The 288,358-nt window shown below is 39.0% G+C and overlaps 1 protein-coding gene, 1 long non-coding RNA gene and 1 pseudogene across 20 annotated transcripts; 1 reads left to right on the top strand and 2 right to left on the bottom strand.

The window, feature by feature from the left end:
• The first annotated feature begins 57,836 nt into the window (after nt 1-57,836).
• Tasp1 (taspase 1) lies at nt 57,837-277,218 on the top strand. Of its 19 annotated transcripts, XR_005877447.1 has the most exons (18): nt 57,837-57,939; nt 66,670-66,888; nt 71,887-71,954; nt 76,593-76,661; nt 101,058-101,178; nt 113,394-113,478; nt 123,458-123,537; nt 137,327-137,433; nt 167,268-167,387; nt 171,253-171,318; nt 208,924-209,034; nt 210,383-210,467; nt 236,255-236,365; nt 236,872-236,967; nt 242,914-242,995; nt 243,163-243,204; nt 248,150-248,223; nt 276,281-276,336. XR_005877447.1 is itself a non-coding variant. In XM_021226385.2 (16 exons), exons 2-16 carry the CDS (start codon nt 66,744-66,746, stop codon nt 276,371-276,373), a joined length of 1,431 nt encoding a protein of 476 aa, XP_021082044.1. In that variant the 5' UTR covers nt 57,838-57,939; nt 66,670-66,743; the 3' UTR covers nt 276,374-277,218. The 19 variants fall into 19 exon arrangements, 16 of the variants coding, with proteins under 16 accessions (XP_021082044.1, XP_040602312.1, XP_012967847.1 ...); XM_021226385.2 differs by lacking the exons at nt 242,914-242,995; nt 243,163-243,204 and having other exon boundaries at nt 57,838-57,939; nt 276,281-277,218; XM_040746378.1 differs by lacking the exons at nt 210,383-210,467; nt 242,914-242,995; nt 243,163-243,204 and adding an exon at nt 172,598-172,663 and having other exon boundaries at nt 57,838-57,939; nt 171,253-171,331; nt 276,281-277,218.
• Nucleotides 227,846-228,780, bottom strand: LOC106021013 (annotated as a pseudogene).
• Nucleotides 259,246-263,181, bottom strand: LOC121140540. The gene is made up of 3 exons (XR_005877448.1): nt 262,978-263,181; nt 259,725-259,869; nt 259,246-259,509 (listed from the first exon to the last, which is right to left on the bottom strand). It is a non-coding gene; the product is annotated as an uncharacterized LOC121140540 (long non-coding RNA).
• Nucleotides 277,219-288,358: the final 11,140 nt, after the last annotated feature.

Raw genomic sequence — 288,358 nt, 5'->3', positions numbered from 1 at the left:
TCAGTTAAGTGTTTAGCTGTGGGTGTCTGCCTCTGCTTCCATCAGCCACTGGATGAAGGCTCTAGGATGGCATATAAGGTAGTCATCAATCTCATTATTGGGGGAGGGCTTTTGAGGTAGCCTCTCCACTATTGCTTAAGATATCAGTTGGTGTCATCCTTGTAGATCTCTGAAAATCTCACTAGTGCCAGATCTCTTCTCAAACATATAGTGGCTCCCTCTATTATGGTATCTCTCATCCCGCTCTTCTCTATTCTTCCTCTGATTCAACTTTCCTGCTCCCCCATGTCCTCCTCTCCCCTGATCTTCTCCCCCTCTCTTTCTCCTAGCTCCCTCCCCCATGCTCCCAATCCCCTCAGGAGATCCCTTCCCATTCCCCTTCTCCTGGGTACCATGCATATCTCTCTTAGGGTCCTCCCTGTTTCCCAGAATCTCTGGCGGTGGGATTGTAGGTTAGCTATCCCCTGATCTATGTCTAAAATCCATATGAGTGAGTACATACCATGCTTATCTTTTTATAACTGGGTTATCTCACTCAGGATGGTTTCTTCTAGTGCCGTCCATTTGCCTGCAATTTCAATATTCCATTGGTTTTTTTCCCAACGAGTAGCACTCCATTACGTAAATGTACCACATTTTCTCTATCTACTCTTCAGGTAAGGGGCATCTAGATTGCTTCCAGGTTCTGGCTATTACAAATCATGCTGCTATGAACATAGCTGAACAGATGTACTTGTTGTATGAATGTGTGTCTTTTGGGTATATGGCTAAGAGTGCAATTGGTGGATCTTGTGGTAGACGGATTCTCATTTTCCTGAGGAATCTCCATATGGATCTCTGAAGTGGCTGTACAATTGGCTCTCTCACCTGCAGTGGAAGAATATCGCCCTTTCTCCAATCCTCTCCAGCATAAACTGTCATTGGTGTTTTTTATTTTAGTCATTCTGACAGGAGTGAGATAGTATCTCAAAGTTGTTTTGATTTGCATTTCCCTGATGGCTAAGGATGTTGAGAACTTTCTTAAGGGTCCAGCAGACATTTTATACTCCTATATTGAGAATTCTCTATTTAGTTCTATACCCCACTTTTTAATTGGATAATTTGGTGTTTTGGAGACTAGCTTCTTGAGTTCTTTGTAATTTTTTCAGATCAGCCATCAGTCAGATGTGGGATTGGTGAATATCTTCTCCCATTCTGTGGAATGCCATTTTGTCTTGTTGACTGTGTCCTTTGCTTTACAGAAGCTTCTCAGTTTCAGGAGGTGCCATTTATTAATTGTCAATCTCAATGTCTGTGCTACTGGTCTTATGTTCTGGAAGCAGTCTCCTGTACCAATTCATTCTAGGGTACTTTCCACTTTCTCTTCTAAGAGGTTCAGTGTGGCTGGATTGATGTTGAGGTCTGTGACCCATTTGGACTTAGGTTTTGTGTATGGTGATAGATATGGATCTATCTGCAGTCTTCTACATGCCAGCATCGTTATGCCACCACCATTTGTTGAAGATGCTTTCTTTTTTCCATTGTATAGTTTTAGCTTCTTTGTCAAAGATCATGTGTTCATAGAAGTGGTCTTTGATTCAATTCCATTGGTCTGTTTATTTTTTTTGTCAATACCAAGCTGTTTTCATTACTATAGCTCTACAGTAGAGCTTGAAGCCAGGGATGGTGATGCCGCCTGAACTTCCTTTATTGAACAGGGTTGTTTTGGCTATCCTGTGTCTTTTGTTTTTCCATTTAAAGTTGAGAATTGTCCTTTCAAGGTCTGTGAAGAATTGTGCTGGGATTTTGATAGGGATTGCATTAAATCTGTAGATTGCTTTTGGTAAGATAGCCATGTTTACTATGTTGATCCTACATATCCAAGAGCATGGGAGATCTTTCCATTTTCTGGTATCTTCTTTAATTTCTTTATTTAAAGACTCCAAGTTCTTGTCATCTAGGTCTTTCACATGTTTGGTTAGAATTACCCCCAAGATATTTTATGTTGTTTGTGGCTACTGTAAAGAGTGATGTTTCTCTGATTTCTTTCTCAGCACATTTATTGTCTATATATAGTAGGACTACTGATTTTTTTTAGTTAATCTTGTATCCTGCCACTTTGCTGAAGGTGAGTATCAGCGGTAGGAGTTCCCTGGTAGAATTCTTCGGGTCACTTACATAGACTATCATATCATCTGCAAACAGTCAAAGTTTGACTTCTTCCTTTCCAATTTGTATCCCCTTGATCCCCTTTTGTTGTCTTATTGCTCTAGCAAGAACTTCAAGTACAGTGCTAAAGAGATATGGAGAGGGTGAACAACTTTGTCTTGTTCCTGGTTTTAGAGGAATCGCTTGAGTTTCTCTCCATTTAGTTTGATGTTACGGTTGGTTTGTTGTATATTGCCCTTATTATATTTAGGTATGTTCCTGTTATCTCTGATATCTCTAAGACCTTTATCATGAAGGGGTGTTGTATTTTGTCAAAGGCTTTTTCAACATCTAGTGAGATGATCATATGGTTTTTCTTTTTCCAGATTGTTTATACGGTAGATATGTGTCCATTGATGGATTTTCATATGTTGAACCATGCCTGCATTCCTGGGATGAAGCCTACTTGATCATGATGTTTGATTTTTCTGATGTGTTCTTGGATTCAATTTGTTAGTATTTTATTGAATATTTTTGCATCAGTGTTCATGAAGTAGATTGGGCTCCAGTTCCCTAATATTAGTTGCGTCTCTGTGTGCTTTGGGTGCTAAGGTAATTGTAGCCTCGTAAAAAGAGTTTGGCAGTGATCCATCTGCTTCTATTGTGTGAAACAATTTGAAGAGTATTGGTATTAGCTCTTCTTTGAATTTCTGGTAGACTTCTGTTCTGAAATCATCTGGCCCTGGACTTATTTTAGTTGCAAGTGTTTTGATGGCTGTTTCTATTTCTTAAGGGTTATAGGTCTATTGAAATTGTTTATCTGTTCTTGATTTAATCTTGGTGATATCTATCCAGAAAATTGTCCATTTCTTTAAATTTTCCAATTTTGTGGAGTACAGGTTTTCAAAGTATGACCTGATGATTCTCTGGATTTCCTCGGTGTCTGTTGTTATATCCCCCTTTTCATTTCTGATTTTGTTAATTTGCATGTTCTCTCTCTGCCTTTTGGTTAGGTTGAATAAAGGTTTGTCTATCTTGTTGATTAACCAACTCTTTGTTTCATTGATTCTTTGTATTGTTTTCTTTGTTTATATTTTATTGATTTCAGCTCTCTATTTGATTATTTCCTGGCATCTACTCTTCCTGGGTGAGTTTGCTTCTTTTTGTTCTAGAGCTTTCAGGTGTTCTGTTATGTTTCACTGTGGCTATTTTCTAGTTTCTTCATGTAGGCATTTAGTGCTAGGAACTTTCTTCTTAGCACTGCTTTCAGAGTGTCCTATAGGTTTGGTTATGTTGTGCCTTCATTTTCATTGAATTCTAGGAAGTCTTTGATTTTTTTCTTTATTTCCCCCTTTACCCAGGAGTGATGCTATTGATCCCTGTTCAATTTCCATGAGTTTGTGGGGTTTCTGCAATTTGTGCTGTTGTTGAATTCTAATTTTAAAGCATGGTGGTCCAATAAAATACAGGGGGTTATTCCAATTTTTTTTGTATCTGTTGAGGTTTGCTTTATTGCCAAGTATGTAGTCGATTTTAGAGAAGGTTCTATGTGGTGTTGAGAAGAAGGTATATTTGTTTGTGCTTGGATTGAATATTCTATAAATGTCTATTAAACCCACTTGTGTCATAACTTCTGTTAGTTCCTTTGTTTCTTTGTTAAGTTTCTGTCTGGTGGTCTTGTCCAGTGGTGAGAGTGGGGTGTTAAAGTCTCCCACTATAAGTGTGTGGGGTTTAATGTGTGATTTGAGTTTTAGTAATGTTTCTTTTAAGAATATGGGTACCTTTGTATTAGGGGCATACATGTTCCAAACTGAGATTTCATCCTGATGGATTTTTCCTATGATGAATATGAAATGACCTTCTTCATCTCTTTTGACTAATTTTAGCTTGAAATCAGATTTGTTAGATATTAGGATTGCTACCTCTGCTTGTTTCTTGTGTCCATTTGACTGGAAAATCTTTTCCCAACCCTTAACTCTTAGGTACCGTCTGTCTTTGAAGTTGAGGCGTGTTTCTTGTATACAGCAGAAAGATGGATTCTGTCTTCTTATCCATTGTGTTAACCTGTGTCTTTTTATAGGTGAGTTAAGACCATTGATATTGAGGGATATTAATGACCATTGATTGTTGATTCTTGTTTGTTTTGGATTCGTTTTTGGTGGTGGAATTGTGTGTGAGTTTTTCCCCTATTTCTGGCTTTTGGTAAAGTGAGATTATCTATTACCTATGTTTTTGTGAGTGTAGTTATTTTCCTTGGCTTGTAGTTTTCCTTCCAGAACTTTCTGTAGTGCTGGATTTGTGGATATGTATTGTGTAAATCTGGTTTTGACATGAAATATTTTGTTTTCTCCATCTATAGTGCTTGAGAGTTTTGCTGGGAATAGTAGTCTGGACTAGAGTCTGTGGTCTCTTTGTGTTTGTAGCACATCTTTCCAGGACCTTCTGGCTTTCATAGTTTCCATGGAGAAGTCAGGTGTAATTCTGATGGGCTTGCCTTTATATGTTACTTGGCCTTTTTCCTTAGCTGCTCTTAATTTTCTTTCTTTATTCTGTATGTTTAGTGTTTTGATTATTATGTGGTGAGGGGACTTTTGTTTTTGATCCAGTCTATTTGGTGTTCTGTAAGCTTCCTTTACTTTCATAGTCATGTCCTTCTTCAGGTTGGGAAAGTTTTCTTCTGAGATTTTGTTGAATATATTTTCTGCACCTTTGAGCTGGTGTCTTCGCCTTCTTCTATACCTATTATTCTTAGGTTTGGTCTTTTTATGGTGTCCATATTTCCTGCTAAGAATTTGTTGGATTTAGCCGGGTGGTGGTGGCACATGCCTTTAATTCCAGCACTTGGGAGGCAGAGGCAGGCGGATCTCTGTGAGTTCGAGGCCGGGCTGGACTGATAGCCTCCAAAACAATACAGAGAAACCCTGTCTCATAAAAAAATAAAAATAAAAAAGAATTTGTTGGATTTAATATTTTGTTTGCTTAATGAATCTATTTCCTCTAGTTTATCTTCAGCACCTGAGATTCTGTCTTCCATATTTTGTATTCTGTTGGTTATTCTTTCATCTGTAGTTCCTGATCGTTTACTCAGTTTTTCTATTTCCAGCATTCCCTCAGTTTGTGTTTTCTTTATTGCCTCTATATCAGTTTTAAGGTCTTGAACTGTTTGAATTGTTTCCTTCATCTTTTTGATTGCTTCTTCTTGGCCATCTTTAAAAGATTTGTTGATTTCTTGTATTTTTTGGTGTGTTTTTTCTTCTGTCTCTTTAGGGATTTTCTCATATCTTCTTTGAGAACCTGTATCATTTTCATGAGGTTGTTTTGAAGGTCATTCTCTTCTGTTTCATCTGTGTTGAGATGTTCAGGTCTTTCTGGTGTAGTCCCTAGACTCTGGTGGGGTCATATTGATTTTACTGTTGTTGACTTTATTTTTATATTGTCGTCTTCCCATTTCTACTTTCAGTGGGAGCTCATGGGTTCTTTTTCTCTCCTTGTGGGTATAAGGTTCTCTTCCGGTGGGTTCAAGCAGGTCCAATACTACAATGTGTCTCATGATGGGTGCAGGTTGGTCTGACATACTCTAGGCTAGGGGCAGGCCCATAAAGATCGAAGCAGGAGGATATCGGGAGATGGGGCCCGGAGCAGAGCCCACATTCACCTCAAGCAAAGGGCAGGGTGCAGGGAAGATCAAGACTGAGGTGTGGTCATACTCAGGGTGGTACTTTTTGGTGGGGCAGGTACACTCTAGGCTTGGAGCAGGCCCAGGAAGATGGAAGCAGGTATGGATTTATTTTAAGTCATCAATGGACACTAAGATTTCATGAACTAGGGCTTGAGAATTGACTCAGCAGATAAAAAGTGCTGCCACACAAGCCTCATGATCTGACTTTGCATCTATGATTCCAGCATTCTTAAGGTAAGATGGGACTGGAAGAAGGGGAGTTTAAAGTTTGAAGTTTGAAGTTCAGCTAGGCTGTGGTATGCAGTGAGACAAATAAAAAGAGAACTTGCATTAGTGAAGTGGAAAGAATCAGCTTCTGAAAAGTTGTCCTCTGACCTCCACACATATGCTGTGGCAAACACACACAAAAACAAACAAATAAATACTTCATGAGTTCTGCTGCATATGTATCCATGCCTATTGCAATGACTTTCACAATAGCCAAAAGCTGAAAACAACCACAGATACATGAACATGTGAATGCTTGGTGTGCTTATCTAATTATTCTTTAACAATAAAAACTTGGGAGTCAGATATGGCAGTAAGAACCTGAATAATCAGAGAAGCAGCAAAGAATCAACCAGTGACCTCCTGACCTCCTCTCTCTCTCTCCTCTCTCCTCTCTCCTCTCTCCTCTCTCTCTCTCTCTCTCTCTCTCTCTCTCTCTCTCTCTCTCTCTCTCTCTCTCTCTCTCTCTCTCTCTCTCTCTCTCTTCCTCCTTCCAAAAGGGCCTAGACCTTCTCTAAACCCCACCCCACTACTTCCTGTGTGTATCTCTCTCTGCCCTTGGTCCTACAAGACCTGTATAGCTAATTTTGGTCAACTAGTGGCTAGCTCTGCCCTCTGATTCAAAGCAAACTTTATTGTCAGAATGTGATCAAAATACCACACAACAATGACTAAATAAATCATGCAGTGAAATATGTGGCTATGAGAAGAAAAGAGTCACTGATTCATGCCATAAAATGAATGAACTTTGAAAACATCATGCCAAATTAAATAAGCCATACACAAAGGGACAAATTTTTATGCATGTGTGTATATGTGTATTTTAGGTACACACAAGTGTAAATGCATATAGAAGTCAAAGGACAACCTTGTATGTCAGCCTCAAGAATTCTGTCCACTTCCTTTGAGGCAGGTCTCTCATTGGCTTGAAACTCACCAGTTAGGCTACGGATACTCCTGGTTCTGCCTCATCACTGATGGGATTGGACACACAATCATGCCCTACATTTTTACATTGGTGCTTGGCAATGAATCATGTAAACGACTGAAGCACCTTTAAGTCACCCCCAGGACAAATATTGAATGATTTCATTTATTTGAAATCTCCAGAATAGGCAAAGTTGTAGAGACAAAACACAGATTTGGGGAAACTGAGAGGAAGAAGGAGGTGACCAAATAATTGGTTTAGTAGAGTTTTCTTGTGGAGACATGAAAATATTTTGAAATCAGATAGAAATGAATATTGTCTAACACTGTAAAAGTACTGAACCTTTGGTCACTTAATCATTTATATTAAAATGATTCATTTATACTGCATAATTCTCACCTCAATGAAAAGGAAAAGCAAAAACCAAAGCAAAATCCCCAAAACAGATAAAAAAGCAGAAACCTTTAAGTCGAGGTCTCTGAGAAGACCTCAGGCTGCTACAGACTCAGAGCTGTGTCTCCTGCTCCTGATCTCACTGATGTCTCCCTCCTTCCCTCTCTACCCCAATCCTGAGAAGACCTCAAGCTGCTACAGACTCAGAGCTGTGTCTCCTGCTCCTGGTCTCACTGATTTGTCTCCCTCCTTCCCTCCCTACTGCAATTCTTTTTTCTTTCCTTAGCACATGTGTAGTGCATGGTGTGTGTGTGTGTATGTGTGTGATATTCCTTTCTATTTTTAGAATACAGGGTGTGTGTGGCTCAGAAAACAATATCCCCTGAATATGGTGCTTTAATATGGTTGTTGTAATTGGCTCGCTATTGCTGTGACATACACCACGATTAGGAGCAACTTGGGCAAGAGAGGGCTTGCTGCAGTTTACAGTTCCAGCTCACATTCTGTCACTTAGGGAAGTCAGGACAGGAGCTCGAGTCGGGAACCTGGAGGCAGCGACTGAATAGAGACATTGGATCCCCAGTTGCTAGCTTGCTTTTGTTCATTTGTTCATACTTACACCACCACCACACACACACACTAAAAATAAGCAAATGAAATAATTTTTAAAGAACCAAATAAATAAGTCATTTGTCTCTTGGGTCCATGTGTCTTTACTTTCCCTTAAATTTAACCTCCATCCCCCTACTTCCCTCTGCTGAATGTGCCATACGAAGAAACACTATCAAGACCTGAACTTTACGGGGTTGTTGAATGATCACACTGTCCTTGTTAAACATGTGTGCCATTTCCTCTGATTGAACTGCTGTACAGGAAGGGTTTCTAAGCAGGAAGTCAGAGGTCTGGGGCCCATTGTTAATGCAGTGCTAGGCGTCTGCCTCTTTATGGGTCCAGATGAAGATGTTAAACCCATTCCTTAGTCTGATGTATCCGGAGTTTTGGGGCCTGATTTTCCTAATATGGTTTGAATATGCCTATGTGCTTCTGCAGTCCCATTTCACTAAAATAAATTTATGGGATATGTCAGGGACCTCCTGCCATCAACCAGGTACGGCTGCCTCATGTACTCATAAGAAAAGACATGACTCAACCCTCATAGAAAGTACATGACTCGGGACCACCCTGCTACCTGCCAAATTCCAGAAACAGACCTGTGGCTTATCTAGGACATAGGCTTAAACAATAGAAGGTGGAATGTGAAAGATAAAGTTAGAGTCTGCAGTTAGGTTACCAGAGGACACAGGACGACCTACCCATCCCACTGACCTTCGCTCCACCAGGTTCATCGCAGCTACAGCACATCCCCCATTCCTTCCCCTCCTCCCTTCCCCTATATAAATCCCTTTGGGATGAATAAAGTTGCCGCCTTGATCAGACTCTTGTCTTGGCGTCCGTGCTTGTGTCCCCTGCCCCCCATCTTTTTCCTAGTGTCCACCAGACCCACATTGAGTGTCCTGCGGGTCGGGACAGGGATAGAATTCTTTCTCCCCAAACCAGTCATTTATCAGTCTATGAAGTGGGTGGTGCTGGATTCCCAAAAGACATCCTCTGACCTTCACATTTCACCATTCCATATGTGGCATATGTGCCCCTACCCCAACACACATTATGCATATATACACCACACTCAAATTCATAAAAACAATTACAAAAAGAAAGAACTTGAATCAAAGGGGAACTGATTTCCTTGGCCAACCCACCCTACATGATTGATATTCCATCCTAGTCAATTCCAGGAGGCAAGTAGCATTCCTTTGAACCTGTGCCTGCAGCTTTGATCTTCTATGACTCTGTGAATAATGACAGAAATTGGGGCAGAGCAGCAAACAAAATATGAGTTGTTCTGTGGCTAAAATGTGCCCTTCCCATAATGCTGCCCATGTGATAATATTAAAATCAACAATCTTTTTTGTTTTGTTTGTTTGAGACAGGTTTTTCTGTGTAGCTTTGACTGTCCTGGGACTTGCTCTTATAGACTAGGCTAGCCTTGAACATATAGAGATCTGCCTGCCTCTGCTGGGATTAAAGGCATGAACCACCACTGCCCAAAGTCTTAATAGGCCTTTTAAGTGGTGATGGGGCCATGAGGTATTTGGCACCCTTATGACAAATTTTACTCAGTTTTCAGCTGACTTGCTGTCCTGTCTTCACACATTGGCTGTAGCACTGAAGCTATCACTAGCTCAAAAACTGATACTTTGGGTTTGGACTTTTAACCTTGTGAGAAATAAATTTCTGTGTTTTAGACCTCTCTCTCTGTTTCAAGAGTTTTGTTATAGTAATAGAAATAGATAAAGAAATCACAATAATCCACCATCTTAAATCAACCTTAAACACATAATTTAGAGGGAAAATGGCAGAATGAGAGAGGGGTGGAAGGTGGTGGTCAGGGAGAAACTTTCCCAATGACATTGAAAGGGACACATCACTGTCAAGATGACCACTGGGACCACCAGCACTGAAACAGACAATGGGATGCTTTACCCAAGCTCCCCAAACCAGAGGTCTTCTAAGCAAGTCACCAAACTATCTGCCACAGTTCTAATTCTTTATACTACTTGGTGTGTTCTTGCTTTTGAAAATAACACGCTAGTAATACTCCCACATAGTGTTGCTGATAGGACCAATGGAGTCTGACAGTCTAACAAAACTTTGGAAAGAGTCTCTGTTTCCTTTTTGTTTTAGAATTGTATGTAGTATGAATGATATAAACCCAGAGACAGATATTGAGGTTCAAGCTGAAGACCAGAAAAGCAAAGCAGCCAGCCAGTAGCTCTTACCTCTACCTCAGACTGAAAGGGTGATCCTGTCTCTATGGATCCTCAGTGTGGCTGGAGACTGAATTGCCTTCCTGTCCTCATAGTGGCTTGAGACTAATTACCAGAGTATGAATGCCCTGGTCCTATCTTCTATACCTCTCTAGTGCTGGGATTAAAGGCATGAGCTCTGTTTCTCTTTTAGACTGATTCACTCTTTTTTTTAATTTAAATTAGAAACAAGCTTGCTTCACATGTCAATCCCAGCTCCCTCTCCATCCCATCCCCACCCCACCAAGCTCTCCAGCCCTCTTTCCAATCCCCACTCTGTTCTCCAGGGAGGGTGAGGCCCTCCATGGGGGATCTCCAGAGTCTGTCTTTTTGTTCAGGGCAGGGCCTAGGTCTTCCGTCATGAGTCCAGGCTGAGAGAACATCCCTCATTGTGGGTTGGGCACCCAAAGTCCATTTGTATGCCAGGGATAAATACTGATCTACTACTCAAGGCCCCATAGGTTACCTAGGCCTCCTCACTGACACTCACATTTAGTCCCATGCTGCCCTCCCAGCCATCAGCCTGGGGTCCAATATACTGATTCTCTCTTGTGTAACCCTGTGGCCTTGGACTCACAGAGATCCATCTGCCTCTGTCTCCTAAGTCCTGGGATGAAAGGTGTGTGCCACCACTGCCCAGCTTCTATTCCTGTGGCTATCTTTGTATTCTGATGTCCAGGCAAGCTTTATTAAATCATAAACAATATTTCACCACAGTTGTGCTTACTACTGGATCTGGTGTCAAGTGTAGAAGTTTTTAGACACACAGTTAGCTCTTTAAGGTTTATCTCATTTCTCATGTTTCCTTGTGAAAGAGCTGCTCTAAGCCACAGTAAACATGTCTTGACCCCAACTATCTCCATGTGTCATTGACCTGTATTTATTTATATTGAAGTCAAGTGTGTAGGCAGTTCTATAATTGGCACTCACTTTCAGCTGTTTTTAAGGTAAGATGGTGTGTTTAGTTAGAGATTCTTTGTCTTTTTACCTACTGTTTTAGTTAGGGTTTACTATTGTTGTGAAGAGACACTGTGACCATGGTAACTCTTTTTTTTCTTTCTTTTTTTTGTTTTTTGAGACACAGTTTCTCTGTGTAGCCTGACTGTCCTAGAACTCACTCTGTAGACCATGCTGGCCTTGAACTCACAGAGATCTGCCTGCCTCTGCTTCCAAAGTGCTGGGATTAAAGGTGTGCACCACCACCACCAAGCTGACCATGGCAACTCATAAAGAAAACATTTAATTCAAGTGGCTCACTTGCAGTTCAGAGATTCACTCCATTGTCATGACAGGGAGCATGGCGATGTGCAGGCAGACATGGTGCTAGAGCTGAGAGTCCTACATCTTGCAGGCAACAGGAAGTCAACTGAAAGCAACATTATGGGAAGTTTGAGCAAAAGAGACAGCAAAGCCCATCTTCACAGACACACACTTCCTCCAAGAAAGCCACTTCTCCTAATAGTGCACTCCCTTTGGGGGCCATTTTCTTTCAGACTACCTCATTCCATTCACTAGCCCCCAAAGGCTTATAGCCATATCATAATGAAAAGCAACACATTCAATCCAACTTCAAAAGTCCCTATAGTCTACAACTGTCTCAGACTTGTTTAAAAGTCCAAAGTCCAAATTCTCCTCTGAGACACATGGCAATCTCTTGACTATAATCCCACTGTAAAAGTCAAAATCAAAAAGCAGATCACATACTTCCAACAAAAATAGCACATGATACACATTTTCATTCTAATACACACAGAAGAAAGCATATCAAGGAAATACTAGACAAAAGCAAGATGAAAAACCAGCTAGACAAACTCTGCAACCCCATGTCTTATGTCAAAATGCTCTTCAGATCTCCAACTCTGTTATGTTTGTTGACACACTTCTTTCTCTTGGTCTGGTTCCACTCCCTGTTAGCAGCTCTCTTCAGCAGGCATCACACAACTCTGGCATCTCTAACATGTTGGGGTCTCTATGGCAATCCAGGCTTCAACTTCACAGTTTCACACAATGGCTTCTCTACTAGGCCTCCTTTTGGGGATACCCCTGACACATGCCTGGTAATTTTCTTTCAAACCGCCACACCTCTTGTCTTACTTGGGGTTCTATTATTGTGAAGAGACACCATGACCAAGGCAGCTTATAAAGAAAAACGTTTAATTGGGGCTGCCTTACAGATTCAGAGGTTTAGTCCATTATTGTCATGGTGGGACATGGTGGCATGCAGGCAGACACAGTACTGGAGAAGAAGCTAAGAGTTCTACATTTTGATCCTCAAGCAGCAGGAAGTGAACTGAGACACACTTCCTCCAACAATGCTCCACCTACTCTAACAGGATCACATCTCCTAATGAGCCTTTCCCTGAGTCTATGGGAGCCATTTCTCTTCAGACCTACAGAACACATTGAAGAGGACGCATTTAGCATCATTTTGAAAACAAACATTGTGCATGGAAAAAAAAGAAAGAGCTGGACAATATTACATATAGTCACGAACTTCTCTGTCATCATAGTGTTTGTGGGGAAAATGTCCTTGTTAACAAGTTCCAAACACTTTAATCAGCAATGTCTCATTCCCATGTAACTCATAGACAGGCTTCACTTCAGTTCACGTAGAAACAGAGCCTGATGCAGGAATCTGAGGGCATGGAATCTGTTCTGGATGAGGTCACAGGAAGCACTGATAGAAGAACACAAAGGTAAGCAGGAAAGGGAAGAGGTCTCAAACATGGATGTGTCTGCTGGCAAACAGGTCACTACTATGGTAGCTGAAGCTTGATGTATGGAGGTACTCTGGCGGACAGCACAGGGGTGTCAATGGGAAGAGTCTGACAGTTATGGTGTGATGATATTGGCTTTAATTTAACTTTATTTCTTATTGTGTGTATGTGTATTTTAGTTAGGGTTTCTATTGCTGTGAGGAGACACCACAACCATGGCAACTCTTTTTTTTGTTTGTTTGTTTTTTTGTTTTTCAAGACAAGGTTTCTCTGTATTGTTTTGGAGGCTGTCCTGGAACTCACTCTGAGGGCTGGCCTCGACTTCACAGAGATCCACCTGCCTCTGCCTCCCGAGTGCTGGGATTAAAGGCATGCGCCACCAGCGCCTGGCTCTTGACAACTCTTATAAAGAGGTTTAGTCCATTATCATGGCATAGTGGCATGCCGGCAGACATGGTGCCGAAGAAGGAGCTGAGCGGTCTACATTTTGATCTATGGGCTACAGAAGAGTCTGTGTCACACTAGGTGTGGCTTGAGGATATACAATGCCTCAAAGCCTGCCTCCACAAAGGCACACTTCCTCCAACAACACCATACCTACAACAACAAGGTCACACCTCCTAATAGCACCAATCCCTACCGCCAAGCATTCAAATGCATAAATCTATGGGGTCTATTCCTATTCAAAGTACGATGTGTGTCTGGGGGAGAGGAGCATGCGCTCCGTGCTGTATGTGTGTGCATAGGTTAGAGGCCAATTCTGGAGTCAATCCATCTTCCAGCCCTCACCTAGGTTCTGAGGGTTACACTTGGGTCATTAGTCTCTCATGGCAAGTGTTGGTATTTACAGAGCCATTTGATAGCCTCAATTATAATGTTAATTTTCAATGTGCCAGGATCTAGCATCACCTGAGAGATGGCCCTTTGGGTGCTGGGGCTCTGGATCTATTTGCCTATCTCGATAATGCTAATCAAGGTGGGGTGACACACCTTAATTGTGGGCAGGACCATTTCCTATGCAGAGGATCCTGAACCATAGGAAATGGAGAAAAGGAGCTGGCTAGTAGCATACTTTCACTGCTCTCCCTTGCTGATTACGGACATGATATAAAAGCTGCTTTAGGCTTCCCTCCATGATGAAATCTACATTGAACTGCAAGTTAACTCTAACCTCTCATTCTTTAAGCTACTTTGTCAGAGTGTTTTATCATGGCAACAGGAAAACCAGCTGTGAGTGGGGCCTGCTGTAAGTCAGAGGCTACCTAAGTACTAGTCGAGTGGAGTCTGTGTTAGTGAAAAAGTCTGCACGCTGGGTGTTGGTGGCACATTCCTTTAATACCAGCACTCAGGATTAGTCTTTTCTCTAAAACCCAGTTCAAACTGGAACACACATACATACAAAAGAATAACATATTGTCCCACCTAACTGGAAAGGTCAGGAGTAGGTCTTCAGGCTAAGTGATATCCCGTATCTCAAATCATGACTGCAGAACCATGATCTGGCCTCTTTCGTCTGCATACATTATCCATTAAATTAACAGACACTTATTTGAAGACACTAAGACCAAGAAATTGTTTTTTTTTCCTTTTTTTTAAAATTTTTAATTGCTTTTTTTTATTTTAAATAGCTTGTTTTACATGTCAATCCCAGTTGCCTCTCCCTCCCCTCCTCCCGCACTCCCCTTCCACCCTCCCTCCCACCCTATTGCCAAATCCTTCCACATAGGGGTTGTCTAGAGTCTATCATTTTACTCTTGGTAGGGTCAAGGCACTCCCCTAAGAGTCCAGGCTGAGAGAGCATCTCTCTTTGTGCTATAGGCACATGAAGACAGATTGTATACCAGGAATAGACACTGATCCACAGCTCAGAGCCCCATAGGTTGTCCAGGCCTTCTCACTGACACTCACATTTGGGGGGTCCAGATCAGTCCCATTCTGGCCTCCCCACTGTCGGTCTGGGGTCCAAGAGCACTCCCCTGTTCAGATCAGCTGTCTCTGCTGGTTTTGCCAGCCCATTCTTTGCCAATTTGCTCATCATTCCTCTCTCACTGTCACTGGGTTCCTTGGGTTCAGTTCAGTGCTTAGTTGTGTGTTTGCCTCTGCTTCCATCAGTCCCAGGATGAAGGCTCCCGGATAGTTATAGACATCAAGTTCATTATCAGGAATGGGCATTCGAGGTGGTCCTTCCACTATTGCTTAGCTTGCCAATTGATGTTATACCTTTAGATCACTCGAGGTCACTCTGGTGCCTGATCTGTCTTCAATCCTATGATTCCCTCTTCCCCCTATTCTACCCCCACCCCCTCAACTTCCTGTTCCCCCATGACCAACTCCCTTCCTCTTTACCCCCTCTATTCTTCCCAGGTCCCACTACCCCCTCGCCCTGTTCCCCATCCATTCAGAGGATCTTGTCTCCATCCTCTTCTCTTGGGTACTATGCATATATGCATATCTTTTAGGTTCTTTCCTGTTTCCCAGACTCTCTATCTGTGGAAGTGCAGACTGGCACTATCCTGATCCATATCTAAAATCCATATATGAGTGAGTACATACCATGTTTGTCTTTTTGCGACTGGGTTACCTCACTCAGGATGGTTTCTTCCAGTGCTATCCATTTCCCTGCGAATTTCAAGATTCCATTGTTTTTTTCTGCTGAGTAATACTCCATTGTGTAAATGTACCACATTTTCTCTATCCACTCTTCAGTTGAGGGGCATCTAGGTTGCTTCCAGGTTCTGGCTATTACAAACAATGCTGCTATGAACATAGTGGAGCAGATGCCCTTGTTGTATGAACCTGCCTCATTTGGATAAATGCCTAAGAGTGGAATTGCTGGGTCTAGTGGTAGATTAATTCCCATTTTCCTGAGGAATCGCCATACTGATTTCCAAAGAGGCTGTATGAGTTGGCATTCCCACCAGCAGTGGAGGAGTGTTCCTCTCTCTCCACATCCCCTCCAGCATAAATTGTCTTCGGTGTTTTTGATTCTAGCCATTCTGACAGGAGTAAGATGGTATCTCAGAGTTGTTTTGATTTGCATTTCCCTGATGGCTAAGGATGTTGAGCACTTTCTTAAGTGTCTCTTGGCCATTTTAGCCTCCTCTACTGAGAATTCTCTATTTAGCTCTGTACCCCACCTTTCAAGTGGATCCTTTGGTGTTTTGGAGACTTGTTTCTTGAGTTCTTTGTAAATTTTGGAGATTAGCCCTCTGTCAGATGTAGGGTTAGTGAATATCTTTTCCCATTCTGTGGCCTGCCTTTTTGTCTTTTTGATTGTGTCCTTTGCCTTACAGAAGCTTTTTAGTTTCAGAAGGTCCCATTTGTTAATTGTTGATCTCAGTGCCTGTGCCACTGGTGTTATGTTTAGGAAGTGGTCTCCTGTACCAACTCGTTGAAGAGTATCTCCCACTTTCTCTTCTAAAAGTTTCAGTGTGGCTGGATGTATGTTGAGATCTTTGATCCATTTGGACTTAAGTTTTGTACAAGGCGATAAACATGGATCTATCTGCAGTCTTCTGCATACCACTACCCAGTTATGCCAGCACCATTTGTTGAAGATGCTTTCTTTTTTCCACTGTACAGTTTTAGCTTCTTTGTCAAAAATCAGGTGTTCATAGGTGTGTGGGTTAAAATTAGGGCTTTCGATTCGGTTCCATTGGTCTACCTGCCTATTTTTGTGCCAATACCAAGCTGTTTTCAGGACTATAGCTCTATAATAGAGCTTGAAGTCAGGTATGGTGATGCCTCCTGAAGTTCCTTTATTGTATAGGGATGTTTTGGCTATCCTGGGCCTTTTGTTTTTCCATATAAAGTTGATTAATGTTCTTTCCAGGTCCTTGAAGAATTGTGATGGAATTTTGATAGGGATTGCATTGAATCTATAGACTGCTTTTGGCAAGATTGCCATTTTTATTATGTTGATCCTACCAATCCAAGAGCATGGGAGATCTTTCCATTTTCTGGTATCTTCTTTGATTTCTTTCTTCAAAGACACAAAGTTCTTGATATACAGGTCTTTCACTTCCTTGGTTAACATTATCCCCAGATATTTGATGCTGTTTTTGGCTATTGTAAAATGTGATGTTTCTCTGATTTCTTTCTCAGTCACTTCATCATCTGTATATAATAGGGCCACTGATTTTTTTGAGTTTACCTTGTATCCTGCCACATTGCTGAAGGTGTTTATCAGCTCTAGGAGTAACCTTGTGGAGTTTTTTGGGTCACTTATGTAAACTATCATATCATCTGCAAAAAGTGAAAGTTTGACTTCTTCTTTTCCTATTTGTATCCCCTTTATCTCCTTTTGTTGTCTTATTGCTGTAGCTAGAACTTCAAGTACAATATTGAAGAGATATGGAGAGAGTGGACAGCCTTGTCTTGTTCCTGATTTTAGAGGAATTGCTTTGAGTTTCTCTCCATTTAGTTTGATGTTAGCTGTTGGTTTACTGTATATTGCTTTTATTATATTCAGGTACGTTCCTGTTATCCCTGATCTCTCTAGGACCTTTATTATGAAGGGGTGCTGGATTTTGTCAAAGGCTTTTTCAGCATCTAGTGAGATGATCATGTGGTTTTTCTTTCGCAGATTGTTAATATGGTGGATTACATTGATAGATTTTCTAATGTTGAACCATCCCTGCATTCCTGGAATGAAGCCTACTTGATCATGGATGATTTTTCTGATGTGTTCTTGAATCCGGTTTGCAAGTATTTTATTGAGTATTTTTGCATCAATGTTCATGAGGGAAATTGGTCTATAGTTCTCTTTCTTAGTTGTGTCTTTGTGTGGCTTGGGTATCAAGGTAATTGTAGCCTCGTAGAAAGAGTTTGGCAGTGAGCCTCCTGCTTCTATAGTGTGGAATACTTTGACGAGTATTGGAATGAGCTCTTCTTTGAATTTCTGGTAGAATTCTGCACTGAAGCCATCTGGGCCTGGGCTTTTTTTGTTTGGGAGACTTTTGATGACTGCTTCTATTTCATTAGGGGTTATAGGTCTGTTTAGATTATTTATCTGTTCTTGATTTAGTTTTGGCAAGTGATATCTATCCAGGAAATTGTCCATTTCCTTTAAATTTTCAAATTTTGTGGAGTACAGATTTTCAAAGTATGCCCTGATGATTCTCTTGATTTCCTCAGAGTCCGTTGTTATGTCCCCTTTCTCATCCCTGATTTTGTTAATTAGCATGTTCTCTCTCTGTCTTTTGGTTAGTTTGGACAGAGGTTTGTCTATTTTGTTGATTTTCTGAAAGAACCAACTCTTTGTTTCATTGATTCTTCTCAATGTTTTCCTGGTTTCTACTTGATTGATTTCAGCCCTCAATTTGATTATTTCCTGGCGTCTGCTCCTCCTGGGGAGTTTGCTTCTTTTTGTTCTAGAACATTCAGCTGTGCTATTAATTCTCTAGTATGACTGTTCTCCAGTTTTTTCATGTGGGCACTTAGCGCTATAAACTTTCCTCTCAGCACTGCTTTCAAAGTGTCCCATAAGTTTGTGTATGTTGTGTCTTCATTCTCATTGAAATCGAGGAAGTCTTTAATTTCTTTTTTATTTGTTCCTTTACCCAGGGATGGTGCAATTGTGCATTGTTCAATCTCCATGAGTTTGTAGGGTTTCTGCGATTTGTGTTATTGTTGAATTCTAATGTTAATGCATGGTGGTCTGATAAGATGCAGGGGGTTATTCCAATTTTTTTGTATCTGTGGAGATTTGCTATGTTTCCTATTATGTGGTCAATTTTAGAGAAGGTTCCATGTGGTGCCGAGAAGAAGGTATATCCCTTTGTATTTGGGTGGAATGTTCTATAGATGTCTGTTAAACCCAGTTGGGTCATAACTTCTATTAATTCTTTTGTTTCTTTGTTAAGTTTCTGTCTGGAGGTCCTATCTAGCGGTGAGAGCGGAGTGTTGAAGCCTCCTACTATTAGTGTGTGAGATTTTATGTGCATTTTGAGCTTTAGTAATGTTTCTTTCACGAATGTAGGTGCCTTTGTATTTGGGGCGTAGATATTTAAAATCGAGACTTCGTCTTGATGTATTTTTCCTTTGATGAATATGAAGTGCCCTTCTTCATCTCTTTTGATTGATTTTAATTTGAAGCCTAATTTGTTAGATATTAGGATTGCTACGCCCGCTTGTTTCTTGGGGCCGTTTGATTGGAAGATCTTTTCCCAGCCCTTTACTCTGAGATAACGTCTGTCTTTGGTGTTGAGATGTGTTTCTTGTATGCAGCAGAAGGAAGGGTTCTGTCTTCGTATCCATTCTGCTAGTCTGTGTCTTTTTATAGGTAAGTTGAGGCCATTGACATTGAGGGATATTAATGACCATTGATTGGTGATCCTTGTTTGCGCTTGATTTATTGTTAGTGAAGTTATTTTGTGTAGTTTCTCCTCCCTTTTTCTTTTAGTGTTTTGTAAAGTATGATTCTATATTGCCTGTGTCTTTGTGAATGTAGTTATCTTCCTTGGCTCTAGGTTTTCCTTCTAGCATTTTCTGTAGAGCTGGATTCATGGATACGTATTGTTTAAATCTGGCTTTGTCATGGAATATTTTGTTTTCTCCATCTATGGTAATTGAGAGCTTTGCTGGATATAGTAGTCTGGGCTGGCATCCTTGTTCCCTTAGCGTTTGTAGGACATCTGACCAGGATCTTCTGGCTTTCATCGTTTCCATTGAGAAGTCAGGTGTAATTCGGATAGGTCTGCCTTTATATGTTACTTGGCCTTTTTCTTTAGCTGCTCTTAATATTTTCTCTTTGCTCTGTAGGTTTGATGTTTTGATTATTATATGGCGAGGTGACTTCTTTTTCTGGTCAAGCCTATTTGGTGTTCTGTAAGATTCTTGTACTTTCATAGGCATATCTTTCTTTAGGTTAGGGAAGTTTTCTTCTATGATTTTGTTGAATATGTTTTCTGTACCTTCAAGTTGAAGTTCTTCACCTTCTTCTATACCTATTATTCTCAGGTTTGGCTTCTTCACGGTGTCCCATATTTCCTGAATATTTTGTGTTAAGGATTTGTTGGTTTTGAGATTTTCTTTGGTTGACGATGCTATGTCCTCTAATGAGTCTTCAACACCTGAGATTCTCTCTTCTATCTCTTGTATTCTATTGGTGATGCTTGCATCTGTAATTCCAGACCGTTTACCGAGCTTTTCTATTTCCAGCATCCCTTCATTCTGTGTTTTCTTTATCGTTTCTATTTCAGCTTTCAATCCTTCAACTGTTTGAGCTGTTTCCTTAATTTTCTTGGTTGTTTTTTCTTGGTGCTCTTTAGATTCTTTGAGAGATTTGTTTATTTCTTGAATTTTTCCCCCATTTCATGGATTTTTTTGTTTGTTTTTTCTTCTATTTCTTTAAGGGATTTCCTCGTTTCTTCTTTGAGGCTCTCCATCATCTTCATAAAATAATTTTTAAGGTCTGTCTCCTCTTCTTCATCTATGTAGTGCTTTTCAGGTCTTGCTGGTGTTGGATCCCTGGATTCTGGTGGGGTCGTGTTGGTGTTTCTATTGCTGAGTGATCTCTTATTCTGTCTTCTTCCCATCTCTTCTTCCAGTGGGTGCTGGTGGGGGCTTTCTGTTTCCACTGGTCTCCTTCCTTACTGCAGCTGAAGCTGAAGCTGGCCTCGCTGGGGTTGGGGTCTTGGAGGGGCTGATCTCTTTCCTGAAGCTGGGCTCGCTGGGTTGGTGTCTTGGAGGGGCTGATCTCTTTCCTGTGTGGGCGGCTCTTCTGGAAGCCGGGAGCGGCCCCGAAGATGGAGGGGGATGGGTGAAGGGCGGGTGGTCCCAGCCGGGGACCCAATCTCACCTGAAGCTGGGCTCGCTGGGTTGGGGTCTTGGAGGGGCCTGTGTGGGCGGTTCTTCTGGAAGCCGGGAGCGGCCCCGACTATGGAGGGGGATGGGTGATGGGCGGGTGGTCCCAGCCAGAGACCCAATCTCACCTGAAGCTGGGCTCGCTGGGTTAGGGTCTTGGAGGGGCTGATCTCTTTCCTGTGTGGGCGGCTCTTCTGGAAGCCGGGAGCGGCCCCGAAGATGGAGGGGGATGGGTGATGGGCGGGTGGTCCCAGCCGGGGACCCAATCTCACCTGAAGCTGGGCTCGCTGGGTTGGGGTCTTGGAGGGGCTGATCTCTTTCCTGTGTGGGCGGCTCTTCTGGAAGCCGGGAGCGGCCCCGAAGATGGAGGGGGATGGGTGATGGGCGGGTGGTCCCAGCCGGGGACCCAATCTCACCTGAAGCTGGGCTCGCTGGGTTGGGGTCTTGGAGGGGCCTGTGTGGGCGGTTCTTCTGGAAGCCGGGAGCGGCCCCGACTATGGAGGGGGATGGGTGATGGGCGGGTGGTCCCAGCCAGAGACCCAATCTCACCTGAAGCTGGGCTCGCTGGGTTGGGGTCTTGGAGGGGCTGATCTCTTTCCTGTGTGGGCGGCTCTTCTGGAAGCCGGGAGCGGCCCCGAAGATGGAGGGGGATGGGTGATGGGCGGGTGGTCCCAGCCAGAGACCCAATCTCACCTGAAGCTGGGCTCGCTCCCAAGAAATTGTTAATAGGATACTTTTTGAATAACAGAACTCAACTGAAAAGTTGACTTACCTATAAACAAATTGTAAACTAATGTTTTTAAATTTTGCAATTCTGAGGATGTCATGTGCCCTATAGAATTTTAGCAATAAAATACCACATGTACAGAAGTCCCAAGAGTCATTTATTGGGGAGTGTCTTTGAATTACAGACATGAGGAAAGAAAGGGGATATAGCAGGGATTAAGTAGAGACTATCACAGTGCAAGGCTCATTACAAATTTGACCAAATTGTGGGGCGTTCAAAAACCGGAATGGACTTTCAGACTTGTCCTGGCTCCTTTGCAAAGATGGGCTTTTGTACTCTATCACTGGTTAATCATGGGCTATGGTATTCCTGCATGACATTTTTGCCTGTTTAAATTGCTAAAATAAAATACCAAGGCTGGGGACTTTCCAAGGGCAGCACCTCCAAACACCCAATCCTAAAGTTTCCACCTCTCCACATCACTGAACTGGGAACCAGGGTTCTGACAGCAGATGTCCTTCTGTATATATGTTTCTCTTATTGGTTGATGAATAAAACACTGTTTGGACAACAGAGGCAGGAAGATAGGCGGGACTAGGAGACAAGGAGAATTCTGGGGAAGGTAGGCAGAGATGCATCAGTAAGGATGCCATTAGCTGTGAAAGGAGTAACAGATCCAGGCATTCTCCGGTAAGCCAAGACCACGTGGAAATGCATAGATTAATAGAAATGGGTTAAGAATTAAGACAGAACTAGCCAATAACAAGTCCTAGTCATCAACCAACATTTAATAGTTGATATAACATCTCTGTGTGTTTATTTGGGGCTGAAGTGGTGGGATCTGGTGAGACAAAAAAAATCCAGCAATAAGGTTCCAAAACATAAACCTTCTCTGTACAAATCATATCCAAACCACAGCACAGACTGACCTCGAATGAGACAGCCCCCCATAGCTTCAGGTCTCCATGTAAGTGCCAACTTGTTATTTCTGTCATTTAAAAACTGTGAAGAGATTGAGAGACAATACTGAGAACTTAGAGAACAAGATGATGACGGCTACAGGAAGGTCACAGAGGAACAGATTAGAGGTACAAAGATGGAATTGCTCCGCTTACACTTTCATTAAGGACTTGTCTTTTCTGTAAACAGCTCTCTTAAGAGGAGACACCAACTCTTAAAACCCTGAGGTCACTAATGTCTCCTCTCAGTCACCCTACACCCATTAAAATGTTCCTCAAGTTTCACATGCATGAGTGGATGTTTTCTTTTCCTTGTACTTGGAAAGTCGATTTTCCTCCTCTTTTTCTTTTATTACAGAGTTCAGTATTTATGAAAAGGCCTTTAGGAATTAATTCAAGACCAATGTAATTTAAAGACCTCAGAGCCAAAAGACTTTAGAAGAAAATGTTTCGGGCTTTGGAAGCACAGATAGCAGCCAATGCCTTGAACTCTTGAGGTTTTCTGGGCAGGAAAAGCCTGGAACTCTGGACTGAGACTTTCTCTCACTCCTTTCTTTGTCTTCAGAGTGTTCCATTGATCAACTATTGAAATGGAGATTTAATATTTGATCTCCAAAACTACAATTCATCTCCAAAAGCTTAGAGAAAGGAAAAACAAAGAGAAAAACACCAGGCACGAGAAATTACACATTTGTGTTCTGGAAGGACTGTGGGGTTGGGAGCCAAGAGGCTTGGGTTTCTGGTCCCAACTGTGCCACTGAAAGTAACTGTGAGACTCTGAATAAGGAACTGACATTTTCTTGGCCTCTCCTATCAGAGGATGAAGTCTGGGCAAGTATCTTTCCCCACTGGCCCTCATTCTACCCTCTTGTTTTAAACATGTGAGTTAGTGTTTCCCTTGGTTCTGCAGCATTCTGTTATATAAACCTTTACTCCATGAGACTGGGTGTGTCCTATCCTGGAGGGAAAGTCAGACAGATAGAATCACTGCCTTGTGTGTGTGTGTGTGTGTGTGTGTGTGTGTGTGTGTGTGTGTGTGTGTTTTAAGACAGGGAGTCACATAGCCAAGGCTAGCTTTGAACTCATAATCTTAATGCTCTCACTTCCTGAGTGCTGCGATTACTGCCAACACCCTGTTATCTTCATAGTGGTTTGTTTGTTTTTCAAGACAGGTTTTCTCTGTGTAACTGTCCTGGCTGTCCTGGAACTAATTTTGTAGTTCAGGCTGTCCTTGAACTCACTGAGAGTCACCTGCCTCTGTCACCCAAGTGCTGGGATTAAAGGCGTGTGCCACCACCAACCTACTCTTATCCTTATAGTTGTGACACATTGATAGAATTATGTTGAAGTCACAAGTACTTCCACATTGAGTAATTCATAAGCCTCCCAAATGTCATGAGGTCTGTTGAAGTAGGTTGTTAGATGCTAACAGATTTAGTGTTTCTTGCTGCTTGAGATTTAGCTCCATAACATATCAGTTGCAATTTTTTTCTGGAAATTCAACTCCAAATAGATCTTGTCAAAACAGGAGCTTTGGGCTAAGAACTTAGCTTATTTGTTAGTTTACACTTTTAGCACTAATGAAGTCTAGGTTTGTAATTAATATTAAGTCTCTGTGTCTATTATTTGGGAAGTGGTGGATGGGAAATAAATATCCACCTACATGTTTGCAAAAAGGGGACACAATTTAGCAGACGAATGGTGTGCACTATTGTAGGAGTCCAAAGAATTGATGATGATGGGTTGAAGCAGGGAGAAAACCCAGTGAGATGTTTCTGGATTTGAATATTCTTCAACAGTAGAGCAGGAAGGTGATGACAGAGAGAGAGGAGTCAAGAGTAACTTCATAATTTCTGGTCTAGGAAACTGGGTTAACAGTGGAGCCATGCCGGGGACAGGAAAGGAATAGTACTGAAAATCCATGCTGTGGACATGTGGATACCAAGAGTTGCTTTGAATATGCTAAACCATGCTTCCAATTAACAGCAATGGAAATTACAAGCAAGCTTTGGAAATGCAAGTGTGCTCTTTAAGAGAAAAGTCTCAGGACTAGAGAGACAGCTCAGTGGTTAAGAGCATTGGTTCTTCCTCCAGAGGACCCACATTTGAGTCTCAGTGCCCACAGGGCAGTTAACATCTATCTGTAACTCTAGCCACAAGAGCCCAGATATTTCTCGTGGCCGCAGACATGCATGCTATAAAACACCCATACACATAAGACTATATATGTGGATATATAGTAATATAATATGTGATATATTTTATATATTGTTAATTAATTATATATTATATATATAAAACAGGGAGATCTAGGCTAAAGCTCTTGGTATGGGGTGTGTTAATCTTACTTATTTATGACTTTGAGACAGGGTCCTACTATGTAGTTCTGGCTTTATCTTGAACTCGCTGGATAGACAAAGCTGGACTTGAACTCATAGAGATTTGCCTGCCTTTGCCTCTCCAGTGCTGGGACAAAAGGTGTGTACCACCACACCCAGACATTGATATATATTTCTGCTGCTTAGATGTTCCAATTTCAAAGGAAGGGAAAATGCTTATCTTCTCATCACTGAAGCATAAATCTGATCTGTCCTGGTTAGTGGGGTCACTGTTATTGATACCCCATTTTCCAGAATATCTTTATGTGTGGAGGAATTAAGAATCTGATTTCACCACACACCCCTCCCCCAATATGAGTTGATGGGAGAAGTCCTTCTGTGTATATGTCTCTCTTATTGGCTAATGAATAAAGCATTGTTGGCCATTAGGGAAGTAAGATAGGTGGGACTAGGAGTCGAGGAGGATTCTGGGAAATGTAGTCAAGAGTGGAGAGTCACCATGTGATCCTGGGAAGAGAGGACAAATGAGGCTGTGTCCTTGGTAAGATAAGACCTTATAAAAATAAATATTAATAATTGTGGGTTAATAATTAAGTCAGAGCTAGCCATTAAGAAACCATTGCAAACGGTCAAGAGCTTCATAATTAACATAGCATTCTGTATGTTCATTTGGGGGCTAAAGCGGTGAATGGACCCAGGCAGGAATGCCACAACAATGAGTTTGTTCACAAATAGAGAACTATTTCAGAATAAGGTTCAGAGAAACATGGAAAAGAGAGGATACTCTTCTTCAGATCTTATTTACTTTCTATTGTGGGTCAGGGCATGTGGTGGCCAGAGGACAATTCTGAAGTGTTGGTTCTTTCCTTCCACTTTTATGTTTATGTGGGTTCTGTGGATTGTTTTCAGGATGCCAGGCTTTGTACAACAAGTTCTTTACCCACTTAAACATTTTACTGGCTTGACATAGAGACTATCTCTTTTTTTTTTTTTTTTTTTTTTTTTTTTGGTTTTTCGAGACAGGGTTTCTCTGTATTGTTTTCGAGGCTGTTGGTCCAGCCTGGCCTCGAACTCACAGAGATTCACCTGCCTCTGCCTCCCGAGTGCTAGGATTAAAGGTGTGCGCCACCACTGCCCAGCCAGAGAGAGACTATCTCTTAAGAATAAATTTCTCAAATTAAAAGACAGTCATCTAAAAGTTCCTATTTATAAATGTATACAATTGTCAATTTCTTTTAATTTGAAAAATAAAGACATTCCAGAAAATAACTGACTCCCAATAATCAACTCACAGCTATCATGAACAACCAAGGATTAAGTCACTGTCCCAAATAAAAAGAGGCGGAAGAGATACTATAACTTAAAACAACATATGGTCCATATGAACAAGACAGAAGATTGGTGAACTCATCCAAGGTTGTGGATTAGCCAAGAGAAATGAATAAATATTAATTTCCTGGTTTTGGTCATTGATATGTAGGATACTGTCATAGATTTCTTTCAATTGCTATGATTTGGGTATTACCAGTCACAATGAACTACTGAGAGAATAAGGCAGGAAATTGTGGTGATATTTTGGTTGTAAAAATAAAGCATGTCTGAAGATCAGAGTGCAGAACTAGCCATTCTGCACTATAGAGGTTTGGAAGTCTGTATAGACAGACAGGAAGTGATATGGCTGGGTGGAGACAGGAAGTGATAAGGTGGGAGGAGACAAGAACTCGTCTCTTTTCAGCTGGGGAGTTGAAGAGGTAAGGTCTGGCTGTGGTTTCTTCCTTTATCTCTCTGATCTTTTAACTTCTACCCCCTAATGTCTGACTCTGGGTTTTTATTAGTAAGGCCAAGTAGAACCCATGCTGCAGAAACTATGGAGGAATGCTGCTTATGGACTTGCTCCCTCTGGCTTTCCCAGCTCACTTGCCTAGGAATGATGCTGCCCACAGTGGGTTGGGCCCTCTCACATCAGTCACCAGTCAAGACCAACCCTTATTGACATAGCCTCAGGGCAATTTAATCTGAGCAACTTCTCATTAAAGGGTCCCCATTCACAGGAGACCCTGGATTGTGTCAAGTTGGCAACAAAAACTTACCAGCTTAGCCATATAAGTTGTTAAACTTTGAGAAGTCAAGTAAAGAATATAAAGGCACATGGATACTGTTTTTGTAAGTTGGAATTTATTTCAAAATGTAAAATTTTTAATCTGTGCATTTTTACATTTATTTTCCAATATACCCATATGGGAGGGGTGCACACATGTGAGTGTAGGAGCTGATGAAATCCAGAAGAGGGTGTTAGATCGCCTGGAACTGGAGTTACAGGAAGTTTGTGTGCTGCCAAACGTGGATGCTGGGAAATGAAATCAGGTCCTCTGGAAGGGCAGCAAATGCTCTTAACAAGGCAGTAAAATGAAAGACTTTTAATTTAAAAAAATCAAATACATATTTGAAGGGGCTCTTTGCTACTATACCGATGAGAATTTCCCTTGCCATCTTATTTTATGGGTACAAGGAGGGTGTGGGTCTCCAAACTTTCCTGGCAATCCATTCATTTGCAAGATTGAGAGTTGGTCTGTCCTGGAAGACACCAGGCTAAAGCCAAACCTGTTCCTTCTATGATGTCTTATTAAGTATATCTGACCTAGTCTCAGAAGAATGGAAAAAATGTTCTGGTTTGAGAATAAGACAAATGTCAATCCAGCAAAATATAAAAAACAGGCAGTTATTCAAAGAGCACTGTTGATCTCAGACTGAATAGCAAGATGATTTGACAGGGAAATGCAAAGAAGACTCATGCAAAAGGCTTGTCTTGGCGCCTATGGGTGGACTGTGAGCCAGTGTTCAGGCAGGGGAGCCTGGAAAATAGATTTTGTGGAAAAGGATGAGTCACTCACCAATAATAATAATGATAAATAATGCTGACAAGGAACTCGTAATTGGCAAATGGAAAATAAATTCAAGCCACATAAGCTAAATACTTTAGAAATAAGGTCAGAAGATATTCTCTTTAAAAACAAGAACATTTGTAGTAGCTCCTGTCCCTGGAATCTACAGTGTGTGTGTGTGTGTGTGTGTGTGTGTGTGTGTGTGTGTGTGTGTGTGTGTGATACATTCTTTTTTAGAGGAAATCTAATTACTTCCTGCTGAACTAACATGGCCATTATTCTGAAATCTGTCAGGAGAGTATTTCACAGCATATCCTTTTCATTCTCAAGTACAAAGACTCATGTCAAGTTTTATTTTTCACAATCATCAACTATAGCTCTGATTCATATTCTGTAATTGGAATTGAAGTACAAAGACTCATATTAAGTTTTATTTTTCACAATCATCAACTATGACTCTAATTCATATTCCATAATTGGAAAAGGCCAATACCAAATTCTGGGAAGTGAGCTCAATCAAAAGCAATTATTTGGAAACTTGTTTGGAGGATTTCAAATCCCAAAATGAGATACAGATTGGACTTTGAGATTATCGCTGTCAGGACATTCAGAGGAGAAGGGTTAAAGTTCTGTGTACCATGTGCTCAGATCTATATGTTCTTTCAATTTTATTTTTTTTAGTAATTTTTTTCATACAGTACATTTTTACTACATTTTCCCCTTCCCCAACTCCTCCCAGATCCTCCATACTTCCCTATGTATTCAACTTTGTTTTTTCTCTCCCTCTCTCTTTCAATAAAATTGAAAAGAAAAAAATCCACCAGAACAAAAAAAAGACAAGTAAACTAAAAAAAAATAAGAAACAAAAACAGAAATAAAAAAATCCCCACAAAAAACAAAAACACACAAAAAAATCCAAACTAACAGGCAAAAGACAGGTAAGGAAAAAAATATCCAAACAAAGAAAAATGAAACAAAAATTCCATAAAAACATCAGAGTGTTTTATTTTGTTTTTGTATTGTCCAGCTAATCCTGGGCATAGGGTCTGTTCTGGAGTGTGGTTGATATACCTAGTGACTGTCTATTTGTGGAAACCAGATATAGGCAGCCATTTCCAAAATAACCACTTGGAGGCTTGATATTAATTATAAATGCTCTGTCAATAGCTCAGACTTGTTGATAGCTAACTGTGACATTTTAAATTAATCTGTATTTATTATCTACTCTTGGCCATGTGACAGTACCTTCTTTCCACACAGCGAGTTCATCTTGCTTCAATTTGCTCAAAATCTCCTGAGACTCCTCCCTTCTTCCTCCTCTGTGTCTTGCTGTCCTGCCTATACCTCCTGCCTAGCTACCAGCCAGTCAGCTCTTTTATTAAACCAATCAGAAGGTATCCTGGCAAAGACACATCTTCACAGTGCACAAAAAGGTTATTCCATAACAAGTGAGTATCAGTTGCAGATAGCTTCTTAGTTAGTTAGTTCCCATCTACTGCAAGAAGCAGCTTCTCTAATGCGTGCTGAGCAAGGCACTTAACTTATCTATGAGTACAACAATATGAACTTTAGGAGTCATTTTATAGCTGTGTTTCTTTAGCAGTTTTAGTGTGGATGCACGGATCAAGACTCATGGGACTAGTCTCAAATTAGGTTACTGTAACTTTATTGAGGGAGAATGCACTTACACAAGCAGGTGACCACTTCTTGTGTAAGTGCTCCAAGGGTTCACTCAGGTTGCCCTCTGTGACCCGGACAGAAGAAAAGAGAGCACCACCTGTCCCGACCCCAGACCTAAAAGCCACTCTCTATCACATCCACACCTGTGACCATGCCCAAAAGGGTGTGGTCATCGCTACAGGTGCGGGCAGGGTGGATATCTCACTACATCTTAGGGTTTCCATTATACCCGTGGCATATCTAGTCTCAGGTTCTTGGCATTTTATCAGTGTCAAGTTTGAGGGTGTTGTCATGGAGTCGACCTTAAATCCAAAAAGGGAGGTGGTGAGGTTGGCTGCCCCTATAATATTTGTTCTACTCTTGTACTAGTATATCTCACAAGCAGGGTGCTGTTGTAGGTCACCAGGAGGGCTTGTAGCTGGGTGATATGAATGATTACTTTGGTAACATACAGAGTACTTTCCTGGATCATGAATATTAGTCAATGGTCTTCTCCATGTTTGATGACACATTTAAATGCTGTCTTCAGTAATAGGGCCTTACCAACAGGTTGTGAAGAACAACCAATAGCATTGGTAATAGCCTGTGATGTTTGAAGGACTCCAGGGGACCCTTTTGGCTAATGACTCAAAATATATAGACCGTTCCTGGCACCAGACATTTTCCATGGTGGCATAAGCTGTTTAATTGGGACATTGTCTCCCCCACTATTTATTTCTTTGTGTCATGGTCTCTTGTAAGAAATTGGCCTTGAACTCCTTACCCTCCAAAATGCTAGGGTTACAGGCATGAATGAGCATACCTGTTACATCTTGGATTTCTACAACAGCATCAAACCGTCTTGTCAAAAGCAGGGTCACTTATCTCTTTCTACTGGGAGACAGTAAATTCCCTGCAGTTTCTTCTCTCTTTGCTCATCCCTTCCTTCTTTCCTCTTTTCTCATTCCTTTACTTCTTAGATCCATGCATGCAGTCTCCATTGTCCCCACTTCTTTGCAAGCTTAACCATAGAGTTTCATTTTGCCTGATTCTGGGGAGTAGGTGTTGGAACAAAACAATGCCAAGAAGCAAGCTCTAACATCTTCCTCCTGGACTGGTGTTTGCCTCTCAAGCCTGACTACCTAAATTTGATTACTGGAACCCAAGAGCTGTCCTTTGACCTCTGTAGGTGTGTGGTGGTATGCAAATACATGAGCATGCACACACACACACACACACACACACACAGGTTGCTGTTGTAGGTCACCAGGAGGGCTTGTAGCTGGGTGATATTAATGATTACTCTGGTAACATACAGAGTAATAAAATTTTAAAATTAAGTTTATAGAAGTTGTGGGGAAGTGAGATAGCTCAGTAGGTCAACATGCTTCCTGTGCAAGCCTGATACCCTGAACTGTGTCCCAGATGGAAGGTGAGAACTAACTTCTAGGGGCCATGCTCTGACTCCCATACAAGTTTCACAGCACATGTACCTACCCTCACATACATACACTATATATACACTAAAGAAAAAAAATACTTTAGAAAAAGCAGTCCTCCTCGTTTTTCTGGACTTCCCAACCTCACCTTCAGCTCCCATTCAAAGTTTGGTGGAACCAAATTCCTAATCATTTGTTCGTTCTCTTCTAGCCCAATGTAGATTTCCATCATGATCCCTTCCTTGCTTAAATACAAGCTCTACATGGTGCTACCTTGATCCTTCTTTCATACCCCACAAGATTTGGGGATGATTGGGTTATTGTTCCCAATTTCAGCTGCTTATAATAGTATTTATATGTTAAAGCTTTTCTAGTGTTTCCGAGTGAAATAAGGAGGAACTTCTGGACTCTAGTTTGGAATGGAAGGGACACACCACATCATCCTAGCAGTAATTAAAACCAGAATGTGACTAGTAGTGCTCAGGTTTTATCCTTGGATGACAAAGAACAAGCACAAACAAGCTAAAACTTTCACAAATCTTCTTAGGCCTGGCCAGGTTTGTGGGTATAGCTCAATGGTGAGTCACGTGTCTAGTATGCTTTAGGCATAGACTCTCTACAGGCTGAGTCCTAATCATGGGACTCTAGAAAGCGTCCTGTGCTGGCTAATTTTATGTCAATTGGTCACAGGCTAGAGTCATCTGAGGGGGGAATCCCCAACTGAGAAAATGCCTCCGGAAGATTAGGCTGTAGGCAAACTTGTAGAGCTTTGTCTTAATTAGTGACTGATGTGGGAGGGCTCAACCCATTTTGGGTGTGGTCATACATGGGTTGGAATCCCTAAGAGAGCAGGCTGAACAAGCCTTGGGAAGCAGGCCCCTAAGTATCACACCTCAATGGCCTCTATATCAGCTCCCGCCTCCATGTTCTTGTCCTGTTTGAGTTCTTGTCCTAACCTCCTTCAGTGATGAACAGTGGTGTGGAAGTGTAAGGCAAATAAAGCCTTCCCTTCCTAAATTGCTTTGCCCATGGTATCTCATTACAGCAATAGAAACCCTAACTAAGACACTTTTCCTTCCTGCATACTCTACAACCACCAAATAAAAGCCTAATTATCATAATTCCTCTTAATCACAATATCATGTCCACTTTTCACCAAAATGTAAGCATACTGAAAAGCAAGTACACAGTTTAAAGAGTTTGAATAAGATTTAGACCCAGAGTTTGTTGAAATGGGTTTAAACAACTAAGAATAGTACACTAAAATCATGAATGGGGAAAGCAGACAACATGAAAAGTAAGATGGATAATATAAGCAGAGAGAGGCACATTTTAAGAATAAAAACTTCTAAAGATCAAACACGCATAACATAAGTGAAGAATGCCTCTGACTGGCTCAGTACAGACTGAACACTGCTTGCTGAAATAACTGTGTCTGAGTTTGAGGCTGTTTATAGAAACCTCCAAAGCCAGGGCACAATTGGATAGGAAAAATAACTTCCCAGGTTCTACAGCACAGCAGGGTAACCACAATTGATAATAATCAGTGGCATATCTCAAGAGAATTGAGGATTCTGATGACCATAACATAAAGAAAAGATGAAAACTTGGTGTTGTAGTTTAGCAGGGGCAGGCAAGAACGAGTTACAAAATACAACAACCCCACATAGAAATTTATTAAAGGGGGAGGTTAAAGGGGGGGTCGTGATGGTCAACTGAGAAAGGAAAGTGGCAGAGACATTGAGGGATGGGTGGAACTTGCTTTAAAAGGGGCCCTTGTGCTGTGTGCATACATAACCTTAAGCAGGCATTCAGTGTAGCATGTGACATGGCTGTAGGCCCCTGGGCTGACTAAGTATTTGCCTGAGTGCTGGCAAACACATCTTGTCAGGTGACAGGGGGTAGGCCAGCATAATGCCTGCATGCTAACACTTGGGATTATGGATATGCAAATCAACCTGATTTACTTATGTGGTGAAAGGCCATGCTGTACCCCATGCAGCTATACAATTACTATGGGTTAAATAAATGAAACTTTTTAGAAGAAAATAAGTAAATATGAAGAAACAGGATAACAATTACAGATGGTTATAAGCTACCATGTAGGTGCTGGGAACAGAACCTGGGTTCTTTCAAAGAGCAGTATGTGCTTTTAACCACCGAACCATCTCTCCAGTCCTGATAACAAGACTATCTCAGCAAAAAGAGGATGTTTTACTTTTATCTTAATTTATAAGTATTCTCTGAGGTTCTTTCATTTTCTGGGTAGATGTGAGTTTTACCTATTTTCTTTCTAAAGAACAGTTAACACTCTTGTAAGGTAGACCTACTAGCAACAAATTTCTTTCATTATTGTTTGCCCAAGAAAGTCTTTACTTTCCTGCACCTTTGAAATTAATCACACAGGATACAGAATTCTAGTTTGGTTGTTTTCCCCCTTCCCACTCAAAAAATTAAAGACCTTAATTCACTCTTGTTAGGTCCCAAGAAGTTTCTTTTCCTAAAGCCTGGCATTTAGGAAAAAAACCAGAGTTCCCTTGCGGGATTTAAGGAGATTGTTCCTACTTGCTAAAAGGAGTTTTCTCCTTATCTTTGCCCAAAGGGACATATGGCTCCTCTATTAACCTATGCCTGTGGTGTCTATTAGCATATCAGAATCTATGATAGCCTCTAGGCTGGTCTACAGAGTGAGTTCCAGGACATCCAGGACTGTTTCACAGAGAAACTCTGTTTCCAAAAACAAAACAAAAAATATTTAAAAGATCATTTGGTCAGTAGCCTTAATTCTATCTGAAACCTTAATTCCTTTAGCCATTGAATCTTAATAGTCCCCAAAGTTCTATTTGGTAAAGGCTTGTTCTCCAGGGGAGCAGTAATGGAGGAGAGTAGTGGCTTTGGTGGTGGGCTACAAAGAGATCACCAAATTATTGGAGGGCATGTGCACAAAGAGGATGGTGGGGGCCCCATACCATCTGCCTTAGTTAGGGTTTCTATTGCTGTAATAAAACACAAGTTGGAGAGGAAAGGATTTGTTTGGCTTACACTTCTGCAATGCTGTTCATCACTGAAGGAGGTCAGGATAGGAACTTAGGCAGGGCAGGATCCTGGAGGCAGGAGCTTATGCAGAGGCCATGGAGGATGCTGCTCAGTGACTTGCTTCACATAGCATTCTCAGCCTGCTTTCTTATAGAACCCAGGATCACCAGCCCACGGATGGCACTACCCACAATGGATTGGACCCTCCCTGACTGATTTCTAATTAAGAACATGCCTTTCTTCTGGATCTTGTTTTCTTTTTGATTTTTTAATTTAAATTAGAAACAAGCTTGTTTTACATGTCAATCCCAGTTCCCCCTCGATCCCCTCCTCCCCTGCCCCCCACCAACATCCTATCACATCCCCCTTCTGCTGCCCAGGGAGGGCGAGGCCTTCCTTGGGAGATCTTCAAAGTTTGTCATATCATTTGGAGCAGGGTCTAGACCCTCATCCATGTGTCTAGGCTGAGAGAGTAACCCTCTATGTGGAGTGGGCTCCCAAAGTCCATTCATGTACTGGGGATAAATAATAATCCACTACCAGAGGCCCCATAGATTACCCAGACCTCCAAACTGACATCCTCTTTCAGGGGGTCTGGATTGGTCTTATGCTAGTTTCCTAGCCATCAGTCTGGGGTCCATGGGCTCCAGATGTTTCTGTGGGTTTCACCAGCCTAGTCTTGACCCCTTTGCTCATTACTCCTCCCTCTCTGCAACTGGATTCTAGGGGTTCAGCTCAATGGTTAGCTATGGGTATCTGATTTTGCATCCATCAGCTACTGGATGAAGGCTCTAGGATGGCATATAAGGTAGTCATCAATCTCATTATCAGAGAAGGGCATTTAAGGGAGTGTGGGAACAACAGACCTTGGCCAGAGGCCAACTTCCCCATCAGCCTGGGAGCAGGCAGCTGTAAGACAATGTTTACAATACAGTGCCTGGAGCAATAAGTTCCAGATGAGGGCTCACCCACTGGAACACCCTGACCTTGACATTTTCCAAAGACTGACCGCCTCTTCTTGACCCACCCACCACTGCCTCTGGTGTCAGGGCATATATAACCAGCCAGGGTAAGAATAAAGTAGAGCCTTCTTGAGGAGCCTTCTGGAAGCCTTCTTGAAGTTTTCTTTACACCACTGACTGGTCTCTGTGTTGTTGGGGAAGTCCTGTGCATTTGTCAATAAAGCACTGTTTGGCCAATAGGGAATCTAGATAGGAGGGACTAGGAGTCCAGAAGGACTCTGGGAAGGAGAAACACGGAGATTCGAGATGTAACCGCCATGGGATAGGAAGCCCGGAACTATTCTCCGGTAAGAGAAATACTTAGATTAACAATTATGGGGTAATTATTTAAGTCAGAGCTAGCCAGTAAGAAACAAGCAAGGCCAACAGCTTCATAATGAATATAGCCTCCTGTGTGTTTATTTGGGACTGATGCAGCTCTAGAACCAGGCGGGCGGGAAGGCTTCTCTCAAAGAAAAAGCTTCTCTTTACACTGTGTCATCAATCCTGACACCCTCCGCACATTCTCGGATACAGGCTGTGCAGTGGGCATGGCAAGGTAGCCTCTCCACTATTGCTTAGATTGTTAGTTGTGGTCATCCTTGTAGATCTCTGAACATTTCCCTAGTGCCAGATTTCTCTTTAAACCTATAATAGCCCCCTCTATTATGGTACCTCTCTTCTTGCTCTTCTTTATTCTTCCCCTGACTCAATCTTCCTGCTCCCTCATGTCCTCCTCTTCCCTCCTCTTCTACCCTTCTCTTTCAGTTGTGCTGTTAATTCTGTAGTGTGACTATTCTCCAGCTTCTTCATATGGGCACTTAGTGCTATGAACTTTCCTCTTAGCACTTAGTTTGGGTATGTTGTGTCTTCATTCTCATTGAATTCTAAGATGTCTTTAATTTCTTTTTTTATTTCTTCCTTGATCCAGGAATGGTGTAATTGTGCATTGTTCAACTTCCATGAGTTTCTGGGGCTTTTGCAATTTGTGTTGTTGTTGAATTTTAATTTTAAAGCATGGTGGTCTGATAAGATACTGGGGTTTATTCCAATGTTTTTGTATATGTTGAGGTGTGCTATGTTACCAAGTATGTGGTCGATGTTAGAGAAGGTTCCATGTGGTTCAGAGAAGAAGTATATTCTTTTGTGTTTGGATGTAATGTTCTATTGATGTCTGTTAAACCCAATTGGGCCATAACTTCTATTAGTTCCTTTGTTTCTATGTTTAGTTTCTGTCTGATGATTGTGTCTAGTGGTGAGAGTGGAATGTTGAAGTCTCCCATTATAAGCGTGTGATGTTTTATGTGTGATTTAAGTTTTAGTAATAGTTCTTTATGAACGTGGATGCCTTTGTATTTGGGGCATAGATGTTCAGAATTGAAACTTCATCTTAATGGATTTCTCTTGTGATGAATATGAAATCCCTGATGGATGTTTCCTATGATGAATATAAAATTACCTTCTTCATCTCTTTTTATTAATTTTAGTTTAAAGCCTAATTTGTTAGATATTAGGATTGCTACCCCTGCTTGTTTCTTGGGTCCATTTGACTGGAAAATCTTTTCCCAACCCTTATCTCTTAGGTACCTTTTGTCTTTGAAGTTGAGGTGTGTTTCTTGTATGCAGCAGAAAGATGGATTCTGTCTTCTTATCCATTCTGTTAGCCTGTGTCTTTTCATAGGCAAGTTAAGACCATAAATATTGAAGGATATTAGTGACCATTGATTGTTCATTCTTGTTTATTTTGGATTTGGTGGTGGTGGGTTATTGTGTATTTCCACCCCTTTTTTCTTTGGCTGTTGGCAAAGTGAGATTATCTAATGCCTATGTTTTTGTGAGTGTACTTAACTTCCATGGGTTGGAGTTTTCCTTCCAGAACTTTCTGTAGGTCTGGATTGTTGGGAGATGTCATTCTGTAAATATGTGTCTGATTAGTTTGAATAAATCTCTGTTGGCCAATAGGGAAACAAGATAGCTGGGACTAGGAGTCTAGGAGGATTCTGTGAATTGTAGTAAGGAGAACTCTCACTATGTGATCTCCCAAGAGCAATGGGTTCTCAGGAGTACATCCTCAAAAAGATAAGTTCTTATAAAATATATATTAGTAACTATGGGTTAATAATCAAATCAGAGCTAGCCAATAGGAAACCAAGCAAATGGCCAACAGCTTCATAATTATTATAGTGTCCTGTGTGTTATTTGGGGGCTGAAAGCAGCAGCAGGAACCAGGTGGCGGGCAGGAAAACTAAACGTTACACTGGATTAGTGGATATGTATTGTTTAAATCTGGTTTTGTCATGGAAATCTTTTCTCCATCTGTAGTGATTGAAAGCTTTGCTGGGTATAGTAGTCTGGGCTGGCATCTGTGGTCTCTTAGTGTTGGTTGAATATCTATCCAGGACCTTCTGGCTTTCAGAGTTTCCATGGAGAAGTCAGGTGTAATTCTGGTAGGTTTGACTTTATATGTTACTCGGCCTTTTTCCTTAGCTTTCTTTATTCTGTGTGTTTGGGGTTTTGTTTATTAGTGGCAAGGAGACTTTTTTGTGGTCCACTCTATTTGGTGTTCTGTAAGTTTCTTGTGATTTCATTGGCATATCTTTCTTCAGGCTGGGAAAGTTTTCTTCCATGATTTTGTTGAATATGTTTTCTGCACCTTTGAAGTGGTTTTCTTCATTATCTTCTATACCTATTATTCTTAGGTTTGGTCTTTTCTCAGTGTCCCATATTTCCTGGATATTTTGTGTTAGGGATTTGTTGGACTTAAGAGTTTCTTTGGTAGATGAATCTATTTCTTCTAGTTAATCTTAACACCTGAGATTCTGTCTTCCATCTCTTGTATTCTGTTGGTTATGCTAGCATCTGTAGTTCCTGATCATTTACCCAGCTTTTCTATTTCCAGCATTCCCTCAGTTTGTATTTTCTTTATTGTCTCTATTTCAGTTTTGAACTGTTTCCTTCATATGTTTGATTGTTTTTTCTTGGCTTTCTTTAAGAGATTTGTTGATTTCTTGTAATTTTTGGTTTGTTTTTTCTTCCATTTCTTTAAGGGATTTTCTCATATCATCTCTGATGGCCTCTATCATTTTCATGAAGTTTTTTTAAAGGTCATTCTCTTATGCTTCATCTTAATTGGGATGTTTAGGTCTTGCTGGTACAGTGTCTCTAGACTCTGGTGGGGTCATATTGGTTTTTCTGTTGTTGAATGTGTTTTTACATTGTCTTCTTCCCATCCCTTTCTCCAGTGTGTGCAGATGAAGTCTCTTCCTCTCCTTGTGGTTACAGGTCCAAGGTTCCCTTCTGGTGTGTGGAAGCAGGTCCCAAAACTCCAATGGCTCGCCTCTTCCCATGGGTGGAGATGGGACTAGTACCAGGATGTTGGCAGACCCTGGATGGGCTGTTCTGCTGGGATGGGTTCCCCTGTTTGCAGGCCCCAAGCCTCAGGAGGCTCTGAGCAGGGCACTGGAAGGCAGGCTGGAGACAGGTCCAGTCTGCTTATCTCCTCCCATAGGTGGAGGCAAGACTAGGATTCTGGCAGTCTCTGGGTGGACTGAACTGCTGGGATGGGTTCCCCAGTGAGCAGTCCCCAGGTCTCAGGAGGCTCAGCTCAGCTGGATCTTATGGAGGCATTTCCTCAATTGAGGCTCCTTTTTTTCTGATGACTCGAGCTTGTGTCAAATTGATTTAACACTAGCCAGTAAAACTGATCCATTGTCACACAAACATATCATATTAAGCCACAACCCTTTCCTTTTTATTCATCCGCAAGATCTCACATGAAAAACATAAACAACTTTAAAAGTCATACAGTCTTAATAAATTCAAACACATTAAATTTTTAGTATCTTTAAAATAGCCAGTCTTTTAAAAATTCAGTCTTTTAAAAATCAGTTTCTCAACTATGGGCTCCAGTAAAAAACTTATTGCTTCAAGAGGGAAAAGTCAGGGGACAGTCACAATCAAATCAAATTAAAACCAAATGCCAACCATCCAATGTCTGGCATCTATTTATGATCTTCTGAACTCTTCCAAAGGGTTTGGGTCACTTCTCCAGCTCTGCTCTCTGCAGCACACACAGCTTGTCTTGTAGGCTTTGGCTGGCTCCACTCTACTGCTGCTGTGTTCTTGGTGGTCATTCAATGGTGCTGGCATCTCCAAAACTGCTAGAGTCTCTTGCAACAACTGGGCTGCACTTTCCTCAATAGCCTCTCATAGGTGTCATGCCTCAACTTCTTTGCATGATCCCTTCAATCCTGTCTGGTCCAGCTGATTGATGCGGTCTGTGCTTCAAAGGAGAAGTGTGGATTGAAGAAATACACAAGAAAAAGAAGATAGAGTCAGGAAGGCTTCCAGTAAATAATGTCATCGGCCCCAAGTTTATTGCTCCAAGTTCTTATATACTCCAATCAAAGGGGGGAAGGCAAAAGACTTCCTTACCATGATACAAGGAACAAACGAATGTTATTACCTCCTTAATATCTGAAACACCAAGTAACCTTAAACCATATATCCTGTTGTTTGGGTAAGATATCCATTAGCTACACCTTAGGTCAGATACCATGTTGGCTAGGCAAAACATGCAATAACCACACCTTAGGTCAAACATATTGTTGTTTAACCTTGAAGGAGCAATAATAGGCTCTGAACTTATGTCAATATAAAACAGAGTCACTTCTATGGGCCTCCTCAAATCCTGGGCCTTCAATCTCCCCTAAGGATGCACCTTTACCAACAGCCTCTCCTAGATTCTCACGGTGCCAAACCTTAGCTGCACTCCATGCCTTCAAAACCAGTACTACCTGGGTGACTCTTAAATATTATCAATTCTAGATGCCACCATCAGGTACACCTCAGTCACCTCTAGAGCACAGCTTCTTTGTGCTCTCAGGAAACACCTTCCAGAAAAATTTACATCAAGGATGCTGATCTCTTCTTAATCACCACTAATTTCTTAGTTCCAGCTAACTAGTATCAATTGTCCCAGGAACATAAAAGTTGCACTTCAGTCATGAAGGTCTCTAGTTAATCGTGACAGACTCGATAGTCCCATCATACCAGAATGACAGAATAAATACCAAACACTCCTGACAGAGTCTAAATTTCCCTCTGAAACTTCATAAACCAGGCCTCCATCTTCTGCACTGCTCTCAACATTCTTATCTCCCAAGTTCCTAAAGAACATTCCACTGAAGCTCTTAATATTAAATGGCTTTTCTAGTCCCAAGTTCCAAAGTCCTTCCACAATATTCCCCAAAACAAGGTCAGCTCTATCACAACAATACCCCACTATATTGGTAGCAATTTGTTTTAGTTACTATTGCTTCAACAAAACACGATGACCAAAAAGCAAGTTGAGGAGGAAAGGGTTTATTTGGTTTATACTTCCACATAATCACCAAAGGAAATCCAGACATGAACTCATATAGGGCAGGAATCCTGGAGGCAGGAGCTGATGCAGAGGCCATAGAAGCGTGCTGCTTACTGGCTTGCCTTCCCTGGCTTGCTCAGCCTGCCTTCTTATAGAACCGAGGACCACCAGACCAGGGCACCACCCACAATGGGCTGGGTCCTCTCTGACTGATCTCTAATTAAGAAAATGCCTTACAGTTGTTTCCTCAACTGAGGCTCCTTCCTCTCTGATGACTCTAGTTTGTATCATGTTGACACACAAAACCACCCATCTTCTTATCATTTGTTCCTTGGTCATGAATTGAGTGGCTTTATTCTGTCACATGGCCCCTCCAGTTTGGGCTGTTCTATAGCACCTAGGACAACAGGCTAACCAGTCATGGGATGCAACCTCTGAACTGTGAGCCAAAATCTTTTCTCTTTAGGAGCTACTAATTTCACACATTGTTTTTACAGTGATGAAAGGCTGAATAAACTAGCCATATTATAACATGTCCACAAATTCTGGGTGTTGAGACAGAAAAATCCTTGGGAGATTATTATTCTGCTATTCAGGACATCTAAATCATAATGGATTTTTGTTTATTTTTTTAAGAAGTGAGTTCTAGAAAAGGAGGGTTCCCTTTATTTCTGTTTTTCATTAGCGATTCAAGGTGTTCATCATCCAAGGTGTGTGTGTGTGTGTGTGTGTGTTTTGGGGGATACTGATTAGAAACTAGATGATGTCCCCTGGTTATCTACGTTCAAATACAGAATGAGAACATAGGTGTTTTTCCTGACCAATTTCCACAGGAGTGTTTAGGACCCTTCTGCAGCAGATGAAATGACTTCCTTCAAACTGTCTCCTATCTGTTATTGTGTTTTGTATGATCACACTGTAGGCAAGTAATAGAAGTAAAAAAAAAAGAATAGTATTAATATTCCAAAAACGTTTGAGTTTATTAGTGAGTGCTTCTGGACTTGGGCAAATTTGTGGCTATTTTTGGTCCACTTTAATGAGTTTGGATGATTGATATTACTTTCCAACTGGTATTTATTAGTTTTCCTTATTTTCCATCTTCCAGGGTGCTGGCTAGGAATGTCTAAATGAACCCTGGAATGTCCTACCTTATCTTAGATTCCCAAACTGACCTCAGTAAAACACAGCATGGGCCCTGTGTTCAAGAACTCTGTCATTTCCACTTGCCTAGAGAGCTATGCTTCTCTAGCACATAGTAGGCCATTGAAAAGTATTTGCTGATTATATTAGGTTAACATCTACCAGATGAATGGATTAGAACAGATGAATATCACTTCAGATTTTACATGACAAACTAAGTCCTGAGATGAGTAGTGTGTGTAGGTAATATGCAAAGGAAGGACTTTTGATCGAATCAGAGGAAGGAGACAACACAGGGAGGGCATAGAAGCCAGGTAAAGGAACATTTTCAGGCAGGGTCCCAGCCTCTGTGGGATCCCGCAAGGATTCTGTAGAATCCAACGTAAGCCCTCATTTAAAAAAATTAGCTAAGCACTACCAAATGTAATCGAAAAAAATACTCTGAACAACAAGAGCTCCATAAATTCCAATTAGAATAAGCACAAAAATCCTATCCTTAGACACATCTTAGGCAAATATGAAAAACAAAGAAACCATGAAAGCAGTAATAAAAACTTAGTCACCAGGACAAATGAAGTCAAGGAAAATCAACAATTGGTTTTTTGAAAAAAGAAAAAAGAAAGTCAATGGTTAAAATGATGTACTACTCTTCAGAAGGATCCAAGTTCAATTCCCAGCACCCAGGGCAGGCAGCTCACAACTGCCTGCCTATAACTCCAGCTCCAAGGGATCAGATACCTCTGGCCTCCAAGGTCACCCCCCTAGCCCCCCTGCCACATATATATATATATATGGTTTAAAATAAAATAAATCTTGCCCAGTGGTGGTGGCACTTGCCTTTAATCCCCACACTTGAGGAGGCAGAGGCAGGCAGATCTCTGTGAGTTCAAGGTTAGCCTGGTCTACAGAGTGGGTTCCAGGAGAAGCTCCAAGCTACAGATAGAAACCCTTTCTCAAAAAACCTAAATAAATAAATGAAAAATTTTAAAAGGAAACAAAAGACAAACCAAAACCTGGAGTTTAAAATACTGTAGGGGAAATGTAAAAATAAATGTCTAGTAAAATAAATCACCTTTCAAAACTCAAAACAAATATAGACATCATCAGATAGAGAAGTTGCCATCAGACAGTAATTTAGAGAAACAATGAACACCAGTAATGGTAATTTTGAAAGTAATTACAAATGATGCGATAATTATAAATAGTTCTCTTAACAATCTTACTGAATTTAGTCTATATCAGTATATATTAATTGCAGAATATTCCTTTCCACTGTGTAAATATATGTTGCTGTGATTGAATTAAGGAAGAAGCTAACTGGCCAAGAGCTGGACAGGATAAGACTAGGCAGGCCAGACTAAAGACACCAGGAAGAAGGTGGGTGGAGTCAGAGGAGCTGCCAGCAAGACAAGAGAGGAAACAGGAGGTGAAGATGAAAGAGAGGTAACGCCATGTGGCAGAATGTAAATGAATATAAATGGGTTAATTTAAAATGTCAGAATTAGGCAGTAACAAACCTGAGCTACTTGCCGAGCATTTAAAATTAATATTGAGTCTCTGTATCAATTATTTGGGAACTGGTAGCTGGGAAAGAAAATACCTACAATTAATTATACACAATAATGAGTTTCAGGGTGTCATTTTCATACATATATAGAATGTGTCTTGATCATATTAATAAAGCATATGCCTCCAAATTTATACCTTTTTCAGGATAAGCCCTGGTTACTCAAATTTCAGTGTCTGCTCCTGGTTGACCTGAAGCTTCTAGTGCCTTGGGGGACTGTATATTGTCAACATTTTCAATTCCCAGCAAAGAGGGCAAAATGACTTTATAAGCCCAGCAATAATTGCTGGAAAGAGCCACAGGTGCTGCCTGTTAAAAACAAAGGCACAGAAACTGAGGTGAGGAAATCACTTAAAAAAGGTCCCCGAAAGGCCCATGTGCTAAGCCTTGGCTCTCACCCTGTGGCTGTTGGGAGGTGTGGGATTTAGTATGTGAGGCCTGGAAGAAGGACGATGATAACTCACCAAAGGTGTAATCTCTAAGTGGAGAGAGTCCCTGGTCTCTTCCCTATTTTCACCCACACACGGCCATCCTCCTGATACAGCATATCTTGCTACCACATGTCCCAGTAAATGGTCCAAACTTTGCAAGATCATGACACACAACAAACCTTTTGTCTTTTTAAGTTTGTTTGTGTTGGATGTTTCTTACAGTAGCTGGAGGCTAACAAGGAAATAAGCAACGGGATACAAGGGGATCTAGGTGGAGCCAACTGTATCCAACATAGTTTCTTCCATATTTGTAGAACTACTGTTATAAAAGGACAGTGTATCAATGTTTGCATGAGCCAAAGACACATTTTGAGAATTCACAGAAATACTTTTGTACTTTCAGTAATTTGCTTTTAATAAATATGACTTAGCTACCAGGAAATAACTTTTCTTGTGGTAAACGGGTATTTAAATGGTCACACCACATAAAATTTCTATTTTAAAATTCTACTTCATTACATCTAGAAATATTTTGGAATGTCCTAGTCCAATTGTACTATACTTGTAGAGTGAACTAGAAAAAAGCACAGTTGACCACAGACTGGATCCAAACATTCTCCTGATCATTTATGTAATACTTTGGTTTAATATTGATGTTTTGGGCATTATTCATGGCATGGTTTAAAAAAACATAAAAATAAAACTTGATGTGTTCTGTAGTTCAGAATTAAAGGAAAAGTTGAGTGAAAATCAGGGGCCTATCTCACGATCTTGGAATCACAGAGGGCAGAATAGGCTCTCCAAAGATGAAGATGTTTCGCTTACATAGTTGTAAGTTAATCTGGTTTCTACTGAGGGCAGGTCAAAAAGGCACTTGAAAGCAATGCAATGTGTTGGTTTTGGACCATTTTAAAGCTAAAACACACATTTAAACCATTTACACAAGATAAACTAACATTTATTTGGCCCATAGCCTGCCAATTATGATGTTAAAAGAGAAACATAAGGAACCACTGGTTGTTTTGGATGAAACCTGAGCCTGTTCTCTGGACTTGCAAAGTTAGTGAAAGATCAGCACACTCCAGTTTAGGGCCTGCTTGTTTCTGTAGCCCTCTGGGGCTTCTGTGTGTCAAAACTGCTCTTAAGAGTTGTTTATCTTTGTCTAGAGAGCAACTGGCAAGGTCACTGAAGTGCTACTTCCAGCAATCACAATCAGGATGTAGGGATTCAATTTACCTAGAAGCTGCACTGATTATAAACATGCCACAAAGCTACCGATGATGATAGTGATGATCATGAGGAGGAGAAAGCAGGAGAGACTTTGCCAAGCTTCTCTGTCATGAGAGCTCCCTGAGACTTTTGTATCTGTTCTTCCCACCAGAATCTTCCTCCTCCAGGTCCCGACATGGATGTTTCTTTTCATCCTTCTTTACTGAGACATATACTAAATGTCACATCTTCCATGAGATGTGCTTTGGCATAGTCTGATATGACATGTTCTCTGACATGATATAGTCTATCACAGCATTCTTCTTTATTTTCTTCCTAATACTTCCAGTGACAATTTTCTTTTCTTTTTTTGAGACAGGGTTTCCTTATGTAGCTTTGGAGACTGTCCTGGAACTAGCTCTTGTAGACCAGGCTGGTTTTGAACTCACAGAGATCCTCCCACCTCTGCCTCCCAAGTGCTGGGATTAAAGGCATGTGCCACCATCACCCGGTGACAATTTCCTTTTCTAGCCATTTATCACTACTTACTGACTGTAGTTCTCTTCTAGCCTCACTACTGTCATCTACAGAGGCCCCTGACTTCCAGCTCAACCATGTTGTTTCTGTCCCACATACTGCTATACCTGTGAAGGTTGAGGTATGACAACAGAGGAGAGAATCAGTTATAAATGACCTTTTAAAAGTATGATAGGTTTATGACTGCATATATAAATGGTTGATAGGCATGTTACAAAGCAAGTCAATTACATTTAGGTGTAAGACATTACCATTTGCTGTGGTCTGATTGAAATTTCATCCATAATGAACAGTATTGAGAGGTGGCTAGGTCATGGTGACTCTGTCTTTTTTTGTTTGTTTGTTTTTCGAGACAGGGTTTCTCTGTATTGTTTTGGAGGCTGTCCTGGAATTTGCTCTGTAGACCAGACTGGCCTCAAACTCACAGAGATCCACCTGCCTCTGCCTCCTGAGTGCTGCTGGGATTAAAGGTGTGTGCCACCGCCACCACCACCACCACCACCACCACCTGGCTGGTGACTCAGTCTTAATGTTGTCATTTTGGCAGTACTTGTGGACTATGTTCCTGATAAAAACCATGAGTTAATTTTTCCCCTTCTCTCTTTTAATACGGTCTCATTATGTATTCTAGCTAGTCTGGAACTCACTGTGTAGAGTTGCCTAGTCTAGAGGTTGTCATAATCCTCTTGCTTCTCCTTCTAAGTGTTGAATTTACAGGCATGTAGCCAACTTTCAGAATATTATTTTCAGGTGGCCTAGATGTTTGAAACTTTTTATCATATAGAGTTGAGAAAAGAATAAAAATAAATGAACTAGGTTAGAAGTTAGAATTCAATGACTGGGTCCCAGCTCTGCTACTCACAAAGCTAATTTAACTTTGCATGAGTTTAAAATTCTGAATCCTGTGAGGATCAATATCCATCGAGTAAAATATAAAAGGCTCATCCATAATCCTGAAACACAGGGGACAAAATTGAAGAACAGGAAGTTCAAGGTCAATTTAGGCTACATAGCAAGTCAAGGCTAGCCTGTGCTACATGGCTCTCACCAAACAAAATGTCAGGTCTGGGGATGGGGGTTGGTGAGCATAGAGGAGCTTCACAAGGCCATAAGAAAAATACTTGTTTTGTGTGACACTTGGAATATTCTTTTCCAACAAGCCTAACTTCTTTGTGATTATAAGGTAAATCCTTTTGGAATACACAGACAACTTCTAACTTCTATCAACCTAACAGCTAAAAATGCCATCATAAAGCATTTGAGGCCTATAACAAGAGGTTTCCCCTACTTTTCTATAATCCACATATCTCATGATGAAAAGTGCCCTGATTTATGATTCTTAGATGTCATGAACCTGTTGCCACACTGGAATGTGGTGTTTGAGGTAACCTCAACCTGTTCTTGGGTATGGTCATTCATACTTGGTTATAGAATAAACAATTTTTTTTTGCATCGACAACTTGATCCTTCATTTTACCTGTTCAATGAGACCCAAAGATGTAAAATGCTAGTTCAGGGAGGATGGTAGCTACTTCCAGAACTCAAGCATCCAGGTTTCTCATTGCTCTTTCTACCTCCCAAGTGCTGACATTATAGGCATGTACCCCTATAACCAGTTTTTATGTGGTGATGGGGTGGAGGTGTCAAACATACAGATCTCTTTAAAGCTTTCTTTTTTTTTTTTTTTGGTTTTTCGAGACAGGGTTTCTCTGTAGCTTTGGAGGCTGTCCTGGAACTCACGTTGTAGACCAGGCTGGCCTCGAACTCACAGAGATCCGCCTGCCTCTGCCTCCCGAGTGCTGGGATTAAAGGCATGCGCCACCAACGCCCAGCTTTAAAGCTTTTTTATTTCATATAGATTTCCTTTGCTCCAACTTTCCATGTATTAAGCCCCTGTAATTTTACAGCAGTAACCTTGATGGTGAAGAAGATAGATGCTAAAAATTACAAAGTAAATGAAAGGGAGAGGGGAGAATCTTTGAATAATTGTTGTTCTTATGAGTTAGACTTTGGAGTCAACACAGCCAGGCTCTCCTAATAGAAAAGAAGACATCTGTTGGCTGCTCCCATAAGTGTATGAATAAAAGTTTGTTTATACAGCTGGATAGTCTGAAAGGAACCAGGGTTGAAAACATGAGGTGAACAGGCAGATGGCAGGCAACAGTTGGAAGCATCTGGTTCCCATTACAGACAGTAGGCTACAAAGGGCTGCCCTCTGACCTCTGAGTCCAGCTTCCCTGGGGACCTAGGTGTGTTCTCAAGTCTCAAGGTGCTGACAGCTCATTCACTTGCAGACATACACTAGGAGAACCCATGGATAGAATGGTGCCTGAACAAGAATTTGGAAATAAAGCCAGGGAATCAGGTAGGATGGTGAAGTTATTTACATGTAGTTCCTAAAGCACATGTTAATTCTTTAGTAACAGTTGTCAGAAAAGCCCTTTTCTTTTTTCCATCTCCTCTTCTTTTTTAGATAAGCAGTGTTCAATTAAAATTCCTATCTCTGAAATGAAGAGTTCATTATGTTATAGCAGACGCTAGACCAAAAAGAAGAAGAAGAAGAAGAGGAGGAGGAGGAGGAGGAGGAGGAGGAGGAGGAGGAGGAGAAGTAAGAGGAGGAGGAAACCAGATCCTAGGATAAGTTTCTACAAAAAAAAAGCCAAAACAACAACAACAACAACAACAACAACAAAAGAGCAAGGCTAGATAGCAGTTGGGAAATTATTCACCGGTTCCAAAACCAGGAAGATTTGTTTGTTTTGGCTTTCTTTCTTTCTTTCTTCCTTCCTTTCTTCCTTCCTTCCTTCTTTCCTTCCTTTCTTCCTTCCTTCCTTCCTTTCTTTCTTTCTTTCTTTCTTTCTTTCTTTCTTTCTTCTTTTTTTCAATGAAAGTGCAGGAGGGAGAACATAGGTTACTTAAACTGAGCCTATATTGGTGGTAGGTAACAGGGATGGGAACTCTCTGGGAGTGAGGAGAGCCGGACATTAAGTACCTGTTTGGTTTGTGAGTGGGCTGGGGTGAGCAACACGCAAGGTTTTTCTATGGACTGTCCAAGCAGTGGAGTGACTGTCCTGAGGAGGTGATTGCAATGAGTCAAGACATTAGCATTGGAAACATTTTTGTGTTGTGTTTGCTTCGTTAGCTTTGTTTTGTGGGGTTATGAAGCCTCACAAAGCCCCACAAGCCATGGCTTCATGCATGCTATGTAGTAAGTGCACTATGACCCAGCTACCTCAGACCTAGAACAATCTTTTTCTTGGTTTGCTCCGCAGCTGTTAACTGGTTTCCTTTATCTCTCCCACCCCTTCCATCATCTTGCCTTTGTAAATCAAATAATCAGCATGGATATCAAAAAGACTGTGCAGATTAAGTCCTCTACAGCAGTAGTCATATTGTCCAGCATCACAAAATGTTTAAGCATTGCCACCAAAAATTATGACAGGACAAGCAATGACAGCATTAATTTGGGTCCTCTATTGGAATACAGACCCTGTAGGTTCAGGGAACATTTGGATAGGTGGTTGTAGGACACATTTATGAGAACTTTGAAAGCTAAGGCAGGCAGGAAGGCAAGGCCTATGCAAAGGATGCTTCTTTAACAGGGCAGGATTCAGTATCCTGAGAACTGTGGCAAGTGTATGTGAAACCTCTTGAAATTAGCCTAAACTCCTTGGACCATAGATCTCTGTTGGGGAAATGTTTACTTCCAAGTTCTCTAGCCTGTGCTTGGGCATTGAGGTTGAGCAAGCTACTGCACACTGGGGATGGTGGGTGCTGAGCCAGGAAACAAAACTGCAAGCGAGCTGACTGTGCAAATCAGAATGGCCTGGAATGCCTGGGAGTGGAGGCAGCCAAGATGAGATCTGGGCGCCAGAGGCTTCTGTTAACAAAGTGTGAGCACCATAATGAACTCAGAGAAAGTGTGGATTAACTGGGGTCGGGAACACTCCAGCAAACTACCCTCACTACTTTCTTCCAAAATGTCTACAATAAAAAGTTCTCTAAAAATTAAATATGAAAAGTATCCTTTCAATGATATCTCCACACTCAAAAGATACATTAAATAGAAGCTAATTCCACCATAATTTTCATCAGGACTCTTCTCTGTATTTTAAAAGATGAACAAATGTTATTACTTTAAAAATAACATAATTCTTCATTCTTTGAGAATTTCACATCACGACCCTAATCCTGTTCAAGTTCCCATCCTTCCACATCCTCCCCTTACCCCTGCAGCATCTCCCCCAAGAGACCCCTCCAAATCAATTAAAAACAAAACAAAACCCCACCTCACTTTTCTGTCTTTCCGACACCTCTTCACTCATCCTAGTGGCACTGGGTGCTGTAGCATTGATTGACCTTGAACTCAAGAGTTCTGCTTGCCTCTGCCTCCCTCTAGAGTGCCTAGATTAAAGGCATATACCACGCTGTCTGCCTCAAAGACAACTTTATTGGCATTTGAAACAGAAAACAACAGGGCAAGCAAGCTGAGACATCTTGGCTGGTGACAGGAGGAATGAGATAAGAGAAGGAAAAATAAAGTCAGGCTTTCTTAGAGGTGAAGAAATCGGGTAGGGTGGGGTGGTGACACAGGCCTCTAATTCCAGCACTTTCATAGGCAATGCTGAAGTTCTAGGTCAGAGTGGTCTACAGAACTAGTTCCAGGACAGCCAAGGCTGCACAAAGAAACCCTGTTTCTGGAAAATGAAAAAAAGAAAAGAAAGCAGGCAGGTGCAGATCTAGAAAGTCTAAGGGTTTCTGAAAAGATGATGGTGATGGTGGTCATTTTTAAAGAAATAATGAGAATGCCTGGAGTGCGAGGGCAAGTAGGCTCACCTCACAATTTTGTTTAGTGTTTAGAAAAGGGAGATAGAAAGAAGGGAAAGAGAAATGTTATGGTTTCTGAGTTTGAACTAAGAAAAAGGTTTGGCTTTGTCCTAAGGGTCTGTAAACAAAACTGCACTGAGGGTATTTAATTACATATCTTGTTTTTTTTTGTGTGTGTGTGGGGGTTTCAAGGCAGGGTTTCTCTGTGTCTTTGGAGACTGTCCTGGAACTAGCTCTTGTAGACCAGGCTGGTCTCAAACTCATAGAGATCTGCCTGCCTCTGCCTTCCGAGGGCTGGGATTAAAGTTGTGCATCACCACTTACATGTCTTCTAAAGGGATACTTATTCCTTCTGCTTCCTTAAATCTTCAGATACACACACACACACACACACACACACACACACACACACACACATATATATATATATATAATTTTTCCATCATCTGATGCTAGGCTGTTCTTTCTTAGGTTATAAACAGACTCTACTACCATTCCCTATTCCTCCTTACATAAGATCTCCAGCCCTGTCTGGGCAAGGACAGCTCCTACTGTGTGCATCAAAACACAGTATCAACCACTGACCAAACAATTTGTGAAACAGGCCATCAACCAAGCTATTTGTATCCAAAAATGTCACTATGATGTTCTTTGTATTTCTTAAAGTGGTTCTCTGACATGCAAGGAATTTGTTGTCTGTATTAGAATGTTATAGGCTATGGATCATGTCATTTGTATGAAAGGAAGCCGGTGTAGAGTTGATTTATACTCAACAAGTACCTGGAAAGCAGCTAGTTATCCATGGCCCTTTCACTCCCTATCAGAGGCCTTCACGCTGGAAAGAAAAAATTACACCAAAATGCCAGTTTAGCATGCAGAGTTGTTGTAGTTCACCTATTGTTGAAACTTTCTCTGACTCATAGGAGTAAGGATACTTTAAGACTGATTTCCACTCCTGGTGGTATATATATACCTTGCATGACCCTCCCTCCTTGAATGTAGATAGAAACAGGTGTTTATCACTTTTGAAACTTTGTTATGTTTCATAACAAAGTCCGTTATGGGCCATGAGGACGAAGGGAGACAGTACTTATAGGTTGCAAAGATTTTAATAAATCACATTAATGGGGTCACTGATCAATCAGGAATGTAGGACAAGGACTCTGGGAACCTTGTTTCTTCTGGTAGTTCCAAACAGTGGCAGAAGCAGGGGTTATAAGCACAAAAATCACATTTTTTTGTCAAGTTACAGTTACAATTTTCACCAATCAGCAATCAAAGATTAGAGACTTTCCTTGTCCACCATTGTCAACTCACTTACAATGTAAGCCTTTAAGCCCAGCCAATAAGGTTCATTTGCTTATTCTGTTGTTATGAACAGCCATATTTCTAGAGAACTAAAGATGCATAATGACTATTTTTATGGTTTAAGGAGGAGGTTGGTCAGGCATTGGAAGTTCTCAGCTCCTTGTGAACCTGAACTTCATCCTACAGGTAAAATGGTGTCTGAAGTCAAAACGGCAGCACTTGGGCCAAGGTGCTCTTGCCTGCTAATCATTGACTTTGTGCTCATTAAAATGGAAGTTACCCTGGGCTTAATTAGCTCTGCCCTTTAGAAGGTAGCAAAGTCAGAGAGGCTTGCTCCTGCTGACCTCCACTAAGGAGTTTGACAAGAATCTTAGATCTACTGTAAATAGACATTTCCTGTCCTGACTGCCTAAATACCCAGTAGCAGCTTCCCAAATTACCATACAGAAGCATATATTACTTATAAATGCTGCGTTGATAGCTCAGGCTTGTTACTAACTAGCTCTTATATCTTAAATTAACCCATTTCTATTAATCTATGTATTGCCACATGGACTGTGGCTTTCCCCATCTTCTGGCATGTCTTGATTCCTGGATGTCTGGCTGATGATTCTCCTTCCTCTGCCCTCTTTCTCCCATCATTTTCAGTTTGGTTTTCCTATGCAACTTCCTGCCCAGCTACTGGCCTGCCAGCTTTCTATTAACCAATGAGAGAAAAACACATTCACAGTGTAGGAAGGGACTCTTCCACAGAACACTACAAAATTCGTGGAGCAAGACTGAGCATTTGATGAAATGACAGGCTTGCCTGACACCTTGACTGAAGTCCTACGTGGCCTGAGCAGAGACCTGGCCACCTGATTGTGAAAGATGAAACACACAACCCAGTTTGTGGTAACTTGTTATGCCGTAATGAAAAACAAATACACCAGGACTACCATCCGGAACATGTCTGATCTGAGGGTTTTAGGAGAGCTGTCCCTTGGTATCTGTGGGAATTGCTTAAGGATGGATGCCTCCCTCATACTACAATCTAAGAACACTGAAGTAAGTCTGTTGCAAACAATGATGAAGCATTTGCATATAACCTCTTAAATCCTCTCCTATAAAGTGTAAATAATATGTAAATAACATTATAATAATACAATACAAATGCTGTATAAACAGATGTCATACTATGTTGTTATGACACTAACAATAAGAAGAATGACAGGGAGGGCCTAATGAAATTCTGCTTTTTAGGAATAACAAGTACAGGGAAGTTCCCAGAGAAACCGAGCAGAGGGGCTGCTTACAGTGTAAAGATCAAGATGCAGCAGTCATCGCCAATACTGCTGGAGATGAGAAAATTTTCAGCTGGCTACTGTTGGGGTTTGGAAGAGGCGCAAACAAGAAGAGGAAGGTTGTGGTGGTTTGAAAAGGAATGGACTCCATAGGGTCATGTATTTGAGTACTTGGTCATTAGAGAGTGGTGCTCCTTGAGAGGGATTAGGCCTTATTGGAGGAAGTGTGTCACTGGGTAAGTGTGGCCTTATTGGAGGAAGTGTATAATTGTGGGTGGGTTTGCGGTTTCAAAGCCCCAAGCTTTGTATCAAAGCCAGGCCCAGTGTCTTTCTTTTCCTGCTGCCTGCAAATCCAGTTGTAGAACTCTTAGCTACATCATACCTATCTGCCTGTGCCTCCAAAAATGAAAATGGACTGTAACTCTGAAACTGCAGAGCAAACCCCAATTAAATGCTTTCTTTTAACTAGGTGGTAGTAGCACATGCCTTTAAACACAGAACTTGGGAGGCAAAGGCAGGTGGATCTCTGTGAGTTGGAGATCAGCCTAGTCTATAGAGTGAGTTAGAGAACAGCCAGGGCTACACAGAGAAACTCTGTCTTGAAAAGAAAAAAAAGAATGCTTTCTTTTATAACAGTTCTCATGGTCAAGATGTCTCTTCATAGCAATAGAACAGGTACCAAGTCAGAAGTAATTGGATTTTTTCCCTGAAAAATATTTGCTAATAAGAACCTCCTGTATTTAAGATTTTGAACAAACTCATTACATGGACAACTGTTCATTTTTAATATTTCAAATAATCTCTCAGTGACTGTGGTGAATAGTTATAGTCCCAGCACTCAGAAAGCAGTATGATTTGGATTTTCAGGTCAGCTTGTGCTACATTGTCAACTTCATCTCAAAACAAACAAACAAACAACCCCATACTAATCAACCAACCAAAAACATGACTGGCAAAATGGCTAAAAGTGATGCAGTCCATCCTCAGGATGTGAGTTAATTCTCTGGAACCCACATAATGTGGAAAAGTAAAACCAGCCCTACAAAGTTATTTTGACTTCCACATGAGGACTAGCACATGTGTGCTTCATGTCCAGACCCCTTTCTGAACATTTTATATTTTTGAATGAGAATGAAAAAGATAAACGAATGTTATCATAACCAGTTTAAAATCAGTAAATCCCCACCAGCGAAATGATCTAGGGTTTCTAGCATGTACTCTGCAACACACTTGGTGAACTGCTGCTATACCTGTTTATATATAAGTGGGTCTTTAGTCTAAACTATGCATTGCTGTTCAGTGTGGCTGGTTTATGGGATTGACTGGTTTGATCTCCAATTTTCCTTTCCCAGCACTTCTGTTTTGTGTAAAGCGTAATTATCTGTTAAATAAGCGAATCATCACCTTCTGGTTAGGAAAGAAGAATAATTTCTGTATCCCAGGAAGGAAAATACTAGCAGCTTGGCAAGGCAATTCTCTCTCTCTCTCTCTCTCTCTCTCTCTCTCTCTCTCTCTCTCTCTCTCTCTCTCTCTCTCTCTCTCTCTCTCTCTCTCTCTCTCTCTTCTCTCCCTCCCTCCCTCCCTTTGAGGCAGGGTTTCTTGTGGCGTCTAATGCCATGAACAAGTCTGAGATATCAGGAAATGAAAGAAACAACGTCCAGCTGATTGTGCTAAGAGAATGTGTCTGCCACCTTTATTACCAGGGGAATGTGTATGTGTATGCACCTCGTCTGTATGTCTGCCTGTATGCATGCCCTAAGGAGGGAGCAGCCTTATATACAGACTTACAGGACAATGGAGAAACTCCAGGTGTAAGAGCTCATGTTTTCCTCATGCTAGACACTGATATCATGTGTGCAAGGAAGGGGCTGTAAGCCAGGACTAGAGAACAGGACGTACCTGTGGCTATCAGCTGACAAGCAATGCACAGAGGTCCATGGGGGCTGGGGCCCAACAGTTTCTGTGTATAGCCTTGCCTGTACTAGAACTCAATCTGTAGAATAGACTGGCCTTGAACTCACAGAGCTATGCCTTCCTCTGCCTCCCAAGTGCTGGGATCAAGGTGTCTGCTACCACTGCTTGACAGCAAGGGAATTCTTTTTGCAACAAAGGTGCTCCAAGTTGAGTGAGGAAGCACATTTGGTCAAGCTTGTTTCTGACATAGGTAGTGACTGTGTTTCATCCTATCTGTCTGAGCCCCACTTCACAATCTGAAGTAAGTGTCAAATCATGTCAAAGAGGGAGGGGAAAGATCCAGAAATTTGAGTCCTTGCTAGGTTTCCTTTGATAGAGAAAAAATATCAACAATAACAAAATCACAAACCATTTCTCAGTTCTATAACTTATTTATATTCCCAATTTTGATGACCACTTACAGACATTTTTGGTTTATTAAATATTTGTATGCTAGTTGGGAAAGAAGTTTAGTTCTTTGCAAACTACTTGGTAACAAGTATGCAATTATAGATATTGCCTTTCTTTTTTTCTTTTTTTTGGTTTTTTTTGAGACAGAGTTTCTCTGTATAGTCTTGGCTTTCTTGGAACTCACTCTGTAGACTAGTCTGGTCTTAAACTCAGAGATCCATTTGCCTCTTTCTCCCTAGTGCTGGGATTAAAGGCGTGCACCACATCACCTGGCTAAAATTGTCTTTCTTTAGATTAATATATATATATGCATATATATACACATATATGCATATATAATTTTATCATTTTACATGAATATGTCTGTGCACCACATGCATGTTTAGTACCCATGGAAGCCAGAAGAGAGCACTGGATCCACTCTAACTTGAGCTATCACTTGGGGTTTGAGAATCAATCCCAGGTTCTCTGGAGGAGCAGTCAGAGCTCTTAATCTTTCCACCTCAAGCTTTTCTTTCTTTTAAAATTACTGTTTACAGTAGGTAAAGGTGGTTGCTGCAAGCTTGCTAAGTTTCATCCCTAGGACACACACAGTAGAAAGAGATTGAACTTCCAAGTCGTCATCCGATGGACATGCTGTGGCATGTGTGCTCCCATCACAATCTGAGCTTGTGCAGGCATGGGTGAACACACACACACACACACACACACACACAACGTAAAAAAGCCTACTTAAAACTTTTCACATTTATTAAATCAGGTATGGTGGCACATGTAATCCCAACACTTTGGAGGGTGAGGCAGGAGCATTCCAGTAAGTTCATTGGCTACACTGTGAGACTGTCTCAAAAAAAAAAGAGAAACAATTATAATTTATAGATTACTCACTATGGGGCTGATACTTTTTTAAAAGTACTTCTCATATTGTAGGAATTTAGCAGAGTCATTGTATCTGCCGAAGATTTTAGAATGAGCAACCATTTTTTAAAGAAGTTCTTTGACTTTGAAGAATTTTTGTGGAAAACAGTGATTGTTTTCCGTGATCCGTAGAATTGTTTGGCCGAAGGGGCATTGTAGCCATCCCATGACTTTGGTCACAAAACTTAGACATACCTGAGGTTCTTGTGTTATTGTGCATTGCAAATGATACATAGTCAGTAAGACATGTAAGTTAGATTAGGGACCTTAGTATGAGGAAATACTTTGCCCAACAATCAATACATACACCTTTGTATTGCTGTTTGGGTTCAGTCCATCAAAAGAGTGTGGACTTTCCTGCTGCCACATAGGTTTAAAAATTCATCTTGGAGTGTTTTCTTTCTTCAACCAACCTTTGTTACACGGTGCACCCCAACATTATAAATTTATTTATTTTACACAATAACTTTTATCCTAATTTCACAAGTGTGGAAATTAATAGTAGAATTAATTAAATTGTTCAATGTGACAGCTAAGTAGTAGAACAGAGATATAAGCAACGATTCTTTTGTTTTGTTAACCTTTACTGCATTGCTACCATTCACTGACTTAAGAATTAAACACTTCCCCTCCCACTTATCCAAACCACTCATTTTAATACTATTCTCTACATTCCCTTTCCTATCTAAGTTTTGCTTAAGTTAATAAATTTCAAAACTGTCTCTTCATTTCTTCCCATAGAAGAAAATATTACAGAAAGATATCCTGGACTGGGCTAGAGAGATGGCTCAGCCATTGAAGGGTAGGCTCACAACCAAAAATATAAGATATCCTGGACAATATACAAATTATTAATTATACATCTGGGATTACCAGCAGTTGAAAAAAAACACCTTTTCTTAACAGCTTACCTTAATCTAGAATCTCAGGGTGAAAATCAAGACTTGGTCTCATCTCAGCCCTAGACTGCCTTCTTGCATCTTGTTCTTGATCACTCTAAAACCCCAGGTATTGGTTGCTCTACCTTTCGGAATGATTGGGCTTAGCCCCCTTCCTGCTCCACCTCTAAGATTCAGTCAAGAAGTCCCACAGTACAGTGACTCTCAAGGTTTAGGCACTAGAATTATCTGGTTAATTGTTAAAAGATGGATTTAGGTGGGTTCTAAGAATTTGCACTTTTAGAGGAGCTCTGGTGATTCTAAACTGCTGATTTGGGACCTCACAAAGGAAAGAGTACATGCTGAGCGTCTCTAATCTAAAAATCCAAAACCTCAACTGTTCCCACACCATGCACAAAATTATAAAATACTTTACAAAATGAACTTTAGGCTCTGTGTGTAAAGTCTATATGAACTACAACTGAGTATTTCTCTTTGTAACTGACGTCCCATCCCCAGGACGTCTTATTATGAATAAGCAAGTATTTCTAAATTTAAAAAAAAACCCAAATGTTTTTCATCCCAACTATTTCAGATAAGTGAAACTTAACTCGCCGCCTTCTATTCCTTCCAATGACTGCTTTCCCAAGCAGGCTGTTAAAGGATTCGTGATACTAGCTACAAGGAAACTGCATGTAATTGTTACTGGGTCTTGGTCTTTGATCCTGGACAATTAAATAAGGATAACTACATTTTCCTTCTTCCTAGGGTAAGGCTGACTGTTACTATACACAATCCAGGTGGAATCCTACTTTTCCATTGGAGTCAGGTTGCAAGGATGACGGAAGAGGGCCTGGCTCTTCAGCAACCCCTTAATCAATGATGGTAACTATTTTCATTTCCTGCAACTGCGCTAGTCAGGTAACCACGTGGATAAGAAGTAGATAATCCTGCAAGCTAATAACAGGGCACAGTGTAGCCGAGGTGGGTAACGGTGACTGCATAACTACGACAACAAACAAACCCAAACATGCCAAAAAAGTAGCTAAATAAACTAACAAATAAAAGAAACGCCCAAATATCAGAAGCCAGAGACAGACCTGCGGTCTCTCGCTCTGAAGTCACAGAACCCGTTACAGACTAGACAGCAGAGACACAGCCGCGTCCACTTCCGGCCACGTGTGCGCCCTCAGCCAATGGAAAGACTTCATGCCACTCCTGCTTCCTCACCCTGGCAACGGGCGAGCGACTACTTCCGGTGCAAGGAGTGCTCTGCGCTGACGCGGGTGAGTGTCCCTCGTTCTCACGCTGTCCGCGTCGCCGCCGCCGAGCCTCGGTCTCCGTGTGGCCTCGCAGGCCCGCGCGGCGTCCTCTCCCGACCGCACGGGACGGTGCGCACGGCGCCACCTGCCTGTCCTGGGGCAGGGTCCCCGGAGTCCCAGGCTCCGAGTCATGGTCGCGCGTGGGGCCCGCCAGTTTCCTTGGCTGCGGAGTTCTAGTAGCGCCTCGCGCTCTGTGCTGTCACAGGCTGCAGGGAACTCGCGGCCTCCGGTTCGCGCAGGGCCGGCGATGTGCCGCGTACCGGTGTCGCGGTGGGGCCGGGGCTTCCCGCAGTGTCTTAGGGGCCTGGTTAGAGTCCCGAGGGACATTAGCTTCCAGTGCAGAGGCGGAGGAGGCTAGGACCGAGGAGATGGAGCAGCTGGAGGGTTTTGAAGAGGAGGGCATAGTGATTCCTAGTTCAGCGTCATTCTGCTGGGGAGAGGAAAGAAAGGTTTGTTGGGGGCCATTGGATTAAGATCTTTGAAACATAAGCTAAGGAAGTTTAATTTACACACTTGGGCGTTTAATAATTTCCCTTTTGTTTGTTGTAAATAAACCCCGTTCCTCTTACTACTTCAGAAAGCAGTAGTTATTAGAAAGCATTTGGGAACTGAAGAAATAGTTAAGAGATTAACATAGTTGCCTCAACTAAGGATTTGGTTCTTTATACTTTTTTAGGTGTTTTAAGCTGCCACCTGCAAGTGTGTGTGTACAATATGGTTAAAGCTAAAAATTGCAGTTTGTGTATGTTGCACCCATTGCATGGACAGATTGGTGATGCTTTCTTTTTTTTAATTTTTAACTTTTTTATTTTACTTGATTGTAATGTCTGCACCACGTGTATATCTAAGAGGCCAGAAGGGGGCATCCTGTATCCCGGAACTGGAATTCTGGATGGTTATAAGCCAGCATGTGGTGCTAGGAACAACTCAGGCCCTCTGCAAGAGAAGCAAATGCTCTTTACTGCTGAGCCGTAGTTCCAGCCCTGCTTACGTTTTTGTTTTTGTTTATTTTTTCTTATTGAGGTGTAACCATCACAGTACAAAATCCATCCTTTTAAATTATAAATTTCTCTCTCTCTGGCGCGTGTGTTTTAAGCGTTCAAAAGTTTTATATTTTGCTCTCTAGTTCCAGAACATTTTTATCACCAGAAATCTTGTACCCAACATAGTTAACCCTCCTTCAGCTGCACTCTTTCCCCTTATGCAAACTTCTGATTCATTGTTTAGTGTCGGACATTTCAAATAAATGGAATCATGTAACAGGTGTCCTTTTGTGTCAAGCCTCTTTGAGTTAGCAGTGTTTTCAGAGTTTGGCCATTACTCTGTAACAGTACATTATTCTTTTAATTTATTTCCCCTTGTTATTCTGGGGATGAATCTCATACTTGCTAGCTAAGAATTCTACCACTGACTCACATAACTTACCCATTCCTATTTATGGATATACAGTTGGATTATTTTGGAATAATGCTATATCTCCTCTATGACTTTTTGTGTGGATATTGTTTTTAGTTTTTTTTAAATTTCTTTTGTATGTACCTAGAAGTGTACCTTGTGGGTCATGTGTTTTGTGAACTGAGCAGATACTTTGTGAAGTGGCTACAGCATATTGATTATGACGGACTACTTCTCCAACTCCTGGCAAACACCTGTTGTTTTGATTATATGCATCTTAATGGTACTAGTGGAATAGGATCTCATTGTTTTCATTTTTTTATGATTAGTAATCTTGAGCATGTTTTCATGTACTAATTGATCCTTACATAGTTTTGGAGAAATGTCTAATGTTCAACGAGTTTATGTATTTGTTTATTTTATGTCCGTGTACCACATGTGTGCCTGTCATTAACAGAGCCCAGAGCTACATAATAGAGTGACTGACTGTCTCAAATAGAGAAATCCTGTCTCTGAAACCTAAAAAAACAAACAAAAGCCACCACCACAACAGAAAACACTGCTGAATCTAGAGTCACATGTTTACCCCTGTATAACTTCTGGTAACTCTAAAAGTTTTTATAGTTTTGACTCTTGTTTTTGATGTACTTAATTTTGGTGTATAGTAGCAGAGAGGAGCACCATGTTACTGATTGCCTTCTGGCTATCCAATTTTCATCATTTTTGGTGACTTTCCTTTTCCCACTAACTGGCTTAGGCATCCGTCTTGAAAGTCATTTGGCCACAATTAATGTGAGTTATAATCATTCCTCTCTGTTGAACTCTTAGGTTGCAATATGTTTTTAAATATTTTATTTAATATTTAAATATATTAAATATTAAATATTTAATATTTAAATATATTAAGCATAGTATAAAATATGTAAAGGTAACCAGGAGTGGTGGCACACGCCCAAAATCCTAGAACTTGGGAAATGAATGGAGGAATTTAAGGTCAGCCTGGACTACATGAGACCCTGTGTTACAGAACAAAACAAAACAAATCATCCTCAACAACACAGACCAACCTAAGAAAGACTAAGCCTTTTCTGTTTAAAATTTAAATAGAAGGTGTGCTCAGATGTACGATGATTACTGGCTCAAAGATGAATTTAAGTCTGTTCTGGTACTCATTCATTTAATAAAGCATTACAATCTCATTGTCATGATATGAAAAGCCAGAATACTGTGCTTTGTTTTTTAAAATGAGAGCTTCTCACCTCACATCCCTGGTTGACCTGCAACCGGTTATGTAGACAAGGCTGGCCTTAAGCTTTCAGTGATCATCCTGTCAATGTCTTTTTTTTTTTAATTAAATTAGAAACAATCTTGTTTTACATATCAGTCCTATTCTTAAGAGCTAGGATTACAGTCATGTGCTATCATGGCCAGTTAACAACAGCTTTGTTTGTTTGGTTTTCAAGACAGGGTTTCTGTGGTACAGCTCTGGCTATCATGGAACTCTGTAGAACAGGCTAGCCTCAAACTCACAGAAATCTACCTGCCTGTGCCTCCCCAGTGCTGGGATCCAAGGTGTATGCTACCACCACTCGGCTAACATCGTGGTTCTTTATTATCAATTGCAATAGCTTAAGGGCTGGATTTCTTTTGTAAAGAAATACTTTATTATCAGATAGATGAATTCTTGACTATTTTCCTCCTACACTGCTTTGGAAAGGTTAAACAGGACACATGATACTTTTCTGAATTAAAAAACAAATATCATCACATGTAATAGGAAAACATGAAATATATCATATTTTTTGAGACATCCAAGGTCAAGATTTAGACTTTAAATTAGTACTTAGAAAGTTCCTGAAGTAAACAAATAATGTTTTATTTTGAGAACCCCTTCTGGTCTTGATGATTAGTGAATTAGCATCCATCTTGGTCCCCCAGATGGTCAAATAAAGAGTCTCTTCAGTGGCTAGTACTGAATAAAACAAGTTCAGATATGAAGGGTAGAGAACACAGGATTTTTCAGTTCTCCTTAGAGGTGTATCTATGATACTGTTAACTTGTGTCTGTATAGACTAGTTCATAAGTACTGTTTCTGGAGAAATGGTATCTAAAGTATTGCATATTTTCAGGCTTTTCATACTTACAGACTCCTTTTCAAAACAATTATATTCAACTTAAGGTACCAGTACAGTTTTGTTAGAAATAATTTTTTGTTCTTTTATGTATATTCTTTAATATTGGATGCTCAGATTGTATTTCTGCTTATATATTATCTGTTCCTGACTTTTGGCATGGCATTTGTTTTGGTTAGTATTGTCCTTTATGAGATTTATTTTGGCAATCTTTTGTAGATGGTGGTTCTGTGATAACATGTTTGTAGAAAAAAGTTCAGATGCTGTGTAATATTTATGCTAAGAGGTATTTGGGCTAAATAGAAAGAAACCTACAGGATTTTGGTGCAACTGAAATGTCTGTAAGGTGAGTTACAAAAGGTTTTTGCAATTATGAAAAATTATGTGGGAAGACCTAGGTTTTAGGGGAAAAAAATGAGCTCATTTTGGTAGGTTAGCAAGGAACACCAAGGCAATTTTATTTCCAGTAGAACATAAAAAAGATAAGAAATCATGTGTTTTGCTGAGAGGACAGTTTTGAAAGGATGGCAGTAAACACAGTTCTGGAGATGTTGAAGATAGGCCCAGGCGGCTCATGAACTAGAATTGTTTGCTGGTGTGCTTGCCATGAAGATCAGGAAGTTAAGAGAAAAAAGAGTGGAAATAGGAGACTAAGACCATTGACTTTAGTAAATCAGAAAAGTACAGTTTATAGGAAGCAAGAGCTCATCTTTTAGACAACTTGGTTAAGATATAATTTATGTATCAACTCTAAGTGTATGATTTATTATATTCGGACTGTGAAACCATCAACACCCTAATCAATTTTGGAATGTTGATTGTACATACATTGTATTGTATTGATATGGGCGTTATACATTTTTAAGGCTCTTAATACTGATGTCATGAATATGTTATACACAGAACACTTGTATTTTTCTACAGTGTTAGAATTTATTGGGTGTGCACAGGAATATTACTTGGTTGTTAGGGTGTTTGCCTATGAACTCTGGGTTAGATTTCCAGGACTGTATAACACTGTTAACCCCAGAATTCTAGAGGTAGAGTCAGGAGGATCAGAAATCAAGGCCATCGTTGATAACTGTTCAAGGTCTGCAGGGGGTACGTGATGCTTTGTCTCAAAAACAAACAAACAAACAAAAAACCCAAAGAAAAATGTGATCGAATAACAAGTTCATAAGATCACATTTTTCTTGAGCTAATCCTTAGTATAAGTGTGCCGCAAGTTTCAAATAATGATTAGTAATAACAGTGACAAGTATGATAAACCTATCACAGAGGTATTTAATGTTAATCTAGTGTCATGTCCCTACCCCATGTCTGATAGGCAGAAATCAAATACAGTGATGTTTTTCTTTCTTTTTTCAATTACATGTAGTTTATGTATCCCAGTAAATTCAAGATTAAAAAAAAATGAAACAGAAATAATCCCTTTAGGAGTCTTTGGCCATGTTTTTCCTATATTCTTAGGTAGATTTATAAAGATGTCACTTAGAAATCAAAGTAAATTCAGAATATGATATTTTCTTTGTTACAGCAATTTTTAAGTGGAATCTTATAGTTTCTCTTATATTGGATCTTGGACTTAGTTCATTAAATCCTGCTTCTGTGATATATATACAAATACATATATACATATTAGTTTATACATATATACACATATACATAATATATTTATAATATAAACACATTAGGGTTCTCTAAAGGAGCAGAACTGATAGAATATGTAGATATATTCATAATATGTATATGTATTTAGGATTTTATTTCTGTAATGAGACACCAAGACCATGGCAACTCTTTTTTTCTTTTGTTTGTTTGTTTTTCAAGACAGGGTTTCTCTGTGTAACAACTCTAGGTGTACTGGAACTTGCTCTGTAAACCAGCCTGGCCTCAAACTCACAGAGAACTGCCTGTCTTTGCCTCCTGAGTGTTGGGATTAAAGGCATGTGCCACCAAACCTGTGACCATGGCACCCCTTACATTGGGAAACATTTAATTGGGTATGGTTTCCAGATTCAGAGGTTTAATCCATTATCATCATGGTGAGAAACATGGCAGGATGCAGGCAGACATGGTGCTGAGAGTTCTACATCTTGATCCACAGGCAGCAGAAGGAGACTGTATGCCATACTGGGCATAGTTTGAACATGTAAGACCTCAAAACTCATTCCTACAATGACACACTTTCTTCAACAAGGCCACACCTCCTAATAGTACCACTCCCTATGGGTCTAACATTCAAACATGTGAGACTATTGGGGCCATTATTCCTATTGAAACCAGCATACTGCATATATCTAAAAAGTGGATTTATTAGAGTGGCTTGCAGGTTGTGGTCCCACTAGTATAACAATGGCTGTCTCTCTCTTTTTTTTGTGGGACTTTTTTTTATTATATCACTTTTTTTTTTTTTTTTTTTTTTTTTTTTTTGGTTTTTACGAGACAGGGTTTCTCTGTATTGTTTTGGAGGCTATTGGTCCAGCCCGGCCTCGAACTCACAGAGATCCGCCCGCCTCTGCCTCCCGAGTGCTGGGATTAAAGGTGTGTGCCACCGCCCGGCTCACATTATTTTTTTATTATTTTAATTTTAAATAGCTTGTTTTACATGTCAATCCCAGTTCCCTCTCCGTCCCCTCCTCCCGCACCCCCCACCATCCACCCTATTGCCAATTCCTTACAATGGCTGTCTCTTAAGGCCAAACATTTGGTAATTCTCTAGTCTAGGAGGTGGATGTCTCAGCTGCTCGTCAGTCTAAGATGGAACCCTGATGTAGGTTCTAATAATGGTGGAGGAATGCCTCTGCAAGAGTGAGAGCAAGCAGGCAGAAAGGAGAAGCTTCCTTCTTCCATGTCCTTTTCTGTGGGCAGCTACCGGAAGGTATGGCTCCGATTTAGGGTGGGTTTTCCCACCTCTAATGATCCAATTGAGAAAATCCTTCACAGGCATGCCCAGCTGCTTAGGTTTTAATTGATGAAGGGTATAGTGAAGTTGAGAACCCAGATTAGCCCTGTGTGTGTGTGTGTGTGTGTGTGTGTGTGTGTGAGAGAGAGAGAGAGAGAGAGAGACAGAGAGAGAGAGAGAGACAGAGACAGACAGAGACAGAGAGACAGACAGAAAGAGAGACAGACACACAGAGAGAGACATGCATTCAAATGTTTTAAATTCAAAACAGTGAACAGTGACTAATTTTAACCCACCACTGTCCATTGACCATCTAAATATCCTTTGAACAAAATTACTGTATTGTTTTTTGTTTATCTATTTAGATGCATACTTTGTAATTATAATACAGATATTGCAGCATATGTTCCTGTGCATTTTTTTAAAAAAGAGTATCTCATAGGTAAACCTGTTCTGGAACTCATTGGATAGCCAGAGATGGTCTCAAACTTCTGAGTTGAGTATTTGTATGCTTTAAAATAAATTTTTAACTATATGCTTGTTTGACTTCCTTGTCTGTATATCAAGAACTTCATCATTCCTTTTAGTGGCTGCTTTTAATGTAATTAAACTAACTGATTTTTTTGAGCCAGGTTCTAACTGTGAGGCTGGTTGACGTTTAGTTAGTGATCCTTATGTCTTAGCTTTATCAGTGCTACAACTATAGACATGCCATGATATCTGACCCCTTCCTTCTTCAATTTAATATAAATTGAATGTTTTTACTTAACACTCATTTAAGAAGTTTTGATCACCCTACTGTCATGTTTTCTTTAAATGTCTTTGTTGCTTTTAAAGTATGTTTGTTCCTAATTTATAACATTCTGACCTCTTTGTTATTAAACCTGGATTGTGTAACGTTTTTGAGTGTTTAATGCATAGTGAGAAAAATCAAAAGCTTTGTGGCATTAGCTGCTTTAAAAATTGTTTTATTCAATTTTATCTCTCATTATGTACCTGTGGAGAACTTCATGCTTTTCATGCTGACGGCTATTTGGAGTGCTTGTTTAATTTTTGGGTTAGACATAACTTGGTTAGCATTTATGTTTCATGATTGGTTAATGGTTTATACATAACTTTGTTACCATTTATGCTTCATAATTGCTCTGAGCAACATTGAACTGGTGATCTTGAGAATCCTAAGAATTTCTGTGTTAGTGGGAACAGTGGTGTTACACTTTGTAATCCCAGTACTCACTCAGGAGGCTGTGGCAGCACAGTCATGAGGTGGGGTTCAGGCTAGCTTGAGCTGCATAGTGAGATCCTGTGCCAACAAACAAACAAATGTTCAAGCTGGTGAGATGGTAGTGGTGCTTGCTCTGTAAGTTTGATTCCCAGAACCCATGTAAAGGTGGAAGGAGAAAACTGACTCCTCAGTGTTGTCCTCTGTCTTCTGCCTCCCCATCATGCACACACATACAATAGTACCAAATAAAAACTAAGAAATTCTTCACATGTAAGTATGAATTTGTGCTTTCTTTAAGCAGAAAGCTAGGCTTTACATCAGTTTCATGTTCCAGTGGTGCTTGTGATTTCAAATTGTCCCAGAGATCAGCTGGTGTGCAGGGAAAATAAAGTGATAGTTACACTATGTTGAGATTTACTTCAGTATGGGCAGTACAAAGACAAAATTTGGACTAGGATGAGTTTTTTTCTTGTGGGGTTTTTCTTTTTTCCCTTCCCTTCCCTTCCCTTCCCTTCCCTTCCCTTCCCTTCCCTTCCCTTCCCTTCCCTTCCCTTCCCTTCCCTTCCCTTCCCTTCCCTTCCCTTCCCTTCCCTTCCCTTCCCTTCCCTTCCCTTCCCTTCCCTTCCCTCCCTCCCTCCCTTCCTTCTTTCCTTTCTTTTATTCTTTCTTCCTTTCTTTTCTTAAAGGATCTAACTATGTAGCCCTGGGTAGGCTAGAACTGGCTTTATAGACCAGGTTAGCCTCAAACTCAGGGATCTTCTTGCCTCTGACTCTCAAGAGATCTAGTAAAGGTGTGTGTTGCCACACTCAGCCAGGATGAGATCTTTTTATAGTAAGTTCTTTTGTTTATAAGTCTTTAGACAAGTACTGTCTCTGGACAAGACAGGGATTTAAATTGTAACATGTTCTGTTACTATTATCCAGTTCAATCATTTTAAAAATACCTATTTTGAAAAAGAAGATGTGCATGTCTTTTTGTAAGTAACGTGCACGTGGGTAGAAAGAAATAGAAGTAATCTTTTCCTGTTTTTCTCTAGGGTAGTTCCTCTTGTGCAGGTGCTTTTGCATGGAAGGATGCTCTTTTCCTGGTAGAAGATGATAACCCTGGAGAATGACCATGGAGAAGGGGATGAGCTCTGGAGAAGGACCGCCTTCCAGATCGCCTCAGGCTTCTGCTGCTAAAGTAACGGTCAAGGAATCAGAAATAAGGCAGCCTTGTGAGGAGAAACGAGGGGGCTTCGTGCTAGTGCATGCAGGTGAGACCTTGTGGGTGAGTTGGAATGGAAGCTGAAAGGAATGGTTTCTGTTCTTACTTGGAAGCTGCATTTTGTATCTGACAAAGAGGGTTTGGAACCAAAGAACCTGTTGGATGTTCATAGAGTGAAGTCCTATTCTATACCCCCACCCTCTGTTGGAAGCTCTTATGATGTTATTTCTTCCTGTGTCTTCCTTATTTCCCCTCTCTCTTATTTACCTTTACCTTATATAGCACATATGTTTGGATCAATGGTGTTAAAACTCAATGTGTAGACCAAGCTTGCCTCAAACTCACAGAGATCCACCTGCCTCTGCCTCTCAAGCACTGGGATTAAAGGTGTGCACCACTCTGTCTGGCTTGAAACCAAAATCAGTTTTTAAATTTTGGTTTATGTTTATAGAATAATGCCACATAAAAATTCTTTTGGCCCCATTTTATACAGTGACCATCTTAAAGTATAATTGCATGTATGTATGTATGTATGTATGTATGTATGTATGTATGTGTTACAGTGTGTCTGGGCATGAACACCATGGCATGGACAGTTGTGGAGAGTTCAGAGGATAACTTATAGGAGTCAGTTTTCTCTATTGTATGGGTTATGGAGATTGAACTCAGGTCATTAGTCATGGTGGCAAGCACCGTTTACCCCCAGAGCCATGTAGCCCATAGTTCAGCCTTGTAAGTATGTTGTGATTTCTGTTTGCCCTCTGTAGATTCAGTGATTCTTTATAAAACGAACTGACAATTGAAGGATTAATGGGAGAAAAACAATAGCAAATGTATTAACATGGATATGTGTACTTGATTTTAAGACTCAAAGAAAGGGCCAGATGGGTGAAGCTGCAATAGTTTTTTGAGCTATAACAGAAGCAGCTTGAGGTTGGGGGAGCTGGTGACAGGTTCTGAGAGAACAAAGAGAAGAAATAAATTGTGAACAAATGTCTTATTACAAAGAGATGGTCTCCCAGGTTATAGTAATCAGAAGACTGTGTCATACTGAGACAGTATTTTGACAAGGATAATTTGATAGGATCTTTCTTAGATGGGAAGAAACAAGGTCAGGGGACTTCAGAGGAATCTTGCTTACATTGTGATGTAGATGTCTTGCATAGTAGCAATCTCCTTCCCTCTAGTCTTTTGTCTGCAGTCCTCCTGAATGGCCACCTTACGTTTTGCTAAAGAAATATATTTAGATAATGGTGAACCAGTTTAGTGGGTAAAGGCACTTGCCACCAAGCTTGGCAACCTGAGTTCCATCTTGGAATCCACGTGGTAGAAGAAGAGAGACTACTCCCTCAGTGGTCACTCACGCCCTTCACATGTGTGTGTGCCTCTCTCTATATGTGCTTGCATGTATATGAGTGTAAAATGTAAATGAATGTACAAACACTAAAGATTTATTTTTTTTGAGGTAAATCATTTTACTGGCTCTTATTTTCCTAGTATTATAAGTGAAGAACCTTAGCACTCGACATTAAGTGGCTTAAATGACTAGCTGCACTGCTAAGCTGACATGAGAAGTCCTTAGTTGACCCTAACTTTTGGTACTGTCTCATCCTGTGATCTATATCTACTTAAAAGGACCATGAGGACAGAGAGAGTAAAGCTTAATTTCTATATCCCCCACTTGAGGAGGCATGACTTTGAGGTCAAGTCTACTCAGCAGACTATATTTTGCCATTTTCATTTTCTTGCATTTAGAATGTAAACTCCATGACTCCTGCAGAGAAAGAATGACAAGTCTCCTTTTAGCTTTGCCCAGAGTAGACCAGTTTCCCATGAAACTAGTATCTTGTTTGGTCATTAACCTTTGGCTGCTTTTTAGACTGGACAACTTGGAAGTCCCTTAGAATCTAATCTAAAATAAAATATAGGAAGTTAATTTCTCTGTCTATCTCTTCCAATCCCCTGCCCCATCTATCATACCCTGTCTTTCTCTTGGGATTATGTGTGCCCGGTGAGTGCCTGGTCACAGAGGTGTATCATCAGCCTTTGCCTTTTTGTTTTTTAGTTATAAAAATGATTATTATTGTGTGTGCATATGACATGTGTTGATGCTTGTACTGTGGTGCATGTGTCAAAGGACAACTTTGTGAGCTGGTTTTCTCCTTCCACCTTTACATGGCTGCTGGAGATTGAACTCAGATTGCTAGGTTTCAATAGTTACTTATTTCTTGAGCCATCTAGTTGCACTCCCTTGCCCACATTCTTTTTTTTTTTTTAAAGACACTGTCTCACTCTAGCCCAGGTTGGCCCAGAACTCACTTTGTAGCCTAAGCTGGCCTGGAACTCAGGGCCGTTCACCAATTTAGCTTAGAGTCCTGTTATGTAGCACAGGCTTGCCTCACAGTTGTGAGTTTCCTGCCTTGGCATGTACTACTAAACTGGCTAATTTCTTTTTCTTTTGTCACACGCCCCTCTTTTACAACAAGAGATGAGAGGTTGGAGAAATTGCTCAGTGGTTAAGAACTATTGCTGTTCTTAGAGAACTGAGTTCAGTTCCTAGTAACCACATGAGGCAGTTTAGAACCTCCTGTAACTCCGGCTCCAAAGGATCTGATACCTTTGATACTCTCGGGTACCTCCACACATGTGATGTGGCACACGGAAACACACATACTTGCAGCATGCATGCTCACACTCACAAAGATAAAAAGGATCTTTAAGAAAAGAAAGAACAGGTGAGATGAGGCAAATGTATGGTAATGTCTGTACTTTTACTCAAGTTAAAAGTAGACCTGGACTCTTACCTCCTGCTTCTGAATCTCTGCTTCATTTTCATTGTTACTGCACCATGTCAGCAATGCATCCATAATACCAGTGAGTAATTGTCTTTAAAGGTATTGGTAAAATGTACGAGAAACATCTGAAACTTGGACAGGTAGTAACAGGGTTAGATTACTCGGGAAACATTGCTTGTTTTGACTGTCATGATTCTTTTCTTCCTCTCTCAGACACATACTTGATGGTAGTGGCTCCCAGTTAAAGACTGCTAGAGACCAGAATGAGTAGGGATCAGTCTGCGCTGTGACAGGAAATGGTGTGGTCACAGACCACCTCTGCTTCTCCCTTCCGAGTACTGGCCAGGACTGACTCTGCTTAGCTTCTGAGATCAGCTGGGATTGGGTCAGTTCAGGGTGGCATGGCCATAGACACACTTTCTATTTATTCCTTCCCTTCCCTTCCCTTCCCTTCCCTTCCCTTCCCTTCCCTTCCCTTCCCTTCCCTTCCCTTCCCTTCCCTTCCCTTCCCTTCCCTTCCCTTCCCTTCCCTTCCCTTCCCTTCCCTTCCCTTCCCTTCTTTTTTCTTTATAGATCATGGTTTAGGAGAACTGTGAAGATAGGTTTGACAAAGACTGATAGAGGCTCTTTGAACTTTTAGCTTTCTCGCATGAAAGAGAATTACTTTTCGAGCCTTAGGGACCCCAGTTGCTTAGCATTTCATTGTCTCTGGTCCCTGTAACACTGTTTGTGGATCAGGTTTTTCTCAGTCTTGAGAAAAGTTGTTAGGTTCCCACTACACCCACAAGAGAGTTGGGATGCTTAGACATGTAACTTTAACCTTCCTTAGCTTTGACCTCTATGGAATCTAGTGGAGGAGGAGGTCATACTAAAGAACTTTAATAAGAACCTTAGTCATCAAGAGTTTAACATTCTTGTCTCTCCTCCTCCTCTTGTTCCCCTTTCTCCTTCTACTCCCATCCCTAGCTCAACCCCCTTAATTAAAAACAAGGGGCTGGAGAGATGGCTCAGTGTTTAAGAGCACTGCCTGCTCTTCCAGAGGACTGGAGTTCAATTCCCAGCACTTACATAATGGTTAACAACTGCCTGTAACTCCAGTTCAAGGGGATCCAGTGCTGTCTTCTGGCCTCTGTGGACACTGCATGCAAGTGGCGCATAGACATTCATTCAGGCAAAACACCCATACATGTAAAATAAAAATATGTAGCTCTTAGAAAAAAACATCAGAAAGCACTTGCTCTTGAAGAGGACTTGAGTTCACATTCCAGCACTGATGTTGGGCTGCTCACAGTCACATGTAGCTCTAGCTCTAAAGGATGGAACACTTTCTTCTGGTTTCCTTGGAAACTGAATGAATATGTACATATTATACAGACAGATATCAAAAGTAATAAAAACAAATGTTTAAAATTTTCATATGTGTTGTGTCTGTGTGTGTGACACATGTGTGCAACTGGGGAGACCAGAAGAGGATATTGGATTCCTTGGAGCTGGAGTTAGGTGCTTGGTCCTGGGAACTGAGCTGGCTTTCTTTGGAAGAGCAGCAAGTGCTCTTAACCACTGAGCCTCTCTCTAGTCCTAAGAATAAATTTCCTTAAGGAAGCTAGTTTATTTGGAGCCAAACTTTTAAGTAACTTTCTGGGTATTTGTGTAAATGACAGACCATCAGTATTTTGGGGGAATTCTTGAGAATTTTAGATTCAAATAGTAATTTCCTAAATAGTGGGGCTTTTAAAAATCACTAGAGAGGGATTTCAAGGTTCTTTGATCCTGGCACCACCTGCATTATCAATCATACCAAAGGAACTCTTGAGATTAGTATTTTTTAAATTAAAAATTATAATTATCACTACCTACCTACTTACTTACATACCTACCTGAGTCTCTGTGCCACAGGACATTTATGGAGATCATTACACTTATGTAGATCAGAGAATAACTTGTTAGAGTTGACTCTTTCTGAAATAGAGCTTATGTTATCTGGCTTCCTGTAGGTATCTGTCCAACCATGGTAGAGGTTCTTGACGGGGATGGGGAGTGGTCATGTGAGGGATCTTTGGGGGCATGAGCTATTTTAGGAGCTCTGGCAGGACACTTTTTTGAATGAGAAAAGCATGATATCTGCTGTTAAGAGTCTAGAATCCCATACAGTTAAGGCACTGGGACTGCATGTGTGAGCTACTTTTCTAGTTGGAGGGTCAATGGTATTTTGGCAATAACTAACATGTGGATTTTTCCTCCCCCCACTGTAGGTGCAGGTTATCATTCTGAATCCAAAGCCAAGGAATATAAACATGTATGCAAACGAGCTTGTCAGAAGGTATGAGCAGTGCGTGTGTAATGCTTGTGATATTCCATATGAAATTTTACTTTGGGATTCAATGTTTTAAATTTCATTTCCAGTGGAGTTTGGCCTGATCCCAAAGTTATTTAGTCATATTTGTAGGATCTTAATTCTAAGTTTTTAGTTAAATCTGTGTTTTTAATTCTTTGAATGATGTTTAGCTTTCTCCTCTCCTTCCCCATATTGAAGTCTATTGCTTTTATAGTAATGACACATACAGCCATATCTTTTAAACATTCCCATAATGATTGAACTCTATGGAAAGGTAGGAAAAACTGTTCCTGCTAAGTAGTTCAATATCTTTTCTTTCTTTTTAAATTTTTTTCAAGAATATATCTATATATTCTCATATATATGTATATATATTTCCCCGTCTCTCTCTCTCTCTCTCTCTCTCTCTATATATATATATATATGTATATGTATATATATATATATGTAAATGTTTTCTTGAGACATTTCTTTGTAGCTCTCACCTGCCTTTGCCTTCTTGTGAATAAATGCTTAATGGTTTTTCTTAATGTGAAGTCATAAAAGAAAAAGAAACAAAGGAAAAAGAAAGAGGAAGGAAGGAAGAAAGAAAGAAAGGAAGAAAGAAAGAAAGAAAGAAAGAAAGAAAGAAAGAAAGAAAGAAAGAAAAAAGAAAAAGCCGGTCGCTGGTGGCACACATCTTTGATCTCAGCACTAGGGAGGCAGAGGCAGGTGGATCTTTGTGAGTTCTAGGCCAACCTGGTCTACAGAGCGAGTTCCAGGACAGTCTCCAAAAACAACAGAGAAACCCTGTCTTGAAAAATGACAGACAGACAGACAGAAGAGTGCACGTGCTTTTCTCAGATGCCTGTGGGCCCCGTCCTGCACTTCAGCATGGGCAGAGCGGATGCCTGTCTGCCTAGTGCGGTGAGCTCAGCCCTTCAGTTCACTTGTGCTTTGTGCGCCTTTGACTCTGGAGGTTTGCTAAATTGTTGAATACCTAGTTTGTGGGCAGGAATGATCTCAGAAAAAATATTATTTGTTTTTATTTTGATCTGGACTATATCGTCTTGTGGGCAAGTTTCCCATTACTTTTTATGCAATTAGAAACTGCCTGTCAGGATATTTTTTCTTTTATTCATATTTTAATATCATTTATAAGAAAAATACTGTATCAGAGTTATGAACTTTTTCTTATTAATGGATTTTACCATAAATTGAGAGTATTTTGTTACAGGGAGTTCATACATATATAAACATAAATATATACATAAAAAGATAAATATATATGACCTTAAATAGTTACTTATATTTTTTAAGTGTCAAATCTTTTCATTATCTGAATAGCTATGTTTAGTATTCTGTAGCTTTAGTCCTATAAATCTAATTCATTTTGACCTATCATTCTCCTCAATTTTTGCAATGAATTACCTTCTTTTTTATATTTATTAAATTTATTGCCTTATGTGTTTGAGTGTTTGCCTGCATTTATGTATGTATGCCACATGCATATTTGGCACCCTGGGAGTCAGAAGAGACAGGAGTTATAGACAGTTGTGAACTGTCATCTGAGTTCTGGGAACTGAGTGTCTTGGATCCTCTGCAAGAGCAACAAGTGGTCTTCTTAACCACTGAGACTCCCTGGCTCCTTGAATTACCTCTATATAGCCCTGGCTGTCCTGGAACTCACTCTGTCACTGTGTAGACTAGGCTGCCTCCTCTGCCTGCATGTGCTGGAATTAAAGGCCTGTGCCACCACGGGTGGTGTGAATTTCCTTCTTAAGAGTTTAATTATGAGTGTGGGCTGAAGTGATGGGTCAGTGGGGAAGAGCACTTGCTGTTCTTGTAGAGAGCCCAGGTTCAGTTGCCAGCTCCCACATGGCAGCTCATAGCTGCCTGTTAACCTAAGTTCTGGGGGAAACTGACATCCTCTTCTGACTTCTGAGGGTACCATGCACATATGTGGTACACATCTAGACATGCAAGCAAATCATTCATACATACAACAAAATATTAAAAAATTTAGTTAGAAGTAGATTGTTAATTTTTGGGCTTTGTCTTTGCTAATTGAATTAGTTTTTTTATGAGTTATTAATTTATTTATTATGTATACAGTGTTCTGTTTGCATGTATCCTTGCCGGCCAGAAGAGGGCACTAGATCTTATTACAGATGGTTGTTAGCTACCATATGGTTGCTGGGAATTGAACTCAGGACCTCAGGAAGAACAGACATTTCTCCAGTCTCTGAATTAGAGTTTTAATAGCTTTTTAAAAAGCCATCTAAAAAATTTATTTTTATTTTAGGCATATTGGTATTTTGTGTATGTATATGTCTGTGTGAGGGTGTCGGACCCCCTAGAACAGGAGTTATATACATCTGTGAGCTTTCATGTGGGTGCTGGGTTTTGAACCCAGGTCCTCTGGAAGAACAACCAGTGCTCTTAACTGCTGAGCCATCTCTCCATCCCCTAGAAGCCAATTTTTTAATAACATAATTCTTTATTTGGCAATTTCACATCATGTACCCCAATCACACTCACCTCCCTGTCTGTCTATATCCTCCCCATCACCCCTTCAACATCCCTCCTCTAAAAGAATCTCCCCCCAAAGTCAATTAAACAAACAAACAAAAAACCCACAAAATACCCCACCTCCTGTCGTTCAACACCTCTTCATTCATCTTGTTGGCATTGGGTACTGCGGTGTGTCATGTCCAATCAACCACACCACAAAAATTGTCTATTGCAATGGATCATTGGTCTGGTCTAAGACTTGTGGCACACTATCATCATTGGATCTTCACTGAAATTCCTCTTGGATATCCTACTGTTTCCTTGAGTCTTTGGGATTCTGAGGTCATTGTACTGAAAGACCAATCCCATCCTCAACTCCAGCAGGTCATAGATAAGGTAGATGTTTGGGTAGGCCAAACCAAGGCTTAGGATATGGGTCTGGGTGGTAGCTGAGTTGGTTAGTCTGGGTCACTGGGACTGTCCCCCTCAGGAGGGACAGAGTCAGCCCTTTTAGGCCCATGCCATCAGTCAGGATCAAGTCTCCCATGTCTGTGGTGAGGGGTGGGGCCATTTCTCCCAAATGCTGGGAACCAGCTTTCCCATGGTGGGTGGTGGGTCCAGGTCTCCCACTGCAGTGACTGTAGTGTGAGGGGCAGGGCCAACTATTCCAGGGCCAGTGAGGGGCAGGGCTGAGCCAGCTCTCATACTTCAACATTAATGGTTCATGATTACTATGACCTCACTCCACACCCCCCCGCAACATGGGCCATGAACATCATCAGAGACCCCCTCTGCAGCAGGACTATGGACTCAGACATTGTCCTCAGCAGCATGGCCTGGACGTTGCCATGGCCCTGGTGGCAGTGCAGGTCACCCAGACCAGTATGGCCTGGAGACAGCAAGGCCCTGAAATACCAATGTGGTCTCTCATTGCACATCCCTCAGTGGTAATAGAAGCCATGGACATCAACTCAAACCCTGGTGACTGCTGGACTCTGGACTCAGATATGGCTCTATGCAGCAGCCTGGGCCTGGACAACAGCATGGCCTTATGTGGTAGTGCATGACTCCCAGATCAGCATGGCCCTAGTGGCGGTGTGACCCTTAGATACCAACATGGTCACAGGTTATATATCTGTATGGTATGTGGTGTTACCATGGTCTACAGACCTCAACATAGACCCTGGCTATTGCAGGACCATGGACCCAGACATGATCCCCAGTACCATTCCTGGCCTAGATGTTACCATGGCTCCAGGTATCAGCACAGGCAACTCAGATTTTAAAGCCAATTTATATTTTCTCCTCCTCCCCCAGAATTAGATGATTTTACTCTGCAGAATGTATTACAAAAGAGTATTTTGACAGAAGACATTATAGTATCAAAGATATTTTTGAAAATGAATATTTCCACCTGTGGATTCTTCTTTTTTAATTAATATACAACTTTCCACCCCTACTTTTAAATCCCAAACTGAACTTGAATTTGTAAAACCATGCACTCTTCCTGCCTCAACTACGTAGCTGAGATTAAAATATGAGCCACCATAATTGGCTTATGTGAAGATTTTGTGATTTAGAAACAATAGTTGTTTTTGATATGCATGAACAGGGAGAGTAGAAATAGTGGTAGAGGTAGCTAGGTCTGAGATGTGGTTCTTTATGGGAATATAAATTATCAGATTATCTTTACTGAACTAACTCATGTCATTTTTGTGGCTGTTTTAAATTGTTCTGTGAACAATGAAGCTCTTTCACTTACTAAACTCCTTGTACCTTGCATTTATTGGCTAATTTTTAGTCATTGTTTTAATTTGGATAATATTAAGAATGATAATCAGTCTGAGTAATAAACACTGCTTTTCTTAAATCTGAGAAAGGTATGTCTAAAAGCAGCCTTGTCCAACTTGCAGCGCATAGGTCACATGCATCCAGGAATGACACCCAATATCACCACAACTTCATGTCACAATGTCAGCTGGTCAGACACCTTGCCTTCAAGTGTGAAATGGAAATGCTGACCAATTTTTATTAACTTTGAGTGTATCATCCTTTTTAAATCTTTGCAAAGCTTCTGATACGTTTGAGCAGCTAGTTTCGAGTGAGTAATTTCTTCTCTTGTTTTCACAGGCAATTGAGAAGCTACAGGCTGGTGCTCTTGCTACAGATGCAGTGACTGCTGCTCTGGTGGAACTTGAGGTATTTCTTTTCTCTTTTTATGTCTTATTTAAAATATTTGAATTTATATTCCTTATTTTTAAATGGCATGAAGATGCTGAATCAGTCAGCTACAAGTCATGTAACCAATGTTTCTCGACCAATATCACCAAAGCTATATAAAGATTTTGAGATTAAAAAAACAAACAAACAATTTTTTAATGTGTTTTCCTTGGTGGCTTTTCCTGAGTAATAAAATGGTTGGTTAATTCCTTCTTTCTCTTGTTTTTTTTTGTTTTTTGTTTTTTGTAGGTTTCATGGTTATAAAAGTCATTGGTGATAGATATTTTCAGTAGGGTAGTTTTTGAAGTTCACATCCCCAAAGTGAGATATGTCTTTAACAAATACATATTTTCAGCTCTCTGGAAGTGTCTAAAGTGGAAAGACAAGTTTTATCACAGACGTAACAGACCTAGGTCCTGAAGCTGTGTGTTGTGTATTTTATGATAGCACCCTTATTCCAGTGAGATTTTCAGGACAGTACCAGGTTTACAGTGGACACTGAGTTTAGAAGGAAGCTCTTGGTATTCCATCGTGAGGGACTCCTAGTTTCTCTGACTTTGAATGTGTTTGAGGCCTTTGGGAAGACTTAAATGTGGAGAGGGTAGATTTGTTAGTGAGTTGACCAGGTTACTAGAGATGACGATTTTACTGGATGTGAAGACTTCTTGGAGTGGAGAGTTAAGACATGGGTATGAGTAACAATGAGTGTGAAGGAGGAGATAAGCTGATAGTTGTAGATTTTGGTTAGTCTTTGATATCAGGGTATCAGTCAAATACCTTTCCCTGGGAAAGTAGCTCTGGAGTTGACTGAAAGTCTCCCTCTCTTTTAACTGTAGAGCTGCACTTTGAAATAGATATAGATTAGGGACAGAAGTTACAATTTGGAAACTTAAAGGAAAATACATTTCGAACTTTTAGGCCCACAGTCCTAGTAATTGGGGAAGGAGAGGAGTCCCAAGACCAGAAGAGGGAGATGGAGGAGAGGGGGACCATCTTCAGGAATAGACAGGTAGGGAAACTTAGGCTGTACTTATCTGGAGTCCTTTGACCTGTGAAGTAGATCCAAGTCTTATGACTTCCATGATTCTGTGAAGTTAACATGATTTTCTCTTTTGTTATTTTTTTATTTTTGAGACATGGTTTTTCTATGTAGCTTTGGAGCCTGTCCTGGAACTTGCTCTGTAGACTAAGCTGGCCTTGAACTCACAGAGATCTGCCAGCCTCTGCCTCTTGAGTGCTGGGATTAAGGGCATGTGCCACCACTGCCTGGCTTAACATGAATTTTTTAGTTTACAAAAATACATAAAAGTTTTAGATATATTAGCATTACCAATCTGTACTGAAAACCACATTGTAGAATAAGCAGGTAATAGGTATCTGTAAATAGCTGGAGTAGACTCACATCTTTAAGTTCTAGAAGACTTGGGATTTGGGTTAAAAAGCATGAACATTTTTTCCTCTGTCTAGAGAGCTAAATGTAGATTGGACAGAGAGATGTCTTTAGCCTGATGAGAAGCCCTTTAAGTCTATACTTAGAAGGCAACCAAAGGAAATTTAAAATCTTGAACGTGTGACTAAACAATAAGTAGTCACTGCTCTACCAGTTTATTAGAACGCCAATAATCAATGTTAAAACTCTGAACTTTTGAAGGGGAAAGAAATCTGAAACATTTCCCATTTCTGCATACCATAAATCATTTATTTATACCTTTACAACATGCATTTGCATCTCAAATCACTTTCTGAGATCCTCACAACTTACATAGACTCTCAAATCCTCAGACCTTTATATATCTTAAAACAGTTTCTTAGACCCTTAAAACTTGCATAGATTTTAACTTTTTCTTTCCATCTGATCATTTACCAGAGACACAAGCAGTTATTACTGACAATAGTCATTTCACATTATGTTCCTTTAGTGTAACGCTACATCTACAACCTGTTTCTCTTTTAATATGAAGCCTGTTAACCTGTCTACCTTTTCTCAAAAGGATACTTGATAGCTTTAGAAACAGAAAAGCTTGATTTTTATATCTGAAATGCGCTAACAAGGTGGCTGCAGCCTTGGGGAAGAACTTGGTTGCCTGCTGCTGCTAAGCTGACAAAGCTATGGTTAGCCTAGCTGTCAGTACCATCAGAGATCTGAGAAGGATACATTATAGCATGAAGATAATTCAAATGCCGTGTGTATCAGTTAAGATGGTAGACAGGGTCTTTCTATGTTATTCTGGCTGTCCTGAACTCACTGTGTAGACCAGGTTGGCCTCAGACTCACAGAGATCCTTCTGTGTCATCCTAAACTCAAGTTTTTAAAAAAGTTATTTTTTTTTAAAGATAAAGTCTTGTTATTGTAGTTCAAGCTAGCTGGAATTTGTATTCTTTGCTTCCACAGTTTTAGTGCTGGGATTATACTTTCTTTTTTAAAATTTATTTTTATGGATTTTTGAGACAGGGTCTCACTGTCTAGCCCTGGCTGGCCTGGAACTTGCTGTGTATATCAGACTGGCCCTGAACTAGCAGAGTTTGCCTCTCTCTGGGTTTACCTTTCCCTTCTCAGTGATGGGATTAAAGACTTGTATTGCCTCACCCAGGTAGGGATATACATTTTTGATTAAATAAATGATCTAATAAGCTTGCCTGTTGTTTTTCTTTGCCCGTTAGTTACAGAATTGATATGAATTCCTTGAGCATGCTCCTAAACACAGACTGAAGTAACTGTTATGAAATGGTGTAATGGTTCTTATTGGCTAGAAAGGATGTCTAGCCTTGTGCTTAAGAAAGTGTGATTGTTTGTGTTTTCCCAAATAGTAAACATTTTAATATAGTATCAACTTTACATAGTAGAGTAGGAAGAGACAAGGTGACATGGGACTTTACACACACACCTACCTCACCTTGGCATACACTCTTACACTATTGTTTTTCTTTTCTTACAAACCTCTTTTTTTTTTTTTTTTGAGGTAGGGTTCTAATGTAACAGGGTCAGGGTTCAGAATTGCTACTTAACTACAGCTCTTTTTGAACTCTTGATCCGCTGGATTCTATTTCCCCATTACTGGGATTACAAGCATGTTTGTGCTTGGGTCTTCTTTTGAACTCCCCTGAAATGTGTTTGGTTAGCATACAAAGAGGCAAGTTTTATTGTGATATTTCTATAATTACTTATACTGTGGCCAGGTCTGGACCTGGTGTTTGTAGGTCTTGGACTGTTACATACAGAATTGAAAACTAGAGCTCATAAAGACTTGCAAAAGAAGCAAGATAATTTAATTTGATTAAAGAGAGGTACAAGATTGACAGGGGCCACATGAGTAACTAAACTCAAGGGCTCTAAGCTTCAGCATTGGTTCTGTCAAAGGGGAGCTGTTGGTTACTAAGCTGCATAGTTTGGATGGTTCTCTGTTTTGATTGATAGCTTAGGTTATATAATCATTTTTTTATTGTGTGTGTTACCTTGCACAATGCATTTGATTTTAGTCCTGTGCCTATCCATAGAAATAAGATGGCAAAATAGGTTTAATGAGGAAAGAGTTTGGCCTTAATTCTCATGCACCCAAAATCAGTTCAGTCTGCACTGGTCCTTCTATTTTTCTTTTCTTTTTTTTTAATTATGAATCTGTTGGGTGTTTGCTTGGTTTCTTACTGACTAGCTCTGACTTAAGCATTTAACCCATAATTGTTAATCTGAGTATTTCTCTTACCAGAGAAAAGGGTTCGAACTTCTTACTCCTCTGGCGGCCTACATGGTGTCTGACTCTGCCTCTCTTTCCCAGAATCCTCCTTGACTCCTAGTCCCACCTATCTTGCTTCCCTATTAGCCAACAGTGCTTTATTCGACAGTAAGAGAGACAGATTTACAGAATGACATCTCCCATCATCTCCTCTTTTCTGTCTAAATAAAAAGAAAGGTTTTAACTGTAACATAGTCAAATTATATATAATATCAACAGTTATCAAGTAAGAACTATAGTTACAATATTTTGTTCATTAACATTTAGTAAGATTTAAAGAAAGTATTTTATCATCTATCCTATCTGTGTAAGTCTAAAGTCTTATATGTAGCTTATCTTTTATCATAACTAAGGAAAACTATGATTATAACTATCTGTCTTCAACTCCACCAAAGACCACAGAAGGATAATATATAAACACTAGAATTGACAGAGACATCTTGCTACCTGGACAGTCACCTGAAGTTCCGCTGTAATGTTTGGGCATCCAACTTCAGCCCATAGGCCACAATGTGTCTGGAAGTCTTCTCAGCAAAGCAGGAAATTTCAAACTGTCCATCTTCATTGGCAGTCTGTCAATCATTTTTTTCTGTGTCCTGCAGAAAGTCTGCCAGACTCTTCCATGAAGGTAGGAATCCTTTAAGATGGTCCAAATTCACTAGTGACTTTTCTGTGGGTCCTCCATGTCCAGATTATACAGCAACAGTCATACAGTCTAGGCAAGAGCACTTTCTTGCCCAAATGGCTAATCTTGTCATGTTGAAAGCAAACTCCATAATGAGTCTCTTCGATGCCCATCTTCTTCTCAGACATAATTGGTGTGCCAGGAGCAAACATTTCTCACTGTCAAGAAAAACCCTAAACCATTTTAAATGCCATTTTCTGAAGGTCTTTGAAAGGTTTGAAGACTATCTATCTCAAATATATCTCTGTATGTAGAAAACCTAACTAACCTAACTATAAATTCTACTATAAGTAACTTTCTATAATCTGTATTTAATTATGCATTACGTTTTAAAAGATCAGTATAAACACAATACTTAAACAAGAGGAGAAATATACATATCACAAAATTGACCTTGAATTTGTATCAATAAATGAAAAACCATACCAATACAAAGCATTCATTTCCATACCATAATCCCCTATTACCTTTAAAAAGAGATTGGTTGTGAGCCGGGTGTTGGTGGCACATGCCTTTAATCCCAGCACTCGGGAGTCAGAGGCAGGTGGATCTCTGTGAGTTTGAGGCCAGCCTGGTCTACAGAGCGAGTTCCAGGACAGCCTCCAAAACAATACAGAGAAACCCTGTCTTGAAAAACCAAAAAAAAAAAAAATTGGTTATGATCATTAACCAATTATAAGCCACCCCATTCAAATGAAAACAAAGATTTACAAACAATATTTGGGAATTTGGACATTGCTCATTCCAAACTGCTTCCTGCTGTCCATACCATGGGGATCATGACAAAACTCAGAAACCTGGCTAAGTCTTTGTTTTTGTGTTCTGTATGGCTGTATCGTTCCAGCTGTTTCAGATGCTGGATTGCCCAGGACATTGTTTTAGGAGGTCTTGCTTCATCAAACCACAGAAGTCTGGAAGGAATCCACAGCTTTTCATTTTCAGAGAAAAGGGTCTGGACCTCTTACTCCTCTGGCGGTCTACATGGTGTCTGCGGTCCTTCTATTTTTCATACATGGATATATTGGGAATATATCTAAATAGAAATTGTCTAAATTTAATGGTTACCAGAGGTTGCTAGGTTTATTGGTTGGAGAGAGCTGTGTGTATACAGTATTGGCAGGTAGGCGAACTAGGCTTCCAAATGCATTATTACAAGAACAGATAGGGGTCACAGTATTCTAAACTACATGCTATGCTTTCTTGCCTCAATTATAACCATCCTCTTCTATTTATTCCTTGAAAAAATAAAGTATTGTGTGACAGTTTCATATATGAGTATGCTGAATTTTGGTGATTGTACCCACCCCTTCACTTTCTCTCTCACTCCCTAAAATCCTTCCCAACAATGTGTGTGTGTGTGTGTGTGTGTGTGTGTGTGTGAAGTCCACTGAACTGTGGTTGTTTGCAAGAGCATGAATGAACAGTTATACTGTACTTTGTTCTTATTCATATAAAGCTCATATAAGCCACCTAGACCCATAATTTTCCAGATTTTCTTATAAATGGATGATTTTGTTTACTACAAATACAATCCTTGTCATCTTAAAATCACCACTTTTGGACACAAGAGGTGGTATTTCTTCCTTTAAATAATGTATGGGCAGTGGCATTCAGGTCTCACCTAGTATGCTGGCCAGTTTCTGCCTTTCAGGTTTTGGGAGGAAAGGTGGCCACTCCTGTGTGATAAGTGTTCTGTTGTGTGAAAAGGCAGGGGTGCCTCCAAGTGCATTCACATCAGTCTGTACACTGTAGTTTGGAGGTTGATGTTGATTTTACTTGGCATGTTGCTTTATAGCTTTTACAGATTATCCATAGAGCAAATGAGAAAATAGATTCTGTTTATTTGGTATTACAACTCTGATTTTGTTTAGCCGAGAAGATAATATTGGGAAGCAATCTGGTCTGCATATCTGGGGTTATACATTTGGGTGTTAACTGTTTTTCTAGTCTGCTTTGAATTTTTTTTTGGTTTAGTAGATTAAAAATACTAGACCATTACTTTGTACATTTTACATGGTGTAGCTTCTGATAATATTTCTTCTTTGAGAAAATTGGATAGAGTTCTAAGTGATTTATAAGTTACCACTTTTTTAGAATTGTTACCAAAGTAAAAAGGCATGTTTCATACATATTTGAGTGGAAATGAACTACCTCATGAAACATTGTCATTCTATTTTCATGGAGACGTGATTATACTAAGACCTGGCTTAAAAGGATTAATGAAGACTAGTAAATGAGCTATGAGTGACAAACTTTTGGGAGTCTATTTTCAGTCCTGTGTGAAAAAAAATCTCATGAATCTGACAAGAGATTTTCATTTTGTTAGAACCTATGGTGAATGTTAGTACCTTTTGGCTATGGACCCAGAACCACAGGCAACTAAAATGCTAAGAGGGAGAACTAGTCTTCTCCAGGGATGAGCCCCCTAATCAGTTATCCAGTACCAGGTGTCAGCTTTGAAATCATAATGCATACAAGTAACATGAACAGGGCTGAGCAGGTTTTTTAATATATTTATTTGTTTATATATGTATAACAATAACAAAGAAAAAGAGATTATGAATTTGAAAAGGCGGTAGACTTGAGTTGGAGGAAAGGGAACGGAAAATGATGTAATTATATCTTAACTAAAAGTAAAAATTAAAGAATAGTGCTAAGACTAACTTAATTTCATATAACAAAAGATAAGTTATATTGGTTCTCTTGTTTAAAGTGTTCTGTTTGTCTGGGATGTTGATCAGTGCTGGAGTACATATTTAATGTGCACGAGGTCCTGAGTTTGATCCTCAGTACTGCAAAAAACAGAAACTAAACTGACCAATCATCCATCCATCCAACCAACCAACCAACCAACCAACCAACCAACCAACCAACCAACCAACCAAGAAAGCCAAACAACATAAGAAAATTTCCAGCCTTGCAGTGGCGTTGCATGCCTTTAATTCCAGCACTCAAGATGCAGAAGCTGGCAGATCTCTGTGAGTTTGAGGCCAGTCTGGTACATAAAGTGAGTTCTAGGACAGGCTCCAAAGCTACAGAGAAACCCTGTCTTGAAAACAAAACGAAAAAAAAAAATCTCCAAAATACTCCGCTTAAATTATGTGACCCTCTAGTTTTCTGGCTGACTTGATTTATCCTTAAAAAGCTTTTTAAAGGAAAGAAAGACCTTAATTTATGTCTGAAACTGATTTAGTGGCTAAATCAGTGGTTCTCAACCTGTGGGTCATGACCCCTCAGGGAGTGTCAAGTAATCCTTTCACAGGGGTAAGACCACTGGAAAACACAGATGCATACATTACAATTCATGACAACAAAATTACCGTTATGAAGTGGCAATGAAAATAATTGTATGGTTGGTGGGGGAGTCACTACAGCATGAACTGTTTTAAAGGGTCACATCATTAGGAAGGTTGAGAATCACTGAGCTAAATCCTTTATGGAGAAGATTGCATTTGGCACAGTTTCTTCAGTTTCTTAAAGCATTTGAATCTTTGTACAATCCAGAGGATTGCTTGCTTATAAACTTGAAGTCCTTTATGACATAATTTCTCATCCAGATGGCTGGTATTTTGTGGTAAAGAAGAAAGTAGATATTTTTATTATTAAATATTGTTACTATATTTAATATTCTTATACATTTGTGTGTGCCTTTATATCTTCTTGTTCCAGAGATGTATCACATTCATCTTGAGGAACTTGAGAATGCCAGGACCTTTGAGTAGCCTGTTGTTCAGAGATCCCACTCCAGGCATCTGTTCCCCTGTAGTATTTGGCCACATTCCTTTCCCCGGGCACTGTACATCTCTGACTGAAATTGTCTGTGCCTCAGGCAATGGAGAAATAAAATACCCGAAGAATACTTGTGCTAAAAATGTGTAGTGATCATGAAGATGGTGTGGCTTGCAGTAGTGTATGGCATACCTGGATGGAAGGGCACATTAATAACGGCTGATATATATTATGACAAGTTTCAGGGCTCCTCTGGGATCAGATGTTTACTGTCACCTGTTCTGTGCATGACTTTGGCTTTTTATTTTTTAATTTTAAAGATACTCATTTTTATTATGTGTATGTGTATGTATATTTGTCTTTGTATGTGTGTTTCTCCGTGTGGGTATGTGCATGTGAGGTCAGGTGACTGGAAGTCAGAAGTATTGTATCCCCTGAGCTGGATTAGTGGCAGTTAGGATCTACCTGATGTTGGTGCTGGGAACTGAACTCTTTCTCTGGAAGAGCAGCTAGCTTTCTTCTCTGTTCCTTTCCCCCTTCTCCTCCCGTTCTCTCCGCTCCCTTTCCCCTCCTCCCCTTCCCTCCCCTTCTCTTCCCTTCCCTCCTCTCCTACTCCTTTTCTAATACAAGGTTTCTCTGTGTAACCTTGGAAGTCCTGGAACTCGCTTTGTAGACCGGGCCGACCTTGAACTCACAGAGATCCACCTGCCTCTACCTCCTGAGTGCTGGTATTAAAGGCATGCGCCACCATTGCCCAGCTGGCTACTAGCTTTCTTAACTGCTGAGCCTTCTCTTTAGCCCTCAGTTTTTTTTTTTCAGTAAAAAAACAAACAGAAGGTATCTGACCATTTCCATTAATTGGAAACATTAACCATTATCTAAATAAATTAGCACCTGTTTTCCTGCACAAAAATATTTTGTAGGCAGAGGGTGGCAGAGTATTATTGTTCTCCTGTTCTCCAGGTGGAGTATATCCCTGTCCCCTTCCCTTGCCTTCCCTAGCAGTGCTGCTGGACTCATCGGCAGTCAGCTTGATGTAGTCAGATCATGCGTATATAAGCAACCACTAACTGTACTGCGGCTGGTGATGCATTTGCAACTCCTGCCCTTCATAGTTCAAGTTTTCTCTATCATGGATGATGTCTTTTATTATTTGTAATGCAGGAGAGAGAAATTAAGCTTTTTGTTTATGTGGAATAAAAGATTTATCTTTACCAAGTGATTGCTTTTTTCCTCATAGTGCTTGTTTTTAACTTGAGCTGTTCTTTTCTTTCCTTTTAAAATAGTTGGTATTGCTAGTTATTTCAGAGTCCCGATTGTGCCTGTCTCTCTAGCAGTATTTCCAGTGGTGCTTCATTATTTCTGTGTTTTCCAGCTGTTTATGGAGTCGTTATGTTTCTCTGCATTTTTTGTTTTATTTTTTGAGGTGTGTACACACCGTTACACTTCATGGAGTTGCATCCAGCCAAGTCTCTATGTTCTTCTTGTGAAGAGGCAGAAAATCACCTCTCCCAAGAATTTCCATCTTCTGGCCAAGGGAACTGTGTCCTGAAGAGCTGTACACAGACGGGAGGCATCTTGTTTGCTTAGAGCATTGATTTAATTAGAAGACAGGCTATGGGTGGCCGTGTGCAGACAAAAGAAGCACCAGACAGAACCCACTTAGCCTGGGACGGTAAAAGTAAGTTACGTTCTTTTAAACAATTCTTGGAGTACTAATGCTGATTATTGCCTTTCGTACTGAGGACCAACTTGTAACTTACTGTGTTTACACATTAGGTAGGCACAGCTGTTCTCGTTCCAAGACTCTAGAAATCATGTCTGCTTTCCAGCACACAGTACATGCTTAGTGGAAAAGTAATTTTTTTCTTTCCCCTCAATGTTTTTGTTAAAGAATAAGAAGAAAATCAAGCCTCTAACTTTATTCTGTATCAAAATCCAAGTGAAAACACTTAACTACAGACTGTGTTATGATTTACTCTGTACTCATGGGAGCATGAAGGCTTTCTTTAGCCTTTTGTAGCCATTCTTGATGAGCTCTGTGGACCCCATCAGAGGCTTCCTCTTGACTGGAGCTGAAAAGGGCATGTGTTCTAAGACTAGACCTAGCAGTTTTTGAGAAATGTGTAGCTTCATATATGAGCTTTCATTTTTCTCTGGGCATTGTTACTCTCAAGAATATAGTTCATTTGATAACCAGTTTTGAGATGTCTAAAACAACCTATACTATGATTGTAAAATTGGTATTTCTGTATTTTGAATATGTGGAAGTACTCTTTATTTGATCTTGAGTATTAAAATATGCTATAGTTCTATATTCATGGATGTAATTAGATTTATTGGTTCTGAGAATTGCAGTTTTATCATTTTTGAATCATTGCATCTATATTTGTAGTTACTTGATTTATCATTTTAGACATCAGTTTTATAGAATTTTATAGTTTTACAACTTTTTCACCCCTTTGTTAATGAAGGATAGAAGCTAAGACTTTTTTGCATCCTTCATTTCTGTGTAACCATAGAGTATATAATTTGAAAGACCACCCATCTTTTCATCTTTGATGGAAGGGAAGTATTGGGTGTTAAAACTAGGCCTTAGTTAGGGTTTCTTTTGCTGTGATAAAACACCGCGACTTAAAGCAACTGGCCGCAAAAGGAGTATATCTTAGCTTTTGGTTCTATAGCACAAAGGAAATCAGGTCAGGAACTCAAACAGGACAGGGACCTGGAGGCAGGAGCTGATGCAGAGGCCATGGAGGATGCTGCTTACCAGCTGTCTGCCCATGGTTTGCTCAGCCTGTTTTCTTATAGTATCCTAACCATTAGCCCAGGGTGGCCCACAATGAGCTGGGCCTCCCAAATCAAATACCAATCAAGGAAATGCTCCTGAGACTTGCCCACAAACCCATCTGTCAGGACATTTTCTCAATTGAGGTTAATTCTTCCCAAATGACTCTTGTATCAAGTTGTTAAAAAACTAACTAGGACAGTTGATCTCTTTTCAATTTGACATACAAATATATCACTTATCAAGCTATAACTTTTTCTTTCTTGTCCCTAAGATGCCGTGTTAATATTAATATGATGATATAAAACATTCCAACTTTTAAAAGTCCCACAGTCTTTAAAATTTAAACACTTTAAAAGTCTCTGTCTTCAAAATATTCAAGGTCTCTTTTGAAATTCAAAGTTTTTCTAAAATATCAAAGGCTCTGTGAAAGTCTCTTAATCAAAGGCTTCAGTAAAAGAACAAAACAACAACAACAAAACAAAACAAAACAAAAAAACCCAAACAAGTTAAATATGTTCTTACTCCAAAAGGGGAAAATGAAGGCATAGGCACAATCAAATAAGTAAAACCAACTTCAAAGTGGAAATCTCACTGTCAGACTTCTGGGAGCTAGTCATGATCCTCTGGGCTTCAAAGGGCTTCATTTCATTTCTCCATCTCTGCCATCTGCCCCACTCACAACTTGTCTCCTATGTTAAGTAAGGCCAGTTCCACTTCACAACTGCTGCTGTCCTTTGTAGTGGTTCCATAGTACTGGCATCTCCAAAATGTTGAGGTATCTGCAACTAAGGTATACTTCCACCAATAACTTGTCACACAGTCCCAGGCTTTCCATGACCCCTCCAGTTCTGGAACTTCTACTTTACCAGAGTATGATAGTATGATCTTCACTAGTGGTCTGTCATCAAAGATTCCTACCCTGCTGCACTGTGCCAAGCCCCAGCTGCTCTTTATGCCTTCAAAACCAGTACTACTTTGGAAACTTGCAACATTAAAAAAAGTTCAGTTGCCAGCGTAAGTTATACCCTAGTCTTCTGGTGAACTATAGCTTCTGTGGGCTGACTCCCCAGAAATACTTTCCAGGATTTCACTTCAGTGATGCTGGTCTCTTCTTAAGAGCTGGCTCTTCACCCCTAGTTGACCAGTATCAGTTGACCCAGTTTCACTCTAGAAATTTAAGTGTCTTCTTAATGACAGCTGATATTTTAGCTTCAGCTGACCAAAACTGTAGAATCTTCTTTTTTTTTTTTTTTTTGAGACAGGGTTCTCTGTATTGTTTTGGAAGAACTGTAGAATCTTAAAACTCAAAATATCAAACAGCCCCAATGTAAGTCTTTAAGAGACTCCTAAAACTTCCTCTGAACCTTTGTAAGCCAAGCTTCAGTTTTCACTGCTCTCAGCATTCTTATCTTCGAAGTTCCCACAGCAGCCTACTAAGCCCTGAACACTCAATGATTTCCTAGTCCAGAGTTCCAAAGTCCTTCCCTGTCCTTCCTTAAGCATGGCCAAGTCTATCGCAGTAATGCCCCACTTCTGGTACCATTTTTTTGTCTTTAATTAGGTTTCTACTGCTATGATACAATGCTGTGACCAAAAGCAACTTTTGGACAAAGGGTTTATTTCTGCATACAGTTCCACATCACAGTCCATCATCAAAGGAAGTTAGGGTAGGAATGCAAAAGGGCAGGAACCTGGAGACAAAGACCATGGAGGACAGGACTGCTGTTTACTGGTATTTTGCAGCCTCCTTTCTTATAGTACCCAGGACCACCAGCTCAGGTGTAGAATTGCCCACAGTGAGCTAGACCCTCTCAAATCAATCATCAATCAAGAAAATTGACCATAGGGCCTTACTTTGTTTTTTTTTTTTATGTGCGTGTGTGCGCTCATGCAAGCGTGCACCTAGTTCATGCTTGTATGTGCATGTGAAGGTCAGAATGCAACCTCAGTTGTTTTCCACTCTATATTTTGTGACAGGGTCTGTCACTTACTCTGGCTCACTGAGGATAGAGGATCTCTCAATGCTAGGGTTACAGACAAGTGTGCAAGTTATGCCACACATGGCTTTGTTTTGCTTCAGAGATTTGCTTATTAAGTTTGTCTACATGTTCATGTGTGTGCAGGTGTGATCCAGCCCATGTGATTTCTGATAGTGGAACTCAGGTCGTCTGAAAGAGTAGTGTGTGCCATCTTTCCAACCTCCACACCTGTTTTTTTATTTTTAATGTGGGTGTGATCACTTTATCCCTTGAACCATCTCCCCAATCCCAGAATACTGCCCTTGAATTTTAAGTTTTTGTGTATCCAAAACAAACAACACCAAGGACGCGTGTAGTGATGCATTCCTTTAATTCTTCACTAGGGAGGCAGAGACAAGCAGATCTTGGTGAGTTCGCGGTCAGCCCTGTCTACATAGTGAGTTCTAGTGCAGCTGAGAACTGCATAGTGGGACCCTATCTTTTTTTTTTTTTTTAAAGTTTTTTTGTGCGCCTCTTAAATTCAATCTTAATTCAGAATCTGGGAAAGAATGAAGAAATGTGGCACATAATTTTTAAGGCTCTCCAGAACATATAAATAATGCTTCAACATTATGCTAAATAGTGTCAATAATTTTTCTGTTCTTTGTCTGTCTTCTAATTTTTAGTGTGAGAACTTCAGTGAAGGATCGTTTGTCATTATGCAAAACAACTCCAAATTGTGAACATCTTGGTTGACAAAAGTTCTTTGGTCATTTTTACAGCTAAGGGCTATTTATTGGCAATAATTTTCACTTCATATTTAGCCTCTTGCATGATCTGTATGTTTCCTTACAGTTAATAGCATCCTATCTCTTGGCACAGGGCATCAACACTATACAATGCACTAAGCTTCTTACAGAATTCAGAATGGGAAGTTCATTTATACTTCCCTCTTCTGGCATATATGTAGAGGTCAACAACATTTTGTAGTAGGCTAGAAATCTTTTTAATAAAAACAAATATAGATAGTAGAGAACCTAAAAGTTAACCCTCCACCTCCCTTCTATGTCTTGAAAGAAGGATGGTATAATACTAATTCCATGATCTGGTAAACTCTACTTGAGTGATATTTCCATATTTTTGTCAACATGGTTAAAAGGTATAATGAAGGGAAGTGTAGGTGACTGCCAGATCTGGCAATGTTGGGGAAATAGCTGCATTTGTCTTTTTATTGTAGCTCATGTGGAAAGAACAGTTTCAGGTACTGTGTGTGCTAACTTCCTCCTGGACATCATAATGAATCCAACTAAAACACTTTAAAACTATTTCAGATGTGCAAGTCTCGAAGCCAGTATTTTAGTTTAAAGATTTCTGTTGTGTTTGACAAGTAACTCTTTGTACTGTAGCTTTGTGGCTTTCAGTTAAAAATGTGGAAAAAACCTACCATGATGTCATTTTTTCTGCGTAATTATTATTAGGCAGATTAATATTAAAGAGGTAAATACAATGATTTTTGTTAAAATATTTTAACTAACAAAAATATGATTATATTTTTGACAGACTATGGCAGATTAACAAATGCTCTAATGAACAAATATCAGTATTCCAATTTTTCTGACATTTTCAAAAGATTTTACATAGTTTAGGATCCTAAGAGTTTTTGTAGTGCATATGCTGTTGTTCCCTGCCAAAATATGTTGTCTTTTGTATAGCTGGACTGTCTTAACTAATGAACTGTTACTAATATTAAATCTTAGTAATCACAGAGTGTGATGCAAACAAATGTTCTTTCAACTTACATCCAGGACATATAAGATATTACTTTAACACATGTTTAAGTAGAGCACTCAACTATTTGACTGGATATAATTCCGGACTGTCTAGTTGAGTAATTTCCTCAGGCATTCCAACTTTGATCAACCACAGCAAGAACTCTTAGCATGTCTGTAAAGCAGCCAGTGCATCTGCAAGTATGTCCTAAGGAAGACAGAAAGGAGAGAATGCCAAAAAAGAAAGACTATTCTGTCATTAGGAGTTATGGAATGAAGATGGAAAGTTTCTTATTTAATTAAGAGCACTTCCAGATAATTGAATCCCTTCTTTAAAAGTATGCCATGTTGTTCAGTATTAATGAATGAAAAAGACTTCAGTTGGGCCTAATTAAAAGGTTTTCTGGCTAACTCTGGTTATCAAAGTCTATTAATTTTTGAGCTTTCTGCTCTTTAAAATTTGCTGACATTTCAAACACACTTAGTGTGTACCTTAGTAAAATGTGTCTTCATTATTTCTAATTGGCTGGATTTTAATTTTTATTTATTTTTTTGTAGAAATGTTGGTATATAACTGAATGTTCATGAATGTCTTCAAGAACAGAATAACTGAGAACAGGCTTCATAGAAATACCTCAGGTGCCTTTTCTACACATGCAGTAGAGCTGTTTGCTCTCTGCCTTGTTTTCTGTAGTCCTGTGATACTAGATAGGAGTTAATTAGTCCCAGTTCTTCAGTTATTTTGTTCTGTTCTTTTTTTTTTTCTTTCCTCTCTTGGTGCTTGGAATTAAACCCAAGGTATATGAGTGTATGAACTATATCCTCACACCTTAATTTGTTTCAGTCTGAAAATCTTTCACTTGGGAGTCATTTTTATTAACATTTATGGGAAGTTCATATTCTTGTGACTTGCCTATGTACATTTCTGTCATGGCCTACCTTCTTAATTATCATGGAAAGGAAAGTTAATACAGTTAAATAAAATTTATTGAAAGTAAAAGTTTGGCCATATTTTTACTGATTGTTCACTTAGAATTGAACAAAGGATAGAAAAATTTGCACTTTTATACCTGTCGAGTTTGCCTCCTGTATCCTAAAAAGTATGCAGAGAAGTGGTAAATTAGAGCTGAAGGGAAGATGGAGGGCGAATCCCAGGTCCACTAACTGTGATGTTCAGTGTAAGAGTATAAGCAGACATCTGAGTTGATCACTGTATTAACCTTTTCCCATTGTAATGAAATCGCAGAAACTGAACTTCCTAGAGAAACTATTAAACTCAAGTGTTTGGAAGGTCAGTGGTATGGTACTTTAATTAGCTGAGTTCTGGTCAAGACTGCATGGTGAATGGCAGATCGTGGGAAGGTGTGTTGGAACAATTGACCATGTCTCAAACCAAGAAACAGAGACTGAGTCTTGTGTAACAGTTTTCTCTGAGAACTCCTAGAGAATCCTGTGAGAACTGCGTTTGAGGGCACAGCCCCAGTTACCTAAAGTTTAAGATATTACTTCTGCACAAGCAGGAGGCCTAAACCTTTATAAAATGTGGACGGTCAGAAGTTCAAAAAAGAGACAGCACACAGACGTGTATGGGTGGACCCATTTACTAGAGGGGGCTAGAGAATTGACTTAATGGTTAAGATCCCTTGCTGCTCTTGTGCAAGACCCACATTACGTTCCCATCACCGTCTTGACAGCTAATAGCACCTGTAACTGCAGATCAAGTGCGGATCTGATGTCCCCCTCTTGGGCACAGTACATGCACAGGATGTACTTATATCATGTAGGCAAAGCTCTCATACACATTAAGCAAATCTTTTAAGAATGTGAAATCTGTTGTTAACATTTACACATTAAGAGAATCATATAAAATATGAATTTTTACTTCTATTTAAAAAAAGAAAATGCAGATCTTGGCAAACAGAGTGTGCTTTTTTCAGAACTACAGTCTGCCAAAGCTGAATGACAGCTGGCCATTGAGTTCAGAGCTTTTGAGTGCTACTAACACTATTTCAGTTTAAGGTATAGCTGAAAATAATCTCAGCTTGAAATGTCAAGCTTACCTTAAGGGCCAAGAAAATGAATTGATAGTTTGACAGTAGTTTAATGCTCATAGAATTTGAAAATTGTAAAAAGATTTTCTATCAAAACTTAAGTAACTTATGACTTCTGAAATGAATTCCAAATCAAAGTAACAACTTTTCAGTAATGTTAATTGCAGCAGCTTGAACCATTACTCAAGTGTATCTCTCCATAGAGTTTTGAACTGCAGCTAAAACAGTTCAAAGTACTTGGTGCTCCTGATAAATCTGAACCAAATTCTTGATTTGCCTGGAGTCCTTGGAGTATAGTACTGTGCTGAGTTTGTGGTGAAGAATGTACCATGAGTCAAACATGTTGCCTTCATTTCCATCTTTGTTTTGGTAACCTCTAAAGAATACTTAGCTTCCAACATCATTTATCCTATCTTTATCCCATTACTTAATAGAAAACATGCTAGTACTTCTTTAATATTTGTGACTATATCACTGCTGATTGCCTGGAAAACTTTTATGTCTACCAGTACCAGTGATTCCCATTTTATTCTTTGTTCTCATTCACATTTTTTCTCTACTGTAGGGTAAATTCTGCTACGACAGTGATCACTTTGCAGCGTTTCATAGTTGTTGTGTAGCTTTTTACTTCTTATTTCCTATGCTCTACAAACCTCAAAATGGGCTTCACAGAGAGAGTGCAGTTAATCAGCTTAGGGAGTCACTGAAATGAGTTCCTCAAAGTAAAGACATGGTCCAGGTATGACAGAGTCATGTGTAGTAGCTTATTAAAAAAAAGAACTTTAGATTTAACTGATGTGTTCCAAATGAGACTCTTTGAAGGTAGGAGGATGGAGAATTTCACTTAATGATTCTTTTGTTTTGAACAGACAAACTGATTGGATCCACAGTGGTAACAGTCTTTAAAAACTTTAGTAGTTTTATTCTAAGAAATTTGCATTGTGGTTTTAAAGCTGCCAATTGAGTATAATATATACTAGAAAGTAAGTACATTTATTGTTTATAGACAGTTCTGATAATTTTCCATAGTGAACACAGACTCATGTCTATAGCACCTGGGCCAGGAAACACATTTCTGACCTTCTAGAAGATCTCAGCGACACTAGGGTAACAATATTTTGTGAGTTATAAAACTTGACATACATAGAACCATTAAGTATATGTACTTTTGTGTCTCTTTTTATATGTTTAGTTGAGGTGGAGGTCATATGACAATTTGAAAACTAATAATAGTGTGTTCCCAGTGCTTTGTAGACACCATTTTCTATCTTGTTTCAAATATTTTTATCTTTGTAAATAATTCTTATACCCCATAGACAGTTGCTCTTTATTTGATTGTCTTCTATCATATGGCGACTCAGTCTGTTGTTTCTGTGGATGTATATGTTCTGGATAATTCATATAACTTAAGTCATACCTTTTGTGCTCCCCCCACCTTAAACACAATACTTTTGAGACACTTTCACATTGTAGCTTCTGTCAATACTCCATTCCTCTTTTTGGAGGCCTAGTCAGCATTGTTCTTGTACATACCATATCACTTTTATCCATTCATCCCCTAATGAATATGGGGGCTATTTCCACCTTTAGGCTATTGTGAACATCTTTGCTGTGAATAATCTTGCATAAGTATTGAACACTTGATTTTAGTTTCTTTGTATATCACCTCTAGGTAGACTTTCTAGGTCACATGTTAATTGTACACTGAACTGTTTGTGGAACTATGAATCTTTTCCATAACTACAGAATAAGCCATTTTTCATTGAAGTAACAATGTATGAGAATTGCTTTGCATCCATGATGTAATCATCTCCCCCCCCACCCCAGTCACTAAGGCTATCCTTGTGGATGAGAATTAGTATCTGTCTTAGTGTTTCTATTGCTGTCAAGCGACACCATGACCACGACAACTTTTACAAAGAAAACATTTAATTGAACTGATTAGCTTAGTTCATTATTGTCATATCGGGAAGCAAGGTAGCATGTAGCCAGTGATGATACTGAAGAAGGATCTAGTAGTTTTTACATCTTGATCCAAAGGCAACAGGAAGTGAACTGAGACACTGGACATGGCTTGAGCCTATATGAGACTTCAAAGCTTGCCTTCACAGTGACACACTTCCTCGAACAAGGTCACACCTTTTCTAACAAAAAGCCACACCTAATAATGACACTCCCCATGAGCTTATGGAGGTCAGTTACATTCAAACTACCCAGTGCCTTATCATCATTTCTTTAGTTTCCTAATAGAATTGATATTCAACCTATTTTTATGTGTTTGTAGGCTATTCGTATGTATTTGGGGAAAATACCTGTTGATGTCATTTCATGTCCTTTGTCCATTTAAATTTTTTCTGTTCTGATTCTTCAAGGTTGTAGAAGAGCTGTATATATTCTGGTTATTAGATTACTTAAAAATTTAAATTACTTTTTCTTTATTTTGTATGTTGGCACATATGTGCCATGACATCTACAGGTCAGAGGACTGTCTGTGGGAATCAGTTCTCTGCTTCTACAATGTGGATCTAGCGATTGAACTCAGGTTGGCAGATATGATGGCAGGCATTTTTACCCTCTGAGTCATCTTGTTGGCTCTTAGATATTGGATTATATTTCAGGTTTAACTCTAAAATAATGTAAGAAGAAACAAAATAAAAACTAAACTATGGACACCATTGTGGTTTGCTTGTCTCCTTGCTTAAAGCTTTCTGATCATGACCTATCTTCTATTTTAGGTTTGTATTATCATATTTACTATTGTCTATTATGCCATCCAATTTATCATCAGTCTACATAGTCATGATTTCTCAATCTTTGTAGTTGCAGATCAAAAGTATTCCAACTGAAATTTGCATCTATATTGAATATGTGCAGTTTTCTTGTCAGTCCTTAAATGGTACAGTGTAAGAAGTATAAATTAGTTATGTAACCAAGCTGGCTTTGAACTCATGGAGATCTTTCTGCCTCACCTTACAGAGTGCTAAGGTGATAGGCATGGACTATTATGCTTGACATTATTGTTGATTTTTTTTTAGACAGTTCACTGTGTAACCCAGTTTAAAACACACACACACACACACACACACACACACACACACACACACACAGTGTTAAAGTGTTTGCCTATATGTATCTATGTGCAGAGGCTAGAAGATGGTGTAGGATTCTTTGGGACTGGAGTTACAGATGGTTTGTGAACTTCCATGAGGGTGTTGGGAACTCAACCCAGGCCCTCTGCAAGAGAATCAATTTCTCTTAATTGCTGAGCTGTTTCTCCAGCCCTCAGTCTGTCTTTGAATATATGTGTATCTCCTATCTCAGTCTTCTGAATATTGTAAACAGAAATCAACATGTCTAACAATATGTTACTCAAGGTTCATAACCTTTTTCTTTTTCTTCATAATACTCGAGATTGAACCCAAGACCTCATGCATGCTAGGCACACATTTTACCACTGAATTTACCACATTTACATAAGGATTTAGTGTGGTGGGGGTGTTCTGAAACTTATCCTCTTCAGATACCAAAGGACATCTGTGTTTCATTCCCTTCCCTTCCCTGCCAATTTCTCCCCTTTCTTGGTACTGGGTATGGAACCCAGGGGCTTGATGGTGTTAAGCATATGCTCTGCTACTGAAGGCATCTGCCTCTTATAGTTAGAACTGAGGCTGCTTGTCAGGAAGACTATGTTGTGTTTTCTGTATTGCTATAAGCCCTATTCTTTATCTCAATATTTAGCAAACTTAGGTCAAAAAGCCAAATGGGCTTTCTGCCTATTTTTGATGGTCTGTAAACTTGTAATGGCTTTTAGTTTTTAAGATGATTGAAACAAAATCAAAAGGAACTTAATATTTCATGATACTAGAAAATTTTTTGGAATTCAAATTTCAGGGTACAAAATGCAACTTCTTTGGGATGCAGCCATTTGTGTATTTTTTTCTGGCTGCTTTTGTACCTCAGTGGTAGAGTTGAGTAGCTGAAGAATATTGTGGTCCACAAGTCTGAATCATTTAATATATCTGGCCTTTTACAGGAAAAATTTGCCTGGCAATAGATATCCAATAAATATTTGTTGAATGAATGAATCCTATCGTATACTACCACAAAAGAATGTAAGTGGGAAAACCTTCAGTCATTTAGCTCTTAGAAGTTGAGCTTTATTGGTTGTTAAATGTTAAATTTGTCCTCAAATGTGTATGTGTGTTGATTGTTTGTCAGTAACTTAGTTTCATTGGCCACCCTTCATCCTGTAGATACTATGAACCAATAAGGAAATACTAAAGAGTTAATAATTCATGGGACAGTGTTGGCTAAGATAGCCATACTTCATTTTTCTTTTAAGGTTTTGTCTATCCCCCAACCCCTCCCTTGGGATCGGCTCTCATCATATAGCTCAGGCTAGTTTAGAGCTACATTTTTCTTGTTTTAATTTGAAAAAAGCAATGATGGAAAATGCACCCCGTTTTTTTCCTATGTTGGGGATCAAATCTAGGGTCTTGCACACACTAGGCAAGTTTCATGACACTGAGCTATATTTGTATACCCTATTACTTTTACTTAGAATATTCATGAAAGTTTGTTTTAAGGCTATTTCCCACTTGTTACTTTAAGATGAAAAAAGCTACTTGCTTGTCAATGGAAGCAGTAATTAAAGGAATTTCAATGGAATACTTAATTATGGGTAAAAATTATATATTCTCCCATGTTTCATTCTTCTTAAGATGTGCCTGTTGTAGGAAAGAAATACCTTGGTAGAGGGAGCCATTATGGAATTATCGAGAAACCCAGCACGAGGGAATTTCTCCGGAATAAGGATAACCCCAGATAAAACTATAAGTATTAGTGGAGAGGGTGCCTGAACTGACTTTCCCTTGTAATCAGATTGAGGACTATCATAATTGTCATCATAGAACCTTCAGTTAGTAACTGATGGAAGCAGATGCAGAAATCCGCAACCACTGGGCTGAGCTCCCAGAGTCCAGTCTAAGAGAGGGAGGAGTGATAATATGAGCAAACGGATCAAGACCATGATGAGGTCCATGAAACAGCTCACCCAAGCTAGTAGGAGCTCACTGACTCTAGACTATCAACTACAGAACCAGCATAGTATCCAACTAGGGACCCCTGAATGCAAGTGAGAGTGGATGGCTTGGGCAGTTTGTAGGGCCACTGGCAGTGGGATCAGGTCTATCCTTAGAGCATGAACTGGCTTTTTGGAGCCCATTTCCTATGGAGAGATATACACACAGGTGGGAGGGCCTTGTTGACTCCCCTTACCCTCTCAGAGGAGCAAATGGGGAGGTGGGTGGGGGAAGGTGGGGTGCATGAGGAGGGGAAGGGAGAATTGGGATTGGTATGTAAAATAAAAAATAGGATGTGCTTGTTGAATTTGCACTTGAGACAGTATGAACACTAATGCATTAGTGATCTATCATTAGACATCTGACTTACTCTAAGAGGAATATTGGAGCTCAGAGAGAGAATCATTTTATAGAAAACGATTGTATATTATGTTATTTTGGTTTTCATATATTTAAAAAATTGTTTGCATCTGCAAGACATGCTTATAGAGGTTACATAATCCCCCAGGGTACAGTAAACCCTGTACCTGTGCAAACTGTTCTTATTTGATGCTTTTATCAGAGGACACTAAGTGGGTAATGCAGCCTGTGGTTTCTAGTAAAAAAGTAAAGTGTTGCAGCTCTTTGCCTTGGCTGGATGCTGCCAGAGTTTACTGTAGGAAATGCTTCCCTGTCATGGCAGTAGAGTAGATCCTGGCTCGCCACATCTTCCATCCTTACTTTCAAAGGGATATTGCTATTTGAAGTCCTGTTTATTTTTTCCCCTGGAATTTCCCTTTAAGAATGTCATGCAAGAATTAGTATCTACATGGAGGAGAGCCTAGGCCCTTCCCCAAATGATATGACAGACTTTGATGATCCCTCATGGGAGGCCTCACCCTCCCTGGGGAGAGGATGGGGGATGGGATTGGAGGTTGGTGGGGGGCATGGGTAGACAAGAGGGAGAGGGAACTGAGATTGGTATGTAAAATAAGATTGTTTTTAATTTAAATAAAAAAGTATTAGTATCTAGCTGACTTAAGGGGGTGGTAGTTTGCAATAATAATTATTCTGTTTTACCTAGTTATAATTAACTATTTAGTCATTTTATAAATATTTACCATGTGTGAAGGAAACATTGCTTTAAACTCTGGGATACAACACGTAAAAAGACAAAGGGGCTTATGTCCTGTGGGACGAATTGGTAACAGAAATTAAGATGTAAGCTGAGTGTGGTGATGCACACTGTCTTAGTTAGGTTTGCCGTTGTTAGGGTTATTGTTGCTGCGTTGAAACAACATGACCAAAGCAACTTGGGAAGGAAAAGGTTTATTTGGCTTGTGCTACCTTATAACTGTTTAGTACTGAAGGAGGTCAGGACAGGAGCTCAAACATGACAGGAACCTGGAGGCAGGAAGTGATTCAGAGACCACGGAAGGATACTGCTTACTGGCTTGGTCTTTATGACTTGGTTATCCTGTTTTCTCCCACGACCAGCTTGGCTGCCTAGGAATGGCACCACCCACAATGGGCTGGGTGCTCCCCCATTAATTATTAGTGAAGAAAATGCCTACAACCTTGTATATGGAGGAATTTTCTCAATTGAGGCTCCCTCTTTTGCAATGACTGGAGTTAATAGTTGTGAACCACTAAGTTGGCTTTAGGCATCTAACTAACCTGAGTATTCTACAAGAGCAACAAATGCTTTTAACTACTGAGTTACCACTCCACATTCCCTAAACTTATTTTCATTATGGCCGAATTTTAGCATTTTTCTCACCCTTTGGAGATAGGGTTTCATGTATCTCAAGCTACATGCCCTAACAGGACCCATTATTTTGTACAGGCAACTCATGTTAAAAAGTCTCTCTCTCTCTCTCTCTCTCTCTCTCTCTCTCTCTCTCTCTCTCTCTCTCTCTCTCTCTCTCTCTCTCTCTCTCTCTCTCTCTCTCTCTCTCTCTCTCCCCCCCCCACTTGATGCTTTCCAGTTCAGTTGCCCTTTAGTTTTTTTCCTTGACTAATTGTCTTGGATGTTGTTGAATAAGAAGTCTCTAGAATGGATATTCCTGTTGTGTTTTGACATTATGGAAAATTATTCAGTTTTTTCCCCTTTTCTTTCTTTTACAATGTGAACTTTGGGCTTTTTAAAGGTTTCCTTTATTATGGCAAGGTTGTTGTTTTTTGTTTCTAGGTTACTTAGTGGTTTTTTTTTTTTTGGATTTCACGAAAAGGTGTTGTAGTTTGTTAAATGCCTTTTCCTTATGTCTCTTGAATGACTTTTTTATTACCTTAGGGTATTTTGATTGCTTATTAAATCAGCCTTGCTTTCCTGAGATCCCTCTTGTTCATGATATAAGCAATTGTTTATATTTTACTGAATTTGGTTTGCTTTTGTTTCTTCAATGATTTTATTGTTAGCATCTACAAAGTGTAAAGTATATTGGTCTCTAATTTTCTCCTCATATTTTTGTCTTTTGTCGTTAGAGAAGTACTGATATTGCTTGCGTCTTAGAAAGTTTCCTTTTCTAGATTTTAGAGTGTTTATGAAGGATTAATTCTGTTTTAAGACTAATAGTATTTAAATTTGCTTTTGTTTTTTAGGACTCTCCCTTTACAAATGCTGGAATGGGATCTAATCTAAATCTCTTAGGAGAAATTGAGTGTGATGCCAGCATAATGGATGGAAAATCCTTAAATTTTGGAGCAGTTGGAGCATTAAGTGGTATGTGGGCATTATAATATAGTCCTTTGTATTTTATTTTTTAAAATAATATTTAAAAAGTATTATTCCCCAATGGAAGGCCTCACCTTCCCTGGTGAGTGGATGGGGGTGGCATGGTGGCTGGTGGGAGTCATGGAAGAGAGAGGGAACTAGGATTGATATGTAAAATAAGATTATAATTTGAATAAAAATATATAAAAAAGTATTATGTATATAGTGTTCTCCCTGCATGTATACCTGCAGACCAGAAGAGGGCACCAAATTCCATTATAGATTGTTGTGAACCACCATGTGGTTGCTGGGAATTGAACTCAGGACCTCTGGAAGAGCAGCTAGTACTCTTAACCTCTGAGCCTTGTCTCTAACCCATAGTCCTTTATTATTTGAAAAACTGAGTCTGTTACCATTTCATACCTTCTGAAGACTTATTTTTGTTTGGAGGTATGCTGAAACAATTATTCCTTCTTTGTTAAATTAAGAACATAAAATCTTTTTTTTTCCCCTCTCCCTCCCCCTCCTCCCGCATCCCCCCACCATCCCCCCCAGGCTCCCACCCTATTGCCACTTCCTTCCACATAGGGGATATCTAGAGTCTGTCATTTCACTCAGGGCAGGGTCCAGGCACTCCCCTAAGAGTCCAGGCTGAGGGAGCATCCCTCTTTGTGTTATGGACACACGAAGTCTGTTTGTATGCCAGGGATAAACACTGATCCACTGTCCAGGACCCCATAGGTTGCCCAGGCCTCCTCACTGACTCTCACACTCAGGGGGTCTGGATCAGTCCCATGCTGGCCTCCCAGCTGTCGGTTTGGGGTCCAAGAGCTCTCCCCTGTTCAGATCAGCTGTCTCTGCTGGTTTTACCAGCCCATTCTTTGCCAATTTGCTCATCGCTCCTCTCTCTCTGTCACTGGGTTCCTTGGGTTCAGTTCAGTGTTTAACTGTGGGTATTTGCCTCTGCTTCCATCAGCCACCGGATGAAGGCTCCAGGATGGTTATAGACATCATGTTCATTATCAGGAATGGGCATTCGAGGTGGTCTCTCCACTATTGTTTAGCTTGCCAGTTGGTGTCATCCCTTTAGATCATTAGAGGTCTCACTGGTGCCAGATCTGTCTTCTAAACTATGATTCCCTCTTCCCCCTATTCTACCCCCACTCAACCTTCCTTTTCCCCCCTGACCTACTCTCTCTTCCTCTTCTCCCCCTCTCTTCTTCCCATCTCCCACTACCCCCTCACCTCGCCATGTTCCCAATCTGTTCAGAAGATCTTGCTTCATTCTTCTTCTCTGGGGTACCATGCATATCTCTCTCATGTTTCCCAGACTCTCTGTCAGTGGAAGTGCAGACTGGCACTATCCTGCTCCATGTCTAAAATCCATATATGAGTGCGTACATACCATGTTTGTCTTTTTGTGACTGGGTTACCTCACTCAGGATGGTTTCTTCTAGTGCCATCCATTTGCCTGAAAATTTCAAGATTCCATTGTTTTTTTTTTTTCTGCTGAGTAGTACTCCATTGTGTAAATGTACCACATTTTCTCTATCCACTCTTCAGTTGAGGGGCATCTAGGTTGCTTCCAGGTTCTGGCTATTACAAGTAATGTTGCTATGAACATTGTGGAGCAGATGTCCTTGTTGTATGAATTTGCCTCTTTTGGATATATGCCTAAGAGTGGAATTGCTGGGTCTTGTGGTAGATTGATTCCCATTTTCCTGAGGAATCTCCATACTGATTTCCAAAGTGGCTGTACGAGTTGGCACTCCCACCAGCAGTCGAGGAGTGTTCCCCTCTCTCCACATCCTCTCCAGTATAAATTGTCTTCGGTGTTTTTGATTTTAGCCATTCTGACAGGAGTAAGATGGTATCTCAAAGTTGTTTTCATTTGCATTTCCTGGATGGCTAAGGATGTTGAGCACTTTCTTAAGTGTCTCTTGGCCATTTTAGCCTCCTCTATTGAAAATTCTCTATTTATTTCTGTACCCCACCTTTTAATTGGATCCTTTGGTGTTTTGGAGACTTGCTTCTTGAGTTCTTTGTAAATTTTGGAGATTAGCTTTCTGTCAGATGTGGGGTTAGTGAATATCTTTTCCCATTCTGTGGACTGCCTTTTTGTCTTGTTGACTGTGTCCTTTGCCTTACAGAAGCTTCTTAGTTTCAGGAGGTCCCATTTGTTAATTGTTGATCTCAGTGTCTGTGCCACTGGTGTTATGTTCAGGAAGTGGTCTCCTGTACCAACTTGTTGAAGAGTATCTTCCACTTTCTCTTCTAAGAGTTTCAGTGTGGTTGGATTTATGTTGAGATCTTTAATCCATTTGGACTTAAGTTTTGTACAATGCGATAGTCATGGATCTATCTTCAATCTTCTGCATACCAATACCCAGTTATGCAAGCATCATTTGTTGAAGATGCTTTCTTTTTTCCATTGTGTAATTTTAGCTTCTTTGTCAAAAATCAAGTGTTCATAGGTGTGTGTGTTAAAATCAGGGGTTTCAATTCAGTTCTATTGGTCTACCTGTCTATTTTTGTGCCAATACTAAGCTGTTTTCAGGACTATAGCTCTATAATAGAGCTTGAAGTCAGGTATGGTGATGCCTCCTGAAATTCCTTTATTGTATAGGGTTGTTCCTGGGCCTTTTGTTTTCCATATAAAGTTGATTATTGTTCTTTCAAAGTCTGTGAAGAATTGTGCCCGAATTTTGATAGGGATTGCATTGAATCTGTAGACTGCTTTTGGCAAGATTGCCGTTTTTATTATGTTGAGCCTACTATAGCTCTATAATAGAGCTTGAAGTCAGGTATGGTGATGCCTCCTGAAATTCCTTTATTGTATAGGGTTGTATCCTGGGCCTTTTGTTTTTCCATATAAAGTTGATTATTGTTATTTCAAGGTCTATGAAGAATTGCGCCCGAATTTTGATAGGGATTGCATTGAATCTGTAGACTGCTTTTGGCAAGATTGCCGTTTTTATTATGTTGAGCCTACCAATCCAAGAGCATGGGAGATCTTTCCATTTTCTCTTATCCTCTTTGATTTCTTTCTTTAAAGACTCAAAGTTCTCGATATAAAATCTTAAGTATAAGTAGTTTTAAAGAAAGCCTCTGATGCTAGGGTTGTAGCTTACTTGGTAGGTCACTTGCCAGTTATGAACAAAAAGCAAACATAAGAAAACTAAATGGAGCAGTGTATACCAAGTTTGGCTAGAAGTACGTTACTCTTCTCTAGTCCTTAAAGATATTATAGACATTTAACATTTATTTCAGAATAGTCTATTAATTTTGCAATTTGAAATATATTAATACATTTCAGGTGATATAATTAAAGTTTACTTTTGATTCCATAAATCTTTCCTTTCTTACCCCCCCCCCCCATTAATCAGGAAAAATCTGGGTTATTTATATAGTAGATAGGTGTAAAGGGAAGCTTTTTCCTTGAGAGAAGCCTTCCCGCCAGCCTGGTTCTAGAGCTGCATCAGTCCCAAATAAACACACAGGAGGCTATATTAATTATGAAGCTGTTGGCCTTGCTTGTTTCTTACTGGCTAGCTCTGACTTAAGTAATTACCCCATAATTGTTAATCTAAGTACGTCTCTTACCAGAGAAGTTTCCGGGCTTCCTACCCCATGGCGTTACATCTCGACTCTCCGTGTTTCTCCTTCCCAGAGTTCTCCTGGACTCCTAGTCCCACCTATCTTGGTTCCCTATTGGCCCAACAGTGCTTTATTAACATATACATAGGACTTCCCCCAACACTGAACATTTACCTACTAAAGAGGACAATTTGGATGCCAAGATTTTGGTGCAGTTACTGTCACATCAGCCCCTGTGTGTATCAAAACCTCAATTTCAATGCTATTTATTTGTACTTTTACCTTTAATCTTTGATCATTTATAGACGTTTGCCAAAATATTTGCTTTATGGTTTCTCCTGAAAATTTGTTTCATCTTCTAAAGCTGTTCTCTCATTCAGAACAGTGTAGTTTTCCTTAAACAGGCATTAAGTTTAATTGCTCTGTGGAGGAATTTCCCCAAATGTTGACAGGGAAAGATTTAACCAATTTTAACATGGGCCTCTGTGTGAGGTACCCTAAGGCATTTCCCAATGGCAAAAGGTTACTTTGCTTGTCTCTTGTTGATCTGCATGCAGTATTGCAGTGATGGTCCTTGCCATACCTCTTGTATATCCTAGAAGACTGGGGCCTTGTGTTTGGATTCTCTCTAGAAAAAAATATTATTCTTAGAAACACCTACAATCTCTTTAAGATGACCTAGTTTACTGTAATTAAAACATCTAATCTTTTGATTTCTCTTGACATTTATAGAAGTCACTTCTATCAAAGTATCATCGTAAGTATGAGAGCCAATGCTAATCCATTCATCTGTGGGTGCTTATCTTGCCATTAAAGACCTGATTACCCTTTTACATTCTGAATTAGCATTTTAATAGGCTAAGATTCAATTAATATTTGTCTAACATCTGGATCTGATGACATACTATTTACAGCTGAAGTAAATTTTTGTAAAAAAATAAGTGTAGGTTTTTTGGGGGCCTTGTATTATTTTTGTAAATGGTTCAGTCCTCTTTACTGATTCTTCAATATTATCCCAAGCATTCAAAGTTGCTGTACACCATAGATCCAAGGTGTGATAATAAAATGTAATCTGTCTTTCCAAATATGCATAATGAGTATTTGATCTTGGGAAATCTCATAACCTCTATCCCTACATCATTGTTCGATGACCCTAGTTTTGTCTCTCCACTAGGTTCTCCACTGTAACTGAGGACCAGCTTCCAGTACTGCTATAAGTAAATCTTTCCCGTTTTGTAGAATCATTCTGTTCTGAGTGGCACATAAATTTAATATCTGCTTCACAATAGATGAATGCATAGCATATGAAACTATTGTTTCCTGAAATCTCTTCAAATCTAATTTTTCTGTAAAATCCCAGTTAAATTTTCAATAGCCTTGGGGATGCTTATCATCTGGTTGTCTTTCTTGAATGGTAACTGGATAAATTAAGGTTGGTTTTCTAATAACCTTCGGCTGCTCATCTTCATTTTCATAATGTTTCTGCTCTAAACTCCTCTGTCTCTGTGTGACTATTTTTCTGAGTTTCATTGGTAGGTCTTTATTTTTTCTTTTATTATTTTAATATTTTATTTAACTTTTTACACATATTACTCTTTCCCTCCCCTCCTCTCTAGGCCCCCCATTCCTCCCAATCCCCCATCTCACTCCATCTCCCTTTCGTTGCCCAGAGAGGGTAAGGCCTTCCATGAGGAATTTTCAGAGTCTGTCATATAATCCTGATCAGGGCCTAGGCCCTTCCTCATGTGTCCAGGATGACAGAGCATCCCTCCATGTGGAATGGGTTCCCAGAGTCCATTTGTATGCCAAGAATAAATACTGATCTATACTCCAAGGTCCCATAAATTGCCGAGGCCTCTTCTCTGACACCCTGGTGGGGAGGGGGCTGTCTGGTTCAGTCCTACCATGCTGGTCTTTCAGTCATAAGTCTGGGGTTCATGCATTCCCCTTTGTTTAGGTCAGCTGACTCTGTAGGTTTCGGCAGCCTGGTCTTGATTCCTTTGCTCATCAGTCATCTTTGCAACTGGGTTCCAGGAGTTCAGTTCGGTTTTTAGCTGTGGGTGTCTGCCTCTGCCTCCATCAGCCATTGGATGAGGGTTCTAGAATGGCATATAAGGTAGTCATCAATCTCATTATCAGGGGGAGGGCATTTAAGGTAGCCTTAATGCGCGTTGGTGTCATTTTTGTAGATCTGTGAAGATTTCACTAGTGCCAGATCTCTCCTCCAACTTATGGCTCCCTCATCTTTCTCTCCTCTATTCTTGCCCTGACTTAACTTTCCTGCTCTCCCCTCCTCTTCTCCCACTCTTTTTCTCCCATCTCCCTTTCCCCTCCTCTTCCCCCTACTCCCAATCCAATTAGGAGATCCCCTCCTTTAACCTTTTTCTGGGTTACCAAGCATATCTTTCTTAGGGTCCGCCCTGCTTCCCAGTCTCTCTGGCTATGGGATAGTAGGCTGGCAATCTCCTGTTCCATGTCTAAAATTCATATATGAGTACATACCATGTTTGTCTTTTTGTGACTGGGTTACCTCACTCAGGATGATTTCTTCTAATGCCATCCATTTGCCTGAAAATTTCAAGATTCCATTGTTTTTTTTTTTTTTCTGCTGAATAGTACTCCATTGTGTAGATGTACCACATTTTCTCTATCCACTCTTCAGATGAGGGGCATCTAGGTTGCTTCCAGGTTCTGGCTATTACAAATAATGCTGTTATAAACATAGTTGAGCAGATGTCCTTATTGTATGAGTGTACATCTTTTGGGTATATGCCTAAGAGTGGAATTGCTGGGTCTTGTGGTAGATTGATTCGCATTTTCCTGAAGAATCTCTATAGTGGCTGTACAAGTTGGCATTCCCACAAGCAGTGGAGGATTGTTCCCCTTTTTCCACATCCTCTCCAGCATAAACTGTCATTAGTGGTTTTTTTTTAGCCATTATGATGGGAGTGAGATGGTATCTCAGAGTTGTTTTGATTTGCATTTCCTCGATGGTTAAGGATGTTGAGCACTTTCTCAAGTGTTTCTCAGCCATTTTAGACTCCTCTATTGGGAATTCTCTACTTATTTCTGTACCCCACTTTTTAATTGGATCCTTTGGTGTTTTGGAGATTTGCTTTTTGAGTTCTTTGTAAATTTTGGAGATCAGCCCTCTGTCAGATAATGGGGTTAGTGAATATCTTTTCCCATTCTGTGGGCTGTCATTTTTTCTTGTCGACTGTGTCCTTTGCCTTCTAGAAGCTTATCAGTTTCAGGAAGTCCCATTTATTAATTGTTGATCTCAGTGTCTGTGCTACTAGTGTTTTGTTCTGGAAGTGGTCTCCTGTACCAATTTGTTTATGGTTACTTCCCACTTTCTCTTCTTAGAGGTTCAGTGTGGCTGGATTGATGTTGAGGTCTTTGATCCATTTGGACTTAAGTTTTGTGCATGGTGATAGATAAGGATCTATCTGCGGTCTTCTACATGTCAGCATCCAGTTTCCAGCACCACTTGTTGAAGATACTTTCTTTTTTCCATTGTATAGTTTTAGCTTCTTTGTCAAAGATCAGGTGTTCAAAGGTATGTGGGTTGATATCAGGGTCTTTGATTTGATTCCATTGGTTTACCTGTCTGTTTTTGTGCCAATACCAAGCTGTTTTCAGTACTATAACTCTATAGTACAGCTTGAAGTCAGGGATGGTGATGCCTCCTGAAGTTCCTTTATTGTACAGGGTTGTTTTGGTTATCCTGGGTCTTTTGCTTTTCCATATAAAGTTGAGGATTGTCCTTTCGAGGTCTGTGAAAAATTATGCTGGTATTTTGCTAGGAATTACATTGAATCTGTAGATTACTTTTGGTAAGATAGTCATTTTTGCTGGGTGGTGGTGGCTCACACCTTTAATCCCAGCACTTGGGAGGCAGAGGCAGGCGGATCTCTGTGAGTTCGAGGCCGGGCTGGACCGACAGCCTCCAAAACAATACAGAGAAACCCTGTCTCGAAAAAAAAAAAAAAAGGTAGTCATTTTTGCTATGTTGATCCTACCTATCCAAAATAATGGGAGATGTTTCCATTTTCTGGTATCTTTAATTTCTTTCTTTAAAGACTCCAATTTCTTCTTATACAGGTCTAGCCCTGGAATTTTTTCGGTTGGAAGGCTTTTTATGGCTGCTTCTATTTCTTTAGGGGTTATAGTTCTGTTTAAATTGTTTGTCTCTTCTTGATTTAATTTTGGTGATACATATCCAGAAAATCATCCATTTCCTTTAAATTTTCCAATTTAGTGGAGTACAGGTTTTCAAAGTATGACCTGATGATTCTTTGGATTCCTCAGTGTCCGTTGTTATGTCCCCATTTTCATTTGTTAATTAGCATGTTCTCTCTCTGTCTTTTGGTTAGGTTGTATAAAGGTTTGTCTATCTTGTTGATTTTCTCAAAGAACCAAGTCTTTGTTTCATTGATTGTTTGTATGTTTTCTTTGTTTCTACTTTATTGATGTCAGCCCTCAGTTTGATAATTTCCTGGCATCTACACCTCCTGGGTGAGTTTCCCTTTTTTTTTTTTTGTCCTAGCACCTTTAGGTGTTCTGTTAATTTTCTAGTGTGGCAATTCTCTAGTTTCTTCATGTGGGCTTTTAGTGCTATGAATTTTCCTCTTAGAACTGCTTTCAGAGTATTCCATAGGTTGGGTATGTTGTGCATTAAATTCTAGGAGGTGTTTGATTTCTTTCTTTATTTCTTCCTTTATCCAGGGGTGATTCAATTGAGCATTGTTCAATTTCCATGTGTTTGTGGGATTTCTGAAATTTGTGTTGATGTTAAATTCTAATTTTAAGCCTTGGTGGTCTGATAAGATACAGGGGGTTATCCCAATTTTTTTTTGTATCTGTTGAGGTTTGCTTTATTGCCAAGTATGTGAGCGATTTTAGAGAAAGTTCCATGTGGTGCTTAGAAGAAGGTATATATTCTTTTGTGTTTGAATGGAATGTTCTATGGATGTTTGTTTAACCCAATTGGGTCATAACTTCTGTTATTTCTATTGTTTCTTTTTTAAGTTTCTGTCTGGTGGACCTGTCCCGTAGTGAGAGTTGGGTGTTGAAGTATTCCACTATAAATGTGTAGGGTTTAATGTATGATTTGAGTTCTGGTAATGTTTCTTTTATGAATGTGGCTGCCTTTGTATTTGGGACATAGATGTTTAGAATTGAGACTTCATCCTGATGGATTTTTCCTATGATTAATATGAAATGACCTTCATCTCTTTTGATTAATTTTAGTTTGAAGTCTATTTTGTTAGATATTAGGATAGCTACCCCTGCTTGTTTCTGACGACCATTTGATTGGAACATCTTTTCCCAACCCTTTACATTGAGGCAACGTCTGTCTTTGCAATTGAGGTATGTTTCTTGTATGCAGCAGAATGATGGATTCTATCTTCGTATCCATTCTGTTAGCCTGTGTCTTTTTATAGGTGACTTAATACCATTGATATTCAGGGATATTAATGACCATTGTTGATTCTTATTTGCTATAGATCCGTTTTTGGTGGTGGTTTTGTGTGTTTATTTTTACCCTATTTCTGACTTCTAGTAAAGTAAGATTATCTATTGCCCATGTTATTTTGAGTGTAGTTAACTTCCTTGATTTGGAGTTTTCCTTCTAGAACTTTCTGTAGGGCTGCATTTGTGGATACATATTGTGTAAATCTTGTTTTGTCATGGAATATCTTGTTTTCTCCATCTATAGTGCTTGAGAGTTTTGCTGGTAATAGTAGTCTGAGCTAGAATCTGTGATCGCTTAGTGTTTGTAGCACATCTTTCCAGGACCTTCTGGTTTTCTTAGTTTCCATGGAGAAGTCAGGTGTAATTCCGATGGGCTTTCCTTTATATGTTACTTGGCCTTTTTACTTAGCTGCTCTTAATATTCTTTCTTTATTCTGTATGTTTAGTGTTTTGATTATTATGTGGTGAGGGTACCTTTTTTTTTGGTCCAGTCTATTTGGTGTTTGATAAGCTTCTTGTACTTTCAGAGGCCTCTCCTTCAGGTTGGGAAAGTTTTCTTTTATGATTTTGTTGAATATCTTTTCTGCACCATTGAGCGAGGCTTCTTCACATTCTTCTATACATATTATTCTTAGGTTTGGTCTTTTCATGTTGTCCATATTTCCTGGTTATTTGTGTTAAAGATTTGTTGGATTTAAGACTTTCGATAAATCTATTTCCTGTAGTTTATCTTCAGTGCATGATATTCTGTCTTCCATCTCTTGTATTCTGTTAGTTATGCTTGCATCTGTAGTTCCTGATTGTTTATTCAGCTTTTCTATTTCCAGCATTACCTCAGCTTGTGTTTCCATTTCAGTTTTCAGGTCTTGAATTGTTTGAATTATTTCCTTCATCTGTTTGATTGTTTTTTTCTTGGCTTTCTTTTAGAGATTTGTTGATTTCTTGCATTTTTTGGTTTGTTTTTTCTTCTATTTCTTTAAGGGGTTTTCTCATATCCTCTCTGAGGACCTTTGTCATTTTCTGAGGTTGTTTTGAAGGTCATTCTTTTCTCTTACATTTGTGTTGGGATGTTCAGGTTTTGCTGGTGTAGAGTTTCTAGACTCTGGTGGTGTCATACTGGTTCTTACTTTGTTGGCTGTGTTTCTATATTGCTGTCTTCCCATTCCTTCTTCCAGTGGGATCTCGTGGGGTCTCTTTCTCTCCTGGTGTGGAGATTGGAGGGGCCTGAAGACTGAAGTATAGGGCAGGGGCTGAGGGGGACTGAATGCTGAGGTGTGACCAGACTCTGGGTGATCCTTTTCAGTGGGGTGGGTCCTCTGTAGGCATGGGGCATGCCCAGGGACACAGAGGCAGGGCAATGTCAGGAGTCAGGGCCCAGAGCAGAGCCTTGGCTCACCTTAAGCACAGGGCAGGGGCTGGAGGGGACTGAATGCTGAGGTGTGGCCGGGCTCAGGGTGATAGATCCTTTCCGGTGGAGTGGTTCCTCTCTAGTTACAGGACTTGCCCAGGGAGAAGAAAACAGGGCGATGTCAGGAGTTGGGTCCCAGAGCAGAGGCTGGACTCATTTCAAGCACTAGGTAGGGGCTGGAGGGGACTCATTGGCTGGTCTTTTTAAGGATTGTATCTTACCAGCCAGTTTTTGGTATTTGCCACCAATATCTTTCCATTTTTTGGTATCTTTAATTTCTTTCTTTAAAAACTCCAAGTTCTTTTTTTTTTTTTTTTTGGTAATGTTTTTATTTAAATTAGAAACATGAATGCTTCACATGTCAATCCCAGATCCCTCTCCCACCCCTTCCCTTGTCCCTCCAACAGACCCCCAGGCCCCCACCCAATCCCCACATCATTCCCCAGGGAGGGTGAGGCCCTCCTTGGGTGGATCTCTAAAGTCTGTCATTTCATCCAGGGCAGGACCTAAGCCCTTCCCCATGTGTCCAGGCTGAGAGAGCATCCCTCTATTTGGAATGGGCTCCCAAAGATCATTCATAAACCATGGTAAACACTGTTCTACTACCCAAGGCCCCAGTGATTTCTGTGGCCTCCTCACTGAGACTTCATGCATGGAAGGACTCCAAGTTCTTGTCATACAGTTACCCCATGATATTTTATGTTGTTTGTGGCTATTGGGATGGTGATGTTCTCTGATTTCTTTCTTAGCCCATTTATCGTCTATATATAGGAGTGCTACTGATTTTTCTTTGTTTTTTTTTTTTTTGAGTTAATCTTGTATCCTTCCACTTTGCTGAAGGTGTTTATCAGCTGTAGGAGTTCCCTTGTAGAATTTTTTGGGTCACTTATGTAAACTATCAGATGATCTGCAAATAGTGAAAGTTTGATTTCTTCCTTTCCAATTTGTATCCCCTTGATCTCCTTCAGTGCTAATTGCTCTAGTTAGAACTTCAAGTACAATATTGAAGAGATATAGTGAGTGGACAACCATGCCTTGTTCCTGAAAGCTCTAGAAGAAAAAGAAATGCAAAACTAAATGACTTTGAGATATCACCTCACCATAACCAACATGCATATTATCCAAATTATTACAGCAAACATTGGAGAGGATGTACAGAGAAAGAAACCATTAGTCACAGTGGGGGTGCAAATTAATACAACCATTGTGGAAATCAGTGTGGAGAGCTCCCAGAAATAGAACTAGTATATGACCCATCATTTCTTGCTGAATATAGATATATACCATATTACCACGGTGTTTAAAAATTAAAACTTCTTAGTCTCAGGTCAGTGTTCCCCAAGACCAGTGATTGTCATCCTTCCTAGTGCTGCAACTCTTCAATAGTGTTCCTCCTGTTGTGGTGACCCCTCCCCAACCATAAAATTATTTTTTTGTTGCTTCATAGCTGTAATTTTGCTATGGTTAATGAATTATAACATAAACATCTCACATGCAGGTAGTCTTAGCCGTCTACTGTGAAGGGTCATTACACCCAAAGGGGTCGTGACCCACAGGTTGAAAAATTCTGCTGTAGACTACATTTTAAGTTTTTATTGTGTTTAAGTTTGTATTAGTACATTTGGTGCCTGTAAATAATTTTCAATGTATTTTAAAGTTGTCTTATTGAAACAGCACAAAACAAAGTGGAGAAGTATGAATACATTTCTGATTTCTTTTTATGCCAATTTTATTTTTGTAGGAATCAAGAATCCAGTCTCAGTTGCAAACAGACTCTTGTGTGAAGGGCAGAAGGGCAAGCTCTCTGCAGGCAGAATTCCTCCCTGGTAACCACTTTGTTCCTCTTCTTCTGTCTTGGGTGGTTAGTGTTTGAAGGCTCCTTTAATCCATAGCGGACTGACTGATTGTGTCAAATCTTTAGACTAAGAGATACTTTGTTCTGTTTTTGTGGAACCTCTAAAGTAGATGAACTCCAGATGGAATAGAACCTTATGGATCAAAGGAGGTTGAAGTTAACTTCTGGATTTGTGTGTCATTAATCTTCAAGAGGATTTTGTGTCACCGAGTGATCAGTTAGGGTTATTTTGTTGTGAAATCCAGAACCCGTCATAGATTCTGGAGCCTATTGTATAATTAGTTTTGGCACATTCTTTGAAAAATATACATTGCATATTGTAAGTTGTCATGATGCAACTATTATCCATTACTAATAATTAACAATGTTTTATCTTTTACCTTATTCACTGAGAAAAAATAAAAAGGATAAAAAGGTCAGTAGGACAGACTTGCAAGTTAAGGGGATTCAGTCTTTGAATGTTTTTATATTTTAGTAGACATTCTAAAATTTTACTGCAGGATGTGGTTATATTATTTAAAAAGTTTGGTCCTTTTAAGTCCTGCTTTAGCCTTTCACAAGCCTAGAGAATACATTTAGCCTTGAGATAATTTTGTCTTACTCTAAGGCAAAAGTGTCAGGACTGCTATAGCAGATGACGTGAGAGTGTAGAAGTTCCTTTTGGTTGGTAGGAGCCCAAGGTCTTCCTGGCAATGTCTGAACTTGGGGTCGTTTCCTTTACAACTGACAGACTGCATGCTTCAGGGCTTTGGGTAATTTCCTTTCTTAGGCTGTGATCTTCACTCAGCAATGCACTACAGAGCTGCTTTCTTCAGCTCTCTGGAGTCCTCTCTCTGCAGTTGGTTTCTCTGTTGAACTTTGCCCTGTGAATTCTAGCCCTTTTGGCTTCAGGTGGCCCAGTTCCATCCTTCTCTTTGCTTTACAGACTGCTGGGCTCCTGGACTGTTGGGCTAGAAACTCTAGAACTCATACAAGTGAGCTAGCTCTCTGAGTACAGCAAGGTGGCTTTTATGTTTTTCTTTTCTTTTCAACAGGGTAACAGTCCTTTGTTGCCTAGTGTCTAATAAAACTCCATTTTCTTATTTTGCTTTAGAACTCATACAAGTGAGCTAGCTCTCTGAGTACAGCAAGGTGGCTTTTATGTTTTTCTTTTCTTTTCAACAGGGTAACAGTCCTTTGTTGCCTAGTGTCTAATAAAACTCCATTTTCTTATTTTGCTTTTTTTCTCATTAATTCAGACAAGATGATAAGTTTATTCTGTTTCTCTATTTTGCCTACTAGTGAAAAATCTTTACATACTGGGAAGCTCACCTGTATAATTATAGTAGTTTAAAAATAGATTCTTCCAGTCCCCTGTATTAATTTAACAAGATGTATCTTTTTTTGAGTTTATGTTGTATTTTACTTTTTTAAAGAAAAGATGCTTTTAAGATTTAAAAAAAATTACTCATCCCATATATTACATCCCTACCACTGTTTCCGCTTCCTTTCCCCGACAGTCTCCCTTCTCCTCCAGATCCATATGTCCTTTAACTCCCCTAAGTGAAGAGCAGGGCTCCCAGGAACATCAACTAAATATAACATAATATACAGTAAGTCCAGGTACATACCATCACATCAAGGGTGGACAAGGCAACCCAGTAGGAGGAAAAGGGCCCCATAAGTGACTGTCCCTGTTTCCACTGTAAGGATTCCTATAAGAACATCAAGCTACTTAGCCATAACATATATGCAGAGGACCTAGATCAGACCCATATAGGCCTCTAGATTTTTGTAAGTCCCAAGAGTCTGGGTCAATTGATTCTATGCATCTTGCCTACCCCTGATGTCTTAGATTCCTTCCATCCTTCCTGCCTCTCACAAGATTCCCAAGTTCCACCTAATGTTTGGCAATGGGACTCTGCATTTACTACCATTGGCTGCTGGATGAAGTGTCTCTGGTCTCTTTGAGGACAGTTCTATTGGGCTTTCGTCCCAGAACACTCTGCAGGCAGGACAAACTGTAGGTTGAAGGTTTCGTGGCTGGATTGGTGTCCCAAACCCTCCACTTGAGGCCTTGCCTGGTTCCAGAAGATGTCTGATTCAGGCTCCATGTCACCTTTTACTAGGAGTCTTTGCTAGGGTTACTCTGATAAATTCCATTGCACTAGGTTCTACTTCACCCCCCAGTTCAGTAATTTCTCCTAGTATTCTATTCACCTCTCATGTTAATCTCTTCTGTTCCCAACCCCACCTGTTCCTTCCATTCATTAGCCAGCAAATTTCATGATGTCACTGTTTTTTAACAGCTGAGTAATACTCCATTGCGTAAATGTACCACATTTTCTTTATTGATTGTTTGGTTGAGGGACATTTAGGTTGTTTTCCGCTTTTTGGTTATTATTAATAAAGTTACTGTGAACATAGTTGAGCAAGTGTCCTTGTGATAGGATGAAACATCCTTTGGGTCTATGTCCAGGAGTGGTGTAGCTGGGTCTTGAGGTATTATCAATTCCCAATTTTCTGAGAATTTACCAATTTTCTTTGTTGAATCTTTGTGTGTTTAGGTATCAGGGTGACTGTGGCCTTATGAAATGAATTTGGTAATATTCCTTCTGTAATTGAGGGATATTGGCATTTATTTCTCTTTGAAAGTCTGGTAGAATTCTGTGCTAAAACCATCTATCTGGACTTTGAAAAATTTTTCTTTTGTTTAGGACACTTTATAACTTTATTTAATTCATTTATTTGATTTTGATTTAGCTTTGCTAAGTGGAATCTAGCCAACAAACTGTCCATTTCTTTTAGCCTTTCCAATTTTGTGGAATACAAATGATTCTCTGGATTTATTCTGTATCTGCTGTTATATCCTCCTTTTTGTTTCTGATTTTGCTATTTTGAATATTCTCTCTGTGTCTTTTAGTGTAGATAAGGGTTTGTCTATCTTGATTCTATCAAAGAACCAACTCTTTGTTTTATTGTTTCTTTGTGTTGTTCTCTTTGTTTCTATTTTATTGATTTCAGTCCTCAGATTATTTTCTCTAGTCTACTCTCTTGGGTTTGTTTGCTTCTTTTGTTCAGGAGCTTTCAGGTGTGCCACTAAGTTGCTGGTATGGGATCTCTAATCTCTTTATGAAGGTACTTTGTGGGGGGGCATTCTTTAAGGGATTAATTGATTTCCTCTAATTTTTTTCTTGTCCTTGACTTTAAGGACCTCTGTCGTCTTCATAGAGTTGAGTTTCAGGTCTTTTTGTTGTGCTTCCACTATGTTGGAGTATTCAGGTCTTGCTTTCATAGGATAGCTGGACTTTGCTGTTGTCATAGTGTTCTGGCTTTTGTTTATTGTGTCTTACACTGGCAATTAGGCATCTGGGTTTGGCATGATAATAGGTCTAAGTGCTGACTTCTGAGTTTGTCTTTGTTGGATGGGTGCTTTGTTCCTTGGTTTCTGTTTCCTCTTTGGTCTTCTGGTCTTTGTACCAGGATTTCTGGTGGCAGGTGTGACCACTGATCTGGTAAGAAGTCTCTGTCTAAGTTGGGAGCACGCCTTCTGGCAGTTAGCTTGGTCTCTGTTCTTCTGAGCGATGTGGCCTGAATCTGTTTTTCTTACTGGTGTGGCCAGCTGGCAGCTGGGTCACTCACTGTTCTTCTGATTGCTGTGACCTGCACCTGAGTAGCGGAAGTCCAAAATGTGCTTTTTATTAATTTGATTCGTAGAAATTCATTCACTCTCTCCTAGTCCCTCATAATATTTGATATTATGATTTATCTCTTCTTACATACTGATGTGACACTTTCCAGGCATGCAATATGCTTTCTAGTGAAAGAGTTAGAACTTTAAGTTTGGAACCTAATATGTGTAATGATAATTGACTAATACTACCTTTGTACATTGTAGTTTATATGGGTTGCATGCATTGTCTTACAATGTTACATAATTTATTAGAATAAGATACAGTTTGAGGTAATGGAACTTGAGTCCTATACATGTCTTTATGTGTTAGAAATTTGGGGGGAATCCACTCATATCACACTGTGTTTATACTCATCTAGTTACTCATCACATGTCCATCTATTTATTCAACAAGTGTCTATTGTTTATTTGCTGACTGCCACTTGTGAAGTCAGAACACCTATCAGGTGAAAATGGAAAAACTTAACAACCAGGTGTTACTTGTTAAAGCAGTAGACCAGTTTAAGGGACAGAGAATAAGTACATACAATGGGCCTTTCCTAAGATGTCTTAAATAAAGTGCTCATTTTATCTCTATAGCTCACAGGAGAAGGAAGGCAGAGGGAGATTTTTTTTTATGCCAAGGATTTGTTCATTTATCTATTTCTTTATTTATTTTTGGTTTTACGAGACAGGGTTTCTCTGTATTGTTTTGGAGGCTGTCGGTCCAGCCTGACCTGGAACTCACAGAGATCCGCCTGCCTCTGCCTCCCGAGTGCTGGGATTAAAGGTGTGCGCCACCACCGCCTGGCCTATTTCTTTATTTATTATGGAGACACTGTAACCTATGCTGGCTTGAAACTCACAGCGTAGCCCAGGCAGGCTTCATTCTCATTGTAGTCCTTCTACCTCAGCTCTTGAGTTACTGGGATTATGGGTGTGTGATAGTTTTTCCAATATTGGTTATGTGTATGCTTGGTTTTTGTAAAGAGAAAGAAATTTTTGTCTTGATGTCATGGTCCCTACCTATATTCCCATCACTTGGGGGAGACTAAGTCAGGATGGTTGTGAGTTAAGGCCAGTCTGGGTACATGGAGAGATCCTATATTAACATTTTTGAGATAAATACTAAGATATTTGTAGTTGAAATCATATCATATCTTGGGTTTCCTTCAAAATAATTGTGTAAGTGTTGTACATGAGTAAAAGTGATAGTATGTTCATAATTACTAAAGCAGACAGTGATCTATTAATTTCAGTGCTGTAACAAAATGTCATAGACTGGGTAGCTTAAAACAATAATTTATTTCTTACAGTTTTAAAGCTGAGGAGTCCAAGGTCAGGAACTTAGCAGCAGTAGTGTATGTTTTTCTGATGTGGAGCTTGCTGGCTGCATTGTACGGTGAGAGGGCAAAGCTGTTCCTTGGACCCTAGCCCTATTCAGTTGGGCTCTCTCTGGGACGAATCACCTAATCTTCCTTCATAGGTCACATGTCCTAATACCATCCTAAAATTGTTCAGAATTGGATTTAAGGATGTGAAATTTTTCAGATTGGAGGACATAAATTTTCAAATCAAATTGGTTATATATTTTTGAAAAAAATTTTTTTTAAATAATGAAGCATCCTTAGCAGTTAGCTTAGTAGGTAAAGTGTTTTGAGTTATAACATTCAAGTAAAAGGCCTGTATGGTACTACATGCCTATAATCCCTACACTGGGGGAGGAGCACAGAAACAAGTGAATCCCTGGCTGGCTAACTAGCCAGTGTTTTTGAAATGATGAGCTGGCAGTTCACTGAGAGACCTTGATTCAAAAACAAGAAAAAAATGATAGAGGGAGACACCTGGCATTGACCTCTAGTGTTTTCATGTCACATGCATGGATGTAGGAACACATACACACATCACACACATATCACAACATTTCACACACATCTCACACATTACACACCACAAAGACATCACATTATATATATCACACACATTACTTGCACATCATACATATAGCATACACATATACACATCGCACACATTACACATACATTGCACACACTGCATACATCATACATATATTACACATATATCCATTATCCTCTCACACAAATTCCGTTTTTGTTTAGTGCATGCTCCTAGTACAGTGAGCTCTTTTGCTTTATGTTCATGAGCTTTAAGTAGTGAGTAGCCTAATTTATTTTCAATTGCATGTGTTTATGATGCACAATGAAATGATAGAAATCATTATTTAAATCCAATGCCTAGTATTTTCTCTTGTACCTTTAGTTTGTTATTGAGAATTTCATATATGACTAATGTGTCTTGATCTATTTACCCCCTCCACTCCCTCCCCTTCAACTTCTCCCCCCATTTATTCCCAATCTCACATGTTTTCTTTTCTGTTTTTAAACTCATAGAATTCACTTAATTCCTGGGTCATCTTCTAGAACATAGATAGCCTCTCAGGGACCATAACCCTTTACAGAACTGATTTTCCCTTCCAAGTAGCTGTAAGTTGCCAATAGCTTCTCAGCTAGAGGTGGGATTTCCTGATCACCTCCCTACTTTTGTCTGGCTTGCTTTTGTGAATATCCTGTGCATGCTGCTCAGTTGCTGTCGTTTCGTATGCACAACTGCTCTACTGCTGTCTCCAGAAAACACGTTACTGTTTACTGTAGTCATCCATTATATCTGGCTCCTTATACTCCTTCCATACCCTCTTCTGAGAGGATCCTTGAGCCTTAAAAGAAAAGAGTATGATGTAGATGTTGCATTTAGGGTTGAACACCTTGTTATCTTGTAATAGCTGCATGGTGACCAGTTGTGGGTTATTGTATTAATCGCTGTCTATTGCAAAAATAAGCTTCTCTGATGAGGGTTGAGAGGTGCACTTGTCTATGGGTATAGTGATAAGTCTGGGTATTGGTTTAATATTGTATTCATCTAGTAGAATAATAAATAGTAGTAGGTTTTCTCTTAGGTCCTGTGACCTACCTAATCTCAGGTTCTTGGCCTTATTAACAGTCATAGACATGAGTTCTGACTTGTGTTTTGCAAGGATTCTATTGACTGGTTTGTTTGAGAATTGATTGGAGTGGGCTTGGGGTTTGTGCACACACAGTAAGGCAAGCAAAAACAAAACAAAACAAAACAGTTATCAGTGAGATCAGTGCAACTCTAAGACAGTTGAGGTTTAGTGGAAGGAAGAACAGTAGTGGGCATGTCTTACTATGGTAGAGTTAATGGGCTTTTAAATGGGTTTGTACGAATCTCCTTTAAAGTTTTCTCCTTTGAGATTCAGAACATATTTCAAAGGAAATTTAAGTTGGTACCTACTGTTCTAGAAATTGTTTTTTTTCTTTTTACATGCCCCACTACATATGTATACATATGTATTGTCATACATACACATAAACATTTTGCAAAAGTTTTACATTGAAATATTAAAAGCATTTCATGTGGTGGTGAATTCCTAGACGGCTTTGATGGTAAACAAAGATTACCATTTAATATGCTTTATAACATCTATAAAAGACTTCTAAATATTGACAAAGTGCCTAAAATATTTCAGAATGACTTAGATTATATCAAAGTTTGAAACAAGTTCTCATGTATTCCATGTTGGCCTCAACTCCCAATGTGGATCAAGGGATCAAACTCAGAAGTACATGCATGCTAGGTATACTATTTAGGGTTACTATTGCTGTGATGAAACACCATGACCAAAAGCAACTTGGTGAAAAAGGATTTATTTGGCTTATACTTCTACATCATAGTCTATCATATAGGAAGTCAGGACAGGAACTCAAATAGGACAGGAACCTAGAGGCAGGAACTAATGCCATGTAGGAGTGTTTACTTGGCATACTCTCTCTCTCTTCATGGCTTGCTCAGCCTGCTTTCTTATAGCCCAGGTATGGCACCACCCACGATGGGGTGAGCCCTTCCCCATTAATTGCTAATTAAGAAAATGTCCTTCAGGTTTGCCTATAGCCTGATCTTATGGAGGCATTTATCAATGGTAGTTCTGTCCTCTCAGATGGCTATAGCTTGTGTCAAGTTAACATAAAACTATCTAGCTCGGTAGGCAAACACTTTACCAACTGAACCTTTTTCCCATGCTCTAGATTGGTTTTATTTGGTGAAAGAATGAAATTTAAGAACTGTATATCAAATGCCAGTGATTTTGGATGCTGAGGTTGAATCCTAGATGACTATCTGAGGTATTGAAAACATACTAGGTTCAGCCCAAACTTCTGCCTTGATTGATCACTTAATATTTTACCATCTGGTTTATGTTTTTATATTAATGGAAGGACTTAAACAAATCAAGTTTTTTTTTCTATAGAAAAAGGAAGAACTAAAGGTGGCATAATGGTAGCTGAAATCTTACACCTAAAGTTTTGTTTTAGTTACTCTGAATTTTGCGTGACAGCTTTTATTTCCAGTGACCATTATGACAGAAATTTGAACATTTCAGTTGGTTCTCTCCTCTTTTTTTTCCCCAGTGTTTTCTCCATTGTAGTCTCAATGTAAAGATAACAGTTACTGTAATTAATCACTTAATTTTTCTTTGGCATCATTTGTTTTGTTTCTGGGTGCTTACTGAAATTTTTATCATTTAATCTCTGTAGATTTTTAAGTATCTCGGGCATTTAAAAGTGTTCATAGCACAATAAATATTTGGTTCATTTTTGTGGTTGCCATAAGCTTTCTGACCATGGGGTCTTTTGTAGTTTCAAACATTGCCTGCTTGCTCAATTTATTTATTCATTTATTCATTTATTTGTTTGGTTTTTCTTTTTCTTTTTTTTTTTTTTTTGAGTTGTTGAGGGAGGGTCTATCTGTGTGTAACCCTAGTTCTCCTAGAACTTGCTTTGTAGACCAGCCTGGCCTCAAACTCCTAGAGATGCACCTGTTTCTGCTTCCTGAGTGCTATCATTAAAGGTGGATGCCACCACTGCCTGGCTCAAAAGTTGCTTTCTGATAGTTTTGATTGCATGGAAGTGCAAAATTTCTTACTAGTGTTAGTAATGACTGAATATAAAGACTTCAGTATTTACTACTCTTGATGCTTATTTTGATATATATACACACACACACACACACACACACACACACACACACACACACACACACAATTTTTTTTGTTTTTTGTTTTGTTTTCTGAGACAGGGTTTCTCTGTATTGTTTTGGAGGCTGTCTTGGGACTTGGTCTGTAGACCAGGCTGGCCTTCAACTCACAGAGATCTGCCTGCCTCTGCCTCCTGAGTGCTGGGATTAAAGGTGTGAGCCACCACCACCCAGTTTGTTTTAATGTATTTTTAAAAATTATATTTGTATATGTCTGTTGTGTAGAAGTATGTGTAAATGAATTCAGGTGCCTACAAAGGTCAGAAGATAGAGTTAGATCTCTTGGAACTGGAGTTATGAGTGGTCATAAGCCTCTGGGCATAGACACTGGGAAAGGAGCATGGGCCCTTTGCAAGAGCAGTAGGTACTCTTCACCACTGATTTCCCCAGCTCCTGCTCTTAAGTTTTAATGTGGGAATGATTAGAAACAAAAAACAGAGACTAGGAGACTGACAACCAGGCACATGTTCAAGGGCTTCGTTACTTGCTGGTTGGGCTCTTTAAGTAGCCAGTTGTGGAAGAAGATGAAGTGATTGTTACAGTTTGTGGCTTACAATTACAGTTTACCTCATGACATACTTAGAGAATAGGATTGTTCCTTGTGTTGGCATGCTTTTTGACGTCTTTGGAAATTCGTCTTAGTGTTCCATAAATTCGAAGTGCCCTGTTCCCCTTTTGATAGTAAAAATTGTATTATAGGGTTGAAAATCCCCTTTGGGATGTATTTAAGTATTTACTCACTAGAGTGAAAATGATTCTGAGCATTCTGTGTACCTCTTTGCTGCAGTGAACTTAATATTGTAAGCATGCCAATGTGTTTGTACAGATTTAGCTCTAGACTAGAATAGCAAGTCTGAAGACATTCATTTAGACTCTTAACCTGATTGAACAGATTGTATAAAATAAACTTTATAATATGTGCATCAAAGAGAAATCTCATTTTCATTAGGAAGTTACTTTCACTTTTTATTGTTAATCTTTTCCAATTTCTACATCAATTACTTCTAATGAGGAAAAATTTAAAAGAAACTTTGAACATCTTATTTTGTGTCAACCCTAGAATTACTTGTATCTCTCAGACGTGACTTTGTCATATGATATACTTCTATAACTTATTGACTGTAGAAGATGACACTATGTATTTTTAAAAGAATAACTTTTTTGTTGTCAGCTTTTTAGTTGGAGAAGGAGCCTACAGATGGGCAGTGGATCATGGAATACCCTCTTGCCCTCCTAGCATCATGACCACAAGTGAGTAAAACCTTCATGAGTTAAGCTGTATAAACAACAAGCCTAAAGTGTTACATTACTTCTCTTGTGACGCATAGGTAGAACACTTTTATGTTGAAATACTTATAGGTGAAACATAGGTGAAGTTTACTGTTTTTTTATATCACTTTTTTATTCTGGAGGTTTCCTCTTTGCTTTTTTTATTGAGGCAGTCTTGTTCTGCAACCCAGGTTATTCTGGAACTTCCTATATAGCTCTGACTGGCCCCATACTTATGGAAGTCCTCCTAAATGCGAGATTGTAGATGTCAATCACTATGCTAGGTTTGTAAAAGTATGCCGGAAGTACCATTTTTAGGTTACTTTGAGTAATTGTGAATGGTAAAGCCATAATGCTATCTCTGAAGGAGAGGAAGGAAGAGGAGGGTGTTTAACTGCTCTTGAGCTGAGGAAGGATTTCTTTTTTTTTAACTTTTTTTGTTTTGTTTTTTACTTTTTAAGATTAGTTTGTTTTTATTTATTATTATTATTATTATTATTATTATTATTATTATTATTATTATTGTGTATGACTGTTTTGCTTGCATCTATGTCTATGCATTGTGTTTGTGAAGTGGGCCAGAAGAGGGCATCAGTTCCCCTAGAAATAGAGTTACAGCTGATTGTAAGCTACGACTTGGGTGCTGGACATAGAACCTGGGTCCTCAGGAAGAACACCAAAGGCTCTTAACTACTGAGCAATATCTTCAGCCCCTTGCTTTGTATTTTGAGTTAGGAATTCATTAACTTTGTTCTTGAAGATGACCTGAAACTTACTATGGAGTGCTGGTGGTTGGATGAGAAGGGCCCCCATAGGTGCATATATCTGGACATTTGGCTTAGGGGTTGTGGCCTTATTGGAGGAGATCTGTCACTGAGAGTGGATTTTGAGGATTCAAAAGTCCCCTGCCAGGCTCAGTCTTGTTGTCTCTTGGCCTCCATCTTGTTGGTCAGATATAATCACTTAGCTACTGCTCCAGTGCCATGCATGCTTGCTGCCATATTCCCCACCATGATAATCATGGACTAATAACCCCCTGAAACTAGAGGCAAGCCCCCAATTAAATTCTTTGTTCTGAGCTGGGCATGGTGGCACACACCTTTAATCCTAGCACCTGGGAGGCAGAGACAGGTGGATCTCTGTCAGTTCAAGGCCAGCCTGATTTATAGAGCCATTCCAAGACATCTGGTATACATCGAGAAACCCTGTCTTGAAAAACTGGGGAAAAAAAGATTTGTGTAAATTGCCTTGGCTATGGTGTTTCATAGCTACAATAGAACAGCAACTAAAGCTGTAACCCACACTGGCCCCAAACTTGATTCTTCTACCTCTACTGCCTAATTGCTCAGATTATAGGCATGGGGTACCATACCTGACCCTTTGTTTAAAATGTATGAAAAAGACACATGAGTTAAAACTGAGAAACATAAGTAAGACAAAGGGCTGTTTTACTAACTTCAGAACCACAGCATACAAATAATACCACAGTAGATAGTGTGTGTGTGTGTCTCAATATGTAGCTCTGGCTGTCCTGGAACTGTGTAGGTCAGGCTGGCCTTGAACTCACAGAGTTCCACTTGCCTCTGCTTCCCAGTGCTGGGATTAAAGGAGAGTGGCTCTGTGCCCCAGCTTGTGCACATTTCTCAGTTTTCATCCTCTCAATGTTTACTTTAAAAATATAATTTTAGCTAGGTAAAGGCTTCTATGCTTATTTTTAAAAATGTTTTCCCATTTTGTATTTAAAAGATCTGTATCATAATTAGTATCTTAAACATTTTTTTGTTTACTTATTTACTTACTGTAACTTTATGTATGTATGGGAACATGCTTGCCATCCTGCATATGTGTAGAGCAGAGGGCAACTTGAAGGAGTTGTCTGTCTGCTTTGACCAGGTTCTCTGCTGAGTCACCTCCCCTGCTGTCTTAGCTTTACTTTCTTTTAAAACATCTATTTGTGGTTTGTAATATTATTGGCATGTAGGTTTGTCACCGCTTTAGAGGCAGTGGGACCTGATAAATGAGACAGACTAAAGTCTTATGAGATAGCCAACTCTTTTCAGAGCCTCAGACAATTTAAACTGAGAGGGTTAAGACAGGTCATGTATGTAAAATTCTCATGCGTTCAAGCTGTATGCAATCACAAGGAAAAAACATACATGACAAAAACGTATTTTTCTATGGAGGCGTATAGAAGATAATTTAAGCATTTAACTGAATAGCAACAGCAAGTAACAATGAGTACGTTGAAGTAAATTCACTCCTATCCTTTACACCTGGGAGGAGCATGGAAACATACTTCAAGAACAATTCTGCATTTTGAAGAAACTAAGGTCACAAGACTCTTGTTTTCTTGGAATGTTTTCACAAGCCCTTAGAATTCTCACTTGACTCCATTCCTGGACCTGTTCTGACATAGGTTGGTTTAGTGTAATTGACTCTTTCATTACCAGGAGATAGAAGCTCAGCTTTCTCAGTAGATGGTCTTAATAAATACATTGTGAATAATAATGATGTTGAGAATAATAATTATAATGCATCAGTTATTTGTTTCATTGCTGTGACAAAATACTTGCTAAAGCATGTTTTGGAGGGGAAGGTTTATTTTGGCCTACAGTTCTATGGATCATAGTCCATCACGGCAGGGAAGGTATGATGGCAAGAACAGGAGGTGTCTGGTCACATTGTCACAGGTTAGGAAGCAGAGAGTAATGATCTTATGTTTAGGTTTCTTTTTCCTTTTTTAGTCTGTGATTCCAGTTCATGGAATGGTGCCACCCAAATCTAGGCTGGGTCTTTCTATTTCATTTAACCTAATCTACATGGCCCCTCACATGCATGCTTGAAGTGTTTCTATAGTGATTCTAAGTCCCATCAAGTTGACAATAATGATTAATTACAGATAATAGTAATAATTTATATTAATTTATATGATAGGAGATATTAGCAAATACAGCAAATGTATATCATAAAAGTATATTATTTAAATGTTAATTTTTTGAAGTTCAAAAAGCATGACCAATCTTTATGTATTTATGAGGTACATTGTGATGCTTTGATTCTATATGCTTTGTGTGATGGCCGCTGCTAGAGCTGAGATTCAAGAACAATAGGTCTTTCATATTGACTTTTTATGATGTCACCCACTTCCTCCTGCCTTCATCCCTAGCAGAAATTAATATACTATCTGTTTGTATAATTTTGTCATCTTAAGAATGTTAAATAGTGCTATCAGGTAAAGCCACCTACTGCCAATCCTGATGACCTGAGTTTGACATGGACAAACAGAAGAAAAAGAGTTCAAGAAAAGGCAGAAAGAACAGATATAGTTAGATACAGAGACCTACTCATTCACACACTCAGGAATTCAATAAAAACACAATACTGGAAGCCATAATTCATATACAAAGGATCATGTTTGTGTTTCTGACTCTGTGTTACCTCACTCAGGATGATTTTTCGAGTTCCATCTATGTTTTATTTCTTTTTTTATTTGAATTAGAAACATGCATGCTTCAAATGTCAATCCCAGCCCCCCCCCCACCAGCCCCACACCCACTCCCCCATCCCCATCCCAATCCCCACATCATTCCCCAAGGAGGGTGAGGCCCTCATTGGGGGGGATCTCCAGAGTCTATCATTTCATCCAGGGCAGGATGTAGGCCCTTCACCATGTGTCCAGGCTGAGAGGGCATCCTTCCATGTGGAATGGGCTCAAAGATCATTTGTATGCCATGGTGAACATCAATCTACTACCCAAGGCCCCAGAGATTTCTGAGGCCTCCTCACTGACACTGTATTCATGGAGTCTGGGTAGTCCTCTGTTGTCCTCTTAGCAATCACTCTGGGGCTCAAGAGCTCCCCCTTGTCTAGTCAGCTGTCTTTGTGGGTTTCCCAGCACAGTCTTGACCCCTTTGCTCATCACTCCTCCATCTCTGTTACTGGGTTCCAGGGGTTCAGTTCAGTGTTTAGCTGTGAGTATCTGTCTCTGCTTCCATCAGTCACTGGATGAAGGTTCTAGGATGGCATATAAGGTAGTCATCAACCTTATCATCAGGTAGGGGCTGATGTAGCCTCTCTGCTATTACTTAGTTTTCCAGTTTGTGTTATTCTTGTAGATCTCTGGAAATCTTACTGGTGTCAGCTCTCTCCTCAAAGCTATAATGACTCCAACTATTATGGTATCTCTCATCCTGGTCTCCTCTATTCTTACCCAGACACATCCTTCCTGCTCCCCCATGTCTTCTTCTACCTTCCTCTTATCCCCCTCTCTTTTTCCTGGTTCCGTCTCCTCTCCCCCCCCATGTTCCTAATCTGCTCAGGAGAGCTTGCCTCTTACCACTTCTTTGGGGTATAATGCATATCTCTTGGGAACCTCCCTGTTTCCCAGCCTCACTGGCCTTGGGATCCATGTCTAAAATCCATATATGAGTGAGTACATACCGTGTTTGCCTTTATATGACTGAGTTATCTCACTCAGGATGGTTTCTTCTAGCCACCCATTTGCCTGCAAATTTCAAGATTCCATTGTTTTTTTTTTCCCCGCTGAGTAGTACTCCATTGTGTAAATGTACCACATTTTCTCTACCCACTCTTCAGTTGAGGGACATCTAGATTGCTTCCAAGTTCTGGCTATTACAAATAATGCTGCTATGAACATAGTGGAACAGACATCCTTGTTGTATGAATGGGCATCTTTTGGATATACGCCTAAGAGTGGAGTTGCTGGGTCTTGTGGTAGGTTTATTCCCATTTTTCTGAGGAATCTCCATACTGATTTCCAAAGTGGCTGAACAAGTTGGCACTCCCACCAGTAATGGAGGAGTGTTTCCCTTTCACCACATCCTCTCCAGCATAAATTGTTGTTGGTGTTTTTGATTTTAGCCATTCTGACAGGAGTGGAATATCAAGGAATAAGTTTACGGAAGGGAGTGAGTGATTGCTACAGTGACAATTACAAAACACTGAAAAGAAATCTGAAAGGACACATACATACACAAGAAATGGAAAACCACATGCCAATACTTTCAAAACATCTACAATCTCTAAAGCAAATCCACAGATTACAACAATCTACATGAAAACACCAAAAACATTCTTCACATAGAGAAAACAATCATAAAACTCATCTATAACCATAACAGATCCTGAGGATCTGTTCTAGCAATCTTCTGCAAAAACAAAGGTGTAGGCACCATATGACCTCATTTGAAAAATATATTACAAAACCATAGTAACCCAAATAGGATGCTAATGCCAAAAATAAAATGGGAAATAGGCGTGCAAACGCACACACGCTACACAGAAGCAGATACGAGAGTGTAGAATCTGGAAACAACCGAGATGTCCCTCACTTCAAGAAAGGATAAAGAAAATGTGGTGCATTTTACACAATGTGGAACATTACTCAGCTGTAAAAAAACAAAAAACAATGACATCAAGAAATTTGCAGGTAAATAGATGGAACTAGACTTCCACCCAAACCCAAGGCAGAGAGCAGAGGCAAGCACCTGCTTCCCATCTTAGACCTGATTTCCGGCTACTTGCCCTCTCTCGGATCCCCTGGCTTGGGGACTGCAGCCAGGTCGAGTCGCCCCCACCCCTACCATGGACTACCAAGTGACAAGGAGCCTGCAGAGAGAGCTGGCCCACATCTGCCTACATTCAGGGCAGAGGGCAGGGACAGAGAGCAGAGGCTAGAGAATATTGGATTTGCTTACATCCACCAAAAGGGAACCCTGGTCGCCAACACACCAGGTGAGGAAGAGACTCTTTCTACACCCACTGGAAGAAGTGATGGGGAAGAAGTATTTAAGAACACACAGAGAAACAGAAAACCAAATATGACACCACCAGAGTCTAGAGATTCTACACCGGTAAGACCTGACTACCCATATGCGGATCAAGCAGAACGACTGACCTTAAAAACACCTTCATGAAAATGATAGAGGCCTCAAAGAAAATTCCTTAAAGAAATGGAAGAAAAAACTAACCATAAAATGCAAGAAATAGAAAAAAAATCCAACAAATGCAAGAAAGGGAAGAAAACACAAAGCAAAAATTACATGAAATAATTCAAACAGTGCAAGGGTTGAAAGCTCACATGAAGACAATAAAAAAAAAACAGAGTCTGAAGGAATGCTGGAAATAGAAAAACTGGGGAAACGGTCAGGTACTACAGATGCAAGCACAACCAACAGAATACAAGAGATGGAAGAGAGAATCTCATGTGTTGAAGACACACTAGGAAATAGATTCATCAATCAAAGAAAATCTTAAGTCCAACAAATCCCTAACACCATATATCCAGGAAATATGGGACACCATGAAAAGACCAAAACTAAGAATAATAAGTATAGAAGAAAACCACCTCAAAGGGGCAGGGAACATATTCAACAAAATCATAGAAGAAAACTTTCCCAACCTAAAGAAAGACATGGCAATGAAGTTACAAGAAGCTTACAGAACACCAAATAGAGTGGACCACAAAAAAGTTCCCTCACAACATAATAATCAAGACCCCAAGCATACAGAATAAAGAAAGAATAATTAGAGCAGCTAAGGAAAAAGGGCAAATAACATATAAAGGCAAACCTATAAGAATTACACCTGACTTCTACATGGAAACTCTGAAAGCCAGAAGGTACTGGATAGATATTCTATCAACACTAAGAGACCATTGATGCCAACCCAGACTACTATATCCAGCAAATCTTTCAATCACTATGGATGGAGAAAATATGATATTACATGACAAAACCAGATTTAAACATATCCACTAACCAAGCCCTACAGAAAGTTCTGGAAGGAAAACTCCAGTCCAAGGAAGTTAACTACAACCAGAAAAACATAGGAAATAGAAAATCCCACTTTACCAACACCCAAAAGAGAAAAGGGGTGGAAATCCACACACAATTCCCCTAAGAACAACCATTCCAAAACAAATGAGAACGAGCAATCAAAGGTCATTAATATCCCTCAATATTCATGGTCTTAACTTGCCCATAAAAAAGCACAGGCTGACAGAATGGATTCAAAGACAGAACCCATCCTTCTGCTGACTACAAGAAACACACCTCAGCCTCAAAGACAGACATTACCTCAGAGTTAAGGGTTAGGAAAAGATTTTCTAATCAAATGATCCCAAGAAACAAGCAGGGGTAGCAAACTTAATATGTAACAAACTAGACTTTAAACAGAAATCAATCAAAAGAGATGAAGGAGGTCATTTCATATTCATCACAGGAAAAATCCACCAAGATGAAGTCTCGATTCTGAACATCTATGCCCCAAATACAAAGGCATCAACATTCATAAAAGAAACGTTACTAAAACTGAAACCACACATAAAACCTCACAAACTTATAATGGAAGACTTCAACACCCCACTGTCACCACTGGACAGGACTACAAGACAGAAACTTAACAAAGAAACAAAGGATCTAATAGAAGTTATGACCCAATTGGGTTTGACAGACATCTATGGACATTCCATCCAAACACAAAAGAATATACCTTTTTCTCAGCTCCACGTGGAATCTTCTCAAAAATTGACCACATACTTGGCAACATAGCAAACCTCAACAGGTAAAATTGGAATAACTCCATGTATCTTATCAGACCACCATCCTTTAAAGTTAGAGTTCAACAAAAACACAAACTGCATGAACCCTACAAATTCAAGGGAATTGAATAATATGATATTGCACGACTCCTGGGTCAAAGAAGAAATAAAAAAAGAAATTAAAGACTTCTTAGAATTCAATGAGAATAAAGACACAACATACCCAAACTTATGGGACACTTTGAAAGCAGTACTAAGAAGAAAGTTCATAGCACTATGTGCCCACAAGAAGAAACTGGAGAATAGTTACACTAGAGAATTAACAGCACAGCTGAAAGCTCTAGAATACAAAGAAGCAAACTCACACAAGTAGACGCCAAGAAAAAATCATATTGTGGGATGAAATCAATAAAGCAGAAACTAGGAGAACAATACAAAGAATCAATGCAACAAAGAGCTGGTTCCTCGAGAAAGTCAATAAGATAGACAAACCTTTATCCAAAATCACCATATGGTAGAATGTGAACATGCAAATTAACAAAATCAGAAAAGAAAAGGAGGACATAAAAACGGACACTGTGGAAATCAAGAGAATCATCAGGTCATACTTTGAAAACCTGTACTTCACAAAATTTGAAAATTTAAAAGAAATGGACGACTTCCTGGATAGATATCACCTGCCAAAATTAAATCAAGAACAGATAAGCAATTTAAATAGACCTACAACACCTAAGGAAATAGAAACAGTCATCAAAAGTCTCCCAACCAAAAAAAGTCCAGGGCCAGATGGCTTCAGTGCAGAATTTTACCAGAAATTAAATAAAGAGCTTATACCAATTCTCCGCAAAGTATTCCAAGCAATAGAAGCAGAAGGGTCTTTGCGAAACTCTTTTTATGAGGCTTCAATAACATTGATACCCAAGTCACACGAAGACACAACTAAGAAAGAACTTCAGACCAATTTCCCTCATGAACATTGATGCAAAAATACTCAATAAAATACTGGCAAATCGGATCCAAGAACACATCAGAAAACTGATCCACCATGATCACGTAGGCTTCACTCCAGGGATGCAGGGATGGTTCAACCTACAAAAATGTATCAATGTAATCCACCATATAAACAAACTGAGAAACAAAAATCACATGACCATCTCACTAGATGCTGAAAAAGCCTTTGACAAAACCCAACACCCCTACATGATAAAGGTCTTGAAGAGATCTGGGATAACAGGAAAATACCTAAACATAATAAAAGCTATATACAGCAAACCAACAGCCAACATCAAACTAAATGGACAGAAACTGAAGGCGATTCCACTAAAATCAGGAAAAAGACAAGGCTATCCACTCTCTCCATATCTCTTCAATATTGTACTCGAAGTTCTAGCTAGAGCAATAAGACAACAAAAGGAGATCAAGGGGATACAAATTGGAAAGGAAGAGGTCAAACATTCACTGTTTGCAGATGACATGATAGTTTATATAAATGACCCAAAGAACTCTACCAGGGAAATCTTACAGCTGATTAACACCTTCAGCAAAGTGACAGGATACAAGATCAACTGAAGAAAATCAGTAGCCCTACTATATACAGAAGATAAGAGGGCTGAGAAAGAAATCAGAGAAACATCACCCTTTGCAATTGCCACACACAAGATAAAATACCTTGGTGTAACGCTAACCAAACAAGTGAAAGACCTGTATCACAAGAACTTTGAGTCTTTAAAGAAAGAAATTAAAGAAGACACCAGAAAATGGAAAGATCTCCCATGCTCTAATTAGATAGGTAGGATCAATGTAGTAAAAATGGCGATCCTGCCAAAAGCAATCTACAGACTCAATGCAATCCCCATCAAAATTCCAGCACAATTCTTCACAGACCTTGAAGGAACAATTCTCAGCTTTATACAGCAAAAGTAAAGACCCAGAATAGTCAAGACAATCCTGCTCAACAAAGCAACATCTGGAGGCATCACCATTCCAGACTTCAAGCTCTGTTATAGAGCTGTAGTCCTGAAAGCAGCTTGGTACTGGCATAAGAATAGACAGGTAGACCAATGGAACCGAATTGAACACTCTGAGAATAATCCACAAACCTATGAACAGCTGATTTTTGACAAAGAAGCTAAAATTATACAATGGAAAAAAGATAGCATCTTAAACAAATGGTGCTGGCATAATAAAAAGATAGCATCTTAAACAAATGGTGCTGGCATAACTGGTTATTTGCATGTAGAAGACTGAAGATAGATCCATGTCTATCGCCATGCACAAAACTTAAGTCCAAATGGATCAAAGACCTCAACACAAATCCAGCCAGAGAAAGTGGGAGGTACCCTTGAACGAATTAGTACAGGAGACTGCTTCCTGAACATAACACCAGTAGCTCAAACACTAAGATCGACAATTAATAAATGGGATCTCCTGAAACTGAGTAGCTTCTGTAAGGCAAAGAACACAGTCAGCAAGACAAAAAGGCAACCCACAGATTGGGAAAAAACATTCACTAACTCTACATCTGACAGAGTGCTGATCTCAAAAATGTGTAAAGAACTCAAGAAGTTCTTCTCCAAAACACAAAGGGCCCAATTACAAAGTGGGGGCCTGAACTAAATAGAGAATTCTCAATAGAGGAGTCTAAAATGGCTGATAGACATTAAGAAAGTGCTCAACACCCTTGGCCATTAGAGAAATGCATATCAAAACAATCCTGAGATAGCATCTTACTCCTGTCAGAATGTCTAAAATCAAAAACACTAATGACAGCTTATGCTGGACAGGATATGGAGAAAAAAAAGAATAAAACTTAATTGATAAAATAGATAAATCGATTAGTTCCTGAGATTTCACTTAGTCATTACAGAAAAGAAAGACTTTTATTACTCAAAAACTTCCTTTCACTTGTAAATTTTACTCTTCCCATAATAGCTTTCAGAATTCTTTCTGTGCAGTATGTGCTCACTGGTTAGCTGGGTAGCATAAAACACTTACACATCTCATTGGATGTTCACTAACTCTTCAAAAATAACCAAACTAGGCCCCTCTAAAGACACTAAGCATCCTAGATCATGAAGCTATTAGGTCACAGTACATTATGAAATCAAAAAGGACAATTACTAGATTTGAGTGATGGTGGAGAGCTGTCTCAGTGTTAAGAGTACCTAAAGCTCTTGTTGGCAGCCTGGGTTCTGTCCCAGGCCGCCTTGGGACCTAGGTTTCTTTTTTAAAAGCGCAAGTTGTTTGTACACATCATACTTGCTATTACTTGTTTTTAAGTTTTTTTTATTTTCTTACATTTTATTTTGTGTGTCTGTCCATGTGTACCTGTGTGTGTCTGCATGCATGCATGCATGCATGCATGCGTGCATATCATTGTGAGCACATACTATGGTGTGTATGTGGAGGTTAGAAGATCTGTGCTTCCAATATTTGGGGACTGGGATGGGACTCGGGTCACCAGGCTTGGTGGTAAAATAGCTAAGACATCTTGCTGGCCCTGCTACTGTTCATTTTCTATCCTGCTATGCTCTAGATCTCATCATTTCTAATGGTTGGGACCTTTTGTATAAAGTCCTGCCATCTACACTCTGACTTGATACTTTGTATTCCTTTCTCTTGTTTAATTTCTCTTCCCCAAATAGTGTGTTGATAAGACAGGTGTAAGGAGATGTATGTCATATTGCAGATCTTGGAGGAAGTGTGTCCAACTCTTCCCATTTTGTATGGTAGCTATGAAATTGTCACTCATTACAGCCCTTGTTGGGTTGAGGCATGTTGATGCTATTCTAATCTTGTCAGGGTTTTTATCATGAAGGGTTGCTGAATGTTACTTACTGAATGCTTTCTTTTATGTGAATTGAGATCACATGTTTTTGTTCTTTGTTCTCTTGATGAGATATCATACCTATATTGATATGTTTGATTTGTTCTTGCATCATGGGGGTAAATTTTACTTGACATTTTGGAGCTGTGGCAGTTGACATTTTACTGTTGATAATTTTGATATCCATTCATCAGGGATGTTGATGTGTAGGTTGTAATTGTTGTATATGATTTATGTTTCAGGGTATGGTGACCTAGTAGAATAAGTTTGGTAGAGTTTCTTCTTTTTTAGTTTATATTTAGAATAGTTTGAGAAGAATTGAAATTCAGTTTTTCTTGAAATATTTTGTAGAATTCATCAGTGAAACTCAAGTTATGGAACTTGCTTTTGTGGGAGACTCCCCCATATGTCCTGTATGTTACGGAACAAACTTAGATCTCATGCATGCTGGACAAGTGCTTTATCACAGATCTACATCCACCTTCAGACCGTGTGGGGTACTGATCCTCTGCCTCTATCTCATTAATTGTTTTAGGCTGCTGTATATTTTTCCACTGTTTTGATCCAGTCTAGTGTATTGTTCATCTTGAGTTTCCAGTTTGCAGTCATATGATAATCATGGCAGTGTTTCTGGTTTTTGGCATTTTTGTGATTCCACTTTGTAAGTCTCTCCTTTTTTATATCTAATTTAATTTTCTTCCTTTAATTATCAAAAAGTTTGTTGATTTTTATCTCTCAAAAAGTCAGCTATCAATTTGATTATTAGTAGTTTATTTCTAGTCTCTATTTTACTTATTTCTGCTCTGATATTCATGTTTTCCTTGGATTTGGGTATTTTCCTAGACTCAGCTCTTTGATAAAGGAATTAACGGCTTCCAGTTGCTTTTATTTTACTGCATTTGGTGAATAAGCAGGCTTTGGCATGCAGCATTTCCATCACTTGAGAGACTTCATGAGTTCCTTTTTATTTCTTCAGTGACTTCCTTCCTTCCTTCCTTCCTTCCTTCCTTCCTTCCTTCCTTCCTTCCTTCCTTCTTTCCTTCCTTCCTTCCTTCCTTTCTTAAGACAGGGTTTCTTTGCGTAGCCCTTGCTCTCTGAGAACTCATTCTGTAGACCAGAACTAGTCTAGAACTCAGAATCCTGTCTGCCTTTGTCTCCTGAGTGGTGGGATTAAAGGCTTGTGCCACCACCACCTGGCTCTTCAGTGACCTGTTGGCTGTTCCTGAGCATATTGCTTAATTTTCATGGACTTGTTTATTTTCTATTTTTGCTTGTTGATTTCTAAATTGTGTTCTGGCATTTTATAGATTTGTGGTAAGATTCTAACTTTTTAAATCTTGAGACTTATTTTGGTGCCTAATATATAATATATAGTCTAGGTTGGAAAATGTCCCAGTGTTGATGGGTATGTATATTCTGCAGATGTTATGTGAGCTCCAGTGACTTTTTATTTTTTGAGGATGTTTTATTCCATAACCCAGGCTAGTGTTGAGTCCTCATCAATTCTTTTTCTCATCTTCTTGAGTGCTGTGATGATAGGTGTGAGCTACCATATCAGACTGCTCAGTGATTTTTTTTTTAATTGCCTTTCTCTCTGAATAGTCTGTGGCCAAATACGAAGAAGAAATTTAAAAGAGGACTGTGTTCTGGCTACAGTTTGAGGGGCAATGTCCACTGATCCACAGTCAAGAAACACAGAGACAAAGATTGGTACTCAGCTTGCTTTATTCTTTTATCAGTCCAGGTCCCCAGAGCATGGAATGGTCTACCAGCATTCAGGGCGAGTCTTCCCTCCTATGTCAAACCTTTCCAGAAGTCCCTCCAGAGATGCAGACAGGTGTTTTCCTGGTGACTCTAAATCCAGTCTAGTTGACAGTGAGAGTAAGCATACTGAGGTCCCTTTTTCCACTCTCAGATCATACAGATAATATGAACTCTTCTCTATCCACTCATCAGAGCCCCTCTTAGTATTCCTGTGAAAACCTTCTCTCCTTTCTGTCCAGGGACAAGATTGAGACTTGCAACCTTATTTTGCGTTTCCTGGGGGTATATCAATCTTTGGGATCCCCTCCTTTTCTTGTAGCTCATCTCTAATATGCTTTCTAGTGCTCTGCTCCAAAATTTCATATCGTATGCCTATGCATTGAGATGGTCATGGGTCACATGGTGCCCCTGGGCCCTGTCTACCTTCAAAATTCAGTTGTTTCTCTGATTTGATCTTTTTGTTTTCCTATTTTGTCAGGGTATGTTGGAAAAGAGTTTAAAATTAACAGTTCAACAGTCTTAAGTGCTTTTTTTTTTTCTCGGAAGACTAATCAGGATAATCTCACTTGCCTTCTTGCTCTAATAATTCTCAAATAGTATTTTTCTTTTCTCTTTTATAGGATTTAGCCTTGCTGCATTTAAAAGGAACAAGAGGAAACTAGAACTGGCAGAAAAGGTGGAAACAGACTTCATTCAGCTAAAGAAAAGAAGACAATCAAGTGCAAAGGTCAGGAGGTGTCTCAAGTATTTGATGATGCATGATAGTGATACTGCTGGCCTGCCTTTAGAACAGCACAGTCCACTTGAAATGTAACGCAAGCCGTGTATGTATTTTAAAGCAGAGTGGAGCTGATGGGGCTCATTAAGTAAATGTACGCATCACCAAGCCTGATAACCACAGTTCCTTCCCTAGAACCTACATAGTAGAAGGTGAGAACTGACTCCTGTAAGTTGTCTTCTGACCTTCACACATGTATTGTAACATTCACTTGAGCATGTGCATGCATGCATAATACATGTATAAAAATATAATCTAAAAAGTAATTTTGAGTTCGGTGTGATGGTACATACCTTTAATCTCAGCATTCAGGAGGCAGAGGCAGATGGATATCTGAGTTCAAGACAGGCCTGGTCTACAGAGTGAATTCTTTGACACTTAGGGCTACACAGAGAAAGCCTGTCTCAAAGAAAAGACAACAATGAAAACAAAAAAAAGTAGAATTTGATTGTGAAAAGAAACAATTGAAATTAATTTTAAAATGTAAACAAATACAAATAATTTTAATAATATACATTTTAAGTTTATTTATTTATTTATTTAGAAAATATTTTTGAAATATAGTCAGTGGAAAAATCAATAACAAGCTATTTGAATGTTTGTTGAGGGATGGTGAGATGGATCAGGGTAAAGGCACTTGTTGCCAAGCTTGACAACCTGAGTTTGATCCCCAGGGCCCACATGCTAGGAGGACAGAGTAGACTTCTGAACGTAGTCCTTTGACCTCCACATGTATGCTGTGGCATGTGTTTCTAAATACATAGATGCAAATAAATAAACATAAATATATACATGAATACATGCAATAAAGTTAACTGTTGAAAAAGTAAATTTGCATATTTACTTATTAGAATCATACTTTACATTGGCTGAAAAATGCTTTAAAATGAAACTTAACTCAAATTGAATAAAATAAGAAACTCAGTTTCTCATTTGAACTTTGTTTCACTTGCTCAGTGACCACTAAGGTGCCACATGACTATTGTGTTGTTGAGGTCCTTCTATACATGCTTTGAGTGTAGAGTGAAGTTGAAAGCTACAGCATTCTTCTTCTGCCTTTGGCTTTAGGGCTCATGGTTGGTGTATCAGGTCACATATTCCTTTGGTGTACCTTATCTGTATCAAGTTGTTCTTTAATGCCTCATGCACTGGTTCATGCTTTCGATCAAAGTTTTGTATGGTTGCCGTAAATAAAAAAATAAACCGTTTTTCATAATAATAGGTATTTTCTCGGTATGTTTCCTCATGGGATAATACATCAAATATTTTGGTTCAGTTCTCCCTGTATGTGTCACAATAATGGGTTTTAGGAAGCAAATTAATATTTAAATTTCGATGAAAACTGGCCTAGCCTGATTCTCTTATTTTGTGTTCCTACATCCTTTGTGATACCTGGGTAAACAAATTTAGGACTTTTTGCCTTTTGAAAAAAATTAGGAGTATGTGGCTTGTCTGTCTGTAAGCCAAGTATTCAGGAGGTTTAGTAGATAGGTCATAGGCCGTAGAGTATTACCTTGTCTGAAAAACAAAATGCATGTAGTAGACAATTTCATCTGTTTTAATAACTGTATGTACTCTTGCAGCCCAAGCCATATCAAGACATGGAACATTTCAGGGATTTTTTTTTCTTTTCTTTTCTTTTCTTTTCTTTTCTTTTCTTTTCTTTTCTTTTCTTTTCTTTTTTTGAGGCAGAGTTTCTCTGTGGCTTTTGAGGCTGTTTTGGAACTAGCTCTTGCAGACCAGGCTGGCCTCAGACTCACAGAGATCCACCTGCCTCTGTCTCCCGAGTGCTGGAATTAAAGGCGTGTGCCACCACCGCCCTGCAACATTTAAGGTTTTGTTGGCCTGCAGTTAACCTATAACCTAAATAGTAGGCATTATTCCACTTTATCCTGCCATAGATCATAGATGTTTTATGTTACTGTCATATAGAATGTGTTCTCTTCTTTTGACTTTTTTCCCAGAATATTTTTAGATGTCTTGTTATTGGTTCCTTAACACAAATAGGTAAAAATAAAAACAACACTAAGTAATATTTCCTAATGTACATAGACTATAATTTGTGTATACATTTCTCCTGCTGGAGATTGACTGTTTTTTGATGTTTACTACTAGAAACAATGTTGCTGTGAAATTTTTACAGTTCTTTTTGTGGTTATTAGTTTAGAATTTTATGCATAGATTATGCCAGATAAGAAAACAGTGGTGAAACTGTGGTCAGGATATAAAATAAACAAAAAGAAAGAAAAAAACCAGTGGCGAACAAAATGTTCTAGTGAGACTTTATTTTAGTGAACAGACATAAAGTATATACATATAATTATGGTTAGCATTTTTTATATTATTTTATATAATTCATTTATTTATTTTACATCCTGACTGCTGTTTCCCCTCCCTCTTCTCCTCCCTTTCCTTCCTTCCTTCTCCAGTCCCCCCCAAACCTACTCCTCCTCTGTTTCTGTTCAAAAAGGGGCAGGCCTTCCATGGGTATCAGCAGAGCTTGGTCTATCAAGTTGCCCTAAGACTAATTACCTCCTCTTGTATTTAGGCTGTACAAGACAATCCTTTTATGAGGATTAGGTTCCTAAGAGCCTGCCAAAGCATTAGGGACAGTCCCTGCTCCCATTGTTAGGATTCCTACAAATAGATCTAAGCTATACAACTGTCATATATACATAGAGGGCTTAGGTAAGTCCCATGCAGTCTCACGGGTGTGTTGGTTCAGACTCTGATTTCCTATGAGCCAGGTTAGTTGTTTGTGTGGTTTGTCTTGTGATGTCCTTGACCCCTCTGGCTCCTACAATCCTTCCTCCCTCTCTTCAGCAGGATTCCCTGAGCTTGGCCTAATGTTTGACTGTGGATCTCTGTATCTGTTTCTATCAGCTATCAGATGAAGGCTTTCTCATCGCAATGTGGTAGTCACCAATCTGATCACAGGGGATGGCCGATTCATGCTATGTGTCCACTATTGCTAGAAGTCATCCTTGTAGATTAATGTGAATTTCCCTTGAACCAGGTTTCTACTTGACCCGAAATGACACCCCTTTCCAGTCATCTCCATCAGTACCCTTGGGCCCTCCTTATTACCTAGCCTCTCTGGGTCTGTAGATTGTAGCCTGGTTATCTTTTATAGTCAATATCCACTTATGAGTGAGTACATACCATGTCTGCCTTTCTGGGTCTGGGTTATCACAGCATATTTTTTTCTAGTTCTATTCATTTGCCCTCAGATTTCCTGATGTCATTGTTTTTAATAGTTGAGTAATATAGTGATATATTATTTATGATTTATTAAAGCTTGACTGAGGATTCAGAAATGCAAAGTCAGCCTCAAGCTATAGAGATCAGGCAGTGGTGATACACACCTTTAATTCCAGCAGTCAAAAGCTAGGAGGTTGTGGTATACACCTTTAATCCTAGCCCTCAGGATTAAGAGATAGACAGATCGCTCTGAGTTCAAGGTCACCCAGGTCTACACAAGAGTGAATCAGTCTAAAAGTGAATTATAGCTCACACCTTTAATCCCAGGACTCATGAAAGTTATATAAATCAGTATCAGGAGTCAACATGAGGCATTCATTCTCCAGCCATGCTGAGGAGAGATTACAGTCTGAGGATTCTTGAAAGCTCGTGGAGATAGGATGAGCCCATTCAGCCTGAGGTAAGAAGCTAGTGGCCAACAACTTTGCTTTTCTGATATTAATCTTGAAGTTTGAACCCCAATATCAGTCTCTGGTTCATTTATCAATTCCTATTACAGAGTAATACTTCACTGTGCAAATGTACCATATTTTCTTTATCCATTCTTCAGTTGAGGGGCTAGGATCTCCATATCCTCTTCAAGTGTACTCTGCAGGGACCTAGTTTACTTCTAGTGTTTTCTTCCCATCTCTTAATGTTTCCACACCCTTCCCAGTCGTGCCCCAGGCTATCAATCAAGCATGTGATACCAAAAGACATTATAGCAAATACACATTTAAAGATATGCACATCTGCTTTTGAAAATATGAACCAACCTGTCATCCTTACTATTGGAAAGCTTGCTGTGATAGGTAGAAATATTAACTGTTGAGTTGGTTATATGAGCAACTTCATGTTCATGGACAGGAGTTTTGTTCATGGGTAGGGTGGGAGGGTGATATCTTTGAAATTGTTGACATCAAAAGGAAAATATGTTCACATTGATGCATTCCCTGAAGAGTGAGACTACATGAGAGATTTGCATCTGAATCTCAAGTTAGTTCAAGATGTAGAAACTGGGAGAACAAGGAACCACCTGAAGAAAAATAGGAGATACTTTGAGACAAAGGTACCAGGACTTACATGTGTGCATGCATGCATTTGTGTTTGTGGGGTTGCTAAGGAGGAACATCTATTTCAAAGAAAGTCTTTCTGGGTCTCGTGCTCCTGAGGAGTGATTGTTGGATTTTCCCATCTGGAGACTGTTCTGGATGAACTGTATTTGTGATGTAATGGATTGTAGATGGCTATGGAATGGGTTGGTCAGCAAGAAGAAGGGGTCAGTGTAGCTCTTGAGAAGTTTTGCCATGGGGGTGACAGGAAGAATTGATGCCATTGTCATTAACTTCTGAAAATCAACTCAGTTTTGGTGAACTTAGTTTCTAGTTGTAGGGTTTGTAGATTTTTAAGGTGTAATATTTTAAAGTGAAAAATATAGGTTTTTAGTAATTATCTATTCTTAGTTATTGGTATTTCTGTTTTTTCATCATTGCTTAATTTTTGTGACTTATATGGTAGAGACAGAGACAGGAAAGATTACCATTTAACTGTTGTATTTTTTGTTGTTGTTGTTGTATTATAGTTTAATATAAAAATAGTAGTGAACACTTGACCATGTTCTTTCTAGGTGGACTTAACTCTTGGTTTTTCTTCAGTCTTTTATTGTATATAGATATCTGTACTTGCTGTGTTCTGAGACAAAGAGCAAAAGGTAATTGAGTCATTACTAATCTTCATCATATCTTGTAGAAGAAACATCCTCTTGGAATGACACACTCAGCTGATTGATCTGTTGCTTTAGTTGGCTTCTGCTACCGGAAGACTGAGTTATTCATGGTAAAGAAAAGACCTTTGCATTTAGAAAATAGACATGATGCACACAATTGTTTAGATGTCATAAATACCAATTTCAAACAGCTAGTCGTGGATGTGATTGGAAAGGACTCTTATTCTTAAAGAGTATTAAAAGAAGTTGTGGGTATTGTTTGATCTCAACATTTTTGATGTTTCAAATCCCCCTTTCCTTTTCATTCTTCACAACCATATTGCCTAAATAGTTTCCATCTCTTTTTCTTTAATAATGGATTTTGCAGTTGAATGTGTGTTGTTATTCTCATCCCACCATGTGCATAAAACAATCTAGGCTCTTGGTTAATTCTGTTGGCTTTTACGTAAAGCAGCTCTTTTGTAGGACAGTCTAGCAAATGCTCGTTAGACCTTGTCCATTGTGCAAGTATGTTTTAGTCAGTTTCTAACAAACAAATTTGGAAAAATAAGCACTGCTTTTTGTGCTTTCATACCATGTCGTGTGTTCAAAACCACTCTAAAGAGATGCTACAACTTTTAATTTTGGTTCTTTAGCCACCACACAGGGACATTAAATTGGCCACATGTTTCAGAAAGGAAATGTTGGGACTTGCTTTTTGTGCTTCATATAAATATATTCTATTCTTTTGAAGTATATTGTGGGTAATGTTTTCCCCTTTTTCCCTCCATCTTGAAGTTATTATGTAAGTGCTTAACTGCATCATACTAAATCACTGTATTTTTTTTGGGTGAGAGGTAGGTTAAGATCAAAGAAAATGAGTGCCCCCAAAACAACATATTTTCTTCAGATTGTTCCCTTTGTACACACGTCTGCATTTTGTGTGCAAGAAAGAGTGTCATTCTTATTTTCTTGAGATTTACTTTGCTTCATCTGTTGCTTTGTTTTTCTGAGTTAATAGAAGTGTGGACTTCTATCACTTTTGGAAAGATGTATATTACGTATTAGCTATGTAAAATGGAAAATTCCTCCAGTGAAGTGATTATCTTCCTTTTGGAACCATTGCTGTGAATGGTAGGTAATATATTAAAATTGCAACAATCCCATCTAAGAAAATCTTTATTACTTGATGAGCTTACTCTCCAGGTTTTCCATGTTAATTGGTGTTAGGTTGGTCAGTCATTAAATCTGACTGTATTATATGTCTGTTTACAAGGGTCAGTATTTTTCATTTTAGCTTCACAGTGATGCTTTTATTTTTGTTACATTTATGTATTTATTTTGTGTGCATGTGCATGGGCATATGTATGCTGTGGCATGCTTGTGGAGACCATAGCATAACTTGTGGCATTCTGCTCTCTCGCTCCACCATGTAGGCCCTGGGGCTAGAACTCAGGTAGTCAAACTTAGTGGCAAGCTCTTTTACCCAGTGAGCCATCTCGCTGACTTGATGGTGATTCCTTAGTCTATAGTTTGTGCTGTTTTATGGTAATTCATCCATATTTAAATCCTTTAACTGTAGATGGTAGGGTAGCTTTTACTGTAATAGCTTTTACTCATTTCAGGAAAAGCTAAGTACATACATTCAGTTGTTATGGAGATTGGGCTTCTAACTAGAGCTAAGTCTTAAAACTATAGTTATCTATTGCTAAATTTATATACACTTGAAAATTATAGATAAGGCAAACTGCTGCAAAAGCAATGTTAATAAGTTTAACTGTTCTTTTGTAATGAAAGTAACCAGTGGTATTCTTGAGTACTTATTAAAAGTTAACATCAGATATTGTCAGTCTTGTAAATCTTTCTTCCTTTTGTATGAGGAACCAAGAATTTTTTTATATATACTGCTAATTAGCCCAGAAACTAAATGTAGAACCCCTTCCAACTTTACCTTCCTCTGGGATAATGTTGGCATGTTGAACCACATGGTTACTGTGGCTTAGATAATTCTTTTGGGTTTTTATAGGTAACGGAGTGTGTTTAGGTTCCCCTGTTTCTCTCATGAATGGATTTTGTTTTATTCTAGTGGATCTTAAATCTGATTGACATTTGATGCAGCTGAGGAGATAAACACTATAGATTCTTAGAGGCTCTGCTTCTGTTGGGTAAGCTAATGGAACCAACACTTGCGATCATTGCTTCTGGTTTTTTTTTTAACATTTATGTTAGCATGTAAAGTTGTAGGTTTTATTATGACATTCATATTATATAATCATTAAAACACTTATTGATTCTCTGTGTGTGAGTGGGATGGGGTGCACATGCCTTGGTGCATATATTTGTGGCGGTTGGGGAACAACTTGAGAGAGTTGTTTCTCTCCTCCTAGCATGTGAATACTAGAATGTCTGGCTTAGTTGTTAGTATTTTTACCTACTGGCAATCTCAAAGGCCCCATAGTGTTATTTTACTCTGTTCTTAGTCATTCCTCACTTCTAGTGCTCCTCCCATCCTTTCTTTGTGCTGTTTCCATGTCTTCCCCCTGTAGACCATCCTATTTTCATGTCACATGCACCCCATTGTTCTCCGTTTAACCTTCTTCCTAGATCTTTCCCCCTTCTCATTGTCTCCTTTCTGTTTTCATGAACCCTCCGCCCATATAAATTTAAACCTAGAGTCCTCAACTGAAAGAAAACATGTCATATTTGTTTTTCCTGAGTATGGCCTACTTATTTGAACATAATTCAACAAATTTGATTTTTCTCTCCTGCTTCATAAAATTTTAGGTGGGGTTGTAGGTGATAGCTTAGGTGGTAGAGTGCTTGCCATGCATATGTGAGGACCTGCATATGATTCTCAGAACTCGTGTAAAAAGTAGGGATGTGGTGGTCTGGCACTGGCAGTCTCACTGCTGGGAAGCAGACACAGGTAGATGTTTACAACTTTTTGGTCAGCAAGCTGTAAGCCAATGAGAGACTCTGCCGCCAAAAAAATCAAAAGGTGGACAGCACTGGAAATCAACTTCTGGCTGTCACCCATGTTTGCACCCATGTAAGCACACACACTCTACTGTAAATACATACCATAATTTCTTTATTCATTTGTTGATTGACATCTAATCTAGACTAGATTTCATTTGTTTTCTTTATTTTTCCCTCCCTCGCTGCTCCCTCCCTGCCTCCTTCCCTCCCTGCCTCTTTCCCTCCTTCCCTCTTTTATAGTACTCTGTAGCCCAAGCTGTCTTGGAATTTGCCATGTCAACAGACTGACCTTAAGTCAAGAAGAATCCATGGATTGTCCTGCCCCAGCCTTCTGAGTGGTTCTTATTTCTTAAGCTTTTATAAGTAGTACAGCAACAAACATGGATGTACAAGTATTTCTGTCTGGTTGCCTTAGTGTCCTTTGAGTGTATACCCAGGAGGTTCTAGTTGGCTTAATTTGTTAGCCCCATTTTTAGCTTTGTAAGGAACTTCTATACTGACATTCTCACCAGTAGTAAATATAGATTCCCCTTTGCTCTCATCCTCACTAGCACTTGTTGCTTGTCATTCTTTGCTAATGATTGGGATGAAGTGCAATCTTAAAGCAGCTGTAGTTCACATCCCTGTTTGCCAAGAATGTTGAATACTTTTCCAGACTTTTATTGGCCATTTGAACTTCTTTTGAGAACTCTCCATTTCATTAGGTCATTTATTGATAGGGTAAGCTGGATGTTTATAGGTTCTAGATATGCATCTCTTGTCTGTTATATGATTGGCAAACATATTGTTAGACTATCTTCACTATGGTGATTGCTTACTGTGCAGAAACTTAAAACATTATTTCCTTTGAGGCTATTTCAGAAAACCCATGTATATGACTATGCTCTCGATGTTTTCCTCCAGCAATTTTAAATTTTAGGTCTCCTCTTTGGGTCTCTGGTTCACTTTGAATTAAGTTTTTCTTTTCTGTTTTTTGCATGTGTGTGCCAGTTAGAAATGCACATCGTGTTTCATTTAATCTAGTTTTGCAAGCACCTATATGTTGAAGAAGCTTTTTTTCCCTCAGTGTGTATTTTGACACCTTTGTTGAGCATTATTGGTTGTACCTATGGAGGCTGATGTCTGCATCTTCTATTTTGCTTCATCTTTGTTATGTGTTTGTCACTATGGTTATGTAGTATAGTTTGAGACCAGGTTCTTTTCCCCTGACGATTGAATCTAGAGTCTCACATGTGCTCTTGGCTGCTGAGCTACATTTCCAGTTCTGTCTTTATCATGAGAGGGGATGTTACATTTATTTATTTACTTGTGTGTGGAGTGTGGTGGTACATGTGCCATAGCATGCTTTTAGAGATCAGAGAACTACTTGTGGGAGTTTGTATTTCCCTCACCACGTTGATTCTGATGATCAAATTCATGCTGTCAGTCTTGGTGGCAAGAGCCTTTACTCCTGGATGGGTATCCTTTTTAATGGGTATTTATGACTCGTTTTATTGTCTTTAAAATAAAGTTTTTTTATTGATTCTTTGAAAATTTTATATCATGCATCCCTGTTCCACCTAACTCTCTCCCCCGCCCCCAGCATTTGCCCTTTGTTCTTACAACCTCCACTCCAGCTTTCTTGAAAGCCTTGGGTAGCAAGGGTTTCAAGGAGGGTGTCTTTCCCTCACCCATGCCACTACATGGCAGGGTGAGGGGATGATGATGTGCCATGAGAGATGGGGGGAGAGAGAGAGAGAGAGAGAGAGAGAGAGAGAGAGAGAGAGAGAGAGAGAGAGAGAGAGAGAGAGAGAGAGAGAGAGAGAGAGAGAGAGGGAGGGAGGGAGGAGAGAGAGAGAGGAAAGAGAGAGATAGGGGAAATGTGTGTTTTTGTGTATGGGGGCAGGGGCACGGAGGCACATCTCTTCTGTTGCAGTATCCAGTAAGGGGCAGGACCAGGGCCTAGCAAGGCTGTGACCAGCTCAGTACTGCCCTCAAATTTCAGCATACATGTTTTCTACTCTGAAGCTGCAAGCTCGGTTGAAGAGGGCAACCTTCCCCAATAGAGGAGGACAAGTTGGTCAGTGGTATACCAGTAGCCACACTCCTGCTAGAACTTTCAAACAAGCTCTCAAGATTAGGTAGCTTGATGACTTCAGAATTCTCTTTCTGCTTTTTCATTTTAGAGTTTGAATTTTAGATTTTTAAGATTTCTGTGAATGTAATTGGAATTTTAGTAAGGATTGTGTTGAATCTGTAGATTGTTTCTTTCTTTCTTTCTTTTTTTTTTTTTTTACAAGACAGGGTTTCTCTGTATTGTTTTGGAGGCTGTCGGTCCAGCCTGGCCTCGAACTCACAGAGATCCGCCTGCCTCTGCCTCCTGAGTGCTGGGATTAAAGACGTGCACCTCTACCACCCGGCAGATTGTTTCTTTCAACATTGATTTTACCAGTCCATGAACATGAATGGTCTGGTCTTGCCACCTTCTACTGGGTCTTCCAGTTATTTTCTTCAGTGTCTTAATATTTTTTATTCTAAAGGTTTTTAACTTCCCTGGTTAGGTTTAGTAACAGGTATTTTGTCTTTTTATTCACAAGCTAATGTGAATAGGATTTCCTTCCCTGTTTCTTTCTTAGGAAGTTTATAACTAGTTCGTAGAAAGTCTCTTAATTTTTCTATATTGACTTTGTAGCCTACTACATTGTGGAAAGTTTTAAAAACAAACAAAAAATTCTAAGAGACTTTTGGAAGACCCTTTGGGAATTTTAAAATACAGGATTTTGTTACCTGTAAGTACTTTTAATTGTTTCCTATTCTATCCCCGTTTCTTTCTTGTGTAGTTGTTTTAAGGTTTTCCTGTATTGAGTAAGATTGGGGAGAAAGGATAGCCTTTCTTTACCCCGGTTTTAAAGGAAATGCTGTCAGCTTTTCTTTGTTTAATGTAATACTGGCTGTAGTTTTGTTCTTGAGAAATGTTTCTTTATTTCCTGGTTTCCTTGAGGATTCTGGTTCCCCATTCACTCCTATCCCTTCCTCTTTCACCTCCTCTTCCTCTCCTTTCCTCACCTCTCCTCCTCTTTTTCTCCCTCTGCCTTTTCCTTTTTAAATGGCATACTAGGTAGAGTTGCCTATGAGTGGAGGTTATTTTAAATGACTGTAATTAGAGTTGCTTATATAAATATGAGTGGGGGCTGTTTAGTGGCACATGGGCAACTGACCAGAGGCTATACCACTGAAGAATGTGCTTCTCCCTTCTTTATTGACCATTAGCTGCCTTTTTGGTATCTATGAGAAGATTGTGTGTTTTCTGCCCAAGTTTATTTTCTTTTGTATTGAATTTATAGATTTGGGGATATCATACCTATCTTACTCCCTTATAATGAAACTAACAGCCATAGTGTATAACCTTTTCATATATATATGGTTTTTACGAGACAGGGCTTCTCTGTATTGTTTTGGAGGTCAAATATATTTTTTAAAATACAATTTGAAAGAATGTTATTGAGAATTGTGTGTGTGTGTGTGTGTGTGTGTGTGTGTGTGTGTGTGTGTGTGTGTGGTGTGGTGTGGTATGTGTGTGCATTTACAAATACAAGGGGGTTGGCCTATTTATGTGTTTGTGTTTATCTGGCTTTGATACCAGTGTACTACTGGCTAGTATAGTAGGACCAGTTTTTTTGTAGCCTTTCTTTCCTTTTTTGTTGTGAAAACTTTGTGTGGATTGTAGATGTTGGTTCCTGCAGTGAATCCAGCCATTCCTGTGCTGTCTTTGTGGGGAGAATTTTTTGAGATAGGATTTCTCTCTGTGGCCTTGGAACTTGATATGTAGATTATAGAAGTGCCTGCTTCTGCCTCCCAGGTACTTGATATGTAAATTATAGAAGTGCCTGCCTCTGCCTCCCAAGTACTGGGATTAAAGCCTTGTGCCACCATGCTCATCATGGCAAGACTTTTTTTTTTAAGTGGCGTTAGTGTCATTTTTGTTATGAATCTGTTAAAAATTGTGTGTGTGTGTGTGTGTGTGTGTTTTGAGACAGGGTTTTCTCTGTGAAGCTTTGGAGCCTTTTCTGGGACTCACTCTGTAGACTATGCTGGCCTTGAACTCACAGAGATCTGCCCGTCTCTGCCTCTCAAGTGCTGGGATTAAAGGTGTGCACTACCACCACCTGCCCGGCAAGATAGTATCTTTTAAATGTGATTGGGTATGCCTTGTGTGCCTAAGAATTTATCCATTTCTTTTAAACATCCCAGTTTTTAGGATTAGAAGTTTAAAAATATTCCCTGATATCCTTTAGACTTTATAGGAGTCTTACTTTTTCTTTTGTTCATCCCTAATTTTGTTAAATTTGTTAATCCTGTTTGCCTTTTCCAAAATAAGCATTTTTTAAAATTGAACTATACTTTTTTTTCCCTACTCCTCTTCCTTCCTCCCCTCTCCTTTCCCACCCTCCCCATGCCCCCATACTCCAAATTTACTTAGGAGATCTTGTGTTTTTCCCTTTCCTAGGCAGATCTGTGTATGTCTCTCCTTGGGTCCTCTTTGTTACCTAGGTTCTTTGGAGTTTGGGGTTGTGGACTGTAGGCTGGTTGTCCTTTGCTTTATGTCTAATATTCACTTATGAGTGAATACATATTATATTTGTCTTTCTGGGCGTGGGTTACCTCACTCAGGATGCCTTTTTTTTAGTTCTGTCCATTTGCCTGAAAATTTCAAGATGTCATTGTACCACATTTTCCTTATACATTCAAGAATCAACATCTTAAAAAGATTAATTCTATGTTGGTCTTTTTAGCTTCCATTTAATTAATTTCTGACCTTTATTATTTTCCTCTACAGCTTTTTAGTTTGGCTTGCTCTTATCTTTCTAACATGGTATGTTATATTATTTGGTTCTTTATTTGAAAACTTGATGGTTTTATGTAAGGTCTTCAGCACTACACAGAATTTTCTCTTAGTACTGTCTGCTCTATATCCTAAAAGTTCATGTTAGTTTTCCTTTTATTATCATTGTTTCTAAGAATTTTTCATTTCCTCAATGGTTTTGTCAGATGAATGAGGTCTTCAAGTATATATTTTTTCAGTCTCTCAGGTATTTTATTCTTTGTGTATCTTTGTGTATATAAGATACACGAATTTGTTTAGATTCTTTTGTGTTTGTTAAGACTTGCTTGGTGACTTAAAATGTGTTCCATTTTTGAGAAGGTTCCAAGGGGTATTGTGAAGAATGCATATTCCATTTCTGTTAGATGGGGTATTCTGTAGATAATTGTTATGTCTATTTGATAGCAGTTATTTAACTATGAAAGGTGTTTTTTTTGCTGTTGTTAATTTTTAATTCTGGGATAATGAACTCTCCCATTATTATTGCTCTATCATTGTTTAAGGTCCTATTGGACTTTGATGCCCATTAGTGTTTGCTATATCTTGTTGGTAAAATGTTCTTTTGTTATAATATGTAGTGGCCTTTTGAAAAAAGATTTACTTATGTGTGTAGGTATTTTGCCTAAATGTTTATCTGTGTACAATTTGCATGCCTGGTGTTTGAGGAGAACAGAAGAGACTGTTGGGTCACCTGGGACTGGAATTACAGCCCTCCTACAGGTCCTGGGAAAGTGGAAGAGCAGCCCTTTACAATGATTAGTACTGCCCTCCTTATGCTGTAGTGTCCCTTCAAGAATCTTCTGCAATTTTAATTTGGTTTCCACAAACTGCCTTTGTGTGTACTCATCTTGAAATGCTCTTGTTTCATTGGTGATTAAAAAGGAAGTTTTGTTGGATATACCAATGTTGGTTAGCAGTGTATTGTTATATACTTTCTTGGCATTTATTATGGAAGATGAGAGATCTGATGTTAATCTTAAATGTTAGCTTTTGTAGATGAGTTGGTAATTTTTATCTTACATCTTTTTTGAAAAAAGTCAGTTAAAAACTTTATCCATCCATCCATCCATCCATCCATCCATCCATCCATCCATCCATCCATCCAAATGTAAGTGTTGCAGCTCTGGTAGGAAAGTACTCTGGCAGTCTGGAGCCAAGGAATACCGCAAAGGCATTGTAAGTATAGCGACTTACAGCTCTGTTTCAGGGAAAGGCTTCTCCAATGCAAGTGTAACAACTCTTCTCAGACAGGGGAAGGTTTCCCCAGAGAAGTTGTTACAACAAAAGGTTGAAGTTAGGCTAATTGAAATATTAAATAATATTGTTAGTTCCTCAGTATTATAGCTATTAAGGGGTGGTATTAAAAATACATAAGCAGATTAGGGAAGTATCAGGAAAGACAGACTTCTAAAAAGGTAATAAGTATGGAAGTGCCCACAAGGGGGCGTGCTAATCCAGAGAAATTTGAGCAAATATCTTTCCTGTTACACAGGGTGAAAAATGCCTTATTTTTCAGATGTACTTCCAGGCCATGTCTTCCACATCCAGGGAAAGAATGAATCCTTACCACAGCAAGAATTCACATTAATTTCCTGGAACATATTTATTTTGATGTGTCATTTTGCAAGTGTGAACGAAAATGTGAATTCCCTTGTAAAAATAGGCAAATTTATAATTGTTTGAACATCAATGTAAATTACATGTTTGTGAATTCTCCTTTCTTTGGGGATATTATTTGCACTTTAGTTTTGTAAGCACCATTACCTTTTCTGTGAAGAAGTGTTAAATTTCATAAAATACTTACTGAATCAGTAGCTCTTTAAAATACAGGTGCTGCTGCTGTGTTCATTTTCTGTCCATCTGTATAAGGGTTTCATCGGGAGGCTACATTGAGAAACGCAGAGGCCTTGAGTGCGTGGTCTCCTGTGATCTGTAGGTTTTCAATACCTTTTATTTTTACTGTTGTATTTAGCATTATAGCCAGCAAAAAACTGCTGGATATCCCTCTGAAGTTTGAAAGATAGGGTTAGTTAGTGAAGAAAGAATTTGGTGCTCAGGCTGTGCCTTTTATGTATTTGGCTCTGAGGTATTAAGCAATAAATGGAAATCATATCATTTGATATGTGCCAAGATAATGAAACACCAATGAGAGCTATAGGGCTGGATGGAGAAGTCTTACTGAGTTTTGCTGAATTCCTCTTGGCAAGCTTATGGAAAGAGAATTTAAGCCGAGCCAAGGAAGAAAAAGTTCTAGGGTCAGCAGCCTACAAGTGGAGGAGCTTGGTTGAACCATAGGATCTGCACAGGAACAGGGTGTAGGGCTGATTGGCAAGGTTGCTCCATTTCAGTGTTAACCAAAACTGTAAAGTGCTGTCCATCAAAACTCTGCTACTCACAGTTTTCTTCAGTGGGGAATGTTAGTTGAATAAGTTGAATTGTCTGCAGAGTTTAGCAAAATCAGCCCACATCCAGAGGTGTTTCCCCACCCTTAGTGCCTCTCTACTTTAGTTAGTTCTGTGTTTAGCACCAACTCAGGAGAATGTTTGGAAGTATGCATGAGTTGGGCCTATCCTGGGAATTATTTGCATTAATGTAGGCTTTTGAGTGTCGTAAGCCTCTGAAACCATCATTGAGGTTAAGTTGAAAGACATTTGATCCTAGAATATACTTTGCTCTTTTCTCATCTCTTTAGTTCTTTTGACTTACCTCTATTTTCTAATAAGATTTTAATCTACTGGAGTACAAAAGGAGAAAGAGCAATGAACATTTTGCCTTTTACTTTTTAATATGCTTGCCTTTAAGTTGTTAAATTCTTAGGAGTTTGAATAATTTTTGTTTTTCTGGATATATACTGATAATTAACTAGCCAAACAGATAGTGGTATGTTTTTAAAATCTCATGATTTATAAAGCAACTTATTAGTGTTTTATAAGTCAGTATAATTATTATTCTTCAGTGTGGAGAGGGTCCCACATAAAGCCAGGTTAAGTGGCCCATCCTAATTGTTGCAGTGTTTCTCTGGCAGGAATAAGATCCAGATTGTCTGTGTTACTTTCTAGTCCTTTATCTGTTATTCCCCACTGCTTTAAGACTCAGTTCAAAGGCAGTGGAGTTCTGGCATTTAAAAGTGTAATTTTATCCAGAGAAAGTGAGGGTATGCCCAAAATGAAAGAAAGACCTATGTTCCAGGCTGTGGCCAGGTGTTTCTTAAAAGAGCTAAATTGAACAACTAAATTGAAAAGTGTTTCCCACTCTTATAAAGATTTTGTTGCCATTTATTTAATTAACAAAGTTTTAGCTTGCTTATTTATGTGTCTTTTAATCTTTCCAGTACTGAATTCATATCCCATTAGTATGTTGTACTGTGGCTGTCAGTGAAGGGTATGATGCATGTGCCTCTATAAAATGAATGTCCCTTTCTCTTTTCGGTTTATTTATCAGATACTGAATATTGATTATAGTGAAGGATAAGCCTCTCTTCAGTAGAGAAAACACAGTTGAAGCAAAACTGGTATGAATGTTACTTTTTAGAGTTTTTAGAAACTAAGAAATTTTAGAGTTAAAGAAATGAGAAGAATATGATCCAGTGTCAAATGACCTCACAGGGTAAAAGGACAGTTAAGAGGACAAGTACAACATTGAATGTTGGAATGTGTGGTCAAAATCATGATATCTATTTCTTTATAGATAAAGTGAGAGGAATAATACTTGATGGGCAAATCTTTAGGAGTATTTTGAACAGAAGACTAAAGGGCATATAAAATGAAATAAGGACCATTCTCATATTGTGAGAAATGGATCTGGACTTGAGTGTAGTGAGTATGCAGGTAGCCTAAGATTCAGGGCAGTGGCTTGTAAGACTGTGTTTTGGGGACAGGCCCCATGTAGATGGTGTGCAGAAGCCTTGCATTTGGGGAAGATCCTAATGTATCTTAATAAAAAATGTACCTCAGGCTGTAACAAGGAAACAGCTTTAGGTATGCTGAACTTGCATTGTCATATAAATGGAACAAGATTCTGTTTCAGAGGGTTGTTGGTGAGGTTCCATTAAAAATAACATTTCATAGTGTTTGATCTGTTGCTTATAGGTACCCGGGGTGCACAATAACCCCCAAACTAGCCTAGAACAAACTAAGGTATAGTGTTCTGGAGTAGGAAGAGTGCATGTTTATGGAGTTTAAAGGTGGGGAAGTCTCTGGGAAATGACTGAGGAAACCTTTTTCTGGAGATTTTTGAGGCTGCAGGATTTAAAGATGGAGTTGGGGGTTGGAGCATTTGCATTTATTATTGTAGAGAACTCAGGCTGGTTTTGGAGAAGCTGAATGGTGGGTGTGTCTTTGATGAAATTTCAGTGGTAGAGAAAATAGTTCATTCAGTTTAGTTAACAAATGTTTGTCGCCTCACCCCCAAACCAACTTTGCTTGTTTTGATCTCTATATAGGATTAATTTCTTCATTGATTTTTTCATCATATCTCCAACTTCTTTTTCTAGATATTATGTTTAACCTACTCTTTCTGACTTATTTAATTGGCCATTTAATATTAGTTTTCTAAAATCAACATTTTGTATATAATTTTCCTCTCTTCTGGTATTCCACAGTTTTGAAAGCATTCTTTTGTTATCATTTGTTGTACTTTGTTTCCATTTAGTTTTATTTGATCTACAAATACGTCAGAAGCGTTTTATTTTTAATTTTCAAATTTTATTGATTCCTGTGTTGTTTTATAGTCAGTGTGTATTCTTTTTGATGTTGCTTCTTGAAACTTGTTGTGATTTATAGTTTAATGAATGATAACTTGTAAACATGCATGTGTGCTTTAAGGTTGTGTTTCCTGTGTAATTGCTGAGCACAGCTCATGGACACCTGTCGTGTCCTGCTTTTAATGTGCTGTTCATGTTTGTGCTTTACTGATTGTTTTTCTTACTTGACCTCCTTATGACTGGAAGAAATGTGTTGAAATATCTCATTATGGATTATTGATTTTTTTCCTTTGTGATTTTTACTTTACATAAGTTTTTAAGTACATGTGAATTTAGAATTATTTTATCTTCTCAGTGGAGCTTTATTTTGAGCATTTATCATATTTTCTTATTTCTGCTCATGCTTTTTGTATGAAAAGCATGATATTAATATACCTTCACTGTTTAGGGTGATATTTGCCCAGTGTATCTAAATCCCCTACCTGTTGTTTTATTTTTAACTTGTCTGTATCTTTAATATTTAAATATATTTTTATAACTGAAATATATGCAGAGCTGAGGACAGAACACAGGGTGTAGCACATGCATAGCATGTAGGAAGCTCTTGCTTTAAAACTCATCACTGCAAAGAAAAACAAAATAAAAAACTCAAAAAAAGACAGCAAGATTTAAAAAAACATTATATGTAGATTTACCATTTCTTATTTACTTCCTAGTTTTAAGTTCATGATGACCCATCTTAGACTATTTTTCATCTTTTTTTTTCTCTGGTCTTTGTGGGTGCTGTACTGGGGATTGGGACCTAAGGCCTCATTCATGCTAGGCACATGTTCTATCACTGGACTATATGCCAACTTCTTTTGAAATCAATCATCTATTTATTTATTCATTCATCCATTCATTCAGGAAATACCTTAGAGATATCAAATGCTCTTTTGAGTATTAACATACATTAATGAAATATATAAAAGTTCCTGTCCTCATAAGACTTAGTTTCATAGTAGAAAGAGACAATTTAGGGCTGGAGATATGGCTCAGCAGGCTTTAAGAACACTGGCTGCCTTTGCAAATGACCTGCATTTGATTCACAGCACCCACATGGTGGCTTACAACCACCTTATAACTTCAGTCTTTGGGGACCTGACTTTCTCTAGAGGCACCAGGTGTGCACATGGTGTACAGGCAGATTTGCAGGCAAAACACATATACACATAACATAGATAAATAAAAGATTTAAAACAAATAGTTTAAATTAAGAAGAAATAGTTTAAATAATTTTGACAAATAATATTATGCAACTTAAATATGTCAAAAGTTAATATTTGAGACAATAATATTATGGAAGAAAAGATGAAGAGAACAAAGAAAGTGAAAAGATCCATGCATCAGTGTGAGGTAGGGAGAATACATGAATAATTAAGACAGACTACAGTTTTATAGAGAAAGACTTCTCATGGTTCCTTTATAGGAGCCTGTATATTCACAAGTATAGTTATTAATTTTGCTTTTTAGAATATAGTTTTATTGGTTATCTATTAAGATTTGAATCTTATTTTGGGAAGACACCATGCCAACCAGTAACTTCTGGCAAATAGGGTTTTTTAAAAAATTTGCCATTCCAGTCCATTTTTCTTAAGTTCCTAGACTTCATTTGAGTCATTTTCTCATTAAATATTTTTCCCCTTTACTATATTCATTGTTTTGAGTTAGACATAGATTAGACATAGTTTTATCTGTATCTTTTCCTATATTTTTAAAAATTTCATGGTATCTTTACTCTTTTGCTTAAAATTGCTATGATATGTGTACTAAATATCTTAAACACATGGAAATAGAAAAAGTTGAAAAGTTGTATTTGTTTTTAAGATGGTACAATTCAATCTTGACATATGTGTATAATCATAAGCCTGTAAAGAATATTCTCATTACTTGATAACACTTTCTCATGCTTCTTCATTCATATCTCTTTGACCTAAGGCACTTCTCAGTTGCTTTCCACATATTCTGACCTGCTCTAAAACTTCACACAATGGGTGAAGACATCACTGCTGTTCTGTGTCTAGTAGCTCTTTCTCTACCTATGTCTGAAACGTATTGTCATGTGTGTTATTAATTTCAGTTGCTGAGCTGTCCTCTGCTATTGATGGCATCATAATTTGTCTACCTTATTCTTTTGTTGATAGACGTTTGAGTCATTTGCAGCTTTTGGTTCTTGCAGATAAATACAGTCTGAATAGCCTTGGCAAGTCTTCCTGTGATTTCCTTTGATTTCTCTGTGATACTTAGGGGTTTGGTTGCTGTGTCATGCTAAGTTTATATCTCATATAGGATTGTAGAATTTGATTTAGACTTTGAAGTGTGATTACATTTATTCTCTATGAGTAAGAAGCCCACTTTGATGTGTTTATTAGTAAATGTTTAAACAGATTTATTTGTTTTTGTAAGACATAGAGTCTTGCCATGTAGCCAGGCAGGGTTCAAACTACAGTCTTCCTTTCTCGACCTTTGAGTACTGGGATTACAGGTGCTGCCACATTCAGCTGTACACTAATAATACTTGATGTCTTTGAGATGTACTTTATAATTGTTTTGATAAGTGTAACTTATGATTTAATTTGTATCATCCCCAGGAACTCATCAGAACTATCATTTACTAGGTATTTTTTCAACTCTCAGTATCTTGGTCTACTGCCTATGCATATATATTAAGTATTGTTAAAAACAGCATATGAATAAGAATTAAATTGTATTAAATGACTTCTAGTGAGAGACAGGCAAAGCTCCACAGATAGAGGAGCTCGTGTACCAGCTTGATTACTTGAGTTTAATTTTGAATTCTATAAACTGTTAGGAGAGAAACCACTCCTAAGCATTTTCCTTTGACTTCTATACTGTCATGTGTTCATTTCTGCATGTGCACACATGTGCGTGCATGACACACACACACATGCATGCACACACACACACAATGAAACAACTTTTCTAGTGTTTTCTGCAGTTACCTGTTTAGTAATCTATGACCTATTTTATGAATATATTCATTGGTTACACCATAATGTCCAATGTACATTGAGGCTCTGGAATTGCTTAATTTTACAGAAGAAAAAAAAAGCCCACAGAATTCATTATTTGAAAGATGAAGATTAAGACCATTACCTTTCTACTTTTATTTTTATTTATTTTATTTTTTTTATTTAAATTAGAAACAAACTTGCTTCACATGTCAGTTCCAGCTCTCTCTCCTTTCCCTCCTCCCCCGTCCCCCAGTCCCTCTATATCCTCACACCATCCCCCCTCCGTTCCCCAGGGAGGGTCAGGCCTTCCATGGGGGAATCTTAAAGTCTGTCATTTCATTCTGGGCAGAGTCTAGGCCCTCCCATATTGTGTCTAGGCTGAGAGAGCATCCCTCTATGTGGAATGGGATGGCAAAGTCCATTCGTACACCAGGGACAAACACTGATCTACTACCAGAGGCCCCATAGATCGCCCAAGCCTCCTCACTGACACCCGCATTCAGGGAGTCTAGATCAGTCCCATGCTAACCTCTCAGTCACCAGTCTGGGGTCCATGAGATTCCCCTTGTTCAGGTCAGCTGTCTCTGTGGATTTCACCAGTCGGGTCTTGACTCCTTTGCTCATCACTCCTCCTTCTCTGCAACTGGGTTCCAGGAGTTCAGTTCAGTGTTTAGTTATGGGTGTCTGCCTCTGCTTCCATCAGCTACTGGATGAAGGCTCTTAGCATGGCATATAAGGTAGTCATCAATCTCATTATCAGGGGAGGGCATTTAAGGTAGCCTCCATGCCATTTGGTGTCATCCTTGTAGATATCTGGAGATCTCACTAGTGCCAAATCTCTCCTCAAACCTATGATTCCCTCTATTTTGGTATCTCTCAATCTGCTCTCCTCTATTTTTCCCCTAACTCAACCTTCCTGCTCCCCCATGTCTTCCTCTCCCCTCCTCTCTCCCCTTCTCTTTCTCCCAGCTGCCTCTTCCCTCCTCTACCTCCATGCTCCCAATCCCCTCAGGAGATCCTGTCCCATTCCCCTTTTCTGGGGTACCATGCATATCTCTCTTAGGGTCTTCTCTGTTTCCCAGACTCTCTGGCAGTGTGATTGTAGGCTGGCAATCCTCTGATCCATATCTAAAATCTATATATGAGTGAGTACATACTATGCTTGTCTTTTTGTGACTGGGTTACCTTACTCAGGATGGCTTTTTCTAGTGCCATCCATTTGCCTGCAGAGTTCAAGGTTCCATTGTGTTTTTCCCCTGAGTAGTATTCCATTGTGTAAATGTACTACATTTCTCTATCCACTGTTCAGGTGAGGGGCATCTAGGTTGCTTCCAGGATTTGGCTATCACAAATAATGCTGCTATGAGCAAAGTTGAACCCATCCATCAATTCCACTCTTAGGCATATACCTTTCTACTTTTAATGTTTTTATAAATTTTCATTAGTTCTTTGAAAATTTCATTTAGCATATTTTGATGATTTTCACCTCTTCTTTCTACTCCTTTCAGATCCATTCTCCTCTTCCCATCCCACTCAACTCTGTGTGTGTTTAACCCATCATTGTCAATTTATGCTACCTCTATACTCTCTTGTGTATGTGGCCATCCATTGAAATGTGGTTCACTTATTAGGGGTTATACCCTTAAAGAAAACCACCTTTACCTCAACAGCTATCAATTGCTCATCATTCCTCATAGAGGAGTGGGAATTTGATGATCACTCCTCCCCCCTATGGGATTTTGCCTGTCTTGAGCTTGTGCAGATCATATGCATACTGTTACAGTGGCTATGGTCCATATGTGCAACTGCCCTCTTGTGTTCAGAAGATACCATTTCCTGGTAGTCATCTACTACCTCTGACTCATCCAGTCTGTCTGTCCTCTCTTAAAAAGTGATCCACGAGCCTTGCTTGGACGATTGTTACATGTGCCTCATTTAGTTCTGAGCATTTCATACTCATTCTGCAGCTTGACCAGTTGTTGGTTTCTGTGTTGGTCATCATCTGCTGCAAACAGAATCTTTTGATAAGGATTGAGAGATGCACTGATCTATGTATATAAAGATAAGTAACTAGGGGTCAGCTTAATATTGTGCTTCTTTTGCAGAATAGTAGTGACAGGTTTTACTCTAGGACCTATTTGTGACCTGTCTAATCCTGATTTCTCAGCTCTGATAATGGTGCCATGTATGGGTTTCAACTTGTGGAGTAGACCTTAAGTCCAATCAAAAAGTGGCTGTTTTTTCTCATGGTATTCAAGCCACTATTGTACCGCTGTTCTTATCTTGCCAGGACAGTTACTATTGTAAGTTGCAGGGTTTACAGCTGGGTAAGATTGATGATTACTTTTCTTCTCTGGTCGTGTAACAAGTACATTTCAGCACTATAAAAACTGGCCAATAGTGATGAAATTTCCAGGTCAGCACCAAGTTGATTTCTCCATATTTTGTGTCTCAAATATATAGTGTCTTCAGCAAATGAAGATAGCCAGTAGTATTGGCATTCACCTATAATGTTTGGTGGTCTATGGGACCCCAGTGGCCAACAATTTCATAAGTGTTAGCCTATTCCTGACTGTATAGGCTTTTCATTTGTTAGCCTGTAGTGTCTAGTAGGGAAAGCAGTTTTGCCCCATCTACTCATTCATGTTCTTTACTGTTCTATTCTCAATAACCTGGCAATGGTAACAATATAGGTGTCCCTCAGATAATGAATAGATAGTAAAAATGGTATAATTTTGTATAATAGAGTATTATTCAGCTGTTAAGTAAAATGGAAATATGAAATTCTCAGTAAATGAGTGGATGTGAAAACATTTTCAGTGAGGTAACCCAAACCTAGAAAGACAGATGTTGCATGTTTTTGTCATTTGTGGATGTTAGCTTTGAATTTCCAGGTATGTGTGCTCCTTTTGAAATTTCCATTGGAGGTCAGGAAGCGTTAGTAAAAGTGTTCATGGGGGTAAAGGCTTTTAAGAGAGGACAGATTTGAATGCAGTGGTGCAAAGGGTTCCAGTGATAATAATGGAACATGAAGACTTAAATGGGGTGGGTTATGGAAGGAGAGGGTGAGGAGGGAATTCATAGAGTGACAACCAGCAGTAGAAACCTTTCAAAAAACATCACAAGGAAATATACTAAGGTTCTTAAAATACATAACATGTGTACAAAAGAAGTTTAAAGGGAGTTACTTTTATTGTAATAAAATATTTTTTTATTTTTTCAGAATTTCATAAAATACATACAATGTAATTTGATCACATTCACCCCGTCCCCCAGTCTTGCACACAACTCCTTTTGTACCCATCTCCTCAACTTCATGTCTGTCTGTCTGTAAACCACTGAGTCCAATTTATGCCGCCCTTACATGTATGTGTGTAGGGCCAAGCATTGGAGCACGGTTGACCTCCCAGGGACCACATCCCTATAGAAAACTGATTTCACCTTCTCTCTTAGCAGCCATCATTGATTAATTAGTAGCCTCTTACCTAGTTCTGATTTTCCAACCCTAGAACATTATACAGCAATCCTACCTTTGGAAAACATTGTCCTTTGCACCTTTGAGAATTTGTAATTCTCAGGGTAATCTTGTGGAGCGTCCCTGTGATATGAATGTATAATTAACCCATGTATTATTAAATTCCCTTAGAAACACACTTTACCTAATATACTTTAAGTTGAAAACTTCCAACTTCTGTTGACTAATTTAGGAAATAAACAGTTTTATACACTACCTCTATGTGTGTCCTAAATATATGTATGATTTTGTATGGTATTACAGAGCCATGTAATGCATCTCAGTTAGAGGGAATAAGGGGTTACTTAGCATTAGAGTTCTTGCCTACAATTTATAAGAATCATTATTCATAGTTTTGGCAGATGAAAATGGTTTTCTTTTCTTCTCTATCCCTCTCAGTGCCCCAAGCATGTGCTGTTCCACTGAGCTGTACTCAGCCCAGAAGATGGCTTCTGCAGAGAAAGGGGAGATACCATTGGATATTCCTGTGCCCAGACTTTTCCTTGGTTGTGGTCAGTCTTCATATGTGAAGGCAGATAATTTGGACTTTGTTCACATGAACTTAAACTTACAGTACTTTGCTCCACGATGGTCACTGTTAGAGGGTGGTTCATTGGGGGGGCAATATTGAATGAGGTTTAAAGATCTCCTGTGCCCAGAGCCATCTTTCCCAGATGCTCAAAGATGGTAAAGCTAATGGTGATGAGGCTCAGCAGCAGTTAAAGTCATTTGTTGCTCTTTCAGAAGACCCGTGTTTGGTTTCCCATACTCTCATGGTAGCATACAACCATCTGTAACTCTCCTTCCAAGGGATTCAGTGCCTTCTGACATATGTGACACATGCATTCATGACATAATGAAATCTAATAAAATCAAAAACCTTATAGTGTAACTCAAGAATCCAGTGACAGAGAGGGAGGACTGATGACCAAAGGGGTTAAGACTGGGCTGGTTTAACCCCCAGAAACAGCTGACCTGTCAAGGGTTAGCTCTTCAATCCCAGGCTAATGCCTGGGAATCCAGCATGGGACTGATCAAGACCCCCTGAATGTGGGTGTCAGTGAGGAGGCCTAGGTAATCTATTGAGCCTTGGGTAGTAGATCAGTATTTATCCTGGGTATACAAGTGGACTTTGGGCTCCCATCCAACAATGAGAGATGCACTCTCACCCTGGACTCTTGGGGGAGGGTCTAGGCCCTGCTCTGGATGAAATGATAGACTATGGACACCCCATGGAGGGTCTCACCCTCCCTGGGGGAAATGAGGGGTTATTGGAGGGATTGGTGGCAGGGTGCTGGAGGAGGGGAGGGAAAGGGAGAGGGACCTGGAATTGACATATGAAGCAACCTTGTTTCTAATTTAAATTTAAATAAAAAAAACTGATAGTGGCATTGCTGTGTTGGCTTGTAGGGTACAGAGACTTTTCTTTCTACAAGGGGAAGCTTTTACTGGCTAAGATGCTGCTCTTCAACCTAATTTATTGTTGGGAGGCTTTAATGTGTTTCAACTGTTGCCTTCATCCTTACTATTAGGTCGATTCCATGGCATACTAACTTCCAGGTACACACATAAGTTTAAAACTTATTCATGTATCTAGCTGGTTGATATTTGAGTAATTTTCTTCAAATTATAAGACAGCATTAATGCTAATGAGATAAGTGATGTCTTTTAGAGGGTTTCAGAACTAGAAAACTAGGCTAGAGGTGTATTTTTCTCCTGAGAAACATCCCCCCTCACCCAAGAGATTTATTACCTTTAAAGTAGTTTACACATGTCACTTTCATTAATTCTTGTGATAACTATGTAAAAGCTGTCTCCATCTTGGTGCAGTGAAAACTAAAATTACTGCCAGAAAGTTTATTTTAATCTTTTCCATAATACTGGTGTTCTTTTTCTGCCAAATTCACATACATGTATTCTGGGGAAAAAAAGACAACAAAAAACCCAAAGTTTGCATAGTTGTTTTCTAGTCCCCGTTTTATCAGAAAAGTAATGTGAATATACTGTTCAGTCAGGGACAATAGGTGCATGTGTATCTGTGTGGTGCATGCATTTTTAAGTATTTATGGGGTGTAAGAATGTAATGGTAGCCCTGTATAGTAACAGTGATTGTGTGTTTTAAACCAAGATTTCATTCCCATACAAATGAGCTCTGTGAGATTATTATGCCAAAATACCAATATTTGTCTTTCACTCAATTTATCTACACTTCATAAAGTCCTCAAATATTACTTCATTATCTTAAAATTTGCTTTGCAGTATGTGAAGTATGTGTAATGATTTTTAAATATTTATGAAGTAGTTCTGGTTTTTGCAGGTGGTGTAGACTCTTAGGAATATAGAGCTTGATTTAGAACAGAGTCTTCTTTTCTTCAGTTTTCATTTTGAAAACCAAATTTTACAGTAAATCCATCTGTGTCAGCTGTACTGACATTAGTTTTTTTTTTAAATCTCTCTATAGTGTTTTCATTAGGTAGAAAAGTTCTCTTAGTTTATAGTCTCCCAGTTGTGATGCAAGGACAGCTATTGCAGATAATACTTATGTGTTGCTGTATTTATGTCATGTTTCCCTCTGCGAAATTATCATGTAGAATGATTAGGCCAGATTAATACCGCAGTTTATTTAAAACAAACACAACAAAAATACAAAAAATTAATAAATACCCTTATAAAATAGATTTTAAGGCCTGAGAGTTTAGCTATGTCGTAGAATATTGCCTCATATGATGAGAAAATTAGTAATCTGACTTCAGAAGAATTGGGGTTAAGAGAAATTTTAAGCACTCTTGCCAATCTACACCCATGTTTGCACACTGCACAATACATGCTCACGAATGCGCATGTTCACACACACACACACACACACACACACATATATATATATACATATATATATACACACACACATCAGATACACATGGTAAGTGTGGATGTAATACATATGTTAATTATCTGGATTCTGCCATACATGTTACAACATATATTTGTGTTAAAAGATCATGCTACATACTGTAAATATTTGATTTTTGTCACTTAAGGGAAGGGAAAGAAAGGCTTGGAGGTGGTGGCACATGCCTTTAATCCCAGCACTTGAGGGGGAGAACAAGTGGATCTCTGTGAGTTTGAGGCCAGTCTGGTCTACAAAGCTACACAGAGAAATCTTGTCTGGAAAAGCCAAAAGGAAAGGAAAGGAAAGGAAAGGAAAGGGAAGGGAAGGGAAGGGAAGGGAAGGGAAGGGAAGGGAAGGGAAGGAAGGGAAGGGAAGGGAAGGGAAGGAAGGGAAGGGAAGGGAAGGGAAGGGAAGGGAAGGGAAGGGAAGGGAAGGGAAGGGAAGGGAAGGGAAGGGAAGGGAAGGGAAAGAAAGAAAAAGGGAGACTGTCTTCAAATGTTAGAGTGCAATAGGAAAGCTGTAATTTGCTTATTCATCAGAAGTTGTCTTTATCAAGCTGACAAAGCCTTACCTTATGTTCTTTCTGGTCTGGGAACCAACAAGTGTATATAGCTTTTCAGATCTGTACAACAGTGGCACAAAGTGCTGCTATATATCCCTCAAAAATAGTATTGCTAAGGAATCTCAAAATAAAAGTATTCTTTCTTGATTTTATGTCAACTTAACTATTAAGGAAAGTTGAGTCTATTTATTTATGTAAGAGTTGTCTGTTTTAAATAAAATTATGTCAGATTACTATTTGAGTACTCTTGGTAGTATGCCTGTGGTAGCATGTAAGTGATGCTATGCTGCCAGCTGGGTAAACAGGGTAGAATACACATCTTACTGTTAGTCTCAGCTGGTTTGAGTTTCTCCTTTACCAGTCCTGTGCCCATATATTTGAGTCCAGCTGTTGTAGTCCTGTGGAAGCTATCAGATCTTGCTTTTCAAAGTAATGTCTATAGACCAGTGTCAATTTTACCTCTAAGACTGTTAGGCATAGTCTTGGCTATTTCCTGGGTTACTCTACAGGCATCTTCACTTAAACAGATTCTCTTAGTGATTGGTATGTGCATTGGAGTTTGAGAAACCTCACTATAGAACTTAAAAGGCTTGTAATTTGGACACTTTTGTAACTAAGATTACAAAGTTAAAAAATTTGGAAATGATTTATATGAGTACTAAACATGTTCACCTATGGGCTGATGATAGCTCATAGAATGCTACTGGATGTTTTTTTTTAAAGTGCATTTTGTTGTATTTCTGTGCTTTGATTCTCAATCTTACCCAACACAGAAAACAAATGGTGTAAAGGAGCAAAACCATTGCTGTTAAGTGTACTTAGAGGCAGCCTCTATCATTACATAAAACCAGCTCTTCAGAAAAGGAGAAAAGACTTGCTCAGACACTGGGGTGCACAGATTGTATAATCCCCACAGGATTTGTTATGCACATGTGTAGATACTGAGTGAGGTGATGCACAGGGACTAGAGCCCTATTCAAGGAGTTGATGGTTGAGCCTGAAACTGTCCTTGGAAGACATGCTTCTGCCCATGAGCAGAACTCTAGTATTCTGGGATGTGACCATATGGTTTCATTGACTACCTTTCCTTCAAGTGTGCACTTCAAGTATTTCACTTCCTTCATTCTCATGAACCCCATTGTCTGCCATTGTTTCATTACACCTGAGAATGTTAGGACTCTGAATAAGAAATAGAAACATGTAACTGCTTCCTGTTACCATATTTAAGTAAAAATGTTGTGACACACTCTACCTATGAATTTCCAATTTAATTTAGAGAAGAAAGCTTTCGTTTGAGTTCTACTTGTAATATTTGAAAGCTCCCTTCAGCCACTAAGCTGAGATGGTTCCAGGAGCTGATAGACATTTTTGTGATACCTTTATGTGTCACTTTACCTCTTGGTGTACCAAGGATACAAATGAAGTTTTGCTCAATAATAGGAGTCAGTCAAGCCTCAGTGGTTGGGTAGCTAGCTACTCTTGTGAACCTGGGGTGGTTGTGCTTAGATCTTTCATTCATGCAGGGACTTGGCAACCTTCCCTAGCCTAAAGAATACTAGCATGACTGCTAATGTACACTAACATTCCTTATTAATATATGGTAAAGAAATTTTCTCCATGCCTCCTTCAATTATGTTCTTATCTAGTAGTTTGTCTTTTTGTCATGGATGACCAGGAAATCTTTGTAATAGGAGACAGTTGCTATTAATTACTAAAATTTTAAATGCCTTAAACATGTGGGTCTGGTGAAGAATGCTCAGAGACACAAAGATGTCTTCTAGTAACACATAGTTTTCTGTCACCAGTTGCCAAGCATGTTAATAACAGCAGAAAAGGGACCATAACATAGCATTTCTCTTAAGCAAGAGACTGATGGGAAAATGATAGTGTCTTGCACTACAGGATAGTGAAAGCCATTCTCTTTCCTTTCTGAATGCATTATTTACTCTTGAAAATCTGCATGTAATCTATGTAAAAGCACAAATGGTAGCATTTATTGGCTCATTCTGATCACAGGGCTTTTCACTCACACATTCTCAGCCACATATTTAATTATTGAGATTAAAAGAAAACAATAAAATATTAAAGAAGTGAATTATAACTGTTCCATTTAAGAATTAATTCAGATACTTTTTATGATTACACCAGGCCTTCTAAATACCGTGCCCACACCAGACCTGGTGAACACTGTGCCTGCTGTGCAGTCATGCCTTGGTGTCTTATGCCAGGTCTGGTGAACACCGTGCCTTCTGTGTAGTCATGTTTAGGTGCCTTATGTCAGGCTTGGTGGGCACTCATATCCCTTTTGTTCCATAGGAAAATGACTCAGGCACTTTGGACACAGTGGGTGCTGTGGTCGTCGATCATGAAGGGAATGTTGCTGCTGCTGTCTCCAGTGGAGGCTTGGCCTTGAAACATCCAGGGAGAGTTGGGCAGGTAAGGATTTGTGGGTTACTTAATCTCCTCAAAACAAAATCAAGTGTTGTCTAAGCGCAACCAGTTAACTACTAGGGATACTTTCCTTTGGGAAAATAAAAATCCTTGTTCTCGAACATTTACATTTTTATAGATCAAGAACAAAATTCCTTTTCAGTCTTCTTTTTTTAAAGAACCATCTCATGGTGACAGGGCTCTTGCTGACCTTTATAACCAGTAACTTCAGCTTCCCCACCCAGCAGCCTGGGTTACACTGGCCTTTGTTTGTAGTAGACATTTAATAATTGTGTATTGATTTACCTCTCCCTTAGTCAATATCACTGTAGAACCAAGTACTCCCTGACTCTATTGCCTATTGCTTTTGAAGTGTGGACATGGTTTTAGAATAACATTTTTATTCCTTTTATTCAGGTCATAGTGACATCCTGGCATCCTATGTCACTCCTCTGATTTTAAACATTTACAGAATAGCTAAGATTTCTGGTCACCCTGTATCACAGACAAAAGTCTATTAAATAAAGAGACTTTAATTTATATGAAGCTTTCTTACTCTTGGTTCTCTTACAGTGTTTTTTTTTTCTTTTTTTCCATCATGCCTTCTTTCTCCACCTTCAATCTTTAATTCTGTGTTGAAAATGAAACCTAAGAATGAATTTGATATACTAAGGGCAGTGGGTATTATGACCTGATTTTACTTATTTCTTATGATCTTAGTAAATATTTGTGAATCAAGACACTCTCCTTTAGTTTTTTTAAAGGAGGTTATGATGATCTTATTTAAAACTCAGTCTTTGGATCTTGTCCTACATGTGAAATGAAGCTCATTGTGTTGTATGTCCTTAACATTTGAAGAACAGTCGGTGTCACTGTTGGTTTGATCGTGGTTATTAGTGATTGCTTGTATCAGTGATTTTCCCCAGTCATCCCTTGATATGGACAGGTTTCTATACTACTTCTATACTAGTATGGTGAGAAGGGTAATAGTAACTGATTTCATGTTCCATTTGCTTACCATGTAAAAAATGTATGGGGAGTGATTACTTACCATATGTATAGTGCTTCTAATGCTTGTACGCACTTGTTCACTCATGTTTTCTGTGCTATGGAACTGCATATCTATCAAGTTTGGAATAAGAAAATCAAACTTACTAAGTCACACTTAGATGTCCTTGTAGAGAAGATAAGGAAAGTCAACAGAGTTGCCTCCATTACTTTGTAATCCCTTGACATTCTCCATATTTTTTGGTTTTGGGTTGTAAAATAATAGCCACAGCAGGGGTGATTGGGGATTTTAACAGGGTGCTGCATGCAAAAGTCTTGAAGCCATTTTGCTACCACAAATAGGATGTCTGTGAAATTTATGCATTGATTTTCTTCACTTGGCTTATTTAAAAATTTACCATTGTGAAAGCTAAAAAGTCATTAAAACATGACTCAAAGTGCTTGGAGGAAAACCCAATTGCTTACTTGTATTAAGTTGCTGGGTTAAGGAGACATCATGAACCTGGAGATGCAAAGCTTCAAGTAAGAGGTAAAACGAGGAAGCACAAAAGCATGGCCTTTCACAGACTAAGTAAAAATGTGCAGAAATGAGATGTGTTTCAATGTATTATAAATGCTAAAGGAATGCTTTTTAAAAATTAACATACCTGCTGTAGATATTTAATAGGAACCCAGATTATAAAATTTAATTTGAACCAGAATTTTCTTGTTTTAGTTTATAACCATTACAGTTTGTAGCTGAGATATGAGAAAGGAATTACTAGACTTTATAGTTAGCAAGTTCTACAAATGAAATGCTGTAGTGCTTACCAAGTTATGTAAGATTGGAGTAACACATTTAAATTGCACATCACAGTTCCTAGTAATGAACTATAATTGTCATTGGTCATACACTTGCAGTGTTCAATACTTGCATTCATTCACATGATCCATTGGCAACAATATGAAGTAAGCATTTTTATTATTGTTTGTTGTTTTGTGGCATGAGGGAACTCGGCCCGAGAGCATGCCACGCAAGCCCCCAGAGCTGTGCTCTTTGCCATCACTTTTTTCTTTTTTGAGACAGCCATACTAAGTTGTGTAGGCTGACCTTGAACTTGCTCTGTATCCCAGACTTGCATTTGTGATCCTCCTGCCTAAGCTGCCAAGCAGCTGGGATTATAGGTCTTCCACTACAATCACTTGCCACATGTTCCTTTCATAGAAAACATAGTCCTGAAACAATTAAGTCATATATCATTTATATAAGCTATTTTTACTATATAACACCTTTAATACAATACAATTTTACTTCCAAAAGCTTAGGAAGGTTTGCATTTTACTAATAAGTGAATAATAGAAATTCAAACTCTACATTTTTGTTATTGTATGTTTGTTACTAGCTCCTCTTGACTAATTTCAGAAGGTTAAGAAGTAAGACAGCTTGAGGCCATGGAATTAAGGGTAGATATTATAAAAGAAACTTTCTTAAGGAGAAGAAAGAAAAGGGTGAGCAATCTTGTGCACCCTTTCTTAGGAAGATATCTTCCCCTGGCTTTCTGGTGCAGACTTATGCAGGTCCTGTTTATGCTGTCTCAGTCTCTGAGTTCATACATGCTTTGATCATGTTGATTTAGAGGGCCCTGTTCTCCTAGTGTCCTCCAACCCTCTGTATCTTATATTGTTTTAACCTCCTCTTCTGCAGAATTCCTGGAGCTCTGAGGGGAGTGATTTGGTGGGGCCATCCCATCTGGGACTGAGTTGTAAACTCTTATTTTAAGGTACCACACTGATTTCAAGAGCCAGTAGAGCAACTATGAAAGGATACGGTTTTTAGGGATGGGAAAAATTGCTGAAGACACTAAAACAACTTTCTTTTGCTGTTTTCTAAGAACCTATACATTATTAGACTAGCAGAACACACTTGCTAGTGTTTTGCATTTGTATGTGTGTTGTGTGTGTATATATGTCTGCTTGTATGTGGGCACATGTGTGTGTGTGTGTGTGTGAACATCCATATGTATGTATATGTTTAAAATTGATGTTATTTTCTTTGATTGTTCACTTTATTTACTGAGACAACATCTCTCGCTAAACTTGGAGTGTCTTGATTCTGGTTGGTCAAGCTATTAGCTTGTCCCAGGGATACTGTATTTTTGCCTTCTAGTTTTGGGATTACAGGTGACCACTATGCTTGCCTGGATTTCTATGTAGGTTTGGGGATCCTATATAATGCTTTATACATTGAGCCATCTCTCAGGCCCTATTAGTTTTTTTTTTGAATGACATCTATAAATATTTTGAGGGATACATAGTTTGATTTATATACACATTGATTTATTAATGTTACTAGCTCCTGGAGAAAGTAGAGTGAAGGAGACAGGGAAAGGTTAGTCAAAGATATATATAGATAAGTATGAAAAATAAATTATGGTGTCCTTGTCACAGCAGAGTGACAGTATGGTTACAGTAAGGTATTATATATCTAGACGCAGAAGATACCACCTCGAAAGTTTGAAAACCATTGTTTGCATAATTTTATGCAGCTGCTCTTATGAACCAGTTTTTACTGTTTTTCTGTGTGTGCATGCATGTGTATATCTATATACACAAGAAGAAATCTGGTGTGGATCTAAAGTCATCTCCTCGTTTTCAGACCACCCTGTTTTCTTGAGTGGGGATTCTCTTATTTTCATTTAATTAGCATACAGTGTAATAGGTTTCATTATGACACTTTACACCTGATTTTTCTTGTTGGCTATTTTGTGTATTATTAAGAAATTGGGTTTTATTTGATGGATATGACTTTTATCTTGAATTGAAAACTGTATATTACATATAGTATTCACTAAGCATTACATGAGTCTATTTTCTGTTTTCCTAGGCTGCTCTTTATGGATGTGGCTGCTGGGCTGAAAATACTGGAGCTCATAACCCCTACTCCACAGCTGTGAGTACCTCAGGTATTTGCTGCTTTCATGGCCATTTTCCATAGCTGCAATCCTGTCAGTCATTTAGTATTTAAAAATCAGTATTTTGGGGGAAACATTTGTGAGAGGGTTGATGCATGAAAACCATCATTATATTTGGGAGGCTTAAAAGATTATTTAGTTTCCTATAATAAATGCTTTACAAACTTCATCAGTAAAACTCTGATATTAATTATGTTTTATTATTTAATGATAGACATGACCCTCATATGCACAATAATATTAATGCAATTTTGAAACATTTTTTAAGAAGAAAGCCATTGGAGAAAGGTAGTCATGGGGGAAAATTACATACATAAAACTTACAGGGTTATACTCAACAGAAAGACAGAAAGAATGGATGTGGACTTCAGAGAAAAGCCAGCGCAGACGCAGATGTAGAAGTTAATAAGCAAAGAGGAAACAGTTGATCAGGAAGATAGCAAAAACACCAAATCAGCAAGAGGAGGCATGTAGAGAACCGAAGAGAACCCAACACAATTGTTTTCAAAAGGAAGAAAATCCCACGAAAGTAGCTGAGATGAAGCAGGTCAGAGAAGAAAGGAAAATAAAAAATTAAGAAAGCACCAAGTTCTATGCTATAATGGGCATAGAAGTGTATTGTAGATACTTTGTACAGAAAATGTCCACAGTGGCCATGCTTTCTGTTTTGAACAACTGAACTGCAAACAGAAAAGACAATCACAAACAAAACAAAAACAAAAACAAAACCCCAAAGCGAAGGTGACTACAAGAGCAGAAAGACAGTGGAGCACCTGATCAGGCAATTAATTGAACACCCAGCAGAAATAAGTGGAGGGGGGAAACTCTAACAGTTAGAGGGCAGTGTTGTGGAACTGTCTTGAGATCTGACTAACTGTGTCACTTTGTGAAAGAGATTCACTCCCCTTTGGATTACCCAGTTCACCAACAAAACCTAGTTTTTAAAAACTGGTGGTGTGGAAATTAGAATAAGAACATACTTCATAAATTTGATCCTGTTACGTTGAATGCATTGACAAGTAAGCTAGAACTGCATGACTGAGGTCTTTACAAACTTCCTTTCCTCTCTATTCCCACTTTGTCTCCCCTGTACCAGTTCTTTCCAGTTCATGGTACCCAGAATTGCATTTGAGTGTGGACATGAGGCATGCCATGGTTCAGCCCTTTAAAGTTAAAGGATGGAATGCCAGAACTGGAGGATGATCCCCTGTGCCTCCTTTCTGTAGGACTGTGTTTGCTCTTTTCTTGTTTTCCTAGGACTGTTGTTGTTAAGTTTGGTGATGGAAACTCATGGCAGAGTTGGGTGTCCAAGACATAGAACAGGTGGGACACAGAATTTTGCAATTGTTTGTCCAGAATAAAAAAAAGGCTTGTTCCTTGGGCTGTTGTAGAAAATCCAGAGACCTGGCCACTGTTTTGGTGTATATATCTTGGAAGGTGATAATTGAAAAGCAAAGAAAGGACTGTTAGTTATGGTCTGGGTAGGGCTCTCCCAAGGCCAGACAGGCAATTTGGTCATTAGCCCAAGTAATAAACTCCAGCATCTTGTTCTCATCATTGGGTGGGGAGGAATGAGTAGGGGTGTGTTTGTGACAGGAACTGCTCTTTCAAACTCTGACAAATATGCTGGAATCATGGGGCTTTCCAACACTAAGGAAGGAGCAGAGCTTTTCTTCTTGTCCAGACTTGTTAATTGTGCTTGCTAGTTGTTACTAACACAACAAAAATGACTGGCCATTCCTGTGAGTGTACATTCAGTTGACAAGGGGGGGGGTCCCCAGTGCATATCTTTCACTATTTATGTTCTGTTGACTATATGTCACATCTCTTATAAAATACACAATATTTAATACTATTAATGGAAACAGAAATACCACCAATAGAACAATGATAAAGCATTTTCACTTCACTGAGCACATGACCATTACTTTATTGGAAAATAAGGAACTGGGGGTGTTCCTTCAGTGATGTATTTGCTTCACTGGTAATAAACTTACTTCCCATTCTGTGCTTAACATTTATAATCATTTTAAATTTCAATCCTTTACCAACCCTAATCTCTTGAACACAGTATAAATAGTAAGCAAAATGAACACACCTAGTTTCCACATGGTGCATGACCGAGAACAAATGAGAACAACTTGCTTTGAGAAACAAAACATATTTCAACTCCTTAGGTACAGACCACACCACTCAGAAGAATAGAGGCAACCTGCTGCACCAAAGGCCAAGCTAACTGTCAGAAGGTCAGCTCCCAACTTGGACAGAGACTCCTCACTAGATCAGACGACATGCTGGCCTCCAGAAATCCAGACCACAAAAACTAGAAAATCAAAGTGGAAATAGGAGCCAAGAAACAAAACACCCATTCAACAAAGACAAACTGGAAAATTAGGACCTAGACCTAAATCAACCCAAGCCCAGATGCTAAATGCCAGTGTGAAATACGGTCAACAGCCAGAGTTATGTGACACCACTAGAGCCCAGGTGTCTATCCTAAGACATCAAGACCTGCATACTCCAACACAGATGAAGCACAAGAAAAAGATGTTAAAAACAAATTTATGAAAATGAAGATGTTCTTAAAGAGGAAATGAAGAACTCTCTTAAGGAAATCAAGGAAAAGACAACCAAAACATTAGAGATAGTCAACGAATCTCTTAACAAATGCCAAGGAAGCCAAGAAAAACAAATAGGTGGAGGAAACTATTCAAGATAGGAGAATCGACACAGAAGTAATAAAGAAAACACAAACTAATTAAATTATGGAATGGAAAATCTGAGGACACGGAAAGGAACTACAGATGCAAGCAAGCCTCACCAGCAAAATCAAGAAGAGATAGAAGAGAAAATCTTAGGCGTTGAAGGCACAATAGAAGAAATAGATTTATCAGTCAAAGAAAACATTAAATCTAAAAACTCCTAACAAAACATCGAGGAAATCTGGGACACTTTGAAAAGACCTAAGAATAATATGAATAGAAGAAGGAGAAAAACACCAGCTCAAAAAACCAAGAAAAAAACCTAAAAGAGGACATGCCTATACAGGTACAAAAAGCTTACTGAACACCAAATAGATTGGATCAGAAAAGAAAGTCTCCATGCCACATAATAATCAATATACTAAACATACAGACCACAGAAAGAATATTAAAAACTGCAAGGGAAAAAGACCAAGTAACATAAAGGCAGATCTATAAGAATTATACCTGACTTCTCAGAGGAGACTCTAAAATCCTGGAGAGATGTCTTGCAGACACTAAGAGACCATGCATGCCAGCCCATACTAATATATTCAGGAAAACTTTTAGTCACCATAGATGAAGAAAACAACGTCAAGTTGAAACATCTATCCACAAATCCAGCTCTACCGAAGGTACTAGAAAGAAAACGCCAACCCAAGGAAGTTAACTATCCCTATGAAAATGCAGGTAGTAGATAATATCAAACCAACAAATTCCAAAGAAGGTAAACACAGACACACACACACACACACACACACACACACACACACACCCATACACAGAGCATACAAACATTGCCACCAGCAACAAAATCACAGCAATATTTCTCATTATTAATGGACTCAATATATCAATAGAAAGACACATGCTGACAGAATGGATGTAAAAACAGGATCCATCCTTCTGCTGCATACAAGAAACGCGCACCTCAACATCAAAGACAGACATTATCTCAGAGTAAAGGACTATAAAAGATTTTTCCAACAAAGGGACTGAAGAACCAAACTGATGTAGTTATTCTAATATCTAACGCAATATGTTTCAAGCCAAAATGAAGCAAAAGATATGTAGAAGGACGTTTCATACTCATCAAAGGAAAAATGCACCAGGATTATATCTTAGTTCTGAACATCTATGCCCCAAATGCAAGGGCACCCACATTTGTAAAAAAAGACTTTACCAAAACTTAAATCACATATTTACTAAAGTGTAAATCAAATATCGAACCCTCCTTTTACCAATTCAGAGATTAACCAGACAAACTAAACAGGGAAATAATAGTACTAACAAGCATTATGATGCAAATAGACTTAACATATATCTACAGAACATTTCATCCAAATACAAAAGGATATACCTTTTTCTTAGCACCTCATAGAGCCTTTTCTAAAATTGACCATACACTTGGACACAAAGCAAGGAAATTGAAATAACCCCTTGTATATTATCAGACTACCTTGGATTAAAGCTGGATTTCAACAACAACAGAAAGAATGGAAACTGAACAATTCTCAATATAACTACTGAGATTACCACTGGGTGAAGGAAGAAATACAGACTTCTTCTAGACAATGAAAATGAATGTACAACATACCCAACTTATGGAACACAATGAAAGTGGTGCTACGAGGAAGGTTCATAACACTCAGTGCCTACATAAAGATACTAGAGAGCTCATACCAGTGGCTTAACAGCACACCTGAAAGCTCTAGAACAAAAAAGCAAATGCACCCACAAGGAGTAGGTGGCAGGAAATAATCAAACTGAGGGCTGAAATAGTAATAATAAAAAAAGAACAATACAATATAAATAATCATTGAAACAGAGAGGATTTTTGTTTTGTTTTTTGAGACAAGGTTTCTCTGTGTAGTTCTGGAGCCTATCCTGGCACTCTCTAGACCATACTGGCCTTGAACTCACAGATATTCTCCTGCCCCTCCCCAGTGCTGGGATTAAAGGCGTGCATCACCACTGCCCGGCATTTTGTTTTGTTTTGTTTTGTTTTAAAGAACATCAATAAGGTAGACAAACCGTTGCCCAAACTAACTAAAAGGCAGAGAGAGAATATCCAAATTAACAAAATCATAAATGAAAAGAGGTCTATAACAACAGACACCAAGGAAATCCAAAGAATCATTAGGTTATACTTCAAAAACATGTACTTCCAAAGTTGGAAAATCTAAAAGAAATGGAGAATTCTCTCAATAGATTCCACTTACCAAAGTTAAATCAAGATCAGATAAACAATTTAAATAAACCTATAACCCCCAAGGAAATAGATGCATTTATTAAAATCTTCCAGCCAGTCACTAGGATCCTGAGAACCAAACTAGTAGGAATATGTGGCCCTTGACTAAAGAACAGACGCAAATAATGTTTGAGAAGATTTCAAAATATTTCAGGGAGAATGTATAGCTCCTGGTGAACAAAACAAACAAAAAAACAAAAAGAGCCCAGGACCAGATGATTTTAGTGCAGAATTCTAGCTGATGTTCAAAGAAGATCTAATACCAATATTTCTCAAATTATTCCACAAAATAGAAACAGAAGGAACACTGCCAAATTCATTTTTTGAGGCCATAATCACTCTGATACCCAAACCACACAAAGACTCAACAAAGAAAGGGAATTACAGACCAATTTCAAAATACTAGTAAATTGGATCCAAGAACACATTAAAAGGATCATCTACCATGAACACATAGGTTTTACCCAGAGTTGCAATGATGGTTCAAAATATGAAAATTGGTAGTAAAATCCACATGATCATCTCATTACAATGCTGAAGAAGCCTGTGACAAAAATGCAACATCCTTCATGATAATAGTGTGGAGAGATCAGGGATACAAGGAATATACCTAAACATATTAAAGGCAATTTACAGCAAAGCTATATCTAACATTCAATTAAATGGAGAGAAATGCAAAGTAATTCCATTGAAAGCATGAATAAGACAAAGCTGTCTACTTTCTGTATCTATGTAATATAGTACTTGAAGTTCTAGCTAGAGCAATAAGACAATCGAATGAGATCATGGGAATGCAAATTAGAAAGAAGTCAAAGTATAGGTATTTGTAGATGATACCATAGTATGTGTAATTGATCCCCAAATTTCTACCAGGGAACTTCTACAACAGATAATCACCTTCAACAAAGAGTGGCTGGATAAGAAAATAACTCAAAACAAAACAAAAAAAACTAGTAGCCCTCCTGTATACAAATGATAACCTGGCTGAGAAAAAAGTCAGGGGAAAAGAAACACCTTTCACAACAGCCACAAATAATATAAAATATCTTGGTGTACAACTCTAAGCAAACAAGTGTTTGAGAACTTCAAGTCTTTGAAGAAAGCAATTGGAGAAGATAGAAAGATCTCCCATGCTGATGGATCAGTAGGATTAACAGTGAAAATGGCCATCTTACCAAAAGCAATATATTTCAACACAATTCCCATCAAAATTTCAACAAAATTCTTTACAGACCTTGAAAGAACAACATTCAATTTCATATGGAAAAGCAAAAAACCCAGGATAGTCAAAACGATCCTGTACAATTAAAGAACTTCCAGAGCTATCACCATCCCTGCTTCCAAAGGTCTACTAAGAGTACTAGTAATAAAACTGCATGGTATTGGCATAAAAACAGATAAGTTGAACAATGGAATTGAATCAAAGACCAAGACTGTTTGTTCCATAGCTGTTTAGTCCCCCCAAAAAATGCACAGAGACTTATATTAATTATAAACTGTTTGGATGACAGCTCAGGCTTCTTATTGGATAGCTGTCTCTTAATTATTAACCTATTTATATTAATCTATGTATCTCTACATGGCTTTGGCTTACCAGAGAATGCCCAGGTGTCCTATCTTCCCAGTAGCTACATGGCGTCTCCTTGAGGCTCACTCTCTGCATTCCTCTTCCCAGAATTCCCCTAGTCTTCTAGCCCTGCCTATACTTCCTGCCTTGCTACATCCTGACTGATCATTAGCTGAAACAGTTTTTTTAATCAACCAATAAGAGAAACATATATTCACAGTATACAGAAGGATATCCTCCATCACCATGCAGCTATAGATAGTCGAATTTCAATAAGGAAGCTAAAATTGCACATTGGAAAAAAGAAAACATCTTCAACAAAGGTGCTGACCAAAGTGAATGTCTTCATAAAGAAGAATGCAAGCTGGGCATGGTGCCTCACTCCTTTAATCCCAGCACTTAGAAAGTAGAGACAGGTGGATCTCTGAGTTTGAGGCCAGTCTAGTCTACAAAGTGAGCTCCAGTTCAGCCAGGGCTACACAGAGAAACCCCGTCCTGAAAACCAAAACCAACAACAAAAAAGGAATGCAAATAGATCCTTGTCTATCACACTGCATAAAACTCAAGTCCAAGTGGATCAAAGACTTCTCAACATAAATCCAGAGACATTCAACATAATAGAAAAGAAAGTGGGAAATATCCTTGAACATGTTGTCACAGGAGACATCTTCCCGAACATAACACCAACAATGCAGGCATTAAGATTGACAGTTACCACTGGAACCTCATGAAACTGATAGACTTCTATAAGGGAAAGGACACTGCCAACAGGACAAGAAGGCTGCTCACAGAGTGGGAAAAGATCTTCAACAACTTCACATCTGACAGAGGGCTAATATCAAATATATATAAAGAACTATTGAAACTAGACATCAAAAAAACTCAAATATTCCAATTAAAAATTGGGGTACAGATCTGAATAGAGAATCCCCAACAGAAGAATCTAAAATGGCAAGAATCATTTAAAAAAATGTTCAATATCCTTAGTCATTGGGGAAATGCAAATAAAAATTACACTGAAATTCAAATGGCTAAGATCACAAACACCAAGCCACAGCTCATGCTGGTAAGGATGTGGAGCAAGGGGAACACTTCTCTTCTCTGCTTGGTAGACATCAGCTCTACTTCTCTATGTTCAATGAGTAGTGTTTATGTTGTTTTCAGCAATAGAGACTTACTGTTAGTTTGTGGACAGCAACCTATAGCCTTGAAAAAAATGTGGGTTGTATGGGTGTCCCCATGGGACACTTTTGGTCAACAATTCAATTAGAAGTAACCAATTCTTGGAACCAGAAGCTTCCTTTGGTGACAGGAGATGTCTAGTGGGGCTATGTCTCCCCCATTTTGGCTATTTCATTTAGATTGCCCTTATAAATGTATTTATTTTAACAAACTTTACTGTAAGGTTTCATACTGCCCCTCAAATGCCCCTTCATTTTTTAGCTGTTTCTACCAAATCCTCTCTTACATCCCACTTCACACTTGTTTTTCGTATTTCAACAGTCTACCATCCAAACAAAGCTATCTCTTCTATTTCCCTTTCCTAGGGAGATCTTTCTGTCCTAACCCCTACCCCCAGTCCCTAGTTCTATACCTAACCCTTGTGGTTCTATGGACTGTGGCTTGGTTATCATTGGCTTAACAGCTAATATACAAGTGAATATATACCATATTTGCCTTTCTGTCTTTCTGAGCGTGGGTTACATTACTTAGCATGATTTCTTTTTGGTGATATTCATTTATCTTTTAATGCTTGAGTCATATTCCAATATGTAAATTTACCACATTTTCTTTAACTATTCTTCTATTGATGGTCATCTAGGCTATTTCCAATCTCTAGCTATTATGAATAAAGTAGCAATGAACATGTTTGAGAAATTGTCCCTGTAGTAAGATGAAGCATCCTTTGGGTATACACCAAAGAATGGTTTAGCTGGATCTTGAGGTAAATTGATTCTTGTATACTTGAGGAATTGCCACACTAATTTCCATAGTTGCTGTACAAATTTACACTCTCACTAGTAATGGATGAGTGTTCGCCTTATTCAATATCCTTGCCAACATGAGCTATCATTTTACTGCTCTTAGTCATTCTAATGAATGTAAGATAAAATTTCAAAAGTAGTTTTTATTTGCTTTTCCATGATGACTAAGAACATTCCCTTAAGTGTTTCTCAGCCATTTGGGAATTCTCTGTTTAGATCTGCATCTCACTTTTTATTTGGGTTTGTTTCCTTTATCTAGTTTTTTGTGTGTTCTGTATACAGTTTGAGTATTATCCCTCTATCAGTTGTGAAGCTAGTAAAAATCTTTTCCTATTCTATAGGTTGCTGCTTTGCCTGATGTTGGTGTCCTTTGCAGTGCAGAAGCTTCTGTTTCATGAAGTTCCATTTATTAATTGTGGATCTACTTAGTGTCTGTGCTAACAGTGTCTGTTTAGAAACTTTTTCTGTGCCAATGAGTTCAAGGCTATTCTCAACTTACTCTTCTATCAGGTTCAGTGTGTCTGGTTTTATGTTGAGATCTCTGAATCATTTGAGGTTGATTTTTGCTCATGGTGATAAGTATGCATCTATTTGTACTCTTTGACATGCAGCCATCTAGTTTGACCAACATCATTTTGTGAGGATGCTATCTTTATTCCACCATGTATTTCTGGCTATTTATTAAAAATAGAATCAGGTGTCTATAGGTATGTGGAGTATGTCTGGGTAGAGAGAAGCCTTTTTCTTGCGAGCCGCCTTGGTTTTTCCCCACCAGTCGCCCGGGCTCTGCTGCATTGTAGTCCCCAAATAACACACTGTATTAAGACGCTGTATTAATTATGAAGCTGTTGGCTGTTTGCTTGTTTCTTACTGGCTATCTCTGACTTAAGTATTTATGCCATAATTGTTAATCTAAGTATTTCTCTTATCGGAGAAAAGTTCCAGACATCTTACTTCTCTGGCGGGCTACATCGTGACTCCCTGTACTCCTAGTCCCACCTATCTTGCTTCCACATTGGCCAACAGTGCTTTATTGACATACACAGGACTTCCCCATCATGTCTGTGTCTTCAACTTGATTCCATTGAACAACATGTCTATTTTTGTGCTGATATTATATCCCTGTAGTAAAATTTGAGGTCAAGGATGGTGATATCTTCATCAATTCTTTTATTATTTAGGATTGTTTTAGTTATCCTTTTGTGTGTGTGTGTGTGTGTGTGTGTATGTGTGTGTGTATGTGTGTGTGTGAGTGAGTGAGTGTGTTGTTTCATCTGAAACTAAAATCTGTGAGAAATTGGTTTGGAATTTTAATGGTGATTGCATTGTGTCTATATATTGCTTTTTGGTAGGGTGGCCACTTTTACTGTATTCATCCTACCAATCATGAGCATGGGAGATCTATCTTCTGATAGTTTCTTCAATTTCTTTCTTTCTTTCTTTCTTTCTTTCTTTCTTTCTCTCTCTCTCTCTCTCTCTCTCTCTCTCTCTCTCTCTCTCTCTCTCTCTCTCTCTCTCTCTCTTTCTTTCTTTCTTTCTTTTTTGTTTTACGAGACAGGGTTTCTCTGTATTGTTTTGTAGGCTGTCGGTCCAGCCCAGCCTCGAACTCACAGAGATCCACCTTCCTCTGCCTCTCGAGTGCTGGGATTAAAGGCGTGCACCACCACCTCCCAGCCCAATTTCTTTCTTAATGTCTTAAAATTTTTATCATACAAGTTTTTGACTTTTTTGGTTATAGTTTACTTTAAGATACTTTAATTATTTGAGGTTATTGTAAAGGTCTTGTTTCCTTTTTTTTGTTGTTGTTGTTGTATTCATTTCCTTCCTCTGTGTTTTTATAGACGTAACGAATTTGTTCATATACTCTGTAAGGTCTGTCTTTCTGTTCCTATTGTTACAATGTAACACCATATCCCAAAAGCAACTTGGGGAGCCAAGGGTTTATTTGACTTACTCTTCTACACAGCACTGTTCATCATAAAGTAGTCAGGACATGGACTCAAACAGGACAGGGATGTGGAAACGGGAGCTGGTGCAGAGGCTATGAAAGAGTGCTGCTTACTGGCATGCTTCACTGGCTTGGCCAACTTGCTTTCTTTCAGAACACAGGACTGACCATGAGCCCTGGAGTGGTACCACCATCAATGAACTGGGGCTCCACTCCTCCCCTGCCATCAATCACCAATTAAGAAAATTCTTTACAGGTTGGCCTATAGCACTATCTTATGGAGACAGTTTTTCAGCCAAGTTTCCTCCTCTCAGATGACTATAGTTTGTTTCAAGTTGACATAAATCTAGCCAGAACAAGAACCTCTATCATATTCATGAAGACTTTTTAAAGGTACTTGTCTTGTTGCAGCCATGTTGCATTTCTGAGGGCTTACTGTGATAGGTTGGTAGGCTTTAGTAAAGCTATATTGTCCCGACTGCTACTGATTGTGTTTCTATTCTGGTGTCTAGGCATCTAGGTTTGGAATCACTGTAGTTCAAGGTGCTGATATCTGGTCTTTGTTAGGTGAGTGTTTGCTCCTTGTTTTCTGTTGCCTTCTATGGTTCTTTGAGAGTGTGGTAACTGTGTGTTGTCTGGTAGGGAATGCTTCGGGATTCCTGAAAGGTGTGAACACTAGGATTTCTGTGTAGAATGTTTTTTTAGGTATTAGGAGCTTACACTTAGGAATGGTGATGGGCTAGGATGCAGTGTTGAGAAGGTCTATCAGAGGAATGAAAGCCTGGTCTTCCTCTATGATCTGCTTAGTTCCCTGGGAATGGGGTCAGAGACTGAGGAGAGGGAAGGTAGTCTGCCACAGAGCTGGGGTTGAAACTGGGGATCGGATTGGAAGAGAGGAGAGAGGGTGAAGATCTGAAGCTAGCCTACCTGCTTTGCTGCCTTGCTTGCTTCTCTGGCAGGGTTGTCTGGTAGGTTTCCAAGGAATGCCTTCTGTACATGGGGGTGGAATAATGGGATGTGTGTGGAGTAAGGTTGGAGATCTTCATGTTTCTAGAGAAACTGCTCCCTAATTTCTTCTTTGGAGCCCAGTGCTGATTGTCTAGGTTCTTTGCTTTTATGACAGTCTTAGAAACCTCAGGCCTGGAGGGCTGTACTATGATTTCCCGAGTAAGTACAAAAGTAGATGGGAATTTAAAACCATCCATTGGAAAAAAAATTATGCTTTAAAATGAGCTAGTGAATGGAGTCTCTTCCTTATGAGTTTTGGAGAGTTCACCACTTTTTTCTGGTTTCTCAACCACCCCTTCTCTCCCGAAGGATTTTTGAGGGACTGTGCTCAAAAACTGCTCATGGCATCATTGTCAGGAGTGGACAAGTAGACCTACAGCAGGAGCAGTGGTGGACTGATGCTGAGGTGTCTGCCAGTGCCATGACTGCTATTTTAGGGAAGTAGAAAGGCAGTCAGGAAATCATGCTGCATCTTTAATTCTAGCAGCCATCATTCTTTATCTTTTGTCTTCTGTGTGTCATAGGCACTTTTGGCAACAATTCTTCAAAATATTTTGTGCAAATCAACTTGGGAATTAATCTTTCTAGTTCTTTCTCCATCACATAGCAACCCCACAAGCTGAAATAACAAGCAATTGTTGAGACTCGTTCATTATTTTAGTTGTTTTTCTTAGTTGCTCTATTTGAATTTTTAGACAGAATCTCTCTCTGTAGCCCTGGCTGTCCTGGTGCTCATCATATAGATGAGGCTGGCCTCAGTTCCACAGAGATCCTCTTTCTTGTGCCTCCCAAGTAATGGGATTATTTGCTCTTAAATATATATTTCCATGAGCTCCCCCTTGTTTAGGTCAGCTGCTTCTGTGGGCTTCGCCAGCCTGGTCTTGACCCACTTGCCCATCATTCCTCCCTCTCTGCAGCTGGGTTCTGGGAGTTCAGTTCAGTGTTTAGCTGTGGGTGTCTGCCTCTACTTCCATCAGCCACTGGATGAAGGCTCTAGGATGGCATATAAGGTACTTATCAGTCTCATTATTGGGGAAGGGCATTTAAGGTAGCCTTTCCACTATTGCTTAGATTGCCAGTTGGTGTCATCCTTTTAGATCTCTGGAAATCTCCCTAGTGCTAGATCTCTCCTCAAACCTATAATGGCTCCCTCTATTATGGTATTTCTTATCTGACTCTCCTCTATTCTTGTCCCAACTCAAACTTCCTGCTCCCTCATTTTGTCCTCTCCCCTCTTCTTTTCCCTCTCTCCTCCCAGCTCCCTCTTCCCTCCCTTCATGCTCCCAATCCACTAAGGAGATCCTGTCCCCTTCCCATTCTCCAGAGTACTATGTATGTATCTCTTAGGATCTTCACTGTTGGTGTGGATCATATAGGCTGACAATCCCCAGCTCCATGTCTACAATCCATATATGAGTGAGCACATACCAGGTTTGTCTTTTTGTGACTGGGTTACCTCACTCAGGATGGTTTCTTCTAGTTCCATCCAATTGCCTGTGAATTTCAAGATTCGATTGTTTTTTTTTTTTTTTTTTTCTGCTGAGTACTACTGCATTGTGTAAATGTACCACATTTTCTCTAGCCACTCTTCAGTTGAGGGGCATCTAGGTTGCTTCCAGGTTCTGACTGTTACAAATGATGCTGCTATGAACATAGTTGCACAGATGTCCTTGTTGAATGAATGTGCGTCTTTTGGGTATGTGCCTAAGAGTGGAATTGCTGGGTCTTGAGATAGACTGATTCCCATTTTCCTGAGGAATCTCCATACTGATTTCCCGAAATCTTTTTTACACAGCAAATTGCAAATTTATCTTCCTACTGGCTCAGGTCAAAGTCAGGGCGCTATCCTGTGCTGCCCAACTCTCATCATTTTTATTTTTCTGTAAACACATTTAAATGTAACCATTAATTAATCTCTTAGTCCTGCCAGTCTACCACAGATGCCATCATTTCTAATCCAGTTTATGGCAAAAGCTTTCTAGCTTATCTCTTGGATTTACTCTTTCTCCTTTTAGTCAGTTGTCAATATTTGAGTTGTCGTTTAAAACCAACTCTCTATCTTCCTCTCTTCCCTCTTACTCTCCCTTTCTTTTCCTATCCCCCACCTTTGACTTTCCATTTGCTTTCAATCTTAAAAGAAGAGGTAAGAACTTCCTAGCCCCCCTGAGACAGTTCTTGCCTTCCTCCCCTTGATTCCTGATCTGCAGGTCCCATGCCTGTCACCATCCTTCACAAATCCTACACTAGAGTCGTCCTTTCACTTTCCACTTTTAGGATTCAAGTCCCTACCCTCACCAACAACTTATTTACATGCTTTTTTGTTCCTTTTTCTTTGTTTTTTTTTTTAAATTTATTATAAGCTTACATTTATTTTTCACAGTTCTAAAGGCTGCAAATTCTAAGATCTAGTATCTGGTTAGTGCTTATTTTCTGTTTCATAGATGTTGTCTTCTAATTGTCTTTACTATTGTAGAAGCAGGAAAGGCGTCCTTTTGTGGTTGCTGTAATATTGTCACAACTAATTACCTCCTCTTATCCCTCCCTCTTAATAATGGGATAGTGGCAATTACACTCAGATCCCTTGACTAAACTAACATGAAATTCTTGCTAATCTCTTTCATATTTTATTTTTTCATTGTATGCAATATTTAACATTTTGTTATTTTAATTATCGTGTCTTCTGAACAGTATGAAGGTTGGGGTACCAACATCTTTGCTCATTGATATTTGGGTGGTATACGTCATAGAACTTCCAATGCGTGTTGAGTGAAAAAATGAATATAAGTGAATATTAATGGCAAGTCAAGACAGTAGGCAGAATGAGGGAGGCCACTCACAGTAAGGACCAAGAGGAAGATAAATACGGATTGGGATTCATTTACTCTGTTGACAGTAGAGGATGGCTGAGGAAGACGGGTGATGGTAAGGTACTTTGATCTTAATTTAAAGTTTTGTATTGTGATCTGTAGAAAGCTTTGAAGAAGAAGCAAGAGGTTTTTTGAGCAGGGAGATACTCATACTTTTGGAATTTATATGTCGATAGATTATTTTTTAATCTCTGAAGTTGTTTCTGGAGAGAGGAGCATTGATTCAGACATGTAAGAAGTTAAATGCATAGCTGTGGATTCTGCTGATGGATCTAGTGCTCTAACTCACTCTGGTTCTTTAATCTTCTTGATTAGCAAGTGCTGTTTCTCACTACATGGCCAACTCTGGCTTTTCAGAAGTCTCTTGTTCTTATGGAGCAATAAACTTTCATAAGATTGTCATACTCAGTAAGATTTTTAGATTGTAATGAACAACCATTTAAGCTGAAATATTTTGAAGAATGATATGTATATATGATATTAATGCCACATGAAAATATTTTATGAATTGGGACTCCTGGATATGAGTATAGCTAGAGCTTTAATGTTTGTGATTGTTGCTGTCTTAAGAACCCTTGATTTAGACAGTTTGGTTATTGGAGTGGGGGAATTCCACTCATTCACAGATATATCATGGTGTTTAAAGTCCAGCACACTTCTAGGCACTAAAATCATATGACTTAGGAATTATATTCTGAGACTCTTGAATACTCTTAACTGGGTCAGTTCATGTCTGATGAACTAGTAACATGTTATTTTCTTCTTTTCACATAACCAAGTCACTGACAAAAGTAGAAGTCTAAATTATACTGTATCATTTTCTAAGATACTAGCTAAAAGTGACAGCTTTGTTACTATTTCTTATTATTATGTAGTCTTCCCTCATAGGTTACATCACCTCCCTTCTCTCCTCTCAGGCTCTCCCCTCTGCCTCCTGTCTTCCATAGGGCCACTCCTCCTCCACTTCCCCTTAGAAAAGGGTAGGTCTCCCAGGGATATCAACAAAACATGGTATGATAACTTTTGTTATATGTATTGTAGCTGTATTAAGTGTGTTGCTATTTTTCTAATTGTGAAATAATGTATGCTAATTAGAAATAATTTGAAAAATAAAATTGATAATTTTATCATCTGAGGTTGTACTTTTTGGTGGATTTTTTTTTTGGCAAGCAATAAAAGAGGTAATATTGTTTAGTGTAAAGTATACTTTGTTATTTGCTATTGTGTAATGAACATTTAAAATATTCTTCCAAAGAAAACTTAATATAAAGTTGGATGTTTTGCATATACGTGAGCTGAGGTATTTTATTCTTTGATAGGAAGACTTGTAATTTCTCTCATGTAATTAAGCAATAGCTACTTTAGAGGCGCTTAGCTTATGCTTTGGTCTGTATAAGATAGAGACCTGTCTTTCAGGGTATGAAAGCTCTGGCATTAGTTGATATTGAAAGAAAGTTTCTTATCAGTATGGAAATATGTCAAAAGAATGAGGCTCCGCTGGATCCATTTATTTGGGAATATACACTACAACACTAGTAGGCCTCCTAAGTGGACATGGTGACTTGCATTGTACCTGTTTCTGCGGCCAATAGTGTTATGTTCTTCCCCCTTCCTGTCTAAACCATTGCCTTGCAGTTCCGCACTGCACACTGCATTCACACTGCTGTAGTGTACCTCTAGCTCCAGTTCCATGCTGCACACTGCATTCACACTGCTGCAGTGTACCTCGAGCTCCAGTTCCATGCTGCACACTGCATTCACACTTCTGCAGCGTACCTCGAGCTCCAGTTCCGCGCTGCAACTGCATTCACATTGCTGCAGAGTACCTCTAGCTCCAGTTCCATGCTGCACACTGCATTCACACTACTGCAGCGTACCTCGAGCTCCAGTTCCGCGCTGCACACTGCATTCACACTGCTGCAGCGTACCTCGAGCTCCAGTTCCGCGCTGCACACTGCATTCACACTGCTGCAGCGTACCTCGAGCTCCAGTTCCGCGCTGCACACTGCATTCACACTGCTGCAGCGTACCTCGAGCTCCAGTTCCATGCTGCACACTGCATTCACACATCTGCAGCGTACCTCGAGCTCCAGAAAAACAGGACTTCATAAGGAAGTCTTTCTCTGAGATTGTAGATGTGGATTACAGTGGGTCAAGTGATTCCCAAGATGTTCTTTTGATGTTTATAATTTCTTGATTTTTTTCCTCCTAGCTAGATACTTAGTTTGCATTGCTTTGTTGTTTTGCTTTGTTGTTATTTTGTGAAAGAACAGACTTCTCATTTTAAAACATGAGGTGAAGAAATGGTAAAAACAGAGAAATGAGATAGATCAAGTGATGGGTTAAAATGCCAAGTCTGTGATCCTTAATGTATTTCTCCCTTTGATTGTCCTCACTTGAAAGAATGCTTCTTCCTTCCTATTGTCAAGTACTACCTGCTGTCAGTTAGAGAGGGACTAAGTCGAGCAACTTGTCAAAAACCTTCTAAGCTCCCTTCATATGGTTAGCAGAAACAGAACTGGGTTTTCATTTCTTCTTTCATTCAACAGGAGTCCCTTTCATGTTTGAAAATTGAAAACGCGTGTTTTTCAGTGTGGAGCAGGGATGTGTGTGCCCTCTGGCACACCTGTTTCTAATTTCCTGACTTGAAAGCATAACCCATCAAAAGGAGCAGAAAAACAATTTCTTTCTGACACGCTGTTTCTTGGCCCTTACTGGACTGGTGGACGTGGTGGCTTAGCCTTCTTGCTTCGTCTGTGCAAGGTTCTTGTTAGAGACAGAATTTCACTCAGTACAACCAGTGCCTTTTATAGCACAGGGCCATTTTTGGTATTGTTCTGTTGTGGTGGTTGTAGATCTTTCTAGTTCAGGAAATTTACCTAAAATAAGTTGTACTTTAAAGTACACAGAAAAATCTTTAAAAATTTTAAGTACTAAATTTAGCCAGTGGTATATGTTGGAAATTTGTATATAAGCTAATCAGTGAGCTGATTGACTAGGAGTAGGGCTTGGTTGAACATGCTTGAATTCCATAGTGGTGTTTAACATAAGTCAAATATTTCCAGTGTGTTACTTCAGATTTCTCTGTGATTTGTACTCCTGCCAGTTTAAATGACTGTGAGGCACAACATGTTGACTTTGAGTTTAAATTGATAATTTGCTGCTGTGAAATCTCTACACAGTATAACTCATCAGTTTCTGAAGGTACCTCTATGTCTGATGTTGGCAATCTATTATGAGAAATTCATATCTGGGGATACTTTAGGCTGTAGTTTTCAGATGCTTAGTGTATGGATCTTTGGGTTTTCTGTTTCTTAAGTTCTTTGGGGTAGCCATCTTTTTGTTTTGATTTTTTTTTCAGACTGAGTTTCACTATGTAGTGCATGTTGTCCCTGAACTTGTGATCTTCCTGCCTTAACCTCTTAGTGCTGGCATTTCATGTGGTGTGCCATCGTAGCCTGGCTTGGAACAAATTAAAGTGTTGAAATTTAGTTTATGATTCATTTATTTTTTTGTGGGAGACATGTGCTACAGCATGTGTGTGGAGGTCAGAGGACAACCCATAGGAACTGGTTCCCTCCTACTTGATGGGTCCTGGGGAACAAACTCATTTTGTTAGTATTGGTGGCAGTTTCCTCTAACCCACTAAGCCATCTCTGTGGGCCTTACTAATTATTATCATGTAATAGACATAGATGATGTGCGTGCATACGTGTGTGTGTGTGTGTGTGTGTGTGTGTGTGTGTGTGTGTGCGTTCATTCTAGAGTCAAGTATTTCTTCCTAACATGGGCTATAGGGATCAAACTCAAGTTGTCAGGCATATTAGGCAAGCACTCTTAGCTGCTGAGCTAGCTCAGGGATAGTAATCTTAATTATATATTCTCCTAACAGTTTCTTAGTTATTATTTTTAGTTTTAACATTATCTCATTTTAAAATTAAATATATATGAGTCACCTGAAAGTCTAATTTAAAATACAGTATATGATATGACAAGTCTGGGATGAGTTAGAAAGATATAATGATAATTCAAATGTCTTTCACATAAGCAAACTCTTTGCAGGATGGCTGTTAATTGAATGAAAAGATTCACTGGTAAATTGTAGAAAATTGTGGGGACACAAATGTAAAATGTCAGCTTGTATTTTTAGTACTTTTATATTGATATGTATTTTGATTCTCATTTGTGAATTATATTGTAATCCAGTCTACTATACACCAAGCCATGACCCAAAGGTTCCTTGTACTTTCAGGATCTGTTTATATCTGGTGAAGTATATTTGTTGGCATATTATTCTGGTTTCTACTGATTGAAATGTCTGAAGTAAGTGCTGGCTGGTAGAAAGCACACATAGCTACTCACAACATGTATGAGCTAGTTATTGTATTGGAGACTTTAATTAGACTCCCTAGTGGCTTTTAGCTCTGTGTGTCTACTTTGATTATGAATAATTGGGAAGCATATTGTCCTGGGTTATTAGAAAATTTGCAATGAGACTTGAGTTTGAATACTAATGTAAAGAATAGTTTGGAAGAAACACATTTACCTGTTCAGGACATCTTCCCTCATGGAGGAGAGACATGTAGGTGTGTGCTAATTATTACTGATAGTCCTTTGACAATTTCGTACATGTACATAATATATTGTAGTCATTTTCAACCCCATTTTTACCCCTGTCCATAAACCTTTGTTTTACAATATTTTTACTTGTTTGATTTGTTTTATTGCTTTTATTTTATTTGAAATTTTAGCATCAGTTTCTTTGTTGAAGCTTTTCTCATCAGAATTATAATCAACTTTAATGTGAAGTAAGCATAAAGAATAAGGTGCTGGACTTCATGAAGTATGATGATCTTTTCAGGCTTAAATCTGCCCTTGTCATTAAGCGCATAGGCAGTGTTAGCAGCTCACAGCATCTCTTTCTGCTCATTCCAGAATCTCTTCTCTTTTTATCCACTGCTAAAGTCTGGTTTAAATTTCAAGAGCCCAGAAGATAAGTAACTTCTCTTCTGCAGCTTTGTCTATTTCCTTCTTTCTGTCTCCTTTTCTCTTCCCCTCTCTACATTCCTCTCTCCTTTCTTCTGCCCACTCCTTCTGACCATACTCAATTCCAAAATTTATCCCCTTAAGTTTGGTGGTGCCACAATGTAGCGTATACACAATTTGTGTCCTGTTCCGGGAGTTTTTTGAAGAAGGGAATGGTGAACTGAAAATACAGATGATACATAGAAAATACTTGTTGAGTTGTATTCAGGAATCCTTTGTGTATTTTGGAGAACTGTCAAGCACAGATTCTGATTGGTAAATGAATTACTTGCTTTACATTGAAAAAAAACCAGAGTTAGTGCTCCATTTGTTTCATACATTTTGATATTCATTTACAAACTTTCATTTTATTTAGAGGATAGTTTACATTGGTTTAATTTTTCATACAATATTCTATTCTCTTCAAACTCTAACTTCACTGAATCCAGAGTTAAGATGGTTTGGCTTATAGTTTTTGATTTTACAGTATGTGGAGAGTGATAACTAATTCAGTAGAAAATATTCTAAAAGTCTTGATGTTTCTACAGTTTAGTGATGTGTGGTGTGACTCCACTGGGATACTGGCTGTGCGTCAAGTTAGCAATGTATGGTATGACTATGCTGGGATACTGGTTGTGCATCAAGCTCCAGCTCCTTGTTAGAAGTGTGCTCATGGGAGTCAACTGTTGGTGCTCTGCAGTAGACTGTGCTAGGTTGTATTGCTCAGGGAATTAGGATTTTTTTTAACTCTTACTGTCTTCACTGTACAATGAATTTTTTTTGCTGTAACTCTAATAAGTTGAAGAACATCTATACCAACATTCTTTAAGTTTCATGTAACAAAAATTACAACTGGCCTTCAATGATAAAGACCTAACTGATTTCTTGTAAGAAGTAGTTGAGATGTGGACTGGCTGCAGGTGACCAAATCTGAATCTCACAGGTGAGCGCAAGTGTCTACTTTTCCTTCTCTTGCTTGTTCTGTTGTCTTCCTGCTTTGCTTCTGTTCTGGGAATACATCAGAGTTCTCCATTAACAGAAAACGAAATTGTCTGTAGCTCTTTTCTTTTTTTCCTAAGATGACTCTGGCTGACCTCCAGTTCCCAACCTCTCTCAGCCTTCTGAATGTTGGGATTACAGGTATTTGCCACCTTGCCCACCTGTAAGTTTTTTATATTATTATTTTATTTGTTTGATTATTTATTCATTTAAAGAAAGGGTGGACATTTTCTTTGAAGATCTCCAACAGACTTCTTTTCATATTTTGTTGATTGCTTAATGTTTCTTTCTTTGTTTATGAAACAATTATTAACCAAAGGACATAGTATTACCCAAGAACAAATGATGGGCATAGGGCTTGTTTTTAGGTTGTGTACATTATTGTAGATTAGGGAATAGGAAACAATATAAATCAGGCTTTTATTAGGGAAGAACAGAGTGAAAGAGTAAATGAATTTAAGTTTACTACATTTGAGACTGACCATTCTTTTGTAATCACTGATGAAGACACTGATAATTGTGGTCTCTTAGGGAGTTTTAATTGTCAGGCATCTTCCTCATTGTGAGATGAGAAATGTGAAGTTCAGATAGGTTAAGTATTACCAAAGTACGTAAAGAATGTAAGGACTCTCTACTTCAAGTAATAGAGGTATGTGAAGAAGTAGAAAAAAAGCTAAATTTGTTAAATCTTTTTAAAAATTATAAATACTATAGGCAATATACTTGGGCAGTTAAAATGTACTTTTCATCTAAATTTGTTCTTAACAAAGCTATGCCTTTTACCATTATTTTTGGGTAAAAGAGAACTGGCTGTGGAAAATGGATGTTTTTGTTTTGAAAAATCAAATACAGTAGATGAAAACAATGCCACCACAATGTTTGTTTATATCTTCATTTCACTTAAGTTGAGTAGATGAAATGAGGTCTGGCTTTTCTCATATTGTTTATGTTCTGCTATGCTTCTTGGTTCTGGGGCAGGGTTCCCAGTTCTGCGTGGCTTTATTTGCACTCAAATATCATTTGCAAGATTATTTTGAAAATCAATAAAAATAGTCCTATTCAGTAAGCATTATAATTGTACTAATATGATATAATGCAATCTGGTTTCAGCAATACTGTAAATGTCTTTCAACTATGTTTCCTTAGCTTCAGTCTACTTAAAGACTAGAGCGGAAGAAGGTATTAGCCATAACTAACCACTAATATTTTAAATGAAGGGTCATTTGAATGCCTGACTCTGTTTCATTTCTGTTAATATAAGAACATAATTAAATGTTTGATCTATATTTCACGTCTTTGTAATATAAACAGCATACGTAAATAAAGTACATTAAATCTAAGTGACTAATTTGGTTTTGTTTTGTTTGGTTTTTGAGATAGGATTTCACTATGTTGCCTAGACAGGTCTTAAAGTAGTGATCGTCTTGCCTCAGCCTCTTGAGTACTGTCAGATGTCTACAGCTTGCACAATAGTCATCTCCTTATTCAGATGTCTACAGCTTGCACAATAGTCATCTCCTTATTTCTCATGATGTGTGCTTTCCTGTGATTGAAGTTCACTGGCAGCCTAGCTACATGTGTGAGTTCGCTCTTACTGCTGGCACCTGTGGAACAGCTAGAAGGCTGAATTCACTGATCCAAAGAGGTGCTTTATCCTCCCTTCTTCCCATGAAGCCTCAGGTTATTTGTGTTTGATGTGGCCTCTGTAGCAAACTTGCAGAGATTTCAGTGTGGTGGTTTAGGGTTCTTCAGATGTAAAAAGTGAAAGCCATTAGGCTTCTGAAGAGTTTGCTCCTGAGGCTGACCTTGCATTTATTAATGATAAACCAGAGGATCATACCCAAATATAAATACTGTTAATAGCAACTTGGTTCATTGAAGGCCATCTGTGGGGACAAACTATAGTTTATTGTTTTTTCTTGGTAGGGGGTGGGTAACCATTGTCCCTTTGAGAATCTGAAAATGTGTTCTTTTCCTAGAAATGTGATGCTTTGTTACACATATACACTGAGTTGGTTAGCTTATGCATCATATGGTTACCTTTTTGTGGTGAGACTAATACTGTGTATGTGTCTGCACTGTACTATCGTGATTGTTATATCTTATAATATTTGAAATTAGGAAGTAGTTCTGTTTTTGCTCAAGACTCAAGACTCAAGTTCTGTTTAGTTAATTAGGGCATTTTGATTAACCTTTTAAATTTTCTGTGTAAAATATCTTTACCTGTAGTTTGCTTTGGGTAGTTATGGATGTTGTTATAGCATTTATTTTTTCCAGTTTATAAATATAGATATTTTTACATATGCCTTTCTATTTTATCAGTGCTTGTTAGTTCTTAGTGTTTGGGTCATGATGGTTAAATTTATTTGTGGGTTTGTTTTTGGAATTTCTGTTCAAAGCACTTTATCATGGGTATATGTAACTATAGCTTTTGTACACCACAACTTTTTATTAGTTCTAACATTTTCTTGGTATAATGTTTGGGATTTTTCTTTCTGAAACATATTTTTATCTGCAAACAGAGAAATCACTTCTTTGCACAGCTGGGATTTCACATGCTGTGTTGAATAGAAAGTGAGGAGAATGGGCATCCTTGTCTTGTTCCTACCTTGTCTTGTATCCCATCTTATAGCCTAAGTTTTCGGGTTTCCTGATTAAATATGAGATGAGAGTTTATTATCAATAGCATTTGCTGTTTCACCTCCCCCTTTTTTGAGATAGGGTCTCAGATAGCTCAGATTGTTCTAGTTGTAGTTAGTAGCACCTGTAAAACCTGTCTTCCTTCATCAACCTCTTCGGAATACTTGACCACTCCAGAAACTTTATGTTCTTAGAGGGAAATAGAAGAAGTCAGCTTCTTGGGCTGCATCCCACTTATCTGAGGAACCCAAGGCTTGTTCACTTTGATTTCACTTTGTACCGTGGGAGCCATAGGGTGTAAGGACATCTCTCTTGGCACAGAACTTGAAGGAGTGGTGATAAGAGTAAACTGTTTTTTCTTACTCTCTTGGAGAAAACTCAGTCTTACAATTTGGATGTGAAATATTCCTCACAGGTCACATATTTGAATAATTAGTCCCAACAAGTAATAGAGTTTTGAGAAGTTGTAAAATGTTTGGGAGGTTGGGCCTAACTGAAGGAAGTGAGTAACTAGGGCAGGCCTTGAAGTTTATAGCCCAGCCCATTTCCAGTTCTTCTGTTTCCTGCCCCATTGAGATATAAGAAAGTAAGCAGTATTGCCATGTGCAGCCAGAGTGCTTTCAGTTCCTGATCCAAAGTTAATTCTTCTGTAAACTGCTTTTGTCAAGTGCGTGATCACAGTCATACAGAAAGCTAACTAATATACCAACTGTTCTTTAATGGTTTTCTCACAGCCTTTCTCTTGCTGCTGTTTGGTGGCTGTGTGATACTAGGTGAAGACTGTCCACATCAGCATTGACTAGAGAGACTCTTTGTTTGAGTTCCTGTTTGTTTCCAGTCTCCAGCTTTGCTGCTGCTTTCCTCCTGGGCAAGCTCTGATGTGCCTGAGAGTGTTCATGTCTCTGGAACTCTCATTGAGAATATGTAGAAAGAACGTGGATGGTGCACACCGCTCTGCATGTGGGATTCTTCCTGATTCTAATTCAGGCTAGCCCAAATGTGCTGTCACTTGTTATTGTTCAACTTGTTTCTCCTTGTCTTCTTCAAAGGCATTTTTCCTTCCCCACTGTTTCCTCAGGAATAAAAGTAGTCATAGGCCACTTTCCTGTTATCAAGATCTTCTCACTTTGGGGAATTGTGTTTGCTGAGATACACTTGAATCTTCATTTCATTTACAACTTTAAAAACTGATTTTGTGCCCCGTTTTGCTTGCTGTATTAGGATGGGAGAAACAGGCTCTTGGAAATGCCTCCATTCAAACAAGCAGGAAATCTATATGAGTTGTGGAGACCTGCCCTACATATTCTGGGGTTGGATCCTCTCTTTTGTCAGTGACATCTGTAGTCTTTGATACTCCTATTTTTGTTTCTTTGTTTATATGAAGACAAAGAATGTTTTAGATTCCACTTGGGTGATTTCTTCAGCCACCCAGAACACAGATTTTCCTAGGGTTGTTTAGGCAACAGGGGATCAGATTCTAACATGATAATCTGATTGAAGAATTTTAACACTCTGTAGCTGATGGTGGTGGCATTATTGCTTGTGGCACACAAAGTTCATGGTCCCAGCAGTGTTTTCACTGCTAGTCAAAATGAACCCTTGACCTATAGGTTTAAAACTATATGGATGTATATTTTAAAATAAAATTGTTACTGTGTTCATTCTTACTTGAAGTCTGTGATCACTGTGGAGTTGATAAGTGGATTTTCATGAACTGTTCTGTAAACCTCCTGAGACGTTACAGAATCTCTTGGTGAAGATGTGAATGTGCGCATACACGTTCACACACACTCTCTCACCCTCTATCACAACCTGGGAGAGATAAGGAAGCATTGTTTTTAAATTTTGAATAAAATTGTAAATAAATTCTAGTATGTGAGTGTTGCAACCACATAGAATTCATTGATTTTTACTAGTGTTCTTCAGAATAGTGAGTGGCAAACAGAACCTTTGAAGAGTGTCTGCCCTTTGATACAAAACTAATTTCAAGTAGGCTACCTGGTTTTTGCTTTATGTATTTACATAATTGTTTTATTAGTTTGTTATAAGATAACTTTTGGGTAATTTCCATATTAGTTATTACTCAACTTTCAGTTTGATCCAGATAATTTAATGTGATTTCTATTTCTCCCACTTATTAGCACATTTATGTCCTTCTGTCCCCTGAAATTGCCCCAGTGAGGGAGTTGAATAGAGAAAGTAGCAAGCAGTGGCTGGTCAGTAGATTTAAGACTTTCTGTTGTACTTTATGTGACTTCTAAATACTGATGTTGTTTTAAGCTTTAGTGCAACTTAAAAACCGATGAAATGGTTTATATTGTCTTTCTATTATAAGAGGAATTATTGGAAATAACATCAACTAAAACTTCTCTTTAATTTTTAAGAGGCCCAGAAATTGAAATCAGCCTCATAAATCACATCAGAATTTTAACTCATTAAGAAAGGTATTAATGGTAATATTTAGTATATATATATATATATATATATATATATTTGTAGTTATAAGTTAAATGTAAGGTATAGCATAAGGATTTTGCTTACATTCTTTTGTTTGTAGACCTTTTTCCACATATCTAACACAGATTACATCTACACATTAGGTGTTATAGCCATCTATTGACATTTTTAGCTAATGAAATGTATTCTATGGTAAAATAAAATCTCATGTTTTTCATTTGGTATTTACCTCAGAGACTTATGGTTTCCAGGACATTGTGAATAATATTGGGGACCTCTACTTTCTAGGACTTAGTGCCAGAAGTGCCTGTCAAACTTCTTGTTTTCAGGTTATTATTACTTTGATTTTGATGATAGACTAGGATTTTTCCTTTTAAGAATATTTATTCTTACTTTATGTATGTTTGTGTCTGTGTGAGTGGATACCACGTGTGTGCAAGTGCCTGCAGAGACCAGAAGAGGACATTGGGAGCCTTCTTGGAGTTAGAGTTACAAGTGCTTGTTAGCCACCTGATAAGGGTGCTGGGAACCCAACTTGGGTCCTCTAGGAGAGCAAGTTTTTTTTTTTTTACTTGCTGAGCCATTGCTTCAGCCCCAAGTCTAGACTTTGAGGATTTTTGTTTTGTTTTGCTTGCCTTTCCTTTATTTATGTGTTGAAACAATAACTAACTATAAGATTTGGATCTTAGAATTTTAGTAACAGTAATTCCCGTCTCTTATTTGTCAGTTAGGGATGATATTCCTTCTCTAAGTCAATTGTAAACACCCAATGAAATGTTTCTTGAGAGCTTCAGATAGATGCTAACTGGTCGTTTAATGGTAAATCAGTGTGACCTTTTCCCTTTCATTGTAAGGATTTTATATAGTTGAAGTTAATCTAAGTGTACTTTTTATTGAGTAACAGTATTTGAAAGTAATTTTCTCATAAGTTGTCTACCCATTGTAAGTACTATAACCTAAGTGTTAATAATAATAATGACAATAACAATAGTTATTATTATGATTGCTATTAAAGCAGGATTTACTTTGTATCCCAGTCTGGCATGGAATGCACTCTTTAGTCCAGAGTGTCTCAATCTCAGTAAAGATCCTTCCTTAGCCTCCTTCCTCGTGCTAGGATTATAGACATGAACTTTGACACCTTGTGTGAGACTAAAATTTCAGCACTGATTTACTCAAATTCTAAAAGTATTTGTAGGTATAAATATTTTGTTTTGTGGAAACTTTAATGTCATTATATGATGCCATTTGAGTTTTCAAATGAGGAAGACAAGACATGGAGATCCCAAGTGATTCACCCCAGGTTTGACATCTGGAACTGTCCTTGTCTGTGGTCTACTCTCTAATAGAATAGGAACCCAGATAAAGAGATTGGCAAGGAACATCAACTGAGCATCACAGTGTTACTTTTTAAATGGCCATTGCCCTAATAGAGTTCTCAGGTATGGATAAGCCTAATGCTTTTACATGTTATGTGTTTCTCACTTGAGTGACACAGTACTGATGATCCACTCTTAGGGACAGTCACAACTGGAAACACACTTTTGCTGCAGGCAATTGCTTCTCATATGAAGAAAAAAATAACCCCTTGTCCATTTGTCCCTGACACTCCAATTTCAGTGTTGGGATTTAGGTGACTAAGTTTAATGAATAACAGCAGAAAGAAATAGACTGTTTTATCGCCAGCCCTCTGTGTGAGCAGGGAGCAAATACTCACACTGAGATGCCATTTTAACAAAGAGGCCGGCCAGTGGATAGAGACTGGGGAGAAGGACAGCTGTGCTTGAGCCATAGACATTCTGATGTGACACTACTTTCTTTAGTGGAAAGTCTTTACTTGTATTTCAGTTTCTTTAAGTATGTTTTAATTTATGACAGTATCACATTCCCAAAACCAAAGATTTCCCTGTTAATTAGCTGATTGTTTAGACAGTTAAAACTTTTGTAGTTTGGTTACATCTTTTCAGTAAAAGGGCTAATAGTGACAAACATTAGATAGGTATTATATGTCTCAGATCAGACATTCCTCGGTGTTGAATTAGAACTCTTGGACATATTTTTCTTTCATGAGTAAGTATGCAGTTTAAAACATATATTAATCATACTTCAGTCTTTAAGAGATAGTACCTTTGTATCATAATAAAAATGTTTTTTCCCTTTGGTTACTTACTATTAATCAAAGAATACATGAAAAGGCCTGCATTTTTTTATTTTATCTTTTTTTTTTAAATTTTAAATAGCTTGTTTTATATGTCAATCCCAGTTCCCTCTCCCTCCCCTCCTCCCGCACTCCCCTTCCCCCCCCACCCTCCCACCCTATTGCCAAATCCTTCCACATAGGGGATATCAGAGTCTGCCATTTTACTCTGGGTAGGGTCCAGGCACTCCCCTAAGGGTCCAGGCTGAGAGAGCATCTCTCTTTGTGCTATAGGCACACGAAGACTGTTTGTATATCAGGGATAGACCCTGATCCACAGCTCAGGGCCCCATAGGTTGCCCAGGCCTTCTCGCTGACACTCACATTTGGGGGGTCCAGATCAGTCCCATGCTGGCCTCCCCGCTGTCAGTCTGGGGTCCAAGAGCTCTCCCCTGTTCAGATCAGCTGTCTCTGCTGGTTTTGCCAGCCCATTCTTTGCCAATTTGCTCATCACTCCTCTCTCTCTGTCACTGGGTTTCTTGGGTTCAGTTCAGTGATTAATTGTGTGTTTGCCTCTGCTTCCATCAGTCACAGGATGAAGGCTCCCGGATGGTTATAGACATCAAGTTCATTATCAGGAATGGGCATTCGAGGTGGTCTCTCCACTATTGCTTAGCTTAAGGCCTGCATTTTTAAAGAAATCCTATTGCTATAAATACTCAAAAGTATGATGAGACTTATGTAATATAACTAAGTACACATCTGAAAAACAGTGTGTAAGTTGGTGAGCTAACTGTTGGACTTGACTATTTTAGACATCTTCAGCACTTATTCCATCTCTTTATAAAACTCCTTATATTTTCCTCTTGTATGTAATAGATTCCAGGTTTGATAGCCAAGGGGACACTGTGAAGACTGAACTCACGTGTGTTCTATCACTTTTAAGGCAGCCCTGTCTGTAATTTCACAAGACAGGCTCGAAAACCAGAAGTAACCCAACTCCAAAATTGGCAGTAAATCCTCTGACAGGGAAAAGGTGACGTACTATGCAATAAATTCCTTTGTTGAAAAAAAGAGATGTCGCAATATTGAAAAGTGAAGTACCAAATGTTTCCTTTTAAATTTGGAAAGGCCTTTACTTATTACTATCTGTCCCTGTGGACTTCTAACAGGCCTGTGTTGAAAGGCTTTTTCACATGTCCAGTACGTTCAGTGAGAGTGAATGGCAGCATTTATACGATGACATATGCACTTCAAAGTCATCAGTGTTCCTTGGAGATGTGGCGTATGCTAGTAGTACCTACTGAATATAGGTTTTTGTTGCGACTGGTCCTATGTTCCTGTGTGCTGGCTGCCCAGGAATGTAGGATATGTCTCTGTTAGGCATACATCTTTAATTTCTCCCCCTCTGGGGATTCTTGGTATTAAAAGTGATATAAGAAAAACAGTCTGCCAAAAGCAAAAGTTCATGACATAATATGTACTACACTTAAAAGTGCTAATCTCAATCTGAGGCTTTATGGAAGGCTTATGTTATATAGTGGCACTTATCCAGAAAGAAAAATGGTTGTTGCTTACCCAGGAGTCACTAACTGCAGATAGCTACTGAAATAGGGGTGGAGCTTATGAGACCTCATCCCCCCCCCCTTATTGAATGTCTTGATCTTGTACAGGAATTTTTCAGGTAAGCATAACTGCTATGAATCCATGAGTGCAGCTATCATGTCATGTCTGAAAAATGGCATTTCACAGCATTTTTCCTCTGTTTACAGCTCTTATGTTCTTACTTTTCCATCCTCCATGATACTCCCTGAACTTAGAGGGTGCTTGATGTAAACGTCCTCTTTAGGGCTGAGCACTTTTTGTTGCAGATATTGTCTTCTCCAATGTTTATTTTTGGCACGTTTGTAAAAAATCAGGTTGCCATAGTTGAATGGCCATTCATATGGATTCTGTATTCTATCCCAGTTTGTCTTTCTGTTTATGTGATGATACCATGCTGATTTTAGTACCATGGATCTATAGTATAAATTGAAATCACTTTTGGTGATGTCTCTAATAAGTACTCTTATAGTGGGGGATTGGAGATTGTTTTTGGAATCTAGGGTGTTTAGTTGTTGGTGGTGGTGATGGTAGTGGTCATGGCAGTGGTGATGGTGGTGGGGTGTGTTTGTTGTGTCCATATGAATTTTAAGGTTTTTTCCTTCGTATTTTTATAAAGAATGTTGCTAGAACTTTGTGATTCTATTGAATCTGTAGATTGATTTTGTTAGCATTTTTAAATTTTTATTATTTAATTCTTGAGCATGAGCGGTGTTTCTATTTCCTAGTGCTTTTAAAGTCTTAATTGTACAAGTCTTTACTTGTACATCCTTTGTTAAGTTTATTTCAAGGTGGGCTTTCCTTGTTTTCTTCATCAGTTGATTGGTTGGTTGGTTTATTTGAGGCCATTATGAATAAAGTTCTATTAATTTCTTTCTCAGGATATTTTCATTAGTGTATAGAAAGGCTAATGGTTTTTTTGTATGCTAATTTTGTATCCTACCACTCTTCCTTAGCTCATCTTTTGTTGAGGCAGCAATTGTTTGACTTTTTCTAGGAAAACATGAAAAAAAATCTATTCATACTGAAAGACCCCAGACGGGGGGGACTTTCACGGGAGGGAGACCCGAACCCAAGGAACAACGAGACCACGAGCTTGGATGCAACAGCAAGAGGCTTTATTTACACACGGGTACCCGGGCGTCTCAGTCTTGGGGGGGCTGAGCGCCCCGAGCTGGGGACTCAGGGGTTCTTTTATAGCAAAAAGCGCAGTACAGAAGCGAGAAGCCTAGTTACAGGACCCTGATTGGGCAATTTAAATGAGGCTGGGGCTCAGAACGAGGGCAATTGAGGTTTTGCTTGGAACTCAAGTCTCGGCCTTGGCCCTATCTGAGGAACAATAGGTCTCTGTTCTTGCCCAATCTTGCTGGGCTGGCTATGCAGACAGCAGACACCTGTGTCCCTGGGCAGAGTTCCCTTCTGATAGTAGTGACTATTCAGCCATTCAGCCATGAGGACCTTGAGCTGAGCTCCCTTCTGATTAAAAAAAATGACTATTCAGCTGAGCTGTGGGGGAAACGGAATTTTCCATAAGCCTCAGCTGCCTGTGTAGACTGGGCCGGGATCTTTCAATACCAAATAGGGAACCAATGACAAATCAAAGTCCAATATGTGAATCATTAATTTTATTTTAATTGCTTACATGAACACAGGTGAGGAGGTTACTTGTAGGAATATGGATGACTGAGAGTCATCTGCATCACTGAAATGTCTGTTTCAGTGTGTGTATCCATTCAAAAAAGCATTGTTACTAGAGCTAAATGACTTTTCAGACAGCTGCATGAGTAAGAGAGATTCTTCTCTACTCAGCAGTTGTTACTACTCATATAATTTTAGGAGGGGCCTTGCCAGTTTTGTGAGTTTCAGGAACTTCCTGAGACTTGTTAGTTGTTTACTTCCTGAGATTTGTAAGTTTTAATTACTTCCTGAGTCCCAAGGAACCTCTCCACAGAGTGAAATGTTTCCATTCAGAGAAAATAATCTATACAATATGTTATTTCATTAGTAAAGGATGTGAGTATGCTGGGAATTTAGCAGCAAGAAGCACATTAGGAATGAGTGAGCTGAAATTGGATAAGTGTTATAATTATCAAGAGGTAACCTTTACAGGGTGCTGAAGGCTAATGAAATGCCTAGGGTTATCATCTGAATCTCAGAAGTTATGTCCTAGAAAACTCAATCAGGATATTGGCATCCTGACCAACGGGCATTACACTTGTGTGATTCCTCTGTAGTCAGGCAGAGTTTGATAATTTTTGTATCTGATAACATAAGTAGCATCTGTGCCAACTATTAATACACTTAACCTAGTAGAAAGTAACTTAATAACATAAATTAATGGATGACTATTGCTGACTGGAGGACCAGCCTCCAGCAGAGCAGGGCCCAAAGGGAATCCACAGAGTCAGTGCTTACTAAGACTTTTGTTTTTTTTTTAATCTAAGGGGCTAAGGGGAAAGACACACTCTCTCAATGATTTCCTTATTTATTCTTCTGTGTTCTATATTCTCTTTTGTTGTCTCTATCCAGAAATCTTCCTTCTGTCTTGCTTGATGTTCTCCTTCTATTTTTCTCATTCTTAATGTTTTCCTTCTCTTTCCTCCTAACTCTCATTCTTGATGTTTTCCTTCTAACTCATTTTAACTCCTTCTTTATTCTCTTCCTGATAGCTTCTATATCTCAGCAAAATCTTTCAGGCAATATAAAAATTATAGTGTGGCTACATCGTGTTTTTCAAGTGAACAGTTTCATGAATACAAGTAAAAAACAGCATGCTTTCCATATCCTTTACACGATTGAACATTTTATGTGTTACAGGTGTGATGGGGGAAGTCCTTCTGTGTATATGTTTGTCTTATTGGTTGATAAATAAAGCACTGTTGTTCAATAGGGAAGCAAGATAGGTGGGACTAGGAGTTGTGGACGAGTCTGGGAAATGTAGTAAAGAGTAGGAGTAACAGTGTGATCCCGGGAAGAGAGGATGTATGAGGCTGGCGTCCTCGGTAATGTAAGACCTTATAGAAATATATATATATTAGTAGTTATGGGTAATACTTAAGACAGAACTAGCCAGTGAGAAGCCCTGGACATTGACTGACAGCATAGTCCTTGTGTGTTATTTGGGGTTGATGCGGCACTGGGACAAGGCTGGCGGGAAGAATGCTTGTTCCACAGGTGAAAAAAATTATTCCAAGGACCCACATACATTCATATCCAAGTAACTTGTTACAGATTAATATTGTGTAATCAAGCAAGATATTCTTTTACTGGCAGGCTGCATTTTCCAGTTACAAAGAAAGGACCAATCACTTTTTACTTATCTTGAAAATTAATCTTATAAGGAATCACTAATCTAAACTTTTATATATAAAAAAGAACTAGTCAGTTCTACTTTAAATCTTACAGGGTGCATACCCACTCAACAGTAGTACATCAGGGTATTGAGGGCAGAATTGGGTATAAGGAATTTATCATCACCTTTGGTCATCAACCAATCCTAGCAAGAAAGGTATGTCAGCTAATGATAAGACAAGACCATGCTGGAGAAACCCACAGAAACAGTTAACCTAACCTAAGGAGAGCACAGAAACCCTGGTCATAAAGCTGGGGAACCAGTATTGGAACAAACCAAGCCCTCTGAATGTGGGTGCCAGCTAGGAGGCCTGGGCAGTCTATGGGACCTCTAACAGTGGAGCCAGTGTTTATTCCTAGTGCACAAATGGACTTTGGGAGCCCATTCCCTATGGAGGGATGCTATTTCAGCCCAGATCACAAAATAGGGCCTAGGCCCTCCCACAAATGATGTGATAGATTTTGGTGATCCCCTGTGAATGGCGTCACTATCCTTGGGGAATGGGTGAAGGTGGGTTGAGGAGGTCAGTGGGGCATGGGAGGATAGGAGGGCGAGGTAAAATAAGACTATTTCTAAAATAAAAAAAGATTGCACAGAGTAGCTTTTGTAAAAAAAATTATATTTATTTACTTCATGCACTGCATCAAAAACATAGTTGTGTTGAGGTCAAAGGATAGTTCTATGGTAGTTGAGTTGCTCCTTCTATCATGTAGTTCCCTGGGATCAAACTCAGGTCATCAGGTTTGTCATCATGCACTTTTACTTCCTGAGTCATTTCACTGGCCCATTACTAATCCTTTTACATATGATTGATGTATTCACTGTGTTTGTCAGTGTACTTGTAAGTTTCATTGATGATAAATAAGTGCATTCTTTTTTCCTTCCTTTATTTATTTTAATATAGTCTCATGTGGGCAGGCTGGCCTTTGGCTCCCTGTTGCAACTGAGGCTGAGTTTGAGCTCCTCATCTTGCCTCCACCTCCTTAGTGCTGCAACTGGGACTGACCTCATTACACCCACCTTTCCCAATTGCTATTTGCCTCGTTTGTTTTCAAATCTTTGTTGTATTCATTAAATTAAGTTGTGAGATCATGACATACTTTTACTTATACAAGCAGTGACAAAAAGAAGATTAGTAGCTAGGTAGTTTTGGCACACACCTTTGATCCCAGCACTCAAGAGGCAGAGGCAGATGGGTCTCTGTGAGCTGGAGGCCAGCCTAGCCTACAGAGCAATTTCCAGGATAGACTCCAAAGCTACACTGAGGAACCCTGCCTCAAAAAACTATAAATAAATAAACAAACAAATAAATAAATAAATGAACAGGTGAATGAATAAATGAGGAGATGTAGTGAAATATATTTCTCATGTGTATGAGTAAAAAATGAAACTCAAATAACATCCGAGTTATGCTTCACTTCTATTGCGGCATGTACTAAGGAACTTTGGTATTTAGTAGATTAAAACTCCAATTTTCTTTCATTGGAATTCATAATTCATGGTAGAAAAAGCTTTGGTGTCCTAATCTTTATGTTAAAGGTAAAATATGCCAGAATATAAATCAGAATTTTAATAATTTCTTAGTAAAACTCAATCATTGAGAAACCCTTTATAGTCTACTGTAATAAGAAAGAAAAACATCTTCCTGACACATGTGAATTTTTGATGTAATGTTATAGCTTCATGTGGTTTAGCTGTTTTACTTGAGGCATGTATATATATATAACCTTCTGAACAGTGATTTAGCTTATAGTGTGTTTATTTTCTGTCACTATTGTCCTAAAGTATAACATTACATTGTTCAGCATCAAATATGTGCACAAAGGGAATTAAAATTTATGAGGTTTTGTGACCTTAACACAATATCCTTATACAGTGTCACACATGTTTTTTAACTATTACTTTTATATTTTATGAATATTAGTGAACAAAATGAGGGTTGACATAATCCTGCCCACAAAGTTCTGTGTTAAATTCTGTGGGGAGTTTTGTCTAAGTGTAGATATTTACAAAGAGATCTTAAAAGATGACATTTCTGTAAGATATCAGGCAGTTTGAGAGTTGGGCTCATACTACTTGAACTGTGAGTATACATAGTATGTGCATATATAATATGCACAATGTGCATATTTGCATGTATTTTTAAGGAAACGGATAATTGGGATAAGAGTGAACAGAAGAGAAGAGGTGTATATATGGAGAGGACTTTTCTGACATGAAAGGCAGCAGAATGGCTTAATGGTTATTAGAGACAATATTTCTTAATATCGTCAGTAGTATTTGATCCTCATCACACTACTACTACTACTCAGCAGAGAGCTAAGTATCATTTAGTTTTCATTTATTTCACAGACTGAAGGTGCTCTCTCCATCAAAAGAAGTTGTTGCTATTATTTAGAAGTGATTCCTAGCTGGAGAAATAGCTCAATGGTTAAGATCACTTAATTTCCCTTCCAGAGGACATGGATTGATTCCCAGCATTCCCAAGCAGTCGAGTACTGTTTGTCTGCAACTCCAGTCCCAAGGGATCTAACAATCTCTTCTGGCCTCTCAGCAAGCACCAGGCATGGATGTGGTGCACAGAGATTTATGCACATATTTAAAATAAAAATAAATAATTGTTTAAACAAACAAAAAATAAAAGTGATTGCTTAAATTTAGCTATTTTAGTTCAAGGTTCATTATGATTGTTGAGAACCTCCTTTTTTTCTGCTTTTCCCCAGTGTGTTTGTGTGTTTTGTGGTGTGCATGTGCATGTATGTAAATTACAAACATCTTAAGTTGTGCTTTGTCCTGCTGGATAACTGTTCTTTTGTGGAGCTCCTTCTGAATGTAGCTGAAAGATGCTTCTTGTCTTTTAGGTTCACAGAAGCTTAGATCCTGATAGCAGATTTAAATGTTTAAATTTTTTTCTTATAGAAAGGATCTTCTTCCTTTCCAAGAAATGTTCTACTAGAACTCACCAATCCTTAAATTAAGCTTCCTTTAACCATACATTTGCAGTGTCTACTGCCATAGAACCTCTGTTCATTACTCTTAATCAGTACCATCCTGCCTGAACCTACTACTCTTACTAAGTGTCTCTGAGTGGTCCAAATTTTTCTCAAGTTAAAATTCCTCACCTCCCTCCGTCCTTCCCCCTCCTTCCTCTTTCTCCCTCAATCCATCCATCCTTCCTTCCTTCCTTCCTTCCTTCCTTCCCTCCTTCTTTCCTTCCTTCCTTCCTTCCTTCCTTCCCTCTCTCTGTGTATGAGTATTTCACATTCATAAATGTATGTGAATCGTGTGTGTACTGTACCCACATCAGTCTGGAATCACAGACAGTTGTGGGTGCTAGGAACCAAACCTAGGTCCTCTGTAATAATAAATATATTTAATTGGTAAACCATCTCTTGAGTCCCAAAATTTACATTTTTTTAATATTGGAGAGAGAATTTACTCCTAAAAGCTCTATGAGTATGAAAGAATGAAGACATTTGTTGTTATGGTTTTCTTGAACAAGAGGTAGGGAGAGATTTAGGCTGCCCCTGGAGATGCCTACATTTCTTTCCAGCCACTCAGGCAAGTGGTATCAAATAGAAAACAGCTGTTAAGTGGAGAGTAAGACTACACAACAGAATGGTGTGTAGTTACTCATTAGTGGGAATGAGATAGAACCCTAGGTACATAATTTGAATTCCCATGTTATATAAATTATTCTTCTGAAAGAGGGGTTTCATTTTTTTCCTTTTGTAAATTTAGAAACAAGCATGCTTCACATGTCAATCCCAGCTCCCAATCCCTCCCCTCCTCCTGCACCCCCCACCAACTCCCCCAACCCTCCACCCAATCCCCACTTCACTCTCCAGGGAGGGTGAGGCCCTTCACGGGGATCTCCAGAGTCTGTCATAGCATCCAAGTCAGGGCCTAGACCCTCTCCCATGTGTCCAAGCTGAGAGAGCATCCCTCCATGTGGAATGGGCTCCCAAGGAAGTTAACTAACCACAAACACATGGGCAGTAGATAATCTCACTTTACCAACAGCCAAAAGAAAAAAGGGGTCGAAATCCACACACAGTACCCCCACCGTCAACAATTCCAAAACAACCAAGAATGAGCAATCAATGGTCATTAATATCCCTCAATATTAATGGTCTTAACTCACCCATAAAAGACAGACTAACAGAATGGATTCGAAGACAGAATCCATCCTTCTGCTGCATGCAAGAAACACACCTCAGCTTCAAAAATAGACATTATGTCAGAGTTAAGGGTTGGGAAAAGATTTTCCAATCAAATGGACACGAGAAACAAGTGGGGGGTAGCAATCCTAATATCTAACAACTTAGACTTTAAACTAAAATCAATCAAAAAAGACGAAGGAAGTCATTTCATAGTCATCACAGGAGAAATCCACCAAGATGAAGTCTCAATCTGAACATCTATGCCCCAAATACAAAGACACCCAAATTTGTAAAAGAAACATTACTAAAACTCAAATCACACATAAAACCTCAAACACTTATAGTGGGAGACTTCCCACTCTCACCACTAGACAGGACTACTAGATAGAAACTTAACAAAGAAATAAAGGAACTAATAGAAGTTATGACTCAACATACATATTTAACAGACATCTATTTAACTAATTCCATCTAAACACAAAAGAATATATCTTCTTCTCAGAGCCACATGGAACCTTCTCAAAAATCGACCACACACTTGGCAAGATAGCAAACATCAACAGGTACAAAAAAATTGGAATAACATCAATTATCTTATCAGAGGGGTTTTATTTTTAACTATTTTCTTTTGAGATTAAATAGTCCCATGTTTGCTGATACTATATCAAATGCCACTACTAAAACTACCAGATTGTTCATAGAGGTCATGTCATTCCTTCAGTGAGTTGTCCTGTTTCATAATTACTTTGTAAGTTGTATGCAAGGGTGTTTTATGTTATTGAGACAAGCAGGAGCATTCAGTATTGCTTTCCCTCAACTGTTGTTTTTCTTGGACTTGTAGGATGTGGAGAGCATCTTGTGCGCACCATACTGGCTAGAGAATGTTCACACGCTTTACAAGCTGAAGATGCTCACCAAGCTCTGTTGGAGACTATGCAAAACAAGTTTATCAGTAAGTGGAACTTTTAGAAAAGGACACCTTCTAAATATAGAAAATTTCCCTGAGCTGTATAAGGAATCAATTTTCCCACATAAGGCTCTAGATTTTTTTTCACTGCCTAGCATGAAGCTAGACCTTCAGTTAATATTGTTTATGAGCGAAAATCCTATCACAGTAGCTACTACAGCATGATATCAGCTATTTAATTTAGTATCTATATTCTGAGACATTATTGAGCATTAAAGTGACAAGAAGTAAAATGAAATTCTGTAAAAGAAACTCAAGGGGACAATATAGTATAATATGTTTGAAATGCAGTTGAAGCATTGTATTCTTCTCATCTTATTGCCATGTGCACTGCACAGGTCAAGATGGAATCCTCTCTGGACATTTGCCCAATTCTGTAACTAGATGTGCATATATGTGTGTGTTGGGGAATAATTTGAGGGTGTTTGTTTGAGTTGAAAAAATGGTCTGCTTAGGTATTGAGATAAAGTAGATGTGACACTTCTGTTCTAAACAGGATTTAGAAACCATACAATAGATTAAACAGGTGAAATCTAAAAAGAAGACATTCTAACTATGATAAGCAGTAGCTAGAAGGTAAATGGAGAGTGTTTACTACTGTGCTGGTTAGTGTTTATGTTAACGTAGACAATATCCAAGGGTCATTTGAGGAAAGGAAATCTCACCTGAGAAAATTCCTCCTTTAGGTAAGTCTGGTGCATTTTCTTAGTTGATAATTGATGTAGCTCACTGTGGACAATGCCATTCTTGGGCAGGTAGTTCTGAGTTGTACAAGAAAGCAGTCTTAGCAAGCCAGTAAAAAAACAGTGCTCCTTCATCGACTCTGCTTCAGTTCTTACCTCCAGGTTCCTGGTTGAGTTCCAACCCTGATGACCCTCAGTGATAGAGTGTAACTGGATAGTTGTAAGCTGAAATAAACCCTTTTCTCCCCAAGTTGCTTTTGGTCATGATGTTTTATCATAGCAGTAGAAACCCTAAGACAGGTACCCCAGGATGAAAGTTTCCCTAGAAGAACATACTTGGAGGGACTTTAAATCCTATCAGAGAGGCTGTAGATTGGCCATCAGACAGCCGAACTTTATTGGTTGGGTCAAGATCAGGTAGATCTGGAATCAAATGACTTAGGTCTTGCTCCAGAGTTTAGAAAGGCCACAGATGCTGAGCTCTGGGTGACTTGTGTGCAGTGTGTGCCTGGTTGTCAGAGCACAAAGGTTGCAGAGAACACAGAAGGAATGACTGCTTGGCAGATGACCCTCTGGGACTCAGGAGCTTGTTGAAAGAGTCATGGCTGACAGTTGTGTTCAGTCTGTTGAGCTCTAGTTTCTATGTTGAGGATTGTAGAAGAGTTATCACTGGACCCGACTGCACGGTTCTGGATGAACGCTTTATGGACCCATTGCTGAGGAAGACTCTATCAGGTAACTTTGCACCCACACCACCAAACCCACCACTCTGCCCTAGTCTGTGCTGGAAGTTATAAGAGGGGTCTATATTGTAGCTGTGCTTATTTTCTCGAACTTAAATTATTGACTCACCTTTCTACTAGTTACATAAACTATTTTTTAATATTCCCATATATACATGTACTATTTTGTACTATTATATTTTGTTCCTGTTATGGTGGCACCTGGACTTCAGGGAGCATCTGAGTTCTGGGGTCCAATGTGGAGCAACACTCTAGTCCTGCAATTCATTTCCTCTACCAGGATGTTGTTAAGAGAAGCTTTTTCCTTTGCTAGCCGCTTTGGTTTATCCCCTGCCAGTCACCTGGGCTCTGCCGCGCCAGCCTGGTTCTAGATCCGCATGAGGCCCAAATAAACACACAGGAGGCTATATTAATTATGAAGCTGTTGGCCTTGCTTGTCCCTTACTGGCTAGCTCTGCCTTAAGTAATTACCCCATAATTGTTAATCTAAGTATGTTTCTTACCGGAGAATAGTTCCCGGCTTCTTACCCCTATGGCGTCACATGTCGACTCTCTTCTGTTTCCCCTTCCCAGAATCCTCCTCGACTCCTAGTCCCTCCTATCTAGGTTTTCTATTGGCCAGACAGTACTTTATTGACAAATGCACAGGCAAATAACAGGACTTCCCCAACATCTCCTCTTTTCTGTTTAAACAAAAGAAAGGTCTTAATTTTAACATAGTCAAATTGTATATGACAGAACAGTTATCAAGTAAGAACATAGTTACAATATTTTAGCAAGATTTAAAGAAAATATCATCCATCCCATCCTTGTGAGTCCCAAGTTCTATATGTAGCTTATCTTTTATCATTACTAAGGAAAACTATAATTATAACTATCTGTCTTCAACTCCATCAAAGACCACAGAAGGATAATATATAAACACTAGGATTGACAGAGATATCTTACTGCCTGGACAGTCACCCGAAGTTCCTCTGTAACGTTGGGGCATCCATCTTCAGCCCATAGGCCACAATGTGTCTGGAACACTTCTCAGCAAAGCAGGAAATTTCAAACTGTCCATCTGCGTTGGCAGTCTGTCAGTCATTTTTCTTTGTCCTGCAGAAAGTCTCTCGGACTCTTCCATGAAGCAGGAACCCTGTAAGACTGAGTTCAGCATTCACTTTCCTGTGGGTCCTGCATGTCCAGTTTATACAGCAACAGTCAGTCTAGGCAATAGCAGTTTCTTGCCCAAATGGCTAATCTTGCCATGTTGAAAGCAAACTCCATAACGAGTTTCTTCGATGCCCATTTTCCTCTCATAATTGGTGCTGCCAGGAGCAGACATTTCTCATTGTCAAGAAAAACCCTAAACCATTTTAAAATGCCATTTTCTGAAGGCCTTTGAAAGGTTTGAAGACTATCTGTCTGTCTCAAATATTATCTCTATATATCTAGAAAACCTAACTTACCTAACTATAAATTCTAACTATTATAAGTAACTATCTATAGTCTGTATTCAATTATGCATTATGTTTTAAAAGATCAGTATAAGCACAATACTTAATCAAGAGGAGAAATATAAGCATCATAAAATTGACCTTGATTTTGTCTCAATAAATGAAAAACAATACCCATACCATAATTCCCCTTTTTACCATTAAAAGGAGATTGGTTGTGATCATTAACCAATTATAAACAATCCCATTTAAATGAAAACAAAGATTTATAAACAAGATGGGAATTAGGACGTCGCTCATTTCAAACTGCTTCCTGCTGGAAGGGGGCGCTGTTCATACCATGGGGATCATGACAAAACTCAGAAACCTGTATAAGTCCGTATTTTCGGGGTCTGTAAGACTGCATCATCTTAGCTGTTTCAATTGTTGGAACATCTGATCCACTGCTTCCGGGGGTCTTGGTTCGTGAAACCACAGAAGCCTGGAAGGAATTCTCAGCTTTTCATTTTCTATAGAAACATAAGCAAATTCTCCTTTTCCAAGTAACATATCCTTATACTTAAATTTTGAAGTCAAGGCATTTTCAAAAGATAGAAGTTGGATTAATTTAGCAGCATTTATAATCAAGTGTACTTTAGTAGCAGTTCCTTCCTGAGCAAGCAAAAAACTGAAAAACACAATAGCATACAGTATCCAGACTCTCTGTGTATTTTCCATCTTTATGTGGCTTGTTTATTTATCTATTATTACTTTATCTATTTCACTTTTATTTTTCTTTGAGACAGGGTTTCTCTTTGGAAATCTGCCTGCCTCTGCCTCTGGAGTAAGTCCTACCAGCGTGTGCCACCACAACGCTGGCTTTTGTATTTATATCCACTTTGTCGTTTCATTTTCTCTCTCAATCTCACGTATATTTTTAAACACACTGTAAACCTTTAGAAGTTTTTCTTTATCCAAGTCTGACTTTACTGTAAATCTTTATGTTTTCCTGGCCACGTGTCTTATCTGTAAAACCGCGGCTGTTTTAAACTGCCGTTTCAAGATGGCGGGCTAAGCGTGACTCCAGCTTACCGCCTCAGTCCATGCTGACATCCAGCAAAAGCTGCCACTTCCAGCTGTACGTACACCCCTTTGAATCGGTAGCAGAGTCTCTTAAAACAACCTTGCTGGTTTTTTTTTTTTTTCTTTTTATGCTGAGTCAGGAAGACTCTGGTAAGCGAGCCACGTGAATCTCGGCTTGTCGCTAGCAAAACAGAGCACACCTGAGAAAAATGCTGCTACCAAAATCTGTGCTTCTCTCCGTTCTTCTGTTTCTAAAATTCCTTTAAAGCTTTTGCCATTCTGCGTGGAAATTCATGATCCCACTCCTGATCACCATTCTGTTAAGAGAAGCTTTTTCTTTGCTAGCCGCTTTGGTTTATCCCCCCGCCAGTCGCCTGGGCTCTGCCGCGCCAGCCTGGTTCTAGATCCGCATCAGTCCCAAATAAACACACAGGAGGCTATATTAATTATGAAGCTGTTGGCCTTGCTTGTTTGTTACTGGCTAGCTCTGACTTAAGTAATTACCCCATAATTGTTAATCTGAGTATGTTTCTTACCGGAGAATAGTTCCCGGCTTCCTACCCCATGCGGTTACATCTCAAACTCTCTTGTCTTTCTCTTTCCCAGAATCCTCCTCGACTCCTAGTCCCTCCTGTCTAGGTTTTCTATAGGCTCAACAGTACTTTACTGACAAATAACAGGACTTCCCCAACAGGATGTGACTTTACCTACATCTGTTTATAGGCAATCAGCCTCTGTCACCATTGAATTCATTATGGTAGCTGTAGCTTCTGGCTTTCTCAACTCACACCTCAACCACTGACCACAGATACTCAACTGACAGACAGTTTAACTTATGTTCCCTCTCAGCCTTTTCACTGAGCCCTAGTGGTTCAGTTGGTGAGCCCAGAACCTCTAGGATATTTTATGAGGTAGTCAGGTCACATCAGGCTGTTGTGCCTTACTTGTAGATGAGCATCTTGGTGTTCCGAGTGTGCCTTGGAGTGGGGAACTTCACCATCAGTTTCTGTCTTTCTACATCTTGCTGGGAAAGGGAGCATAGGTCTCTTTGTTCTCTGATTTCCTCAAATCTAGCTGGGGCTGTTCTGATGTTTCTTTTCCCCCCATCCTTTACTTCTGTTGGCTCTGGACAGAAACAGAAACTCTTACTACAACTAGTTTTCCCATAAATCACACATTAATTCCAAGTTCTAATTTAAGGATTCTTATGGAAACCAGGCTAAGCAAGTATTTCTCCAAACCATTGCTTTTTTTGATAATTTTGGCTTAATCTACTCCAAGTTACTCGGAAGTTGTCACAATGTAGAATATGCAAAAGCCCACAAAGAAGTTCAAAGAATGAAACAAAATTCAGCTGGATTCACTGATGGAGAAATGAAGGGATTCTAGCGTGGGACTAAAACTTGAATGACTTCCTCAAAATCCTAAGTTATGACCTTGGTCTTTTAAAAGCATCATTCCCTATTAGAAAGGAAATTTTCAGTCACACATACACAGAAAAAACAAATTATCCTTAGAAAAATTTTGTTTATTTAGTAGAAAATAGAATGGCTGACTAAAGGAAAATTTATTTCATGAGGAAGATATTTTGAACAGGTGTTTTCTTATGTTCTTCTTTTTATGAGTGTATTGCCTGTATATATGTCTGTGCACTTCACCTGTGCCTGGTGCACCCAGAGGCCAGGAGAATGTCTTGAATCCTTCAGAACTGGAGTTTCAAATGGTTGTAAGCCACTGTATGGGTTCTAGAAATTGAGTTTAAGTATTTTGGAAGAGCACCAAGTGGCCAAGGTTATGCAGCTTCGAAAAGATCCAAGGTTCTAAATTATCTGGATGGTTGTTCTCTCTCTCTCTCTCTCTCTCTCTCTCTCTCTCTCTCTCTCTCTCTCTCTCTCTCTCTCTCTCTCTCTCTCTCTCTCCTCTTTCCTCTCTCCCTCCCTCCTTCCCTCCTTCCCCTTCCTTCCCTCTCCCTCCCTCCTTCTCTCCCCTCCCTCCTTCCCTCCCCTCCCTCCATCTGTGTGTATTACTAAGTGCTACTTGATATTGACATACAAACTAAGTAATAAATTATGAATATGATCTGATGTCTACCAATAGTTAATCTCAGAAAAGATTGGTTGCATTCTTGTTGTGTTCTCAAATCTGTCAGACTTATATCTTATTCTTTTATTTCATTAATAATGTTGAATGCTGTTCTTCAAGAAAAGTGAATCTTGGCCTAATAACACAGGATTTATGTGATTTGTTGTCATTGTATATATATGGCATTTGTAGTCTCAGGACATCAATGAGAAAAATATTAAGAATTGAATAATAGAGGCTCATAAAAGCTAACTTCTTAGAAGTCCTGTGACAAATCAGGCAATGGTGGAATATACCTTTAATCCCAGCAATCAGGAGCCAGAGGCAGGCTGATCTCTTTGAGATTGAGGCCAGCCTGGTATACAAAGCAAGTATCAGGTAGCCAGGATTGTTACACAGAGGAACCCCCAACAAGTCATGTGACAGGTATATAATTATAGTGTATGGTCACTTTGGATCTGCTAATACCAACAATACAAATGACCCTACTGAATATAAAGCCATAGTCACTGTTAGTTCGACACCAAATTTGGGTCTAGGACTCCCTAAATGTTAGTCTTTTCTGGTGCTTTGCTCTTCTTTTGTGTAACTTTGAAAAATTGCTGACACTGGGCATTTTTGCCTCGGGTAGTCTATTATTTAGTGCCTATTGAACCCCATCTTAAAAACTCCTTGCTTTAGAGAGGAACAAGGAACTTTACAGACTCAACTAATTGATCTTGCTGTTTTAGTAGTTAAAGTACCTAACTAACTTAAAAGTTAGTGTGCAAGAATTCAGGGATTTGCCCTTAAAGCCACCTTGTTAGCTAGAGAGTATTGATTTGTTCTATAAATTTGTGTAAAATATAGAAGAATGTCCTATGACTTGGGGCAGTGATCCTTTTTAGCTTTGTGTCATGTCTTGGTTGCAGCAAGTTACTTAAATGATTTTCTCTCTTAAGATCAAGAACATTAGGTAAGAGGAAATTCAAAAATTCCTTGGACATGCTAAATTCTCTTGGTTCTCTACTGGAGTCAGTCCATAAATCTCAAATTCCTTTTAATCAGATGATTTGGACATGTGATTAGGAAATAAAAAAATTCAGGAAGTTCATGTGGTCTTTACAAAGTACTTGGAATGAGATAAATTGGATTTAGTGGAGGCCTGGACTAAAAGCAAGGAGGTTGAGTTCTTTCTTCTTTTAGTGCACTGATAATTAGCTGTCTACCTAAAAAAGACAGGTCTCTTTGTTCTCTTTCTTCATTGTAGAACGAGGAGGCAGATCTGCATGGTCCCCAAAACTCCTTCAAGTTGCTTTTGATGGGTATTTTATCCCAGAAATGTGAAAGGTAGCTAATCCATTCAGATTTTCAGTAGCAGTAAGACACAGTGGTTGCTTCCATGTTCCTGAGGTGCCAGACTGCTCTGTTCATATTCTCATTTCAATAATGATCAGCATTTTTAAGTATAGAAAATTTTAGCTAAAAATAAAAAATGGTTTTGTCTCCTTTAAGACTTATGCTTTTATTCATTCTTTAAGAATTTCATACAATATATTTCCCTTCTCACAAGTCTTCCCAAATCTTCCTCCATTTCCTTCTACCCATTCACTGAAAAACCAAAGCCAAAAACCTGGAGTCCACTTTATGTTAGCCGAATAACTACTCCTGAGCATGGGTGGAGCCTGCCTTGGTGGTTAATATACTCAGTGTCATGTCATTGAAGAAAACTCTCCCAGAGCCTGTCCATTCTGAATAGCTTCTAGGCTTGGGATAGGATTTAGTACTTATTTCCCCTCCTCCATGCTAGGTTTTTGTCTGCTATTTGTCTTATTAATCTTGGCCATTCCGATCGGGGCATGATGAAAGCAGCTTTAACTTTGCATTTCCCTGATGGCTAAGGATGTTGAACAAAAGTATTTCATCTTTACGAACTGTTTTTAATTCTATACCCCACTTGTAAAGTGGGTTGATTGTTTCAAAGTTATTATTGTCATTATTATTATTTTCAATTCTCTTGTATTCTATATACTAACTCTGTCAAATGTATAATGGATAAAGTTTTTTTTTTTTGCCATTCTGTAGGCTGTGTCTTCACTTGAATTATGTTGTTATTTGTTACATAGAAGCCAGTTAGTTTTATGGGACCCCATTTATCCATTGTTCTTATGTCTGAGATGTTTGAGTCCTATTTTTAAAGTTATTTCCTGTAGCAATTAGTTTGTCTATTCCCACTTTACCTACTGGCAGATTCAGGATATCAGGTCTTAATGTTGAGGTTCTTGAAGTTAATTTTAAGTTTTATACAGGCTGAAAATATGCATCTATTTTTATTCTCTTATGTGTAGCCATCCAATTTGACCATTTGTAGAAGATGCTACCTTTTTCCCAGTTATATTTTTGATTTCTTTGTCATGTATTTCTAAGTATGTGGACTTAATGCTTGGTTGGCTGTTCAGTTCCTTTCTGTTGATCAATGTGTCTGTTTTTATTACTGTAGCTCTATAATATGACTACAGATCAGAATGTTGGTATTTCCAGCAGTTATTTTATTGTGTTAGCTATCCTGTTTGATTGTGTTTGGGGGATATGTGTGGTATGGTATAGATGTAGGTGTGTATTTCCATATGAAGTTGAGGGTTATTTTTTCAGTTTCTGTGAACAATTGTGTTGGAGTTTTGGTAGGGATCACAGTAAATCTGTAGATTGCTTTGGTAGGGTGGCCATTTTCACAATATTATTAATGTTACTAGTTTATGAGTATGAGAGATCTTTCCATCTTCTGATGTCTTTTTCAGTTTCTTTTTTCAACATTTTAAGCTTTTTACTGTACAAATCTTTCCCTAATTTTTTAGAGTTGTTCCAGGATTTTTGTGTATTTGTTTGTTTGTTTGTTTGTGGTTGTGAATGGTTTGGTTTCCTGGCTTCTTTCTCAGCATATTTGTCATTGGTATATAGGGAAACTGCCCACTATTTTGTATGTATATTGTGTCCTGCCACATTGCTGAAAGTGTTGATCAGCCATAGGAGTTTCCTGGTGGAGTTTTTAGAGTCTTTTGTGTTTTTACTGTCTGCAAATAAGGATACATTGATTCTTCCCTTTGTACTGTATCTGCTCCACCCCTAGTTTCTTGTTTGTTTGTTTGTTTGTTTATGTTTTTGCAACCATGGTCTCTCTGTGTTGTTGTGGGTAGTCTTTCTGTGTAAACCAGCCTGGCCTTGAATTCACAGATCTGCCTCCCAAGTGCTGGGATTAAAGGTGTGTGCTACTATGCCTAAGTCAGTTTTAGAAACTTTCTACATATAACTTGGTACTTTTTCTATTTTTCTTGAAATTGTCTGTTTATTATTCTCCCTACATTTTCTCATTGCATTTGATGATTTTTCTTAAGATGGTATGCAACTTTTATTAGTAGTAAAATTTGTTTAAAAGACAAAATATTCCACAACAAAGCCAGACTATATATCCATGAATCTAGCCCTACAGGAAGTGCTGGAAGGAAAACCTAGACCCAATGAAGATAACTACACTTACAAAGACATAGACAATAGATAATCCTACTTTACCAAACACCAAAAGAAAAAGAGAGGAGAACCCACACACAATAACATCACTACCAATAAATCAGAAACAAATAAGAATCATCAATCAATGGTCATTAATATCCCTCAATGTCAACAGTCTCAACTTGCTTATACAAAGACACAGACTAACAGAATGGATGATAAGACAGAACCCATCCTTCTGCTGCATACAAGAAACACATCTCAATGTCAAAGACAGACATTACCTCAGAATAAAGGGTTGGGAAAAGATTTTCCAATCAAATGGACCAAAGAAACAAGCTGGTGTAGCAACCTAATATCTAACAAATTCGACTTCAAATTAAAATCAATCAAAAGAGATGAAGGACATTTCATATTCATCAAAGGAAAAGTCCATCAAGATGAAGTCTCAATTCTGAACATCTATGCCACAAATACAAAGGCATCCACATTTGTGAAAGAAGCATTACTAAACCTCAAATCACACATAAAATCTCACTAGTAGTAGGAGACTTAAACACTCCGCTCTCACCACTAGACTGGACTTCCAGACAGAAGCTTAACAAAGAAACAAAACTGGGTTTAACAGACATCTATAGAACATTCCACCCATACACAAAGGGATATACCTTCTTCTCGGTGCCACATGGAACCTTCTCTAAAATTGACCACATAATAGGAAACATAGCAAACCTCCACAGATACAAAAAAATTGGAAATAACCCCCTGTATCTTATCAGACCACCATGCATTAAAATTAGAATTCAACAATAACACAAATCGTAGAAACCCTACAAACTCATGGAAATTGAACAATGCACAATTGCACCATCCCTGGGTAAAAGAAGAAATAAAAAAGAAATTAAAGACTTCTGGAATTCAATGAGAATGAAGAAACAACATACACAAACGTAAGGGACACTCTGAAAGCAGTGCTGACAGGAAAGTTCATAGCACTAAGTGCCCACATGAAGAAACTGGAGAACAGTCACACTAGAGAATTAATAGCACAACTGAATGCTCTAGAACAAAAAGAAGCAAACTCACCCAGGAGGAGTAGACGCCAGGAAATAATCAAATTGAGGGCTGAAATCAATCAAGTAGAAACAAGGAAAACATTGCAAAGAATCAATGAAACAAGACTTGGTTCTTTGAGAAAATCAACAAGATAGACAAACCTTTGTCCAAACTCACCAAAAGGCAGAGAGAGAGTACACAAATTAACAAAATCAGAAATGAAAAGAGGGACATAACAACATACAGTGATGAAATCCAAAGAATCATCAGGGCATACTTTAAAAACCTGTACTCCACAAAATTTGAAAATTTAAAGGAAATGAACAATTTTCTGGATAGATATCACATGCCAAAACTAAATCAAGAACAGATAAACAATCTAAACAGACCTATAACCCTTAATGAAATACAAGCAGTCATCAAAAATCTCCCAACCAAAAAAAAAAAAAAAAAAAGCCCAGGCCCAGGTGGCTTCAGTGCAGAATTCTACCAGAAATTCAAAGAAGAGCTAATTCCAATACTCCGCAAAGGGTTCCACCCAATAGAAACGGGAGGGTCACTGCCAAACTCCTTTTATGAGGCTACAATTACCTTGGTATCCAAGCCACACAAAGATAAAACTAAGAAAGAGAACTATAGACCAATTTCCCTTGTAAACATCGATGCAAAAATACTCAATAAAATACTAGCAAATCGGATTCAAGAACACATCAGAAAAATCATCCACCATGATCAAATAGGCTTCATCCCAGGAATGCAGGGATGGTTCAGCATTAGAAAATCTATCAATGTGATCTACCCTATAAACAAACTGCAAAGGAAAAACCACAAGATCATCTCACTACATGCTGAAAAAGCCTTTGACAAAATCCAACACCCCTTCATGATAAAGGTCCTAAAGAGATCAGGGATAACAGGAACATACCTGAACATCAAAAAAGCAATATACAGTAAACCAACAGCTAAATCCAACTAAATGGAGAGAAACTCAATGTAATTCCTCTAAAATCAGGAACAAAACAAGGCTATCCACTGTCTCCATATCTCTTCAATATTGTACTTGAAGTTCTAGCTAGCTCAATAAGACAACAAAAGGAGATAAAGGGGATACAAATAGGAAAAGAAGAAGTCAAGATTTCACTATTTGCAGATGATATGATAGTTTACATAAGTGACCCAAAAAACTTTTAGGGAACACTCTGAGATTAATCCACAAACCTATGAACAGCTGATTTTTCGACAAAAGAAGCTAAAATTATACAATGGAAAAAAGATAGCATCTTCAACAAATGGTTTTAGCATAACTGTATATTGGCATGCAGAAGACTGCAGATAGATCCATGTCTATCTCCTTGCACAAAACCTAAATTCAAATGGATCAAAGACCTCAACATAAATCCAACCACACTGAAACTCTTAGAAGAGAAAGTGGGAGATACTCTTCAACAAATTGGTACAGGAGACTGCTTCATGAACATAACCCCAGTAGCACAGACACTGAGATAGACAATTAACAAATGGGACCTCCTGAAACTAAGAACCTCTGTAAGGCAAAGGATACAGTCAACAAGACAAAAAGGCAGTACACAGAATGGGAAAAGATATTCACTAACCCCATGTCTGACAGAGGGCTAATCTCCAAAATTTACAAAGAACTCAAGAAACAAGTCTCCAAAACACCAAAGGATGCAATTAAAAAGTGGGGTACAGAACTAAATAGAGAATTCACTATAGTGGAGTCTAAAATGGCTGAGAGACACTTGAGAAAGTGCTCAACATCCTTTGCCATCAGGGAAATATAAATCAAAACAACTCTTGAGACACCATCTTACTCCTGTCAGAATGGCTAAAATCAAAAACACCGAAGACAAATTTATGCTGGAAAGGATGTGGAGAGAGGGGAACACTCCTCCACTGCTGATGGGAGTGCCAACTTGTACAGCCACTTTGGAAAGCAGTATGGAGATTCCTCAGGAAAATGGGAATCAATCTACCACAAGATCCAGCCATTCCACTCTTAGGCATATATCCAAAAGAGGCAAATTCATACAACAAGGACATCTGCTCCACTATGTTCATAGCAGCATTATTTATAATAGCCAGAACCTGGAAGCAAGCTAGATGCCTCCTCAACTGAAGAGTGTATAGAGAAAGTGTGGTACATTTACACATTGGAGTACTATTCAGCGGGAAAAAAAACCAATGGAATCTTGAAGTTTGCAGGCAAATGGATGGCACTAGAAGAAACCATCCTGATTGAGGTAACCCAGTCACAAAAACACAAACATGGTGTGTACTCAGTCATATATGGATTTTAGAAATGGATCAGGAGAGTGCCAGTCTGCAAGTCCACTGACTGAGAGTCTTGGAAACAGGAAAGAACCTAAGAGAGATATGCATGGTACCCCCAGAGAAGAGGAATGAGAACATTCATCCAGTGACTGATGGAAGCAGAGGCAAACACCCACAGCTAAACACTGAACTGAACCCATGGAACCCAGTGACAGAGAGAGAGAGAAGCGATGAGCAAATTGGCAAAGAATGGGCTGGCAAAACCAGCAGAGACAGCTGATCTGAACAAGGGGGGAGCTCTTAGATCCCAGACCGACAGCTGGGAGGCCAGCATGGGACTGATCCAGACCCCCTGAGTGAAGGAGTCAGTTAGGAGGCCTGGGAAACTTATGGTATTTTTCCTATCAGTATTTATCCCCGGCATACAAATGGACTTCATGTGTCCATAACACAAAGGATTATCTCTCAGCCTGGACTCTTAGGGGAGTGCCTGCACCCTGCCCTGAGCGAAATGACAGACTCTGGATATCCCCTATGTAGAAGGAAATGGCGGTAGGGTGGGAGGCTGGGGGTTTTGGTGGAGGGGTGCAGGAGGAGGGGAGGAGAGGGAACTGGGATTGAAATGTGAAGCAAGCTATTTAAAACTAAAGTAATAAAAAAAAGCACATTTATAAGCATCAGTGTGTGAAAAATATTCTCTATAAATGTTTTGTTTCTCTGATTCTTTTTTAATTAATATATTTTTTACATTCCAATTCCAGTTCTGCCTCCCTCCTCTCCTCCTGCTCCCCCTACTCTGGCCCCCATTTGCTCCTCAGAGAGGGTAAGGCCTCCCATAGGAAGTTTCTAAATCTGACCAAGGCACCTCTCCACCCCACACACTCCAGTGTCTAGGCTTGGCAAGGTATCTCTCCATATAGAATGGGTTCCACTAAGTTTCTGCATTAAAGTTAGATCTTGGACCTACTGCCAGTGGCCTCATATATTGTCCCAGTCACACCATTATCACTTGTATTAAGGGACTCTAGTTAGATCTTAGCAGGTTCCTGAATTGTCAGACCTGAGTCAGTCATCTCTCACTAGCCCAGTCAGCTGATTCTGTGGGTTTCCCCATCAAGGTTTTGGTTAGCATGTGGATTTCTGCATCAGCTTCCATGTGTTTCAAGAGGGTTCAAGCTTCTCTGGGGTTGTTGATTGTAGCCTGGGTGTCTTTGGCTTTATGTCTTATATCCACTTATAGTGAGTACATACTATAGTTTCTTTCTGGTTTTGGATTGCCTCACTCAAGATGGTTTTTCCTAATTCTGTCCATTTGCCTGTGAAGTCTAGGATTTCTTTGTTCTTAATGCTGAGTAGTAGGAACTCCTTTGTGTAAATATACCACATTTTCTTTATCCATTCTTCAGTTGAGGGGCTTCTAGGTTGTTTCCAAGATCTGGCTACTACAAATAATGTTGCTATGAACATAGTTGAGCAAATGTCTTTCATCATGTGAATGTGCCTCCTTTGGGTATATGCCCAACAGGGGTATTGCAGGGTCTTCAGGCAGGTTGATCCCTAATTTTCTGAGTAATCACCATACTGATTTCCACAGTGACTGTACAAGTTTACACTCCCACCAACAATTGAGGAGTGTTTCCTTTCTCCACATCGTCTCCAGCATAAGCTGTCATTGGTGGTTTTGATCTTAGCCATTCTGATGGGTGTAAGATGGACTCTTGATTAAATTTCACTTCAGATTTTTCTATTCAAATTTTTATATTTTGAAAATATTGTACATAAGTTGTATATTTATATCATTTCTACCCCTTTTTCCCCCTCCAACTTCTCTCATTCCTCTCCTTAAATTCATGAACCTCCATTCATGTTTGTACATGTGTTTAGGGCTGACCATTTGGGAATAGATAACCTCCCAGGGGGCTTGTCTCTGGAGAAAACTGCTTGTTCCTCTCTTAGCAGTCATTGATTGCCTGCAGCCCTTCATCTCCTGATGGGTGCTGTAAAATTTCCCCTATCCATAGTGGCATGTCTCCTATATTTCATTATGCAGGTCTTGTTTAGGCATTCATATTAATAAGTTCAAGGGTGCCATTTCCTATCATATCAAGTCTGTGTCCTGGTCCACCAGCTCTTAAAATCTTTCTGCTCCCTCCTCCTAGATTTTTCCTGAACCTTAGGTGTAGGGTGTGTGTTGTGTATTCACCAACTGGGGGGAATCATCCCAAGGTCACTTATTTTCTGCATTGTGGATCCATAGTAGCCTCTACTATGAACTCAGACCTTAAAGACTCCCTCATGTATAAATCCAAAATAAAGAAAAATAATCACTGTGTGAGACAGAAAATATGTCAACAGACATTTCACCAGACTGAATAACTTTACATGTTATAGATACTAGTTAGAGAAATATGATACACAGGCTTTAGTCACTGATGTTTTGAACAGGTAGAGTCAGTTTTGGGGAAAGTATTTGTTATAAGTAGAATGTGTTAGCCAGAAATTCTGTCCCTAGCTATGCTTGTGTATTTCAGATTGTGTTTGCATGATTGTTCATAGCACTGCCTTTCTCCTAGTAGAATCAGGAACAACTATAACACCCATCAATAAGAATAGTATGTGAGGGTGAAAATAATGCACTACAACTACACACACCAATGTGAGAGAGTTCAAATAACAATATTATATTTCAAACACTGCAGTTTGTACCAGTTGACACACCATCATGGATGGGGGAATCTATCAAAACCCCACCCCTAGATGAAGAGCTACAGGCAATTAGTGAGTGCTGAGAGGTAGAGAATTTAGTACTGGTTGGTCCATGGTCAGCCCTAAAAACATAGATATATGAGCAACACTAAGTGGACTTATCAGGTTGTATTTACATATCTATATGTTTGTGTAATATAGCAATAATAATAAAAGACAACAAAAGTGATACTGCATGAAAGGAGATAGAGAAAGGGCAACAGTGAAAAGGATTGAAGATGATCCAAGTGTTTTATAAACATCTATTAAATGTTATAATGAAACTCATTTCATACAATTAATAAATGCTAATAAAGTAAAAAGTCTTTAAAATGTACTTTTCAAATTCACTAATATGACTTTATAAAATCAAAGTGTCTTTAAATTTACATTCAGATATGGTAAACTATAAAGAAAGCAGGAAGGTTTGAAGAAGGTTGGAAGTAGTGAGCTCTAGAAAAGAGGACTTAGGAGTCTTTCCTAGTATGGTTGGTTTTGAATTTTTCAACTCCCTTTGTGGATTAGTTGATGTTTGTTCTTTCTAAAATCTTTCACGTATGATGTGTTACATACATTTCTTTTCTGTTTTAAGAAAACTTATTAAATTCCAAAAGAGAAAGAATGGCATAGACATTGAAACAGATGCAGGTGTTCTGTCTTTATTTCAAGGACAGGGACGTGAATCAAGTACCTCTGGAGCTCAGGTCCTAGTTTTCATGAATAAGTGATAGAATTTAACTGGTAGGCAAAATATATGCAGGAGAAAGTAAGAAAAACATTTGCACCAAATGTAGTAAGCAACTACATAAGATTTGGCAGTATATTTATATGCTAGGTTATGTGTTGTGATGGAGGAAAAAGCCTTTGGAGACTGACAAACTAATCTAGGCTGTGATAGATTGAACAGAACTAGACTGAAGAGGAAGGAGAATTGTGTCTTAAAAGACTCAAATACATCCTTTCTGGGGCTTGATTCCCAATTAAATCTGACAAGCATGTGGAAAAGTAGTGTCAAATAGAGAGAGTTTTCTGGAAGGATATGGAATCATATTCTAGCAAGAAACAATGACAGTATCATGCTTAGAACATTAAATATGCAGTGAGATTGAAATTTATGTGTTGATATATTGGTGTACAGGTGTTTTTGACAGTTAATTGCATACATGGGGCTAGAGTTATATTTGTGAGTTGGTCCTAAGGTTTCTGGTGTACTCCTTGGATAGGTCCAACTGGGAAGTCAGATCTCATTTCAGTTCCTCAAAGAGGTGCTTTTGAGGTCTTGTTGGTCTTCAAGAATATTTTCAGTTATATAGAAGTTTCAGAACTCAGAATGAATTTAAGTGAGGAATTGGTACAAAAGGGAAAAACGTAGGTGCAAACTTTCCACAAGGATGTCATTCATTTTAGAAGTGAACGTTTTATAGGAAGCTCCTTGCAGAATTGAATGCTTGTTCTAAAGAGTTCATTAGCATATATTAAAGCAAAAAACAGTAGGTTCTTTATGAGATCCCCATACATGCACATAATATATTTTATTCATTACACTTCCCATTAACTTCTTTTGTTCCTCCTGTTCTCATTATCTCCTTGCTTTCCTCCCTTTTTTTGTCCATTTATGGGAGTTTTGATGAGCTCTTATTACTTCTTCTTTTTGTTTTTGTCTGATAGTTTTTCTAGACCGGGTTTCTCACTGAACTTTTGGCTGCCTTGGAACTTGGTCTGTAGACCACAATGGTCTCAGACACAGAGATCTGCCTACCTCTGCCTCCCTTATGCTGGTATTAAAGATGCGTGCCATCAATGTCTGGCTCTGACATGCTTTTTAGAGTGACCTGTTTCATTGTTATTTTTAAAGGGAGAATAATTAAATACCTGATTTAAAAGTAGATGCCCGAAGCTTTTGTGGGAAGGTTGAATGTTTAAAAATAGAGTGATTAGATAGAGATTACTTGGTAAAATTGTTGAATACCATAAAAATTAGAGAGCTTCTTCTCTTTGGCTGGAATGGGTATCTGAAAAAAATCATATCTACTAGGCTGAGGAGATGTTTCCATTGGGAAAGTAGCTGCTGCTCATGGATGAGGACCTAACTTTAGATCCTCAGAATCTAGATAAAATCCAGCATAATAGCACCTGCCTGAAATCCCCACACTGTGATAAACAGTCAGGCAGATCCCTGAATACCACTCTCAGGACAGCCCAGTCAAATCAGCCATCTTCAGGTTCACTGAATGTCTCAAAATTAGATAAGACACCCAATGTGCATCCCTGGCCTGCACATACATGTACAGACAAGTGCATGTGTACCTGTACCCACATACATGTATGCACACATCCTCACCAACAAGTCCACATAGTGAAAATGAAATACAAGTTTAAAAATTAAGTAAATAACGATAATTTTTCACTCAAGCAGTTTTCATGTGAAAATCATAATTTGATCTACTTCTCAACTGCCATATTTGAATCTTCAGTTTATGCCAGATAGGAGTAATTTCTATATATATTCCAAGGAGCCCAGAGATTCCCTTCATATGACTGATATATTTTTTTGAAATTTAAAGAAAAAAATTATTGAAGATCCAAAAACAACTCCTACAAGATTGACTTTTCCATAAAACTGTAGCTACAAGATGCATTGCATCTATCATGTTAAAATGTGCATTAGACACAAATACAAAAACCATGAAACAAACCACCATTCTTTAACATTTAAGCAAAGATAAAATGCCTAAGGAACAACATGGATGACTTGCAAAGGATGGGCTCTTTAAGCACCATTTAAAAAAAAAAAAAGCACAGATGGATGAGAATTCATTTATATACACTGAAGTGAACCTTTGGCACTAGGAATCAGAGCATTTTGTCATAGAGCATTAAACATATTATAAAAGTGCATAATGTCAAGGGAACAGACACAGCAGCATTCAAAAGCAGCTTTGTCAACTAGGCAATAAAAACACTCTATAGCATGTCTCTCTGTTGTCCATCACTGAATACACTGATAGAAACTTTGAAATGAAAAGAAAGAAGAAAAGGAGCACTGACTCCTTTTATTGTCTGTTTAAAATCAAACAGAAAACAAACATCAATTCTGTTATACACTAATGCTCTTCAAAGTACATCATTTGTACAAGAGAAGAACTAAGAACCAAACTGTTTACAGAGACCAAGCACGATTGAGTGAGAGAGAGAGAGAGTAGGCCCCTCACAAGGCTTTCCGGTGGTACTCAGGAGGGGTCACTGGCACTGAATAAAGTTGCAGAATTCTTCACTAGGTACTTGAGGAAACCATGTAGATAGTTCAGTAATAAAGCAAGGCTTTTCTGATCTAGAGGTGTATAGACCAACATCGCTCCAATTCGCACAAATAATCTCAGTAAATGTGGCGCTCCATATACCTGGGACATGGGTGCATCATGGTAATCTGCAAGAATCTTAGCTTACTATGGTCTCTCAAATTTGTAGAGTAGCTGAAAGCCCAGCATTACATTGAAATACTCCTTCATCCCTACCACAACCTCATTAACAGCATACTCCTTATGATCTGTATTTCCTGGAGACTTCTTATAATTTGCATAATCCTCCAAAATGGAATCCACATTCTTCTTGACAGGAAGATAAAAAAGCTGGTTTTGTCTGGTGATCAAGTCCCAGTCATCCACAAGCCATGGTTTCAGCTCTTCAGGGATGTTTACTTTAACTGCAGCTCTGTTCATGAATGTTTCTTCCTTTCCAACAGTTGGGTCTACCCGGGCTCTTTTCTTGCTAGGAGACTGAGGTGTCTCACTGGTACTGCCACCATCTCCATTTCTGGGTGTTTTATGCTTGTTCTTTTTTGTTTTCACTTCAACATTTTTCTATCGCAGACCAGATGTCTTCTTTCCTGGAGCAGCCCCTCTCATCCTGCCCTCTGCACACTCTTTCTGATTGGCCTTTTGAAGCTCTCCCTGTTTCTGCTAATTAGCGTCCACATATTTGAGTACTCTGCTTTCTGGAGCCCATTCATCCCAATTTTTATTCCATCCACTGTAATGGATAAAGTATTTCACTTGTTTGTCCTTTATGGCAACCTTTACACACTTTGCTTCATAGAGAAGAGGCCCATGAAAGCACAGCACTCTCTTGCCCTCCTGGAATTTGGGCTGCCATTTGAAAGTGATGTTCCACCTGCTCCTCCTCCCACCACCCCGACTACTGCACCCTACTCTCTACCCCACCCAACTTTGGCTGATGTATTTTTATATTAGTATAAAACTGAGTCTGTATGTTCTGAACAGTTAATTAGGTTTTTTTTTCTGCCCTCACTTCTAAATAAGAAAAACAATACAAAACATCTTCTAAAATATTACATTGCTAACAGAGCTGACCAGCAGCAGACTAACAGTGTAGACTATGTCAGTCAGTAGACACAGGCAGCCAACAGCAGGATTATAATGCCACTGGGCTTAAAAAACAGACGTTGGTGTATTGTCTGTGGTTGAGTTTCCTATTTGCAGAAGAAAGGCAGCTTTCCAAAGCCTGGGGTACCATTTCTTTTGGACACTATGAGTTTTACATAGCAGAAACTGACTGTATCTATAGCATTTTTGTTGTTCTTCACCCAGGCATTTGGGAACCAAGCCAAAAGGTCATTTAAATAAACTTTGGTGAGTAGAAATAATTTGGTAATATTACTTTGTTCGTAAGTGAATAACAGCACAGTACTGACAAAGGGAATCTAAAATAAACAACTGAAAACTGTACAGCGGTCTTGTGGTACTTTTTAAAAAGTACTAGTTTTTGTTGCTGGTACATGTTATTTCAAATATGTCTGTATTTGAGAACCATGAACTTGACTATAAAAAGTTGAGAGCTGATGAACTAGTCACAATAAGTATTACATTATAATTTTCTGTTAAAAGATATTTGTGAAATATTAGGTTGTATTGAAAGCCATGTAAGGAATTTCTTTCATCCAATGTAAGAAAAGCTAAAAGAAAACCAAAACAACAACAAAATACCATGCTCTTATGCACATATGTAAATATTACCTCTTATCTTTAGTTCTTACAACCTCTTTTAACTTGGAAGAAACATGCAGACTCTAATTTGAGCGGGGTTAATCTAGTTTCTCAGAGTAGTAGCCTGACCTTATTAGCTAGCTCAGGGATGAACATGCTGCCCCTATCAATCCAATTAGCATTCTTCCTTTGGCTCTTTTGCTAGATGTATGTATGTAGAGCAAGCATATTTCTTTCTGCTTGGGTTGCATGTATTAGATGCAACCTCAGTATTACTTCAGTGGGTTCCACGGAAGAAGGCTTGGGACCATGGCAGGTCCCACGGCAAGTGACCACAGCAGGTGAGAAACAGACCTGCAGATGTGACTTATGTGAAAGTTTATTGGTGGTGGGTATAAGAAAAATAAGGGAAGGAAAGAGAGAACAGATAAAGAGAGACATAGAAAGACAGAATAGAGATGCCTGCTCAGAGAGAGGACAAAAGAAGAAAGAAAGGAAGTGTTTGCCAGCCATGTTTTAATTTACAGCAGAATGGACAGAGAGTTTCAAGCAACTCTAAAGAAAATGCTTATAATGAGATAAGAAGAGGGAAGGGATTCAGAGCCTTAGATCAGAGAAGGAATTTCATAGCAGTTTACTTCGAGATATCTAGAATTCTGACATCCATCCTCAGGGCACTGCGCTGACATTGTTTTCATGATAAGAGAATATATAAATGACTGGATTTAAATGATAGACTGAAGTCCATAACCACCAGGATCACACATGGGCCACCTGCTGAGGAGGAGAGCTTACTGCTCTTTTCAGTGTCTACCTGGCTGAAACCATTCATCCTCCAGCCATCCTGCCATATTCTATTAGGGCTTATGAAAGGGGGCCCTCCATGGAACGTGGAGGTATCTCTAGACTCCCTAAAAAACTCTCACCTAGACCTCCATAAAAACCTCCTCAGCAGTCTTTTTATTCCTTCTCCCTAACAGCTGCTTGATCCACCTCTTCTCCTCAGAACATCCTGTTTGAGTTTCTTCTCTAAAGACTTTGTTCTTCAAATATTCTCACCCCTTTGATGCCTTTCCACTATGAAAAAAGATGCAAATGTAGGCAAGTAAGCCATGGTCTATGAGATAGCATTACTACTTGACCCCTCAGCTTCATTCCAGGTCTTGCTGTTTATGTTGGGCTTTTTCATCTTATTTTTGTTTTTTTAAATTCCCAAGTCTTTAACTCTTCAGGACCTTGACATGTCCCAGTTCCTTAGCTTGTTGTGTCCTCCTTTATAACCTTTTTATTGTTCTTCCTTTACCTTTTATTGAAATTTCAAACACTGTCCTTTCAGAAAGTACCATTAGCAGTGGATTCTTCATCTTCAGTCTCCATCTTATCCCCTGGTTTGAGTTTCCATGGAGCTATTTTAAGTAGTTCCATGTTGTGTATCTTTGCTCTCTTGGCTATCTCCAACATCAGCATGTAACCAGGGATCCAGGACTTTATGTGTTTTGCTTGTTTGTTTGTTTTTATTGATCTATACAAAGTAGGATAGAGTAAGTAATACCCTGATAAGGTAAGTAACTAGTAATACTAGTAAATGGAGAAGTAATAGTGCTATCCATACACTCTTGGAGGTGATGTATCATCTTTTAGTAACCCTTTCCTTTTATAGGATTAAAAAAAAAAGAATAGTGCACGTATGTGATACTTCAGTGGGAAGGGAACACTCATAATGCGAAGCTCCTCGTTGTGGAACTGTGTCCAGCAGTACTTGCTAGACTTTTTGAAATAATGAAAAATGTGGTTGGAATTCCATTAGACTAAATTGTCCCTTAGTGATTTACTTACTGTGTTCTCAGCTTGCCAAGCAAAAGATCTTAGCACGTGGTATTACACTCTTGACCCTCTGAACCATTAGTCTTTCAAAGCTTCTCTTATACCATAGATTTCTATTTGTTTCTTGCTCATCGGATTTCAGCAAAGTACTCTGACCTACCAGATCCTAACTATTGCCCTATGACCTTTGCAGTTCACAGTTAGTTGCGTGTGTGTGTGTGTGTGTGTGTGTGTGTGTGTGTGTGTGTGTGTGTGTGTGTTCCTTCTTTAGGCTGGGTGCTTTCAGCATTGTTGTTCTCTTGCTCTCTACACCTGATTCCTCTCCCTTTTTTTAGTGAACCAGTTGTGAAATTATTGATATGAAAACTCTCCTCTATACCTAGAACTAGTTGTCTCTTAGTGCTATTTACACCAGGTTCATGGTGTTTCCATGTCTGTGGTTGATCTGCCCTTCAGTAATTTTCTGGAACCCTGTAGAAGATAAGAACCTATAATATTCTGTCCACTGGGTACTCTTTTCCATGTGACCTTTTTAAAATTGCACCATCTCCAAGCAGAATGAGCAGTGAGTAACTATGAACATATGTATAAACAGGTTACAGAGTGAAAGTCAGTACTCTGGACAAATGGTGACTAGGAAAACACTTCAAAAAGGGGAAAACACACAATAGCAGCACCAGGTGTGCAGTGCTCTTGATAGCCTAATGCCATTTAAGATCCTTGTGCAGAGCTTGGTACAGACATTTCCACGTGTTTATTTGCATTATTTGAACATTTAGACATTATTTGCAAAAGATACTGCTCTTAAACATAGAGTTCTGGGAGACGTCTTGAACTATATGATAAATGGCATAAGGTTTAGCACACACATGGGATCTTGACTGTACTAAGCAAAGCATCTGTTCCTTCAAAAGTATTTAAAATAGTTTACATGTTGTAAATACTGGGTCAGGGAAGTCTTTCATATACTTTTGACTAGTTGAATTAAACCTTTTCCAATTCAGAGTGTTTTAACCTCACTCAGATAATGTGATATCCAACCTCTCTTGGAAACATGAGGGTTTTTATTTTGTTGTGTTTGATTTTTGTTGTTTTGTGAGACCGGGCTGAAGATCACTTACCATGAATTCTTTGTTTGTTTTAGAAATGTGGATAGTGGTAAATGAGATACGGTAGATCGAAAGGCTAAGAACTGATGCAGTTCTACAGTTGCATCTATCTATTTCATCAAAGCTTAAGAGTAGAAGTATCAAACATATACCAAAGGAAATTTTATCAGTATATTTGACTCACAGCAAAAATCACAAAAACATTATTTAAATTATGTCCAGAAAAAATTTTAAATAAGACGAAAAGGCAAGACTGTTAAGGAATGCTTAAAAATGTGAAAACAAAATATTGTATTATAAAATAGAGTAAATTGAGAAGAAACTGGTCCATTCAAGCAGAATATGCTGCAAGACTATAAGTAAATTCATAGACTATTTATATGAGAGTATTTTTCATTTAAAAAATTTATGGGTTCAAATTCATATGAAAATTAATATATGATAAAATATATTTTAAGTCAGTAGAAAAAGGACATTTTTATGTCAAAAGACAAGGAATGAATTTTTCACCAAAGTTTTATTATGGAGTTGGCTGGCTATTTAGGTGAACTAAGTCTACCACAAGATCTCCACAGCAATCTTTATCCCAAAATTAATTCCACAAGTTTGACGTCTTAAGATTAAAGTCTGTATTTGTAAAAATACTAGTAGAAAACATGGGCATGGGCAAAATATTTTCATAATTTCCCACTAGCAAAGGCTTTCCTGTAAAACTTAACAACACAGAAGCCTTAACCAAAAAGGTTAACAGATTAGCTACATGAACATCAAAAACAAGTAAGCCAGAGATGAAGAATCATACGTAAAATTGAAATAATTAATAAATTGAGGACGATATTTGTATTACACGTGGCCATAGATATACTGGCTTGATATAGAATGTAGCAAATTAGTAAGAAAAAAAGTCAGTCAGGTAAAAGCAAATTCTTTTTTACCCTTGTGCATATCAGCATTTTTTTGTTTTGTTTTTTTATTATTTTATTTTTTACATTCCAAGTAAAAGCAAATTTTAAGCCAAGATTATGTATTATTTCCCTGATAGAAATGTGGCAAGAAGGTTTGAACTCTCAGCCAAAGCAAGCCCTCCTTCCTTAAATGTTCTGTCACCACTAGAAGACAAGTAGTTAATACAGAGATGGGGGACAGAGGGTCCTTGCCTATGTCTCCCTCTTCACAGAATCCCTGACCCTCTTCAACTTCTCCCGTGCCATAAAGCAAGGACAAGCTATTTTTTTAGTGTCTCTCAAATGGGTTTCTCCTCTTGTGTCTGTTGGTTTGCAGGAAGGGGATTATCCAGTCTCTGTAGGTTTAGGGAATCCATCTCTTTTCTAGTATGAATCCTGGACCATAGATCAGGGATTGACAAGTGTGCTGGCTAGTTTTATGTCAACTTGATACATCTGGAGGCATCTGAGAGAAGGGAACGTGAATTAAGAAATTATCTCCAAAAGGTCAGGCTGTCAGCAGACAACTAGAGTGCATGTTCTTAATTAATGATCCTTGGGGGAAGACCCAGTCTGGGATGATGCTCCTGGGTTCTGTAAGAAAGCAGCACCTCTTCATGGCTTCTGCAGCAGCTCCTGCCTCCCGGTTCCTGCCTTGTTTGAGTTCCTGTCCTGACTTCTGTTGATGATAAACAGCAATAAAGAATCATAAGCCAAATAAACACTTTCCTCCCCAAGTAGGTTTGGTCACGTTTCATCTCAGCAATAGTAATCCTAACGAGGAAAGCAAGCTTTCTGTAAAAGGCTGAGAATAAAGGTCACTGGCTTCACAAGCTTTCTTGTGGTCCCTGCTACCTATTTGCCCCCACGTTGTTCTTTTCCCCTCTCCCATCTTTCTTTTCTTATCTTTTGAATGCAAACCATTGAAATTTTTTGTTTATTTGTTTTTAATTCTTAGCAGTGCATAGTTTGCTGAGCACTGTTCTGGGGGATTCTTTCAGACATTGAACCAGATACCTTCATTTCATCTCTACTCTGTACTTTCATTTGCAGAGATTTAAGCCTCTGATTCCTGACCCTTTTCAATTTTGTAGCTAAACTAGATGGCTTTTTTGAAGGTTCCTCTTGCTACAGTGTTCTCTACTTCCTGGAAACTTGAGATTTAGCTTTCATGAGTGTCTTAGTCCTTTCTATTGCTGTGATAAAACACCATGACCAGAAGCTGCTTGGGGAGAAAAATTCTTTATTATTATTATTATTATTATTATTATTATTATTATTATTATTATTAAAGATTGTTTCTAATTTAAATAAAATCTAAAAATAAAGGAAAAGATCAACTATAGTTTCACATCACAGCCCATCATTGAAGCAATCTGGAGGCAGGAGCTGATGCAGAGGTCATGAAGGAGTGTTGCGTACTGACTTGTCCCTGATGGCTTGCTCAGCCTGCTTTTTATATATATTTTATTGAACTTTTTACACATATTACTCTCAGTTCTCTTTCCCTCCTCTCCTCCCACTGTCCCCCAGCCCTCCCAACCCCCCATTCCACACCATCTCCCTTCCCCTCCCCAGGGAAGGTAAGGCCTTCCATGAGGGATTTTCAGAGTCTGTCATATAATCCTGGTCAGCCTGCTTTTTAAAGTACCCAGGATCACCGTCCACAGTGATTGGGGCCCTCCCATATCAATCATCAATCAAGAAAATGCCCTACAGGCCTCCCTACAAGGCAATTCTATGAACTATGAATACTTTTTGTTTTTAAATTAAGATTGCTTCTTTGTAGCTTGTGTTAACTTGACATAAAAACTAGCTCGAACACCAGGTCCGCAAGGGAAATAGCTGCTCCTCCATTTCCCAAATATCTACTTTTTTTTTTTTGAGTCATTTTTATCCCTGCTCTCTTTTTCACCCAAAATTCCCTGGGATTTGAGGAGGGCGTGGAGATAAATGCATGTATTTAATCTACTAAATTTAACCAGAAGTTCCCCCCAAATCCAATTTGGTTGGTTTTATTTTTACTACTTTCTTTGATAGTTGTTGGGTTAATTTTGCATTTGTTCTCCACGTGCTTACTTGTTATGCCAGATGTTCAAGAAGATGTCCTTGGGGAAGAAAAATGAGGGGATTTAAAATGTAATGTTCTTAAAATGTTCACAATGGTTCAGTGTGTGAGATCGCAAGGAGGCTGGGCTGTTTCTAACCACCAGATTCACATAATAGAAATTCGGCTTCACCCTTATTTGTGTAAACCATCAGGAGCATTTTTAGATGTTTGTAATAAACTTTGTGGCTTATTGTTTAAAATTGAATTTAAGGTAGTAAATCAAAGTGCTTGGTGGTGTGCCTCTGGCAGCAGGGAGAGTCTTGCGCAGGATCTCGGAGGGTTGATCAAAGGCTGATGCTGAACTTTGTGTGTGTGTGTGTGTGTGTGTAGTTGTTTGGCCCTTTAATCTGGTGGTGTTTCCAGTTCTGTTCCAAATGCAGTGCTGTACACGCTCTCCCCGACTCATGTCATCTTGGCAGTAACTGGCACTGCGTTTGCCAAGTGGCTCCTGTTCAGGCATAAGACTGCCTTTGCCATCAAGTGTATATGAGGTATGAACAATGCCTGTCAGAAACTGGGCATCTTTCAAGTTCTCATTCATGCCACATTTGTTCTGACAATGAACTGGAAATTGAAAATGAAAAAACAAAAGTAACTGAAAGGTGACTGCTAGTCTTTTCTGCCCAGGTTCACCTTTCCTTGCCAGTGAAGATGGTGTGCTTGGTGGAGTGATTGTTCTCCGGTCCTGCAGATGTTCTTCAGAGTCTGACTCCTCCCCAAATAAGCAGACACTTCTGGGTAAGTGGAGTATCCATCTATTGGGATGCGTCTTTTTTTTTTAAGATGTGAAAAGACTTATGTCCTTACATCAGCAATTTATACTTTTGATGTCTATCATATCCCACTGCTTGCACTATTGTCTTTCTGTAGAAGAATTTACAAAACATTGCTTTATTTTTAAGACTATGCTTAAAGCGTGTTTTTAAATGAGCTTCAGTAAAGTCTTATAGCATGTCTCACTGTTCTGTCTTATTCCATGAAACATTAGAGGTGACCCATGGCAGTACATATAATAACACGGAAACAGGATTCTTTCTGTTCCCCTTCCTCTTAAGGAAGAAAACTATGTGAAGAGCTATTGGAATAGACCTCAGTCCTGGTTCCCTGGCTGATTAGCTTTGCTACTGTCGTGTAGCACTTTGCTGTCCTCTGGCACTTCCTCATCTGTAAAATGAGATGCTTGCCACACTTTCCTCTTAAAACTGTTTTCCAGATGGGTTGGTGAATGATTTTTTTTTTTGCAGATTGCAGCATCCAGATGTGTAGTCTTGAGTCTAGCCAAGAAGGTCTAGCTTCATACCTGTGGGATGAATCCTCCTCTCTCCCATCTATCAAGACTGGTGGGTTTGCCATGGCCCACGGGGTGCTTTGTATTCAATTTATCTAAATAGAAGCTTCTTTTAAAATATGTGTAGCAGGGACTCTAGGTGTGTCTTTTAAATTAATTTTTAAAGTATACATATATCCAGAAAACACAAATTATAACTGTGCTTTCTTGATGAATTATTCCCAAGTGAGCCTACCTAATGCAATCTGTACTCAGATTTAAAAGGTTGAACTTTATAGCCACTCCAAAGGTCCCTGCGATCCCCCGGTCTCTGTCTTCATCTGAGTTATCCACTATCCTGACTACTAACACAAGAATTTTATACAAATGGAATCTATAGATTATATACTATCATATGTGGCCTTCAGTGAACTCTGGCCATAGTTTGTCTAAAGAACTTCATTGGTGGCAAATGTCTTTGGGTAGCTCTGTTAGTCTTTAGTTCCCATCTGGACATCTTGGTTCTCATTTTTGGGACCCCTGGGACAATTGTCACTAGTATTGTGAACTGTGGTCTCTTTTTTTCTCCTTGGATTTTTGTTTGTTTATTTTTTTTTTCAAGACAGGGTTTCTCTGTGGAGCTCAGACTGTCTTGGAACTCCCTCTGTAGACCAGGCTGTCTATGAACTCAGAGATCCCCTTCTGCCTCCTGAGTGCTAGGATTAAAGGTGTGTGCCTTGCGAACTGTGGGCTTTCACCCTTCATCCCCTCCCTGCAGCCTTCCCCAGTTCAGGCTTCCCTTTTCTATCAGCTCATAGACAGTTCACACCTCCTGTTTATTCTCGTTTTCTGTGTAACACACCTGCAACTGGGTTGATAACCTAACCATGGCTCTAAGTCATGGCTGTAAAAAAGAAGACAATGGCCTGAAACAAAAAAAGGCAAGGATGAAAATGTGTCCAAAAGAACTAGGTCAACCCCAGGATCAGAGTGGCCTAAATAAGAGTGGTAGATGTTTTGTGACTAATTTACTGCATGTTTAAACTGAAGGTTCACTATCTTTCTAAAATGTGCTGAAATAAGACCAGAATATGTATCTCTTATCATTATTTTTTTGTTGTCTAGGCTAGCTTCAAATTCTCTATCCTTGTATGTCAGCTTCTCCATTGCTGGAATTACAAGTGTATTCTACCATGTCTGGCTTTTACTTTTGATTGACATATAAGTATACACACAACTAGTATACAATGTGATGTTTCATGTTTTTCTGTGCATTGTATATTGATCAAATCTGACTAGCTAGAATTATCTGTCACTTAAGCTTATTATTTCTTTGTTCACAGAACATCTAAAATACTCTCTCGCAGCTACTTTGAAATATATAGTATATTATGGGTAACTATATTCACTCTGGTGGGCAACAGAACTTGTTCCTGCTATCCACCTATAATATGTGTCCCTAAGCGCCAACCACACTCTTCTCCCCAGACTTAGGAAGCATTTAAACCACTCTCAGTTTCTATGGAGTCAGCGTTTTCAGATTTTGTCTATCTTATGCTCACTTTTACCATTTAATTGAGGAAACACCCCCCACACACACACACACCTGGGTTACTTTGGGGGTGCAAAAGTTTAGAGGGCATGCTCAAGTATCATTTTCAACTTACTCTTTATTACCTATACTCATTGCCAATGTCCCAAGTCCTTGTCTTTTGAATAGCATTTTCAAGGGGACATCCTCTCCCTGCCCCCAGTAACTTGACCTCACTATTGCATTTTTCTTGGAAATTCACTGTCCTGGTAACCAATTTTTAATTCCTTGCTCAACTGTGAATTCTCTAGAAGAGTTTTCTCCAAAGTATTTATTTGCTCTGCTGGTACCATGCAGTTTACATCTTTCTGACACTTAACAGGAGACTCTGTCAGATACTAACATGCTTTCCGCACTTTCTAGGATGGGAATTTTTTCCCTCCAGTTATTTAATAAATAACTGGATAAGTCATAGGTCATTGAGAACCAGAGAGGGGGCTAGGATTTGATACATCTTTGTATAGAATAGAGCATTCTTCTTCTGAAAGGCATTCCTCACATTGTAAGCAAGTGGGGCAGCTACTGTGTCACTCAAATTTGTGGCCATGAGCCGGGTGTTGGTGGCGCACACCTTTAATCCCAGCACTTGGGAGACAGAGGCAGGTGAATCTCTGTGAGTTCAAGTCCAGCCTGGTCTACAGAGCGAGTTCCAGGACAGCCTGCAAAACAATACAGAGAAACTCTGTCTCGAAAAAAAAAAATTTGTGGCCATGTCCATAATAGGCTTCCAGGAATTCTTAGATACATGAATTTAAGTGTCAAATATAGTTTTTGTATTACCTTAGCAGAACTCTCTCTTTCTCCACCCCCCAACACGTGAACATGGATGTGATTGCAGATGTGTACTATGTGAAGATCAGAAAGCAGTGTCAGGAGTCCTCTCCTTCCTCCTTATTTGACATGGCTTGTCTTGTTCTTCATATTGCTTCATACTCCAGGCTAGCTACCCTATGAGCATCTCATAATTTCTCCTGTGTCTTCTTCCCATCACTCCTTAGGGAATTGACTGCATCTTGCTTTTATGTGGATTCTGGGAATTGAAACTCAGTAGCAAGCGCTTTACCCACTGAGCCATTTCTCTAGTCCCAGAGCTAATCTTTTTTGAACTGAGTACTGTCCAGCAAAATGAAATGTCACATAAAATATCCTTATATGTTTTAAAAAGCAGACACCATAGGTTGAAAATTTGGCTAATGAGTGTCCAGGAACAAGATTTAGAGATAGTTTAAATGGCTCCCAGAAGACAGTTTCTGTATCCAGTCATGTATAGGGACAGTGTGGCCACAAACATGTTTGCAACACTTGCCTGCCATGTCCCACTCCTCAGATCAAGAGATGCTGACAAATCCCAGCCTACAAACTCCACATTTAACACAAAGCAAATTTTTGTTCCTGAATGAGACAGCTGAAAAGAATTAATTTTCTATATGCTTTTAGAGGGAGGGAAAAGGCCAATACATTTTTACCTGCTAAAGTATAATCGCATGTTTCCCAGGCCTTGTAGGAGTGCTTTCTTAAGCCTGATGGACATAGTATGGCTAAGAAATGTGCAAACAGAGGTTGGCAAGATGGGTCAGCAGTTAAAAGCACTGGCTGCTTTTTCAGAGATCTTGGGTTTGATAGCCAGCACCCACATGGTGGTTCAGTGTCCTGTTGGCTCCCTGGACACCAGACATGCACATGGTGAACATACATACTTGTAGGCAAAATGCCCATACATGTTAAAATAAAACAATATTTTAAAATGTGCAAACAAAGGCATGTCAGGCTCTCCAGTGGGAACAGTGAGTATGTTGCTTTTTAAACCTTGTGAGTGAGGGGTAATTAGCAAATATGCAACCATGAACAACCAATCCTGCTATGTGGGACATTTCCTTCTTTGTATTCCATATCTCATGTCTTGATCGGAGTCTATGAAGTTAAAGATTTTCTCCCATAAGTGTTCATTGGGTGAGACAGGCCAGTGTGCAATAGGATCCCTATATTTCAGGAAAATCTTAAGCAACCCAGAATCGATGTATATATTTGGCAATCACCTTTGGTTCAAGGCTCTGTTGTATTCCTTCATATTAGACGGGATTTCAGACTCGCATTCACCTATGAGCAAACATGGTGATTGTTACTTTGCCGTTAGGTTAATCCCACTTTACTTAGAAAAAAACTCTTGTTCTTTCTATCTGGAAATGTGTTTATGTTGCTGATAATTAAGTTTTGAGTATGATGCACTTCCATTTCTCTGGCTACCCCTTTACCCACCTGTAGTGGTTTTCATCTTTTACTGTGCAATGTTTCATATATGTTTTAAAGAAGGACATAATAAATTTGTGAGTTATAAAGGGTAATAATAAAATGAACACCTGTGGGCCTTACACCCAGCCCAAGAAATTGCCCATTACCCATATCTTTGAAAGCCCCATGTGGGCCTCTCTGATGTTATGGCCTTCTTTTCCTGAACCTTTATTTCACAGTTACCTTCAGATTTTTCTTAAACCCTTTTCATATTTCTATGTACCCAAAAGGTATGTTGTGTGCTAGTGCTTGATCTTGAGCTTTTATGAGAATTTCTTTGGTCTCTTTCCTAGCTAACTGAAAGGATAATGAATTCCTTTATCATTTTCAGCTTAACTCTATCAAATCAAACTGCTGTGCAGTTGCCAATTAGAACTGCTGTGTGATGCCTCCCTCTGCCACTCTACTTCCAGAACACAGTTCTTTATTGAATACTTTTTGTTGTGTTGTTGCTTCTGTTACCAAAACATGCTGTAGTTTTTATTATTATTATTATTATCATTATTATTATTAAATATTGCATTGACTTGATGTTTCCTGGAACATTCAAAAGATAAAATGTTGTTTTATTGCAACTTTAAATTCCTCCAGACTTTTGGTTTTCCTGGCTAAACATTTGGCAAGCCTATAAATGAATGTGTTCAAAGGAGCTTTCTTCTGGGGCACCGGCAACATCACTTCTTTTCTTTACATGGTGCTGGCCTCTGTGAGCACCTATGACAAGGCACTTCTGGGAGGTATTCATGGCTGATAAACTGACTGGCAAAGAGAAAGCAAATTTGCATCTAGGACAGGAGAAGAAGAGTGGCCCTGTGGATATTTGTCTGAGGTTGCTGAGTTGCCTGCAAAGCGCAATTAAAACTTTCCTTTCCATGAGGATCTCTGCGATCTCCCATGGTGGGAAGCTCATTTCTTTTGTGCCACAATAGTGTTTTGGAAGTGTTCCATCTCTATTGCTGTCTTGAAAGATGGGTTGACATTTTAATTCTTATTGAAGGTCAGGAGGAAGCACACAGATATAATATTTAAACGTTTTAGCAACTGAGAGTAGCATTAGCAAATTAGGGTAGTGCTCTGTTATTTGTGTTTTTGGAAATATTTTTAGATACTCTTTATAAAAGAACATTTCTTTCTTTAAATGTCACTAACACATTCCTTTAAAACTAGGAATAGACTTTTTGGCTATCATTTTCTTCTCTTTTATGAGAAATATAGTTCTAGCTATTATCTAGCCAGAAGTTTTGTTTTGTTTTATTGTTTGGTTTAGTTTTCTCTCTAAAAATAGGAAGATTTCTGGGTCAAATTTTGGCAGTTATGTACTTCTTGTGGTAGCTCTTCTAAAACTCAGAAAGCAATTTTGGCAATTTTTATAGTCAACTTTGGTCTGTTTCAAGGGTAGTAGGTGTCACTGGACCATGAGATAAATCCTAAAAGAAAAGGGAATTGAATGAATAAAATCACATCTCCATTAACTTAGCTTTACTGAATGCCTTTCTGTTTGGTTGAGATCACCCACATCTTAGTCAGCGGCCCCGACCACAGCAGTGTCTAATGGAATAAGAGGATAAAATAGGAAGAGAATAAAAATGTCCTTAGAGCTTGTATTTCTGTTTGACATGTATCCCTTACTTTTTAGTAAAGTCAGCATCTTTTTAATATTTAACAAAGCAGAATGAGCACTGGAAAGAGGGAATGTTTGTCTCCTCAACTTGGTGTAAGTGACATTCTATGGAACTCAGCCTCCGTTGCTACCCAGACAGTTTACTAGTGAAAGTTTGGCAGGGAAGCATGCCAGCTCGGCTACCTCATGGGCATAATGAGACATGCTTTGTATGATTCGTACAGACTGTGTCAGGACAGTGAAGCATTTTTGTATATTATTGTTTTACAAATGTAAGCCACCTACTGGGTTAAGAAGTACTTAACAGCCAGGAGCAGGTAAGAGGAAGCTGTTGTATTTAAAGTTCTCATCCTTCCCATTGAAAAGGGAAGTTTTCTTCATTTAGTAAGTAGTTACTTATATGGTGTCCAGAGTTTCTTTAGAATGCCACTCCACTCAAGGAAGGCTAAGGAGCAGCAGCTGATTTGGCAACTGCCCAGCCAAGACTGCTCTGAGTTTAGGATTCCGTGTTCCTCTAGAGAACTCTGGGATGGAAAGCCAAGTGAAGAGGTTTTAAATGGTCACAGGAGCCAGGGCAGCTGGGGATTGTTAACAACATTGGTAAGAATGTATGTGAGTATGTGTGTATGTGTCTGTCGGTCTATCTGTCTGTGTCTGTCTGTCTGCATATGTGTTTCTCTGTGTGTATGCTTATGTGTATCTATGTGCCTGTGTATCTGTGTATGTATTTTTAGTGGGGAGGCCAACTGCTTTTTTTTTCTGTTTAGAAGGAGAATTCATTTGAATGGAAATACCTTATTCACAGCCTGGTAAGGGCACTTTATTTTATAAAATGTAATGTAATTAGGATGGTTTGTGGATGATGGAGAAAGAGAAAGAGGTGTCCTGGGAGAAACATCATTCAGTGGGTAATTTGTAGCTCTAGTAGTAACTAGGGGAAGTAGTGACTTAAATGCTACAGGAAGGTCAAGCTTTGCATTAGGCCTTCAGACTGGTTCATATAGCAGAAGCCACCAAGATTGAAGTAGAGCCTTCCTGAGCATTATTCCATAATGGATCCGCTTGTTCAAAGCATTAAGTAAACAGTACTGTCCCTGTTCTGCCATTAACCTAGCATTAAAACTTTATTACCTATTGATGTATTTGGGTAAGAGATCATTATTGATGTATTTGTGTATGAGATCAGAGGGTTGTTGGATACTCTGGAGCTGTGAGCTGCCTGATGCTGGGAGTAGAACTTGGGTCCTTATCAAGAACAACTGGTGCTTTTAACTGCTGAGCCATCTCTCCAGCCTTTTACCTTACCATTCTTGAGGAGCACACATGTGGCTATTTCATCCCCATCTAAGCCTGGCACAGAAACCTTATCACATTGTGCTCCTTTCCATACCACACTTGACACAATGTGCTGAGAAATCATCTCACAGAGAAGACTACTGTCAAGGCCCTGTGTCCATTTCTCATATGTTAAACCTGTGTAGGAATACTGGGTTCTTAATGTTGGCTGATGGAAATTTTTTCCATGGTGTAGGTATTTCTAGGAACCTTGCAACTCCTTAGGCTTTAGTCTAACAAAAGTAAGGCCTTTTGAATCAATATTGAAGTTATAAATAATCACTGGCTTCTACCAAAGGAAAATAGTCAGTACTGTTAAAGGCCGGGAGCGTCTCTCAATGGCAATAAGTTTGTGTCTGACCACAACAAAGATTGCCATAGTCAGCACTTTCACAGATTCAGGCAAGTCATTCCAGGCTATTCGTTAGTCCTGCATATTGCCCGAATTCACAGTCTCCTACATGTAATAATTGTGCTTGAAAAGATCCGGTACAAGGAAGTAGCATCTCTTATACATTCTGTATAGCTAAAATAATATTAGTGATTTTTAAATGTGGAATAATTAAAGCCTTCAAATCAGGAAGCAGGTCACAGATGTCTAGAAAGCAGTAATGCTAGAAACTATTGCACTTTTACTAAGATATTATTTCTCCATGCAAGTATGTGTGAACAATATTTATACCACTTTTGCTGACTTTTTCATACATTGTTCATTTTGATTAGTCTGTCTTTTAACTCTTACCTCTTCCTCCATCTCTCTGCTCCTTTTCCCACTTAAATTGCTGCATCTCCAATATTCCCCCTTCCATGCCAATGCGTTTTACTGCTCTGCTCCATACCTTAGAGAGTCCTTTCTTCTTTCTCATGGATCGCTTTCTAGTGGCTCTACACACACTCATTCCCATGTAAGTGCATGTATATACACGGTAGAAGGTAGGATCCACAAATTAAAGAGAGTGTGTGTTATTTATGTATTTGAGCCTGAATTACCATACTTTATGGACTTTCCATTTCCCCATAAATTCCATTTTATTTTACAGCTGAATAAATTTCTATTATATATCTGAACCACCGATTTTCTCATTTCTCATGAAAAATTTATTTCTCATTCATCAGTTGATAGACATCTAGGAAGAATGAATTTTCTGCTATTATAAATAGAGTAGTGCCAGGGATTGATTAGAATGGCTTACAGGCTGTGGTTCAGCAATGGCTGTGTACCAACAGAAGACCCAGGAATCCAGTAGTTGTTTAGTCCGTGAAGCTGGATGTCTCAGCTGGTCTTTATTAGTACATGCCAGAATCCCACCAAAGTAGGCTATAATGCTGATGAAAGAATGGACTTGCTAGTGTGAGTGAGAACAAGCATTCAAAGACGCAACCTTCCTTCTTCCATGTACTTTATATAGATTGCCAACAGAATGTGTGGTCCAGATTAAAAGATAGATCTTCCCACCTCAAAGATCTGGATTATTAAGAAAAAAATCCCTTGCAGGTGTGTCCAGATATTTAGGTTTTAGTTAATTTCAGATGTAGTCAAGTGGATAACCAAGAATAGCCATTACATCTGGAAAACACCATCTTGCTACAGTCTTTTGCTACCCCTGGCTCTTTCATTCTTTCTGCCTGCTTTCCCATGATATTCCTTAGCCTTGGGAGGAAGGGATGTGGTATAGAGCACCCGTTAGTCCCTTAGTTCTGCACATTGATCAGTTGTAGGTCTTTATTAATGGCCATCTACTGCAAAGGGATTTTCTGATGAGGGTCTAAAGATGCACTAATCTATTATTTTGTTAATTTTCCTACTTGCTACATGTATTGTAGCACCTAAATCATTATTTCTAGCATTTTTACTGATGTGTGTTTTCTTTTTATAAATTAGTAGTTGTAAGAAATGTATGAGTTTACATATTCCCATCACATGCAAACTATGTAAGTTTATTTCATGCCAGATCTTGGTTTCTAAATGTGTAATTTTTGTGGTCTATTTAGTGCCCTGATTTCTAAAGTTTGGTTTTGAGGACAAGATCTTTTTTTTTAATTGGAAAAATAATTTTCTAAACCTAATCACAGATTTATTTATTATGGTGGGGGGTGTGGGAAGAGGGGAGGGAAAGGGAAATGGGATTGACATGTGAAGCCAGCTATTTAAAATTAAAGTAATAAAAAAGCAATAAAAAATAAATAGGTCCCATAAATTCATCTGTTGCCTTGCCATACTAAATCATTTTTGTATCCTCATTCATCTTTCCCTTTCTCCATACACACTTTCCTCAAATATTTCAGAGGGTATTTAAATTCCTTTACTCCTAATCCATCAGTTTGTATTTCTGAAGAACAAGGGCATTCTTCTAAACAATTTATTTTCACATGTCCACATTTGTCTTATTAGTGTTTATGTAACATCCCCTTGTCACCTCAATCCAGAATACAGTCCAAAATGATGTCCTGCACTTAGTGTCAATGCATTTCTTTCAACAATTCTAAGCTTCCCTTATGATTACTTTGACAGGTTTGAAGCTTTCAGATGAGTTACTGAGTAGAAAGTGTTGCTGTGTCTAGCTGTGTGGTGTTCCCATTCAGATTTCGTTCCATATTTTAAGAGATGTATTTCAGTAGTGATGTGATAAAATAGATGGTCAATACCTTACAGTTTTGGTTGTGCCTTAGTTGTTGAAATTAGCTTTCTCATTTAGTTTAGTTAGAGCTCAAAGGGCTTATTCCACAATGAATTAACATTTTTCACTTTATTTTTAATAAGAAATTTATAAACAAGTACATTGAGACTACAAATAGCATGCTCTTCTTTAAATCTTTACTCACTAGTTCTAGAAAACATGATTTTCAAACTCTTTTGTAAGTTTGTTCTTTGACAGTTTATGCATGTATGTAATGCATTCTGATTACTCCTTCCCCATACCCTTTCTCTTCCCTCCTATCCCTAACCACTACCACATTCTGCCTTTCCACATTCATGGCTTGTTTTGTTTTGTAACCTACTGAGTTTAATCAGAGCCCCCATGACATCAGTTTGAGACAATTCATTGGAAGTTGGCAGGATTGCTGGTGGATAGACAACTAAAGTAAATGACTTCTCTCCCCTAGAATCTATCAGTAGCCAATACTTTAACAGAGGGAGGATGGACTGATCCTCTTGAGACCCCTCCCCATCTATGACTAGCTTTTGACAGTTTTTGTGGAGACCCAATTCAGGTAACCAGCTGATGTGAGTTCATTGTCATAATTTTTATTTGTTTTTCATTTTCTCCTTTACTAAACATAGATTTTTTTTCTCATACAATATAATCTAAATAGTTTTTCCTCCCTCTTACCAGTTTCTCCCCACTTCCCCTCCCATACAGATCCACCCCCTTTCTGTCTCTCATTAGAAAAAATAGTTATCTAAGCGATAACAACAAAACATAACAAAATAAAATATACTAAGATAAAATGAAAACTATCATATTGAAACTGGACAAGCCAAGACAATAGAAAAATAAAAGATCCCTAAGAGAAGGCACAAGAATCAGAGACCCACTTGTTTACACATTCAGGAGTCCCATAAAAGTACTAAACAGAAAGCTATATATAGTGTATATTCAGAGAACCTAGTGCTGTAGTGATAATTTGGTTTATGATTCAACAAATAAAGCTTGCCTGAAGACCAGAGTGCAAAACTAGCCATACTAGTTAGCCATGAGGCCAGGTAGTGGTGGTACACACCTTTAATCCCAGCACTTGGGAGACAAGCACTTAATAGACATCTTCGCTATTTATTCATTGACTCTGCTGCAAGGAAGGAAGAGCTTGTCTCTTCTTATTTCTTTACTTGTTTCCATCAGTATAACTACGTTGGTTCTTAATTTGCTCAGTGATTACAATTTGTCATTGTCACTTTGTTGAGAGCAAATTTGGACAGTAAGAGACCTTCAACCTGACCCATGAGTCTTTTTGGTAAGTTCCCCTCATTCTTCTAGCATTTTCTTACTTTCTGTAACAAACCAGTTCAGAATCATTGACATTTCATCTCTCTTGGCTTGTGTTTTAAGTAGAGACGAAGGTGTGTGTGCATGTGTGTATGTTGAAAGAAACTATACTGTGGAATATCGCATTTACTAAATCACTATATACAGTATTCAGAATGTATAAGTGTTTAATGTTCTAAGTTCAAACACAAGAGCATTTATTTTACATGTAATAATCATGAGTTTTGACAAGAAAGAAATACATTTTTCATTTCACAGTAAATGGCATTACAGTTTTGAGTACTAAATCATCTTGACATTTATGATGGAGCAAATGGAAAGTCGGGAACGACTGTTAAATATAAAGCTATCTTTAACTGTTCTATTAAAAACGCGAAGATTTATTTTCCATCTGTGAATGTGAATGTGCCTATTTGTGTTCTTGTTCACACAGTGGAATTTCTGTGGAGCCATACAACAGAGAGCATGTGCGTGGGATATATGTCAGCCCAGGATGGAAAAGCCAAGGTAAGCGGGAAAACTGGGTCATAACCTGAAAACCTTGTAGCCAGTACATAGGCTTCAAACCAGTCTGTGGAAGCAGATGTCTTTTCCTCCCCTTTAGCTGTAGCCATTGAACTTCATTTAAAGCCCAGTTCACAGTTCCAAAGCAAAATCAGTAAATTTTCAAAATGCTTCTCATGATGGAACCCAGGCGGGAATCCCACAACAAGGTACAGGAGTCTTACAGTCATCCAGGCATGAGTTCTTGAGTTGCTGGGTCTCCATGAACTTACAATTCTTGATCTTGGGAGTAAAACACCATGATTTGTGGATTATTTTTATATTTGACTCATATTCCTGTTCATAAAAGTTTTAGAAACAGCTGTGGTATATGGCATTAATTTGGCATGAAAGCATCTTAGCTGCATATTTATAAAGATCAGCAGTCTCTTTTTTTTAAAAGAAAAGTATTTGCATATTTGGAAATAGCAAATAAAGAAATTTCTGATATGTGTTGTCTAATACACATTGAATAGTTTAGTTAACTTTCTCTACTTGTTTTTTCTAAAGAGTACAATGATACATCATATTGGCATTTTTAACAAAAATAAACCATGTATATAACAGTGATCACATAAGATTACCTCGCCTAGTGATGTCATACATTTGATGCTTACTCAGTGATAAAATGACCTACTGACAAATTTCTCAGTTAGATAACACATGACTGTGGTTGATGCTCATTTCTTACACAATGCTCGCCCATAAGTATATTATCTAGTAAATCAGTAGGTTCACAGAATGTCTGGGAACGCAGTAGATAGGGACATTTTCAGAACAAGCGGTTGACTGATATTTGAAAAATATTACTGAGCTTTTTAAAATAATATTTTTTACAAGATAAAGAAAAGAAAATTTTAGTATCATTTAATTTATAACTTCCTTCTCTGACATAAAATACAGACTTATTTTTATGGAACAAACACTACAGCATTGATACTAGTCGGACTTAAAAATTCCCATTTTTCTATAATGACTGGACAGTTAATGAGCAGTTTTTCATAAATACTCGGTGCACATAGTCTAGTGCAATAAAATATATTTAAACTGGCATGGAATTGATTCGGGCACATAGCTCTCACCCTAAATGAATTATGTAGGCTTCTTTTATATATAGAAGCTACTTTTTATAACACTATAAATACTGTTATAAAATTTATCCTTCAGGAGTAATGGGCTTTTTATAGTTTGAATATCTCTCTAGAGATTTATTATTAGTTGTGAAAAATAGTAATTGCATAGTGAAGAAACAAGCAACACTGCTAATGTGTGTTCAGAATTAGGGCCACCATTGAGGAACAGGTACACAGTGTATGTGCCTCTGGATGTGATGTTCTGAGAAGGACAGTGTCACTTGCATAGTATTTCATTGGAAGTACATAACATGAAGTTAATGACAGGGAAACAGACAAATCAAGAGTGAAGAGCATGTTGGACAGAAAATAAGAGGGGATGATGGTATGTAAATAGACTGTTAAGTGCCATAAAAGATAAGGACTGAGAAGGTGTTCCAGATTGAATACTACTAAAGATAAGTTACCAGTAAGTGTTCTGACTCACCTTAAAGTGGCTTCTGTATATAAAACCAAAATATTATAGTATGTTTTTCGGTCATTTTGCAAAATATGGCTTTGAAATTTGAAATATAGCTAGCAAAAAGAGTTGCATTGTTAAATTCACTAACATTGATTTCTTTAGTATGACTTATAGGGCATACCCACATGTTGAGTCAGGATACCCTGAAGTATCCAGGCAAGTGGGGACCTGTATGTGTAATCTTGGCATTTCAGAAAAATATTATATGAATGAATATGTGGATAGTAAATTACCAAGTAAGTGGAGCAAAATATTGAGAACAGGTAAACATTGGTAAATGTTACATGATACTTAAACTATTCTGTAATTTTTTGTTATGTTAAGGTAAAATGCTTTAAAATATACCACTTTCATGTAAGTCAGATCTAATCATTTGTAAGCTTTGTACTTAAATTATATAGTTCAAAAATATTAGCCTTGGTTTATAACTTTTTCTGCATTGGAGGAGTGGCTGTATTCATCTAAAATGTTTTCTTTGTTTGTTTTTTGGCTGGAGCAGAGAGGTGAGACTTTGTCATTATCAACATGCCTCACATTAGGGTATCTCCTCGAGTATTACCCAGCTATTGGCTTTAAAATTTTAGCTACTTAGGATTTACTTGTAATATCTTTTGCTTTGTGTGTTCAGCTGTCTTCATATCTTGACATATGTTGTCCATGTTGTTTTTTTCCCTTGGATTAGGCAATGATTTTTTTTATTATGATTCCTAAAGCACATGCAACAAAATGGAAAATAAATTATCAGTATTAAAACCTTGGCTGCAAAGGTCTTATTAGGGAAGTGAAAGACAGCCCATAGAATAGGAAAACGTATGTATTAGCAATGCTATAGATCAGGGACTTGCATCAGTTCAGAATATATTTAACAGTCCTGTAATTCAATAAGAAGATGCAAATAAGCATTTCTCCAATGAAGATATACAAGCAGCAAGTAAGTAAATATATGGAAATATGCTTACCGTATTCATTGGGGAATTGCAAATCAAAACCAGAATTTGATTCTACTTCTTATCCCACAGGATGTATATATGTGGTGATATAGTATTTATGATTTATTAAAGCCACTGGAGATCAAAATAGCAAAGCAGCCACACTAGTTAGCAATAGAAGCTAGGCAGCGGTGGTACACACCTTTAATTCCGGGACTCAGGATTAAGAGGTAGATGAATCTCTGTTAGTTTAAGGCCACACTGAGTACATTAAAGTGATCCAGTCCTAAAAGAAACAGCTCACACAAAGGTGATCTCAGCACCTGGGATCACACGTCTTTTATCCCAGCACTAGCAAGGTATAAAATATAGGAACAGGGTCTTCAGTAGTCAATCTCAGGCATTCATTGTCCAGCCACACTGATGGGAGGCAGCAGTCTGAGACTTGGTGACAGCTCATGGAGACAGGGATCAGCCCCTCTCAGCCTGAGGTAGAGATAAGACATAGTGGCTTAGCAGCTTTGCTTCTCTGGTCTTCAGCTTGAAGCTTGAGCCCCAAAACCCCAAAATCTGTCTCTTTTTTTTTTATTATTGTGCTACATCTATAGAAAAAAGGAATGAGTTCATTAGAAAAAAGAAAGTGTTAATTATTTAAAAAATAGAACTATCAAATACTGCTGGTGGAAGTGTGCAAATAGTGTTTCCTTTTGGAAAAACAGTATGATAGTTTCTCAGAAAGTTTTAACAGAATTGCCGCATTACCCAACAGGTCCTTTCTTAGGTATATACTGAAGAAAATTAAGATGTTTATAGCAGCGTATTCATAGTAGTTAAAAAGTAGGAACAACTTAATGTTCATCAGCTGATGGATGGATAAACAAATGTGTTATATTCATTCAATGAATTTTTTTGTAACCACAAAAAGAAATGAAGTTCTACAACAAGAGTCCCAGTGACTCTTGAAAACATGATGCCAAGTACCAGAAACCAGGTAAAAGAGACCAGACATTGCATGATTCCATTGTCATGAATGTCTAGAATTGGAAAACCCATATAAGCAAATGTAAGAGATTAGTGGTTGTTGAGGAGGGCTGAAAGGGGAATATGGATACTGAGTTTTTTTCAAGGACATGAAAATGTTCTGGATTTAGAAAGTTGTCCAGCTTTACAAACATATGACAAACCATTGGCCTGAACATTTCTTTAAAATGGTGGATTTTATGGTATATGTATTTTTCCATAAAACTGTAAAAAATCAGCAAGTGTAATTACTGCATTATCAATATAAAAGAGAAGAAATATATGTTTATTCAGAAACCACACAATTTTTTCAGCTTCCACTTATTATGAACCCCTCAAGATATCAGATATTAGAAGAATTTCCTTACTCAGATTTTTTAATACAAAACAAAAAACTATCAAAAATCTATTGCTGAAAAATTATAATAATCAGTGACGTATGGGGCACTTTTTAATTCTAGGACTGCACAAAAAGGAGGTCAACTTTTGTCCCTCATTACTTCTGTTCCTGAAAATCCTAATCAGTATAGTGAAACAAGAAAAAGAAATCAGAGACAAGAATTGGGAAGGAATTCTTAACACCTGTATTTTCACATGATCAGGAATGAATAAGAAATGTTCTAGAACTATCCTCTTAAAACTACAAAGCCTTGCTCAGATGTATCTGAATGGAAAAATAAGTCTTATTCTTGAAATGAAAATACAGTACTACCAACCTTTTCTTTCCAAATTTTCCTGTAGACTTAAAAAAGCAGTCCAAACCAAAGTTTCAACACTTATTTTTTTAATTAAGAAACTGATAAAATAGCTTAAAATTTGGTCTAGAAGCTCCACACTCGTGGTGTCCAGTAAGCACACATTGGGTTCAGTGGGTAATAAAAAAAAATTGACATGAATTTGGGAGCAGGGTACGAAAAAGAAGGGGTGAATGTGATCAATGTACATTGTATACATATATGAAATTCTCAAAGAATTAACAAAATTTTTATATTAAAAAGAAATCAATTTAATTTTATGTAAATTTTATTGGGATTTTCCTTTGCTCTTACATGAACATTTCAGTTAACCATAAGAAACCAATTTTTTTTTGTCAGCTGGTAGCGTGTGCAGGTGCTGCTGATGTGGGGGGGGATGGGCTGTTCACATACCCCTACCCATACATATTGGGATTTTGTCTGACTTGACCTCATACATGTAGTCACAGTTGTTTTGAGCCTTATGTACAATTGCCCTGTTTTGTTTGGTGAGTACTGTTTGAATTGTCACAAGCATTCCTTGAACTCATGATCTTCCTCAGCATTCCGAGTAGCTGCATTATAGGCCTGAGTTACCAGGCCAGGGTTTTTTTTTCTTTTCTGATAATCCATTAAGTTCAATTAATGCTGCTCAAAGGTATAGAGGTGTATAAGGTTATGCACTAGAGCAGGGGAAATTACCAGTAGTCACACCCTAAAAATAGAATGTTTCCTCTTCCTGAGCAGCCATCAATGAACAGTAGCTCCTCAGTAAGGGATGAGGCCTGGAGGGCACCTTTCCCCCATTTATGCTAGGACTTTGGCTGGCTTTATCTCATTCGGGTCTTGTGCAGGTATCCACAACTACTTTGAGTTTAAGAATAGATTGGGCTGGGGACGGAGGGAGTTGGTGGGAGGGGGCTGGTGGAGGGATAAGGGAGGAGGGGTGGGAGAGGGAGCTGGGATTGACATTTGAAGCATGCATGCTTCTAATTTCAATAAAAACATAAAAAGAAGAATATAGTAGTCCTGTCATGTCCAGAAAATGGCATTTCATGATGTTTCATTTCATCTCTGAAATTGGTTCTGCCTCCTTTTTCTATTATGTTTCCTGAGCCTTAGTGGGGGAAGAGGTGTGTTGATAAAAATACCCATTTCGGTCTGAGCACTCTCTCTCTTTTCCTTACTATTTCTGTACTGAGTGCTGCCCAGTGCACAAGAAGCCTCTCTAACCATGATTGAGAACAGCCTATATATAAAATCAAATATTTAGATGACAATTCGGTGACATGACTATTGAGCAAAATAGCAATAGCAGATTCTATTCTAGGGCCTATGATCTTCCTGGCCAAGGGCTTTTGACTAAGATTACTGTCCCAGTCATGGAGTTCTTTCTTGTGGAGCAGGCCTCACATCCAATCTGAAAGCACTACCCCATAGCAACAGTGCCATCGTTAACACTGCTAGACACAGTTTGTCTGGCAGACTGATATTGCAGCATGCAGAGTCCGGTGTGAAGGCCATTGCTATCTTTTTCCCCGGTCACTCTGCACAGCACTTTTGGGCACTATGAAAACTAGGCTGTGCAGAGCAAGTTTTGGGTGAGTTTGATACTGACTTCTCTGTCCTACATCCAGAGTTTGTGCTGCCTTCAACAGAATTTTATGCCATAGTTGTGGTGGACAGCAGTGTGGGACAGTTTCCAGTGCTGTTTTGGAGCCCTCGGGGGCCTCCCTGACCTATAACAGGAGGGAGGTGTCTGATGCCTTTCATTGTTTTTTTGGGGGGGGCTAAATAATGTATGTTTTCTTGAAATGACATTGTTCATTCATTATTATACAGCTAAAAACAATTTTCTAGTAAACTAATGTAGTTTTCCCCTATTTTCATGTTTTATTTTTTCAACCTGTTTAGGAATGGAAATAATTTCTCAGGCAAAATTTTTGATTTGTGAAATGTTTTTTTTCTTAAATTGGATGAGAATCAGTGAAATAACAATCTCATCTATTCTTAATTCTCTAAACTTTTAGAAACATTTAAGGTTATTTAGCATATAATTAACTTAATGAGTGTTTCCTGCTGTTAAAGAGTAAAAGTATAATAAATGACTTTAATAGTGAGACTGAGATAAGGGAACTTAAATTCAGAAAATTTATGTAAAGATCAAAAAGAATATAAACTAGGACATCAAGTTAAAATGGATTTATTCTGTTTGGTGGTACTTTGTCTTTTATCAACATTTCATAATATTGACAGTGATTACATATATAAATCTTTTTTCCCTATGTTGTAGGGGCTGGGACCCAGAACATCAGACATGCTAAGCATGCACTCCACCACCAAGCTTTACCCAGCCTCATAAAACTTAGATGCCATTAGTTTTTTCTGGCCTAATAAAATTGTCCTAAATAGAGTTTACAAAACTTGAATAAGGTATTTCTTGTGCCAAGCATAAAGCCTCAGAAAACTAAATAAATTCTTTTCTACATCTTAAAAATGGGGCGTGGGCATTATGCTGAGTAACCATGCTAGGCACAAAAAGGGTATGTGGTGAGTTTTTCCATTTTTATGAAATACTGACAAAGTTAAAGCTGGGTTCTAGAAATCTAAAATACTAAAAAAAAAATGGAGCTGAGAGAATTGGTATTTATGTTTTGGGTTTGTGGGTATATAAACTATCAGAAGTCATCCAATCCTTTACTTAGCATGTATGCATTTTATGGCATGTAAAGTATACCTCTCTGTTTTGAAAATCATAATAAATAAGAATACTATAAGATGAATGACACTAGAGTTAGACTTGGGCTTCTATAGGAGCCCCTGTTTATAACCTGGGACAGGTTACCAGTCTGACCCCCAATTTCTATTTATTTATTTATTTATTTATTTATTTATCTATTTATTTATTTAGGCTGAGCCTCCCTAGGTAGCCTAGGTTGGACTAAATTTCATGTTATTACTACCTCAGTCTCCTTAGTAGGTGTGTACCACTGTTCTGTACATTCTACAGAATAATCTTGAGAGCAATGTTTTAATTTTGAATGAGTGAGCAGAATAAAAGATAAATATGAAGTGGCTGAGAGAAACAGCAAACACACTGCAATCCATCATCAAATCAGGCACTTTAAATACCCATCAGGGATGACTGAGGTGGCCCAATTAAGTGAGCAAACAAAATGTCAGCAAGTAGCATTATCAGATTCAGGGTTATACAAACATCTGCACAAATAGACTGGTCAGCTGGAGTTCCTGAATAAGCGAGTCCCAAGTGAAACACAGCATCTCCTCTGGCAAGGCTTCCCAATAAAAGATCAAATTGGGCACTTAATAGATATGTAGGAGAAATCAACTGAGGAAGCCCTGGAATAGTATAATGCTGGAGTTTACACTTGGAATTTCAGGCAGGGCAGAGCAGACTTCTTCATGAGTTTCTGTCTTTCCTACAATGTGCATTCTTGCATCATGGAATGAACAGTAGTAATCACTGTTGAAATAGTTTACCTTCTGGCACTTCTCAACAGGGCAGTATTTTTAACAGTTTGATGTTTTCCCTCCCTGTTACAGAGACAGGAGACCAGCCGGACTCAGGATAGGGGTTTTAGAAGTTCTAAAAGACTTTTGATATAAACAAACTAAGTAAAAGGACCAACCTTGCTTTCAGAGCCAGCTTCTCAATGGTCTTAAACAGAAGATGGCAGCACACCAATATAAGGAAAATTAGAGTACCATGCCCTGTTTTGCAATTCCTCATTTTAAAGAGGGATGCTTCTGGTGCTTTGATGGCATTCTAAGGAGAAGGTAAAAACTGTTAGTGTAATGTATTTTTTATAGGTGTGACATTATGTATGATGTTTTGTAGTGGTAGAAGCAGTAGATGTTACTAGACCCATCATGTTCTGCACCCCTTTGGTCCTTTCTGCACTATAACTGTTTTTAGGGGTTCCATTTGCATTGATGATTAGTTATACTTCTTGAATTTTTACCATGGTAGAGATAATAGATTGGCTTTAAAAATGTTACTAGCATATATTATATAAATGAATTAGCAGATAAATTAAGGGATTTAAGAATAAGGCAAAAGAGAAAACAAAAAACAAAAAAGCATGTTTGTAGCAACAAGGATAGACACCCCATACCCAATTCTGTGGTTCAGACCAGTACACTGGTGATGGAGTCCTCTCAAAAAGCTATCTGACTACATGTTTTGGGCAACTGTAAGACCATAACATCAGATTGGCAGCATATGGCTTGCTGTTTTGGTTTTGGTTTGGGAAGGATTGGTTTTCTTCTTTGATGAATGATTTGGAGGGTCAGCAGGCAACAGTTCTTGGTACCAAGTCTGATGACATGAGTTCAATTCCTGAAAACCACATGGTAAAAGAAGAAAACCACTTCTACAAATTGTCTTCTGACCTTCAAAGGTACACCACAGCGTGCACATTAAATAAATGCAGTAAACAAAAAAGATTTGCCATAGTGTTTCTGTTAAGGTTGCCTAATTAAATAATGATGAAGAACTAGAGGGGGGAATATTTCTTACTTGTGATTGAATTCTCTTGGTGACTACAACAAAGTCTTCTTGGACTCTGCCTAACGTTGACTGGAAAAGCATGTGCTAAGCATGTTTCTTAAAAGAGGCTTTGGTCCCATGACACTGGCTGGTGCCATTAGTCAACAAATTGATTTATTGAACCATATGAGTCTATTAGTGCTTATGTTTATTTATTGTACCATATTTTAGATGTAGAATTGCCAAGACTGACCTACTTATGTAAGTTGAGCTTAAGGTAGACCAGACTTTAACTTGTTTTGATGATACCATGTTGATAGTACCCAACAACTGAAGACATCTCAGGATGGTAGGCTAGGTGCAACCCCAAAGCTATGCACTAAGAAAACAACCTAGACAACTAAATTGGCAAGTGTGCTTATAGACCATAAGGAAAGGAAGCTATCCAGTGATTTGCTTTTATCTTTTAAATTATTTCAGATTTTCTCATATAAGAAAATGTGCTGCTTTTCCATAGTCTTCAGACTGTCAGTAGTATCCCAATTGCTCTATTTAGAAAGTATTTTAGACCAAAAAAAAAAAAAGATTACAAAATTCAATACAGGAAATAAAGGTAGAACTCTCCTCTACTTCAAGCTATTCTAAATGTTGTTGGCATTTTTATTTTTTGCCTCACGCCATCAGTTTTCTCCAAATGATTCATCTGACATTTCTCCAAAGCAGTAAAAGTAGAATAACCACAAAGGAAGAATTCACTATATTTGAGAGAGCATAAATCTTAGAAGTATGAAACACTCGTTCACCATTTTCATCAGAGTGTATAGTTATATTTGTGAAAGACACATGGATACCAATTGATCTTACAGAAACCAACATTTTGTTAATAACAGCATAATAAAGAATGAAAACCTTAATCTCTCTATCTTTACATTGTCATATACTTACTGTCACAGCTGAAAACTTTTTTAGTATTAAGTATCCAAATTTTCTACAAATATGTATTTCCTACTTTCCTGCAGGACACATTAACCACAGCATATAAATGACACAAGTGTGCTTAAGAATGATTAACTCTTTATACTTGTTTATTGTTTTATTAAAAAATAAGTCCCGGGAGTTAATTATTACGGAGTAGACCTGAGAGATCCATGAAGCTACAGAGAAACGATCATCTGCTCTCTTCTCTACCTTTTCTGATTGAAAAGGCCACGCATCTCCTTAGGCCCTTCCTTGTTCCTCCAGAACAAGGCAGAGTAAGGCAGAAAACTCTGTGGACTTCTCTGGCCAGTTTAGTGTGGACTCTGCCCTCTGTACCAAGGTCCAATTCCATTGGCAGTCTTGGAGTGGCAGTGCAAACAAATCTCCATCAACACTTATCTACATGAGGGACTATTCTAAAGCTGTTTCCTTCCTAGAGGGAGGCTTAGAAGATTCAGGAAGTAAATACAAGGCTCAGGAAAGTCTTGAAACTAAAATTCATAAGGATCCTGGCCAAGCTTATAAAAACAGTAAGCAGTTGCTTGAGTTGGAGAGTTTCCTGTGCTGAGATATCTGAAAGCTGTACATGTAGTTTGTGGGATGCAGGACCTGTGAGTCTTACCCATTCTGTGTGGGCTTTCCAGTGATGAAGCTGATTTTGTCATCCATGTTCCTGTAAGAAATCTCTTATGCTACATTGGGCATAATCATTTCTTTGGTCTGTTGTCTGTGCCCTGAGAGAAATCACATATCAAGGAATAATGATTACATAATGATCTTTTCTTTCATTTGCTTGAAAAGCAACAAATTGTTTTTGTTTTTCAATGATTAAAAAAATCTGTGATCTTGGCCATGTTAACTTTCTAATTTGAAATAAGGTATTGATTTCTGTCATCACAAATATTCAGGGTCCCCTCCATTGATTTTTGTGCTATAACAACTTTTATTGGACCATGTTGTTCATTGTGTGGCAAGAATGGAGTCTTGTACGATGATATATGGAAGTTTCAGTGGCCACAGAGTAGGTGTATATACCTCTTATCTATGAGCCTATGTTGAACTTAAGGTTTGAATTTCAAGTCACGATGGAATTTCCAATTTTTCTTCCTGATGACATCTAGATTTTAGATTGAAAGCTAGATTATAGCCAAATCAGGTTTTTAATTTCTTGAAGACTACATAAAATATCAAATTTTAAATTAAAATTTTATTTTGCTCCTGATAACCATCTATGAATGAGTACATACCATGTACTCACGCTGATCCCCAGAAGTTTGTAGAAAGTTTGCCCGGCTCTGCTGCTGGCTCTTGGATAGCAGGGCTTAGGTTCTGAGTCATGTTACACATGGTGCTGGTGCTACAGTCCCGACTCCTGAGAGGACTCTTCCAGATCAGAGTGCAGGATGCGTTGTCTGATAAGCAAGCAGCTCTAGGTTCCTGATGGACTCCACATGGTACTGGTGCTGGCTGGTGGATGGAGTGACTGATAGACAGGGGAATGGACTAGAATACATTCTAATTCTAATATTCATTTAAAAATACAGCCTCGGGGTGAATGAAGGAAGGAGATTAGAAGAGAATGGTAGGAGAAGGACCAAAGGGAAAAAACTGGAGTGGAGTGAGTACAGTCAAAGTGCAGAATATATTTGAAAGAAGATATCTTTAAGAAACCAGACACTTTGTACAATGAATACATACCATTTTAAAAAAAGGAAGCAACTGATAACATGAAGCATATGAGATGTTCTATCAGTGAATATTTGTTGTGCTTGTAGAGTCATCATGTGCAGGTATCAGTGCCCTTAATATATGTAGTTGTGCATCCTGTAAATTTTAAGTGGACCTGTAAGAAAAAGTAGTTTCTTTCTGTTTTAGAAATCCCAAGTAAATATGTCTATTCTGTTTAATTCTATTGATTAAAAGTGCTTTATGGTAGCTTAATACTCTTATTGCCTGCCACTTGTAAAAAAATACCATATGGTGAAGAGTGGGCATTTTCATATTGACTCATTGATACATTTGGCCATTTACATTCAAGCTGTCATCACTGTGCTGTGTGTGTGTGTTTGGACTGTACTGTATGCTGCAGTGTTGAAGGGGTAAAAGAAACTTAGTTTAGGATGACGGTTAACATTTTGTTGTTAGGGGATACTGAGAAAATTTTGAAACAGCTTTTACTTAACTTGAAAATAATATCACTAGGAAGTGATATTACTTTAAGTATATCTTTAAAAAAGAATATAGTAGTTCTTTGATTTCTACCATTGATGGTTCCTTTAAACATTAAATTTGAACAGTTAGAACCTACTAACTACACTGTTGCTTTAAAATGTTTATGATACATGTCTTAAGGACCAAAAGTAAAGACATTGGCAAGACTATTTTTTATAGTCAAATTGTAATAAGCTCTAGACTCTGAATAAAACATTACAAATTCCTACAGTTTTACAAAAAAACTCATGGTTTGACAGCTTGATTCCTCTGTAGGGTGATAGCTTCTGTGTGTGTGTGTGTGTGTGTGTGTGTGTGTGTGTGTGTGTGTGTGTTAGATATACCCAGTTCTGAGATATAAGTCCCTAGATTTAACAACTCATATTAGCTAAGGAAGGCATATTTCGGAGAAAATATCATTCATAACATTTTCACCATCAAAAATGCATTATTTTCTTAGATTCTGATAGCTAATGTAGACTATTGGGGATTTATTTCAGTCATTAGCATAGACAGACTGCAAGGAAGTTTTGTTTTGCTTTGAGATTTCTGCTAAGAATAACGGAGGAAAACAGAATAGCAAGTTAGAAGGACTTCCCTGACATTTGCCATGTTCCCTTTTTTCAGAGTATCTGTTGAAATCTGGCAAAAGTCAACTTTACCACACAGAAGGACCTTAACTGATATTTTGGATTTTTAACTACTAGAAATGCTTCGGATATCAAGATATCCCCACAAAGGTTATTGAGAAAGGATACTTGACTGTTGTCTTTACTATGGAAAAGATGAGATAGAGCCATCCCTTTATAAACCTAATATCAATGCAAGGGTTAGGGTTAATTGTACTTTATAGGGTTGGTGCCTTGGTTAGGGTTTCTATTGCTGTGAAGAGATACAATGACCACAGCAACTCTCATAAAGGAAAATAGTTAAATAAGGTGGCAGCTTACAGTCCAGAGGTTCAGTCCATCATCATCAGGATGGGGAGCCTACAAGTAGACATGGTGCTAGCTACATCTTGATTAGAAGGCAACAGGAAGTGTACTGTAACTCTGGGGGGTGGCATTTTGAGCATATGTGAGACCTAAAGCCCACCTCCACAGTGACACACACCAACAAGACCACTCCTATTCCAACAGGGCCACACCCCCTATAGTGCCACTCCCTAGTAACTTATAGGGGTCAGTGCATTCAATCTACCACAGTGGGCTTCTCTCTTAACACAGTACCTTTTGTGCCCCAGAAGAGATGTGTTTGAGATATCAAGTCCGTTACTATCTGCTGTAGAGTAGTGCAGCTCAGATTGAGACCACAGACTCTGAACTCCAGAACTCACACTTTTAACCACTTAGTTACTGTTGTAGTTAGGGATTCTATTGCTGCAGCAAAACACCATGACCAAAAAGCAAATTGGAAAGGAGATTATTCAGCTTATACTTCCATAGCACTGTTCATCATTGAAGGAAGTTAGAACAGGAACTCAAACAGGGTAGCATCCTGATGCAGAGGATGTGGAGGGGTGCTGCTTACTGTCTTTCTTCCTCTACCTTGCTCAGCCTGCTTTCTTTTTTTCTTTTCTCTCTCTCTTTTTTTTTTTTTTTTTTTTTTTTTTTTTTTTGGTTTTTCGAGACAGGGTTTCTCTGTATTGCTTTGGAGGCTGTCCTGGAACTCACTCTGTAGACCAGGCTGGCCTCGAACTCACAGAGATCTGCCTGCCTCTGCCTCCCAAGTGCTGGGATTAAAGGTGTGCGCCACCAATGCCTAGCTCAGCCTGCTTTCTTATAGAACCCAGAACCACCAGCCCACAGATAGAAACATCTACAATGGGCTGCACCCTATCCCATCAGTCACTAATTAAGAAAATATCTTACAGTCAGATCTTATAAAGGCATTTTCTCAATTGACGTTCACTCCTTCAAATAACTCTAGTTTGTGTCATGTTGACATAAGACTAGCCAGCACAACTGACCACTTGTCTACTTGATACACAAGCACATCATTTAAGCCACATCTTTCCTTTCTTTTTCATCCCCCAAGATCTCACATTAAAAACATAAATAACTTTAAAAGTTCTGCAGTCTTTACAAATTCAAACACATTAAAATTTCAGTCTCTTTAAAAATATCCAATCTCTGTAAAACTCAAAAATCTCTTATAAAAGTTCACAGTCTTTCATCATGGGCTCCTGTAAAAATCAAAATTAAATACCTTCTTCAAGGGCACAGTCACTAAGCCAAACAAGACCAACCTCGAACAGTATAAATCAATGTCCAGTTCTCTAGTATCCACTCACAATCTTCTGGGCTCCTCCAAAGGGCTTGGGTCACTTCTCTGGCTCCACCCTCTGCAGCACACAGCTTGTCTTATAGGCTCTGCTTCCCACTCCACTACTGCTGCTGTTCTTGGTAGTCAACCCATGGTACTACTATCTCCAAAATGTGGTGGTCTGCTGCTGCAACTGAGCTGCAGTTTTACCAGTAGCCTCTCATAGGCTCTCTCCTTGGTGCCAATCCTCCACCTGTTTTCATGATTCAATTCTGGGCCTTCAACTGCCACTGTGACTGCTCCTTCATCAATGGCCTCTCCTGGCCCCTCACAGTGCCAAGTCTCAGCTGCTCTCAATGACCCTTTCATGCCTTCAAACTCGGTACTACCTGGGTGACTCCTACATAACCAAGCTCAGCTGCCAGCACAAGATACAACCTCGGCTTCTTCTGGAATACGACTTGTGTTTTCTGACCTTGAAGAAACACTTCCCAGAAGACTTTACTTCAATGCTGGAGTCTTCTCAATCACTGCTAATGTCTTAGCCCCAGGTAACCAGCATCAGTTTTCCCAGTGATGTAAAGGTTTCACTTCAGTGTTGCTGGTCTCTTGTTAATGATGTCTGACTCTTTAGCACCAGCTGACCAGAATGACACAATCTCAATTCAAAATAGCAAACGGTCCCTTTAGAGTCTTTAAACTTCCCTCTGCTATGACATCACAAGCCAGGCCTTCATCCTCTATACTACTCTCAACATTCTTGTCTTCCAAGATCCCACAGAAATCCCACTGAGCTCTCAGCACTCCATTGCTTTTCTTGCCCAAAGTTCCAAAGTCCTTCCACAATCTTCCCCAAAACATGGTCATGTCTGTCATAGCTACACCCAGCTATACTGGTACTAACTTGTCTTAGTAAGCTACCCCAATTAAATGTTTTTTCTTTGTAAGAGTTGCCGTGGTTATGATGTCTCTTCACAGCAATAGAAACTCTAACTAAGACAGACAGGAGCTCAAACAGGGTAATATCCTGGAGGCAAGAGGCCATGGATGGGTGCTGTTTACTGGCTTGCTCCTCTGACTTGTTCAGCCTTCTATCTTATAGAAAACCCAGTCCCACCAGCCCAAGGATGCACCCCATACGATGGACTGCACCCTACCCCATCAATCACTAATTTAGAAAATGCCTTACAGCCAGATATTATGAAGACATTTCCTCAATTGAGGGTCTCTGCTTTCAAATAACTCTAGTTTGTGTGTCAAGTTGACATAAGACTAGCCAGCACGGTTATTATAGGTGTGCATTTGTGAATTTCAGCTTTAAAAATGCTTTGTAAAGAGAAAAAAAAAACTTGAGTAAGATCACCAAGAGAGTGAATACGAACAGAAAGGAAGAGACCTGCCTCCTGGACCTTTCACATTTGTATATTGGGGAATGAAGAAGAGGTAGCAAAGGACACTGATATGTGGCCAGTGCCAAAAAAAAAAAAAAAAAAAAAAAAAAAAGGTTAGGTTCAGAGAGGAGAATTCAACTCTACTCAATCCTGTGGGGATATTTCAATTTCAATTTGCACCCATCTGTGCTGAGGAGTAGAGTAAGGACATAGTCACATGCACAAATGACATCCACTTGACTAATTATTTTTATTGTTATGTTCAACATTAAATCACCCTGCTACATAATTAATAAAATAACAAGAAGAAGTGTCTAATCCTGATCCTGAAACTTCAGAGGACTACTCTGCTACTCCACATTCAGTGTTCTTAACACTGGACTGTGATTTATTTCTGCCTAGTTGTAATTGTGTAGAATATATGGAATACATACTGATTTGTAAAACTTAGTATTTCCTTTTAAATGTGTTCCTCTTCAAATATTTAAAAATAAGAATAAAGAGTATTTTAAAAATCAGAACAAAGCCAATGAGATGGCTCAGCACTTGCCAGCAAGCTTTATAACCTGAGTTTGATACCCAAGACCCACACGGTGATATGAGAGAACCAACTCGTGCAAATTGTCCTCTGACCTACACATCCCCATCACGGCATATGTTTACATATGCATAAACACTCACACATATGCATACACACAGTGAGACACACACTATATAAATTTAATACAATATTGATCAGAGTAAAGATTATAAAAGGTCTCAAGATCTCAGAACTTACCGTTAATGTGACATCAGGTGTGTGTCTCTACATAGCCTGTCAATATACCCACTGACTGAGTCCAGTCTGCCCTCCCTGAGGCAGGAACAGCTTTGCTCCTCTGTGGCAATCCTGAAAAGCCCCATCCACTGAAAAGCCCAGTCCCCTGCCTTCATCAACACTAGCTTCAGGTGTTGCTGGGTCTTGAGATTATCCTAAGAGCATTTCTTCTAAAACTGAGGTTTCTCCCAAGGAGAAGGGGAAACAAACTTCTAGAACCGATTGTGATTTTAATTGATTCTTATCAGGGCTAATAAAAAGATCTAGAACATGGGTTCAAAGAGATTTCATTGATGCAAAACGTAGATTTAGATATATGGGATTTAAAATTATTTTAAATTACATTTACAAGATCATCTTAATACATGTCAGAATCAATTCAATATTGTTGAGTTAGTTTAAAAACAATTTTTTAATCTATAAGAAAGTTGAATCCCAGAGAACTAGTAACTGGAGACTCTCCAACCTGTTGGCAGTAAGTAGCTCACAACTCGTTCTCTGAATTGTAGAATCATTCTAAACGGTTAAAGTTTGTGGCAGTAGCTTTTCTAAGCAAGCCATGTTTCACTCTGAAAAACTTTTGGGCGTATGCCACTGCAGTAAAGGTGTGTCTCCAAGTTAGATTTAGAACCCTTTGTGATAGGGCATTGTGGGAGTCAAAAGCCCTAAATTTGGAGTCCAGACACATTTATTCATGATTCAGTTTTTCCACTTCCTTTCTGACCATAAGCAAACCACAATACCATTCTATCTTGCTCATTTCTCTCTTTTTTTTTTTCCTTGAAAAAAGTAGGTGTAGCATACGTCTGTCTACCAGTAGTGGTATTTTGAGATTTCATTGATTCCAAAGCAGCACGGACTCTGCAACATTATATAATTATAGGGATCTCTTATTTCTAGTAAGATTTCACAAGGGACTGGTTTTTACATCCTATAAAGATAAATTGCCCTTGAGTAAGGTTCATGTGTGCTTTATTCCACTGTCCCCTATTAAGAGCACAGAGTAAATATTTGCTAAATGGTGGAAAGCTTTTTATCACCTTTAACAAAGGGAATATTCAGGATAAATCTCCGTATGAATGGTTAGTTACTGTAGTGTTTGCCACATTATGTGGGCTGCCTCACAGACTTTCAAGCGAAAACTGGGAGGGAATTCTTGTGTGAGTTTGCCTCTGATCGAAGTGTGGTGTCAGCAGGCATGGTAAGAGAAGAAACCAGAACAGCTCTGGTGGGGCTGAGACATGCTGTTCTCATCAAGCAGCATTTTCATCTTATTTTAAGGTTCTATGGACATTATTTTATATGTGAGAACAATAGAACATATTACGCTCTTTGTAGCCTTGTTTCAGTGCTAACAATAGAATTTACCATACTACTTTCTTTGCGCTTCATCCACATTTGCCAGTCCATCTTTTATGTCGTTTACATTTTGCATGTGGAAAATGAGGTAGGGAGAACATACAGCAAAATAAATAACGTATGGCATCAATTCCTCATTTTGCTGTTATTTCTGATTTATTGAACATAGGAATAATGTCTTCACATTGCTCTGTCCTACTTTTTACTTTTAATTTAAGACAATGATGAAATTTCTTTTTATTCATTAATAGGGTTAATAAAAGCTAGATGAAACTAGCATCTTAGGGTGTTAAAAGATGACTCAATGATTAAGAACATTGGTTGTTCTTCTGGAGGACCCAGATTCAATTGCCAGCACCCACATGTCAGCCCACTCCAGTACTAGGGGATTCGATGCTCTCTTCTGGCTTCCATGGGCAGCAGGCATGCATATATACATAGACATACATTCAAGCAAAATAAAAATAAAAACTTAAGTACTGTATGTAGTCTTTACTAGGTCTTCATTTTGCATTGCTTAGTGTCTACCATGAAATGTTCAGAGTCAAGTGAATACCTTCATCTTTCAGCCTGCCAATGAGTTCTTATTCTATAAGATATACATACCATTTAAGACTATATTAAGAAAGTTCATGTACAGTTTTTAGCTAGTAGAGTACATCTGCTTTCATGATGAGGTCTGAAATCCAAACTATTTTTAGTTAACTACATTCCAAGGTTTAATGCCGCACACAAAGAATGCTCAGAATATATTTATTCACAAGTCATGTCTCCTTGAGAGACAGCGCTTGAAGGAGATGGGCAGGAACTTCTGGGAAACCATTGTGGGTGGTGGTGTGTCTTGATTCAAGTCATTAAGAGACAGCAGGGAGGCGACGAGCTCACAATAGAAGCGTGCTAACCAGGCACAACCTCACCAAGACACAACTCTCTGTGGTTGCTTTTTAAATGTCTATAATGTTGCCAGCAAAAGAATACTGAGACTTACTCTTATTGCGTTAAGTATGAATTGACTATGATGGGCCTGAAGACATGATTCAACAGGTAAAGGCACTTGCCACACAGACTGGCATCCTAAAGTCAATCCCCAGAGCCCATGCGAAGGTAGAGAGCATGAGTAAGGAAGTTGCCCTCTGACCTGTATATGTGTGTGTGGCTTGCCCTCCCCCAACAATACTTTTTTTTTTTTTTTGACATACCTGTGTTAAGGATGTAAGGTTTTTAGCCTGTAGTACAATCTCAATGAACCAGATTTATGTTGCCCAAGTAGCAAAGTGGAAAATAAAGGAGAGAAGTTTAACTTGGATTTAAAGAGTTGTTACTTTGTAAACATACATATTGTTCCAGGTTATATTTTGAAAGCTCATGTGGCACTATCATTACATGAAAAAAATAGAAGTCCTGGGGCTCAACAATTTAAAAATACATTTTAACAGCACATGATAAAATGGTAGAGGAAGGGAGTTATCTTTCTCTACCGAAGGATATGCTAATGAAAGAGTAAGCTTGTTAACTCCCCACATCTTATTAAGCCAAAGTCCTGAAGGAAAACACACAAGCAAAAGAGTTTGTCCTAGTGTTTTCCAAATTTCTCCTGCTGCTGAATTCATCAAAATTTCACAAAGGTAACAGCCCAACAGATACACAAGGCATACAGCCTCTACTTGATCATGACTCTGGCTGCTGATGTCTCTAGTGCTCTCTGGAACATGTAGTCCAAGAGAGGACAACTGTACAGTAAATGAATGGGTGAAGTCAGATGATATCATTTCTATATCTTATATCAATATTGGGAAATATATAGACATTCATTTTTATTGAGGATCCACAACTTCAATATCTTGATTATTTCATTTATATAAACATCCTCAAAATGAAGCACTTTTATTACTCTAGTCAAAAACACTAAAATATAATAATTAGTAAGTTTTAAATGTCAAATTTGCAATTATCATTCAGCCAGTCTTGCCCTCCATCTCCACCACACACACTTTTTAAAAGAATTCATCATTCACTTAGCATATGTGCTGTGCTCCTATCCTGTTTAGGCTATCCTTTAGGTGCCAATGGAAAAAGAGTGTACAGGTGGACAAAGTTGCCTTTCCTTGTGGAACTTTTATTCCAGAAGACATGGGTGATGTGAGTAAGCAATCATGATTGGTTAGATGATGATAAGGACTTATGAACTACTGAAGTAGAAAGGTTGGTGATAGTGAAATCAGATGGGTCCTTGAGTGAACTTTTTAGAGAAGGTAGCATTTGAACAAATATCTGGCAGAAATGAGTAAGAGATGTACACCAATGCTAGAAGGAAAAACTTAGCAGTGAGAACAACACATGGTCCTGATGCAGCTGTGTGCTGTGTCATTTAAAACCAGTAAGAAAGCAGGGGGATGATAGAGCAGAGAACAGGCAACATTTGAGCTTAGAGATGGTAGAGACTGAAGCCTATGGAACATTGCTGGCTTTAACCTTATCATTTTGAAGTTTCTATAGATTATGGTCTGAATTCTCTCCCCAGAATTGATGACTTCTGTTGATTTAATATTGTATTCTGTCTTTCCAACAGTGTTCCATGCTATGAGGTGATTTGTCAGCATTCTCCCAACTACAGGTTAGCTGTAGTCTTTAAATTGAGTTAGGTTTCATGTTTGTTTGAACAATAATATTTAATATTTATTGATACATGTTTTCTTTGTATTCACTGTCTCATATAGTCCTTACCAGCTTTATGATGAATGTTATGCTTATATTCATTAATGTGGAAGCTCAGGAAGTTAAGTAACCAAGAGAGTTCATATAGTATGTGCAGAGGCCTGGCTTGTGTTAGTTAAGATAATAGAAGCTATTATAACAAGAAAACATCCTAGTGCATCGTCACTTAATCATAATGCAAGTATATTTCTCATTTACATAAGATGAAAAATTGAGGTCTCTGATTGGCAAAGACTCTTCTAATGGTCATGTGAAAGTCTCAGGGTCCTCCTGTCTTCACAAATATAAGATCATCCCAAACTGATAGAGCTGGGGCAGAGGAAGATCTTTACTAGCCTTGTGATGATGCATTTCACTACGGTCCACTGACCTTTCTGTCATATAACCATGCCTAACTGCAGAGGAGGCTGTTTTACCCAGAAGAAAAAAGATCCATCCAGGAAGCCAAGACATTCTGAGTCTGTACATAGCCATTATGATACCTGTGCAGATTTTTGTGAAATGTACTTGTTAGAGAGTGATAGTACATCAGCATTGTATTTTGAAATGCTAGTTTGTGAGTTTCTCCACTTCCAAGTCTATTTCATTTGTCCTTTTTTTTTCTGTTTGTAAATGCCTTCCTCACTTTGACTATAGTGTCTTAGCTCAGTTTTCTACATTAAAAAGAAAAAGAAGACCAAGCCCCAGAAATGCAAAACCAGTGAACAAGATATTTCTGAGAGATCACTTTTATTGTGTCTGCCTTGATGTTTTCCTGACTCCACCCAAGTCGGGTAATGACTTGATAGTCATCCTTTGACTGTTATGGAGGATCTACAGTCTAAAAGTGGGAGCATAGCTGTCTTGTGGAGAGGCAGAGGATCAAAATATAATGACTAAATAAAGGCTTCCAACTTTTAAAGTTAGACTATGTGTTTAAAATTAAATCATGTGCTTGTAGCTTTCCTAGAAACTACAAAAGAGCAGGCACTGAGGTGTTCTTTTTTCTTTTTTTTTTTTTTTTTTTTTTTTTTTTTTGGTTTTTACGAGACAGGGTTTTTCTGTATTGTTTTGGAGGCTGTCGGTCTAGCCTGGCCTCGAACTCACAGAGATCCACCTGCCTCTGCCTCCCGAGTGCTGGGATTAAAGGTGTGCACCACCAACACCTGGCCTGAGGTGTTCTTAAACGATTTTGAAAGGAAGTAATCAGGCTGTTTTTAGATTAAATATCAAGTAATTAAATTTTTTCCTTAAAATATCACTTAGAGTTCTGATGCCGATTGTATTTAGATTTCTAAGGAGCTACAGCCCTGAGCACATTGGCTTTTAGCAGTCAGTCAGCTTATCTACAAGTCGTAGTTCTTCAGGCTCCTTAAGAGCAAGGGCCTGTGTGCTGTTCCAGGCATTGACAAGAAACACTGCAGCTGTATAAGCCCTGTCCTCCACTGCTGAAGAGCTTTCAACAATTTGCACCGTTTCCCCAAATGGAAAAATTTAGTTGATGCTTTTGAAAAATTAAAATCTGAAACGGATTGTTACTGTGGAAAAGTGGCTTGATTGACTTCTGAAGTAACCTGCTAAGTCACACTAGTTCACACCCAGGATCCTCTGTGTACATTAACAGCCCTGGAAGGTGTGTTTCTTTGTCAGGCTTCAGAACAGGTATAGGGAATGCTGAGGCGCACATAAGTGAAAAACTGAAAAAGAAGTCAGAATCAGGAGATGGGGGAGAAATGCTCAGATGGCTGTCACAGCGGTGGGGTAGCTGCTTGTCTGAGTTTGTGACTAGAGAAAGCTTTTCCTGAACAGAGTGAGGATATACTATGGAGCAATCACTGTATGATGAGAGACAACCCCAATGAATGTGCTTCCTACATTCTCATTAGTTCTAAATTACAGTAAATTGAATTGTTTAGAGAGCTGGAATTTACCTTGTGAAATTCCCTTTGCTTGTAAAAATACACACGTTTGCATAATCCCTAAAAATACTCAATTGCAAATTTTCTGGTGAGGGCTGAAAATGGTTTAATCCTCAAAGTGCTTGCTACACAAACAAGAGGATCTGAGTTTGAATCCCTAGCACTGTAAAAATCTGGGTGTGACAGCTTATTTCCAGCTCTGGGGAGGTGGAGAATAGAAGATTCTTGGGCCCTGTTGGTCAGGTAGTCTTCCCTGTGGGTTAGTTCCAGGTTCAGTGAAAGTCCCTGACTCAAAAAATAAGGTGTTGAGATCTGGAGAGGAAACACTTGGCATCATGCTCTGGCCTCCACATATGTACACACAGATCCTACTGATTTTTAGTTAATCTTGTTATTTTTAGTTGCTATGGCCTGAACCTAGGGTTTTACACATATGTATGCTTGTTTGTTTTGTAACTCAGACTGGCATATAACTCATGCTTTTCTCTTTTTTATGAATTTTTATTTACATTAAAAACAATCTTATTTTAAAATGAGTATCCCAGTTCTCTCTCCCTACCATTCTCCCATTCCCTCCACCATCTCCCCATCCCACCCTCTATCCAGTCCCCAGGGAGGGTGAGGCCTCTCATGGGGGTTCATCAAAGTCTGTCACATCTTTTCCAGCAGGGCCTAGGCCCTCTCCCATGTCTGGACTGAGAGAGTATCCCTCCATAGGGAATGGGCTCCCAAAATCCATTTGTGCAACTAGGGATAAATATTGGTTCCACTGCTAGAGGCCCCATAGACTGCCCAGGCCTCCCAGCTGACACACGTTCTGGGGGCTTGGTTCAGTCCTATGCTGGTTCCCCAGCTATCAGACTGGGGTCTGTGAACTTAACTTGCTCAGGTCAGTTGTTTCTGTGGGTTTCACCAGCATAGTCTTGACCCCTTTGTTCATCACACCTCCCTCTCTACAACTGGATTCCAGGAGTTAAGCTCAGTGCTCCTCTGCTTCTGCTTCCATCAGCTACTGGGTAAAGGCTCTAGGATGGCATGTAAGGTAGTCATCAATCTCATTATAAGGTAGCCTCTCTACTATTGCTTAGAGTCTTAGTTGGGGTCATCCTTGTGGATCCTTGGACATTTCACTAGTGCTGGATTTCTCTTTAAACCTATAATGGCTCCCTCAAGTATCTCCTTTCTTGCTCTTTCTCTATTTTTCCCTCAACTTGATCTTCCTGATGCTTTTCTTCCTCACCTCCAAAATCCTAGGATTATAGTTATGTCCACCACATTGCCCGAGAAGTGCCATGTCACTGTAGAAAATGGACTACTTGGAGCATTGAGAGTTTCAGACACACTGCAAGAAGCTTGGAAATACACTCTCATATAATGATTGATAGGACATATAACAGCTTGTATTGTTTCTAGGATGTGAAACATGCACTGAAAGCTTTGAGTGTAAATAGACAAACTTTCAGAATAAAATCACTTATTGTCTGCGAAGATCATGCTGATGGGTGAAACTGGCAAATTATTGGCATTAATAGAATTTTACTACCCATAATATCAATATCATTTGAAAAAAAATTTTTGAGACAGGGTTTCCCTGTGTAACAGCTCTGGTTGCCATGGAACTCACAGAGATTGCCTGCCTCTGTCTCCTGAGTACTGGGATTGAAGGTGTGTACCACCACTGCCTGGCTGAAAATAATTCAGTGTAATCACAAATTTTCCTGAGCTAAGTAGTGGTTTAAGGAAAAGAGGCTTTTAAAAAGTTAAAATTTTTGGTGGGCGGTGGTGGCGCATGCCTTTAATCCCAGCACCCAGGAGGCAGAGGCAGGCAGATCTCTGTGAGTTCGAGGCCAGACTGGACCGACAACCTCCAAAACAATACAGAGAAACCCTGTCCCGTAAAAACCAAAAAAAAAAAAAACCAAGTTAAAAATTTTGAGTCAAGTTTACTAGTTTAACTACTTTATCTGGTTGAGTATTTCTATTATGTACAAGTAGCTCAATTTATAGACATCCAGCTGTGTATTTGTAGCACTTTGCTCATGTGCTATTACTGAAAAGCTCCAGAACTTTCTTCTCCTACCCCTTTTTACCTCCCTAACTTTCCTAACTTTGTGGCTTAACTTGGCTTTTTAATGTGTTCTGCTGTCATAAACTTTGTGTTGGAGTGGTAGTATTCCCAGGACTTTAGACTGGCCATGTATGCTTTTCGAAGCACAGGGTTACATCAAGTCCCACAGTGCCCACAATAAAGGATTTTGCTCCTTCAAGTTCAGGATCTTTATCTTGGTCAACAGGAAATCTGTTCCTTTAAGACCTGACATGCCCAATTCAGTTTCTAGGCTGTTTGACTATATTGTCATTCTTTAACGACATCAATTAATACATTCTCTTAAGCCTGGTATCCCAGTGGATTTTGTACAATTCTCTAGGAAGTCTGGGGACAGATTTTCCTGTAAGCCTCTCTCTTTTTGAACTAACCTATTTAAACTATTCCAGTCTGTGAATGGACGTAGTGAATGTATCTTTCTCCTTTAGAGAACCACATCATAAGTTAATTCCTTCTTAGTCCCTGTCTTAGGGTTTAGTTAGAGTTAATGTTGCTGCAATGAAACACCATAACCAAAAGCAGGGGGAATGGATTTATTTGGCTTACACTCCACATCACTGTTCATCATCAAAGGCAGTTAGCGCAGGGACTCAAGCAGGTCAGGAACCTGGAAGCAGAAGCTGATGGGGAGGCCAGGGAGAGGTTCTGCTTACTGGCTTGCTTATCATGACTTGCTCAGCCTGCTTTCTTATAGAACACAAGACCAGAAACCCAGGAATAGCACTACCCATAATGATCTGGGTCCTCTCCCACAAATCACTAATTAAGAAAATGCCTTACGGCTGGGTCTTATGGTGGCATTTTCTCAATTGAAGTTCCCTCCTTTTGGATGAATCTAGCCTGTGTTAGATTGGCATAAAAGTAGCCAGCATGGCCCCTTGTGGACAGCTACTCTAGCTAAGAAACGATCAATGATCATTTCTGTGCTCTCTCTCTCTCTCTCTCTCTCTCTCTCTCTCTCTCTCTCTCTCTCTCTCTCTCTCTCTCTCTCTCTCTCTCTCTCTCTCTCTCTCTCCCTCTCTCTCTCTCTCTCTTCCTCTCTCTCTCTGTCTCTCCCTCCTTCCCTCCCTCCCTCCCTCTCTCTCTCTTCCTCTCTCTCTCTCTCCCTCCTTCCCTCTCTCTTTCCCTCTCTCTCTCCCTCTCTCCCCCTCTCCCTCTCTTTCTGTTCCTCCCCCTTTTCCTTTACCTCCCCCTCTCCCTCCCTCCCCCTCTCTCTTGCTCCTTTCTCTGTGTCTGTGTGTGGTTACTGTGAACTATACATAACACAGAATTTATCATTTGAATCAGTTTCATCAAGCACTAGATAATCCACACTGTTAGGAATTGTCAACACATCCATCTCCAGAACTTTTTCATCTTCCCAAACTGGAAATCTATACCCATTTCACATCACCCTACCACACCCCATTCCCTTCTCTCAGTCGCTGGCAGCTGGTATTCTAACTTTTAATACTTAACGAATTTAATTATTAAGTGGCACTTATTAGTAGAACCTACTATCTTAGTTCTTTGATATCTACTATCTGGCCTATTTTACTTAAGATAATGTCTTCAAGGTTCAGTCATGTCCCTGCCTTTTTAAGGATAAGTAATATTGTATGTGCACATTCCACACTTTGTTCGCCAGTGATAGCCGTTTGACCTGCTTCCACCTTGAGTCTATTGGGAACAATGCTGCTGTGAAGGTTGAACATTAATTTGTATACATTGTGCAGATATCTAAATTAGTACTTCCACTTTATGAGGGGAGCTTGTATACCCAGTAGTGGAGTTCTTAGATCATCCTTTAAGGTTTTAGAGCCTACCACAGTCTTCCATGGTGCTTCTGCTTTATGCCTGTGTTGATGACTGTAGGCGGTAAACAGGAATAAAATTCGTTGGATTCATTTCTTGGGATCCTTTTTGTTTAAGACCTTAAGTTAATAGGTGACACCCATGGGGGGGAGTGTCATCTCCTGATGAATGTTCTTATCAATACTGAACATTGGGACTTGTGAGAGTTGAGCTTTTTGTGCTTAGTGTGATATAGGTCACTGAGTAGCAAGGACAAACTCTCCCCCTCCTACTAGTTATTCTTCAGTGACCAAAGAAGCTTCATAAAAAGCTTATCTCGGGAATGATATACCCATGTGATAAGACTAAGCTGGCCTCCCAGGTATAATAGTAAGATCAGACTCTTTGATTTGGCTCCCAGAAGCTTAAGTCTGGGAAGTAACATCAGGGATTACTACGTGGATAAGACCTGCCTTACCCAGCTTCACACTCCAGAGTCAACTTGCTTATTCCTGGACATGTCAGGTTGTCTCCGTACTTGACATTCCTGATTCTCTACACCAAGGTTGTTTAATTTCAGCTCTTCTTGTTGAACTTAGTCAAAGAACCAACAAGCTTACTATTCAATCTAAAATACATGCTTGCATCATTTTTGATTCATGAAAGCCTGTCGGTCCTGCCCTTGGCCAGTTTACCAGCTTCAACTAACAACCTCATCCTATGGCCTTGAACTCACTTTGCTTTAGTCCTTAGGCTAAGTTTATTTAGAGGAAGAATTAGAGAGTAGTAACTGAAGATTATGCACCCCACACACATTAATTTGTTCCCTTGATTATGTAAAAGAGGCTAAAAGAGGAATAGTTTTCCTGACCCTTTGTAGCAGTATTTACTGTCTTTTCTTGGGTCCCAGCATACTTTAAGTGGTGGTGCAATGCTCAGCTTATACAGACCCCTACTATATAGTACACAGATGTCTTCTCTTAGCCTCTTTAGTCAGTGACCTATTTATGATAGTCCCCAGGAGAAATGCCACCTAGCTTCAGTGACAGAAATAGATGTTCTCAACCTGAGCAATTGACAGGCTGTGATCCAGTACACCACATAAACCACAAGGAAGCCATGCAGCACAGGCGCAGTCGGACTCCAGGACAGACCTCTTTAGCCTCAATTTTGTGTTGTCAGTAATCCTGTTTTTCCCTTACTAAATTTTCACTGTTATTTTATGTTATTTCCTTATTTGCTTTTGACTATCTAAGCTTTTATAAGCTACTTTAGGCACTGAAAGAATAAATGACATCTGAAGATCAGTATTCTCATTATTTATTATTATTATTATTACTATTATTTTGTGGTGAATTTAGAGGATAAAATGTATACAGCTGACCTGTTTTTAGGCAGCTGGAATGTGCTCTATGTAGTTGTCATCAGAACCACTCTTGAGAAATCCAGAATATTCTGTGCTGTTGAGGTATTGGTGTCTCCATTAGCTTTGCATCACTATGACCTGGTGCTGTGCTTGCTTGTAGCAGATGCCCAGACAAATGAACATCATTGAGCAATTTAAAACAACAGGGCCTGCCACTCCCGAATGTTGCTACCATCACCTCCAGTGGACACTGAGAAGCAAAGTGAAGACACGGTGTTCCTGAGTTGGCTTCACATTTGTTAGATGCAGGACCTTTGCTTGCCCCTCTGACACTCTTTCTCTTTCTTTGCAGACTCACATTTCAAGACTCCCTCCTGGTGCTGTGGCAGGACAGTCAGTTGCAATCGAAGGTGGAGTTTGTCGCCTAGAGAGCCCAGTCAACTGACTCCAGGCTGAATTTGAAGTGTCTGAGAGGCATTTCAAAACCTGTGCTTTGGGCTATTTAATGGAAATGGGGTGTTTTATCTTTGTTTTGTAATTCCTATTGCAACCTCGGGCACTGCTTGGGACACAAAGTGCTGCTATACTTAGTGCTGGTTGACACGAGTCTTTGATGGATGAGCAGGAGCATGTGTGGGTGTGTATCCGTGTGCAGTTTGTGTGATTGCTTCTCCCTGATGGCTAGGATCTCCTCAAGTGTAACCTATGACAGACACTGATCAGATCTTTACAAAAATGTGTGCTTTAACTGTTTACAAGTAAAGCCTAAATTTGTGGAAAACTTCATTTCATAAAAAGGTATCAACTATGGTGAAGAGTGAATCTACTTGTTTAAATGACTTGACCTTCATTTCAGTCCATTTAATAACGGTAATCAGTAATATGGTGTCAGTTTAAGTGGATGGTGTGGTAACTTAAACTGTTGTTTTCATCCCTCATACAGGGCATTTTTCCTTGAACAAAGAATGGTTTCAGTGAAACAGTCTAGTGGAGAATTAAGGTCCGAACCTTTAAAGTAATAGTCTTATTGATAAAGTTTGTACTTTCCTCAGCTGTTTGAAGCTTAAGTGTTGCATAGCTTTGCGCCGTGTGTACTGTATTATGAAAGAATATGTAAAGAGAGTGTTTAGTAATGCACAGTCTTAATGTGTGTATAATGGAATGTTATTTACATTGGAACACTGTAAATAAGAAAGCAAAGTTTATGGGGAAATTCAATATTATCTTTGTTTCTTGTTTAAATATATTTTTAAGATAAAGGTACAAAAATAAAAGAAGCATATTACTGGCTACAGTGTGTGACTGCTGGTGACTTGTGTTTTATTTCCTTTGCAAAAAAGAATTAGATCACTACCCATCTTGCTGGCCTACCCCATGAAGCTGCAGTCAACAATAAGAGAGAAGGAAGTCAAATGTAAGATGATCGAAGTCTCAGTATAGAAGCACCTACAATTTCCATTGCAACTTGATAAAAATAACAAAGGGAACGAGCAGAAACACTTTGCTTTGAACAGTTGGAGTGGCAGCTGAAAGCTCAATGGTGGCGGTTGATAAATTGCCCCTAAATGTTCTATTTAGAGACTGGAGCCACATAAGAAAACCCAGACTTTCCTTTTATTTATTTATTTTTTTAATGTAAGAAGTGGTTATCAAGAAGATACTAAAGATAGACTCACTCGCTCAGGGGGAGGAAGTTTCCCTGCAACATATAATCATGGCTCTGGGCGGTAACTGATAAAGCCTCAGATGAAATTATATACTTGGCATGGATGTATGGGCAAATTATAAAGGAAAGACAACCAAAATGAAGAGGGTGTAAATATGAGTGATTGGAGAGTTGCTGATTTATCTTCCTTGTACAGACAATTACATTTGTCTCGCTATGTTCTTGTAGACAGATTGGTGCCATAGTATCTGTTTCTCATTCTTAATGAGGCCGAGAACTTAGTGAGAGATGGGCTGGCTGGTGGGGAGCCTTGGTTTCAAATGCTTTCAAAGACCTGTTACCTGTTGGCAGGATTTTTTTTTTTTTTTGAGCTGGACTGGATCACATAAAACTATCAGGACATGTGGAGTCTGAAAACCCCCTGACCGATTTCACCAGGAATTCCAGTCCTTTCATCTCCTCCTGACTCACTGTATTCATATTTAAACGGCTGACTTTGTGTAAGATCCTTTTTATGAAGAGTGAAAACTGGCCAGCCAGCACAATAGGATATCACTCCTAAGAACTGTCTGTCAAGACTATTCACCAGGATTCTAAATACTCCTTTGTAAGAGGTAATGTGGAGTTTGGAGGGCAAAAGTGCTGTGCAGAATCTTGAAGGCAAAAATCAAGTGCGCTTATAAATTTTTTTCATCCTACAGTCATGTTCAGTTTCAGGTACTGTATGCAAGACACCAACAGATGTAAAGTCGACTTCACACACAAGTAGGAAAGGTAGAAGCAGATAAAAAAAATAGCTTTATTCTCCAATTCACAGATACTGCCCAGTCTCTCAAACTGTATTTTAAGAAGCCTGCTTTTAATGTGGATGACCTCGACTATTATGCCTAAATTCAATCTTTTTAGGAGCCAAGAATTAGATGCTTTCTCAGTACAATAAAACCTGGTCTGGATTCCTTAAGGCCATCACTGTAACCCTGGTCAGGGTTTGAAAGTAGTGCATCTCCAGGGCTTGGTGACAGCCAGGATATAAACACTCCTCAGGCAGGTTGGTGCACTGTGCTCTCCAAGACAGTGGTGACCATGTGACTTTGTCTTCCTTGTTTGTCTTCTCCATGGGTCTGCCCCCTTCTCCTTCTAAGTGTGAACTTGACCTGGGATATCTCCTAATCTGCCTGTTGGAATTGTATCTGCAGTATGCATAAGAAAGTCCCTTTGGAATTGATTTTGGTTTACATATATGAGGGCATCTTCTTGGGCTGTTCACAATCCCTATAACATGGTTGTTCTTTTGACACAGTAGATGAAAGGATATCCTGTCTTGTTTCTGATTTTAATGAAAATACTTTGAATTTTTCTTCATTTAGGATGATATTGGCTGTGGGCTTTCTGTGTATAACTTATATTATGTTGAGATATGTCCCCTGCATTCCTATTTTCTCAGAACCTTTGCTATTGAATGAAGTTGAATTTTGTTGAAGACCTTTTATGCAGCTGATGAAATGGTCTTCTGTGTTCTATTCTTTAGTCTATTTATACAGTGGGTTGTTTATTCAGGTTCAGGTACAGTTTCAGGTTTATTTAACCTCAATACAATGTTCAATTTACAAATATTGAATCATCCCTTCATCTCTGGGATGAAGTAGACTTGATCACAGTGGATACATTTTTAATGTATTCTTGAATTTTTCTGATAGTTTTTTTAATCCTAGAAATATATATTTTAAAAATGCACTAAAACTAAATGGACATAGTATTAAACTGACTCCTGATGACTTACTGTTTCCTCATAGACTAGTACAACCCGGCCCTCATCAGAGAAGCTTCCGTTTACAGTAGATGGTAATCCACACAGACACCCACAATTGACCTAGGTGTAGACAATAAGAGATTCAGCCTCCTTAGCCCTAAATGTGGCATCTCAGGGTGACCATTGTCTTTGTCTTTAGACGACTCTTTTTCAGTGTTCCCCAAAAAGGACTTCCACAAGGTCTGGTATGCATATTAGAACAGCTCTAGAATTGTCTTAACAGATGTTGGAGGAAAGTTTACCCAAAGGCACATATTACTTTAAGGGACCTTAGAGCCCTAACTAGTTGCAGAGTACTATGCTATGAACACATCTCTGTGCAATACCAACCTCAGATGAAGCTCATTTCCAGGTGGCATCTTTCAAGCTGGGTATGGTAGCACATGCCCATAAGCTCAGCTATCACAATGTGAGAGGCTAAGTCAGGAGGATCATGAGTTTAAGTTCAGCCAAAGCTACATAGGGAGACCTGCCAGGGGGTTTTGTAAAAAGTTGTTGTGTTTAATTCTTGGATAGAAGACCTCAAAGGCAATCTAGATGATAGCTGTTCTTCCTTTCTAGGAACACTGGCACAAGAGAAGATTGAGCCCAGAAGAAGTAAACCATTGTGTATATTATAAACATTTTATAGAATCCTGCTAAGAGGGAAAGCCTATGGTTAGGCGGATGTCGTGGGCTATTAGTGAGAGTGAATGGCATATTGGCAGCATACAATTATTCCTTTTAAGTTCACATTTGCTCTGGTACATGAAGAACTTCTAAGAATGTACAACCTTTCCTCAACATAGTTTGAGTTCAGGTTCTGCGAGGTATTAGCCCAGATGTCTATGATCAGAGAGACTGACCAAACTGACCAGGCGGTGTTTATTTTCCCACAAGTGGCTGTCCAAAGGAAGAATTAAATCTAACATTGGCCAGGGCTTTTCTCCAAGGAGCCCACTCACCCTCCAGAAGCCCATCAGCCAAGCCCTAGGTGGTTTACCATGACTAGTTGTGGAAAATGTGGAGGGAACGTGAGCTCAGTGGTTTCTCCTTTACATGATGCTTTTATCAAAGTTCTAAAACCACAGCAGGCAAAACCAGGGACAGGGGAGAGATCCTACCATGCATGGCTTTGAGGGCTTCTCTGATTAACAGTCTCACAAGTTGGAAGAAAAAACTGAAATAACCCCTCTAACTTTTGCTGTTACATCAGCACCCGAAGAGTAACTCTTCAAGTGGCCTCTTTGAATCTTGGAAGAGCCATCAGTACTTAAGAGAAAAGAGGATTTATTAAGAAAAACTTGGCATCCATCTGCCTCATGTAGAAGTGATAAGGTGCTAAGTTTTCCCCAAACCTTTTAGCCATGCTCTCCTCTCTAGTTAATGTTGATTTCCTCCTCTAGGTACTTGGGCTGAAACTCTTGGGCCATCTGTTTGACAGTCCCATGACTGAATAAGTCACCATAGCTTTAAATAGTTCTGTAACTGAGCTTAGTGTCCCACTGTGTCTTTTCTGCTGTTGTTGCTGGCCGTCCCTGGTGTGCTGTGCTCAGTTGGAGGGTGGCCTAGAGGCTGAACACTCCTAGCATACCAGTGTTTCATTCTTCCTGCATGCTCAAGACTCCTCTTTGTGATCTGTCCATGTCACCTACTTGAAAGATCACAAGACTTTCAAGAGTACAAAAGCAGAAGTTGCTTAGGACTAAGGTTTGGGTATAGACTGGCCCAGCATCACTTTTGTTACATTCACATCATTTACATCAAGTTACCTGGGGCAGCCCAGGTTAAAAACAAAGGAACTGGAGAATGGCATTAATACCAGAAACAAAGTTCACTAAGGGCCACTGATTTGACATCATTGTAATTTTACCTTCTTTCCTATTCTACAATCAATCCACCAGTGACTCTCGTTGTCTCTGCTTTAAAGTACATCCTGAGTCCAACTACTTACGTCTCTACTGGTAGCATCCAGGTCATCATTTGCCCTGAGTAATTACAGTGGACTTTTCACTGTCCTCCTACAGTCAGTTGTCCTCTGGAGCCCAAAGTAGTAAGATCATGGTGTGTTGTTATTCAGAATTTTCACTGTACTTTGCTTTCCAGTCCTTAAAATCCTGGGATTAGCTGGAGAGATGGCTTAGAGGTTAAGAGCACTGACTGGTCTTCCTGAGGACCTGAGTTCAATTCCCAGCAACCACATGGTAGTTCACACCCACCTGTAATGAGATATGGTACCCTCTTCTGGTGTGCAGGCATACATGCAGAAAGAATACTGTATATGTAATAAAAATAAGTAAATAAATTTAAAAATCCTGGGTTGCCTTTCCTTTGTGCTATGAGTTACTCCACTCTAGCCATTCTGGCCTTCTTGCCATCCTAGCAGCATGTCAGAACCATTACACATGATTATATTCTGCTTAGAAAATGCTTATTTTGAGTCAGTAGCCCAGACTGGCTCCAAACTTGTAGTCATCTGCCTTAGCTCCCAGTATGCTAATGTTACAATACAGATTAATCCATGTGGGTGCTTCTCCTTCTCCTTCAAGTCTTGGTTGAATATCACCATATTTGTTATTTTTCTCATTCTGTGACAAAGCACCTGAGAAGAAGCAACTTAAGGAAGTAGGGTGTGATACTTCGTAGGGTCTAGAATCAACTAGGATGTGGGCCTCACCTCATGCCTCTCAGGGGTTATACATGTTAGGTTATCCTCTGGGCAGACCTGTGAGCATCTACCTAGATTAGGTTAGCTGAAATAGGAAGGTCTACCTTAACTATGAGCCTCACTATTCCTTGGGCAGAGGTCCTGGACTGAATAAAAAGGAAATTGTGAGGTAAGCATTAATAGTTAACAATTTCTGCTTCCTGACTGAATGCAGTGTAGCCAGTGTTCTGTGGAGATCCTGCCACCATGATACCTGTAAGCCAAAATAAACTCTTTCCCACTTCAGCTGGGTTTGTCTAGGCATTTTTATCACAAGTGTTGTATATAAAGTACCTCTAAATTGAAATACTCAATATTAGAGAGAAACTTAGTATGACTTGGAAACTTCTAAAAGGAGACTGTTAAGACTTGGGAAGTATCTCTGTAAGTTCAAGGCCAGCCTGGTCTACAAAGCAAGTTCCAGGATAGCCAGAGTGACTACACAGAGAATGCTGTCTCAAAAAACAAAACAAAAAAAGCAAAACAAACAAAAAAACAACCAACCCCCCCCCAAAAAAAAACTTGGGAAGTAAACAACTCACAATTCTCAGAAAGTCTCTAAAGCTAACTAAATTCATAATATCTTTCCCTCCTCAAGGTGAGGACTGCTTATTAGAGATCCCAACGTGTCCAGCTCCATTCAAAGAGATCTGGAGTTCTGTATTTCATGTCTGTCATTCAGTGCTGCAGCTGCCTTTTGAGTCGCCACTCAAACATATTCCTAGAAGTAATTCCAATAAACTCATTTGTTCACCAACTTAAACTTTGGTGTCATCATCCCTTTGGTCTATTTCCCCACCTATGGTAAATAAGTATTTGTGTCATATCTCCTCAGGTAAGGTGTAGCGCAACACACAGCAAAAGGAGAAGTGACTAATAAAAGTTTTGTTGTAGAATTTATCTTAAGATTTGTGCATTTGTTTATGCTGTGGCACATTGGTTTAATGATGCAAAGATGTGTTGCATTCGTTTATGTTGTATTTAACTCTGTGAAGCTGTGTTACTCTGCTTGTCTAAAACAACTTATTGGTCTAATAAAGAGCTGAATGGCCAACAGCAAGGCAGGAGAAAGGACAGATGGGGCTGGCAGGCAGAGAAAAAATAGAAGTCTGGGTAGAGAAAAGGATCAAGGAATGAGAGAGGAAGGAGGAGGGGCCAGCCACCCAGCTGCACAGCCAGATCTGAAGTAAGAAGGGGAACAAAAAGGTATATAGAAATAGAGAAAGGTTAAAGCCAGACACTCTAGCTAGAAACAAATCAAGCAAAGGCCAGGTTTTCATAAGTAATAAAAGCAAAAACAACCAACAAAGTTTATTTTGGCTTACAGTTTGAGAGGATGTAGTCCATTGTGATGAGAAAGGTGGAAGACCTGGGGACAGGAACTTGAGGTGTCTAGTACCATTGAATCAACAGTCAAGAAGTAGAGCCATATGAACACTTGTGCAAGTCTTGCTTTCTCCTTAGTCCAGAGCCCCACATTTAGAGTGGCTCTTCTCAGATAGACCCAGAGGTCTATTTCCATGGTGATTCTAAAGCTGATCACATTGACAATGAAGATTCACTATCACAGTGGTCTTCTTCATAGGTCATCCCTAACCATCTTCCTTATTGCCCTCCTTCCAACAATCTGCGCCACTTTCTAACCTACCATAGAACAGTAACATACATGGCTGGTTTGTGTGCCCCCTTTGAAAGCATTCTCCCTGAAAACAGAACAGTTTTGTGTTGTACATGCTAATTCTGTAATACTTATGTGCCTTAAGTGCCTAACACTGAGTAGGTTCTCAGTAATTGCTTGTATACATGAAGGTTCCTCAAGGTGACATGGAAGAAACAGTGTGGAGATGTATATTAGTTGCCCTTTGCATTGATAACAAGTTGCTACAAATCCAACTGCTAAGAACAACATCACTTTTTTTCTTACAATTCAGCCAACAAGAAGTTTGGTCACCCTAGATGGTTTCATTGCTTACAATTCCCAAGGTCAAAAGTGACAGAGCTTCATTTCTTTTAAGAAGGTCTATGAATTGTTTCCAATGCATCCATACTGGTGGAAGAATTCTATTGCATTGGATTGTACCCAAGATGTTCATTTCATCTCTGTCTGTTGGCTGAGGGTTGCTTTCAGTCTTAACCCACATACCCTAAGTACTTGTCATCTTCAAAATGTTCCCAACTCGACAGAACTCCTCTAGTGCTTCAGATGCCTGTCCTTTGCCTCATCTTTGTCATACATTTCTTCTAGCTACAATGGGGAAGAGTTTTCCACTCTTAAGGGCCCACAGAGAGCAGCCAAAAGATTTTCCCTCCCGCCAGATCCACCTATACTTGCAAAGTCCTTTCACTTGTACAGAATATATTCAGAGTAAGGGTGTTTTTAAGGATTGGTCTTCTGCCTTCAAGATCAAGTGGGAGGTCAGTGAACTGAAGAGAAATGATTAAGGGCTGGCTCTAGGTCTGCCACTATGCTTCTCTGTGGACAACTTGTCTCTTACTTTCCTGGGGGGACACCCCTACATTTGTCAGATTAAGGGTGCAGAGTTAGATTGCAGTCCTTAGGAACTAGATAGACTTCCTTTAAACCTATTGTGTCAGGAAGTGCTGGGACACAGCAAAATAAATTCTGCCAGAAAAGATGCTATCAGTCTGGCTTTCTTCATACCACATATGACTTACTCTGAGATGCCCTCTTATCTTAAAACCTTGGTTTTTAAGACTGTATTGGAATCAACTCTCAAACATTTTTGGTAAAAGGTAAAAGTCCCAGAGTGCCTCACCTCATCCCTCCTTTTCTCCCATACTCGTTGTGTCTTATCTGTGAAGACAGCAGTTTGTTTGTATTTATCAAGATGGTATCAGTTTACAACAAACTGCAGGAATCTTCCAGCTGCAGCCACCACAAACAAAAGTGATGTATGCACAAGGACGTCTGTTGTGGAATATTTTGATAGATTACTGAAGGAAATCAATAATTACTACAGGGTTATGGAATTAACTGCCTTATCAGAATGGTATGCAATGTTAAAATGGAAGGTATGTTTCTTTTTGTGTTTTAATGGGAATAACTTAGGGTATAGTAAGTGCAAGAAACAAAGATTAGTATGCACATCATGCAATCTTCAGGATAACAGTTGGTATAAAGACTGCATTTTAAAATGTTTTTATAAACTGGGCAGTGGTGGTACATGCCTTTAATCGGGAAGCAGAGGCAGGCCAATCTCTGTGAGTTCAAGGCCAGCCTGGTCTACAGAACCAGTGTCAGGATAGCCTCCAAAGCTACACAGAGAAACCTTGTCTCAAAAAAAAAAGAATTATAACCTGGAAAGGAATAGGAAGAAAGGTGGGGTTGGAGGATGTAGCTCAGTGGCTGAGCAGGACACTTGCTTAGCAGTCTCAAGGCCCCTGCTTTGATCCTTAGAACTGGAGAAAGAGAAATGTCAATATTTTTAAGAGATGTTACAAATTCTTAGGAATGTGGGAGGGAGTGTAGAAGGGATAGGGAAAAACTCACCAATGGGGTTGGTTATCTGCTCTTTTTACTCTGGAAGGCCTTTTGCTCTTATAGTCTTTTTTCTCATCTTCTGAATAGCTGCCAAAACAGAATCCTTACCAGATGTGAGTGTCTGTGAAAACCAACAAATTATTCTGAAATGTATATAGAGATACAAAGACTGGTAGTAGCCAAGCCCTCCATGACCAGAACAATCGTGACAGGCATTACAAGATGTCAACACTTACTATAAAGCATACTCATCTAGACTGCATCTTGGTATTGGCACAAACATTAAGAAAAAAGAACAATTGAAAAGAACATAGGGCCACAAACAGAACTGAAAGTGTATGATGGATTGACTTTCAACAAATACAGCATAGCAAAGCAGTAGGGGGAAGAAGGGTCTTTGTAGGAAGTGTTTCTGAGGCAATTAGCTGTACAAATGGGAAACATGAGCCATACCTCTCACTATGCATACAAGTAACAGCAAATGAAGAAACAGTAATCAAGAAAACAGTATTCAAGAAACAGTTGGGCATTTCAACCATTGTCCCACTCTCTTCATCAATTTCTATCTTAGCTTTATAGAAGAATTACTCTAGGTATGTGACACTAAGGGATCAGGGCCACCCTCTTCCCTCATCCCACAAGGCAATTGGTGGAGAGAGGTTGTAGATGGTCTATGGTGTGGCAACTGTGCCATGAGCATGTCTAATTCACCCTCATAAATCCTTTCCTCCAAGGACCCTCTCAGGGTCCCCTTTTTTTCCTGATTTCAGTGGAACCTGCACCATGAGCAAATCTAATGTACCAGGTGATGTAAAGAGAAGCCTTCCCGCCAGCCTGGTTCCAGAGCAGCATCAGTCCCAAATAAACACACAGGAGGCTATATTAATTATGAAGCTGTTGGCCTTGCTTGTTTCTTACTGGCTAGCTCTGACTTAAGTATTTATCCCATAATTGTTAATCTAAGTATTTCTCTTACCGGAGAACTTTCCGGGCTTCTTATCCCTATGGCAGTTACATCTTGACCCCCTGTGTTTCTCCTACCCAGAGTCCTCCTGGACTCCTAGTCCCACCTGTCTTGCTTTCCTATTGGCCAGCAGTGCTTTATTGACATATACACAGGACTTCCCCCATCAAAGTGAAAGCCTGGGGATTTACATGAAAGACAAGACATCTGACCATTTGTGCTAAGAGAATTCGTATGTGTGTCTGTCTCTATTGCAAGGAGGAGCAGCCATATATACAGATTTATAGCACAGTGGAGAAACTCCAGGTTTAAGAGTTTGTGTTTTCATAATTAGAGGTTGATGCCAATGGGGCAAGGCCAGGGCTGTAAGACAGGACTAGAAAACAGGGTACACCTGTGGTTATTGGCCGACAAGCAACTCACAGAAACCCCATGGGGGCTGGGGCCCAACATTTGGTCCTTGGAGGGAGCATTTTCAGCCTAGATGGGGAATTTTCCTTTAAAGTACATGTATTATACACTGACTTGCACTTATTTTAGGTAGGTTTTTTTTTAATAGTATGCTTCCTTATGACTTTTTTTAGGACATCCTTGGTGTTACCTTACCCTCCTTACTCCTGTCTGTCTGTCTCCCTAACTAGAGCTCCCTATTTCCCCATCAGATCATTCTGCTAATCTTCTATTTCTTCCCAACACCCCTACCCTGGAATGATTCCTTTGTAGTGTCCTGGTTTCTGCAATTACTCCAGGATATATATTCACATCTGAAGATTTGGTGCAAGGAGCCTCTGATAAGAGAAAGCAAGTGACATTTGCCTTTCTTCATCTGAATAACCTTACTCAATATGATCCTTTCTAGTTCCATTTACCTGCAGAGTTCATGGTTTCTTTTTTTTTCTTCTTTTTACAGCTGCATAATATTCCTTGGTGTATATGCACCACATAGGTATTATCCATTTATCAGTTGACAACATTTAGGTTGTTTCTATTTCTCAACTATTGTGACTAGAGCAGCTGATCAAGTATCTGTGGAGTAGGATGTCAAGTCATTTGGGCTTATGCCAAGGAATGGTATAACTGGATCATATGATAGACTTATTTTTAGCATTTTGATTTCCACAGTGACTGTAGCCATCTAAAATCCCACGAACAGTAAGTGAGGGCTCCCCTTTTCCTACTCCCCTCTAGCATTTGTTGTCTTTGCCATTATGACTGGAATAACATGAAATCTCAGGGTTATTTTGATTTGCCCTTCTGTAATTTCTAGGGCCAATGAAGCAATCCCATCGAAGTCAGGAAGGAGAGAAAGTTGTCCCCACTCTTTCTCAGTATTATGATCAGGAAGGAGAAAACGTTGTCCCCACCAGTTCTCATTATTATACCTGAAGCACTGACTAGAACATTAAAGGTAGAAGAAGAAAAGTAAAGGGATACAAATAAGAAAAAAATTCAAACTATCCCTACTTGCAGATGACATGATATACAATAGAGATCCCCAAAATTCTATTAGAAAATTATGTGAAATAATTTTAAAAGTACAGCAATGTTGAAGGATGCAGAATCAACTTATACAAATTAATAGCTATTCTATATACCAATACCAAGCATGCACAGAGAAAAATGCACACTCTCATTCATAATAGCCTGAAAGAAAATAAATATCTAGGAAGAAACCTAACCAAGGATATGAAGAACCTTTAAAATGAAAAGTTTAAAGCACTGAAGAAAGAGAGGAAAACCACTAGAAAATTGAAATATCTCCCACACTCATGTACTGATAGAATTAATACTGTAAAAATTAC

This window comes from Mesocricetus auratus, unplaced genomic scaffold (genome assembly GCF_017639785.1).
Source record: "Mesocricetus auratus isolate SY011 unplaced genomic scaffold, BCM_Maur_2.0 Super-Scaffold_100004, whole genome shotgun sequence".
Lineage (NCBI taxonomy): Eukaryota > Metazoa > Chordata > Mammalia > Rodentia > Cricetidae > Mesocricetus > Mesocricetus auratus.
Note: the sequence above shows the minus strand (reverse complement) of the source record. Positions and strands in the feature narration are given on the sequence as shown.

What these genes read in the sequence shown, in the direction of transcription:
- Tasp1 (XM_021226385.2), top strand. Translation starts at nt 66,744, where the DNA reads ATGACCATGGAGAAGGGGATGAGCTCTGGAGAAGGACCGCCTTCCAGA. An exon ending in GCAAACGAGCTTGTCAGAAG is followed by an intron (nt 71,955 to 76,592) that starts GTATGAGCAGTG and finishes TTGTTTTCACAG; the next exon opens with GCAATTGAGAAGCTACAGGC. An exon ending in GAAGACAATCAAGTGCAAAG is followed by an intron (nt 137,434 to 167,267) that starts GTCAGGAGGTGT and finishes TTTGTTCCATAG; the next exon opens with GAAAATGACTCAGGCACTTT.